The 234,977-nt window shown below is 39.2% G+C and overlaps 1 protein-coding gene across 2 annotated transcripts; it reads right to left on the bottom strand.

The window, feature by feature from the left end:
* Positions 1–45,036: 45,036 nt before the first annotated feature.
* FBXW7 (F-box and WD repeat domain containing 7) lies at positions 45,037–222,077 on the bottom strand. Of its 2 annotated transcripts, XM_054633742.2 has the most exons (12): positions 221,438–222,077; positions 144,104–144,661; positions 75,632–75,714; positions 72,409–72,550; positions 65,118–65,252; positions 60,705–60,828; positions 58,705–58,841; positions 56,941–57,054; positions 53,695–53,876; positions 52,414–52,639; positions 48,124–48,334; positions 45,037–47,084 (listed from the first exon to the last, which is right to left on the bottom strand). In XM_054633742.2, the coding sequence occupies exons 2-12, from the start codon at positions 144,590–144,592 to the stop codon at positions 46,816–46,818; spliced, it is 2,112 nt and encodes a 703-aa protein (XP_054489717.1). In that variant the 5' UTR covers positions 144,593–144,661; positions 221,438–222,077; the 3' UTR covers positions 45,037–46,815. The 2 variants fall into 2 exon arrangements, with proteins under 2 accessions (XP_054489717.1, XP_054489718.1); XM_054633743.2 differs by lacking the exons at positions 144,104–144,661; positions 221,438–222,077 and adding an exon at positions 78,167–78,438.
* Between the last annotated feature and the right edge of the window lie 12,900 nt (positions 222,078–234,977).

Consider the following 234,977-nt stretch of genomic DNA (forward strand, 5'->3'; position numbering starts at 1 on the left):
CATAGAAATCTCTAGAACTGCGACTCCCCTTAGGTCATCTATTCCCTGTATCAACTTGCTGTAGGTGGAAAGGTCTGAGCTAAAATTCCTAGCAAAGAGACCACTGGATAAGGTCCCTTCAGGTCATTTTAGAAGGCTTTCTGACTCTCCAACATCCACAGAAATGCAGCTCTGCCACCAAGTTGAATGCGTGCTGGTTTTCAGTTCAGGAGAGTTGGCCGGATTGGGGCTGGCTGATAAAGGACGTTTCAGTGGCATGAAGCATTTTTACTCTGGGAATTCTTTTAAATTTGGAGTCCAGTAATAGGCTTTCTATAGTGGGACTTTGCTGTCCCTTTCATGACACGTTGAAGGACAAGGTGTGTCCTGAAAGGTAGAAGCAATTAATTTCATTTCTTAATGTGCACATCTATTTGTAAATGGCAAAAGAATTTTGCCTTTGAGGCACAAAGCTTGTACAGAATGTAAATTAACTTCAAATTGAAATAATTCATGGTTCTGAGCAAAAATAACATAATGGTTGTTATAACCATGTTTATGAAATGCTAAACTTTAACACACAGCAATCAGCCAAAGCGATAAGGCAGTGTAAAAGACTGCACACTTAATAATTGTAAATGTTACATGAGTGCGAGTTGCTTGATTAAATTTATTAGAAATGTGTTACAAGCATTTTAAGAAATAAAGCATTTATCACAAAATGATGATTTCTTCACTTAAGCTTATTAGAAAATCACACATCAATTCATGCATAATTACAGGGGAATTTCTGCCACTCACTACAAATCATTACCACATTAAATAAAGTTGACTTAATTTATCTGTGATTTGGAAAAGGTGGTATCTAAATAGGAAAATTAGCTTATGCAGGGGATGAAACCATCAACATCACCATAAAGGACTTAGCCTTCTCTTACTTGTTAGACAAACACGCACCTTTTAAGTCTTTTATATGTAAACCTCCTACTTTTGAATGAGCTCTAAAGCTTTTCTTTCCATGTCAGAATCCCATATTATGGATCCAGTGCCAGGTACTTAATGGATCGTTGGTAGTCAAGGCACGTTTGCTTGCGCCAGACGTACTCATTGTTTTTAATGATCATTGCAGTTTGAGATTGAATTGAAAGGGTTGGGGGGAGGCTGGGAGATGGGAAAGGAACAAGTTTTGCAGTGCTGGCAAGCTGGCCCCCAACAGCAGAGCTGCATTGTGCCAACACCCACAGCATTTAGGCTGCTCTGTGTTTACACTCCCGCGGTGTTTGCAGTGGGCACAGCTCTCCTGTGGCCTCTTGGACCTTCTTTCTTTCCCAGACTTTGCGGAACTTTGAGGGTGGTTGTAGCTGACAGTGCCCTTTTACACCTAGTTTGCGTGCTCTCTGTTGGTTCACAAGAAGCCTTGTGAAGGAGTAACCTAGGCTCAGGATAATTGCACTGTGTGCTCCTCTGGCCAGGAGGCATTCAGAAACGTGGCCTTTGAAACTCAGGAGTGTACACTTAGAGAGGAAATTACTCTCTAACTTTACAGCCTTTTATTATGGGATGCATGACTTAGTTTGAGCATTTCCCTATTCTGCATTCAAGTGCTGTATCATTCTTACTATTGGAAAGTATTTATGTCACAGTTATTGAATCTAATTAGCAGGGGGGTTTGTCTATTTTAATCTGGGATATTTCATTGGCACCTTGCAGGGAACAATGGGCTGTATATGGAGACGTGAAGGAAAGCAGATGAATAGATCAGGAAGTCAGATACTTTTGCTATTGAGTTTGCTGTCAGAAATAATGTACCTGGAAATACACGCTCAGTTTCCTCAGTTTCAGTTTGTACTTTATTTTCAGCAGACCTCCTAAGGCGTTCTTGTGTGTCCTTTGTTTGGGGTCTTTTGTGTAAGCTCGGGATCTGTATGTTGAAAGTTATGCTCCTCCTTCCACATTAGTACCTCGCATTTATAGACTGAAGCATTGTTTCCTGTTTCACTCTGAATTTATCACCCTGGCAACATTTAAGCCACTTGGGATCCTTTAGCTACTAACTTCTTACTTCTTTTGTGGGGGTCAAATAGAGTTCTAATGGTGTTATTTTCTGAGTTAGATGTAATGTTGAATCAATGCATTTTAAATTCATTATGTTTACTGGCTTTAGTGTATTTTCATGTTGTTTTTCAGAGCCTTTAGTAAGGTAGGATGTGAAGGTTGCATGAGTTGGCTGTGCCAATGAAATGCTTTGCAATTGCTGAAAAGGGTAGTCCTGCTCCCTCCTCCTTTCTGGTTCTTGTCTGACCCTATGTTGAGCTGACTTGGCATACTAAACTGACAGAGACAGGTTCACTTGTTTCAAAAAAGAAAAGGATTTCTTACCAATGTTGCAAGTCAAAAAGTACCTTAAGTCCACCTACAGTGCCTTTGAATTAATAGATTGGTTCTGGTGTCTTAAAAAACCTCCTGTATGTAGTCACAATGTCTCTTGAGTCTGGTTGGTTGGGTTTTTTACTATTGTTCCTTTTTCTATCATTATAAATAATATTTTCATGTAAGAATGATGATTTCCATTGAAATGGATGATTGTTAGAAAAAAATTTTACAATCTGAGACAGCTAATGCCATTTTCAGTTTTCTCAACTGTAAGGTATCCATTTATATCCTAAATTTATAGGGAAATAATTGTATCTCAGTTTTTAATACACACACTGTCTATCCATTTAAAAACAAAAGCCAGAGAAGGTCTTAATTTTTGCAACTCTTACACTTTTAGAGAATTTTCATTCTTTAATTTTGGAATAGTCATTTTTAACCAAATTAGTCATTTGATACACTGAATTAATCAGGTTCTTAATGTTATTGTGCACAGAATTCATGCTATATACAGAATTTATGTTTTAAGCTTTCATTGCTTCTGAATTTCAAGTTGGTTTTCATAATCTTGAAGTGCACATTGCATCCTAGGTAGGAGGCAATATATTCAGTAAAGAATGCCAACTTTGCCAGTGGTTGAAGACATTGTAATGACAAAAAAGAAAAGGGGGGGGAGAGATCCAAAACAACAATCTGAGCAGCCATTCTGCTGCGGTGACAGCAGCAGTTTAGTACATTGTATCAAAATGAATGGGCTTTGCATAATTGATTCCAACATACTAGTAGCCTGAGGTCTAAGCTGCTCTAACCCAGAACTTATTAGCCATGCTACAAAGAAGGGAGAAAACTGCAATCTGCTACAGGGGAGGTAGAGAATAGCATTGCTTTTAGAGTAAAAGCATTAAAAGTAGGACAGAGCTACTAAGAGCTACCCCTTTTGTATATTTATTGGGGTTATTCTGTTCATGTCATTCAAGTATCTTAAAAAGCTATTTTAGAGTCTTTGTGCAATACCAAATAACGAGACTTAGAATCTTACTACTTAGTAGGTTTTATTACCTAATTTGAATGGCATGCCTGCACAAAGTCTAATAGCTGTGATGTGAGACCTCTTGTAACTGGGCAGCATTCTGAATAAACTCAGCAAAATTAGAGATGCAAAAATAAGCCAGATGCTCTTTTGGGATCCACTTTACTTGCTTCTTGTTGCACATTCACACACAAATACTAGTTTTATTTAATAATGTTCTGCTCTGGTGTGAATCAACAAGTGTGTTTCCTGGAGCTTCCTAAAGGGAAGAGGATTATGTGCATTACAGAAGCACACATAACTATACTACAGGATGTGGAAACACTAATAGTTGGATGTAAAATTACTGTCTTGGACAAATGAGAAGGTGTAATTTTAATGTCCTGTTTCCTTGCTCCATTGTGCAAATATGGTACTGCATCTTGTCTGTGTTGCTTTGCCTCCTCCAGATAGGTACTTCTGAGTATATGAAGAGTCTGGATTCATGCAACAGACTCCTGAGAGTAGAATGATTATGTATTTGATAGAGGAAAAAAATAGATTAACTTTTCTGACTAGAATCAAAGGTGGGTAGGTGAGGTGAAGGGCTGGAAAATAAGATTTGAATGAACGAATGTGTTCAGAGTCAGGATTCCCAGGCTGTTAGACTTCTTTAGAAAGCCATGACAAAGTTCTTCATTAGTGTTCGTTATGCTTCATCCAGCAATGTGAAAAACTGACAGTGACTTCTTTAAACATGAGTATTCTGCATAGATCAGCATCAAGCACCTTAGTTATGCCCTTGCTCATATAAGGAGCTAAATGATATTAAGAATAATATTGTACATTTATCAGTAGTGTAGTGTTTATTCTGAGAGGATCCAGAGCTGTGATTGACTGAATGAGGTTCAGTACTCTATAATTAGGAGACTTTATAACCTATTTTTAAAAAGTTTGACTAAGGAAAGTTTGAGTAGAGAGAATTCCGTGTTACTGGAAATGTTTTATTCATTTATTTTTTTATTTGCAGTACTTTCACAGAATCTTCATAACCTTCAGAGAACTGTAGAGGTTACTGAAATATCCTGTATTATTTGAACAGAAACTGCCTTAGAAAGATAATAAGGTAAATCTTTGGTAATTTCTGTTTGGTCTTAGACTGTTTAATCTTGTGACATCCTTTACCACAGAAAGTTATGAACAGGTTCTTGTGACCCCTTCTAATGGATGCATTGATCTATATGACCCATTTTAAAGTATCTTTTCTGTTCTGGTAAAAACATCAATTTGTTTCAGACGTTGAATCATGATTTTTGAAATTTATGCTGACATTATTGAAGGAGAACAATACTGGCCAGGTTGTAACATCTTTAAAATATTCCAGTGCTATTCTTCGGAATGCATAGCAGAGCCCATATGGAAAAAGTTGTGTGACAGTTCAGCTTTGCCTTGCACCACAGGTTTTACTGATAGTCAAGGGAAATCATCCTTAGGAATAATAACAATCATAATATGAAGGTCCTGGAGGACTGGTTGGAAGCAGCAGCATGCCTGCTAATCTTTTTTTGCTTGTTTGCAAAGAAACCTAAGGTAGGCCTTTTCACATTAAAATAAACAACCAATGGAAATTTTGTGTTACTGTAACATGTCTTTTCCACCAAAGAATCCTTGTTGGTGGATAACCTCACAATTCTAGTAACTCTTGATGTGAGTTCTTGCTCTGTGGATGCCTGGATGACAAAGATATGCAGGAAATATATACAGATGAATTCTTAAAGTGTTTTTACATCTTTTCTCTGAAGTTCATACCTCAGAAGGGGAGATGGGCAAAATAATCAGGTTCAGCTTTGAAATGGAGAAGCCATTTGTGCATTGTTTTAAGGGCCATCAAATCATACTAACATCAGCAGTGAGCCAAGAATCCTCAGAATGAATTGTCACAAGAACATTGAACAAGAAGGAAGCATACCCTCTTTTAGTTCCCTATTCTTTCAAGTTGTTTGTTAAATTTGACCACATACAGATATCTTTACATGCTTTATCTTCTAAATAACCTTTTTCAGTATTTTGAAGAAAGCTGGGAGAAGAAATACAGAGAATCTTTGATAGGAATCACAGTCTCTGGCTTCCTGAAAAGCTAGTCACTGAATCTGTTTAAATACCTGGTGGGCTGGCCTGTTCCCCCAGCAGGACACAAGAGTGTTGACAAAAACCAATGGCTGGATTTTTAAGGGTGAGGTTTACAGTAGATGTAATAGCAAGGAAGTGGAAATGCAATTAAAAAGATGAGTATGTGTGTTCTAATTAGGAGTGAAGATAGTGTAATCTGGTGCTTTCTGTTATAGGGACCTGTCATGGATTAACCCCAGCCATCAGCTAAGCCCCACACAGCTGCTTGGAGGACATCAGGAGGGTAAAAGCTAGAAAACTCATGGATTGAGATAAAGTGAAAGCAAATGCCACTGTGCTGCTTTTCAGCTGGGGTAGAGTGGCTAGTACAGAGCTGTGTTTTGGATTTGTGCTGAAAAAAGGTTGATAATGTAGAGATGTTTTTGTTATTGCTGAGCGGAGCTTGCACAGAGTCAAGACCTTTTCTGCTTTCTGTACAGACATGTTGGTGAGGATGTTGGGAGTGCATTGGAAGGATACACACCCAGGAAAGTGATCCAAACTGACCAAAGGGGTATTCTAGCCCATGTGACATATAGCCTCAGTATATAAAGTGGGGGAATGAAGGAGGAAGCAGGGGACACGTTTGGAGTAATGGCATTTGGCTGCCCAAGTCACTGCTATGTGTGATGGGGCCCTGCTCTCCTGGGTGTGGCTGAACACCTGCATGCCCATGGGAGGGAGTGAATTAATTCCTTCTTTTGATTTGCTTGTGTGCATGACCTCATTTAAATTGTATACAAATTTTCAAATTATAAGCATTTGAGATTAATTTCTTCAAGCCAAGCATCTGCCTCAGTTAGGTGGTTTTGTGGGAGAGTTTCAGGTAAGTTTGCCCGTTTCTGAGAATAAGGTTAAAGAATAAAGATGTTTTGCCTATCTTGAAATTAATGCATACCTGTTATGCTTTTGAAACTCTAGCCAGTTTTCAAGCAGAGACTTGAAATTTGTCAGGGCATCCATCCAAATCTACATTGAGAGCTATGTTAAGCTCTCCATTTTTGGTCACTTTGTGAGCCTTTGAAAATCTAAGCTAGCCTGCACAGCAAGGCAGACTTGTCAGAACCTAATGGCTGAGCACAGGATTCACAGAAGAGCTCAGTTTTCTGGCCAGGTTTAGGTTTGAGGGACAGGGAAGAACATGTTTAAGTAGGAGCTGTAAGCCTCAGTGTGTTTGTGCACATTGCTCTGGGGCTGTAAAGGTTCTGTGTCCACACAGCAAGCTCTGTCCCTTCAGGTGGTTTTGGTGCTGCTCATATGGGTACATGTAGAACTTTGGGATCTGAGTTGTTTGCTCTTTGTTTGAATCTCTTCCATTCCAGCACAGAGCAGTGCCAGGACTGATTTTCCCTTTGTTTTCTCCAAGCTTGTGCCATTGCAGCCTGAAGGAAAGCTGGCATGACTGCATGCAGAGTTGGGGGGCAGGGTGCAGGAACCCCAGGAGAGGCCTGGGGAACTGGGGAGAGCAAGGAGGGAGGGGTAGGAGCTGGAAAGTGGAGAGAAAGTAGGGAAGGGTCTTTGCAGGAGGAAGGGGGACCAATGAGTGGTGCATGGGAGAAGAGGTAGCAGGCAGGATGGGGGCAAGCAGAGCTGAGATTGAGCCAAGGGTAGTAGAGAGCTGGAATAAGCAAGATGAATGGAATAAAGAAAGGGGCAGGAACTGACGTGGGTAAGCATGAATGGAAATACAGGGGAACAACAAGAATTGTGCCCTGGGATACATTTTTTTCTCAGCAAGTAACAATTTCAGAGAGAAAGAAAACCAAAGCTTACTTCAGTCACATCTCTCAAGTGCAGGTTAAATGTTTGGTTTAATGATGTATTTGTAAATACATGGTTCTATTAGAATGTAGGATCTTCAGGGCTCTGATTCTGCTTGACTGTGATTGTCATAGTATTGTGTATGCTTTTTGCACACTAATGTTTTATTCCATGAGAATAAATACACTATCATTACCATTTCCTAGTTGCACCACAGTATTACTGAATTTATCTCCTGTTCATTTTTTGGTATTTAGGTGTGAGGCTCTTTGTGTAGAACTGTAGATTTTGATAGATGTTTTTATTTCTACTAATAAAGATGTACATATACATCCAGATGAAGCCTTGTTGTATTTCATGGTCAGCAACCAACTGTTCCCTTAGTAATAGAGCATGCCTCTGCCATGGGGCAGAGCTGAGCTCAGAGGCAGGCTCATCCTCCACACCAGTGCCAGAATTCCTAATTTGATACCTGCTATGGAGGGTTGGTTGGGGAGGAGAGTTTGTGTGAGTAGGAGGAAAAATCTTCCTGCTTGCTGAATACAAAAGTAGATTGGGTACCCCTACCAGCTGAATCTCCAGGATTTTATATGTTTTGTTCTGTTATCAAAATTTTCCACTTATCCATAGCTAACTCCCAGTAAATTCAACTTACCTCCAGCTATAAAGCAAGAGAGAACAAGTCTCAACAATCTCTGAGAGTGATCTGATAAGGATTTGTTTAAAAGCTAGGCAACTGGCATTCCTGTCTCCCCTTCTTAGTTTTCCTGTGGTCACTCAGGATTTAACAACATTTCCTTAGGCAGCAAGTGGCCTGGGACCTGGAATACTGTATTTACATCCAAAGAGGCAGAAGGTGATGCTGCAAATACAGTTTATAATCTGTATCCCCATTTGGGCAACTCTCCTTGGCTTTCTAATTAGTTTCTTATTGACTCATCTCATTTCAGAAGAGAAAGAACCAGTCTACTTGAGGAGTACCTGTGGCCTTCCATTATCTTTGGCATTATACAAATGGAATTATTTTCCCAGGAAATAAAATTACTTGCAACTGACATAAATTAATTTTGCTAAGATTATTTGGGCTGATGTTTCCCTGGATGTTGGATGACTTTGTTCTTCAGGATTGTTATGAATTAAAGAGAAAGATTCCTCATCATGGCTGCTCCCAGCATAACAATGAGTTTGTGAGGTGCCATAGGTGATTTTTAACTAGAAATTGTTGGTCTGTTTGTGTACCTGTATATATTAATAAAAAAATACCAAAATTAATGCCTGCAGTATGCTTCCTTTGAGCTGTCTTGCTGTGAGCCACATCTCAGCTTAAGGCATCTCAGATGTGAAGGCAAAGTTGTGATTCTCTGCTCTGAGGGTGAAGGCCAGGACAGGAATGCCATTGCTGCTGTAGGGAGAGGAGAAGCCCCAGTGTAAGCAACCCTTCCTTTCCCCTCCAGGTAACTGCTGCCTACAGGCTTTGCTCTTTTCCTGCTCAGTGGGGCAGGAGTATTTGCCAGCACAACTCCTTGCCAAAGGTGAGATGAAGTAGGAGCTGGCCCCATATTGCTATTCCCAACAATATGGTAACCTGTACAGAACAGCTTGCTTTCCCATGGTTTAAAACAGCCATCCATAGGCAAAACTCCAGTTATTAAAAAAAAAAATTGTTCTAAAGCAACAGCAAGTCAGAATAAGTAACCTGTTATTTTTAGTGCAGTGTTTTGGCTAAGTTTTGCCTAACATCTCTAAGAAATCAATCTAATGGAGTCTTTTAAAGCCCTTGTAGTAATAGTTCAGAACAGCTAGTAATTGGTGAGTGGCAAATTGCTTTTTTCCACCCAAATCTCCCTACTAAATGTTTGTTTCTGCCTGTTGTCTGTATGCTGTTCAAACAAGTAGTAATTGTGGGCTGACTAAACAAGCATAGTCTGCTAGGGAGGGTGGTTTCTATTGGAGCTGAGAAAAACTCCACATGTCTGAGCTGATACTTAAGCTTTGCTTCCAAATCTGTGTGCAAGATCCTGATTTTTCCAGGGTTCTGAGCAGATGTTGGTCCCAAGCAGTTTTGATAGCCAGACCAGGTGTATGCATTCCTAAGTAGGACCTTACTGAACTTCCTTAGCTAATGGTATTACTGCAGTTTTCAGAGCACACCTTACCTGTGTATGTTCTTAAGTGTGCCTGTGTTGAGTTTGGCAACTGAAAAAGAAAGTGATTTTAGAGATGCCTCTGGATTATTCTCTTTAGGCATGGAGGTAGAAGAAGAGCATGCACCCCTGCTTACTTTGCATTTGTTTTTGCCAAATTAAAAGAAGAAAATCTCTGAAAAAGCTGAAGTGAGATAAGATGAGCAATTTTCTGAACTTTGCATATTCAGTTACTGGTAGTAAATTCCTCTGAGAATTTCTTGAATATATACCTACTTGTGAATCTTCAACTCCAGATGCTGGTTGAGATGAGTACTAATTAAGCAATGACTAGCCTTCCAAACTCTCTCTCTAGAGAGATTTCAAATCCAAAGCTCCACAAAGAAAGCACCAAGGTGTTAATTTCCTTAACAGAAATGTTGCATAAAACTACCCTAAATCTCCAGTTCCAGCTTCCTCATAAAATGTGATTTATTTAAAAACAAATTTTAGATAGGAGATGATAGTGAGGATTACATAGTAGTCTGTTACTGATGCTACAGAATAATCTGTGTAACTTCATAGAGGCTTGCCTTTCCCAGACAATGATTAACATTTGAAATCAAGTTTATATGATCTAGCTTCCCCATATAATGGATGTTGTTTTGGAAAGAGCACTGATAAAAGCTATGCATTAATTGAAATGGAAATTCTAAACCACCTTCAACAGAAGTTTAGGTATAGGATGTAAAACCAGCTCGTCCCTGTGGAACTCAGTAGAATGCAAGCCAACCATTAAATATTCTAGTTCACCTGTTTCCTCCACAGATTTTGAGACTATTAAAAAGACCATCTTTAGGGCTAAGAGCTAAAGAGACTCTTACTCTAAATGCTGCTCAATCCTGCATTTTGATTGAGGAGATCATAGCAGGGATGGAGACCATTTATGAAGCACTCTTCCCCTCCCTTTGCCCTAAGAAATTCTATACAAATCCTTCTCTAAGTAGGAAAATCATAAAAGAAGTGACATGCAAAAGTACTAAATTTACAGATAGTGATAGCTACCACATTTAAAGAAATTATTTTATAGGAGTAGATAGTACTAAAGGCTTATACATGATTAGCTGCACTTAGCTAGTAATTGACTAAACAAAAATATCTTCTGCTATGGTAGTTAACTACTCTGAATTCTCTAGTCTGTTGCTAAATACTAGTATTTCAGAAGGACTTTCTCCTGACCTGGGCAGCCATGTTTCTGTAGTTGATTTCTGCATTCAGCAGGACCTGCTGCTGTCCAGGAGCAAGGATTCCAGACTGCTAAGTATTTCTTGGGGCAGTCATGGGTAAAACTGAGAGGTTTCTGCTGTTGAAAACTGCAGCAGTGGTTTAAGAGTATTGTAATAACTGATTGGAGTCTATAGAAATAATTCCCCTTTGATTTTCCTGAGGACATATGGAAAAAGGTGAACCAGGTATAAACATGGGTGAATTAATTTCCCTTGCTCAGTAGGGATCCATGTCTCTGATAACCAGTTTTCTTTCCCACACCTGGATGAAAGGAGACGTTGGGGGGACCCAGCTGCATCATCTCCTTCCCTAACAAGATGAGCAGGCCAGCACAGAGAGAGAGCCCATGGTTTTGCCTCATTTACTCCTTTATTTTCCCTGCAGGAGAAAAGGAGCTGCCTCGTCAAGAAATGCAGCTGAGGGAGGGAGTGGCATGCTCCCTCCTTTTCTTGTTCCAGCAAGGGGTGGTGGGTGGGAAGGCATGAGCTGAGCTATGAGGAAGGGACTGGAAAGGGAAGTTTCAGTGCAGCACCACCTATTCCCCCATCCACAGCAGCATCTGAATCTCTAGGGTGGCAACAGCAGTCCTGCCATTTCTTAGTGTGCTGAGCCAAGAGAAAACATTCTCACAGGCAGCACTGAACATGTCTGATCAGTCAGAAGTATTTCAGACATGTTCACAGTGAGTGTACCTGTGTTGTATCCAGTTGGATGGTCCTTGTGAGCTTTGGGCATTACTGAGTTCTGTATTTGGCAGCCACCCTTGAGAGGCAGCAGAAGTTTTGACTTAGTACAGGCAACCTACAAATGCCATCATACAACAGGAATGTCAGAGAGCTCTTAAGGGAACCCTGAAGACTGTAAGTACCTGTCTGACAGTGTATACAGACTAAGTGGGGCAGTGCAGAGTGACAGTGCCATTTGTAGCACATGTGGGTGCACTTATGAAGTAGTCAAAGGACAGAATGCACCTGACACTGTTGGGGATACCAAAAGTGTTGTCCCAGATTTACCCCCACCCCAGACGCTCCCACTGGCAAGTAGTCTATAGCTAGGCAACTGTTCTGGCTGCAAGGAAGCCCTCCAGGCTTTTCTATAAACCCTGCCTCTTTATCTGACTCAGCTGAATAAAAAATTATTTTTTAACCTGTGTGCTAACATAGGCTGCTGCTAAAATGGTGATAAAGGTGCTGAGCAGACAATCTTGACATCAACAGTAGGTTGGGAAAGGACTGGATATGCCTTTCAGTCAAATATGGGGTTTTGACATTTTAGCAAAGAATTTTATTAATAAGGATCTGAAAAAAAATACAGATTGGTGAAGGTATGTCCTATGTTAATAACATACAGACAATTTTTTTTTCTGTCCAGAATGGATGGTGAGATATCTCCAAGGGTTTTTTTCTCTATTAGTTTGCTTCTGGACTGACATGAATGTAAGAGATGAACTTTCATGCTAAGGGAAAATTTGCCTGTAATTGCAAGTTTGATTTTCCTCATCAATTAACAGGTTTTGTGTATCGTGAACATTTTTGGATTAATTCCTATGGGAGATTTCTGTTGATAAATGTTGGTAGCGATTTACCGACTATGCATTGTAGCTATTTCAGGATTGGTTTTGATAACACACAGGCTTACTTATTGCCAGCTTTGTGTCTTATTTGGAAAGCTCTATCTAGCAAGGAAGCCCTTGGGTAGTCTGGTAGATATTGTGTTAAAAGTAATGTTGCTAATGCAAAAATTGAAGATGTTTTTATGTAGTTGCTATGGACCCACTGAGTCACTACGTACAGAAATTGAACTTTTGCTGTCTTGAATTTTTTTTTATATCCTGTAAAGATGGCATTCTAACTGCTACCAAGTCAGAGTGGAAACATTTCGCACTTGGGTTTGTTCAGGTGTGAAGCAATGCTGGAGGGAGGAGACTCTGGAGGATATAGCCATCAAATTCAATCATTATCTCTGAGAAGAGCAGAGGCTCTAGTCTAGAGGCAGGCAGGAGTGTGAACTGATGTGGTGCACGTTCATCACAGTGTGATGCTGATACTACTGAAATTCCTGACTTACAGACACACTACTCCTCAATGCTCCTAAACAGTGCAGGGCTGCCCAAACTGCGTGCTGGGGAAATGGCTTCAGGTGTATGCAAGCATACTCATACACTCAGGTCTCACACCTGCAGGGTTTTGAGTGTAGTCTCCTACAGAGAAAAAATTAGCCTGTTCACTAATTTCAGCACAAAGTACCAAACATTTCATAGCTATTAAAATCTTTGGAAAGCGTAGCTTTCTGGCTGTGTTCCAGCCTTTACTGGCAAACATTTCCTTCAAATTAACTGTCTTTTTCAAGAACCTGGTGATGCAAAATTTCAGTTTAAAGGAATATATGTTGTTGGGTTTTACCCTCCTTTGGTATGTATGTCAAAGACATGCATAACAACCTGGTTTAACTGGAAAGAGTTGGGAAAGTAATCAAGCAAAATAAAATGTTTATTCTAATTGCTAAGCACTTTATGTAAAAAGGAACTGAATACTCTTACCTATTTTGTACAAAGTTAGATGCTGGTGCTGTGTTACTGTGTAGGCAACCATTGGGTTGTGGTACCCCCACAGCAGCTTCCACAAAGAGCCTTGGGGATTGCTGCTGTCTTTATTTAGAAGAGGAGAGTTGCGATGAGTTTCATGGTTTTGTCTTAAACCTTGCAGATATAGTCTGGAAGGGTTTGAATGTGCTGTGAGCAGGGTGGCACTTGTGATAGCAATCAGAGCTTATCTATAGTGCTGTTTATTTGGAGAAATTAAGCTGCAGATGTGAGGCAGGCTGCCTGTGATACAACTGAGTGCATCTTGATGCTGTCTTTCTCACAGAGACCATTGAGTCATATGGCAAATTCACCTGGGTTATTAGAGCTGTACAAAATCATGGAACCATAGAATGTCCTGAGTTGGAATGAACACACAAGTATCATCGAAGTCCAACTCCTGGGCCTGCACAGGACAACTCCAGTAACCACACCATTTTCCTGAGAGTGTTGTCCAAATGTTTCTTGAACATGTGCTGTGACCACTTCCCTGGGGAGCCCATTCCAGTTTCCAAACCTCTAGGTAGGTTTGGGTGAAAAACCTTTTCATAAAAACCTTTTCTTCCTCTGGGTGAAAAATCATTTCCTAATATCCAACCTAAACTTTCCTTGACACAACTTCACATCTTTCCCCTGGGTTCTGTTACTGGTCACCACAGAGGAGAGATCAGTGCCTGCCCCTCTGCTTACCCTCACAAGGAAATTGCAGACTTCCATGAGATCTCCCCTCAAGCTTCCTCTTCTCCAGGAATTGATACAGAACATGAACAAAATAATCATCCTAGCAGAATGGGAACATGAGTTCACCTTCCTGTTTTGCTGTGTTTTTCAGGAGCTTACACTTTCAGATGATACGTGTCATCCTTTCTGAAAAATCAAGGCCTTGTAAATTTACCTCAGGTTAGACACCCCAAATGAACACTTCCAGACACCAGTGTTCCTCCTATTTTTCAAGGCTGGGAGAGATTGGATATGGTCTTTCTTTACTTACAACACTATCACATCAGTCTCCTTGGGCCTTTGCATTGATCAGAGATTTCTCATACATCAGTCTGTCCTAGATAGGTCACTTGCTTTCCCCTAAACTTTCCCCTAGTCTAGTTCCCCTCCTTTTTTTCTTCCTCTCACAAGACCCCTGCCTGCCCAGAGACTTCTTTGCAGAGTATAATTCCCCATCCTTTTGATTCTTGGTAAGGATATTGGGGAAAAAATGTCCTAAAGTAATACTGAATAATATACGTTAGCCAGAAGGTTTTGTGATGCTTTTCTATTTTCCTGTTTGGCAGAAACATGAAGTGTCTCTTACAACATGGAGTGGTTTGGAGATTGTTATTTGTACTTGGTATAACTAGGCACATGCAAAAACACTGCAATGCTAGACCTGTTCTCTAGTTAGCCGAGACTAATGTCATTAAAAGAAATGGTGGATAAAATAGGAAACAAACACCCTGTTGCCAGGTCAACCACATTCCTTATTTGTAAGTATTAGTGTGTGTATGAGACAGTTAATATGCAGTGAGGACAGACAAGAGCTGAAAGCTCTCCGTAGTACCATGGGAGGGAAGGGTTGTAGAAAATATTGCCTCTAGCAACAATGACCTAAACCCTTCATTCTCTTATCGCTCTGTGTACATGTCAGTGAGAAAGAGGGAGAATTATTAGAAGGATCAAAAGGCAAAAATCTGTTTCTTAATTAACTATATTTCAGTTTCCTGAGGGGACACACGATGTATTTCTGTGTGTTTTCTCAGATTTCAATGGTGATGAGAGACAGTGGATCAAAGATGTTGCCTCAATTAAATGGCCCTCAATTTCTTTGTGTTTACAGGAGATTATTTGTTACCTTTCCAGGTTTTGACTTTATTCCTGGAGATGTTATTTTTAGGGTTTCATTACTAACCTTCTTGTGAAATCTACTTACTATGCAAGAATAAAAAAGAGAGAGATAAAATAAAAGAAGGTTCGGGATTGTTTTTTTTTTCTATTTGTATCATCAAGCAAAAATGTTTGTGGTTATGATGAAAAAAATGTAGTGGTCATAATTTTTCCACTTGCTAGGCTGATTGTATGGCAGTCTAAAGAAGAGTGGTTCACTTGTGTGAGAAACAGTGATGTCTTAAATGGAAGGTTAAATGTAAGTCTGATTTCCAGAGAATTAAGTGTGATTTTAACTCTGGTCCCTTGTTCTCCATGTCCACAAGGACTGTGGTGGGTAAAATGTGCTCACACTTGAAACAGACAGTACCTGTTCAGCAGGTGTTTTTGCAACCTCTTGAGAGTTGTGCAGATGGACTTCAAACAGTGCAATGATACAAACAAAAAGATAAGTGCTTTTTCTTTTTTTTCTTTTTTTTATTAATTGTCTCTCTGGTTACCCAGCAGTTTTTGTTCTAATCTATATAGGATAGAACATATCCTATATATCTTATCCTAGGTGCTCAGCATTTAAGAAAATCAGAGCATGTAAGTACCTACATGCAGATGTAAGTCTGACAGACACCCAGTTTTGAAAGTCTTGCCTAATGGGTGCAGTGTGGGTGGTCAAGAAATTTTTATTGGGTTCCTTGGAACTGAGAGAGGGAACTGTTGATATAAAGCACTTTTTTCCTAGCTGGAAATAATTTTATAAGAAGTGGCTAATAATTTCCTACTTTAGTGTGTTTCATTTTCCTTCCCTTGCTTCATAAGACATTCTTCATTTGACTGTGGGGAAATCAAACCTAAAGTATTGTTGCATCATGTGTTAGAGCTGCTTCCATATCATTTTCTCTTCTATTTGCATAAGTCAGAACAGAACTGAAGTACTCTTCTTTACAGAGAAGATTTCTGTTTTGTTGAGGAGAAAAAGAAAACCAGCAACTTGTGTCATAGCCTGAGAAACCTGTAGTTTCATCCTTACAAAAACATCTTACAAAAAAAGGAAAACAGTGGATTTTGCTGAGATTGTGCAAGAGAGAGAACCTGGGGCAACCCAGGATATTTTATGATTTCTGAAATGCAAATTGCAGGGAAGAAGGAACATTTTTCTGGATGTGAACCCTCTGTCTTTTTTCCATTCAGCCAGCTCTGAACGTAGCACTGCAGTATTTGTCTTCTATTTAGGATAACCTTGTGATTGGCATTAAGTGTTTGAGCATGTGTCTTTCTTTTATCTCCTATAAGTACTGTTTTCCCTCTTTCTGTTCAGCTAAGTCATGTTGTGTATTTTATGCAGCCTAGAAGAGTCTCTGTGTTCTTAATCTTGTTATCTGCTCTCTCAGCATTTATTCATTTTTCAGTTGCCTATAGAAGTGGAAAGGTTAAGGAGAAGTAACTGGGCTCTTGGATGGCAAAATCTTTCCTTGTAAAACTCCTGCTTGCATTTTGTCATCTGCTTTTTTGTTTTGTACACTTCAGCTTTAGGATAATCACACATTATGATACATACAAGTCTTCTGTTCTTCTTTAGGTGCACACAGCATGTTCATGGAAACAAAGTACTGATGTATATAGGCAAACTACAGCAGATATGTAACAGATAAAATATATGACAAAACGTTATTAGTTGGAAAATATTAGCTGGTGTAAGTTATTCAACACAGAAGGTGTCCTGAAATTATCCATATCATCTTTACTGAGTTTGTTATAGCTCTGTGTGTATACAACAGCATGTTACTGATGCATTGATTTCTTTGTTTTGACACCCAGAAGTGTTGTTTGGGCTTTGATTTGCTTCCCTGTGTTCTGTCACACCCTATTATAAAGCTTTGGGAAAAGAATTTTCCTGGTAAAGCAAATTAGCAGAAGCAAAAATGTGCTTCTGCTAATTATTTTCTATATTCTCTGTTAGATGGTTACTTTTCAGGTTGGTCTTACTCTTATGCAAAATTGTCTTGATAGATGAGTAGCTCAGAGCAACATCTGTAATTTATGGATATAGAAAATGCATGCAGTCTCTCACTGTCTTTACAGATGTGCTTTAGGGCAAGTGAAATGTTCAGATAATGGAAAGGGGGAGTGTTAATAAATCTCAGTCAGGAAGACAATACTTACTTCTTTCCTTTAAAGTAAATTCAAAGCTGAATTCCAAATTACTTTTTTAAACATCAGTGGTGTTTTTTTCTTCATACTACTGCTATTGTTAAATTCAATGCAAGATAATGTGCTTGATGTGTAATTCAAAAATACACATAATTAGATTGGGATATTTGTTTTCCAAAACAGAACTGGTAAATCACTCAGACTCCATAAAAATGTAGACTAGTGCTTTTGACTAGCTGTTGGAGGCATTTAAGTTTCTATCGGTGTTTGTTTCAGCGAGTCCATTACCATCTCTTGGCAAATGACTGCTGTGGCATTAATGGCATTATTGCAGTCCGGAAGGGCTGCCAGGAGAACGAACGACACAGCAATTGCTGCTTTGGAGCAGCCCAGTGATCCGTGCAGCCTTGTATCTTGTCTCTGACAGTAACCAATCTGTGATGATTCAGAGGAAGAAATACACGCAGCCAATTGTGTTATAGTGTACCACAGAGGGAAATTTCTTGCTGGCCCCAGATGGTGCTCAGTTTATGCCTTAAAGCATGAGGATTGATAGCCATTGTAAATTCTACCTTAGCTACTGTAACCAAATTGGATTGCTCCTTGTTGTCCATAACCTGCCCTTCACCTGGCCTTCAGAGAATTACAGCGCTCTTCCTTACTGCTGGATTCAAGCTCTTACCTTTGCTGTTTTAAGCAGATGCAGTAATGCAACTCAAAAACTTGTGCCACCATTTTATGTGTCACACACATTGTATTTTAACTAATAACAGGCTGGTTCAATGCTTTTAGTTAAACTGAAAGTATTACTTTTCAGTAGGGCAGAGCAGATACTAGACTCATCCTGTGTCAAATCTCTGCTATTCTGAGTATAGGAGCCTTAGTCATGGAAATAGTTGAAGATTATGCCTGGAACTGATGCTGTAGCAGTTTTGTGTTATTGCAGTGGCCTTGAAAGGATCAAAATTGGGTTTGGAACATTACTATACCTTGAAAATCTTGACCTCAGCAGCCTTGAGAGACTCTTCAAAGTGTTCTTTCACTTCCTACATTCCTACACTGGAGTGCAAGGTGCTGTTAGAGAAGTGAATATTGTTCTGTTACTGTGAATATGTGACATTTAGACCAAAACTTATGAAAATACCCTGGGTTCAGCTGTAACAGAAGCAGAGACAAGTTCTTTATAGTAAGCTTTGGTAGATTTAATTTGCTGTGCACCCATCTAATAAAACCCTGTAGTCTGAGAGGAGCTATCTCAGAGTCTGGTAAAATAGTTGTTGCAGACAAAAGCTGACCTCGTTTTAGGCTGTCATTCATAATGCAAAACAGCAGAGGCCTTTGAAACTGCCTGCACTGATCCTGCTGCCCTTCAAGACCTTGGGTACAAGTTAGTTTGGTGGAGAACAGCACTGCATGTCTTACTGGTTTGTGCATTGCCTTTTAGCAAGTCCCTCCCTCCATCCAGAGTAAGAAGAATCTGCAACAGTACTTATGCAATTGCTGTCCTTGTCTTTGCCTCTGAGGGTGCAGATCAGTCTCTGACATCACGGATAATATTAAAAAAGCAGCAAGCAGTTATCACAGGAAGCAGATTTTGCTCAGCAACTTGCAAACTTGTCATTAGGTCCTGCCTTTCTGCTTTCCAAATGTGTGTTCCACTGTAATTTTGTTCCTTCTTGAGAAATAATTAAACCACTCAGGTCTCCTTGCCAGATGACCAGTCAAAGCCAGGGAATCAGGGTATCCTGGATGATAGTGGAGCATCATAACAATTTTGGGAGGAAAAAATTCACTTTCTCACTGAAGGAAGGAGGTTCCGATTTGTTTTAAACTCCTTCAGTATTACTGATTATGAATCTTCTGGAGGGATCATCTAGGTTTTGAATCAGAATGAAAAAATAACCATTTTGTTGGTTGGTAAGTGGCAGTTGTCATGTGGCCAATCTCTGAACCTCAGCTGATCGAATCCAGCAGGAATTGTCCTTGAGTTGTCAGGCTTTATGAGCTGGCACAGTGCCTCCTCCTTCACAGCAGATTCTAATTCTACCAGCACTGCAGCAGTTGAATACTCACTCAAAGTGATGACATTTTGTATCTTAAGTGAGGAAATCCTTCTTTGTCCTGTGAAGGAAGGGGCTTGTGGTGGTGATACACTGCAGCCTAAAGTTTGGAAAAAGCTTCTGTCATCCTGGACTTCCACTGGCAAGGCTGCTCCTCATGGGCTTGCATGGTCATATCCTCTCACCCCAACTTCCCATTCTGAGTCGGGAAACAGGACTGCAGCCACTCAAGTGAAACTCCTTCTGAAGAAACCTTTAGGTTTTCTTCTCCAATACTCTTCCTTTCTTCTAGCCCATATTGGTTGCACAATGGGGCATCTCACTTGGAGCCATCTGGCTGTGCAGCTGCAAATCTGGATACAGCAGTCTCTGCACTCAACAACTGCAGAGGCACAGTGTTCATTTGCAGCCATGCTATCTGACAATGGGAAAGTAGTGAGTTTTTTCAGAAGATAAATGAAGTTTTTTATGCTAACAGATGAAAGGGAAAAGTCTGCTGGCTTAATCTCAAATCCCAGATTTCCTTACTCTTGATCTTCCATAGAGGTCCACAAAACATTTTAAATAGTTCTTAGGTGTGATTCCAAGGCACTGCAGTCAGTGGACTGCGTACTTTGGGGTAAAAAAATCAGTTTGGTGTGGTTTAAAGATGAGATGCAGAGACAAGAATTAAAGACAAGAAATAGGAGGAAACCAGTTCTGTGGTTATTGATGTAGTAGACAAATGTTTCATGCAAACAAGAAAAACACTTTTAAGCCTTCAGTATGCAAATTGTTCACTGAGTAAATCCAACAGTTCTGCAAAGCTCTTGTCTTCCACTTGCTCTGTGATACACTTTACCTTACTCTTAACTGCCTCATCTTCCTTCTCATTTTAATTAGATTTTCTATGTTTGTTTACAAGTTGCAAAATTCAGAGATCCCCAGGCCATAGTTTTAAGAAGAAAGCATGGGGTTTTTTTAATTGAATAAGGGTGAGGAGGTTAATATGAATCCAGGACCTTCTTCAAATCTCTCAGTTCAGGTTTGTAGTAAGCCTTGGCACACTCGGGCTGGGCTTTTGTAAAATGGCTGGATGACAAAAAGAAAAGGTGTGTGGGATGGCTGAACTCTCAGAGGAGGCATGTCTTGCAGTGGCACTTGCACAGCTGGATTAAGACATGCCTTCCCCTGCACCCAGTCGTGCCACATTTCTTTCACTTTGACAGAGCACTCCCCTGGGCTGTGGGAGCTTCCAGCAGTGTGTTCAAGAGGCTGAGGAAAGTCTTCCAAGCTGAGCTCCCCTCAGTAAATCCTGGCCAACTTGAGGCAAATGAAGATGAACAAAAATCTTGCTTGCTTGCTCCCATGCAGTATTTTAGACTCTGTTGGCCTCAGCATGGCTACTTTGACTCAATAGCCCCTCCTTATCACAGAAGCAAATTCTTGTCGTTGGTGTTGGGAGGTCTCCCAGCTCCCACTGACCTCAGGGTTCAGCTCTGCAGTGGAAGTGAGATGCTGGAAGTCAACTGTGTGATTGCATCTTTCAGCTGCCCAAAACAGTTGCCTCTTGGCCCACCTGTCCAGCAGAGCTGCAGCAATCCCAGGGCAACAGCAGCTCCCACTGCATTTCAGAAAGCTGTGACTGATACCTCACATGGTTCTGCTAGCTTCAGAATAAATGGTACCATGGCATAATCACACTATTCAGGCAGGGCTTTGAAAGGAGGCCTAGAGCAGGGGTGCTGAATGAGTTAACAAATGCTCATGGAATGGTTTTTCAGAATGAGGCCAGGAAATTCTCTAGGTAGGGTAAGAAAGCTGTTGTTTTGCATCATGTCCCAGCCAAAGCTGTGAGAAAAAAATGAATATTCTTTCTCTCAGTGATGTGTATTAACCTCCCTTTGCAGGGATGGGACTCATGCAGTGGCAATGTCTGGCTGCTGCAGATTACTCAGGGGAGTGTGTATTGTGCAAGCATCGAGTTTCAGCAGTGCTGGACTTTTTTTGGGATTTTTTTTAATGCAGCATAACAGCCATGTTAAATTGATTTGTGTGAGCCATGGAAGCTGTTCAATGAGAAGAAAGCTGATTGTTCATCAGTCTGTTCTTCTCCTGTCCCTGTGTGCATCCAGGGAATCTCAAACCTCCTGAGAATCCCAGAAACACATTCACACAGTGTGGTATGATTCGTGTTTTATGCCCAAAATGGTGTGCATTGTAATCTTCCCTCTATAGGTACTCAAGGGGCCAAGGCTCATTTTTGTTTGGCTTGTCCCTGAGTGCTGTTGAATGGACTTATTGTGCAAAATAAGCATGAGTGTCAATCTCTGGTTTTTCACCTCAGAAATTAGTAGTACTTCCTTGATGCCAACTCCCTCAACTCTCAAGGCTGTAATACTGCTGAGTGGTTAGGTTTGGACTGGGTTTGGGCACCAAGCTGCTCTGCATAGGTGAGATTGTGATGCCAGGCTCAGACAAGCTGAACTAAACACACCACAGAATTTGCTGTCAATGTTACACGTCCTTCCTGGTAAACAGCTGATTTCTTTTCTTTTCCTTCAAATTTTCTTCACCTTTTTTCAGTCCTGTTTGGCAAATCTACATCTGTGTGAGATGCCAGACTAGCATCTGTACTAGCTGCCAGAAATTCCCCTCCAGGAGAAACAAAGCAAACCCACCCATGCCCAGCACAGTCACTACATACTGTTAGAGTTAGCCCAAATTTGATGCCAGTTGATAATGTGCTGTATGACTCCTAAGTGTTTCTTGATAACAAGTAGAGGAGAGACAGACATGTTACTGCTTATATCTAGTATGGAAATATGGATACCGTGAAGCTACTTTCCTTAACAAAGTTAACTCATAAAAATATTCAATGTTAATGGACAAATATATGTTAAAAATGTGATAATTTAGGAATTTGTTTGCTGTAAAGTTTATAAGCCAGACATCCTAGATAGACAGCATTGTGTGTGCTGTGCTTAGTTAGCTGCAGTTGTAGGGGAAGGTCTGTTACATCTGTTCTCATTAGTGCCTTGGATTTTTTTAGGAATAAGCACACTATTAAAAAAAAAAAAAGACATTATACACAAAAGTAATTTACTTCATTACCCTGGAATTCTTCTAGAGAAGATCTGCATGTCTTTTGATTCACGACTCTGTCTTTATCTATCAGTGTTGTTCCCTAAGACATGCTGTCAGTATTCCTGTGAAAATGTCCTCTAATGCAGTGGAAAGCATTAGCACCCACTAATTTCTTCTCAATTGCTCTTTTCTGCTTGTGATTGCTGAAATGTGATAAAGTAAATAAAATTGTAGGCTTTCCTTGCTTCTCTTGTAATTCATGGATATTGTTATTATGTACTTTATTTGTAAATAAATGGAGGCCAGCACATTCACACACATACAATTGAAAGTGTCAGCTTGAGTCCCTTGCTGTTGCAAGCTATAACATATCAAGCACCACCATTAAGGTGGTGACTCTGTTTTCTAATGGATAAGACACTTTGAGCAGTTTCTTCTTTTGCTCTCTGTCACTGCAGCAGTGACTGGTTCTTCTGCAACCAAATTGTCCTAATATCTGAGAAACCACTGCTAATGTTCAGCCCCATGGCCAGTTCATACCATTTTTTACTCTTTTGCCAGCTTTTTTTTCCCCTTCAGATAACATCCCTGTTGTCTATCAGTCTAAATATCTCATCTTCTCTGTCCTTCTCTTTTAAGATGTGCACTTCTGAATGGATGTGGCAGCACTTCTCTGCCCTGTTCTGGTTTGTGAATCTGTGTCAAATGTTGAAGACATTTTCACGTGCAGTTTTTGAAAGAAAGCCCTCGTACAATGGCATAAATACTTTTCTATCTACAGAAAATACCTTGATTGATGCTTCCTAGCATTACATTTGTCTCTTTCATAGCTGAATCTTACAGACCATTCATTCTCCACCTTAGTAATTTCTTATTGATGAGCTCTCAGCTTCTCGTGGCAGTTTTTGCAGTTAGCTCCCAAGTGCAGAATCACAATATTTTTTGTTCATGTAGGACTCATGTCAAATTTCTATTGTTCTTGTCATCAAAGAAATCCATTTCTTTTGGGGGAGGTGTTGCAATCCTCTTACATTGGCAACAACATCCTACATCACTGACTCTCATTAGCCCAGTTGTTCATGCCAAGGTTATTAAAGAAAATACTAAACTAGATTTATCCTTGAAAAATTCCAGTAGCCAAGCTCACTGCTGTCTGAAATTCTTCCCCTTAGTACTTCTTGTTGCTGTTTTTCCTTTGCATACCATGGCTGCCTACCCATTAGCTTTCTAAATTGACATATGGTTTCCACTCCACATAATGCTTTACTCAAATCTACCAATATAAGACTGACTGAATTTCTTTTGTCTGTCTAAAATATAGATTATCTTTCCATGTCAATAGGGAGAACTCTTTAAATATTAGCCCATTTTGCATTTAGGTCCATGTCACTCATTACCCATCCTTTCAAAATTTGTTCTACATTCTTCCATACTCCTGAGGTCAAGCTTACAGGACTGTATTAATTAATATTATTTTCTCATTCTTAATGCCAGCATTACTGTTCTCCAGTCAAATGACATGACTTGTTACTGGATAGACTATTACAAAAATACTTGCTACAAGGCTACAGCAGACAATTATTTCTATGATGTATCATTATAATGGAGCTGTGAAAATGAAAGGTGTAGTTCTGTCTAGCTTTATTTTCTGAAAGAAACTTTGAATCATGGTAAGGTGAGAGAGCTCAGTTGTGTGAAATATGGGTGAGGAATTCTCGTCTGTTTATTTTTACTTAGCCTTTAGTCTTTTTTTAATGTATGCATGGGTTTTCATTTCAGTGGCTGCTTACAAAAACAGATCATCTTGGAATAAGAATGGAAACAAAATGAATAATACAGTGGTTTCTGTTAAAAAATAAAAAAGTCAACCATTGTCATTTTATATGAGAAAGGAAAATGACTTTGGTATCTCACTTCTCACCAGCTGAGTTGGTAATAGCAGTTGAGAAGCACTGAAATAATGTTCTTAAAGGGCTGTTCTCATTTTGATGGTGCTGTCTTTTCCTTGCATTTTAACAGTTTTTGAGCATTCATCAACTATCTTGAATGTGACCTGACATGCCAGTACATGTATAACAATTTTAGAGTACTTTATTAACATAGGGAGTATGATGATAAATTATGCCAGCTGTGTATTTCTTCACAAATTGTGGTCAGCAGAATGTAGTCCCCATATCAGTTTAATTTAATGACTTTGATAGGAATTTCTTTTTTTTTATTCTCTTCTTCTTTGCTTGATGATGAACTTAACCTTAGAAAAGCAGAATGCCATCTTCTGAATTGAGATTAGGGACAGCATTTAGACAAGACCTGTTCTCTTTTTAAGAAAAAGCTGTGAATTCTCTAATAAGCCAAGGTAGTGTGGGGGAGCACTGCATTACAACTGCATTACATTAATTTTTTCATACTGCTGCTACACTAGTTTCCCATGGTATTAGGTAGGGAATTGCTGTTCAGGAACAAACAAGGAGCAGAGGAAATGTAGTTCTGAGTCACTGGGAGTCCATCCGTGAAGGTGTTTGGTAACATGCTGACATCAGGGAAGTCACTGCCAGATGGTCCCACTATGGACCAAAGAACATTCTTTGATTTCACTCCATCTTCCATTTCTGTTTTCAGTTTGCTGCTTATGGATTTCTCAGATGAAGGGGTCTGTAAGAGGCAGTCAGACTTATTTCAGCTGAACTGTGCATGTGGGTTTAGTAAGCAAAATTTGGCCCATTTTGTTTCAACTTATTGTGTCTTGTAGAAATGTCCTTGAGCCAGAAAATTTCCACATTTAAAAAATGTCCAGATCAGCATTTGCATGTTTTTCCTTTTTCAGAGCTTTGAAAAAGGGTAGAAAAAGAAAATATAAATATGGTTATCATCTAAATTGCATTGTGTGTTTGACTCTGTAATCATAAACATTTCTAACAGAAACACATAAACTTTGTGTAGAAGTTCAGTGAAAAAAAAATTATTTGCAATAACTTCTCAGACCCCAATTCTGCATTGATGGCAAATAAAAAATATTAGAAAAATGTTTCTTGGCTTTGTTGCTAGGTAATAATGCAGAATTCATACACATATTTAATATATTTTTAAATAGAAGGGAGAGTTTGATAAATGTATGGCCCAGTACTGCAATCACACAGAGAATGGACATCTGTACTATCATTTCCCTGTCAGAAATGCAGGGTTTACATTCATATCAGACACTAATGTAAATGTCTTTACATTTTCCCTTAGCTTAGATACAAAATTATTTAGCTAATGGATTCTTTATTGCACGATGCCTTGTGGCTGTGCAGCTCGTTTAATTCAGTACCTTACCTACCATTTTCTATAGTAGATAAGAAGATCATATAGTGTAGAAAGCTGTAGTTTAATAAAATTTTTGAAGCCTTGACAAGGTGTTTTGTCTTTCAGGGATCTCCATCTCAGTTTAAATATTTGCATGGCTTTGCAGCTAAGTGTTGCCATGGACATGGAGCTTCTCATCTGTTGGGGTCTTGTACCTAAGGAAGAAGAGAATTAAAAAACTATGTAAAACATTTTTAAAATTATTTTTGAAAGATTTCTAATTCTCTTAAGGCAGCCCCCCAAAATTCATTATTTTAGTGCCCCTCAGAGGTGACCAGCCATTAACTGTTTCTTGGCCAGATCTCATGCTCCATTTATGGATAGTCAAATTATAATTATCTAATAATAAGCAAAATGGAGATGAATTGTCTGTAGACCTTGCAGCCTTTGTGTAAACCTCTGAAAAGGTTTTAATGTACAAGGAAGGGTTAGCACTGAGCACCCCAAAAATGTACTGCACTGTTGCAGTCTGCCAAGTACCTAGAGGTCCAGATAAGCTTCATAATATGATGCTGAATTGTCCATGCTTGTCTTGGAACAAAAAAGCTGACAATGGATTGCATTTCCTTTTGGTACTATAAAATACTGTTAAAGAATTATTCTAAGTATAATTGAGCCTCCTATATTAATCTCTCTCTGCAGGTGTTTTTTCATATTACTTACAGGACAGTCAGGTTTTCTAAATGACCTAAGTGACATAAGATCATAGATTTCATTCAGAATAAAATTTCAAGGCTCATTTTTTCTTAAAAGCAAATAAACAAACAAACAAAAAACCCCAAACAAACAAAAAACCAACCCAAACCAACCCAGAAAACCTCCAAACAAACTCCAGGTGTACTTTCAAAAAACTCATGAGAGTTGGTTTCATGTCTGCTTAGCCTTTTAAAGGCAGTGTGGCAAGTTGTCATTTTCCCAAATCCCAGCTTCTTTGTTCTGCACCTGTTTGTTGGCAGCTGAAACTTATGTTTTTCTGACTTGTGACACCTCATGAGCCTGAATTCCCAGCTTCTCAGTGCTGCAGTTCCCACACTTCTCAGCTATGGAGTAGTCTAGCAGCATTGGTTTACTTGAAAGGAAATCCTGAAAATCCTGTTTGGTAGGAAACACAGATAATTTAAATTTTTATTCCTTTAGGGAACAAATGTTCCCTAGGTATGTTCTGAAGGTTGGCATTGTTTGTGTAGTAGAAACAGGAGAATTGCTGCCCAGCTATGCTCCGAAGTCCTTTAGATGTCTCCTGGAAATCCCATGCTAAAATCTCAGTTTTGTTTAGGTGGATTTCTCTGGCTGCATTCAAAAAGGATCAAAAGCAGGAAGCAGCAATTGCCAAGTTTTCTGTGGCAAGGAGAAAATCATGTATTGATGAGCTAAATTTGAACTTTTGCTTCATTTTACCATTTGTGATCATTATTGTTGCCTACACTAGAATAATTCTCAGCTTGGCCAATGCTGCAGATATTTCTTTCCATCTGTTGGAGAGATGCAAGTATAAACAGGCAGAAAAATACCATCCCAACTTAATCCGTGTATTATGTATATGACATCAAGGCAAAAATAGCCACTTTTCAATATAAGAAATATATACTTGGAAAAAATGTTCTCTCTCTCTCTCTGCTTATCTGGGGTGATTTCACATCTACTCATAGCACATCCATTGAGTGCTTCAGAAGAAGCAAGAGGGGTGGGTGGTGCAGTGCAGAGAAGGCCCTCGTGCCTTCTGATGCATGAGGTGTCTCAAACAAGCCTTCACTGATTTCACTAATGCAGTGGTGCAAAGAGTAGAAACTGCCTAAGGCCCCTTCTGTTCCTTTGGAGTAATGGTAACCTTTGGTGGAGTACTGGCAGCAGCGCTACTATTGATGCAATAACAAAAAAATAGGGGGAAATGACAGCCAGATAAGGCAGTGGCTGCTGCTTACTAAGTAAAATAGAGAAAGACAGCAAGTGCCTTGTGTTCTGTTTTTCCAGTTTGGTGACTGCAGTACTCCAAGTGTTGTGGCCATGTGAATAAAATAGTAGCATTAATTTGAATTGTTTTAGATCGTACACCTTCAATGTTCAACATAAACGCTGACGGGACAAGTTCCACATCACTTCCCTTCTATGTGTGCCGCCTTCTGTCACTGTCCTTGCTAACAATTTCTCTGATTCCCCTGCTCTCTCTCTTTGAGCAAGGTATTACACTTGGTATTACACTTTCATTGTTCTACGCCTTTCTGCGGAGGACATCGTATTCTCTTCCTACGGCTGTTAGTGATGCACCTTAAATCTTCTTTACAATGTTGTACTGCCTGTTGGAAAGCAAAGCAAAGCATTGACTGTGGATACAATGCAGCCTTGTTTGAAGTGGTAATTAAATAAGAAGCAGTATGTTGGAAGGCAGAGTTGGCAAGTGTTAAAGAAGGGAGTGGAAATTTTAATACTTTCATGGTGTTCTCCCACCTTTCTCTTAGGAAAATAGGAGGTATGGGAAATCTACCATTTGGGAAGAAGTTCTAAACAAGATGTTGGTTTACAGTGAAGCTCCTGTTTGAAGGCTCTTGCAAAAAGTAAAACCCTCAAAGCTGCTCTCACATCGGTTTCCAGTAAAGCTCATATTGGATTATTTCTGGTTTCCAGTTTCTTTGACAGCTCATCATCAGTCCCACCTCCAGCTCACACAATTTTAAGATCCTGTTCAATAAGTAGAACAAGTATAAACATGGTTCTGTGCTCCAGTTATCCCAGCCCAGCGTTGGGGAGGAGGGGAGGAGAGGAGGGCAGTGGATAAAACAACATGGAAAGGCAAAGCATCATGTTCAGTGGGGCGTTTTAACAGGATAGATCACTTTTTCCTTTAAATTTGGAGAGTTGCCCTAACTTTGAAATTCTTTACTCTCTGGTCTCTTCTGGCTAGCCCTAGGTCCTTTTCATTTTTCTCTTCCCAGCCTACGTTCCCCTCCCTCCACAAGCACTGCTGACTCTGCTCCTTCCTGTTTCTGCCTTGCCTACGCTCCCAGAGTATCACTGGCTCCATGCCTCACTCAGCCAGGGTACTGTCATGAATACTGCATACTGTTCAAATGTGCATGTCTGATGTGCAAAGTTCTAAATTAAATGCTTCTGTAGATAGAAACTGTGGGGGGAATATCACAAATCAGAGTCAAGAAAATTGCTGTGTTTTCTAGAGAGAGAAAACACATTGAAAATAGTCATTTGTAAATGACACATATGCCTAGTGAGTGAATCATATGCAGTGTTCTAAAAACCAGGATTTATCATAAAAATAATTTTAAAGGATGGGACCTCAAGTTTGTGTTAAATCCCTATCTCCAGGGCAGTTCAGCTGTACCTCAAACATTGCTACTAATGTTTATCTAACCTTTTCAGAGGGATTTCTGTTATGAAAATTAAGCAAGCATAATAAATTTGCTCATGGTTTGTTTTATCTCTGAACAGGGAGGATCTTTTACTTCTTCCTCTTTGCAGCAGCACTTCATATACATGTTATATATATATTAGCTGATTTCTCAGTGTCTCTCTTCCCCAGATGGAGTTTCTCTCATTCTTTCAGCATCTGCTCAAAGAGTCTTCTGTCCAGACATTGCTCATCCTTGTTTTCTCACCTCTAAATTCTAAGTGGTGTACAGTCAGTATATTTTTTGAAATGTGGAATACCAAACTGAACAAACTACTTTGAGGGAGGTTTGTTAGCTCTTAATGCTGTAATGTTTAGGAGGGTTTTGGTTTTTTTTGTCCTAACAGTGTGACAGTGTTTATTGATATTTGATTTCTGAGCCATTCTAAGCCCCCAGGTTGTCTTCTGTCTCCTGGCTGGTCATTCAGTATTTGTGCAGTTGATTGTTGTGACCTTCAGCTCACTGACAAGTGAAGTATAGCACTTAGTATTTGTCTTTACTGAGGCACTCCTATTTATTTCAGACCACTTTTCCATTTTCTTAGATTTGTTTGGGATTCTATACCTGATCTCCATCAGTTTTTGCCCTTTTCAACTTTCCCTGTCTGTACACACAGCTGTATTACATCACCCAAGGCATTAGTGAAATGACTGCTTGCCGTGAGTTTCAGTAAGACAATGAGCTAGTGATTATCTTTCACATGCAGTTTTGGAGCTAGGAATGTGCATGCTTTATGTCACTCACATTCCCTTTGGTTCACTGTGGAAAAGCTGCATGACTGACATAGGTCAGGGCACCATTGATAGGTTCTAATAATGCCACAGGAGTTTGGGTTGTTGTCATTTGTGTTGACTGCTACTGATCACCTTGCTATCTTTTCCACGCCAGTAGAATAACAAATCTTCATTGCTTTCTATCCTTGCCAGCAATTACAGTTAGGTGCACTGGAATCTGAATCTCTGTGTTCTCCTTTTCCTACTACATGTTGCCCTTCCCCAGTCTTTAGGTACCTATTTGTCTGCCAAAAGTTCTTGAAGACTTTTCTTGGAAACTTTTCTCATCTATGAGGTTGTTGTCATTGCTTATATCACGCTGGCACTTTTTACTCATGCCTTCTTGTAATTATTTGCTCGTAGGTGTCAGATATTGTACAAGAAAATGTCAGGTTTTCAATTAATAGATTGTTTTAATTAGTTACTGCCCCCTCACATTTAGCAAAGCCGCTCTTTAATAATTTTTTGAGAAGAGACTGTTGTTCTTTTCAGATGTTTGTGGTGCCTTTTCTATTTTATACTGGAGACTTGGGGCTGGTTCAGACCTAACCTCAATGTCTCAGTGTCTTTGGCTGTCAGGAGACGTGATCTTCAGTCAGAATAAGGCAAGGGCATTTAAACTGTCTTAAGGTAAATCATCCTAACTGTGCCCCAGGCCACATTTAGGAGGTGAAGCCATCTTTGCCTTTGGCCCTTCAAGGCAAGCTCAGCAGATATCTGGCTCATCTGGGAAATGAGCTCACTGAGTTTACATGAAATACTTCATTCACTTAACTTTTCTCCCCTTTGAATGTAGTACTTCTTTAAAGTGCCTTTACAAAGTTATCTTTCTTCCCTTTTACCACACATTACGGGTGAAAATCTTGCCTGAATGAAATCAGGATAAGCTTCAGTTAGGTCAGAAATTTCACCCTATAATTTAAAGTACAATTACATTGTGCAATCCTTAAGTAATGTTCTCATTTTACTAAGCCCACTTGTTCTCTCTAATGACTCTTCAGTCAAAACTAAGTGGAGAATAAGGAAAGCAGCATATATAATCTTGATTTTGTATAACCAAAACCAATGTTACAAGCTAATTTTTATGTTTTCAGAACAAGGCCAAGTTCTCTGCAACTATTTCATTACATGTTAAATAAATCTGGATAAAGAATGGATCTGTGTCTCAGCAAACAATCTCAGGAAATCTGAGTTGAATTGATGACCTTGACATTGGCAATACCTTCTCATTTATTCTCTTTTCCATCTGTAAAATGATGATAATGATACTGGTATTTTTTTAAAGCCTTTGGGTATCTTTGGCTGAGAACTTTTGGCTTCATTCTGTAAGTGGCCCTTCTTTACTTTCCAGAAATCCTTTCAAGCTTCCATTAAAAAAATTTTTAAAAATCATCTTTTTGTGCTGGCACTTGCAGATTTCAATGTTCCTAGACCTGGGCGATTTTTCCAAAAATGAGTCATGAGAACTGGGCTCTTTCTTTTGCAGCCCTTGGTCTTGCAGCTGAGCTAGAGAAGGTTGGTATTTTTGCTTTGCAGCAGAAACAGCCACCAGTTTTGATGCTTGCAGGGAACAAGCACAACAGTTCTCTTGCAGTTGGGAAGGGAAGCCTGTATAGGAGTCTCCTCCTAGAGCGTTTTTTCGGAGTCCCAGTAGAGAACTAAGTGTCTTTTAGAATATATTTAAATTAATGAAGGGATTAAAGGATGTTGGTACTTAAAAATAGCACAGAGCTGTTCTTAATGACATAGAATAATGGTTCAGAAGGGAACAGCTCTGACTACACCATTACGTAAGAAACAAGGAGAAAAGAAATCAAGTTCGCTCGAAGACCAAAAGTCCTGCTTTTGTAGGAGAGGAAGATGAAGAAACTGAGAGATCTTCTTCCATTGTGACAGTTTCTGGTAGACTGTGAAAGGGAAGTTTTTCTAATTATCAGGAGGCTGGGGTGGAAGTTGTGTGTTTTTTTGTTTTGTTGAACAACTGAGGATTTCAAATGAGGGAAGTAGCTGTTACATAATATTTAGCACAGAAACATCCCAAGGTATCTGTGTGATTCCCTTGGCATGGAGTCAAGCAGGGATAAAGCACTTATGTTTCTATGTTTCTTAAAATGACTTTTTCAACATGCTGAATGGTTCTGGTATCTCAGGGGAGCATTCTAGGCCAGACTTGGCAGTGGAGTTGCATCGTGGGCTGCTGTCCCGATGGAGATGGGAATAGGCAGACAACTTCCATTAGAGACCACCGCTGCGATTCCAGCAGCTTGTCGGAAGTGGTGTTTGCATTCCAAAGAGTAATTGCACATCACTAGAACACGTCCCTTGCTGTCACATGGTAGCAAAGAGTCGATATTGGCTTGGCAGGGAAAGGAAAGGGGATTGCTTACTGCAACTGGGAAAAGCTTCAGGCCCCTATTTCTGTCCTATGGCATATTCTCTCTCCTTCCTTGCAGAAGCCTTTAAGAGCTTGTTCACTTCAATTCTCAATGATTTACAGCCTTATATGTTTTCCAAGTTTTGAATCTAAATTGCTGTTCTGGTTTGTTTGTTTGGTTTTTTTTTTAATGTCCTTTCAAAGCCAAGATTCTCCAAACTTCAGCTGCTTGCTTGAGGGAAACTGCTCCACTGCCTATTAAATTTTACTGTGAAGCAACTTCTTCCCAGCATTCTGATTTTTCTTGATTTCCTCCAGTAGATGCTCAGATTCTTCTCTTTATTTTAACTCAGAGATTTCCTAGTTTCACATCTTCAAGTATTTGTAGCTTTTTTTGTAATCTGTTCTTATGTCCTCTTTATTTTAGGTCTCTTGGACTCTTTGGATGTCTGCCCTGTGAATCCTTTTATTTATTTTCCCACATTAAGATGATTGGCACTGAATGCATAGTCCTAAAATGATCCTTTCCTCTGTACATCTTCTGCTTATGCCTCTGCTTGTGCAGCCTAATCTTTCATTTGGTAATTTGTTGCCAAAGCACTTGGCAAATTTGTCTTTTACAAATACATTTTGCAGGTCATTGCTGAAAGTTTTCTGCCTTACTCTGGTGTCAAAATGCAAGTTAGCTAATTTAAACTCTTGAAACACATTAGCATAGAGAAATTATTGAAAATTTTCTGGGGTGGTGGAAAGCTTTCAGGTTAACTGTTTTGCATTTAAAGGTGATTGAAGGAAAGGAAAGTGGGAAGAGAAGAATATCTGGGTAATCTCTGTACCTAAGGAAAACCCTGTGGTAGCCTGTGACTGCTGTAATGAGCCCTGGGCCACTGGCAGTTGGCGTCTTTCAGCTCCTCTGCCTTACCCTGGAAGGCTGGACCACCACGAAGCAGCTACAAGATGAGAGTAGTAGAGTGCAAAAGCTAATTTAAAACTGCAGCTGCCTTTTCCTCCCTGTCTTTGCCAAGTATTTTGTGGTGAGAGCTAATGATCAGCATTGCTGCCTCCCTGAGTGCTCCCCCCCAGGAGGGCACAGGCCCCAGCTCACACACCCTTTGTGACTGCAGAGCACTGCCTGCCTTTCCTGCAGCTGCTGTTCACTTGGCTGCTTCTGCACAAGGGTGACCGATCCTGCACAATACAATATGTCCCTTTTCTTAATAGCTATCTCCTACATTCGCTTATGCTTTTCAAGTCGTGTCTTCTTTATATCTTTAGCTGAGGCTGCTGCCTTCCCTAAGTCCTGGTGTGGGATTTGCTTTACTCTAAGGCATTTGGGTTATTTTACCAGTCTGTGTTTCCTTAGCCTATTCCTCAAGGCATTTTCCAGGAAGAACAGTAGTGAGATAAAATATTAAGGGGACTTACAAGAAAGATTGAGAGGCTTTTTACCAAGGCTTGTAGTGACAAGACAAGGAGCAATGGTTTTAAACTAAAAAGAGTAGATTAGATTTGACATAAAGAAGAAATTTTTTTTTTTTTTTACGAGAGTGGTCAGACGCTGAAACAGATTGCCCAGTGAAGTTGTGGATGTAGCTTTGTTGGGAATGTTCAAAGTCAGATTGGATGGGGCTTTGAGCCACCTGATCTAGGGAAAAATGTCCCTGCCTATCACAGGGAGGTTGGACAAGATGAAATTCAAAGATCCTCTCCAACCCAAACCATTTTATGATTCAGTCCAGAAAATAATTTGGCCTATTTGACAGATATCTGGATGTTGAAAGTCATGTCTGTTCTCTGTTCAGTGGTGTAATGTTTAATGTACTGCTCAAGTTATCTGAATTCAGTTAATTTTTTTCTCAGCCCTGGGATAAAACTTTTCTTTCGGGGTGCTAATGCTTGATTCAGCTGTACAGGTTCTCACTGCCTCTTTTCTCAGCCTAGGAGGATGCATACGGGAAGTTCTTGTTGCACCTTGGATTTTTGTCATATGCTTCTGTTCAAATGAATGCTTTGTGCTGTGTTTGCTTAGCTGGAAGAAAGCATTTCAATTTCAAGCCATTGGACAGAGTGTGCTTTGCAATCCAAACTTCCTTTTACCGTGTTGCATTTCTCTCCTTGATGGCATATTGATTTACCTTGCTCAATGGAGTTGGGCCAGGCCCAGCTTTCTGCCCAATTAAGTGTCTCAATGTCTTTCAATTTCACATCTTAAGCAGAGCTCAGACCTGTTCCTCCATGCTGGGACCAAGTTCTGTAACTGCAGGCTCTTGCTGTGCATTTCCTTTGGGTTCATAATGACTACACACGGTGCAGCTACACCTGGAGGTGAAACAAGTGGGGTTCACCACAGATTTGAACACCTTCTCAGCAGATTGTGGGGTTTCTTCTCCTCCAGCAGCCTTCTGCTTTTCCAGCAGCATCATGGAAGTGAGCAGGGCTGAGCACAGAGATGGACTTGGAATTTTTGTCTCCTCTGCAGAAGGTGGTGTTGAGGGTGCACAGCTGATGGTGTCTTGAGCATAAGTCTCTCTATTTCCTCCAGAAATGTTCTTTTCTTTCTTTTCTTTCTTTTCTTTCTTTTCTTTCTTTTCTTTCTTTTCTTTCTTTTCTTTCTTTTCTTTCTTTTCTTTCTTTTCTTTCTTTTCTTTCTTTTCTTTCTTTCCCTACCAGCAGCACATAGCTCACTGTTCAGGGTGTGCTAACTGCCTAGACATGGATAACTAAGTCGGGGCAAAACACCTGGTCCCTTCTCTAAGGAATACAGTCCAGTTTGGTGCAGTGTTACATCCCAGATGTTTGCTGGGATGGTTGAACTGGTCAGAGGATGTGGCATGTAAGCTGACCTGGCTGATGGAGGTTATCACAGGGGTTTAACCATCTGGATGGGGTCTGGGTGTTGGGTGAGCATGGGAATAAGTGAGACAGGAGGTGTGGGAAGGGCAGGAGTTGAGATGAGTGCAGCATCTCTGCTTTCTCTGACACCTTTTGACATATCAGCCTAACTCAGTGTCTCCTGAGGCTTCAGCATCTCATCAGGATGCTGGGAGAGGCAGACCTGCCTTGCTTCTGGCCACTTGCTTCCCCTGTGCTGGCAGCTAACTGACCCCCTTGAGCCAGCTCAGGTCCCCTCCCTAAACCTCCAGAAAATTAACTGTTTCTGAAAATGTGAGTTCTCCAGCTATCTCAGCAGATCAACTCACCACTAGAGCCAGTTCCACAGGGCAGCAGGGAGTCTCTCATAGGAGCAAGGCTCAGACTGACCACTGCCCTGTGAAACAACCACCTTCCCTAGCTCCTTCCCCCAGGCTGAGGTTTGGTGCTTGATCAATGCCTTTAGACTGCCTCTAAACCTAGGAAAACAAGAATTCACTGATTTAGCTGCACCTGGTGTATTGAAAGCTCCAGTGGAGTATTACAAAAGCTGCTTTGACATTCCTGCTATGTTTTTGACAGAATAGTTACTGTATTTTTAAGAAGCATCTTAGCATGCACATGGCTGTATAATTTACAAATTGCATATATCTAGCCCAGAATGCTACATTTTTTATCCAGACACTGTGATGCATTTTTGTCCTAGCTTGTTAGAGTATGAATTTACAGTCTGAAAAAATGATGTTGTTATCCCAATTTCTGTTGCAGGAGTTTGGTCATACAGGGCTGTCCTCAGCAGAAGACAACACTGCAGTTCTTACCAACAGTTCAGCTTTTGTGCAGTAATAATTAAAAGAGAAAGTTTGTATTTATTTACTGGCCAATTATCCAATTTTTTAAGATTGGTCTTCACTGAAAGATAAAATGAAGAGAAATGCAAAGGGAAAATTAGGTCATTAATGTACTCTTTGCTTCTAGCTTTCACTTCATTTGATTGTAAATTGTTTGCAGTAAAATTGCAAATTAGTAGCTTGGATAAAGCACTATGAATTCCTTCAACATCAGATTTAAATGAGGAAGAACTGGGCCTCTAACCTTCATGGAGTATAACTGTAGCTGGATGCATTCCTAGGGGCTTATTATCCATTCCTCCATATTATTTGCTTGAACTCTCAATTTCTCACTGCTCAATGCACACTGGGATGCTGGAGAATGCCTAAGAGGATGTGAGATGGAAACCCAGGCAGTGGGATGCTCTTGCTACCAAACACAGACGTCAGAGGATGCGCCACATCCCACAGGAGGCTTCCAAATAGGAATGGCTCTCAGAAAACCATGTTGCTTTCCAAGATTAGTGCAAAATTTACATCCTTAGCTGGCAGAGAGACAAGGGTTAGACTGAAAATAGGTTTTCCACGTTTTGTAAGAAGAGCAGGTTGAAATAGCCATCCTTCCTGGAAAGGAAAAAATACTGCATGAACTTCACGGTTAGTTGTCTCCACCCTCTTACCAAGTACAGGAGAAGTGTCCTAAAATGTAGGCAAGGTAAATTTTGGTTTAGCATGAGATATTACTACTGTCACTTCATTTGTTTTATGACTAGAGTAATTTCTTCCTGTTTATCACATAGCTACTCATTGCCTGTGAAGCAGTGTGTTTTGTTTCACCTTTACTGCTTCTACCAAAAGCCAAAGTGGTAGGAAGAAGAATCTTTATGGGAAAATCCTGAATTTTTAGAGAATAGCTAGGGGGAGAGAGAGATCGAGATCCTTTTATAGAGGCTCTGTTGGGTGTGTGGTGGCTGTGGCCAGCCTGGAGGGAAAGGTTGGTGGCTGAAGGAACATTTATGGGTGCTCCTGCTGGCCAGGTGTTTGGAAACAGGGTGCTTCTGTGATGCAGAAGATTTAAGCTCTGGTTTGTGTGCATAAATAACTGGACTCAGGTACTAATTAGAGGTAATTTGTCTGGAAAGTCAAAGATTAAAGGAACTCTTGTCTTGCTGTCAAAACAATTTTGTCTGCATTGTGCTGTCTGATAAATCAGATTGCACAACGGGGGTGTCGTGGATTTTTGGATTTTCCAAGAGCAAATCAGAATATGCTGCTATTAGACTCAAGGTTTTTTTCTTCTCTGGTGCACTCATTATATCTATGGGAGAGCTTCTGCACCCTTTCCTGTCGGGTTTAGCTGCCTTTGTCTGCTATGTGGTGGCTCCTGTTAGCTGTGCAAGGTATTTGTCTGGTTGTCAGTGGGAAAGGCTTCTGCACCTCAGGCATTCGAGATACAATGCTTGTCACGTGTCCTGCTTTTTGAACTTTGAACCTCTGTCTAATTCTAACTTATTTTTTCTGATCCAGTGATCCTTCAGCCTGGAAAGGATTAGCAGGAACACTCATCCATTGTCAGCCTGGTTCAAGCCATGGGGGAAGTACAGTGGTTGCGGTTCTGCTGTGTTTGTAAAACAACACACAAGAGCAAAATGCTTGGATAGAACAAGCAATAATAAAAAAACAAACATCTTGTGTAGCAAATAGTATTTATCTTTCTCACTGAGTAAATGCAGCCATACAATCTGTGAGTATGGTATACATAGTTTGGGCTGTGCATTGAGTGGGAATACATTTACAGGGAGAGGAGGTTACCTACAATTGTTAACTCTATCATTAAGACAAAATGAAACAAGGGGATAAAAGATTCAGGGATTTGGGTTTGAGTTTTGTTGGTTTGGCTTGTTGTTGTTGTTGCATGGGTTTTGTTTGGTTGGTTTTGCTGTTTTTTGTTCTGCAAAGATGAGGATGTCTTATTTGTGACTTTGTTGCTCTGGGCACTGTGTCCTTCTTAACAGCTGCTTATCCTTTTGAGTTTTGTTGGGTTAAGACAATGCAGAAGCCAAATCTCAGATGAGTGCTGGATGTCTGGGGCTTTTTCCAGTGGGATATATTGTATCACTAGGACAGTAAAATCTCAGCAGCACCAGGATAGTGTACCTGGTCCACAGTCACATCCTATGCTGGCTCCAGAGCTTTTATTGCTTATGCTGTCAGTGCATATAAAGAATTAGTGAGAAATGTGCACTAGATTGTTTTAGACATGGCTTCTATATTATTCCTAACATCCCCTGACAGACCGTGCTATCCCAGCTGTGCTGTGTTGGTAGTACTGGAAGGAATATCAGCCATTACTGTGGAGTTTGGACTATAGGTTCATTTGCAGCCTCAAATTCTTGTTTACTACACAGAGCTTTATAAAAGGGCTTTTTAAAATGGGTATCTGTCAGGATGATCAATTTCTGTCCAAAGGTGAATCTTCTAAAAGTTTGTTAACAAAAGTAACTTCCAAACACTGCACAGATTTAGAAAATCATGTATTACCTATGCTTCATAATGAGGAGTGTTTTCAAAATTACCTTTACATACTAGATTTCCTTAGGAACAAGAAAACATAGTTTTTAAATAAAATGTTATATTTTGTCAGAAAGTAGAAGAAGGAATGCTTGATGAGTATTGAATTAGACAATGCTTGTTGCTCAGCCATTTGTGAAATTGGTGGTAGACCAGTCTGTGTGTAAGAGGGCATGATCCTATTGCTGTTGAACCATTTGAGTTATTTGTGGACTGTGGATAGACAAACATTAGATGCAGGAAAAAAAAGAATTTTTCTGAGTGCTCTATATTTGCTTCTTATCTGGCTTATGTATCTCCTGTATATCTTGTATGTACAGAGGGTGTGAAAAAGACTCCAGCTCGCCAACTCAGATCTTGGAATAAGGGAAGAGAGGAAAGCTGGCTCTGACAGTTCAAAGCAGAGATATTCACAAATGGAGAAAGAGGAGGAAGATAAAAAATCTGGAAAATAGGGACATGAATGGTAAAACATGAAAAGAAAAACATAGGGAACAGGACAAAGGAGGAAAGGAAACATAAGGAAATTGAAGTGTGAGTGTCAAAGAAAAGAGAAAATAAGAAGCGTAAATAGAGGAAAACAGAAAAATTATGTCGTTGTCAAGTCTTCTTTTAAATATGTAAAGCTCTAAGTATTCCAAGATGAGAATGTGTATATATAGAAATGAATATGTAGTTTGAGCCTTTTTAAATTTAGGCTGAAGTGTTGAATTTTTCAAATCAAATTGGAGACTTATGTGCTTAGTGGAGCCATATCCCATTTACAAGATGAACACATTAGTGGTATCTCACACAAAGCATTCCTCCTCCTCTGCCCCAGGTTGTCCCTATTGTGCCATATGGCCAACAGTGATAAACAGTGAGGCCTCAAGAGCTGATTCTGCTCAGAAATGACTGCCCATAAGCAGGTAAATCTACACATACCAGTTTCTGGGCTTGAAATCTAAAACTGCTTGTGAGACTGAAGGATGGACACAAGGAACATCTTGTTATTGTGTTGTTTTGCATGAAATTTGAGCACTTGAATTGTTGCAGTAGTCAGCAGAATGGTAAAGACCATCCAGTGCATACCTAAAGTGTGTGCTAAGTGGGCAATAGAAACACCAACAGAAAAATATAAAACTTGTTTATTTGGGAAAATGTGGATGTTAGTTAATTGAAACATTCATTTCTGTCTACTGAGAACTGACAGGAGGAACACCAAAGCAGACAAAAAGCAGCAAACTGTCTGAAGGAACATTTTTTGAGCCCTATCTAGTCCACAGCTTTTGAGCTCTTTCTTGTTCCAAACGATAATGTGAACATTTAGAATCAGCTCTGAAACATATCAGGAAACTGAAAAGAAAATGGAGTTTGAAAAGAGAGGGGAATGCAGTACTCAGATTTTCTGTATATCAGGGTAAAGGAAACAAGCTTTATAATCTTTGTATATCTGTAAAGCTGTGGTACTGTTAGAAATTCATTTCGAACTGAGGAACTCAAAATAAAACTCCAGTTTAGGAAGAGTGGTACTGCTCAGTTTACCACACTGATCTTTACAGCATAGTCTGAATCCTTCTGTGCCTTAGAAGTCATCAATCCTCTTGAAGGTGTGAGCATCTTCTCACACTGTCAGGTTTGAATATTTAATCTAGAGAATGAACTTGAGTTTAAATGTGACTCCTTTGGCAATGGAAACTGCCTTTGAAGTTTTTGGATCTTCTACATTCCACGTTTCCTGTTTTAAATTAAAAGAACAAAGCACTCTCAAATAATGCACTGCAAGCAGCCTGCGAAACCTGCGTCTCAGACATGAGGAACCAGACACAAGGAGGAGGTCTGGGGGCATTTCATTCATCTTCCCATCAAACAATCTGCCCCAGGTAAGAGCAGTTCAGGTGAGCCAGAGCTAACAGGGTTGGTTGTATCCTCAATTACAGGGCAGCCCAGCTAACGGCTTCATTAAAAATCTGACTCCTCTGCTTTGTTGATGACAGTGATGAAATATCCCACAGTAGCCACTGTAGGATGTAAAACTATGATCTCTTGGAAGGCCTCCCCACCCCACCCTGCCCCCCAAAAGCCCCAATTTGTTGTCATCTGCCCTTCTCTGAATTCCATAGGTCACTTCTGATCCAGCTTACATTGGCCTTACATGTTTTTTCACTGTCCTTAGACCATGACCTCTCCCAGCTTCCAGGAGACAACACTTAGGATTCTGCTTTAACCATAAAGCTTCTTAGGACGTGCCTATTTTTTCAGGCATGACTGGAAAACTAAGGAGTTGAGATCAACTTGAAATTTACCTAATTGAACCAAGTTTAGAACACTTTTTTTAGTCTAGACTCAGGCTGGGGATCATTTTAGTGATATTGATGATGAATCTTTCAGTCTGGGATGAATGATGTCCTCTCATCTCCATGCACTACACCTTGGAGCATTCAGTGTTAGACTCGAGGCTGTGCTGTCCCTGTGCATTAAGTGGCAAAATGTACAAGGTAGATTCCAGCAGCACAGAGGACAAAAAGCTCAGCTTATCTTTCACCAAAGGTATTGCTACTACAGAAGTTTGGACAAGATCAGCTTGTCAGTGGGGATCAGGGAGTTGAGGCTGTATCTAAGTGAGGCAGAGGTGAGGACAAAGGAGAACTGAAGGATGACTTTGGCCAAGTCTCAGTCTGTAATTTAGAACCACTGCTGAATTGGCAGCTGCTCTGATTAATGATTTCTGCCATCTCTAGTTCTTGGGGAGATTCTAGCCTAGCTCAGTTATGATTTTATAGGACTCTCCTGTCCCAGCTGGGCTAGAGCAATGCAGTGTACATGGGCATAAAGCCATTGGTTCTTAGGCAACCGCAGTCTCACAGAGTGCTGCAGTATTTCCCCTCAGCAGCTCATGCTCCTGGTAGCACAATGCACCATTTCCTTGGCCTGAAGCACCACTGCAGCTCCTGGGCCAGAGGGCAGCTTGAACAGGGAGCAAGAGCCTGGACTGGCTGCTGACTTTTTGGTGACAACCTGTTTGTCAGACTCTCTATCTCGGAAAAAAATCTGGAAGAGCTTTTATGTAAAAACATCTGTTGTATTTGTAAACCTGTACTAATGCTTGAAGAGAGGTGCTTTAAAAATTGTATATGCCATTTTTAGATGAAGTTTGAAAATCCTGGTGTATATCATATAGATCATATACTTCGTGTATAATCATAAACATCATGTATCATCATAAAATGCTAAACATCATTCCACAGCATGTGTATCTTTGCACAGTGACAGGGATCAAGGATAGAATGGCAGGACATGGAAAGAATGTATTATTCCCACTTTCATTAAGGATTCAGTGGTTGGTATAGCTTGAATATTACCCTTTAAGTAATAAACCACTTGTCAGAGTGACCGAAGGTTACTACTGGCAAGTTTTTCTTTAGTATTATTACTATGATAATTATTTGCCTCTTCTGTACAATTGTACAACTTCACTGTTTCTTTCTATGAGTGATCAGGTGTTGATTCACTGGTAGATTTTGACCAGACTGATTGTAAGAGATTTACATTTCTTTTTACTGTGTTCCATAAGCTGATCAGAAGAACCTCTCCATTGGAATGCTGAAAGAGTTTAAGGCATCTGAGCTTTTTGAGCAAACTCTTGTAAGTGGTATCAGGTGGATCCTGTTGGGATGGGAGCTGGTTCTGATTATGAGTGAGGAGCTGGGTGCTGTGGGAGAGGATCTGTTGATGGTTATGTACACACCAGCAATTAGTGCTGTGCAGTAGCAGCAGAATTGTAATGCCAATTACAAAATGCTGGTGCTGAAGACCTCATGTCCACATGAATGTATTCCTGAGGTGTTGGACTAGTTCTGGTTTGGTCCCACATGTTCCTCCAGCAGCTTGAGTGCCTGGAGTGTGCTCTTGGAGAGCTACTCCAGATTTAGTTACACCCAGAAGGAATCCTGTTAGTGGTCTCCAAGGCAGCACTGTGCTCTATTGGGAAAGCTACTGATCTGAACTAAAAATTGTTGTAGACACAGCTGTTAAATGTCTGGTCCTATCTCTTGAATAAGTAAACTGAGACCACAGGAACAGGCTCTTGGAGGAAGTGGCAATACTAGTTCTGACTTACTGTTGGATCAAGGCCCATTAAAAATTATAACATAAATAAACCACCTTAATGTTGTTGATGTGGTTTTGCATACAGGAGAAAATAAGGAAGCTCTTTCTAGGACTAAAACTAAAAGAAAATGGGGAATCAGCATGAAAAGAAGAGAGCAGAAATGCCAGTAACACCACTGCAGTTATCTCCCTTGGATAGCTGCAGTATTTTGACATAGCCCATGATGACTAAGCCACTGGATTCAAGAAGTGCCTGTGTATTGAGAGCATAAAGATGTTATAGTCTTATACAAGTATTCTTAAATGTTTTTATTTTAAAAAAGCCCCAAACACTCCACCCACCTTAAAATCAAAATCTAATTACATGGAAGGAAGATGTCTCCTCAGCAGTCTACTTGGAGCATGTGCTGCCAAAGAAGAAGAGTTCATATTGTGAGCTATATTATGGTAAGTACATCAACAAAAGGGGGGGTGTAAAGAGAAACTGCTCAGTTTCCTACATGTGATGTGTTTACTACAGGGCCATCTTTGAAGTTCTGTCACTTAAATCACAAAATTTCTGCTTGTTGAGCTGTGTTGTTCAGATAGCTCATAAGCAACTCCTACAAACCTAAACAGACTTCACAAAATTAGAAGTCCTTAAAGCACTAACACAATTAACTTTGTAAAGTTGTTTTATTGAATGGGAAAAGCTTTTCTAAAAATATGTTTAGGTATTGTGTTGTTTTTTGTATTTAAGGTGACAGTCTTGACATATCTTGGCCTTGCAGCCAATAGTTTATTTGAACCTAAATCTGTGATGAAGGAATCTGAAAACATGATTTGCTTAACAAGTTCAAGTTTTTCTGTATTAATTTGAACATTTAGATACTGCTGGACCTACACTGTCAACAGGAAAACGTCTCAATTTTGGTTAAGCACATTTTCCTCCTGGCCATATTGGCTGCCTAAAATGTACTTGAACTGACTTGTACACCTGGATTTGTTAGTTTCCCTCTTCTGTCAGCTCACTCTTCCACCCAGATTTGAATTCCTGCCCTCCAGCACAACATTACTCAGAAACCTCTCATCCTCCTGCTCCATCAGGCCGGTGCCTTCCCTCTCTGAAAACATGTTGTTGCAATTTCTACAAATCATGGAAGAAAATTACATAATCTTAAAAGCTATTGCTCTGCTCATTGCATTAAATATTCATGTTTCTACCCTTCTATTTCCATTCCCTCTCACCAGTGCTTCAGCCCACACTGGGGCACCTTCTGCCATCGGGGGGCTCAGCGTCCTGGCCTGCACTCTCAGCAGAACCATGCAATGTCCTGGCAGTCTTTCACTGCCATTCTAGGACAGGATTAACTCTTTGTTTTTTACATAAATAATAGGCAATCACAGCTTTTATATTGTCAGTGCTTGCTGCAAGCTTTTTTTCCTTAAGCACCAACCCAAGGAACAGATTTTTGCAATTTGGAGCTGCTCAGTCAATTCGGATGGCTTTTTAATCTCTAGAGGCCAGATGGAAGCATGATCCTTCACCATTGCGTGTTTTGCATAATGTAGGGATTGGAATTAAATTTTGTTTGCACATAGTCATAGATGTATAAGTATATAAATATTTTTCCTTTCCATCCATGCATTTTCTCTTCAACTGTTTTGTTTTGGTTTTTTTTTTTTTAATGACAGCTTTCTACAGGGGAAAACTGTCACAAACAAGCAAATGCTATGCCCTGAAAGAAAAGCTTATGCAGAAGAAAACAACGATTTTGGTCAAGGAGATTTGAGACAGAACCTGACACTCAAGTGCTAAGTTTCTGAGAGATGATTACTTACCTTGTTTTCAGGCCCTGATAAAACTGCTGTTGGACTGATGTGGAATGATGTTATTTTAATATTTGTTCTGAAGCCTTATTTCAGGCTCTCCTACAATCCTAACTTTGATTTTGGTTGTATTTATGGATTTATTCTTTGCTGTCAACTGCAATCAACTGATTAAAATCCATAAATAATAACCATCAGGTTTCAATTTAAGATGCAGTAACAAGATGCTATCGGAAGAAGTTTTACGTACTTTGGCAGCTTTTTATAGCTGCCTCCCCCCGAGAGCAAGGTCCTGACACGTTCCTTGTGAGAAGGAGCAAATGTTTTTCCCCCATGTTTGTCCAGACCCACGTGACAAATCCTACATGGCAACTGAAGGAGAGGACACTCACACACCTGTTTGTGGAAGGGTTATAGAAAAAGTCCCAAGACATATTTTAGCATCTACCCGTAAGATGAGCAACTCGACCTGCTTTACCCCTCACATGATACATAATAATAAATTAACAACTAGAAAACAAAAAAATGTAAAAAAAAAGACATACTAACATGAAAAAACACATTTTATTGCACTTAAGTTATAAGAAAATAAAATTTCTAAGTGAATCAAACCATAGACACAATCCCTTTAAAGGTTGTTTTCCTCCATCATGTCAGGTTGTTACATAACTAAAATTAACCAACTGGAATCTGATTGTTTTAAATCAGACTATAAATAAAACAAAAACAAAAAAAAAAGGAGGAAAAAAGATCGCCTAGGATACAGTGTTAAACCACTTTCACAGTTCAGCTTGAGTTGTGGCTCTTGGAGAATGAGGCAAACCATTTGACTCTTTCTTTTCTCATTTTGTTTGCATGTGACATCTTTACAAAAACTTAAGTTTTTGCTCTGTCAGTTCCTCCCAGCAATAACTGTAACAGTTGTTTTTTCTCAAATACTGTAAAACACTAAGACTGACCAGCAACTTTATTTTAATTTTTGTATTTTATAATATTTTTAAAAAATTTTGTCAGTTTTTTTTTTAATGTATGTTCATTCCATTCACCACAGCCCTCACAAAGAAAAATTTCCCCACAGAACAGGCTGCAATAGCTTTGTTCCAAGGAATGTGTTTTAATTTTTGCCCAGAAAAAAGAAAATAAGCTTTGCACACACACTCAATTCTTTATTTGCAGGCAAACTTCACTCTTAATTGTCTGAAACTCTTCCACTCTCAGCCTCTTAGAGGCACAGTTGGCTCAAGTTTCAGTGGCAAAAAGTCTTTTTCTGTAACCAAACTAGAGCAAATTTGGAATTCAGTCTGGGACTAAAACGTCACAGCAGAAAAAAAAATAAAAAAAAATAATTTGCTTTTCTTTCTTTCATTTAGCAGCATAAATAAGTTTGGCCACTGGGAATACAGTACAGGGGTGGGACAACAATCCCGTAATTGAAGACCTACTTCTAGCACCAGCATTGCGAATTAAATCCATCAGAGGACTCTCAAAATCCAGGACAACTTGCCACCTCAGAGCAACTTATGCATTGAAGAGTGTAGATGGAAGCAACAGTAAATAGATTAAACAGAGGCTAATACTGTGATTGACATTGGCAATGGTTGGCAAAAAAAAAAAAAAAAGAGGAATAAAGAAAAAAAAGAAAAAGCTCTGATAAAACTGTACAAAACAATTCACAGTAATATTTTAGCTTTTCCACACCAGGAATGGACTCTTTGTTTTTGTTTGTTTTTTCTCATTGCAGATGCTCTCTAGTTTTTGAAAGTCAACCAGTGACTGCTCGTGGAGGTTGGAAGGGACCTTGGAGGGAGTCCGGTCCAACCCCCTGCTCGGAGCGGGGCTGGGGACAGCGCGTTGCTCGGAGGGGCTGCTGGGACCCACGGTGACCCAGGGTGCACGAGCAGGCTCGCCTGTGCAGCTCGGTTCAAGATCTTTGTGGTAAAATAACCTGTTAACAAGAACTGTAACTTTTTTTTTTTTTTTCCACTCCAAATTGCTCAGGGAGCATTTGGAGGAAAGTAAAGAAATTAATTGCACCTGGTTTCATTTCTAAAGTTGGATTTTTGCAAAGCTGCCCCGGTCAAAAGTGTAGCCTTTTTATGTGACGAGACAGCAAAAGCCTCTCTTGTCAGTTATAGTTTGTCATCTTTGTCTTCTCCTTCGTAGTCTGTAGGTCTTTAGGATCTGTTGCCCCAAGGCAACATCCTGCACCACCAAGGACAAGGGATTTTTTTCCTTTTTCTTTTTTTTCTTTTTTCTTTTTTTTTCAGGGGGGAGGGAAAGGAGAACATCGTCTACACGTTTGGACAAATTCATCTTTCTGCCCTTCACTTCATATCGACGTCAAAGTCCAACACCAGCAGCTTTGTTTCCTCAGTCCCATTGCGGCTCCCGACTGCACACACCAGCTTTGTGTTGGAAGCTCTGATTCGCCACACGACGCCTCCGCTTCCCCCGCTCTCCAATGTGACTAGATTTCGGATAAATTCACCCGTTTTCAAGTCCCAAAGTTTTACAGTCCCATCATCTGAGCTGGTAATTACAAAGTTCTTGTTGAACTGTAAACAGGTCACAGCACTCTGATGCTTGTTGGGACCTATAAGAGTAAACAAAAACATCTCTGTTTGTAATTAATTAGAAAGCAATGTCAGGCAGTGCTGCATCTGGAATAAACACCTCGCTATTTGCATCCAGCTCTTTCCACCTATTAGAACTATTAGAGAACTATCTGCTTTAACTCCTGGGTTTGTGTATTAAAAGGTGCAGAAGCCTTGCCATGCTTTCAAAAAGTGAGAGCAGATATAAAAAAATTCCCCAGTATCTTCTTCTTTGTTTCAGTGATCTTGTTGTGCTGTATGTTGGCAGCTGGGCAAACTGGACATCCATGAACATGAACTTAACCATCCTCAATGAGGTGACTGCTGTAAGACTTTGTCTCCAAGATCCTTTGATGTGTTATTATGAGATTACTCCATCAGTAAATACTGACAGTTATATGCTGACATATAAATATATATGTTAAAGCAGCAGAGTTTGCTTTACAGGGAAATTTAATTTTCTGCTCCAGCCAGCACTGCTGCATATGATATATGAAAATGATATAAGACCTTTTTTGTGGGGAGAAACAAAAGCCTGTGTTTGTGTGCATGATGCCTAAGTGGTAACTGTCAACATGGAGAAAAAAAATCTTTCTTTTTACTGAAATAAAGAAAACATCTTCCACTTGCATCTCTTGATTTATTGCAACAGACTGTACTCTGCCTCGTGATCCAATTAAACTGTAGGCTTTGAAACATTCAAGTGACCCCTAAATAAATACATAGACTGTCTATTTTGAGATGTAATTTCCTACGTATTTCTGTGGCTTATTAGGCTAATATACCCATAGCAAATTGCTATCAGTCCAGACCATCTGCCTTTCATAATAGGCAAGTGATTTGAATAGATTAGATTAAATACATTTTGTTCTTCTAGTTCAGAAAAAGATCATACAGCTGTCATCAGAAAAATATTTAAGTTTTAAGTGGTCAGTGCTTGTTTCTTTGTACGTAATTATTTTAAAGTTTTTTAATGTAAAATTTGCAGTACAGATCACTGTAGGCTGCTTGATTGACATGAAGGTAGTTTAAACTTACCTTGCAATGTCTGTAAACATTGTCCTGTTTTAATGTCCCAGATTTTGACTGTAGAATCAGCATTCCCAGACACAAGTATATTGTCCTTGAGTTCCATTCCGCTTGTGAGTGACTGGTGGCCTGTCAGAGTGTGAATGCAGTTGCCTGTCTCCACATCCCAAACTCGGATGGAAGTGTCAAGAGATCCACTCACCACATGGATACCATCAAACTACAAGAAAGGTCAATCTATTACAAACAATTACATTAGGACCTTACAAAGAAGGCTATTAAGCATTTAATTCACTAAATGCAAGGTTAGATACTATATATATTCAGAAACTGCAGTACAAAGTAAGAACTCAGTAGAGATGGCCATGTTTGATACCACAGCAGGTGCTTCATGGTCAGTGCAATTTTCTGTTCAAGACATGTGGGCTCTTGAGGGACATGGTTTGAAAAGAGCCTCTGAGCCACTGGTCTTTGAAATGCAATACATCTCCTTTAAACACAGCAGATCCTGACTACCCTGCAGTGTGCAACAGTAAGAGAAAGTACTTTTCCTAAAGGAGATGTTAAAAAGCCAACCCTGCTTTTTACAAGTCCGAGGGAGTTTAAGCAGGAGAACAACAACAACAACGTTATTCCAAAATCATCTACACAAAAGTCACAACATAAATGTAATTGAAAAATGTGGAATTTTGCTTTTTGTAACCCTAATTGTGTACAGTAAGGAAGTGTAACTTTCCAGTCATTGTAGGCAAAGCATACAGGCTAAGAGATGAGATTCTTTAGACCAAGAGGACTGACCATGTAGAACAGAAACATGGAAAATAGCTTGAGCTATAGTGACAATGACATAAGAGCCCAGAATTCTCAAAAAAAGGAAAAAGCCATAGAATAAAATCAGTGGGCTTCAAGAAGAAATGCTTTAAAAACTCTAGACTTCCTTCCCATGAGGATTTTATGTATATATTCTCTGAGGGGAAGAAGAGTTCAGGACAGTTGGCAGTTTCTTTAAGACACAAACTATCTTGTGTAAAAGAAAGATAGGAAGGATTGTAAATTACTGAGACCCACTTGGCTGAACCACAAGGAATTGTACAAAAAGTAGAAACTAGATCAATAGATGTGTATAAAAGAGCACACTGGGACAAAATCAGAAAGGCAGGGCACAACACAAGATAAAACTAGCAAGAGCCATTTCACTATTGTGTAAAAAAGTCCCAACCAAAAACATAACAAAACAAAACAAAACCACACCAAGAGGAAGGCCAAAAAAACCCTCATTTATCCTCAGTGGGAAGGAAACACTGATTGAGGCCAGCTATTTAAATTCTTTTTGTCTCAGTCCTCAGCCATGTGAGCGTAGGCTCACAGTCCTAATGCCAATGACGAATGAGTACAAGCTTTTGCTAGAATGAGGGAACAAAATCACATAAGGCAAGTTGTTTTAAGACAGTCTCAGAGACATCTGCTGCTATCTTTGAGAACCCATGGAAGATAGACAAGTTTCAGATGGCAAATACAATTCCTTCCTTTTTGACAATGATGGGATAGGGGAATTATGGATCAATCAGCCTAACTTCAATTTCCACAAGGAACTTTTTAGCCCTTTGTAATGTGGTAAGTAGCAGCAAACACAGATTTGTGGGAAAACTGCCTTAACCAATATGATTTTTTTCCATGACGGAGTAAAAAGCCATGTGAAACAGCAAATGTCTTGGTTGTATTTTCACAAAGAGAGAGACAAAATTGAGGCAGGGATACTATTACTTTGTTCAGAGTACTATCAGAGATACCAGAAAGAGTTTCAGAGAGGTCTGGCATTTACTATTTTCATTAGGATTTGAGTGACATTTGAAACAGTAGAACTGACCAAAGGCAAAGACTGCAGAAGTCAAGTGAAAAGTGTGAAGATTTGAACTTGGCAGGGAATGAATGAAGGTACAGCTACAGCCTGGGAGAAGGGAGGCTGGACAGGAATCTTGGTTATATTTAAGGCAATCTGACCCTATTTGTCCATGTGGACTGACTGGTACCTGATAAGGCAAGGAACAAACCCAGTTAAGGGAACTCAACTATTTGGGGCTGCTGCTTCTTATAAGACCTGCAGAAAATGAGTATCTTAGATCTCTGCAGTCAGACATGGTTGGGCATGGCACCTACATTCAAAAAAATGGAGAGTGACTGGCACACAGACTGCTTATCTGCTGTATGCACTGCATTCCTGGTGAAAATACACTAAAAAAGACCCTCTGGTATCTGAATGGAAGGCATAAAAAATGTCCTTTCACTTCTAGCAAGCATTGATAAGACTTTGACTGGATCCTCTTTTGGGTCCCCTGCTTTCAAAAGAGGATGGAAAATAATCTGACTTCAGATAAAAAGACAAGGATTGCCAGATAGCCCAACAGAGTTGGGAACACTAGAATATATTTTTTTATTCTAAGAAGAATTAAACCTGATTGATGTAACAAATTTTGAATTCTTTCCCCCCTTTCCTGCAAAGTAATTGTATTCTCTGTTCATAAGGTATTCAGAAAGAAAGGTTTAAGGCTGGGCATGCAGAGGAATTGATGGTGCTGCAGTGAAAGAAACAATGGTTTGGATCAGTGAGTTATCCATGAACCTTGAGAATCTGTGGGTTACTGCAAAGGCACGTAAGAAAGAGTAAGAAAACTCAGCATGGTTAGTGATCTTCTACTGCTGCATAAGAATCTCTGGAAAATACTAGGTCTACACATGGGAAAATATTGAGATATAATAGAACCTTCCATGAAGGACTGGCAGAGTCCATCTGATTATTCTATTTATGGGAGTTTTGCTTTTTGGGGCTACTTCAGGCTGAAAGACAAGACCCATTAGGCAATTTTAAAGAATCTTTCTGTTCCAAACCTGTAAGCACCTGTAGCCTCCAGCTTGCCCTCCCCGACCCCCTTCTCCCTTGTTTCAGAACATATTGATGTGCAACACAACCCAGTCATTTGAGCCATTATTACTACAGCACCAGAGCAAGACATAAATATTTGTAAGCCAAAACAAGAGCCAGTGGTGAAGATAAGGCAGAAAAACATCTGTTCCCAAACTGCCCCACACAAAATAAATCCTCAGAATATTTTTGAGAGGGAGGTAGGGAGGTAGGTAGGTAGGTAGGTAGGTAGGTAGGTAGGTAGGTAGGTAGATAGGTAGTAGAGCATTTTGCTTTCTGCTTGTCTAGAGAGCACTCCTCAGCATATGAAGAGAAGGGCTGGAGTTTTTGATAGATTTTGCTACATATTTTTGGGAAAGGAAACCAATTAGGAACTTTGTTCATATTTAATATATTATGGGGAGATATGAAATACTTAATGAAAAATGTCTCTAGCACTGAACTTCACTTTCTGAGTCACAAACCAGAGCAGTTACATGCTGAATGCCATTTCCCAATTTTGAACTGTCTTTGTTGATTTCTTTTTCAAGTCCTGCCAGACTGTGGTGTGAACAGGCACAAGCATGAAATTAATTTCTTTTGCCTTTCAATGCCTGGAAGTGATGCTTTGACTCTATGAATGAACAAGATGATGTTTTGGGTTAGAAAAGGTAAGAAGACCAAGACATGAGGTCTGTGTGTATCTTTGCCAGCTTTGTGGGTAATTGGTGGGCACTAGAGAGATGCCACAAAGCAGCACCATAATAACTCGCACCTCCATTAACATGTTGCTGTTGAAACAGTCTCACACTTGTATATCTGGCCTGTACTTAGAGAAGAGGAAGTAGAAAGCTAGAGATTTACATAGATTCATTAAAATTTTAGGTCCAGCCTTACTCTGAATTATAGTTTAGAATTGGAAGATGGGATGAGAAAATGAGGATAAATAGAACTTCATAAATCAGAACATTAATCCAATAGGGTTTTTGGCAGACTGTCAATGGCTATATCCTCTGATTTATTTAAACAGTAAGTTTGGAATTTCTTGAGAAAAGCAAAAACATAACTCCAAAATACATGCAAGACTTAAAAAAAAAAAAAAAAAAATCTCAACCAAACAACCCATCCGTCCACAACAACCTAACTTGCTGGTATAGAGACTTGGGCTTTATTATACTGAATCCTTTAAAAAATGCTACTCTAAAAAAAATTCTGTTTCTAAATTAAGACAACATATAACTAGTGTAACAAAATGAAAGAGGGGTTTATTATAGATGCCTCTGTATGCTTGTGGTCTGTATAATTCTGTACTAGGTACCCACAACTTAATAAACAAGATGAAATAAACTGACTTTAAACATTACTTAAGGAAACTAAAGCAGCAGATAAAAAGCACATACCTGTAACGAGTAGACTCTGTTAGTATGCCCTTGCAGTGTGTGCAGACAGGTCTCTGTCTCTGGATCCCACACTTTGACCATAAAATCATATGCACCACTTACAACCCTTCTGCCATCATACTGAACGCACCGAACAGCGGCGACGTGGCCCATCAGGACATGCAAGCACTGGCCCGTCTCTATGTCCCACACTCGCAGCGTCGCATCTCGAGAGCCACTGACCACCCTGCAGCAACGAGAGCCCCTCCTGTACTCAGCACTGCACATAGAAGCACTACAGCAATCAAACTTGGCTACACATGGGTTCTGAGTTTTAATTTGGGACATTAGATAGAGGTGATGCACCAGCCACCAAAGTTCTGGCTTGGTGTGACATTTTAATGGGGTCTTAAATGACTGGAGTGCCCTTCTTCCTTCCTCTACTCACCTCCTCAGGATCTGTCTATTTGATATAATTAGCAATCAGCATTTACAAAGGCACTTCATTCCTGAACAGCAAAACAATGCCATGAGAAATTCTGTGGGCTTTTGTATCTACCTATGAAAGCTTATGAACACGGTGAGCTCCAGCCAGTGCTACCGGCATCCTGTTTTAATAACTGAGTTGACTACTTATAACAAATAAAAAAAGATCTTCAGAAATTTCACTTTTAGCAAAGTAACAGCTATTCTGCTTGACTTTTTTTTTTCAGTTTATACTTCTATAAGGTTTTTTAGGCAATAACAGAAATGAGATGGAATGAACATTAATGGAATTTATATAGAAAAACCTCATCAGTCTTCAAAAAATAAGAAATGCAACCAACAATCTGTCAACAACTCCATACCACAGCCAAATAACAGAGCTCAGCTAATGTTTGTTGAATCAAGACATGATTATTGCAAAAATTATGTTATAATCAGTTAAAATTTAAATAAAATACTGCAGTGAAATACTTAGAAAGTTATTTGGTAAAATGAGTAAAAGTTTGTAGCATTGACAAAAGAAGAAATTATTCTGTGGGGGAGACTGGATCATGGTGTAACAAAGAATTAGCTTTGAAATAATGCAGACTGTGACTTTTTGAAGTACATGATTCAATTTCCAGTTCTTCATTTAGTATTCTCATGCTTCTGCTCCTATTAATCATCTCCTCCCTTGTGTTGATGTATGTTTTGCTTGGTTTGTGTTTCACTGGGTGCTGGATGAGGTCCCCAGGTTTCAGGAGCACTTTCTGTGAGCAGGAGTGTAGAGATGCTGGGCCAGGCTGTGGCTGGAGCTCTGCAGCAAGACTCACTCACCTTTTCTCGTGGAGATGCATGCAGCGCACGGTGGAGGTGTGCCCATACAGGGTGTGGATGCACTCCCCGGTCTCAGCGTTCCAGACTTTCAACGTTCTGTCTGTGGAGCCACTGATGATGATATTGTCCCTCATCTGTGATGACCACACTCCTCCTGTGTGCCCAACCAGTGTTCTCAAACACTGAAAAGAAACATTTTCCTTAGTTACCCTTTTGACACAGGGGAACGGATACTTTAAGAAAAAGCAATCTTGGAGGTAAGAGTCGGCTCTCATAGCAAGAACCGGAAGACCCCTGGAAACTTCATTCTGATCTAACAAAAAAATTCCCCTTTTTAAAAAATATTCATCAAATTTCTCTCTCAACTGTTGGTACTTCAACTATATGGAATTTTTCTTGTAATCTTTCCCTTGACAAACTAAGCCGTCTTTCCACATTTCTCAATACAAGGACATGTTTTGCAGCCCTGAGTCATATTCCTGGCATTTTTCTGAGTCACTGCAGGATTTCCAATAGCTTTTTGAAGTGTGTTAGAAGTGGAGAGAGCACACACTTCGTAGTTTAACCACCAATCTATAAACCATTTATTTTTGCTGTATTTTCTTGTCTGTTTATCCAAGAAACACTGCTCTCTGTAAACCACAGCTATAGCATCCCTCCTTGCAAACTCATATTTCAGACCTTTTTCAGACTTTCCTGTTGCCCAGGAGAGAATCCCACACTACATAAGCAGAGCCTCCCTTCTCTGATCCCAAATGGATGACATGATTTCTCACCATGTACAGACAGTGTTTGCTCACACCTTCCTCTATAAAACCCCTGTCGGCCCGGAACAATGGCTCGTCTCTGTCTCCCAGGCTGTTTTCCCTACAAGTAATGACTATATATGCTTTCCCACCAGGCAGCAATAAATGCTAATTAGTACAGACAAGGAAACATCCTTGCAAGACTCCTCTAGAAAGATACTCCATGAAGATTCTGCATTTACTTTAACAACATGATCTCTATAATTACCCATTTTCTAACCCATTTAAATATGTGCCATGTTGATTTTTGCATTATTCTATTTTCTTCAGTTCTGTCATGGGGATAGAGTCTTTCAGTGCACACAGCCATCTACTTCTGCACTATTATTTTTATCAGTCAAACCTGTAACTGCACGAGAAAAGAGGTCAAGGCAGTTTGAGGATCTCTTTTTCTGTAATCTAATGCTAAGTGGCATTAATTGCTGTGGCCTTCCTTTAACTGTTAGTTGACTCCTCTTGACGCGGTCCAATATTTTTTATCTGAGATAGTGTATCCTAAATACCCAGTCTTTCAGTTTACTCCATTTAAACATTGATGCATTTTGGCCTCCTAACTATTCTGTCCTGCATCTTCTCCTTGTGATCATACCTTTAATGCACTAATATTAAGCCAAAAGTTACTTCAGAGAAAAAAAAAATCAAACACCGGTTATCTGGATCAACTCTAATAAGAAAAACCATAACTTCAGTAGTAAGCATGAGTTTCTGCTGAAATGTTCTATTATCACTGCATGCTGTATTTCCATCACATGAATTTTCTTCCAAAATTTTTTTTCTGCATCAGTAACAGTATAGTAATTCCTGTTGTTAATATCCTGTTCTTTCTATCCTTGAAAATAATTTGCTTTTTTGTTCTATTGTTCTCTAACAATTTTTAACCAGTTTTCTGCAATTACTGGCTCCTGGCTTAATTCACTGCTATCAAATCCATCTTTTTCAGTTCATAGCTGATGTTCATTTCTACAGTTCTCTTTTTTTCTTATTTCATCCAATGTGTTCATTTTTTAAGAAATCATCCTGTTAAAGCAGCAAGAACACAGAATCCTTATTTTGGGCTTTACATCTGTCAAGGGAATTATTTAGTCATGTTCATTTGCACAAACCAACCTTTAGGGTTTCTTTATTTTATTAATTCTTCAGCATCAGTAAGCATGAGTGCTGATACAGCATGCTTCCATCTTTCAGAGACAATTTCTGGCTCTCTTAAAGGTCTAGGGTAAATGGCCACACTAGGTTTTGCAATTACTTTCAAAAAATTACTGAACAGTAATTGTTAAGTCTTGCCACTGTGCTTAATTTGATATATTTAAGGGAACATTTTGCTTTTGGGAGTATGGTATGTACAAAGAAAGTATTTTTCATTTGTGTTTAGGTTGCCCTTTTCAATTAAAATAGACATACATTTCATTATGGGATCCCTCATTAGACAGTTTGTTGTAGGGAAGCCAACAGCAGCAGGGTGAGGCTGCCTATGGCTCTTAATTTTATTCTTACCCACAGTAGGATTAGCAATCCCTTCAAGGAACTTCTGGGCATGCAATGACAAATGCTGAATACATTCAGCTTCCACATTATGAAGTGGATACCTTTTACATCTTAAACACGTTATCCTCAGCAGCTGTCCTGTGGTTATCTATACCATTAAATCCAAGCTAAGTGGACACAATACCAGTCTAAAAGGAAAAAGTGCTGTTTCCCCAAGGCCTTTTCTACACCCTTGGTCGGTCAGTCACCTCAGGAAAAAAAAACCTGTGGGCTGAGTAGCTGTGATGTTCTAACATGACTGAAATGCTCAGAACTGTCTTTTTGATTGCACATATTGTTTTGCTCCTCTAAGCCAGAATTAAATTATTGAAGCTTATTAAATTCCTGCCTGAGCTGGATCTAATTTAATAGGAAATATTTAAACCTAAAGCAAGTTAATTTTTTTTTTTTTTGTGGCTCAGCAATATAGGAGCTTGGAAAGAAAAACAAACGCTGTATTTGAAATCTGAGCCAGTAAAATGAACACTCCATTGCAAAAACTTGAAAACAATACAAAGAATGCTAGAAGATAAGTGAGAAAAAGAGATCCAGAGGGGTAAATGCAGCCTAAGTTAAGCTTTAAGGAAGATAAAGTAATGTTTCTGTCCAAATTCTTTAAAATCCATGTCACAATCGACTCCACAAGAATAGCAGAATTGCCAAGAGAACAAGGATATATGCCAGTGGTAACATGAGCAGCATTGCAATTTCACATCAAGGTGACTTTTTTGAACTGGAGGAGTTTCTGTGTGGGAAAAGGCAACCCACATGTTTATCTGGCACATCTTCCAATTCCTCCCCCAGAGCACCCAAGGCCACCCTGCAGCGCGGTCTGATGGCCCAGCAGCACTTTTGCTGTGCCACTGCCCTGCCTGTGGCTCATTTCCCAGGGAATGCAGCAGAGCAGCCACCTCACCTTGCCTGTCACTGCTGACCACACTTTGAGCGTGTTGTCGTCGGAGCCGCTCACAATGCGGTTCCCGCAGAACTGCAGGCACGTGATCACGTGGTCATCGTGGCCCTTGAGCACCTGGCAACCAAGAACACAAAAGCAACAGTCACAATTTAATGCAGGAGATTAGAGAAGCAGGAGAAACAAAGTGCTCTTCTGATTCATAAATTACAAAATGCTAGAGTTGCTTCAGTAATAATAAGGCCCCTTAATCCCGCGTGTCAAGTCTAATTTACCGCCAGCTGGGACCAAAGAAGGTGTTTCCCTCCTTCCATGGAGTGATGATGCATTGCTTATCAGGGAACTACAGCTACTGCAAGCCTCCTGAAAGTACCAGGAAAAAGGACTAACAAAAGTGGGCTGAATTAGTAACTGGACACTGCTCTATTCCTCTGCAGTTATTCCATCTCTTTATTTTTCAGTTGATTTTCCATTTACTGTTACCTTTTGTTTCAATCTTGAATGAAAAGGATGGACTGATTATTTGCTGTGTATTTGTATTTCAGTGGCCAAGGCTGACTACATCTATTTTTTTCCCTTATCAGCCAAGCATTGTATTCTGTTAAATGCCAGTCAGCACCAAAGTCAAAAACTGGAAAACCATCAACTCAATTAAATGGAAACAAAAGCAACAATTCCATGTGCTGGGAATGTGGACTGGAATGTTGCTTTACAGAGGTGGGATTTTCAATGCTTGATTTTGGAAAAACTGTAATTCTGTATATTTTATTGCAATACAGCAAAAAAAAATCCTTAGTAGAATACATAGGATGAATAATTTTTTATTTAAGATATACAAACATTTTTAAGATGTTTGTTGAAATGAAATGGCATTTGGATAATGCCAGAGGCTGTAATTTTAATAATAATTCCAAGATAACTTGATGTGGCATATCAATGCAAGAAATACAGAACCGTTGCCAGAGATGTACATAAGTCACAGCCAAATAAACAGCAGGATATAGCCATAGGTTTTCCAAGGGAACTCTTTTGTTCTTATTTTATTTTGTTATTTTTAATTAAGAAAACAGGTAAATTGCCTTAAAACCTTAAAAAGCCATGAATATGAGTTTTTTGACATTTCTGGCTGCTTGTTCATTATCAGGTTTGATTAGAGAGTTGCTATTTTATTTACAAATGGTTTGAAATTGCTTCATGTCTTCATTTGGAAAGGTTGCAATGATATATATCAATGTCATTAAAATAATTTTAACACTTAGAAAACCCCACAGACATCTTAACACAGAATGAAGTTATTGTCTTGTGCTGCTCAATTTAGAAGAATATATTTAAAAATAAAGCATGAATTAATCACAGAACAGTTGTGGAGTATTTTAGGTTGCAACATGACCCAGCTCTACCAATACATACATATACACCTATATATGTACAATATATGTGTCTGTATGTTTAAATGTAAGTATTTCAAATCAATTTTCATGATTACCTGTCTCAAAGAGACTGGCAATTTATAAGAATTCCCAAAATTGTACAGGAATTCTTAGAAGAGCAGTGAAATGGTTCTGCAGTATGAAGCGTAACACATTGCCAAAATGGTGGCCAGAATATAATTTAAATCCAGGGTGGGCTACAACACAAATTATTTTTTTCTGTAGCAATTCACTGCTTTTTGTGCATGGATAGTCTTGTTTGTCCAAAGGAAAGAAGCCGAGGCACGAGCTGCTCCTGCTTTGTTCACAGCCCCGTGCACAGAGCTCAGAACCTCACCTTGGGCGATTTCAGCTCTCCTCGCCGCCAGTTGGTATCAATCCTGTGCTGTCTGATGTAGGCGCTTTTCCATGGACTGTGTATAAAGCCTGGTTTTATTACTTTCCTCCTCTTGATATGCAATGGTTCATCAATCCCTAAAATGGAATTTTAAAAAATGAGGGGGAGGGGAAGAGATGAGGCCACCCCACAGAAAACACTTTCCCTCCCAAACCTTTACCGTGACCCCTGACATTAAAATATGGCAGAAATGTAACAATCTCCTGCATGCCAACATTTGTGTGTCAGTGACACCATCCTGCTCCTCAGAGATTTATACTCTCTCTGTCCTTGTCAGTTCAGCATAATCATTACCATAATCACAACTGAAAATGCTCTAGTTCATCATTCCTTGCTGGCAACCTCCTAGCTCGGGTTTGGATCCCCCTTTCTGAGGCAATGCAGCAGAATATTGCTTTTTACAAACGCGTACTGTCCAAAAACATCCTTAACCACTTACACGCTTATTCTGGAACAGTTCGAGAAGTCAACCTTTCTGTCTGTGGTTCTCCACTCTGGTCACCCATCTTCATTACCTTTAAGTTCACTGTGACTCCTGGTATTAGTGAGCTTTTAATTACTTTCTTGATCTGAAAGGCTGAGTGCTTTTGGCATTGTCCTCTCTTGGCTGGAATTTAAGTATAGCTATGCCCTTTCTGACTTGACACTTAAGCAGCAGAGCTTTGTTTTACCCTTGCTACTACAGATACAGCTTTTTTTACAATTCTCTCACCCTGCTCTCTTTTCTATGCAGCTCTTCTCTCCACTGCATTTCATTACTGGCAGGAGTCTTGTGTCTTGCCAGTATGTGGATTTCACTCTTCTGCCTTTAGCTCCGTCTCTCTCTGCAATCTTGAATTAAGGGCCCCTTCATGTTACTAAGCAGCTCACTGAGGCTAAGCAGGCTGCAATACTGGCCTGCTTGCCTGTGCTCTCCTACCTGGATGTATTTATTCTTACTTGTAATCTCACAAATGTAAGCTCATTCCCCTCTCACCTTCTTTTTTATCACTCTCTCCTTTTCATGCATTTTCACTGAAATTTTTAAGAGGAGAATCTGTAGAGAAGATTTAGGAGGTCAGACACCTGCTTTCCAGCACAAAAGAAAGCATATTCGGTGCCCTCACAAATAGCCAGCTACAACTGACATTGTTTTGTTTTTTGAAGCCTTTGCATTAACCCCTCAGAAGTCCTTGTCTCCATAATCCAAGGCAGTCTGGACATGGTCCTGTGTCCAAGATGAGACTGCTCTGGGATTACATGTATGTGGTCTTCTACCCCCCCATTCCCCCCTGGCCCAAACAGACTTCTTCTTCCTATAATTATCCTTAAAAATAAGAGCTTGCATTCTCCATGTGCACAAATACATGGCTACTTTCATGGGAGCCTTTTTTTGCCCATTCATATCAGTGTTGGAGCACCATATCTTCTTGAATTGGCATGAGCAGGATAATATCCATGTGGCTAATGGACTGTGTGTCCCTCTCCAAGCAAACCTCTTAGCACCTTCTCCCACTACTGTGTGCCATCTCTGCCTTAATTATCCTACAAGTCATGTGAAATTACAGCAGCCCTTCTACCAACCACTGAAACAGTTTTTCCTCCATGCTACAACTGCCAGGCTATACTCCTACCATTTTTACACCTCAGCTGTTATTTCTTTTGGTTGCATTTTGAATAAACACAATCCTCAAAAAGCAATCCCAATTGTCTTCTAAAAACATGCAACTAGCATACTTTATAAACAAGATATTCAAGCCTAAACTCCAGCACTCCATGGATTATTTCTATTCCCTGCTTTCAACAGAGATACATACCATGTAGCTTAAAGCATAACTTGCACTAAATCTAAAGTCACACTAATTGCTTTCGTAAAACTTTAAGCTTATTATATAAATGAACTGCACTTTTTATGATGGCAACACTTCGACCATTACATCCATCATTTTGCTCAGCCTTACCTTCCTCTTTGCATTTCTCTCTCCAGAGAAGATTATCTTCAGCCAGAATTCTCCAGTAACGACATGTCTGGGCTGCCTGCAGAAGGTCCCTGGGTTCCAGGAATGACAGCACATACAGTGCCAGCTGTAAAAAATAAGAAGAAAGTGTATTTTCTGTACTGCTTTTGAAGAGAAAAGTGAAATAACTCCATTTACTATCACACATCAGGGGCTGAAGTACAGAAAATTGGAACAATAAATTATTAAACAATCTCTGAAACTTAACAGACTCCAGTTTATTCCTGTGGGCATGTGAAAATATAACAATCATCGTAAGTAACTAAATCCTTACAGATCATATCACAAAATGATTCTTGCATTTGCAAGAAAATAGGTGTCAGCTGAAATAATTACTACATTTTTTAAAAAATGTAAGGCACATTACTTTGAATCATTAGAAAAATTATTACCAAAGTAATTATGTCTATGTTATTTTACCTAACCATTTCAACAAAACTTATTTTGAGAGTTGAACTAAAAAGTACAGTGCTCACCATGTGAGCAGATAGGGATGTACATTGTGATGAGTAAACGTCACTCAGAAAGCCCAAATACAGAACAAGTAAATGCTACATTCCCCAGAGCTCAAACCACTCTGCAGTCATAGGAAAGGCAGTGTAGGTATTGCTCATTTTCTGATGAGAATTCAAACACACTCCTGGGTGGAGTTACAAGGAGCTTTATGGGTTTGGATCCAGTAGGATCAGGACATGTAACTTCAGTACAGTTTGTTACCAAAACCACAGGGCAAATCCTAACGAGTGCCAGAAAGTAAATGGAAGATGAGCTTTTCCATGTGACAAAACTAAAGTTTATTGGGAAAAATTCAGACCTTCTCAGACTGAGCTAAGCCATATAGTGACTACAATAAAGGCCCCAAAATCTCCACCTCTCCATGAAGCCTTTAACAGAGGCATATATATCACAATCCAAAACACAAAGAGTGTATCATTAAGGGTGTGATGACCAAGTACAGCTTTTCTACTTGACAGCAACAATGTAACTCCCTTGTCATGGAAAATAAGTGTAAGATGCAGGAAAGTCACAGGAAATGCACAGAGTCCCTAAAAACTCTGCAGAAAGAACAATATTGATAAACATGAATGCAGAGAACTACTAACATGCTTACATTGGGGACTTTCTCAGTAATTAACAGGATGCAGAAGCTGTCAAGGAAATTAGATCACCCACTTTTACTTCTGCTTGCCATCTATTTTGTTTAGGATGTTCAATTTCATTTTTAACTGAAGTTATGAGATTAGATAGATAAATAGAAATATATAAACAGAATCTGCCCTTCAAAGCAACAAAGACTGAAATTTACTGAGGAAGTCATAACTGCAGGCTGTTGACCTCAGAAGATTTTTCACTTATTTTGTGAGAAACATTTAGTGATCTAGACAAGCCAGTGTGAGCAGGAAATAAAAATTCAGCACATTGCAACTACTTGCATTTTGGTCGCACACACACCTTGTTTGCAAGTCATCACCTGCAGCTCATGGGGAGCACACAGCACTCCACATTAGAGGGACCTGTGCCTTAAATGATGTGTTAGATCCTGTAGGCACCCCAGGCCACAAACCTGAAGAACCTTCTTCTCTCCTTACTCAGGGAGTCAGCATTTGGGATCTGTTGTAAGGTTCTCTATTACAGGAGCAAAAACTGTACTAGTCCTTTTAGACATTCTGTCTTCATTCCTGGCATGTGAAGTTACTGAAGTGCTATTTCCTAACACACATCACATAGACCTGCATGTGACAAAACTCAAACGTGACACGGCCCCTTTCCATTTTTTGCCGAATGTTCCTCAGTTGACAGTAGTTTGTTTAAATATTACTTTAAAATAACTATCTATACAAACACAGACATTTGCTAAGCTGGTGTTAATTAAACCTATGAGCCAACCGAGTCTAAACCAGGTTAAATATGGGTAACATTTATTTTAGACTAGATTTATCTAAACAGTCATCAATGGTCAACACAGCCCACAGCTGACTTTAGGATTAGCAGTGGATAAAAGATAACTTCCCTTTGTCTCAGCTCATAGATCTAGTTATAAGAAAATTTCAGGTAGCAAAGATCTGACCTTTGACTGAACTGGATTTATGACTACCCTCTGTTGAAGTGTTAATAACACCCAATAGCAAGCAGTTCCTTGCCTCTTTCTTCACTTAAACACACAGAACCAACATTTCTATTACTGATTTCAGCAGAACTCTTTATCTATTGGTGTCTCAACCTGATTTTCATACATAAGTAATTTGAATAATTATTTCTAAAGTCTGAGCAAGAAACCAAGAGTATTTATTTCATATTAACTGTTTGATTGCTGCTTTAGGGGGAAAACAAACATTTCCACAGTTATTTGACATTTCAGTTATTGCCTTTGCATTGCAGACAATGGTTTTGAAGCAAAACCCTGCTGTCCACATCATCTTCCTGTTCTGGTTTGGTAATAAGATCAGTGCATAGCATCCAACAGCACTGCAGCTAAGCACAGATGTTAATGTGGAGCGACAGCCCAAGGGAGCGTGTTTGCACAGGGGGCTGCCTTTGCCAGGGAAGCCTCCTCATGGAATTACTGACCCCAACAACTCACTCGTGCCCCCACAGCTCAGAGCATCACCCCCCACTGCAGCCAGCACTCAGCAGCTGGGGACAGCCCTGCTGGGGAGATCTGGCTGAGGGAACAGCACAGGAGATGGTGGAGTCAGCTCCACGGCTTTTTTTAACTCGGGTAATTTTGGTGACAGTGACTCGGGGTTAGGAAGCAAAAATTATTCAAGCCAACTTCACTGGTGAAGTCAGCCTGTCATGAAGCTACACATTACAATATTCTGGTTTAAAGAGGCAGGAATCCCACCAAAAATAAACAAATTAAACATTAGTAGTTTACAGGGGAGGGAAGAAACCTAAGTCAGGAAGTTTTACTGCTAAGTACTGTATTTTTTCTGTGAAGAAATTGTGAAGACTGAAATTATAACATGATCTTTAGTTACAGTGTAACTAGATCACTGGTTGTACTTCAGTGAGTATTGCCACAAAATCATGCAAAGAGAACTGATCTCTGAGTTACTGTTATCAATTTTCTGTTGAACTTCCAGACTGACTAGATGCAGAAGTGGCAAAGTATCTTCTGTCTCTTCAAAACATAAATTCTTGGTGCCTTCCTCTGTTTCTGATGCTTTGGACAGCTTCTCTAGAAATACAGCAACCATGCAGGGGTGCTGCTGAACTCTTCTCCTCCCCCAGTGTCCTTTCCACTCCCTAAGAAGGCTGCTGCAGGAATTACTTCTCTAAATACCAATCTCATGTCCTGTGTACTAAGTTAATACTTGCTGCATAAATTGATTCCAACCCTTACAAATGCCAGCCAGCAAGGGAAGGCTGTGACACTTCCAGACTTGTGAAGATATGACAGTGTAGTAAAGGAAAGAAGGGTTTTGTACATGCAAGTATTCAAAAATAGGATATATGTCAGAAAAGAGTGTCAAAGAACAGAGACATGAAACAGTCTTCAGGCAATAAAACCATGTCAAACATAGCAAACAAATACAAACACCAGAATAACTTAAAAGAACTTGCTTTGCAAACTGTTAGGAATTGAGACTTAACTCCCTAAAATCAATCAAGGTGAGAAGTACTATTTATAAGTCAACTAAAATACATTTATTCAATAACTCCAGCAAACTGGGTTTATAACCCTGCATATCCACCCTCATGTTCTCATTGTGATGACATCACAAATTACTCTTGTGTGGACATCACTTAATTACACACACCAAAATCTAAATCTTAGTTTCTCTTTAACTGGATAAAACATGATCTGATTTTCAGTGAAGGATTTACTGTAAGGTGTCTGCTAATTACAGTTTGGCTTGATCCTTAGTAAGAAGTGCTTTTCTGGGTTTAGTTTTTGTATATTTGGTAGAGATTTTAGGGTTCTGTTTTTCTAAAATAAATTAAAAAATAACATTAACAAAACACTCACCACTTACAGCATTAAAAATAATACTTACACTCAGAGAATAATGTGCAGAGAGGTCTTACATCCAGAGGAAATCTCTGTGTGTGTGTGCCCTAACAGAATTAGTTCTCCAAAAAAAGCACAATTGGCCCAATTAAGATACAGAGATATTTTTAGAGCTATTGGGATTTTGTTTAAAGGGGTCATCTGTATTTCCAAGTATCTAAATGCTATCAAGAGACAGAGATATGTCAACCTGAAATTACAGTAGACATGCTATGGCAGTGTTCCAAACAGTGAACCTCTAACATGAGTTTACATCGCTACATTGGCAAAATCAGCACAGAAGTTTTCTAAAGACGGCAGCCCAGACACTTGAGAATGCAATATTACCCCATAATTCTCACCTCTTTTGGGAGCAAGGAAATGAAGTCTCTTTGAAACTGGGGCTCTATCACTTGCATCATGTGTTTTACTTGTGTTGGTTCACAACTATCAATGAGTTCATCTAAAGCAAGCAACTTCTCTGGTCCGCTCCAGCTCTGCAAGGGAAGAAGAAGAAACAAAGAGTGAGCTTAGTTTAACAAACTGGCTTGGTTTATACCAATAAGTGCCACTGCTGTGCCAACAAGGCAAATTAAGTTTCCTCATTGAACTATATACAAGCATATAAAAAGCCAGGAGATAAATGCTCATGCTAATGACACAAAAATGAGGAGTTAATCAACACAAAATATTCAAAATTACTACACTAATTCATAAGCTAAGAAAGGATTTGTTATACGCACATACAGATTGGCAATTAAATAGATAATAATATTTAGTAATAATAATTGAATTAATTAAGCTTCTTTTGAAGCTGATGAAATCTACACACATGCTACAGACAATGGAGGGGTTGCAATAGAATGAACACCCTTTCTCTATTGTGCATTCAAGTGAGATGAGAGCTTTTAATCTTCATGTTTCATCTGGTAGACCAAAATCTTGAAATAAGAGGAAAGGAAAGTAAAAAACTTTCTTGAAAAGTACATTAGCTTACTCTCTGATTGCTACAGTGTGTCCCTAAGTGACAATGCTGTAATTTCAGAATCTTGGCTATAAACCAATGCATATTTTGTAAGTATCAACTTACACTTGAATAAACAGGGAATTTTGATTGGTAATTTTCTTACTCCACATTTTTACTAATGGGTGCTATAAAATTTGAAGATTTTAATAAGGCACTCAATTGGGAGCATAGCAGATTAGTAGCATCATTTGTAGGGAAAAAAAAATTTGTAACTTAATATACTGAGGATCTAAAAATCATGTCTTAAACTCATTTGTGCTCATCAAAGAGCTTTGATTCGTTATATGAAAACAATTTAAAGAAAAAAACTTTACAGAAAAAAACAACAGCTACTGCTAGCTGATTTAGCAACAGAATTAGAGCACAAATGAAACCTTAGAGAGAAAATGAGACATCACAGTTTTTGAGAGCAGATTCATATTCCTCTTCTCAAATGTCTTCTAGAATGACATTTACAAGTAAATTAGCACATACAAATGATATTACAGTTACCATAAGAGGCTAACTCAAACTTAAAAAAAGAGGGCAAGATACCTTACAATTTAGATTTCTGTATTAGTCTGCCATGTATCTCAGGTCTTTACTACTTATGCTCTAAATTTGGATTTGACTCTGAAAATTCACTCTGGTCTCCACCATACTACAATGTTAGTGTACTGTGCAGTTTCTGCCAGAACAACAAGGCAAATGAAGAAGAAGGTGGAATTTCTCAAAGTGAATGTAAAGCAGATAAATACCCAGCTTTATTCAACATAAAAAGATCACAGCATTGCATCATTTCTCCCTAATTAAAACAGCAAAATACTTGAAATGCCAGTAGAAGTATAATTTACCCAAACCATGGCCATGGGGACTTCCAAGTGACCCAAGTGCCTCAGGGCAGTGGAGGTGGCTCAGTTACAGAGAGAGCACTCTGGGACTGCAGCTGCCTCACCCCACTGCCATGCCCCTGCCTGCAGCAAATGTGTGCCAGCTACTGGACAGCCTACCCTAATGGAGGAGGAAGTTCCTGACCTGAGCCTTTCCACACATTGTGGGCAATTGGTAAAATGGTTTAAGCTGGCAAGAAAACATTCCCCATCCACCTGTGTGTATGCAGTATCACCACAGGAGATGAGGGTTTCCATGTCCAATACCCAATACCTCAGAATATTACAAAGAAACCAGACTGTCTCAGCCAAACTTGCAGCAGTGCTGTTGTAAACAGCTTTTATTATGAATTTCTTTCAATAGAAACATTTGCATCACAGAGCAGTTCTCCATAAATCATGCACTGAAGTACTGTTTATCTCACCAATTTTCCAAGTGCTGTTTGTTTCATTAACCCACAGCTTAGCTGGTGTTAGGTACAAACGTTTGCAGTCTTTAATGTCATCTGTCAGCCGTGTTTGAATTTAGGAGAATTAAAAAGAGGGAAAGCAATACTGGTGCTACTTCCTTATAATATAAATTTCCAAGGTCAGTCTACTCTTAATTTATAAGCAGCTACATGTACTAAATTAGAACAACTCTACCTGAAGAGCATTGTTTGCTGCTGTGGCAAATGTTGCTAGCAGTTACCAACATGTTATTAATTAACAATGTCACTGTATGCTATCTTAATCTGTAACTCTCTTACACTTAGTTGGTTTTTAAAACTTAATACAGATCTGGACAGAAAAGGGAAAAGATTCCAGAATGAGAAAGAGTTGCTAATGACTAAAAGCAGAACCCTCTTTTATCTGTCTGTCATCATTAGGGGATGGGTACAGGCAGCTTCCTACGGATCTTCTTAAGTAATCAACTGCTACAAAACGTTGTCTCTAGGACATTGTCCCCTCAGTCTTTCACTTAAGCAAACAAACCTCCAGCTACAGTTGGTGAGAGGTCTCTGAGGGAAATATCTGGCATGGAAAATTGGGAGGAAGCCTTGCCAGATGAACACAACTGTTTGCATTAATGAAGACAAGACTAGTAAATTCTGTTTCTGGGCCCTGTAGCTTGATCCACTTGCAAGAAAATTGCATGTAGCTCATCAGGCAGAAGGGAAAAGGAGTAACTGTGGCTTTGATGAGAAACAACAGTAAACAAACGTTGCAAAACAAAGAGAAAAAGTAACTGTGTGCCAGTTTGCAAAGTTTCAAACTTTGTAGAGGACGAGAGATTTTTGAGACAGGTTGCATCGTGACCAGACACCTTCAATTTCTACCAGGCAACTCCCCTTCAAATTGAAGGCCCTTGTAAAGAATATACTTTATCTTTAAAATACTTTTGCTTAATTGTCTTCCTTTGCTTTCCTTGTCTTCAAAACTGAAATTTAATTTTAATGTAAAATTGAACTAAAGTTTTTATTATGAGCAGGGGTTCCCTTGGAAAAGATAACTCCAGGATTGATTAACACAGCCCTTGGGAAGCCAGCAGGGCCCACTGATACTGCTCTTTGAATGATTTCAGAATCCTAAAGAAACATATCTCCTCTTTGCTCCCATTTCCTCGGGAAGGTGTTGATTTGTCAGCCAAAGCCTTTTGGCTGTTCATACCAGCCTTTCCTCATCCAGTAAAGCAGCTGCTGTAACAATGGCACTCCCTAACTGAAAACTATCCCTTCTTTTCCCCCTGCACTACTCTGGGTAAATGTCTTCCCTTTCTTACAATCAATATAAACAACATCTTTGCTGCTTCTACAACTTCCACCTCACACCTTCTGTCTGACCTGTCACCTGTTTTTTTATCATCATCTGTTTCTGCACCTCTCCTCTTTCATGACCTGCACTCTTCTATTGCTCAGCTCTCATCTGCTACCTTCAATTTGTACAATTACAGCTTGTAGCAATTATATCCTTTTGCTATAATAGGTATATTAAGGACAATCTATTTTAAAGAGTTTAACTTCAGGGTGCTGTTCTCCATTACTAAATACTGTTAATGGAGGTCTGTCATTACTGAGACCTGCAGAAGGGCTCTTCTTGGAGCCTGCTTCTGTCCAGCTCTTGGATCAGTTATCCAAAACCCTGCCATCCCACACCCCGAGGGTACCTTAGTCTGGATAAAAATAGCACATAAGCCCTGAAAGAAACACCATCTACAGCTGTAGAGCTGTACAGCAAGTAGTTTGTCACACCAGGAGGGACTCAGGAGCAGCTGGTGCTGAAGTCCCCTCATTAACCCATATCAGAGTCCCAGTCCCCAGCCTGGTCCCCTGGACTGAACATTTGCAGCACACATGGTGGACCTTGTCCAGAGGAGCTGCAACTGGCTCAGACTCCACAACCCTTCCAGATGTTGGATAATGTAGAGTTTTCTCTGAAAGCAGCTGAATTTGTATGTAACAAAAGTGCCATGAGAGCCAAACCAAAGAGATGGGCAGGGGACCTGCTGTAAGTCTGCAGGACTGCTCTGGAACAAGGCAGGAATGGTGATGCAGCCAGGAGGGGTGGGAAGCTGCAGTGCAGACCTCTCCAGAGCTGCATGCAGGGGCTGCACAGAAACTCCAACCCTTGACTCATCCCACCACAAGGCACAGAGCAGAAAGCGCTGCAATGCTGGCCATGGTACAATCTTTATGCCTGCTTCACAGAGGAGGTGGACTATTCAGTTGTACATGTATTCATTCCTGAGCATCTTTGGAAGGGAGAATGGTAAGCAATTGGAGTTTAGGTGACTAAGCCAACTATTTATATAAAAAATGCCAGATATGGCAAAAGCATTTTGGACACTATCTAAACTGCTGTGAAAAAGAATGCTTCCAGTTGTAGGGAAAACGATAGCATTCATTTGAATAATCAAGTAGTTAGTCATGATTGCCTATATTGGTGAAGTAGTTTTTGTGATTGCCTATATTGGTGTGTATGGAACAACTTTTCAAAATCAATTTTCCATGAAAATGCCATCTCAAAATAAATTACTTAAATAAAAAAACCCAGAACCCTAAGTATATGAAGTAGGAAGAATGGAGAGCTTAATAATTTTTAAAGCAAATACCACATCTGACTGAACTTAGCATCCACCTGACTTTTTTTCCTTGTGCCAAGCAATTTGGTGATTTAAAATTTCTTGTAAAGGAAAAAATTTGGTAAAGATAAACTTGGGCACTGGGTTTTAAAAACTCTTAAAGTGGATTTTAAAAAGACCTGAAGTCAAGAGCCACTGCAAATCAGAAAAAATAAACAGACCTTCAAGAAATTAACTGGCTTGAATCTAATAAAATGCATTTCTATTCTTCTCTCCAGACTTCACTGAAATCCATATACAACTTTATTTTTAAAGAGAAAGTGCAACTATACAACTGTTTCTCCCTCCTGCATTATTTCACTACTTTAAAACCAAAAGGCTTAGATCAATTATAAAACATAACAACAGAAAATACATATAAAAAGCAAATTTAAAAAAAAAAACTTATAGACCATCTTAAGTTTTCTTAATATTTGCAAAGTGGTCTTGATTTCATCAGGAGATGGATGGAAGGCTAACATACAGGTGAGAGTCCTCAAAATAGCTAAGTATCACTGGTCACTGCCAGTTTCTATGCCAAAGAACAGTTTTACCTGAAACAGTACATATGTCCCCCTAACATGCCTCTAGAAATTTAGCTTTAAAATTAATTGGAATTATATTTTCATATAAAATGAGTGAGGTATTAAGGTGGACTAGCAAGTACACAGTACACGAAGAAAGCTCTCTCATTCCTGTTTCTCTACAGGAAAAACTTTGTATTGCAAGAATGATGCTGCATGTGCCATTTAATCCTGCCCTTTGGGCAGAGCTACCTCCCCTATGAATATGCTTTTATCATTTGGCTGTGTAAGACCTGCCTCTTTCATGAAACTCATGTGAAAAATAAGCATATAGAAAATGAGGAGGCAAGCAGATGTAACACTGAGATAGAGCTACATGACTCTGAAAGCTTTTCTTCAAAAGCAAGGGACTCCCTTTTGTGAATGCAATAAAAACTACCAGTGACAGACATGATCAATAAATGCTGCTCAATGATCTCCAGTTAGGAGAGAGAGAGAGGCCTCTCCCGCTCTCTCAATAGTATAGATCAGCGTTTAGGCACTTAGTACTGCAACTAAGTATTCTGGCAAGTTTAAAGTATCTAAATATATATGTATTAAAACATGTTTTCTACATTACACACTGTACACATTTGTCTACATAGGCAAAATTTTCATGGGCTTACAGACTACTCATCCTAACCAAACAGCTGATAGCATTGCTCTTACTGTCATGGGTGTCTGCACCACTCTCAAACACTTCAACCTCTTTCATGATCTTTTTCAAAAATATGTAACTGTCACTAACTATCAATCTTACATTGATGTAGGTTACATATTGTAACAAAATAGCTTTTGTTAGTACAAATGTTCTAACATTACAAAATGTTAAAATACAATGTAGTATTACATTACCATATAAATATACGTAGTACCATTCAAATATGATTCTTAGGGGTTAAAAAGACATATTTCTATGAACAGTCTCAAAAAAGATACACCACAGTAATTAAATGTGAATATTTTTAAGAAATTGAATGATGTGTACAAGAATCCTAATTTCAAGCTTCCACTGGTTTAAGCAGATCATAAATGTGTAAAAATAAAGAGGAAAGAGGTTCTACATTATTATTTTAACTTTCAGAACTGACAGTGATTGAGATCAATGGTATTATGTGGCAGTATGAATCAAGCCAAAGCACATTTCTGCCTGCAAAATTGTATGATAGATACCTGTATCTACAATATTGTTCTTTTATCTTTGCCTGTTACAGTAATTGAAACAATGCCTGTATTTGTTAGTTGCTCCTTTTGAAAATGCTTTTAGAAGGAATGGTTTATTAATCAAGATAGGAAGACATAATATTTCCATTTTTCAAATGAATGACTAAGACTTATCCCTGCTTCTTAAAAACACAGAGCAAAATGTTAAGATCTCCATGGTACAGGCTGTGGACCAGAAGGAGAAGCTTGCCCCAAACTTTGCTTGTATTACCATATACAAAATTGTCTCAGGTGCTCCCTGACTGGTATCCAGGCGCATTTTAGTTTCAACCTATGCAAGCAGTTCATAGCATTGTCCTTCATATCTTTTCTTTATCCAGATAAGAAATTTTAAGGCATTGCTAAAGGCATTTTAAAAGATACGCAAAACCTCTTCCTTCAGCTGTGTACACATGTGCTGGCTGACATGTTCAGTACATAGAGATCAGTAAAAATACACATTGAGTTTCCTTTTAATCTATTATTGATAAACTTTTCTTTCTATTCTTAGAAGACACTAGAGTTGTGACGAATCTAGAGCTGTAACTGCACTGAAGCAAACCATGCACCAGAGCTTACTAGTCTCAAGCAAAAATGGCTTGAGGCCATGTAGTTAGCCCTTACACATCGGACAGACTTTGCAGAAGATGTGAAAGCATTAAACAGGAAGGATTGTATTATTAAGAAACCAGTTAAAGCTGTTATTTTCTGCTGAAACAGAGAACAAGTATTCCTTAAAGCTGATGCCCATTTGTTATTGCAAGAGAACATGAAATCAATGGCAGAGACATTCTGGGATGTACAAGGAGGACCAACTCCACTGAAGCGCTCCCTAACACAAACCATGGAGGCAGAGTTGCTTCAGATGCTCATTTCTGCAAGCACAGTTACCTGGAACATCTTCAGCCATTCCTGGAGGCCGGAGGGTGGCTGCACGGATGTGATGCGGCGCCGCTGCTGCCCCTGGCCGTTGGCTGCCCGCAGGTCCCCAAACGTCGTCGGCGTGGCGGAACATGGCACCAGCCCTGTGGTACTGCCACACAAACAAAAAGTGACAGCCATAGGTAAAACATCACGGAAAATTCACAAGAGAGCAAAAAAAATCTAGTATATCATTTGCAATTATTACTTAAACTCTTTAGCTTCAAGCAAAAGCATTAGCATGAAGAATTGTTCAGCTGGTCACTCAAGAGGTCAGTCCCTCAATTGGATAAATCTGCCTGCTTCTACCACTGCAGTGCTAGCCCTCCAACTAGGGGAGAAATAAGGATCACACTTCAAGGCTGAAAAACTATCACTCTGTTAACTGCCCAGCAAGTTGTGTGCAAAGATACAGGTTTACACATTCCTTTCCTTGCCAGAGTATTTCCTTTCCTTCTGGGCTACACTGCTGCCTCCTGACACAGGATGTAGGAAGCCAGATCTCAGACTTCCACCTGTATGTGAAATGTGCTAGTGCTGCTTCATCTCCAAACAGAAAGGGAAAAAAAAAAAATCTATTTTTAGGTTTTAATATATTTTGTTGACAAAGAGATAGTAATATCAAGCAGTTCTAGTGGCTTAGTGGTCTGGAATTGGACTTTGAAATACTCTATATGGTCTTTTAAAGTTTGTGTGTTGATGGAATGACACAGGAACTAAAGGGGGGGGGGGTGTGAAGTGAAAAGGGAAAAGGAGCCAAAGGTGCTCTCTGAATCACAGTTTGATTTTTTTCACTCTGACATGTTAAAAACCAGCTCATTCGTACGGAATGGAGCTTTTAAAAGAGCTGGGATTAAGCTACTATTGTGGGAGTCTAAAGAAACACAGCTGACTGTGTTTTCTGGTTTGGGGTTTTTTTGTTTGGTTGTTTTTTTCATTTTCAGGATCAGTTTTTCTTTTGGTTTTGTTTTGTTTTTTATATATAATGTAAAGTACTTCATTCACAGAATATCAAAGCTGTATTCCCTAGCAGGAAATATGGAACCCCAGTAGTATTTGCACAAACATGAACACTTAATTATAGTGTGAGACTCCAAAAAACCCTCTGGTTTTTTGTAGGATAAACCAAACTTTTTAGTAGGCATGAGCTTAGAGGGTCTACTGATTTTTCAGTGGCTACAGCAATAGCTTTAAATGATGCAAGGCAAGTTCATTTTAATATTTACCTCATTATGCTCTACAAATATTTCACTCTACTCTTCCTTATTCTGAAGGACAATCATAGCATGTCCTAACATTTACCCAAACTGGTCAAGAAAAGTAAAGATTGGTTTGAGCAGGCCTATTTTTAACTGTTCATTTTGCTGAGTAATAACAGAAACAGAAGCTGGTATGAAAATACTGTTTCAGAGATGAAGGATCCTCCTAATGGCATCTGTTTACTGACTTTACCTGTTATATGCAAACAAAGTTCATCAGCTGGTCAATTTTAGAGTCCCTGATCCTAGGGAAAATGGAAACAAGTAGGCACAAGAACTGCATCATTTGCAGTTTTATATTATTTAGATAAAACCAAATCAAAGAGTTTAAGAGAGGAGGATCAAATGTTACTTAAGGATTCTTTTATGCCAATAGCTACTCAAAATCCAAGTAATGTCAGTTAAAAGTATTTTTAAAATAAAAATGTGATTTTACAGCTTAGTCATTCTAATGACCTGCATAGAGATCAGCACAAGGCCTATCACTCAAGGTCCAAAATAAGGCACTTGAAATTACTTTTTATTGGTTTTGAGCAATATTGTAGCCTGGAACTTGCCCCAGTAGAACTGTTACACTTTACTTTCTTCTGCTGTAAACTGGTTCTCAGTCAAAAACAGTTATTCAAAACACGATTTAAAAGTTTCTTTCCTTTGGCTTCAGATGAAACCAGAAGACACTTGTTCATGCTTCATTTTTCCTCTATGTTTTCATCCCCCTGAAAACAATGAGTCAGGTCTCTGTGGAAACTGGACAAGTCCAGCAGATCCTCTGAACCTGACAGACACACTTGACAAAAATGCGCTTTTCTTTAATGCTGAACTGTTTACTCTTCTGGGAGTGCAGAGAACTCCCAGTGTGTCAACTTAAGAAATGGTGGCCAACAAGAGAGTCCTTCCATTAGACTGACTCAGAAATCAGAAGACACCACCTGCAGGCCTGGGAGGATGTGGAAGCTGCAACAAGTGCCTCTCAGCAACAGCACATCACCTCCTTTACTCTGCTGCAGCATTCACACATCTGAAAAGCAACCCTAGGACCTGCTGCCTAAGTTTTCACTCATCACCTGATAAACCTCTTAAAGGAAGAGAAATAAAATATAAACTATTTGCAAGAGCCATCAGTGACTGAACACTACTGTAGTGCATTTAAAAGAAGTGCCATTTCCAGAGAGCCTTGGGAGGCTCACGGGAGGGACGATGCTTATAGAGGGGAAAAAACGCAAAATACTCTAAATTCAAACAGGATGGGAAGCAGTGTGACATCCAAGCACAATTGTTATGGCAACTACATAGTAAGAATGCAGTTGTAAGGCGTGCATTCCACAGCCCTGCACTGCTGCTCATGGTTAGGAGTGCTTTACCCCACCAGCACTCCTAACCACCTGGTGGGAACACCCTAGCAGGGATTTGTGCTTCCTGGCACCACACAGCAGCAGCAAGGAAGCAGAGCAGAACTCCTAATACTTTCACATTGAGGATAGCAAATACATGTGTGTTCCTGTTAAGATCAGATGGTCTGCTCTGCCTACATGAATTTCCATTCTCTCACTCCTGTTACCATAGCAAAGTGATACATTTGATCACAATTTTAATAGTCTTAGGGTTTATCGTTATGTCCCTTTTTAAAATCTGTTTGACTTTATTCCCAAGAATGCTCTAGCCCTCAAAAAGTCTCTTAAGTAAATGGGCATGCTATATTTAGAATGAAACACAAACCTCAACTGAAGAAATGCAAGTCTGGCTACTTCATTAAAACTCATCTTCAGTTCACGTAATTTAAATTAGCAAAGCAATATACAAATGCTGATACCACCTCTTCTTTGCTTTACAGTGTTTTAACATTAAGAGGAGCTTAATTAATCAGGCTCAGCAATTGGAAAGACAGGATATACGCAGGAATCAGGATCCAGTGATCTGTCATTGCATTTAATTACCTTGTGTATTCTGAGACTTTGCAGGGTTTCTTTCCCAGAGAGAAAGAACGGACCTCGGAGCCATGGTCCAACTTTCTCTTCATCTGCAAGGTGAGGGAAAAAGAGTAACAACATGGATTTAGTTACACAATCAACCTTAGTTAAGTGTACTTCTGTAAAATTAACACATTTTTACCTTCTACTTTTATACCAAATTTCAAAAAGTTGACACTCATAAAATCACTTAAAGCAGTATTTTATTTTCTGAATTCAACAATATTTGATATATGTTTTAGAGGGTACATGTATATATTATAGCTCTTTTAGGGTCCAAAATCTTTTGGAATTACATTATTTTAATTCCCAAATTGTGCAAAAGTGTGTTGAACTGTGTTAATTTATTTTGTGTTGGTTTATTCACTAAACTGTTCTCTCTCTGTCCTCCCAGGAGAGGAGGGAAGGAACTAAACCAAAGCCATGGATTCTTTGTATTCAGGTTCATTGCTTAGTCTCTCATTGAAATGGTTAAATTTTAGGTAGCCTATCTGCATTATAAACCATATTTATTTCAGGGTCTAAAAATATATAAAAAATTACTGTATCTTTTGTCTATACTTTTATCTTAAAGCTGTACATTGAAAACATTTCTAAAATTGCAGTAAAACTGAGTGACAGATTAACCAGTATTTTTCCAAGAAGGGTAAGGATAAAAAACACTACACCCTAGTCTCAAATGTCACCCGCAATTAGATATGATCAAAACCAAATAATGAACAGGGCAGCTGCTAAAAGGGGAAGCCAGACTGCAAAAATTACCAAAGAGATGGAAACCAACGAAAGCCATATTTATCTAGGCAGACAAATAGAGATTACTTTCTACATATTTGGGTAATCTTTAACCACAGACTTTTGGACTAAATGAGACATACGTGTGCCAAATGCAACTTCTGAGTTTTTGCTGGTTTTCCTTTTTTTTTTTTGAGATGTGATACACCACAACAGTTTAGCCAGCTGAAAAATGTTTACTGCTGCTTACAACTGTGAGCTGCAAAATACATAAACTACTAGTATTACATTTTGACTTTAGTGTAACCATTTCCTTCCTTTTTTCAAAATTCATGTTTAAGATACAGTTTAAAAGTTGGCATCTTTCATACACAACTGATTTGATCTTTTTTAATGTTGTATTATAACACAGTTATTTAACCATTTATTGTATCAGTCTAGCTACCTAAAACAAAACACCCCAAACCCAACAGGATTCTCTAAAGCTTATGGTCCATATACTTTTGTTGTGATTTTGGTTATTTATACTTTTAAAATACCCTTATGGCTTTACCTAAAACAGTCACCAAAGATCTCGTGTTCTGCTTCATAAGTGCTTACACAGGAAAGCTAAGGGTGGTTTTTATGGGAACAGCTACAACACAACCAGAAGAGCTTGCCTTGTAGCTGTGTTTTCTTGCCCATGTCTCACATGGGACACTCCACGGCATTTCACCAGACGAGCACTGAGCCAGAACTGCCTGCATGCTGCCGAATCACCAGCCTCACCCTCGCTGCTTCCCCACACCCCAGGAGGGGCAGCCCCCCCTTGCTCCCCCCAAGAAAACCAGTTGCAAGGCTCACTGAAAAATAATGGATCCCATCTTTTATTGCTGTGCTAGGCGGGTGAGCCATCAGAATTACCGGAAGCGTAAGTAAGCTGTTTGAGAACGAATTTCAGTATTTGATGATAGACTTTTCAGAAAGGATTTTTCCTCTTCAAGAAAAATTTTTATTTCCAGCTTGCCTTTCTGAGACATTATCATCATCATATTCCTCTTCTGCTTCTCACAAGAGGGAGATGCAGTTTTGCAAAAGCACATCTTAAAAATAAAAAGTAGAAAGCCTACAGCAGAATACTCAGCTCTGGTGATTTATTCTTTTGCGTTAGTGAAGAAAACAACATGCATTATGTTGCCTAATAATGATTTCACCTGTTCCTTTTGGCTGGGTTTTTTTTCAGACATTTTAGGCAACTTTCACATGGGGGCCACCACGCAGACTGACTTCCAGTATCTCAGAAGGTGCTAAGTAAATAGACGGCCAAAAATGCCGTTTATCATATGAAGAAGATAAAACTTTCTTACAGCAGAGAGGTCTAGTGACAAGATTCAGACATGTAAGGTCTCCGTGTAACCAAAACACAGAAACCGTCGAGCAAACATCCCTCTAAACATTTAATTTGTCGCTAGGAAAACACAACTCCTTCAGACAACGTTTATTTATCAAACTAACCGAGACTGCAGCATATAAAAAAAATTAATAGATATAAAAAACCAAAAGAAGGGGCAGCAAACTGCATTCCGCATCGCCGCCCGCCACCAAGCGCTGGCAGCGCTCCCCGGCAGCGCACTGACTGCAGCTACGGCCGGGCGGCAGCCCCCGCCGCCGGCACGTCTCCGCCCGCGGACCGCCGCCGCCGCGGCCCCCGCCCGCCCCTCCCTGCCCCCGCGCCCTCCGCGGCCGCGCACCCGCGGGGAGGGGAGGCGAGGCGGGGGGGCGGCCACTCACTTTGTAGAAGATCATCTTGAGGGTGCCGTAGAAGCCCATGGTGTCGGCGCGCTTCCCCTTGCGCGGCGGCGGCGGCGCCCCGCGGGCCCGGCGGCCGGGCAGGCGCTGGCAGTACAGCCCCTTCTCCGGCAGGTAGGTCACCGCCTCCCGCGCCGACATGCTCGGGCACGGCGGGCGGCGGCGGCGGCGCTGCTCGGCCCGGCTGGCCCGGCCCTGCCCTGCCCTGCCTGCGCGGAGCGCGGCTCCCCCTGCCCGCCCTGCCCGCCGCCTGCCTCCGCCCGCCCCCCGCGCCCGCCCCGTCCCTCCCTCCCCGCCCGCCTCCGCAGCGGCGGCGCGGCACTGCGGGATGCGCGGCCGGGAGGGACCCGCGGGCCCCGCCGGCGGGAAACCGCCCCCACCCCGCGCGGAGGGGAAGGAATTAAAAAAAAAATACCCCAGCGCTGCGTCGCTTTGGGGCTATTTCCCCCTTTCACCTTCGCCCCCCGCACGCGCCCCCTTCTCCCGCACCGCCTCCGAGGCAGGGGCTGCCCCCAGCCCTCGCTCTGTTCTCTCAGTGCCACTCTCTCCACGGTTTTCCAAGCGGGTGCAAAACAAGCTCGTTTCCACTAATTATAATTATACCGTCGCCCTCGGCGGGCCTGGCTGGACTCGTCCATGACTGCATTCCGTGGACAGACGCAAATTAGTCCTCCAAAAGTGCGGGTAATTTTAGAATAATTTGAAATGCACTACAGTTTTGCCAGGGAAAAAGATGCTGAAATACCCTCTGTTGGCTAGACAATAGAATAAACGGTTTTTGAAGATTTAGGAGTTGAAAGAGCCGAATCCAGCAATTATGTAATACACATTAAACTAGTAATCCAGAGCAGAGCCGCGGCGGAGCTGTCAGCGGCAGGAGCGGGGTTTCCCCAGCAGGGAGGCAGGCAGAGCCTTCCCCGTGCACCTGGAACAGCCTGGACGCGCACACACGCTCCCCTCTCCCGCACAAGGCAGCTCTTGGGCGGCACCAAGCCATCTTAGCTCGGGCTTCAAATCCTACGCAGGATTCTCACCTGGATTTCAGGGAAAGCACAAGGAAAGCCCTTGGTAATTACTTGCTAAAGAACGCTCCTTTTTTGGTCATTGTTCACATCAACAAATCTGTCCGGCTCACCCTTACGGCTCGATTCAAGGGCATTGAAGTTCCTGACATATAGGCTGGGCTCTCAGACAGATACCTGGAACCGGCACAGCAGCTAGGCAGCTTGATTTTTTTTAGTTTCTATACAGACAACTCAAGAGACTTCAGCTTCAGAAATTTTTCTTTCTTTTTCTTTTTTTTTCCTTTTCCCTCCTGCAAAGTTTTCTGCCCAAGTTCAGAACAGAGCATACCCTGAACACGATCTGAAGCTGCAGCATTCCCCTGTAATTTTCCCCAGGTGCAGTGGAAACTGGAGATGCTCAGCAGCCCTCCAGACCGATTCACTCAAATAGAAGGAAGCATGTAGTCCGTTCCTACTGACCTGAGGGGAAACTATCTTCTTTATCACCCAAAGCAGCACAAAAAAGGTTCTACCTTTACAGAACATACATCTAAAGGAATGGAAGCACTTTCTGTAAAGCCCATTAGCTTCCTCATTACTACTTAAAAAAAATCTCATATGTATTATTACTTAGCAATAGCTAAGTGTGGCAGGTGTTAGCACACCCAGATAAGATGAAATCACTACCCCCACAGCACAGATTCTGTCTCTCTATGGTTTTATGTATCTCCCGTCCAGCACTGAGTCTTCACAGTGTTTTTCATCTCCCAGTGAAAATGGTTCTGCCCATCAAATCTTGGCATTTATGCCATTATCCACTAAACTGCAGTGCTGTATATTTTATGAGAACAAAATGGTCTTGAGTTGACTTCATACCTCAGATATGAACAGAGCTGTACATATCCCGGGAGACTATTACTGCTTGCCTTTGCACATCACATGCAAAAGGGAAGGGAAAAAACCACAGGCTGCATATACACATTGAATAATCACAGGAAAAAAATTAATACTCAAACCATCAGAGTAAGAAAGAATTTAAACATTATCAGTGTGAGGACTTAGAAGTACTTTATATATGTGCTTTCCTAATGTCCTGTGATACTTGCAGCTATCTCTACCCCTTCTCCCATCAGTGAATGCACTCGATGCAGAGGGGGGATGATGGCTACTCTTGTTCCAGCACAGAAACAGGAATGGCCAGGAAATCCCCAGAGATTAGCCTCTCCCCCAGCCCAAAGACAAGTGTAATCTGACAGCATGGCTAGATTTATCTTTTCAACAAAATGTGCTCCGGAATTAAGCAGTCAATGAGTTGAATAATAATTAGAAATTACTATTTTCCTCTCTTTTGGAGTACTACTATTGCAGATTACTTCTCTTTTGATCATGATTGGCAGATATTCTCTCATGGTAAAAAATCCCACTGACTTAACCACTAATCACTTTGCCACAGTCAGGACCCATGTAATAACCCCAGCAATCATTTGCTAATGGTAGAAAACTTGGTATGTCAGGTATTTATTCTGCACAAAAGGTTTGGGTTTTTCCCTAATTTTAGAAACAGCTATCACAGACAGATGTGACATTTGAACAATGACCATCTCTCATCTAGCAATCTGCCTTTCTCAGAGCAAAAAACAAAAATTGCACATGGTTATGGCTCTGGCTCTCACTTTCTTAGTATTTATCTCTGTAGTGGTCCCATTTTTGAATGTCCACAAATAAAGAAACATTCCCTCTATCTCAAACCAAGTTTGATAGTCTCTGGGTAATTGCAACATTGAATCTAGTTGGATGTTTGCTCTTCCCCAAAATGCCTAACCACAGCCTAGGCTCTCCCTAGTTATTGGAGGAGAACATGCTCCACCAAAGGCTGAGGGCACCTCCTGTTAGACTCCCACTCCAAATTCCTGTCTAGAAAGGACTTTCTCTCTCTCCCTTGACTTTGAGAACCACCCTGTCCTCAGAAGAAAATTCTGTAATGAATGCACTACACTCTCCCTTGTAGGAAATTAATTAAGGTTTTGCAAAAGTGACGTGGAACTGCCTAACGTGGGAAGACTGAGGTCACACAGCTTCACTCTGTGCCTTCTGGGAAAATACAAAGGTGAGAGAATAAGACCCCAGCCCTGCAGGTGCTTTTGAGAGCCTGACAGCAAGTAGCAAAGATGATGCATTCACTTACATCTCTACCAACATTTGAAATAATATTTACGACAGTAACTTAATGATCCAGGAATACTTAATGGTCTAAAGTAAACATTCATCACAAATTAAGGTACACTGAGGAAGACTACAGTTTAAAGCAATGTTAAGAGAAAAATCAAAAGTTACCATGTTTCTTTCCCTGTCTCGTATATATGTAATTTCAAAGGTTGCTCTTGCTTTGTTTAAGCTGACAATAATTTTTCAAGTTCTTAAAACCACAAACAACATACAATTCATGACATTTAGAAAAATGTCTACACCAAAATTACATAGTTTTCAGTGGACACAAGTCCAATCTTATTTCCCGTCAGTGCTGCCAACTCTTAATTAAAAAAAATTCACAGCATCCAATTCTTTTCCTGTTGGCAACACTTCTAGCACCTTTACCAGTTTGTCATGTGGCATGCTGTAATTAAGACTGTCTATTACTTCTAATGAAAGACTAGAATGAATTACAGAAATCACCCGCAGAGCTATATAATCCCCAGAAGAACGGAGATTACAGTGCAGCAGACCAAAGAAACAACATTTTTGTTGGTTTTTTTTTTAGTTGGAGAAACATTTTTGAGTGGAGAGACTACAGGATGGTCTGGCTGTGGTAATGGCCAGTCAGCATTTTGAAAAAACACTGGTGCTTAAACCAGGGAATGCAAAAACATTAATTGGCATTTCACATACACACATATGTGTGTCAGGAGCATAATGTGTGCAAGAGGAACTGTGGAGCAATATGGTTTGGTATCTCCATTAATATTGGTAAATGCATCATTCAAGACAGTGCCAGAAGGGATTCTGTGTACTCTGCACATTTAGCAGACGCTTAGCAGACTGACTCCTTTAGAAACATTTCAGAGGGATTTTTGTGTGTTGTCTAATAGGATTGCAGGGTTTTTTCTAACCAGGAAATCAAACATCCTAAGCAGGAGGGGCCAAATCCTTAGCTGTGCAAGATTTACCCTGAACACAGTGAAGATGACCTGAGAAGAACAGTCATGCTTAGTTGTTCTCCCCTTTCTCAAATTTGGACCCACTTAGGCTTTAAACACTCCCCTTCTGCTCGGTAATCTAGTTTGGGCAGCTGCAGCAGCCAGCACTTTGTCTTCTGTGTTCGACCTATTCATCCAACTACATACTTCATTTAATTTGCCAAATGCTCCCATTCAGGCAAGAATCTGGCCCCACAGAGAGGTACTTCTGCCATCTGCTTTAGACATTTAACTACAGCTTTTCTTAGGACACCTACATTTAAAAGCCCAAGTTCCCATTTACTCAATGAGAAAGGCACATGCTAGAGTGTAACATGTACAAGGTCTCAGAAAAGGAGAAAAACATTCCACATGACAGCAAGTGTTTAACATGTTTCAAAGTAATTCAGGGTGGGCCTTTCCACTACAAAAAGGCACTACTATTATTGTTAGATCTTTTTCTTTTTGAACTATAATGAAATTAAACAAGTGACCCACTGGGATCATAGAAATCCCATGGTTCTCATGGTTTCTCCCAGTTTAGTTTGGGCTAGCCAGCAGAACTACAGGCTGCAGATTTGAGATTTATTAGTGTGCATCCTAGTTGCTGAGCTGGAAGTATTTTATGGGTAAATTTCAGATCAGTGGGCAGGGTGAGACAAAGGTTTAGCACACTCACCGGTCTATTTGGCTAAGGAAGTTCAAAGGCACAGTGTAGGATGCACCTATCACACAGGTGTAACTGTGTACAATATACCATTAGTATTGAAGCTGCAGAACAGACCTGGAGAAATGAATTTAGGTGCACCAGTTTGTGACCAACAGCTGCTACATTACAGCCATGAGGGAAGAACAAAAGCAACTTGGCTCCCTGGAAGCAGCTCAGATAGAGGAATTTCTGCTCAATTTATTTATAATGTGGGCAGCAAGCTTAGAAAGGTTCACTCCTGCATGTTTGCCTCAATACAGCTGAGGAAGAAATTTACACTTATGATCATGTGTAGTTCAAGTGTAGTACAAGCAACTCTGGACACTGCAATGTGCACTGACCAACAGCTTAATGATAAATGACATATTTTTATAATACTGATGAGCTTAAGGTTTGGGAGGAAGTAGTGAAAGCAACAGTAACTCTATTATGGGAGGAAGGACCCAGAGAGGCATTACATTAAGTTGCGTGAAGCCTTCCAAAGCTTACTTAAGTGGAGTGGAGAATACATATTATGAAGTATGATAGGTAATACCAAACTGTTTCACTAACTGTATAATGTTTCTTGGCAAAGCATTTTGAAGACTGCTTTCAAAATGAAATTTCCCACACATGATTATCTGTGATTTCCATGCAAAGTAAGGTACTGTAGTCAAACAAATCTGTAAAAACACTTTAAGCTTTGTTTCTGCAGGGAAGGAAATGGCATCGGTAGCAACTGAAAAAAATCAATTAATATTTATTTATGAATCCTGATCCTATTAGGATAGCGTGAACTTTGGTTACAAATACCATTTTAAAGGTATATATCTATAGCAGAGATTTCCCATAAACTACTTTCTTAAAATACTTGCTTTTAAAAAAATAGAGCTCTAAATGCATTGTGATAAATTCAAAAGGTGTGCTAGTTAATGGCTGTAAAAAATAGCTTTGAAAAGGATTTAAACGTGACGTGTATATAACAGACTCCGGCATTGGATGCTTATAATAAACTTCAAATTATGTTTTAAGAGCAGGGAGATTTCACAGACAGGCTTAATGTAATATGGCATTGCTGTGTCTCCAGCAGAGCAGAACTCCCCTCTGAAGGTCATACATCCTGTTCTCTTTGCTGGTTCCCTGGAGCTGGGCACAGAACTTGCAGCATATGCTCCAATGCTTAGGTTATTTTAAAGGAGTACAGCCAAAGCTGTCATATGCCCATTAATGAAAGGAACAGATCCATGCACTCTTCCTTGGTGATAACACCAGCTTAAAGATGTCCCAGGCTCACCTGCTCATTCCTGTCCCTGAATGGCTCTTGCCCTTATTTCTGCAGGACAAACATCTGTAGAAACACCCTGTGAACCAGATTCATTAACTGATGCAGGGTAAAGAGAGATGGGTTTAAGTTTTTACCCTTGGGGTTTTCTTTTTTCTTTCTTTTAGAACTAGTTGCTAGTTTAAATTTCTACCATGCTTTCACAAACAGCTGAGCCAGCAGAAGCAAATGAGCAATTCACAGGCAGGGCACAAACTCCTTGAGCCAGCTACACCACTGAGAAAAAGGTATGAGGAACTATGACCTGAGTGTCCCATGCAGAGAGGATAAGCCTATTATTTACACCTAGAGGCACCACTCTCTCAGCTATAGCTTCATGTGCATTTAAGCCAGCACAGCCACTGGGAAGAAGAAAAAAACAAACAGTTCCTGCACTTGTGGCTGCCCTTGGCCACTCATTTCTATGCTTGCATCACCTTCTCAGGTGCCATCACAGACTTCATTGTATGGCTCTGTGGTCAACTACAGTGGAAACTGACCTTGGGACCTTTTTGCTAGGCTATTTTCCAGCCAGGTCAGATTCCTCATCTCCCTCACTGCACAGCCACACACACATGTGCCTGCATAGCAAGAGATACAGCCCACTCTCTCCTTTTTAACCTCAGAAGAGCTTGAACACTTACCTTGAACACTTGCAAAACTACAGCCCTAGGTGAGAAGGCAAGGAACTATGGGGTTTGGGCTTTGTCCTCCCAACCCAGAGGACTGTATTATCACCAGAACAATTTATTTGCACGGAAAAATATACTTCAGTCTGAGATAAATGGAAATGGACACTCAAAGATTTACCACAAAACAAGTACAACAAGGTGAACCACAGGCAGGGGGTATAATGCCAGCCTTCTTTAAACAAGTCACATTGTAACTCCAGGAAGCTTGTCTCATTACAACTCTATATTATTTCACTGAATAAAACCAACAAAACCAGAACATTTTTCTTCCCAAAGCATTTTTCTTCTCGTTAAAGAAAAAGATAAATGAAAACAAAATATCAGTGCAGCTAAGCTTCCTGTTGCTTTTAATTCCCTGTGACAGTAACCACATGCAAGTTTCCTACACAGAAATATGTGGTTTGTTTTAAAACTAGCAATATTAGCATATAATAAACATTTTTTTCAGGGTGCATATTCCTAAGGAGCAGAGTTAAGGTTGATAATACAACCTGCACTTTCATATCCTTCACCGCTTTCTGTGCAACAGGAACATTATGAGTTGCTTTACTGAGTTTTGTTTTTACAGAGTATTGTAAGTTTATTCATTTTTCAAAGGAATTAGAAGGCATTACATATAATACATCTTGCAAAACAATCTCTAATGGCAGCAGATCTTCATAAGAACTGCATCTCCATTCATTGTGCTCCTATTAAAGTTAACTGTAATCTATTTATTATATCATTAAACTTAATATATTGTGAGATGAATTCTATTTATAGATGCAGTAATAGCTGTGCTAATCACTCAAGTTCACATTGAACCAGGCTGTGCTTCTGAGTCACAGCAGCAGTTGCTTCAGAGACCAAAGGACATTCCTAAATGTCCTGAAGTGATGACCTTGCCTGTTACACACTGGGCAAGTCCAGGTGGCCCTGCAAGCCTCTCTCTGGCTCCCAGCCTTGCACTGAGGAGGAAGCTGGCACCACACATCCCATCCACTTCCCTCCCCTGGCCCACTCTTCTCCCAGATATCCGCACACACCACTGAGGTCAAGGGCAGTGGCTGCCACACGACACCAGCAACCAGAGGCCACCTGGGCACAGGGGGTTCTGTTGGCTCAACAGGAGGATAGCAGTCACTGCCTGGGGTCTTTTTAAAATAATTGTACTTTATATTCCTATCATAGTCATTTCACACATTATGCATGTGACAATAGTCCATAAAGTCACATGCACAGACTGTTCTTAGGCACACAAAGCACAAGCCCTCCTTGCTGATCAATAGATGACAAACATGTTACAAAATAAATTAATAGGAATCAGTTCCTTTTCTCAATATTTCAACCAGAGAGCTGAGTTTTTTTGTTTATATTGACAAGAATGTTTCCAAATTGGAGAAGTGTGCATTTCTGCCTTTGAACACCAATGTTCAAACTGTTTTCACTCAAATATAAGCAGGTTGTCAAATCACCTTTGTACAGAAAAAGAAATGTGTGTTTGGACTTGGAAGGCTTACCAAAAATGTCTGTCCTTTGCACTGAATACAAATGGGGGACAGGTATCTACTGCTGTTTTCTGTTAAGTTTTCTTTTTTTTTTTTTTTTTGAGATAGCTTTATTTTAATTGCCAAGAGAACTGCTTGTTTATCTGGCATAATCTATACAGATTTATTTACAAAATAGTTTCTGTTGTCATTTGTGGTACGTGAAAATGAGAAGGGGTTAGTTGTGAGTCTTGAGGCTACAGACAGAAGAATTCCTGGAATTAGAGATTAAGCCAGAAGGATTTAGGAAGAATGTTAAGAAAAAACTATTAAAAATGTCAAATCTCTTTTCCTACCTGTTTTACCTAAAGGGGGGAAAACGTTACAAAACCAAGCATTCAAAAGAATTTGAAATGACAGGAATAAGATGCTTTTACTACGAAAGAGCTGCTTAACAAGATAGCCTGTGCATGGTACATACTAAATAAGAGAGATTCTGTGGAAACAGTGTTTGAGCTTGTGATTTACTATGTATTGTTATCCACCTGTGCACACGCATCATGTTTGCAAAGGCAAACATTCCAATGTTTTAGGCATGGCATCCTGGCATCCATTTTATAGCATCAAGGGAATGAATTCACCCCATCATGTGGCAATGCATTGACTCCCTGTCCAGTGAGGCAGGCAGGAACACAGCCTGAGCCCCCAGGTGACACCCCACCACTGTGGGTAACCTGCAGTGAGGAACAGCAGGATGCCACCTCTGGTGCAAAAGCTCTAGAGGAAGGTGAAATGTGATGTGCCAGGGCAGTTTGCTGGTAACAGAAGTGTAGGATCCTTGAGTTTCAGCTTTGCAGAGGTGATGGTTCTGTTGAATATGTATGAATTTCCTGGCTCTCTCCATCTTTTCCTCCTCCTTGTTTCTCTGTAAGCATCATCCCCAAGGTGCTCTCTCCATCTTTTCCTCCTCCATTCTCTTGCCCTGTGCTTGCTATATCAATATCCTGGCCCAGTATTTCCCCAGTAGTTTGGCCCATCCTGCCCTCTCCACAACATCACAGTCCAACAAGACTTATTGTCCCACTTTATAACTCCTTTCCTTTCCCTTCCCATCCTCAACCACATTTTCTCCCTCCCTGGAATTCAGGACAAGCATTTTTCCATACAATGTTCAACCAAGGGAGGGGACATCTGGACTGCAGGACACAGAATCATATAAAGGCCTGGGTTGGAAGTGATCTTCAAGATCATTTAGTTCCAACCTCCCCCACTGTGGTCTTTGATGCCACCCACTAGATCAGGCTCTTCATGGCCTCATCCAACCTGGCTTTGAACAATTCCAGATATGGGGCATCCATAAGCTCTCTGAGCAACCCTCAGTGCCTCCCTAGCCCCTGGGTAAAGAATTTCTTCCAAACATCTAACTTAAATCTCTCCTCTTTCAGTTTAAAACTGTTTAAAACTGTTCCCCCTTGTTCTGTCATTACCTGCCTGTATAAAAAGTGACTCTCCCTCATTTTTATAAGCCTTCTTGAGGAACTGAAAGGCCACAGTGATGTCTCCCTGGAGCCTTCTCATCTCCAGGCTGAACAACCCCAGCTCTCTCAGCCTGTTTTCACTGAGGTGCTTCAGCTCCCCGAAATGCTTCTCCTTTGCTTTGTCTAATACCTGCACCAGCAAGTTATCTAGAGGATATTTGGTGTTTTCTCTGCCATCCTTGCCCACATCTGCAGAGCAGCTGGAAGCAGCCACTGGAGGGAAGATGCAGTTCTGCCAACATTGCCTTTGGCTACAGAATGCTTGGTGAGTCCCAGGTCAGTCAGGTCAGTCTGATCAGCACTATGACTAGTAGGACACAGAGTCCTTGCAGCCCAGAGTGTCTCTGGTACATGAAAATGGTCATTTTCCCATGACACACACTCTGCCCTAGCATCAAGCTGCAGTGGTGGTTATAAAAGGGAAAATTGCACATTCTACCTTGCTCGATCCAGCTTCCTTTTCTCACCCAAGCCATGCCTATGGTAGAGCACAGAGAAGGGGATTTACTCCTTTTCCATGAGCCCTCATGATTTATTGCCATGACAACTCACCCCTCTCTAGAGGCCTGGGGGAGCCCTGTGAGCTGGTTTCTCCTGAGTACATTCTTCCTGCAGTGGAGGATGGATGCCAAACCTTTGCAGAGCAGAAAGGAATGCCAGGCATCCCAGGGTCACACCAGATGCTTTGAAGGCTTGCTAACCCACTGTCATTAACCTTATGCTGTGCAATTGCATGTCAAAATGGGCTACAGGCAGAGCAAGGAGGCCAGCAAACCTGCCCCAACTCAAAACACTCTTCCCTGAACAGGTGCTTCCAGTCTAGAAACCACACAGCATGCTTGCCTGCCTCTACAAGAGACACAGCACTGCATAACTTCAGGTAACCAGTCCCTCATCCAGACGAGAGGGATGACAATTGCTAATAATTATTATTTTTTTTTACACTGAATTTAGCTTTACCAGCACAACTCTTTATAACAGATGTTTCATAGAATTCAAGAAGTATGAAATAGGTGGCACATTTCACAGTGTTTCAGAGATATTTTCAGTGCTACCTGTAGAAAACCTAAGAACTAAGCATAAAAAAGGAAAACTACCATACCTGTCTACTGTTATGTCTAAACTTCTTTTGGGAAGGCATTTTTTTAAATAAAAGCTTATGCTTCCTTTATAAAACTAGAATATTTCTACTTGAATTTAAAAAACCCTGTTTCTACCCTCAAGGAAAACTGCATGTTGCAACATTCACATAACCTCAGACATCACATATTTAACCATTTCTCTAAAAACTTCTCAACTGCCAGATCAGTCTAATGGAACTGATGTGCTCCCTAAACCAGTCCATTCACTGTGGGTTAAATAGCAAGACAGTTAACGAAACTCCTGGGTTTTGAAGTTTTATTTATAGACTGGATGGAGTAAATTAAAGGTTTCAAAATTTTTTTGTTTGCTGTTTCATTCACTTGTAACCACAAAATTAGATGGCAACCATGGTTTTGAAGTTTGAAAGTTTATGGAGACTCAGCATTTCACAAATCCAATTATTTGAGGAAATGCAGTCCATCTAATGTTACTGATTTACGAATTAAATGCCAAGGAATAGTCCATGTCACCAATGTGGTTGGTTGTACAGGGAAGTATCTTAAAACTATTTTAAAATAAAGAGGAAAAAAATACAGAATATTGCAAATTATTATTTGAAATTAGCACATTGGAAGAGAGATTTAAAATTCTGTAATAAAGCCTGTGCAAATATATGTCCTAGTTCCTATTCCTTTTATTTTGCTGAAAGCAACTACTAAAGCTTGTTATTAGCTATAATATTGCTTAAGCAATGCCAGCAATGTTCTGACAAATCTCTAGGGATTTTTTTACCATTTTCCTTTTATTATCATACTCCATCTCTAATATTCAATCAGTGCCAAACTGGTTTATGTATGCCAATCTTTCTCACAGAAATGGAAAAATATCCTGCTGTATGTCACAGGCCTGCTGATGTGTCAGGGAGAGACTGAATGGAAGTGGGAAAGGGAAGCAGGAGGGAGGAGGATGAGAGCACCAGCCTGCAGTCTGGTATTTAGCAGAAGTCTCATTTTTTTTGATCAGAAAGTTGGCAAAAAATCAAAGTGCAGACTAGCATTAGTTAGGTCCCTTTTAATTTAACCTTCGACACAAGCTTCACACATCATGAGGACTCTTCCCTTTTAGTCTAATTTCAGACACAGAACAAACTTGTGCCTTGAAAACTGGCCAGTCCTGAATCCCCATTTTGCTACCTACCTTCAACAAAATATGCTACGAGCCACTGATCAGATCATTCACTGATGAACCTAAATTTCAATTTCTGTGCAGTTATTTAAACAGAGCTGAATTTCCCCACTGGGACAAGATTGTACAATGTTCACTTTTGTCCCTTGTAAAATCACAGACAATGTTTAGGAATGTTTGATTAAAAAGAAAATTCTGGGAAGAATTCATTTGCTGCTTGTGTAAATATAGTTCCTCTTTAAAATTTGATAACAACAGTCTTAATGGAATACTACAACCTCATTCATGCTTTTGAATAAAGTGATTTAAATTGGCATGAACACCGTTTAAATACACTTCTTCCCAGCTAACTGTTGGCAGCTTTTTAATGGCCTGCAGGGACAGGTATGACTCATGCCTGCTCTTCAAAAACTTTTTTAAAATGCAGATTTTTTCCACTGGTCTATTGTGCTTTACAAGTAAACTGAAAGAGACTAAAATTAGAAGGCAGACCACTACCACCAGAGGGATTAGGAACTCCTACGCTATGCTGATTCCAAAAGCTGAATTGGTTGACCTGTACTAGGGACTCTTATTTTGGTTCCTACTACATTTCTAGGAAACTTCATCCAAAATCTCTCCTGGTTACAAATGATTTTAATTCCCTGTGCTTAGAAACAGCGGGTGGTCTCTGCATTTGCATGCAACATTGCACTGAGCAACCCTCATTCTCTGCTATGCAAGACTGAAAAAAGTGAAGGTGTTCCCCCTAAGTAAGCCAGCGTGAGAACACTACCTGGCACAAGTCATATGGCAAAGCTCTGGGGTTTTTAAAACAACTGCAGAAACAGTTGTTTTAAAACAGTTTTCATGTGCTTTATGCACAGTATGCTCATATTTACTGATTCTGATTAATACAAAGTTTGGTGGACAGCTACTTTAAGAAGGGAATCCAACAGTCTCAAGTTTAGACTGAGCAATCAACCTGTCAGGGAAAAGACAGCAGAGGATACTAACCTTCCCAGTAATTCAGGCATTTTAGGCAGTGCAGACTACTGGGTTAAAAGCTAAAACAACAAGGTACATTTCAACTCAAGATAGGGATGTCAGCCTCCTTATCAGCACAGTCCTTCAAAGAGCCCTCTGAAATTCTCTTCCTTTGAGACAGACAAGCCCCACATCTGCGGCAAGATGTGTGGGCTACTCAGTCCTGAAGAGCACAAGAGGTGCTCTCAGAGTAGTATCCTGTTAACCAGAAAACCTGAACAAGCTTTGTACTGCTTTATGCAAAGCACCTAGGGAAAAAAATGTTAAGTACTTAATTTGCTATATCACAGAGGAAAGTTAAATGTGACTCAGCAGGTGTACATACTGAGAAGCAAGAACAGTAACACTAACTGGGCTTTGTTCACTTTCCTGTTCATGATAGCTGGTTACATTACCATATTATGTGCATCTACTTTAGGAATGGTGGGGTTTTGCTTTTACAGCAGGTAGACAGCTGGCAGTGTTGTGTGGCTCTCTGAAAGGAGCTATAGAAACGTGACTAGTAAGCTGGGTTAGCTGTTCAGTATTCCAGGCTAAATGGGAAAAAGAAAAAAGAGGAAGACTCAGCCAGAGCCTGCATTGATCTAAAGCATGGGTCAACAGTTCCAAGACACAGAAAATCCAACTCATTTCCCATTTCCAGTTTCTGGGGGACATCTATTACAGTCTAAAAGGTATCTGTTTTGAAGAGTTGTGATGCTAACACTGTTTTCTAAGCAGAGGCAGTGTACACCGAGGTTAAAGAGATGGCTGTACCAAAAGAAATCTCATCTCAGAATTTAAAAAAAAAGTGTGAGCAACAATCATAATGCCCCCTTCACCTCCACAAAAACGATACTCTTTTGTTGCAAGAGAAAATGGAACTCTTCACTTAAACCTTTAGCAGATGCCCAAGTATGAGAATGGGGATGGATACCAGGATAAGGAGCTGTCATGAAGGCTGTGAAAACAACCAGCATACCAAATCCAACCCTCTTGATCTTTTGGAAGGGCATTTTCTATATCTGCAACTGGAAGTTAACGTTTTTCTGGTTTTATATCTACCTAAATATATAAATAAGTAATCAAAGTGTCCTCAGCTCCTGAGGAGAATTTGTGCTCAAGGGTATGTGACACTTAGAGAGATCCCAAGGAGTGGTTCATATATCCTTCATCTTTTCTCACTGCTGAGGTACTGACTTAGCCCTCAATGAAACAGAATGTGCAACTGGTCTGCAAACAAGACCCCACCATGCAAGCAGCCAGCTGATGGTATAACAAGAGAATCAAAGGCTGCTGCAGTTTTGTCCAGCTGTCACATATCCAGCTTACATTCTCTAACGAAAGTCTGAGCAATAACACCTAGATCTGAACAAATCTGGTCCTGCCCAACCAAAACCTTGGTTTAAAAGAAATTACCTACTAATTTCTTCCATAAAACACAAGAATTTCAGGAAGGTAAATAACCATTTTATGCCCCTGACAGGTCTTTCTAAACCTTCTACAGGTTCTTCCAACTTTTGATTTCCCTGAAACAAAACCACAGTTCTCACTAATATTCTGGAAGAACAGACAACTAAGAAAAAATTTTCCAGTGCTCAGATGTTAAGACTCCGTCCCCGCAGCATTAGTGTCTTCAAAATGTTTTAAAATGAAAGGGAAAAGAGAAGTAGCTTGCAGTAGTTTCCAAATAATGCAGTTATACTACGTTTTATCTGTATGGATGCCATCATGGAATTGCACTATCCCTTTAGGGGCCTTTGGGAATGAGGTGAAAATATTATCTTGATCTGCATTAAACCAGTAACTGAATTGAGTATATTTGCTTCTTCATGTTCAGCGAATTTCAAGAAGCTCCTAATTTGTTAGCACTTCTCAGAGTGATCTTGAAGCTGGAAAGGAAAGGAACAGACAGCTCAATGTATATAACAAAGGTTTGTCAAATAACATCAACATTCCTCATAATAAGAATTGCCCTTTCAAAGTAAGAACTACTTAGAGACATGGTAAAGACCCCAGCTCAAAGGGACCCAGTGGAGCGAGGGGCTCACAAGCTGAGGGCTTAACCTAGAGGTGAATCAGACTAAAAGCTTGGCTAGGAATCAAGACTGCTTCTTCATGTTGCTATTCCCACCTTTTGGTTGTAAACAAACTCTGGGGCCATGGCTGGGAACACCGAGTCTGCAAGAACACACTCTCCATATCAATGGCTCTTTGCAGAGCAGAGAGGATGACTGTAGACAAGATCTGTAGAAAACCACAGTTGACAAGGAAATAAATCTTTAGAAAGACGAGGATACTGAGCTTTTATCAGTTCAAATCCCACTTGCAAATACATGTGAAGATGACCACTGATAACCAAACATGCTTTACATCAAGAACAGTTCTAGATCAGAGGCCCATCTGCTCCAGAAGCATTCCTCATGCCTACTGCTATCTTCTCCTAAGGAAATGCCACACCTCTCTACAGACATTCTTCACTGTAAGACAGCATACCTTCCATAAGCTTTTCTGAAACAACTTGTCAAAACCAGCTCTCAAAATGGCAAGCCATGGGGATACTCTCTGCTGGATATAGCTGTACCAGAAGAGATTACTCTCCCCTCCTTAACAGATTTCAGTCCATGAGCTAAATTGGCTTATACAACTATATATAGAAGTAGATCTTTGGCAATAAATGCACGTTTTTCCCCTTAAACAGGCTAAGAAGTGATGACATGAGCAGCTTAAGTGGCAGATCTGAAGCAGCAGAAGTCTGCTGGCAGGATGCATGACAAATACCTGCAAGTAGCCCAAAGGGTGGCAGTTTATCCAGCCAACTTAGCTGAGCTGGAAGATGACATGTTCACAGTACCAACTGGTCACAATCACAGAAGCCAAGATATGTTGGATTCCCCATCACTAGGATAAGTGTGCTGAATTCACTGGGGCCTCATGGTACTGCCAGGATTTGACCCAACATCTTATAAGCCTGTATTACTGCTCCTTTAATCATTAAAACCTCCCAAATCCAATACGTGCAAAGAGTGGTATATCTGACTTCAAAAGCAGCTTTCTTTGAGAAATTCTAGAGGCAAATTACTTAATCCAACATCAAGATATCTGTCATAAAATTCAGTTGTGCTTGCTATCCACTGTTGCAGTTACAAGGCCTTCTCCTGTACTGGTAGTCCCAGCTCACTCACACATATACACATTAAAATCCCCTGTTGTCTGATGGGACATGCCAAGTCATCTGTTCCATATATGTTTTCAATAAATAGATACACCATCAGCATTGCTAAAATACATTTCAATTATTCAGTTCAAAAGACAAGTTAGTTGAACCCAGCCTTCAAACCCAGTTGAATTCAGCCTTTGGTTGAATTTATGTTTTCCTTTTTTTTAAAAGAAGTCCTGAATCCTGTTTCTAGTGTTGCTACATGTGACTTTATGCAACACCTGAGCCCTGTGAAGGGAAAACTGTAGTAACATACACAGAGGATAGATATGCCAGGGGCCTAAGTTCTGCTGAGAATTACATGTTAGCAAATATACACGGGGTCAGCTTGCAGACAGCTAACAGCAGCTCCTTGAAGTGAAGGCTTGGATTCATGGCCCCTTGCTTTCTCAGTGTATGAGACAGGCTGGAGAAGCAGTGAGAAACAGCAGCAAGAGGTTTAATACTACTAGCAGATAAAGCATAAACGTTTCAGAAACCCTTGATTATATGCTCCGAAGCCCACTCCACAATGATTCCCTTACTATCAGTCAGGACAGCTAAATTAAATCACACTTTTATTCTGCAGGCATAAAATGAGACATCAGCAAAACAAACTCTAGTAACTTTTTATTGATGTATTTTGGAGGTGGTTTTGGCTTCATCAGATGGAAAGGCCTTCCAGTGAAATCATTCTGCTCAGATATTACTCATAAAATGCATTTGCACTCAAAAGCTTCAACTTCAAAATCAACTGACTTTTATTAATGAGGGTGTGTTCTCCTAAACCCATTGATGAAATACCCAAAATATCTTCAAATCACACATTTCTTTCACCACTTTCCACAGACCTCGTACCACCACACCAATTCACGAGACAATTTTATTACAGAGCCCTGCTCCTGCTGTAATGATGATGACAGAGCCTCCCTAGGACTGTGACTACCCTCCAGGCTGACACAGCTCTGGGGCACCAGTGGAAGCAGTGCCCACTGTGCCTCAGTGGGTAGGCTTTGCCTGTCATCTGTCACTCATCCTTTCCCCACAGCCCCCTGTACCCACCTGCAAATCCCCTCTGGTACAAACAGCCCAACCTAATCCACTCCAACAAACCAGCCAGGGTGGCAGAGACTTACTATTTAAAATATTTCATTTTGACAAACAACATTGCCAGCAGCTTTGAGAGGGCATTTCCCTTAAACAGAAGGGTTGTTTACCTGAGCTTACCTAGGCAAACAATCTATAAGGATTGCAGTGGGGTAAACTGAACTCCTGGATTTTGCAGACACGTGGCTGTGATTGCTAGCGGATTCCTCCTATGGGTTGCGCCGTGGGAGCAGAGTACCCAGGAACAGCTGGATAAAATAATATCTTAAATTGATGCAGCCTCTTGCTGAGACTGAACTCTTTGCCAACAAAAGTGCTCTTTGCCCACCTTAGCTGTGACCAAGTGAAGGGTTTGGTTAGCAGAGAAATAGCAGCTAAAATTGGAATTTTCCAAGCCATAAGACTTTAAGCAAAGCTACTACACAAGGCATCATCACTTCTCTGGAAAGTACTCTGGCAGATGCAACAATGCTCACTTTTTTGTCAAACCGGAAAATCTCTTTATGCTATCATGAAGGCATAGATGACAATACCCACCTCAAAAAAAAAATGAAAAAACAACACATAAACACTTTGACAAAGCCTAATCTGTTTACAGAAGAAGAGACCATCTACTAACCAACCTGAAGGACACTTTTAAAGGCTGTATCTGCAAGCTCTTTAAGAAATCCATTCATGCACAGAAATCTGCAATATTAAAAAAAAAATCCTGGGAGGGAAAGTTCAAATATGTAAAAAAGTACAAAGTCAAAGACAGTACAAAGAGTTTACAACCTTCTCTCTCTTTCTGGCTTTTTAAAAAAACTTCTGTTTGAATACCTGATTTTTTTTTTCCTTTTTTCTGCTCACTGGTAAATAAACAGAACAGGCAATTCCTTTCCCACCTATTTCAGCAAAGCCATAATAGTAAACTGTTTTTTTGTTTGTTGCAGCAGTTGCAAGAGGTGAAAAGTTATTACTCAGTGAACCTAGTGGATTTATTTAATAATGCTTTTATCATAAAACTATGTTTTTCTTTAAACATGATAGACTTCTTTTGAGATTAGAAAGCTTCTCTCTTCCCATAAAACATTTTCCTTCCATTTTAGCTGAGTTTCTTGTGCCAAGATGTTTGAAAAAGGCAACTTACACAAATATTTATACGTAAAATCCTCATGACAGAAAATACAAAATTAACTTTACAAATGAAAGTGACTTTCTTTATAATCAGAGTCCAGAATTTAATGCTAGTATTTTAAACATATAAAAGAACTTTACCACAGAGAAATATAACACAACATCTACCTCAAATGTCAGAGATAGTTAACTTTTCTTGTATGTTTGGAAAAGAAATCAAAAGAAAACAGTAGGAAAATATATTAACTTTGCTTTTGAGTGTTGAGAGTAAATAACTTCTTTATTTTTGTTAACCCATGTCATATCAGAATTCAGCCATTATAATTTATGTCCTTTTAGAGTTCCAAAAATGAATGGGAACCTTACTCTCAGAACAGCAGAAGCCATAAAGACAACACAACAAAGAACTGAGAATGTGATGGAACAAGTAATGAGAGCGTAAATCTGAAGTTCAGTGCTTCTCTCCATTATCAGTGCATGGTAATTTTATGCTATTTTCTGCTGAGGCTCCTTTGAACAGAACATTGAAGAGTGATTACATGTCCAAACTTTAATAAAATGTCAAAATCCACTGTTTCATTGTATCTGCAATTGTGATGGATTCCTCCTACACATGGGATAAGAAAGGATAGAATTTTGTATTCATGGTGCTCCAAGCACTATGTTTTAAGTTAGGGCTTGATGTAAATCAGTTATTTGCCAACCAGAAAGTCATTATTATAACCTCACATTTTAATTAAAAAGGCATTTTTGCTTTTAAAAATATGGCTTCAGATCTTGAATACGCTTCTAGAAAATAAAGATTTTTAAAAATTCAGTGGCTCTCACCACAAAACAAATCCATGGCCAACACTGTATGTCACCACTACAAGGGGTACAGAGGACAGCAGACTGGGTTCTTCCCTGTAGTTTTAACTCTGCTTAAACTGAAATAGGAGAAAATACCTCCCTTTTGGGAAAAGAAACTGCAAAATCTCTGTTTTGGCCTCAAAACTTCTACCCTTTACAGGCCAAAGCTCATGCCTCCAAGCTCTGAGGTCTGTCCAATACCAATGGAAAAAACAGCCATAGGCGACTGGGGTGGTCCTGCTTCCACCTTCCTACCTCAGGTGGTGTTGTCAATGCCAGATGGAAGATGGAAACTGCAGGCAAACCAGACTTGGCACCAAAGACACATTTGTCCTGCTCTCTGGAACTCCCACCATGTGGCAGTTTCTACAGTCAAGGTTAACTATATCCTAACCTGCAGGCTAAAATTCCCCCACTTATTTTTCAAAGCACAGATATCTTCAGACAAAACAGAACCAAACTTTTGCTATTGACTTCTCTCTGTATTTTGGACAGACCCTCTTTTTACAATGAGACTGCATGTGAAAACTTGTTACTCAAAAGAAATTCCTTTTTTACTCATCCTACTGTCTACAGATGGTGACAAAAGTAGTTCTTCCTACCTACCACAGAAAAAAGAATCACTCTTTGAGTTTCAACAACCAAAAGCATCATAAAGATTGTACACAACCTATGCAGTTCCCCTTGTAGAGGGAACATATCAAAGAGAAGATATCTGTCAAGAATGCACAGTGAAATGTTGACAGGCAATCCAGTGGTATTTAGTCAGCTTTTGCACACTGGCTGTTGCAGGGCTGAAAGCAAATCTTACCACAACCTTCTTGCCAGGAGATTTAGCTCTCCTATGAGCTGGGCTTTGATGCGTCAGAGAGGAAAGGATAATTGTTGCATTTTCTTTGGAAACAATGCAATAGTGATTGTGAGACATACTTGTCTGAATTAGATGTATAATACCAAGTCTCATAAGAGACACTCTGAACTTATAAAGCTTGCCTGGCAGTGATAGGAGCTATTAAGGGGTCTGCTTTAATGGATAAGAAACATGACAACTCCCACAGAGAATCAACTGGTGCTGTGCTGGAAGGACTGAAAATGCAGTCCTACTGCACTGGTCCTCACAGAGAGAAAAATGAACACATGGTTCACATTAAGATGTCCAAAAGTGTCCATCCTGAATTTTGTTGAGAAATACATGAGTGAAGAACTTTGACTTCTTACATCCCTTCTGAAAGAATTTACTGCAATTAAATTAAGCTTTTTTTTGTATTCCCCAAATGTAGGTCAAAGAGCATTTGCAGGTCCAAATGTTAATAATAATTTTGAATCTGATGGCACTGAAAAGAACCTTGAAATAACAGATCTGATTGGTGAGGCAGAAACATGAAGCTGGTTAGCCACCTTATTAATCAGCCTAAGTAGAGGTTGTCTGTGTTAGTCCTGCTCTGAAAAATGACATATTGCACCTAGATTATTGCCAGCTTTGTGAGACAGCTCTCTCTTAAATCCTGACAAGTAGAGAGACCTAATAATAATAATAATAATAATAATAATAGTAATAATAATAACAATCATCATCATCATCATCATCATCATCTTATTGCTGCCCCTTGCCCATTCCCTCAACATAAAGAGGTCAACCAGCAGCCTATTGAGTGAATTACCAGGGAGGATGGGTACCCACAGACCAGGTGTCACCCCCCAGAATTAAATTTCTGCCTGGTGAACCATGCTGTCTGATGTACATTCTCATCTGATTTAGAGTGCACTCTGTAATAGGAAATTTCTGTTACCAAGAGGAAGGTGACTGTCTTTCTGCCTTGGAAATAATTGAACCCATGATGGCTATTACTTACAAATTCCTCATCAGATGATGTTTTCAGCTAACCAGAATAAATTTATTAGCCACAGTTTCAAGACCTCAGGGTCTCCCTGTGTTGCAGCCAATGGAGGCTGTACTCTCACTCTTCCTGGTAACACAGTGCCCAAACTCCCATGGACCAGAATGAGTGCTTTCCATTATTCACAGCTGACATCCATCATAATAATTTGTCTGTCTATTTCGCAAATGGGGGACGTCTTTGTATTTCTCATATTGTCTTCAGAGGGGATAGGGTATTTGTTTCTTTGCAATTCCTATTTTGAATTAAGGCCATTTTCAATTCTTTTATCGACATTATTCTCAGAGAACAACTCATTCCTCGTGGTTTTCTTTTTCAGTGCAGGCCTTCAGGCTGACTTCTTTGACACTGTATATCCACCCCACTTACTGGAAACCATGATAGGCTGAAAAAATGCACCCATTTGCTTCAGCTTTCCATTCATACATGTCCAAAACTAATGTGAATCAGGACTTTCTTCCCTTCCAAAACCAAATGCAGGATGCAGCAACAGAAGTGACTTTAACAGTCACTAGTCATAACACAGTAAGAGAACAGTAGATAGGCTGAGATTATGCTAGAAGACTTCCTAAAGAGACTTTATAGCACCATGCTGTATAATTCCATTCTGTATTTTTACACAAGGTCCTTGGTAACCTGAACATACTTCCAGGAATCACTCAAGATCTGAAGCAAGATAAAAATACAGCACTTGTGATTTCTGCACAGCTTTACATAATATATTTACAGGATCACATCCAAGAAGTTTATTTAAACAAACTTATGGACAGCTACTTGGTGACTCAATGAGCGAAACTGCAGAGTGGCACCAATGTAAAACTAGAGAAGAGCATATGTTAGCAAAGTGAATTACTGCAAGGCTGGTGAATAAAGCTACTAACCACCCTCCTTCAGGACTTTTATGCTGTTGCAGGGTATTTCCACATGCCATACACCTTGTTATGCTTGTGTTTCAACAATACACATGAAGGGCCAACACCACAACAACTTCCTAATTATTTTAATTTGCCTCATTTTTTGGAGAAGGTTTCCTAATTAATATTAAGCATCAAAAATGCTTCCTCTTGAAGCTTCACTGAGCTCTTGAGTTTAAAGTACAGCTGTTAAAACAGGCTCCAGGGATACAGGACTGATGTATTTTTTTCTTTTTTTCAAGTGGATAACTTCACTGGTTTGGATTATTTGTCCAAAACTCAACACTGAAGGCTTCTCAGCAAAGTCCTACAAAGCAGAAATATTCCCAAGAGAAAAACTGAACTAAAAGCCTGGTTTTTTCTAGGGAAGCAGAAAATTTTTTCCCAAAAGCAAAAAACTTCAAGAGGACATTCTCTGTTGCCAGTAACTGACAATTAGGTTTTGCCCACGGGTTGCAAACACAATGAAGCATCCAGCACAGGAGAGCCAGGACCCCATCATGACAAAGACAGAACCACAATGTCTCTGAACACTGTGAAGTTTCAGTAATTTCCATCCTTTCTCTGAAAACTGTCTTTGATGTATTCTCATTGCCAGTCAGTTGCTTCAGATGTTGATTGCTCATTACACTGATTTCTCCACTGTTTCCAGTTCACTGAAGGTTTTATCATGAACTTTTCTGAAACAAATCAGTATAAAATATCTTTAGTGGGATGAGGTTTTGGATGGAGCTTAATTCTGCTTCATCCACAGTGGTGCGTGCTCTCTGTCTGCTTATTAGCAAAGCTTCTTGTAGCTTTTACTGCATCTATTACCTTAGATCCTACCACAAATTTTATCACAAGACTCATGTGTAGACAGTGTAACAGGCAAAGGCAGAGAGCTGGAGATCTCTGAGTCCATTCAAAGCTGTGCATCTGTTCTGAGAACCAAACATTTACTAGCCATTAGGTAACACTTTAGTCTTTGCATGCATTATTTTTTAAATAATGTGGAGAACACAAACCATATACCTATAAAAAATTACAATGGAAAGGAATTCTGTACATTTTTCAAAATATTTAAGGTAGAAACATACAAAAGGTTTTCAGAGGTAGTTCTCAGACTGTAAAATGTAATTTGCTTTCCACAAATCCCAGTCATTTGAGATTCCCTACCACAAAGATGACATCATAGATCTGGGAGATTCTAACTTTTACCATGAATTGAATCATTTTGTATTTAATACGAAAAACTTATCTATGCACTCTGACTTCTTTTACAGCAAAACTTTAATTATTTACCATCCAAACACTCCCACTGAATTAGTTTTACACATGAACTTAATTCAAATTAACGTTGAAGTTACATGATACTTAAAAACATCCAGACTAAGATGATGAAGTTCCATGTTACCACCTATCCATGGACTCAAAAGTACCTAGTGCTTTCTGCTATGGAAGAACAAACTGCCTGAACAAACTTGTCCTCATAAATTTAGCTAAAAGGACTTCTGAGATATACTCACACAGTTTTTTGTTCATCTCTACTCATCAAGCCACCTCACAGGAAACCTAAACTGAAGCCACAAGGTTGGGCACAGCACTGAGTGGGGTCCTTATCAAGGAGCTGCCCCTTTGTCACACCTGGACACCACACAGCATTTGCACCATGGCTCCCCCATGTTTAGCTGTGCCAGCAGAAGATGCTGCTGTCCCCACTGCAGAACCAAAGGAACAATAAATCCACTTTATGTTAAATTAGCTGGGTTAGTGCAAATCACCCATTTAAATTGGCTAAGCTTTTCTGGCTGGTTGCTCCACAGCCAGTGTGGGAGCTCTGCTGGCTCCAGTGAGGCCATAATTACCACCAAAGGGGCAATAGGAACCTGCCTGGGGGAGATGAAGGTTTCCAGTGGCATGGATTTTAGCCAAGTGAACGTCTGTCTACAACCTCCAGCATGTGATTTTTAATCAAAGTAGTGATACTAGCACAGGCAGTTACAGGAGGGCCTTTACAGTGACAGCAGCTCTTACATCTGCTCTTCATGCACCACAGATCCGTGTGCACTTGGCCAGTTAAAGCTGTTTAACCCCTGGGTATTCTACCACCTTTCTGCAAGAGGTTACTGACCTTAGAGCTCTGCTGCTCTTTCATCTCCTTCATGCAAAACATTTTCCAGGTAGCTTAAATCACTTTTGATAGCCTTTTAAACTTAACTAACTTTGCCTAAAGTGAATGAGATCATTTACAGGATCCATTTGCCAGCAAAGCTGAAGGAAGGAAATAACTTCTGGCAGACTACTAGATGGTACTGGAAAAAGAGGGAGAAAGCAGGAAGGTGGGCTGGGGGCAGAGGTGTGCAAATAAAGCCTCCAAGAATCACAGCTGGATTCAGAAGATGGCAGCTGTTCATTACCTCTTCTTGCACTTTCGTACAGCTGCATTTGAAGACAGATGTATGAAAGCAAAGTGCTAGAGTTTATAAATTCAGGGGGTGGAGGGGAACTACCCCTGCTGCAGCAGCTATCACAACAGGGTCTTACTTTGGCCATTACTTTTTTTTGCTGCATTTCAATACACATCAAAAACTCTAATAAATTGTAGTTGATTTAAAGAGCTTGAACAAGTTGCAGTTAGTGAATTCCCCAGTTTGTTCTTGACAAAGTCAGAGTGAATGTGCTTCAGTGTGGAACCTGACCAGTGAACAGCATTTCATTTGCAACTCAAAACTCATATAAATCATGTTCTCAATGTAATTTTGAATGTGATCACTAACTCAATCAAAACAGAACTCTTCATATCACATTTTAGTGTGTTACCTCACACTATAGAGAAGCAATGGAATTTTGCAGCTGAACAGTGCTGTTCTTTAAAATCTCCTGATGTTTTCTCCTGATGTAACTATTCTTGAAATAAAACTCTGGTCAATAGTTAAGCAGGTAAGAAGCATATGGATTTTTTCTCTCAAGAACATAAAAATGTGGCCTCAATTGTACATACATCTGTTAACTGGTCTGGAATAAGAGCTCATCTTCTTACTGCCAGGCACTGGCTTTACACACTACAGTTGCTTGCTGTGCTGCAGGACCAACAGCTACAAACACAACATACCTCCTTATTATAAGTAAAAGAAGGCTTATGGGTAGTGGCAGAATTTTTCACTATCCCAAAAAATACAGCTGGGATGGGGGCAGGGGAGGAGACCAAAATGTTGAGCTGATAAGGTTCCAGGTATACCTGGTGTGGTGAACATTTTAGGTACAAATCTGAGACTTGCTGGTTCCTACCAAGCAGAAAGGGCAGTGTTAGTAATGAAGGAGGAGTTTGTCTCCAATGGCAAAGAAAGAGGTAAAACAAGGGGACAGAACCCCAAGATTATGGCATCCCATGAAATCAATAGCTCTACTGACTCTATGGTTTTATTGTCCCAGGCTCAATGCTTTGGAAAGCATTCTGTAGCTTTTCCTGGAGGATTAGGACTGGGAGGGTCAGAGACTGTGTGGGTCTCTGAGAAATGTTAACCCACCACTGTTTCCATCCTTCATCAGCTGTCAGAGTACTCCATCTGTGCGAGGCTGCTTAGTCACCCCAGGGCGTCCCAAGGGGCTCGGAGCAATGCCAAAATGCACCGAATTCCAGAAGGAAGCCAGGAATTTGATGATCCTGTTACAAGGGCCATGCACTAGAGCCACACAGAGCTGTGCTAGCACATACCAATTACCTTGTATTTCAGACAGTAAATGATTAACTTCTATGTCTAAATGCAGAACACCTGTTCCCAGCTTGCACTTATAATATCCACTTGTAATATCCAGCTTCCATTGCAGGCCTGGAAGAGCAGTCCCAGGGCCCTAAAGCTTGTTCTCCCTTCTCAGCTACAGCAATAGAGCCAATAGAAGATGTAGTGGCTCTAGACACAAACTTTGTTCAATTTCTCTTCAGATCACCTCAGCCAGTGCAGTGCTACTCATTCTGCTAGCAAGGGAATCAATTTCCATGTGTATGTAAAGGGTTGGCTTCTGGCAAAGGTTTATATAATTGTACATAATGCAAAGTTCAGTCACAACATCAAAAGGAAAATTATTTTTCCTTTCATGAGGTCTGGGATTTTACTCTTTGTTCACTCATTTGTTTTGGCAAGAGCCCTGATCATGAACACAGCATACACAATCCTATGTTTTTTTTAAAAACCCATAAACTGTATCAGGGGTTGCTGAAGGAAATGAACTGTGAAGTGGGGGCAGCAGGATAGTATCTAACATTTTTGCAAACAATCCATTTGTCACTTTCATGGACCTGGGTTAATTAATATTCTATAAAGGTCTTCCAAAAGTTGAATACCTCTCAAGTTCTGAATTCATGGGGCTGACCTTAGACTTTCTCAGAATGATTTTTAATGCAGTCTGTTATCAGCAAAACCCGTTTAAACACATGCCCCATCTGCCAGTACCCCATTTGCAAAAGAGCTTCTTATACTTGCAGACAGTAAAGCTTCTGCCTGCTTCCCTCTCTCCTCTAAATACCAGCTGTATGGTAATGAGCACAAACAGCTGAAAAATACTGCACAGTAACAAAGCTGGTACGAAGCGGGCAGAACAACGCATCCACTCAATGAGGCAGTTGTAGCATGAATTTAGCAGATTAGCTATTGAACAGGGGTGGGGGGAGGTTTGGAAAAAATGTAAAGGGTCTACACAGATAGCAAGAAAATGAAAAGAGACCAAAAGGGCACAGGCTACCAAAGAAAAGCCCAAATTCTAAAGTACTTTTGTTGAAACTGCATGAACCAATTCTTCAAATTTTCTAAGGCTTACTCGTCCTGTACTAATGATATGCCAAATGCTATTCTGATCATTTGCAAGTTCAGTTAGTTTTTAAAGGAGGCAACTTGTTAATGAAAGTCTTCCATTCATTAACAAATCTCTTCATTGGCTGGGGGTGGGGGAAGTCCTTAAGAACAGGAACACGCTCTCCTACTTCAGTCTCTGGTACTTTCAGCATGTGTGACCAACAAGAACCATACTATCTATTAACTTTTTGCATAATAGCCCTCTCAGTCTATCCATTTTTTAAAGACATTTATTTAAACGCTGACAATATTCACGCTACCCTCCAGACACTGACAAGCTTTTTAAGCAGTGAGCCTAAAAGACACTTGCTTTTAAGAAAATTTGTGTGTAACTGCATTCAGCTGACATGCATACAAGGCATGCAGTTGAGTATTTGTTTATACGAGTGGCTAATTTGATATACACTGTTTGCATAAAGTCTTAAAATGGCACATGCACTTTTGCACTTGAAATTACACACATCTGTCTAGTGGCAGATGTGAAAGATGCATGCAGTTTTGATATATAAAGCTGATGTGAAAATACAGGACTTTTTTTCCTGTTTGCAATTTCCCATTGGCATCTAGTGTGTTACTGCTGCTTTTGAAGAACTGGAGCCTAACACTTTCAAAGAAAAAGATGAGAAAAGATGGTGTATTGACACTGCCCAAGCAAGTGCTCTGTCAAAAGTTTGATACATAGGGTTTGGGGGTTTTAAATTCCTAATTAAAAAGCCTTACTGTTACAATCCCTCAGCATCCTAACATTTTTCTTTAGTGTCAAGTCTAGTAAGATGTTTTTCAAAGATTTATCCACTGAGACATACTGCAATAAAAATACTATATTGTTTCTAAAAGTAATGGAGAATGAAACCTTCTATCTGGGCAAAAAAAGCATACTTACATCTAAGGTCATCACAATGGAGCTCCTAAGAAAGCAAACAATCTTTTAACCTTTATACATTGCACTTACAGAGTTAAACAGAACAAATCATTTATGTTACTGGCTTCTATTCACTGCTGATCACAGAATAAACAAAAACAAAAAGAGAAAGCAATTTTCTCAGGGCATGAAAGAGCTTGTCATGCAGCTATACAATGGTATTCACAGATGATATTTTTGTAGAAGAAATAATAGAAGAAAAACCCCCACTATTGACATTCACTGTAAGTCTCTACCTAATTTCAAATTTTAATGTAAGTCAAATCTATTAAATTTAGGTTAAAGAACGTGTACTTTGATCTTTCCTGGAGAATTCTAGCACACATTAAAATATTTTTCATCTTTTAAGCACCTTCAGGAACTCATAAAAACTTTATGGAAAAAAAACCCAGGTAACAGACACATTCAACATACAGAGATGCATAAAATGTCAGCTAATGATTAATTAATCATAAATGACTTACTGGCTAAAAAAGTGTTAAAATTCATTTTATATACTTATTATTAGTCATTATAATTATCAGCGATTCCCATAATTTTCTGTACTTATAACTTAGCACAAATAACACTCAGTTCTTATTTTAATTCTGCTCTCTGAATTGTTTAATATGCACCATGATGAAAGCTGTTAGCTTAAAAATGCTAAGCAAATTAAAGTGGTTTATTATGAGAAAAGGTACAACACTTGAAGCCATGCAAAAATTAACTGCCAGAATTACTTTTGTTCTTTTCAGAAACATGTATTTCTTCAGCTCATCAGCACTCCAGGAGCAAAGAATATGATATTACTATTTGCTATGTCACTAACCCAGGTATGCCTTGGTGTCTTCAAAGGAGCCTGAGCTGCTCAGTATCACTATTTAGCTTCTCAGACTATGGTCCTGGGGTACTAAAGCAGTTCCAATGAACAAGGAAAGCCCCACTTATTCTAGAAGATTTCAACTGTAACAGTGCAAGATTTTTTTTTCATGTTTCATATAAAATTTTCTAAAACTGAATTTTATGACTTAGAAATAAAATTAAATATTCACAGAAAAAACCCTGAAGTTGTCTATGAAAAAACCCAACAACCTAACATAAAATATTCAAAAATATGCAAGAAAAAGCTTGTCACTGAAACTGAAACACTCACTCATTTTTAAAGTTTAACCTCAAAATCTTCATGATCCCTGGCATTTGGACAGAACACCAACAACAACAACCAAAAATCATAAGGGAAGACTGGAGTGAATGTTGACTCTGTTGAGAAAACAGTGACATGAGAAATTATCACAGAATCACAGAATGGTTTGAGGTGGAAAGGACCTCAAAGATCATCTTAGTTCCAATACCCTTGCCACAGACAGGGTGCCACCCACTAGATCAAGTTGCTGAAAGCCCCATCCAGACCAGCCTGGAACACTTCTCAGGATGGTGCCTTCAAAACTCCTTTGGAAAACCTAGTTCAGTGCCCCACCACCCTCACAGTGAAGAATTTCTTCTTTATATCTTTTCTTCTTTATATCTGAGGATTATGCCTATACTCATTGTTTCAGAGAATACATCCCAAGATTAGGACCCTTCTCTTTGCAATGGTGGTTTCAGGAGAGATTGAGAGAATGCCTCCTTTGGATACCAATTTATTCTACTGGGTAAAAATATATCAGGTATCCTCAATATTTCAGTTCTGCAGGATGTCAATTAATTAATATAGAATATGCCATTCACAAGGAATAAGTACTTCAAATGTACTTTAATACTCAAAGTGAAAAAAAAAACAACTAAGCAAAAATCACGTCAAAGTTGCTTTGTTCATGCCCTTTTATATTTCAAGACTAGCTGTACTTTGCCAGCACTTGTCCATGATCTTCATGTGCTTTTACCATGTGGAAGCCTTTAAACAGTAACAGTCATAAAAAAAACCCAAACTGAATAATATCTATATTCATGAGTATAAACAGTATCAAGGAGAAAACAGTGACTCATTTTAAACAACAATGCTCTTAACTGTATTGATATTTCCAGAATATTTCTTTAACTTAAAAGAATTCTCATGCTTTCTTACAAGTAATGCACATATACACAATCAATAAAATAATCACATTTAAAACATGATATTCCACAAAAGATTGAAAAGATGAACACAGAGGAAGACTTATCAACAGCACTACACTGCCCCTTCACGTCCACTACAGAAACAACACCACAAGCTGCATGATGCAGAAAAAAACCCCCCACCAAATATTAACATAGCAATTATGTTAAACTAAAAATTTCCTATATTTTTCTATAGGATAGCCCCTTGCTTCCCCAATAAAACATACAAACAATGGAGGAAAAGCAGAATAAAAATCAAACTCTTTCTTTAGTGGGAAAACGACCTGTTTTTCCCTTGATATGCATACTTGGACCTTCTCATTTTAAAAAGGTATAAAATTTCCACCTTGATTACACAGTGGATGAGAATTGATGAACAAAAGCAATTCAGATAACATTTCTTTGGAAAGAAAAGAAATACTAAAATGGATATATTTAGCCATGACACAAAGTTTTATCTAAGAATGGAACAATAAAGCTTCTATCAGAATCAACTCTCAATGGCATAAGAAATTATTTATGAGTATATAAGCTACTTCATACATCCTATATATTCCCTCAACTTTTTAAATAACACAGTTTTTTTCCCCCCAAGCATCCTGTTTCTTCTAATTTAAATTCAATTGCTATTTTGCTTGTCATTTAATGCTAAATGTGTTGTTCTGAGAGGTGTATAGGTTTTTATTTTTGGTAGCATTAACTAGAATGTCAGTCAGGAACTTTTGATTGAATAAAAAAAGGTGTCCTATATCTCCATGAGACAAATCTCTCAGTGTATCATCAGCACAGGCATTCTGAAACCTCTCTCACGTAGACAAGAACTTGCCATTCTTCCTATCCCTTCCTACAGATTAGCTTCAATGAAGTAAAAGATGACAAAGACCTTACTCAACACCATTGAGATCCAAAATTATACTTTTCACTATTAAAGAAAAAGGGTACACAATGAGACCACAAAACAAACCATTACATTTCAAAGGCCTAATACATTTTTTTTTAAGAAGCAGAGTGGTAAAATTTGCAATTTAAAAAAAAATATGCTCAAATTACTTTTTGTGCTGCAAATGTTCATATGGTACACATGATCACCATAATCTTAAGCAGAAAAAGTGCTTTGCAAAACTCTTTTGCTTATAAAAGATCCTAAACGTATTCTGCCCATTACATTGGTATAGTAACTCTAAATAAATGATATATCAGAGTTCTTACTTCTAGGCACCCTTTATTAAAGCCATGGGACATTTTAGACATGCTGTAGTTCACAAGAACATCACAAATGTTTCTCTGGGTGAGGCTAAAAAACCCACCTAGCTTAACAGAGTCTGATCATAATTTAATTTTCTCATGGATTAAACCCATGTCGACCAGGCTATTCAAGCCACCTGCATACAAGCACAACCTTTTCAAGGAGAAGGGAAAAATTAAGTTGGCCTGTCAACAGTTATGAAAAAGGGTGCAAAGCATTTCTCCCAATTATGTGTTTTGGAAATTTATGCAGAGAAACTTCAAACCTCGGTGCAATTTGCATGCTTCAAAAAATAAAGGTAAAAAGGATGCTTAAAAATGATTTCCTGTTTTTTGAACTTACAGCATTCCCCATCAGATTTTACTACATTACTATTGCTGTGTCTTTGTGAGTTTACACATACACCATGTATTTAAGAATGCAGCTTTACAAGGACTTCTTACACAGCTTCTTAACTAAGGTCAGGGTAGGGCACCCTCTTGCTAACAAACTGCTATGAGAAGTAGTTTCTGATAAAAAAAAGAGATGATAAATAATGGCATGCTAGGTATAAAAAAAAAACATTTTCCCACTCCCATAAAGATAATATCCAAATAATTCCCTAGTAATAATGGGAAAACAAAATTCAAGCTTTCTCTCCTGACTACATGCAAGTAGAAACAAGGGGACTTAAAAGACAAGTTTGAAGTTGTTTCATCATAAATCCTGAAAAGTAGTTATTACAGTCAGTGACAATATGTGGGCCATTATGTATTTTATTTTCTCCTCTGGTTATGATTTTTTTACACAAATGTCTCTCACCACAGTATCTTTCCTCTAAAACACATTCTGAGCTATGAAGTAAAGCTGGTTCTCAAGGGAACCACCATGATCTCTTCAGGGGTTTCTCCCATAGGAAAGAGGCTGTGACAAACAATTTCAGTATTGAGTTAATTGAAAGGTTAATTGAAAGGTTTTTGATTAAGAACAGGGGGTGTATTTCTATCCTACTAATGGCATCTAGAGGTCAGACCTCTATAAGTGCAAATAATCCAGCTTTGACTCTGCAAGCAAGGCATAAAACAAGATTCAAAAAAGGCACTATGGCATAGTTTGCCTGTCCAACACTTGGTGCACGGTTGTCTTTATAAGAAATGAATCTATTCTAAAGTCACGATACAGTCTTCCTCAAGAATATATTCCTGTTGGAGAGACTTCACTGTATAATGCCCAGTGTCACTTTTAAAACTGATGTAAAGTTCTTGTCAACTGGGACTATCACCCTGGGAGTACTAAAAAAATACTTTGATACCTTCTACCACTACAAAGGTATTCTATTTTGCTGGCATGCATATACAGAAAGCCACATTTTTAGCAGTACAGCACTGGCTGCTTGGTACTATAGCAACTCATTTTTCTGTTCCACCTTTTGTCAGTCTCACTTTCTGTGTATCTCATGTCATTTGTAGCCAACCAAGCAATGCTGCATCGACGACACAAGCCTGGGACCAGAGTGGCACTGCATGGCTTCCTCCACCCTGTGGTAATTACAATAGTGCTAAACTGCCTCTGAAATTTAAAGCATCTACCAGAGAAGCAGCAAATGCCATTTCCTTCAAGCAACCACCGTAAAGAAACTAAATCACTGCATTGAGACCATAGAAGTGCAGCTCAGGTTGCACCTGTAGAAGACAAATCTCTCCAATTATTTACAGTAATCTATCAAATGCTCCTGACCACTTTCAATTTTACTTTCAAGTGAGAGTCAGATTTAGAGATGTTTGTATTTTTATGAAAATAAACATGGCAGAAAATTGAAGCACAACCGTTCTCATTCATAAATGAAGAAAGAAAACATTTTACACTTTAAATGTAGTGGCGATCTCTCATCTGTTCTGTCTTGATGCTAGACACATTCTGGACCAGGGTGTGAACTTCCCACATGCTGAGTTCTTGAAACAGTCTGTATTACCTCAGAGATGTCCAATTTCTACCTTGGTGCAACCAGACACATGGCCAGCACTCAATGAAAGTATTTTTTCCACTTCAGTCTAACAGAAATAATCCACCCCTGTTTTCCAAGTCAAACAAGGAAAGACAGGGTTTCCTAGCAGCAGCTGTTTCCAAGTTTGGAGACTATGACAGCAGCCACAAGGTAAAAGAAACAGGGAAAATAAGGACATGAGGCAGGATTACCTCAGTTTCCAGACTTGTTTATGAAGCTACTGCTTCTAGTGTTGAAGCTACACTCTAGTGTTGTACAGAACAGAAAATGCATACAGAAGATAAGCTAGGAGAATTTTTTATTTCATTATTTTCAAGACATGAGGAGTAAAGGACTGAAAAAGGAAAATCAAGCTCCCTTATTTGTAATACATTGTAAGACAACATGTAAGGTTTTTCCCATTTAGTGTTTTTCCTATTAAAAATGAGCTCTTCTTTATAAAAAAAATAAAACAAAACCTGATTACTTTAAAGTCAGAATATAAGAAAATATAAATGGAAATAAAAAATAAGAAAAAAAAACCTTAAGATTTTTTCTACTGAATAATAGTAGCAAATTGACCAATTTTTCTATTTGTGAAAACCATTAATGAAGGCACATCTAAAAGAGGCCAGATAAAACCTTTGTATTTGATATGGTTTTTGGTATGTCTGTGACAGATACACCTAATCTAGGACAGAGTCTTATGAAGCAGCACTGATGCTACTTAGTGGCAAGAAGCTAGAAGGAAATCTTGAAACTCTCCCTGAAGGAAGAGCACCTGTATCTGTGTATGTATTCTGAGGGTTATTATTAAGTAGTATTAGATAACGAGATGCTATGACTCCCCAGTTCTGAATGAGAAAAGAAAGGAAACAACTGCCTACCACCTATAATATTGTGTGCTACAGAATGAAAATTATATATTATATTTTGTATTTCTAAAATAGATATTGAAGTTCACAAGCACTGTCAAAGGAATTCAAAAGTTCAGAAAGGTTTTTAGCATATTTCTTAGTAGCAACTGACATTCTTTTAGAAATACAAAGATGGTTGCATATATTAGGTTTTTAATAGGGCAACATCTTTGTGATCCATGTCATTACATGCTTTGGAATGCCATATCCAATATCTGGCACACTGATCCTTCAAAGACAACATATGTCTTATGTCCTCTCTACTGGAATGCTCTCCTAGTAAGCTTAAAAAGAAAAAAAAAAAAAAAAAAAAGAAAAGAAAAAAAATGCTAGTCTCAAGACTCCAAATTCATTCCCCATATGTTCACATACCATCAAAACACGAACTATGTCTCAAAACCCTGTACAGAAGTTAAAACTCCTAGTAAAGAGTTCAAAAGATGGACAAAAAAGCATGTGTGTCCCATGTTGCCTCATAGCAAGCAACTGCTTGCATGAAAATGCACAAATAGGTGTCTTGACTTCATGGTTCTGAAGAATAAGCAAAAAAGAAAAAAACTCTAAGATACAGGCAATCTGAAATTAAAATTGAAGTGGAAAATAGTTTAAACTACATTCAAAACTACTACATAATGTACTTCTTTATTTTTTAGTAATTGTCATCATTTCATCCCACTGAGGTTTAATTTGTGTCAATATAAGTACCTTGTAAGAAGGATTCTATTTACCTTTTTCCAAATACATTAATATACAAATACTGTACATTATGCATACAGTTGTTACACTAGGTTAAAAAAAAGACATTTTTGTGTCTATATCACAAAGATTAGTTACTTCAGAGGGACGACAGTTCAATTTAATGGTTTTTTGCTCACTAACATTGTTCATGCTTAAGTAGTGCAAATTTGAATTACAAATCTTAAAATCACTGAGAAAATACAAGGCCTTAGGGCCAATTACTAAATAACATGTTTCAATTTTTCTATCAACATACATATACAAAAGACAGAATATGCTGAGAGCAAAGAAACACAGATGTCTCTTGAAAGATTAGTTTTATTAGACTTGCAGCATCTATTATGATTGGGTAACTCAGTATAACCTCGGGGGGGCATAAATTGTCTACTGAAGCCCAAAGAATAAGCTGAAAATTTTCAGCAATTATGAATTCATGTGGTCTGTGTGTCCACTGCAAGGGGCTGCCAATGCTACTTGTTTCTATAAATTAGGTCCCACAAGTCAGTAAGACACTCCAGAGGTGCAAATTATGGGTTTCACTATTTTTACACTTCAGCAACTAGCGAGAAATTTTACTGCAGCTTTCCCTCTGCATCAGGAAGAGAGAAAGAGAAAAACTGGGGCAGGGGGCAAGAAGGTTTGCACACCCACCTCTCCTCATTGCCATATTTTCAGGAATTAATTAATTCCCTGAGGATGTCTTGGATGTCTTGAAGCATTTACTTTCTCCACACACAGGAAAGAACAGGTCACGTCTGATGTGAGCTCTTCCTAAATCAAGAAAAGTAAGGGCTGGACCTGCTAAACATGGCCATAAACGAACAAATATGCAGTATTTATGGACATCTAAAACATTCACTTGTGTGCTCAAATTAAAATGGGCCAGTACTTCAGAACAGGAAACTATCTCCTCTTCACCCACTCAAAAGTTTGGATGCCTTCCCAGAAATCTCAAGACTGGCGCAGGGCTTAGTTCTGCGCCTGCAAGACAGCTGCATCTGGATACAACCCTTCATGGGAATGCACAAGGCAAACCAAGGCAGACAGGTTGAGCAGATGTAATTAACGGAGGTGGTGCCAGAAAATGATCCCTGTTAACCAGATGCTCCAAAGAAATTCCTCTCAGTAAGGCAGCACAAGAGGCAGCCCTTTTGGAAAGCTTCTCGAGCCGTGCCAACAGATCTCACGGACACCCACCATCACTAACGCGGCTCAGAACCAAGCAGCTCAAGCTGCCTCCTCTTCTTCTGGGAGGGAAGGGCTACAACTCACTGAAGTTTTCTCCCAAGATGACCAGCTCTTTATGTAACAAGAAAAGGGAAGTGGACAAAAAGCTAAAGGAAATTGACATACAGCAAATTAATTTGACAATTATAATGGAATAATCCAAACAAAATTGTTACAAACATTCTCTAACCCATACGGGAGGGGCATGGTGTGTCTTGAAAAAAAATCAAGAAACAAACCCCCAAAATGAATCTACTTTGGCAATTTTAATCCATGTAATATTCATACTAATTAGGCACCGACCAAATTAGCTGCTGCTATTCTAACCCATTTTTTTTATAAAGTGAAGAAGCACTGCTATGTATGCACCCTTAATAAATCTGGATATTAATTGCAATTAGTGTCAAATTCTCACAGTGCAAAGTGACCTCAACACATAATGACATTTCAAACATGATGAGAAAACTAACCATTTCTATGAGAAGCAATTTTATACCATTAGATGAATCTCAGTCAGAAATAGCACAGACACCATAGATCCTGTCATAGGTTAAAGGGATGATGCAGTCTCGATTCTATAATTTGTATTATTAGGTTTTTTGTCTGTTACCTATTTCTTGCATCACTGTGAACAGAAACAGCAAATAAGCGGCAAGCATACATGTCTAATAAATTAAATAAACAGAAGCTTATTATTGTTTAATACAAAAACATTCCTCCCAAGGAGAAAGGTGCACAAGCATCTATTCTGAATGCTATTCAAGAGAAGAGAATTAGTACCAACTATGAGAGTTTATCACCTGCCTGGAGATAATAAAGCAAGGGTAGGCAGTGGAAAGTGATTGACATGTAGTATTTTAATACTGAATTTATTATACTTAAAGCTAAACACTTGTATTTTGAAAATCAAGTGATAGATGTTGTAGAAGTTGTAAATTTTTTTAGCATGATGGCTTATCTGGTTCTCTTAGGAATACAACCAGTTACAGATAATTCTTCATTTTCTTAAACGTGGTGCATGGGCAGAAAGGACTTCCCAGAACTGTTTGCAGGATAAGCAGGGAGGCAAAGGACAGGAACACTGTGGGTGTAAAGAGACAGGAAAGAAAAGAGAGATGATCTATAAAAGTTATGTGGACAGAATAGGCACTAGACAGTAGAGGACCTGTTCGACAGCTTGGTATGTAGACAGGATTTGGAGAAGGGAAGGCAAAAGAAGGGAAGACTGTGAGGCTATGAAGAAATTCATGGTAAGAATTCGGTCTGAAATTTCACTAACAACGTACCATAGGAGAAATGTAAGATGGAATGTAGCAATGCTGTAAATATGTTAAAATTAAAAACATTCTTGCCAGCTGCTGCTGTTATCATGAGAAGTAATCTTGTGTTAGGGTTTATTAATAGCAGCATGCTTTGGAAGAGACTGCCTTTTTTACTGACAGAACACTGCACCATGCAGATTGTTTTAAAGGTACAAAATTTTAACTGTTTAAATATAGTAGTGAGTACATAAACACAGGATAAACAGGAAAAAATATGGCACAAAAAATATACCAAATATACCTCTATGTCACTTTCTATGCTGTTCTTTTTCAATTTTCAAAAACTAAAATGCTGCTGGGAGAGTATCCTTAGAAAGAGACCAGTATGGTACCACCTACAGGTTCCTGACCTATGAACCAAGGAACAGCTCTCTCTGCTTGCAGCAGCTAACAACATACCATGCTTCTTTTCCCATCTCATCTTCTGTCTTTCATCTCTACAAGCAGTAAATTCTCTGTGCAGGGACAATTTTGCATCCAGCATATCAGACTTATTATATCATACATATAGAATATTATTATAATATGAATAATAATGTTTGCAAATAAAACTATGCTTTTAAAACCCATGTCTCTATACATAAATGGGGGCATCTCAATCATGAGGAGAGATCCCACATGATACCATCTAGGATCAGTATGCTGCAACTGCTTACCATCCCTGTACACTAGCTACATTTTAAACTTAAAAATGCAATTTTAGAAATTCCACTGGAAGTTATGTATATTGAAACATCTGGTCTCAAATTTCCTTGTGTTTACATATTACAGATCCCTAAAATAAGTTTTTTACTTACCTTCATCTTCTACAGACAAGTTGCCTCTTTTTCACAATTTACAAACAAGATTCTATTTACTACCTTGCATATACAAAGCCATCCACCATATACAAACTTAATAAACTATCAGAAATAATGAGCCATCTGAGACAGGAGAGAAAGAAGCCTGTTTCACCAAATAAAACACAAAATTTTACTGTCTTTGCTACATTATTATACTATTTCCTGCAAAAAAAAAGTTTTCCTAGCTAATAAAGAAGTTGAATACATTAGCATTTACCAAGTCTTATGAGTGCCTTTGATACGAATAAACAAAGCTGGTTTAAGGAAGTACTGCTAAACATAGATAATTCATAAGGGAAGAACATTATATAAAAGAATTTATTTACACTTCTATCATCATTTATGTATTTTAACTTAGTCTCTTTCTCACTTTTATCAATTAGTTTAGGGTCAGCAGAATTTTGGTTGTCCTTCAATATATTGGAATATGATCTACAAAACAAATGAAAAACACCACACACAGATCTTTCTTGCCTATTACTTCCAAGTGTTACAGTAGCAGCAGAATTATAAAAAACAGATCTACTGTACTGCCTTCTTGCACAGCATCAATGTTTTCATATTACATATATCACACTTCTCTTTCACAAGCATAAATATTTGCAATGTATCAAAAATGCACTACAGTTTGTAACTATTATCTGATTTTTAAAGAAAAATCATTAACCTACTTTATAGACTGCATCTTTCAGTATTAAAATCACGTCCACATGAGGTGCAAGTAACTAGAGATGTTTTTCTGAAATGTGATCAAACTACACATGACCACACAAATGATATGCAACCATCTCAAACCTCTGACCAAGAAACTTTGCAATCAAACTGGTTACTCAAAACATATTTTAAGGAACAGAACAAATTAAAAGTACATGTTTCCTTGACTAAAAAAAAAATAAATAAAGGGAAAAGTCATGTCAATTCCAGTGCTTTTTTTCTTGCCTTTTCAAAAATATGAGTAACATTACAAAATACCTGAGCAGCATTTAGAAAGACATTGCTGTTGTTCCTATGCAAAACTGTATTTTCAAACATGGTAAATAGGTTTTCCAGAAAAGAGGCCCACTTTTGACAGAAGATGAATACCAAGAGCAAGATGCTAAGGCTACAACCCTGCTTATGACTTGTCTGAGTGTCATTCTAGTTCGGTTAGACTTCCACTCAAAATCTGGGGAACACCGGAACAAAAATTGCCAGTTAAAGCTTATTTGCCCTCTTTGTATTTCTGTAGTAAGGACAGTCATGGCAGAGCAGAGCAATATTTTCATCACAAAGGAGTCTTCCCCCATACCTGAAAAAGATACGCTCAAGAAATTAAAGTGCCTTCCTCTGCTGCAGAAGGACAAAAAGCATTTACCTAGTATATAGAAGGGACTGTAAAAAGAGAAAAGGGAGATTCATAGTTAAAGCAATTAGGTTTCAAAGCAATACACTAAGTATTTAATTACACATTTCACGAGTTCCCCTCTGGCATGATCAATCAGCAAAGAGGCAGCTGGGTCAGTTTATGGCATCATTGTTGTCTCCCATTCCCTCTTCTGCTGGATGCTATAACCTCCACAGTTTGAGACAACAAAACAGATGGACTTTAAGCAGGTACAGACCTTTCACCAAGTCAACCCAGCATGTTTGAATAGCTCAAAGAGCATGACAATAAAGGCTTCTAAAGACATCTAAACAATTGGGCACAAGGGAGAAAAATCACCCAGGAAACCTTTCTTCTGACACCTCCTGAAGGGAAGGGACTGACTGCAGAATCATCATAACATGCTTTTAACATCTGCACTCCTGCAGTCTGTAACAGACAGCACTGCTCATTACAAGAGGAAATGGAAGTTTTAAATGCATCAAAACCACAAAGAAAAACATTTTAGCTAGTGTTAAATATAAATGAGTTTCCGATTGCTGCTTTTATCTTGGCCAGAAATAGGTAGAACAATTTAAATAACAGTGTTTCTCAAAGAGCCAGTATGGTGACAGAGGATCCCTGAATATTCTGAAAAGCAGTCTTTGGGAGTCCTATGACACGTGTTGCAGTGCAGGTTTGAAAATTAACAAACACCAAACAAAAACAAACCACCAACAAAACAACAACAAAAACTCAAGTAAGTTGCCCAACTATTTTTGACCCACTACACCAGACTGGACTAGATATGCACAGGTTAGCTACCAATTTTATTTTTTCCAGGGAATACAGGGAACAGCTGCTTGAACAGCAAACTGAGTGCTTCCTCCTGCAAATGGCTATCTTAAGCCCAGAGCTTCTCTAACACCCCAGAGGAGGGCAGGGCTAGAGAGAAGCCTATTTCTGCCTGTATCTCGTTCTACAAAGCCAGAAACACTGGCTACATCAGACTGCATGCACAGTTTAAAGGATGGATTTCAATAAGGCTTGGCAGAATTCTTGTAAGCATTGCCTGGGAGATCGCAGGACACTTCAGCTGAGCCAGGTTGAATCGCCCACCTTGAGCTGATCAGAGAATTGAGGATCTGTACACTTCTTTCCACTTCTGTGGAACCTGTATTAATCCCTCTCAAATACAGTACAGAGGAAGTTTGTTTGCAAACAAAATGAAAGAGAGAATTGCAGAAAAAAAGGTGTAGAAGATAATTTTTAGACTTTCGCTGTTCCATCTTGATAAAATAAGTAACGTATTGCTTTTTCTTCAAGACTACCACTTCACACAGGAAAAACATTTATTTCCCTTGTGAGAATAGATGGAAGGCACAGGAAAAGCAGATTCAGAGTGGAGACACTGCCTATATGTAAAAAAGACAAGAAAAAAAGACAAAGTTCATTATACAAGACTATTTATCTTCTAAAGGCGTGACCCTCTAGGCAGAATGTTACAGAAGACTTTGCCTTCCTCATTTCTGTAACTATTCAGTATTCCTTTCTTTCCACTCAAAACCATCTTCCTTTTCAGTTAATTTCATCCTACTGAACTTCTGAAGTAGTTCTGTTTCATTACAAAGATTTTCCAAAACCGAAACACCAAAAATAAAAACAAGAAAAAAACTATAAATTATGAATCTAAGAATGAAAAGTAAAATATCTAGAAGACAGGCTTTATTGTGAATATTTGGAAATGCAGAGCAATGGACATATCCCTTTATGAAAAATAAACATAGGTCAAGAACAAACTTCCTTTCCTGACAAGTATCAACTGATCAGTCTATGATATGTACTTTGACAAATTTTCTAACAAAATCAAGAGAAACTGAAGTAAAGCTAAAGCAGCTTTGAAAGAAAGCTATTTCTGACAGCCACTCAAAGAAATATGTTAACACCAGAGGTCACAATGCAAGTTCCCTGACACAAAGCCCAGAAACAAAAATTCTCTTATAGAAGACACAAGCATTTGGGAGTGCTCAGATTTGTCCAGTGACAGACTCTGAAGACTACCTTTACTTTTACATTAGAAAATTGTACACATATACACATATATGCACTCACACATATGCATATTTTTACATTTTTTTTCTTTATGCTCTTCTGTCAGACTTTTCCTACCAAATGGTGAGAAATTCCAGGGGAAATTACCTATGTTTTGTTTAAGGGGAAAATAGATTAGTGCTTTTTTACATTACTCAGAACCTGTTCCAAAGTCATCTGCAGTACAGGGAAGTATAAATGGAAGGATATATCATTTCAGAGAAAGCAAAACAGTTTTTTTGTCCATTAAGTAACTTCTTACTGTCATCCATGAAATCAAGTGCTGTATTCAAGCAAGAAATATGATTTATTGTGGAAAAATTCAGGACTACATTTCCCTGAAAAACTGAATGGACGGACTATTTGGTTGAACTGGTGGCACAACCATTTACATAGATTTGACTGACAGTGAAAAGAGTGCTTTGGTTGCTTTAACACAGAAATTAAGGAATAAAAAAACCAAATCCAAATAAGTGAAGCTCTTCACATATAAGTCACCAGTATTTTAAATGCCCTACTAGCATACCTGTCAATCAGAGGAAGGAAAGGAACTGGAGTCTCAGTCCAAGTGCTCTAATATAGTAACAACTGTGTAAGTGTGTAAGACCAAATGGATGCTCTTTTATATGAAGAACACAGGCAGGTAAATGTAATGCTTCAATGCTCTATCTTGTGTTCACTTAACATACAAATACGTCCTACAGACAGAAGCATTTCATTGATGAAGTAAGCTGATGAACTGCCCAGATTTTGTTGGATGTATTTTAAGGGTGAAACACACACACACAGAGGAAAACTATTCTCACAAAATCATAGAGTATAACAGAATCTTTGGTGTTTCTCATATTACAGGCAGTGAAAATGGATACATTTATTACCTTGATTTTTCCAGCTTGGAATACCACAGGGTGCACACTGAAACCCTGCTTTATAACAATTCAGTGCTACTTTAATCTACTTGAAATGAAGGAACGCTGCAAGTGAACAAGTCACTCTCACAAATTTTCCAGCTTATTAACACTTCTTAAAAAGACACATTCAATGTGATAAAATTGTTATACAGCAAACTTAAAGAGGATATTTCAAGACAATTCAAGAGAAATTTCAGGGAAGAAAACCTTAGAAAACTAAAGAGGGGAGAAATCTATTTGTTAAACAGCTTTTCAAAGAGTTGAGAATTACAGGACTTCAGAAGGAAAAATACTTCTGTTAGTGGTTTGAGAGCATTACAAAGGAAAAATCACATACTTAATTAAGATACCAATTTTTTTGTGTCATCTGGAAGTATTTACCATGGCAAACAAAATGTGGCACTTGATTTTGGAACATGCGTGACATACGTGACTGTGCTGTAAGTATGTTCAATGATCAGCTGCAGTTACATCGCGCTGAAGAGCTAAATGATATCTGATACTCCAAGCGTGTACCAGCTAAAAGGTATTCATTGCTTCTCCACTTTATACTGCAAAATCTACTCCAGTGCCTAAGAAAGATGAGTCAAAGGCTGAAGAGGACCACAGCTATGGCTGTGTTTGGTGATAGTGTATTGGTGTTTTCCGGGACAGCTTTGTAGGAATACATAGGTTTACTGTGGAAGTACAGTACTTTTACAGCTGCACACTAAAGTTATTCTCAAGTGCTCCACAAAGAATGCTAAGTAATACTATTTTTAACTGGATTCAGATTAGTGGTATTGCAGACAAGTGTTTTAACTACTCGAGCAAACTGACAAAATGCAAAAGGGCAAACTGCTAAGTCCTGTGACCATTTATAGTGCACTTCTTGATAGAAGCTCAGTATAACCAATGCAGAGGATGCAGAAGCCATGAACTGTCAGCTCTCATAACGGAAATATTTTTACTCTCAAGGATCACAGAACACATTTTAAAGATGTTTTGTTGGGTCTAATGTACAATTAAGGAGGGGAAGAAATGAGTTCAAACAAGGAGAAGGTCAATATTAAAGTCACGTCAATGTCTGAATGGCCCAATCGTACACTCACCCAAAAAAGGGTGGCATTGATATATTACCAAGTCAATAACCTGGAAGAAAATAGGAGCTCATATTCTAAAGCACATCAAACTAAGCTCTGAAAATGCAGTACTAAATAATTCAATGCATTACTTATTAAATGAAAAGTAGAATTTTTAAAAAATAAAACTTGAAGTTGCATAAAGACTTTGTGTCAAAACTCCTATTTTGCATAAAAATACTTTTTTGGTTGTTATGTTTAATAAAAGAATAAATCCAGAAAACAGAAGTATTGACTCTCTCATCTGCTGATATGAAGAATTAGATTGGGTTTTACTATTGGATTTTTTCAACCTGCAGATCTTGCATGCAACCCCTGTGCGTTAGCATGGAAGGAGCCCAATATGGTAATGGCTGGGAGTTACGTGCAGGCTTTGAGTGCTGCAAGGCATGGGACTAAAGGTGGAGCTCTCATATTTTCCACTATCAGCAGCCATCATGCGGAGAATTATTAGTTTCAATCTACAAGATAAATAGATTGATGATAGCTTAGCTGGCAAAACATACATTTACAGCATTTCTAAATTTTCTCCTTAGTCCTAATGCTAAAAGAAAAATAGATGCTGAACGCCTTTCTAAACCCTCCTATAACTAAAACATTAAACTGACTGATTGAGCGGGGTGTAGGACAGGACAAATGAGATCTTTCTGGTCGTTTTGGAACAGTGCAAAATCTTGAGAAAACTGCTTTAGATTTTGGTTGGGTTGTTTTGGGGTTTTTTTTTACCTGTGATAAGATACTGTATGATCATATTTCTCATTACAGAAAATACATTCATAAGACATCAGCATTCAAGTTCCAAGAGTACACCATACTTACTTAGCCACAAAAGGACTCGTGAAGTGTATCTACTAAACTTATCTTCTACACTGTATACTATGCTTTTTCCAAGACAAAGGAACTAAAACTATCCAAACATATTCCAAAGGCTAATTTTCAAACAAACAGTTCCTAAATCATATTTAAAAAATTAAAACACTTTATTAAAATACAGAAACTTACTTTATCACCTTCAACGTTATGAAATGTTCCTATTTCATGTTCAGCAAACACATATGCATAATATCTAATTTCAGAAAAAATTCTTTTCTGAAATGTACACGATCCAATATTAAACAGTTATGTGTGTGTATATATATATGTGTTCTAAATTTTGCACTGTTGCAGATTGACATTAGATTGCTGCCTTCAATGTATGCCATGTACCTTTTAAATATAATAAACATTTTAAGATATTCCAAACAACACAGTAGGAAAAAAATCAAACCTTCCAGGGTGACCTTGTCAAATTTAAATTTTGTCTGTGATTTAACTAAGTTTGCTAAAAAGTACTAAGTTGACATTCAAAGAAAGCAAGCATATTTACAAAGGATGAGCTAGATTTTAAAACTTGCATCAGTAAACTGAAACAGTATTTCTTTAGCTGCAAGAGAAAATGCATATAAATGTATTTTAAGAGACACTTAATTCATACAGTTCCTGAAGCTGTAGTATAAGACCCGTGATAGTTTGTCAGGCTAGGATTGTCTATATATAAACTATATCGCAACCTCCACATAGTAACATGCTATTTTTATTTTATGGAATAGTAAAAAATGTTATCTCCCTTACTGAGTTACAAAAGTATTAAAATCATATTTCAAGAATTCTTACTAAAAATGTTTAAATATTAATTAGTTTAACATTTCTAAATTCTCTAATTTAGTATTCAACAAGTTGCATATGTCACTACAGTTCAGAACTGAGTTCAATGAATTACACCCCAAACTATCTTCATGACCTAAAAGACTGAATAACAGCAAAATACATTTATGAGTGCACCTATTTTGTACAGCATTTGTTTTCACCTACATGGTTTACAGCTATAAAAGAATCACTGACATGTTCCTTTAAATGAGTAATAGCTAAGACAACATGTACAGATTTTAATTAAATTAAAGCACAAGAATTGATGAAATAAATTACCAAAGAGCTCCTCTATGGCATCCTGAGTAAATAGATAATAGCAGATGTAAGTACTTCCTCATGGAATGAATGCACCATGACAAAGCACTGAGCTCCAAGCCAAGTGATGAAAATCCAGCTTTTAAAGACTTTTACACTTACCCGCCTACGGCAGAAGGGCAAGCCCTGTGCAATGATGCTGATGCTAAATATCTTCATCACGGTTTGGTGTGGTAGAGGTTCTTTGGCACTTTTAAGATCAACAGGAACCAAGCCATGGTTGATGGCAGTTTTCCCAGGTTTGGACATTTTATCTTTCTTACTTTGTCAAGTCTACTAACACTGCAAGAACATTGCTAAAAACTTTGCTTTAAAGTCGTACGATTTTTTTTTTTTTTTTAAAGTTTCAGATTGGTGAATCAGCTCCCCACAGCCTGCTGCCTCTGCCTCTCAACCTTCTCCTGCCAAGTGTCCTGACCTGTCTGCTGCTCAGTGAAGTGCAAGCTATCCTAGTATAGACAGGAATTAAACCACCAAGGGGCAGGCAGACTGCTCCCGTCAGTCAAACAGCTGGTGGACCTCCCCTGCAATGTCAGAAGAGCCCTGCTCCAAAAAGGGATCTGCAGATTGAAAAAGAAGAAAATCATGACTGTCTGGAGTTTTAGTAAGCACAGCCACTTACACCTGCTCTTTGAAGGAAGAATTTTCTTTTAATTTTGCTTTGTTTTTAACAAGCTGCCATTACACTCTCAGAAGGGGAATCCAAGGAGATTGCAACCTTCAGAGGGTAGCAGCGTTGCTGAAGGATCAATTTTATCACGCCCTAAGCAGATTTCTTCTGGACTGTCAATAAAATTAAATTAAGAACTGATCTGGATTTTGCTGTTCCTCAGCCATGGTATCTAAAAACATAATATATTGTCCAAAAGTTAAAGAAGAAAATAAAAATTGATTTTTAAAAATTGAAAAAAAATTAGCATCTCCTAAAAATTGGTACAAAACTAGTTCATTTAATGAAAGTAGATGCTATACTGTGATTTTTAATTCCTTCTTCCTGGCTTTCTTTACATAAGTACAGGTACTCCAGTCAGCCCCTCTTCCTCTCTCCCTGCCACTGTAGGGGTAGCAGCATCGGGGTGGCCTTGGCTCTAAGGATGCAAAGGTACAGTAGTTTTCCCTCTTCCGGCCAGCTCATTTCCCATGAGTTTGGGTACCTGTTTGCTCAGGCCTATCCATTACACCAGTGGAAAGTAGGAGGGCTCTTCCTCCAAGAATATAGCATCTCTGGAAGGATGTGGGGAGAGGTCTGCCTGCCCTTAGCAACCAACCCAAGGCCCATTTTCAGGAAAAAAGTTCTTACTCCACTGAACAAAGCTACAAAGCAATGTCTATTACTCAGATTTTCCACAATTAGTTTACTTTCATTTTGAATAATTTCTTGATCAAATTAGCTTTCCTAAAATGTCTCCATATGTTCCCACAATCCCCTTCCGGTGCCTAAAATTGGACACATTTCTTAAAAACATATTCAGATTTTGAAAACATCTTTGAGCAAAACTAAGTAGCAAGAAACAAAAGCGTGTGAAAATGTCTTATGAAACTGCTGATAGGAGATGCAGAAAACCATCAAGGCTCTTGTAGAACTGAATCAGTACAGTCCAAAACACAGTGAATAAATGACCATTAAGAAATCTTACAAGTCTCTTTATGCACAAACCAGCAAAGATAATTAACTGTATAATTATGTGAGGGCAAAAGAGGGAGTGCAGTAATGCTTTAATGCTTGGAGCACAACAATGCAACTTGACAAAAGACAGCATTAAAATATGACTGTATTAGCATTTCTACTTAGCCCTTTGTTTCCCCTTCAAAAAGCCAAGCTGTAAGCATGTCTCATTTGCATATAGAGGGCCTCCCTGACCAAACATTTGCATGTGGAAAGTTTTTTATGAAAAAAAAAAAAAAAAAAAAAAAGGAAAAACCCCACAAACCTAACATTTCATTGACAGTTTAAATACATTACAGTAAGCACCTACTTATAACACAATATTTTTCCCAGACAAACAAGACAATCCTTATTTCTTTACAGATGTTGCATACAGAAAAGCTGTGACAGAATGCTGGGTAGCACAGTATTTTCTTGCACAGATGGCTGGGTTTTTTTTCTTTTCTACCATCCCATTCATATGTTATTCGAAAGCACATTTAGACATAAATTTTCTTCTAAAAGACTCTTTACATTTCCTACTTCACACTTCCTGCTAAAACTCCAAGGAACAGTCTACCATTAGACTGTACACAGTAGTAATGGCATTACTTTATAACTTCATTCTGAATTATTTCAAATTTTATACAAATACTAGGCTTTCACTTGACTGGTATGCTTCAGAATACAAGTAAGTATATAAGTATCTCAGAATCTCAGTTTTATCAAAATAAGAACATTTCACTGAAGTACTCCAAAGAGGGAAAAGAGCAGCCTTTTGTTTTTACTTTGAATAACTAAAGTGAAGAACAGAACCAAAAGTTCAAAAGAGATCAACCCACATACTCTATTGATATCATTCAAAAAGAAGTCACAGATCAATTTTCTATTTCTGATGAACTAGTCACCATCTCAATTGTTCCAACAAAGTGTGAAGTTTAGCAAAATGTAATATATAATGCAATTATATAAACATAATTTGAGATTAGATCAGGATCAGATACAACATTCTGTACAAAGCAAGCCTTACTTTCTCCTTTAATAAATACTCAATATTTCATTTAGTTGCATACAGAATTCTATGGGTGCACTAAGAGAAACTGAACTAACTGCTGAAACTGCTGAAATAAATTCAGTTTTAAGAGTATTTCGTTGCACAATTGCTGAAAGAATTTGACAGTGTGCCAGACCACCAACTGATATTAGTTGATACAAGAGCCTAGCATCTTACTATTTTACAGGCTTACTCCCCCCACACTTTTTTTAAAAAATATTAGCTCATAACATGAGTGCAAAACAGGAACATAACTTGGCCCATTCACAGATTTACATACAGCTGAGGAGTAAACAAGACTCAAGTATTGCATTCTCTGCTCACCACACCAGTTGCAGTCACAGGTTATTCTCACACCTCTGAAAACACAAAACTCAAGATTGTCAGCCCTTCTTCTTTTGTTTTGAGATAAAGTCCCAGTGGTACATTGTTTTCTCCCCAGGAACTTCTATTCTAGAGTAATTCCACAGGGACACACTTCTAGTTCAAAAAATAAGATCATGTTCATAATTAGTGCAGTCCCCTTTTAGGAGATAGAGCCATGGCAAAATAAGGCACCTTTTTTGTCCAATGTGAAATTACAGAGCTAGATTTCATACTTAATCATAGCAATAATAAAAAAACTTTAGTTTTTACCTGTCTCTATTTCCTCCTGCTTTTTTTATCACTGTCCCCTGGGAAAAAAGATTTGCATTAGCAGATAAGATCTTGTCCCAGTTTTACTTCTACTTATCATCACTCTAGTTTTTAGTCTTGTATTTGATACACATTGCTGATTGTAAGTATCATTGTCTTACAGTAATGTTTAAAAGTCCCAGGCTAATGCTGGAAAGTTATACACTTTTAATAAGTAAAAGCCCTTAGCCAGAAAATAAAACACAGTCTTAAGAGAGAAGACAAAAATGGTGAAGGCTGAGTATCTGAAGAGTGTCAGAAATACATTGCATATAGTAGATATCACTTATTTTTGTATTTGTACAATACATATATATTATAAATGTAATTCTAATTTAAGATCCAAATGTAAAGCTTAAACAGTCACTCTGTCACTTTTATCTTTACAAGTGTGTACTTTTGCATTATATGGAATAAGAACATGTACAAACCTGACAAATGTGAAATTATGAAAATTTGAGCTTTAATGCTTTGTAATAATACATTTTACTAACATTCTGTTTCTGAATATAGTTGGGCTGATTTCCAATGGTGCTCTGAGTGCCTGCCTGTCCTTTTAATCAGAAGATCACATTTGAAATGAAATCACATAAAAGTGCCTATAAAACTAGTATTTTTAAACTCAAGGCTATCATGGACTTTCAATTGACTGTAAACATAAGAATCCAGAAGACTCCTGTTTCTTTTTGGCCAGTCCAGTGAAGAGATACCTGTAAAATGAAAGCATGTACAAAGCAGCAATAATCTTTATACCTTCCAGTCAGAGTAATCCAAAGTCAGCTTTTTTGGATTACAAAATTAACTAGTTTGTTCAATACACTGAACTCAGGAAGGCCATAATTTTAAGACATGGATCTATAAAATTATCCCAGCACCAAAAACCAGTTCATGCAAACTTCCCAGAGTTTTCTTCTAGAGTTGTTTTGCATACTAACATTACTGGAAAAAACCTAAACAAAATTATGACATTTTAATATGGTGATGGAACAGTACAAGACCTAGAGAGACCTGAATGAAGTATTTGCAAGTATAGAAAAACTAAAATGCAGATAGCAGAACTCCAGACAGGTTCTCCAGAGTTTTTAACATCGGTGAACAGCTGCCCTCAAATGGATGAAGCAGAGAACTGCAACACTTCAAAAGTCACCTTCTCAAATTAATCGTACTAACATAATAATCCTGTGAATATATTTGATAATCTATTTCCTAAAAAAGATCTGTAGCAAGCTCTGGATAGCTGTAGCATACAGAATGCACTATAATTTACATTATACATAAGCCGCCTTATTCATTTGGTATTCTCACTGATCCCTGCCCAGGTCTAGAAAGACCGAGAAGCACTTTGTCAACAAAGCAAGGCATCCTACACAACACTATCAGCAACTTACCCAGCAACTGTGGTCCCAAGTTTATTTATGTGAGGGATTTCTAATATCAATATACAAGCAGTTTTCAAATGACAGATTGTATATTAGCCTGCTTTGTGCAGATGAACAAATAAATTGTATAGATAAAAGGCGCTGCTGAACAGAAGCTAACTGCAACTGGTGCTGGATAGAAAAAAAAAACCCTAATTGCTCTAAAATGACTCTGTTGTGTCCAAGTTTACCAATACAAAAATCTGCACATATAAGAAAACATAAAGAAGACTTCTGAAGGGGCTTTGAAGGAGATCAGTGGGGAGGACAATTTTGATCTTATGAGATCAGAATGTCCTAAAAAGTGTACACTTGGATAGTATGCAAAAGGGGCAAAACAATTAGTAAAACATGCAATCTGATAGCTTTCTCCATAGTCCATGAAAAAAACCTCAGGTGTAGACCTGCTGTAACACAAGCAACAGAAAGAACAAAGTCTGGCTCCAGGTTAAATTATTGTACAAATTCAAATTGCATTTGAATTACACTATAGCTTCTCCAGGGCCTTATGGTCCCAGGGTGTCAGGGGACCTACATGGAAGCATCCCTCTGAACAGTCCAGCCACAGCAAGCCTTTATTTCAGGCTTATGTGTCACTAAGAGTGTTGACTGATAAGTGATTTCTGTGGTGTAAAGGAAGGAACAAATGTTGACTGAACCTGTCATGATCACATGCATGATCACAGCAAAACCCAATTCCACAAGGATTCAAAGATATCTAAACAGATGATGGTCCCCTTGAAGACTTCGTCCTCAGCAGTCTCTTCCATTTCCTACCTACCTATCTACCCTCTATTTATCTTGCAAATCTGTGTAATATTAATATTTTTGCCAAATCATGTGAAAATTGAAAGCCAAGAGATACATAAGTTCTGGAAAGGATGACAGACAATGACACATAAAAGTCTCAAATGCACAAGCTTTGTTTTCTTTGGCAACAAAGCTTAAGAACACAGTGAAGAAGAATCCACATTTTCTTAACTGGGATCAACTCAAATGATAATTCCTGGTCATAATTCTGGCTCTGAAATCATATCAAGGCATTTCTAAACTTCTGTGTCTAATACAAAAGAGCTACCTTACAATTTTTGCTGTGGAAGAGCAAGAAGGAGCTACATCATGGAAGATGGTACAACTTGTATAACACTCCTATATTGAAAAATAAATTATGAAGTTCCAAAAAAATATAGGTAAGGATGATGGTAAAGTGCTGTCTGGCAAAAGACTGCACACTGCATAAGATAGCATTCCCCAAAGTCCACTAGCAGAGAGGCAAGGGAAGATGAAATATCAAGCATATCAGCAAAGGGGAGATCATCACATAAACATACCTACTACATATTTTTCATGCCTATGTGAATGCTCATAACTGTTTAAGCATCCTGGCATTTAAGTGTGAGTGCACAGAGAAATAAAATGAGACTCAAATTCGACCTACTGGATTTAATTACTTATGTACGGGGAGCCCAGCAGCAGGTCAGACTAACCAATAGCAAGGATTCACTACTCTCAGTTTCTAATTGGAAACACCAGTTCAAGTGAGTTTGAATGAATGTCACCCTGTAACAAAATAAGATCTCTACTAGATCTGTTCAATCCCACAGCTGATCCTCTTTACAGCTGAAAGGAAACAAAAACATCCAATGGAGACTCTAGAAGGGAAAAGGACAATACTAGCACTTCCCCCCTTCTATCCTTGGCCAGTTTTTCAATAAACTCTTCAATAAACTGGTAAAATTTGTCAGGCTTGTGAGCTCTGAAATAACTCCAGTAAGCAGGAAACCTGAAAATTCCCAAGTTTTGCTGTTGTTAAGTAATTTTTCCACTAGATTAACAACTGTAAACAGCTCTCAAAGCAGCCAGATGCATGAAGAGACAAACAGTGTTCAGAAGTGGAGAGCAGTCAAGACCTCTACCTTTGGGCAAGAACGAGCTGTTAGATCACCTCTCCTTTGTCCATGCATCCCTTAGCATGTGACACTGGTCCCAAAAAAATTACAGCTTCCCAGGCATCTCAACAAGAGCAGAATTCCATCTCAAAAGAAGGGGAGGGGAACTTGCAGGTACATGCAGCTATAGGTGTAGGATGTGCCCTCAATCAGGACAGCACTACACAATAGAGCACATTTGCATTCATAGCAGGTAATTTTTTGTCAGGTCTCATGGAGTGTTTATGAAAACAACATAGACTGTCTAGTAAAATGCATATTGATGAGACTATATAGTATCAATACTAATGATGTTGTCATAACATTAAAAAAATAGTTAATCATGAGCATCTAAATAAAATAATGCCCAACTTACCATGAGCATCTAAATAATGCCCACCTTACATAACCATTTTACACTGGAGGCCTCTATTATCTGGCACTATTATCTACAAGTGCCCTAATTTTATGACTGTATTTACCACACTATGGTGTCTTGTTGTTACTGTCCCTTTTATTAAACTATCTTTAAGGCATGTGTCTTCATTTCTCCAGTGAATATTTCAGAAAACATTTCAGGTATGCAACAGAAATCCAGCTGCATCATCTTGCATTTTATAAATATTCCAGAAATGTCTGCCCAGTTCTCATTGGCTATAACATGATTTGTTGGATAAGCAAGTTTAACTCTTTAGTCTAGTCAGTGTTGCAACAGCTGTTAAAAAGAATTTCTACAGCTGCTCTGCAGGAATTTATTTGCTGACCACTTTTTTATGCTGGTTTTGCACCTTTAAATAAAGCTGAGACAAGAATTGAGAACTGCAACAGGTAGAGAAGCCATGCAATATTTAACACTGGATTAAAATGCAAGTCAAATTCCCAGCTGAGGATAAGCTGGGGGAAGGGAAAGCAGGTGTTTTTTTACTAAGGAAGCTGCGTTTATGAAAAGGAAAGATAGGAAGCTGAAAAATTATTTTCCATACTGCAAAATTCAGCTTTTCTTATCGTTATATCACCCTTCCATGTAAAATGCAACACTTTAAATGAGAAATTCTCTACTTATATACCTACACACACAAAAATGCACAAAGCAGTACCAAAATACCTAAAACATGTTTATCAGTTTCTGAATAATGTACAAAAAGCACTGACAAAAATGAGGTTTAGACTTAGACCTTTCTTTCTCTCTATTAAATGGGAGCAAGAAAAATCCCCAAAAATATCAAAAAGGCATCAAAAATATTTTCACCACCTTACACAATTTTTTTTTCTGTAGCAGAATTCTATCCCAACACTGTTTATTCAGCATTAAAAAAAATTCCGGACAACACTCTACAGATTAGCTACACTCACGACTGCCAAAATAAAAGGTTGAACAGTGCAAAGTATTACAGTTTGTAAGCTTGGAACAAAATTGTTCTCAAGGCCTCTTTGGAGACAAGACTAATTTTCTTACCAGCACTGTAAAATACACATAAATACACATAAATCTAACAAATGCAGCAACTGATTGTTACAATGGCATTCATTTGATAGCACCAAATTAAGCTACATAATCCTTTTCAGCTGGTAACAGCATACTGGAAAGGGGTGTGAGGCTATTTATAAAGCTCAAGATATGTGAAGTAAAGAATGCTTAGAGCACAGAAAAAAAGCAGGTAGTATGCAGAAGGGCTGGCATTCTTGATTGGTATGGTTGGCCAAATCCAGCCCTGAGCTTACTGGCATTCTGATACTAAACCCTGCCAAGAAATTCTGATTGGCACAGTGTGGGAAGAGTCAGAGTCTGTCCAGAGCCTGTCCTCCAAAACACATACAAGGGAATACCTGCAGCACACTTGCTCTAAGGCATAGAATAGTAGTGGTTTACACCAAAGTCAAAATTTGTGCAGAAGGGAAAGTGCCTCTGAGTACCAACAGAAAGTGTCCTTGCTGTGAATGAAGTCCAGCTTAAAAGTTGAGGGACAACATTATTACATTTGGCAAGAACAGCTGATCCATATTGAATGATTTTTGCTCTGATTTCTTCCATTTAGCTGTGTCACTTCTACTTTCTTTGTTTTATTTTTATATATTCATTTTAATTAAAACAGATATTTTCTCCATGTTTTAGAAAATCTGACCAAGGTCAACACAACTGAAGTAACTATGAGATTGGCAAAAGAGTGTTTATTATTTGTTGCCTTTAATTATTTTTTTTAGTACTCAATATCTTTGGGCCAATAATGATCACAGTAGCTGCCATCCTTAAGGGACACTCCATAAGTTAAATGAGAAGAGCAAAATTCTCCTGCCCACTTTGAAACATTGACTGGGTAAGAATGAGATTTGCACTTACAGGAAATGTTGCTAATACTTTACTTGAAAGTAGTGATGACTTCTGATGATGAATTAGGTGGAATTTATCCCTGCTGGCAATCCATGATGGCGATAAGTACATTTTCAACTTCACATAGGGGCCAGGGATTGAGCAAATGTATTAAAATTTTATAAGCATTAAATGAGTAATATGTCATGACACAGCTGAAAAGTATAGCCAGTGTCTTCCAAGACTGAATTACACTGAGTATTACTAAAATTCCCAATTCACTCCTTTCACATTATGCAATATATGGTCAGGTAGAAAAGTCAGTAGAAAACATCACCTTTTAATAAGAACAAAGATTTTAAAAAGCCAGGTTTTACAAAGAAATAGTTAGTTTGGACCACCTTGATTTGCAATAGAAATCTCTGCACTTCTTTAGTAATTATGTCCTTCTCAGATCCTCTCCCTCTTTCCAATTCTTGTTACCAACTAAAGAAACAAAATTTAAACTTAGCAAGAAGAGGGAAAAGAAGAAATAAGACAGAAGAAAAGATGCCCAACAGCAATGCTTTCCACTTGTATTTCACTGATTATTATCAAGATACCCATCTATCCACTAGAACTAATTATTTCCTCCTTTAAAATCCCAATACCACTTAACTGTATGTAATAGTACATCAAAAGTTGTACCATACAAAGTGAAGGCACATGAAGATTTTTTAAATAAACACATTTTATAATAATTTGGTGAATTCCTGAACTTGTTTGGCCAGGAGAAAGCGGGCAGAAATCTCACAACTTCTGCATGAAGTTTAGACAGCATCTTCATTAACCACACTATGGAAAAAAAAGGGAGAAGATGCTTGTGACAGAACAAACCATTTCTAGAAACACCTGTTCTAGGTTTTACAGGGATTTTTATAACAGAAATTTCACCAATAAACCAAGCTGTAAAACATTCACATAAACAAAACATAACAGCTCATCAATAAGTTACACAAAATGCACAGTATATCATTACTACACAAGCACAGCTGCATGCACAGATCAGACACCAGGCACTAGCAAAGAAGAACAGTTCATATGTCAAAAATCATCCCTTGTGGATGGACATTAGATGCTGTCTGTTCAAAGATTAGCTGAGACAGCTTGGAAATTTTGTTTTTAAGTGTTCTGCCTGTTCAGAAATCATTAAACTAGCAGAGAAATTGACACTGTCTAGTTTCTCTCCTTATACTCAAGAATTTATACAGGTATGTAAATTCCTTCACTGTGCACAGTTTGCTGAATAGCCACATGTTCTGGAGATAATGAAAAGTCTCCTAGAGAAATAAAGGACATACTGTAATCTGCAAAATAGCTCTGAGTGGGAAACATATCAGGAAAAAATGTTAGTCCTGCAGCAGGTGTTAAACTTAGTTTTGGTATTCAGATCAATTTCTAGTCCTCCAGCTCCCTAAGCTAATTCCAGATCCCATGATTTTATAAGTACAAACATCAGCAAATGCAAGAAGTTTACTAATCATAACTAACTCACCAGCAAAAGTTTTACTTTCTCCACACTTTGATTCATCATTTGCATTAAGTTTTATAACTACTAATACCAACTTCAGTTAACTTTGAAAAGGAGAAGCAGCTTAAAACTGACAGGGCAACAGCATCCACTGATAAATGCTCAAGAAAATACAGCTGTATCACTACAGACTGGAAATATTTGGGCTAACAATCACATCAGGCAATAGCATGTGCCACATAGTCAAGAACAACAAAAGGAACAAATGGCATATTTAAGTGGGGCAGAGCTCCCAAATGTATTTGTTAGACAAGTCACATATCCCAAACAGAGTAAGCATACTGAAAGGATTCTGAAGCACATTTGCATGATTGCTACTTCATAATATTGTTGTCATATAATTGGTGAGGTGAAATAGTACTACAGCGCATGTTTTTATTTCTTCCCTTTGAAAAAAAAAGCTCATTTCTCATTTTCATTTTGACAGCAAACATGCAGAGCAAAAACCACATGGTAGCTGAACCAACATTGATTTCAAAGTCTATGAAAAAGCATTGAACAACAAGGTGCTGCTTCAGGTAGTTATCCTGAAGGCATCAATTTAATTTATTCTCCATAAAATAAACTGATATGGAAGTTTGAGTAACATATGCAAGTACCTCCCCCATATTTACCTTTAGGGAGCAATGCCTAAGCCAAGCAACCAAAGGACAATTCCAAGGACAATTCAAGTATATACCCTTAGTAATAACCACATTACTACAGACATAGCCCACATATCTATAAGCAAACTTCATGCTCCACTTACAGAGTAGGAAAAATTAGCCGGGCAGCAATTATGTAACACATTAGTTTTATGTACAAGTGAAGGTGTAGGAAAATTCTACTTCAAAAAGTATACTAAACTTCTAGAAGCCTTGAGCAGCAAATGAAATCATAAATTATCACAACCGAGTAAAAGCACAGGAAGTAAAAAGTACTTTTCAAACAAAACACTGGTATTTGTAGAAAAGCATGCTGAGGTTAGTAAAGTTGGAGAAGTGACTTCCTATCTACAGAGAAACAAAGAATCTGCATTCCTTCCATGGATGCTTTAATGTATTTAACAAACTACATCTAATGACAGTTGTGCAACCGTTTCAAATAATCCTGCATGTGTGGAATGATTAGCACTAAACTGTGGGGTATATAAATTAGAAAGAAATCAAAGGTTAGAAGTGTTTGTTTATATTAATCTCCAAGTATGAATATTTCTAGTTATTACCACCCAATACAAAAAACAAGGTTCTGTATCAGAAAAGTAAAAAGTAAATATATTTTAAAACAACAAAACTTGCTTGACCATAACTAAACTGTCATGGTAGTGCAAAAGTAATTCTGACTGGCAGTTATGAATCACAGAATCATTGGAAGGGACCCCTGGACATCATCCAGTCCAATTCTCTGCTAAAGCAGGTTCATCTGGTGCAGGTTGCACAGGATCATTCATGCCCAGGCAAGTTTTAAGTATTTCCATAGAAAGAGACTCCTCAGGCTCTTTTGACAGCCTGTTCCAGTGTTGTCACCCTCAAAGGAAAGTCTTTCCTCATTTTCAGATGTAACTTCCTATGTTTCTGTTTGTGCTCATTGCCCCTTATCCTGCCGCTGGGCACTACTGAAGAATCTGGCCCCAGTACCTGAACATCTCCCCTTAAATCATTTGTGTGCCTTGACAAGATCCTCCTCAATTAAAAAATACAATCTTCAGAAAAAGCAAGAGAGAAAAAAAAAACTTTTTTCAGTCAGTGCTTTTTTGTTGCCTTTTTTCAACAATCATTGAATGTGTAGCCTTTCTGCCACAGCTTTAGGCAAGTTATAACTTAGTTTAAAACCCTTTAAAGCATCAAGTGAAAGGCATGAAGAATCTACATACCTTGTATGTGATCCTTGAAAAAAGAATAGGTAAAAAACTCAATCTCTTTCTGTAGTATGAAGTTTTTTTCTCTTTCTCCTGTGTACTCAGAGCAGAGAACTATACATTGCATTCTCATCAAATAAGCCATCTGAAAATAAGTTTAATACTTGTTCTTTTAAAGGAAACATTCCTACAATATTTCCTATACTGGAAACATATTCCTTGACAAATAAAAAATACTGAGTCCTTCTCCTCCAGTTACATTTATTCCCTACACTTAAAAAACATTCTTTAGGCTTTTAGCTGCAGGAGCAAGGAAAACCTTTGCAAAGGAACACTGCACAAGTCTGCATAGGGAGGGCTGCAGCAAAGCAATAGCAGCCCCCTCTGCTGCTCAGAGAGGGAGAAAAATGATTAACACACACAAACCACCCTCCACCTACACACACTGCAACTTCTTCCTAATTCCATGTACTGCCTGTACACACAAAAAAACCCTCTGCTCCCAAGGATAAGCTTTCTGTAATCATTGATTCCTCCTTATTCCCCTATCCTGCTTTTAGCCTACCAGTAATTCTGACAGTAACTGCAGACTTTCACACAGGAGTCCTTTTCACTTCACATTTGCACAGAGTGCCCAATGCAATCTTAGGTTTCCTCAGTTTAAAAAATTCCTGCTGTCTTTCCACCCAAAGCCAAAACCCCTGAAAAAATAAATCCTTCTTATCTGTGTGGCTCTACATACAAGCTTAGACCAGGCACCTTGCAGCAAAAAACTGTCGCAGCCTGCACTATTTAAGAGCTGAAAGCTCTTTACACATAAAGAGCAGGGCTTTAGATTTAGTTCAGAACTGAAGAGATAGGTATTTAAGCTCCAAGGTCCAGCTTTTCCTGTGGTACATCTTCTTCCAGCTCCACCCAAGTCAATCCAGCTCATCTGTTGTATCTTCCCTCCCTCCACTGTCCCATGTCAATAAACAATCAAGAAGAGGCACTCCCGAACAGTGCCAACACTTACACAATACTTGTGACTTACAGCCAAATGGACAGTATGGTATAAAGTATGGTAGAGGATGCTGCAATCAAAGCACCCTGGTTTCACATGAAAATTAAACTCCTTCTCAGCCTTTACCACTGTTGTTTGTAATATATGTTATGTATTAAATGTATCCATTTAAAAAAATCTTATTACCTTTGGTAATGAAGCAAATGCTAAAATATGACCGCTTCTGAAAGGGTATCAAAGTGTTTTTTGTGGTTGTAGATGCAACTATACAGAAAGTTTTCGTCTTCATTTTAGCTAATCTGTTTTCTGTTTCCTTGGAAGCTCTGCTAACCAGCACAACAATCACAACCCACAATTCTGCAGCAAGCAAACCTGCATCTGAAGAGGAGACTAATTAGTGAAGTTATTGGAGGGTTCTGCACACATGAATGCCTGACCCCTTATAAGAAGTCACCATCACAATCCAAATAGTTAACACAGAAATAATACTTCACATTCATATAACTTAATTTGCTAGGCTTTACAACGGCCTCAACAGAAGAAAACAAAATAAATGTTTAAGTAAATTGCAAAGATTCTTGTTGAACAGTGCCTGTTGCCCAGAAGGATAAAGCATCTCACATAAATGGGCTCCAACACTCCTTCAGAAATCCCTCCAGACAAGCAGAGCAGACAAAAGTGTTTCCTGAAACCTTGAGCAAGAAAATGGCTGTGCACCAGCTAAGAATCTCCCTGCTCCACCTGCTCACTTGGATCTTAAAATTCAGGTCCTTACATAATACATTTCACTCCTGTTAGTCTGATATCAAGTGGCTATTTTGCCTACACCATAGAAATATGTGACAATAGTTGCTGGAAATAATGCAGCTAATGCTTGTCATGAATTCATGTGTTTAGTTTTTGTTAAAGTGTTTATTTCCTAACTGAGGTGGCTTCAACATTAGAGACATTTAATGTTAAAAGTATTATGTAATGTTGAATTTTAGATAAATAAAAACTAATTGAACAAAGTTTGATTCGTAGGAGATTGCATACAAGTGATCATGACTTTTTTCCCCACAAATCAATTCCCATCAAACTCAAACCAGAGATGAATGAACCTGTAAATTACTGCAGCTGTTTAGAAATAATTTCTAAGATAATCAAGAAGACAATGCTCCTGTAAATATAAAAAGCTTGCAGCAGTTCAAGAAAAACAACTCATCTTAATGGGAACAAAAAACATCAATTAAAAACAAAATATTTAAGTATATTGAAATCATTAATATTTTAAAACTATGAAACTGTGAGTTACATAACAGTTATACATACATAACAGTTACGTAAACAAAGACCAAAAAAACCTGAAACAAGTAAAAGATTGAACCTATTATGATCAAAATGTTTTTAAGAATCAGAACAATCAAAATATTTCAGAAATACTAAATAAACCTATAGATTTACAGGGAAAATAATTAGAAAAGTAAACAGAGTACAACCTAAATAACCCTATGGTGAAACCCAGGTGTCAGTACAAGAGAAAATAACAGTGCTTGTCATAAAATAGGATTATAGCATTGATGACATTTTCTTCCACAAAATCATGCTGGTATCACCTCTGTCATAAACACCAATTTTGATAAACATAAAATATTGCTGGCATGATACATCTGCTAGTACTACAATTTCAAGAGTATGAGCACAGGTAGACAATTTAAATCTCAAGTAAGCAAGAATGATAATTTACATGAGCTATTTCACAGTGATGGCAACTGCCAGTAATACATTTTTGTCCTTGCATTGCAAGAGAATCCCACATGTAGTGGGATAAAAGCATTTAAGTGCAGTTGCTATGAAATATGGGATGCAAGAGTACTTGTTTGCTTATGCTGTGGTTAATTGTTACCCAGTAGAACTCAATTAATACAAAGTCATCACAGAGCACTGGAAATGGATGCCACAAATACAGTGCAATCAGTGAAGAATCAGCATCAAGAACATGTTTTTGTCAGACTGCTGTATATATTTACTTAGCTCTCTTGTGCTATTTAGTATTTTTTAAACAGTTACAGAAACATTTGACAAGACACAGATCAACTGGAGCAAAAATGAACAAACAGTAAAGGGCCTGACATGTGAGAAAACTGGTCACTTTAATACAACTGAGCATTAGTTCTGTAGGTACAAAGGACACAGGCCAACCTTACAGAACAGAAAGCTCTCTGAAAAAGGCTTGCATCACATTAGACAAATCAGTTGAACATGAAATCCCAATGCATGGAGTTATTTGATATATCAATAGGTAAATATATCACATAAACAAATTTTAGCTGTCCTTGGCACAGCTGCTACTTTGTTTTAATTGCAGTTCTGATATCATAGAATCATTTGGGTTGGAAAAGGTCTCTTAAGATCATCAAATCCAACCATTAATCTAATACTGCTATAAGTCAAACACTAAACTATGTCCCTAAGTGCTACATCTACATGTCTTTTAAATACCTCCAAGGATGTTAACTCAACCTCCTCCCAGAAGAACCTGCTCCAGTGTTTGACAACCCTTTCCTGCAAGGAGTGTATCCTAATATGCAATCTAAATCTCCCCTAGTGCAACTTCAGGCCAATTGCTCTTGTTTTATCACTTGTTACCTGGAAGAAGAGGCCAACCATCAGCTGGCTACACCCTCCTTCCAGGTATTTCTAGAGAGTGATAAGGTCTCTCCTGAGACTCCTCTGGGCTAAACACCCCCAGCTCCCCCAGCTGCTCCTCACAGGACCTGTGCTCCAGACCCTTCACCAACCTCATTGCCCTTCTCTGGACATGCACCAGCCCCTCAGTGTCCTTCCTGTAGTGAGGGGCCCAGAACTGGACACAGGGTTTGAGGTGAGGTCTCACCAGTGCTGAGCAAAGGGGGACAATCCCTGCCCTGCTCCTGCTGGCCACACCATTGCTGATCCAGGCCAGGATCCATTGGCCTTCTTGGCCACCTGGGCACACACTGGCTCATGTTCAGCTGCTCTCCAGCAGCACCCCCAGGTCCTTTTCTGCTGTGCAGCTTTCCAGCCACTCTGCCCAAGCCTGTAGCACTGTTATGTGGCTGATGTGAGCCAAGAGCAGGATCTGGCATTTGGCCTTGTTGACCCTCACACAGTTGGCCTTGGCCCATCAATTCAGCCTGTGCAGATCCCTCTGTGGAGCCTTCCTACCCTCCAGCACAGCAACACTCCCAGCCAACTTGATGTCACCTGCAAACTGACTGAGGGTGCACTGGATCCCCTCATCCAGATTGTTGATCAAGATATAAAGACATCTGTGATTGAAGAGAAATGTTCCAACACCAGAGTGCTCAGAGAAGTATCATAACAAGAACAAAAAAATAGAAAAATATGCCCAATGGACACATTGTCCTTATTATTTACATTTAAGATATCTTTTAGGGAGGAACTTGATTGCTTAACATACAGGGAGAAAAAAGCCCCATTTGTTAAACAGCTCCTCAATACAACATGAAAATAAAATGAAATTGTAACAGAAAAATTCATACAACAGGAAGAAGGCAGAGTAAAGGTGGAGAAGTTTAAACACTGATGATAACTAACAAACTATTAAACTAGGCTTGAGAGAGATTTGCCTTGCTGCCCAGTTTCCTGTTTTCAAACAGTGACATTTTTCAAAAACTAAGCTTTAGCTTGCACAGAAGTCAACACAGAGCAGCCTATTTTATGCAGGAAATCATGGAAGGTAACCACAAGGATCCTTCTGGATTCCTGTGTGGTGCTGGTAAATGCAATGAAATCCTTCCTGAACCAGCAGCCTTCTCCTTTTAAGAGCCCATGCCCTTTACTCATAACATTTTCACAACATTATGGCAGCAATTATCAGTTATTTGCACAGAGCAGTAGTATGAGGCAAATATTTTCATATATTTTATATATATCTATTAGAACACAGCATGCTTGCTGCTACTAAGGTGACAAGCAGCAAACTCAAGCAGGGTACACTGTGGTGTTATGGGGGAAATATGACATTTCCTTCCTTAGCCACACAGGATTCTGAAGGTCAACAAACAGAAAAAGAATCAGATTAGAGAAAGACTTTATGCAGTAGTTTATGAGGAAAGGAAGAAAAAGGACAAAGAACAGAGATATAAAAAAAACTAAGATGAGTTGTACAACACCTACAGTAGTAGCAGTTGCTATTTTGTTCAGACTCACTATTATCTCTTGTTATTTGGTGGTGGTGAAAGTGTGCTGCCATATGTACAAGCAGAACAAAGTGTGTTGCATCAGGAATGCTTCTGAGGAGCCAGGTTTACATCTGACAGACAGACAGACAGGAGGGCATTCAGCCATCACTGCCTGTAATGCTGGCACAGAGCAAGTTTCACAGAGTACAGCACACAGCAAGGGAATTCAGCCAGAGTTATGAGAACTGTAATTGACTACAAACACTGAGAAACATGTCTGAAAAGCTAAAAATAAATCCACCAAGTTCAAGTCTCCTAGGATGACTTTATCCTCAACAGGTAGAAGCAGAAATCACTTGTAAATATAGCTAATGAGTCTGCTAACACACCTTTTCTTCTCAAAAGCTGCAAATTAATTAGTCATGCTTATTTTTACTCTAGTAATTCATTCATGCTCTCACAGATGTATTTCCCCAACACTTTGTAACACAGAATGTGCTCCTCTGGTTAAATATTGGTTTATTAATGAATTGGTAACATTAATGTTGCATGTTATCGGTTCTACTGTGTAACCATCATGCTGAGCAGTGCCACCTCAAGCAGCTTTCTAACTTGTGCTGATACTTCCTAAAGTTGGAACTTCCTAAAACAGAGCTGCACCATGAAAAAAATCCCAAATATGGTTTGCTACCTGGCTGCCCAACAATTCTTGCAGAAGCACAGCCTGGGGGCAGAGCACAGACAAAAATCACCAGTCCTGCATCGAATAGGCAGAGCAACTATCAGACCACACAGAAATTTTGGATAAGTACAAAGATCTTTCAGACATCTTCCTTCAGGCTAAACTGGCTTGTTTCAGTTCTTGTCAAATATGCCTCAAGAAAAGAAAGAAAATGCTACATTCATTACTGAAATCAATAAAAAATGCTCCAGAACTGGCCACCACTGAAAATTATGCTCTGCTCTGTCTGTACATAATTTGAGTATAGTTACTCATGGAATTAGAAACTTCAGCAAGTTTCCAATTCAGAGACTTAAAAACATAATTTTGAGTATAATAATTTCCTACATTAATTATTGCCCATGCTGGATGCAATTTGCTATATGATACCCAGTAAAATATACTAAATACAGGAAAACCAATGTGTTGAAATGAAACCAAGGATTTCAGTAGTAAAATCCAATTCAATTATATGAAATATGACAGTATTTCACTCCAAATTAGAAAGCATATACTTCAGCACCCTGAAGAGTAGAATTCTAAATATAAAATTATATAAAAAACACATGTGAAAACATTACAACTTTTCAAAAATCAAATATATTAGCTGAGATACTTTAAACATGGAAGTGAGTTTCAAACTATCGTTATTAACAAAAACATTGCTGTAGATTCCAGAAGCAAATATTCACCCTATTTACCTGTTCAGGTGCATCTTGAACACTGATTATCCATCTCTATACATTTATGCTCATAGTCAACCTGTTAACTTATGTTAACTGACTTTTTTGTGGTTTTATTTTACATCAGGTTTTAATTATTTTTTAAGTAAAATTTAAAAGTTTGAGGAGGTTTTGTGTTTTGAAAGGTGAGAGGAAGCTAGATATTCTATTAACAATTAATGAGTAAGAAAAATAAATCAGTCCATAGACCTAGAAAGAACATTCTCCCAGAAGAACACTGGTCTGCTCCTCTTTCTTACTAGTCAATATCACTGCTTTCATTATTTTGCTGTTCCTAGGAGTTAATGGAATTCCTCCTTCCCAAAGAACTTGGAAAATACAGTGAACTACAAATGTGCACTGCAACCAATACCCCAGTAACTTCTTTTTAATCTAAAATGTTAAGTGATATAAATAGAAATAAAAATATGGAGATTAATTTCCAGATTCTCATTGCAAATCTGAAGTTTTCAACAACCAGCACACAGCTTCAAGGTCCTCACAAGCAGGATGCAACAAGACATTATGTAATGACTTCCTAACTGAATGACTGGCTATCACACTTGTTTTAACCTGTATTTTGTCAAGGAACTCAGCAGGCCAGCAGGAAGAACTTCATGTTTCTATAATATTCCACCCTACTTTTTCATTACAGTGTTTGCACCTAAATGAACCAGATCCTGTGTGAGAACACAACACATGTACGATTGCTTACCTTCCCTTCTAGCCCACTTGGAGAAGGAAAACAGCATAAATAACTCCAGGAGGGTCTTATGTAAAAATATTTATATAGGAACATCTTGGTATTTTAACCATAGTCATCAGAATGCTATCCCTTAAATTATATAGGGGTATTTACTCATGTCAAATGCATGCAAATATTTTTATTATTAACAGCTAAAACAGCATGATTTTTATGGACTACACAAATCCGTCGCTGCTCCTTACAAAATAAAGCTCCTTACGAAATAAATAAAATGTTTGCTTCATTGTAAAATTCTAGTTTATGCTAAATATGCCATTTTTTCCAAAATCCAAAGTTAGTGAGGATTAAGAGCACAAAAAAATGTAGCTTCTCACCTTTGTCTTCACGTAGAATGGTGATGACTGGTGAATGGGCAAGTCCATGAGGCTATTGGAATTTGTGACACTATTACTGTTAGCATGTTCATCTTCTCTACTGCTGTCATCAGACTGATCAAAATCATCACTGTCCTGGTCCATTTCCTCCTCCTCTTCCACCTCCTCCTCTTGGTCACCAGCATGTTCATCATCATCTTCCTCTTGGTTACAAGTAGAATCCTCATCCACTGTAATAAGTCTATTATTATTTTCTTCTAACTGCTCCTGCTGAGACTCATGCCTGTCATCAAATCCAGGTTCTTCTGCTCCTATCTCCCCATTCCTCCCAATGTGCTGCTCCTCTTGTTGTCGTCTTTGCTGCTGCTCCTCCTCTTCCACCACCCGATTCATCTGCTCCTCATCTACTTGGCTTGAGGAAGCATTACCTCGAAGAGATCCACCAGTTCGTCGCCTCTTGCTGCCCACAGAGAGCAGTTCCTGATTCATTTCCAAAAGCCAGCTTGCTACTTCTTGGACCTTGGCTAGGCTATCTGAAGATGCAAATGCTTTCACATTCTAAGGAGATAAAGAAAAAGTGGGAAATGACAAATGTTACTTTTTTTTTTTAAATTAGATAAAGCAGTAAAAATCTATTTAGTTGTTTTATTCTTGGCAACTAAAAACTTCCAGGAAACAAGGAATAATTTCTACTTGACACACTACTAGGAAAAAATAAAAGTTCTTCAGGCAGCTTTCTAGCAAGAGAATTACTTGTTCTGTCAAACAGTCTGATCATAATCTCTTTAAGCACCAGATTCAGCAAAATTCAGAAGAACTGGTTGCCCTTCTAGAGAATCTGTAAGAACCATTAACATTCATGTTAACAGAAGATACAAGTATGCAATATTACTTGCAAAAAATTGTACACAGATCATTTCAAATGGCATTTATTTTCCCTCTCATTTGATTACAGACTTGTATACTATTCAACAAAACAAACTGCTTTTGGTCTTATGCATTAAGAGCAGCATATTTTTCAGATATAATTGAAAGTTTCATTTCTTTTTATTCTAATTTCCTTTTAGATTGATAAAGAAGAGAACACCCACTTTAGAATACAGCCTTATCACTGCCAAGTCTTACGTTGGCCAGAGAGATGCCCAGTGGTCAAAAGCAGACATCACTAGGCTACCTGTGTGGCCCAGAAATGGCACCTATCTCACCTGGAAAAAAAATGGATTGATGGTAGTTATGGGGATTTTTGAAGGAGTAGTAAAGTTCTCTGAAGTCTAAGAAGCTACAATAATTGTTAAATGAATCTGTGAGATGTTAAAAAAGACCAAAACTAGGTGCATTTCAATAGACATTGAAAAATACTAATGCAATTTCCAAATTATTCATGCATTCAGCTACCCATGTGCCTCCAAGCAATATATAAGAACAGGGGGTTATAACACAGACTAATTCATTATTAAATTTGGTATCAGATTTCCAGATATACAGCCTTTGAGGCTGGCAAATCCAGACTCTGGTTTCCCTAGATTCAAGCAATGTGTTGAGTAGATTAATTCAGCCACAACTCAACAAGCAGTCAGACTCACTCTGAAAGCAGTACATGAAAGTGTGTGCAGAGAGAAATCAGCTTTGTCCTTGTGTACAGAGCCACTGTCCTTGGGAGCCCACAGCCCACCCCACACATTCAGCAGGCCACACGGTGAGAGAGAGATTCAGAAAGCACAACACCACAAATTCTGCATGGGAGCACAACTTCTGAGCCTCCTTGGAGTAGGAGCAGTAAAGGATGTCTCCATGAGTACTTCCACACAGGATGATAATATCTGAACCACCATCACCCCCTCCTTTTTTTTAACTCACCTATCTCTTATAGCTGGTTGGTTGGTTGTTTTTACAAAAAACCTAGGGCCTTGTATGAGGGACAGGGAACATATAAAGCCCAACTTTGCTCCATGACATTTGCAAAACAATTCACCTTATTGGTTAGTAGGGAGCAAAGTACCAGAAACCATAGCTGTTCCATAATTTTCAGTGTGTTGTACCATAAAAGGCACAGAAACACATTTACAGGTGTTTTTGCACTCTTTCTCTAAGGAGGATTCATAGCTGGGATTCTGCACTTCTCTGCACCTTTCTTCCTCAGGGAAACACTACTTACATCCCAAAGACAGGGTTCTCACATTTCCACATATCTAGTTCTGACCAGTGAACACTAAAAGACAATTAAGCACCGCACGTTCAATGGAAGGAAGCAGACACTGTGCTGACTCTTGATTTTTCCATGGGAAAAAAGCTTTAGGACACTTGGGTGCATGTGACCCAAACCAGAAGCTAATGTCTGTGTTTTCATATTCAAGTGGTAGCAAAAGCAAATGTGTTTATTTTTCTGTGTACAGTAAGGAGCATTTAAGAAAGATGCCACAAAGAGTGCACTCTAAGAGAAATGTTTTCATTTAACATCTTTCCCCAAAGCTCAGAAACCTGAGCATGTGGGAGTGATGTTTAATAACAACATTTCACCAAAAGCCAAATTTAGTTGCATATATCATCTGATGGTAATACAACTTATGTATCAGGCTTGCTACATACTTTGGGCATTATGAACAAAACAATATCACACCTTATTTTCTCAACTTGGAAAGTTGAAGCACTAAATAATGAAAAAAAAAAGTAGTTAAAAAAAAAAAAAGCTGAACAAGAGGTTTACATCTTCTCAATCTAGAAATTCCAGTTTCCACTACAAATGTATCTCTAAGTAGCCATGGGTGTAGCTTAAAAGTTTAATTGCATTTTTTCAGTATCAGTAGCATTATATATGCAATTACTGGTTTAGTATGTACTTGATAAAAATGCAAATGCTGCATTTGTTGCAATAATTTAATGCATACTTCCAATTTGTAACTGTAAGCAACCAACATAAAAGGTCAGCTTTGAAACATTAAAGTAATCAAATGCAAGAATATACTAAATGTTTAAGTGACAACAATATCACTGTTGTTACTGTTATTACACCCAAATGAGATTCCAGCCAATTAAAAATGTACACTAGTACATATTTTTAATTATTCCTACAGTTTTGAGTGACCATCAGTTCATGAAATTAGCTTTAGTCATTAGTGATTTCCATTTTACTCTGCATTTGCATGAATAAACTCAATTTGTTTTTCCAAGAAGCCTGTAAAATACATTATCAAAATTTAATTACAAGCAGTGCTACATCAGAAATCATCAGTATGCAGAGAGGTGATGCATTTGCTAAAGAACAGATGGATGTACATTATCTGAGAGATTTGAAACATTAAAGCTGCCTTCTGTCATGTAAGTGCTTTCAGAATTAACTACTGTCAGCTAATACACAAGATACAATAATTTCCATGTATAAGGTAGATAAGAATAAGGAAGGATTATTATTTTGCAGGAAGAAGTGTATTTACAAATCAACTTCCAGAGAACTGAAATGATGTGTTTTCAGCTAGTACAGTGTCTCTTTCATTTATACAGAGACCAAAATGACTCAAATCAACTAAAAACCAGAAGAACCACTGAGGAAAGCTGTTGTTTTTCCTACCTGTCTCGGACCACAAAGACTTTTTTTATCAGACAGACACCAAAACATAGCAATGCAAGTGGCATGGCTTTGCATAAGCATGCAAAACTCATCAAACTTGATCCATGAATCTAACTTGGCAACTCTCAGGTAAGTTTCTTAACACTCGCATTGTATGGGAAAACAAAATGCAAGAAATGCCTAAGGAAAATGGAAGTCTCCAGACTGATCCAGCAGTAAGCTCAGAGCTGATGAAGGCATCCCACATCTCTATTGAAGACTGTATGCAGCCCCCACCTCTACTGAACATTAAATGCTGTTTAAGCATAATTCTTCAGCTTTCTGCATTACATTTTCACAGAAGATAGACTGCTCAGGGTTATCTGCCACAACAGGTTGCATTCTGTACTGCGAGGATGACCACTTCACTTCCTGCTTTACTGCTGAAATATCTCTATCCTGCTAATACAGATTAAAAAATTGTTAAATATTTTTAACCTATAAACCCACATAACTATGGGAAAATTAAATTTCCATCAGTACTGCTTGTTTTTATTTTTCCATTTTTATTACTTGAAACTATAAAGAAAAAAGAAAATGAGGTGGATGTAGAGATGTGGAGGTTGGGGTGTGGTGGGGTTTGTTTTTAAAAAAATTTAACAGATTGTGAAAAGGTTTTAAAGAAATAACTTGGAAATTAATGTATTAGATTGACTTGGATACTAACCTAAGTATCATGACAGCATTTAGTGAAAAGACAGTATAGCTACAGACACAACATGATTTATGGCCAGTGGATGCTCCTAGAACAAATCTTTTGAGATTACATATTTAGTGGACAAAGACAACTGAACTAACACAAAAACTTCTGTAGATATTTGACTAAATCTTACCACTGTAATATATCTGAACTTTTTATTGCATTATTTAACTGTGCAATACTGAATTGAGTTAAATAGAAAGCAAAATAGGGACATCCCACCCAAGCAAAGGATCTCCTAAGGTCTCAAAATCCAAATCTACCTTCTGAAGAAGTACAAGACCCTTATAAGCACGCTGTGTCCAAGAACAGCACTGTTGCATTGGTCCTCACAAGCAAGCAGTGCAGCACTGAAGGGGCAGGGGTGCAAAGCTGAGACACAGCACCCACAGGATACCAGCTCTGGGGAGAGGAAGTGATTTATTCCCAGACCCTTGCCCAAGCCCAAAATGACCCTCAGAGTTGGAGCGCACCTTCTGCTTTAGCTTCACCTAGAAGGTGTTCTGGAACAGCTTCAACTCATTCTATAGGGAAACAGGCGTGGACAATCAGGAATTAGGCTCTAAAAGGTGCACTTGATCCAAGCCCAAACTACCACACAAAGTGCAAATACATCTAACAAGCCATGCCATCCAAGGCCTGCTAAGCCCATTTGAAAAAACATGCATGAGAAGGGGATTTACATGCAGCATCAAGCAGGTATAAATAAAAAAATAACAGAGTTAACACTAAGAACCATTTTTTACCAAAGAAAAATATATATTTGAGTTATGGCCATGATAGCAAATGTTGCAAAACACTATGAGCAAGACACATACAGGATGTGTTTAAGAAAACAGTTAATATATTGGTCAGGTTACTGGTTACACAGTTTGTGTATGGGAAGGATTTTCAACAACAGCTAAGTAACAAACCAAAGCAGCCAACATATAATTGAAATAACTGAAATACAAAAATCAAATGAGGAATCTACCACCTTCTCTTATAGGTTATGGTAGTGGACAATTATTCTCATACAAGGACTTAATGAAGTTAAGATAATTCAGATAAAGCAACAAATTTAACTAAAGTTATGAGCTTTAAATGAAAGTTACAGAATAATGATTCTGTAATGATGATTGCTGCACTATAAAGGACAGCAAACATGATCATAGTTATGGAGTCACAAAACTGTGTTGAATACATTGCACAGATGAAGAAAATAAAAAACCTTCTGTATTTCATCAGTACATATGCTGATTAAAGCAAGACTGAAACAGAGATTTAAAAACTTTCAGCAGCTTTTCTTAAAAAAAAAAATCATAGACAATGTAACTCATTCTACAAGAACACATGCTTTTTCTAAGAACAATAAACTGCTTCTTCCAAACACATACACACCTCAAATCTCTAAGTCAACTCCATTATTTACAGCTTCAAGCTCCAGAACAAAATAGCAACCAAAAAGATTCTCTGCTCCTGCTTTACTATTAACCTCCCAAAAACACTCAACAGAGCAGCACATGCAACGTTTTGGTTGTATTGGAAATTATCCTGCTCTTTTTTCACAATCTCAATATACTTTAATGATCAATTAATGTTGTTTATTCAGTGCAAAGTGGTCAAAGCAACATACATTAAATCAAAGTGCTCCTCTAATTACTTACTTATGTCAAACATAAATTTGACAGCAAACAAAAAAAAATAGATTTAGTATTCATTAAATTTTTTAAATACCACAATTAAAGTTTCCTGTTTAAATTTAATTATGTCCAGCTGTATTTAATCTTCTTTTGCAGCCAATTCTAATTATCTCCCTCTCTACTGAAATTCAGGCCCAACTTTCCATCTACCTGCTGAAACTCTTCACCAAGTCCTGGTGTCCTGACCTCTCCTGAATGTTTCTGAACAGATACTTCAGGTTTCCCACCACACATGGTCTCTGCCTCCTGTTCACCTGCTTCTTCTTAACCCCACAATCCTATTTCAACAGACTTGACCCCTTCTCTCCCTATTCCACCATCCAACTTACTTTTTTCTTCCAGGACTGCCTCTGAACATGGCTCCCTCTCTAATCCCATGCCTCAGTTTCCCAATCCCCTTTAGCCTCCAGTGCTACTTTACAGTCTCAGACACTTTGCTTTATTCTGAACCATTCCCCACAGAAAACAAAGGGATTTATTTAAAAGAGAGACAATATCTGATAATACATGGGTAGTGAGGGCATGACAGAGCCATGTCCCTTGCTATCAGTTATGGGGACAAACACATAGAAACCACTTAAAAGAAAACTTTGCTTTAACTCTGGGAATGAAAGATCTATCACATAATCCTACCCTCTTCTGGCACAAATACATAAAGTATTTAACGAGTGATAAAATATGAAATAGCACACAAAACCCACTAGAAAATGAGAATACAAAAAGCAGTTTAGAAAATGAGTAAATGCTTCAAGAATTTATATATATTTAGCAGTATTTATGCTAAGTGGCTTGATAAAGAAATATCAGAGGTAGAAGAGTGATGACTAGACCTTTCATAAGCAAGAGTTTAGAAGAAACAGTCTGAGCTACAAGCAGTCACATTCTTTAGATTATGGTAAAGTATCATACAACCACCTACAAGGTTCAGGCACACACAAACACAGAACCTGGATGTATTATAATTCATGTGGATTCCACAGATTCTCTTTGCAATAGCAAGAGGAGCATCAAATCTTAATGCTTTAAACCAAAGGCCTTTTCTTCCCTCTTTGTGCATTCTCAACACAAGGGCTGCTCTGGCTAAAAGAGGGGATAATCTGAGTTTTAATGCTCTAGCACAAAGTATCACGCTATAAAATGTATTAATAGAGACTTGATGTTCATATTAAAACACTCAGCATATAAGAGGAAGAGAGAAACTTAGGAGATTTTTCTTTCTATAAACACTTGTTCGTACATAAGAAATGAATTTAATTCTCATATTTGAAGTGTTTCCAAACATGCCTGCATTCTCCTTGTTTCAAAAAGAAAGCAAATAATCACAGTAAATAATCAGTGAATAATGTCTTACATAAGTTCTGCTTTTACCTCAAAATTTGACACATGAGAAAATGAGAATTACAATGCTGTGGCAAGGATGGGGTGGAGATAAGAGGGAAATGTGAAAGTGACCCATATGGAAAATGTTGAAAGCTCCATCACACATTAATGAGAAAACTGCATTAAAAAAAAAAAAAATTAAGTCCTTTTCCTTAAAGCTGTCTCCCAACTGACAAGTTATTAACACACCAACACACCACTATAGTATTATTGTGAAAGTGGGGAGCTCAGGCCACTTTATCAGGAACACTGTTCACAGTTCTTAGTTCCCTGAAAGGGAAGACTTACAGCAAAAGTACAGAAGTTACTCCTTAATTTTAATTTTGCATTGTTATGTTTTCATCAAGAATAGTGAATGGATATAATGTAGAATAAACTCACTTGCATTCTTTGGAAGATATCGTGGGAGGCAACAATCCACAGTAGGAGGAGATCTGTATTATCAGCAATATTACTGTGTTCATATAAATAATTATGTTATTTTTAGTATTTATATTAGTAATGACTGTTATGCAGAAGATGGCTGGTTTGTCTTTTCACTAAAAACTCTTTAAAGAAGGAGGATTAAGCTGTAAAATGTGACAAGTTAACTATCATGTGGAACTAATGAAAGGCTTCTCTCCCCTTTTCCTCAGAAAAGCAGAAAAAAAAGCCTTGAGTTATTTAAAGGGTGCCAAGTTTTCCAGCAACTATTAAAAACAAAACAGGCAAATCCTCCCTAAAATCCTGCATGCTGCCATTTAATATCAAGCAGTGATTGTTTTTCCATTGAAAGGACTTCTAAGATATAAAAGCTAAGCACACAATTTTCAACTGCATTGTCTTAACCTTTCCACTTTGACAACTATACCATTACTTGGTATTAGTATTATATAAAATTTTTACCTCTCCAAATGAAAACTCTTACCTGAATAACTAATGAATGCTTGCTTATTGTTTTCCCCATGAATTAGATTACTACAAGAAGCCTACACTACTACTACTAGAGATAGAGCAGAAGTATTCTTGTTTGCTAAGTTTAGAACAGCCAGTTAATATTTCAGCCTCATGTAAACTACTCTTTCTGTGCATACGAACAAGGAAGAGTTTCTTGCCAAAAGCAAACATTAGATCACACTTAAAACAACATAAACAGAGTATCTTTAGATACATTACTTGAGAAGCATGTAGGCTGAAGAATTCTCAGTTTAGAAAACTAGTCAGGCAGTTTCTTATACGCCTTTCAAATTTAAAGATGCTGTTGTATACCTGCCTAGTGAAGGCCAACAGAATCATCCAAACTCTTCCATGATAGATACACATGTAATAAAGGATTTCTCTACAAAAAAGGATTATGAATCCTCTTACAGAGCAAAAGGAGACTAAGCACTCCTTAAAACTTCACAGGTTTGGATAATTTTGGGGTTGAATTCAACCTTCATTTCAAAAGGTACGTAAATGAAGTTTGTGGGTCTCTGGTAGTTGTGAGGGCTTTCCAAGCTGGCCTGACATCTCCACAGTAGTACTATGCATTCTGTTGCAGTTTCACATGCCTTTCTGTCCCCAGACTAGACCATCTATATTCCCTATAAAAGGAGTCCTTGGGGTCAGTTTTACAGCACCATCAACACCACTGCATACAAGGACCTCCCCAGCTGCCCAGATCAAAAACTGCTTAGGATAGTTTTGTACTGCTCAAGGTCTTTCATCCATAGGAAAAGAGTCTGAGGAGCAATGAGGATGGACCTCTGGCCTTCTAGTAGAGACCTTTGGTTAAGCTGTACTGGAGTGTTACTGTGTTATGGACAAACTCTTCTGAGTTAACACACATTAAGCCATAGGTACCAACACATGAAACCAGAAATCTCAACTATGAAGTCTAGGACTACCATTCAGTAACATTTATTTATGTAAACAGGCAATGTGATTACTATGCAGAAACAACTCCATTCTTCCCAACTGCCTAGGTGAACAAGGATTTCATCTAATAGACAAGAAGCAAGATCCAATCACTAAATGCTGAAATGAGAAAAATACAAATGGAATTAACTATGAGGATAATTACTCACTGTAATAGCTCACTAGGAAGATAGCAAATTCATCACCACTTTAAGTCTTAAATTAGAAATTTACTCCATCATAGTTTAAAACATACATTCAACAACTGCAGAACATGCAGCACAAGTGCAGCTACCAGGGCATGGTGAGCTGCATGCCTCTTCCTGAGAATATACATGAAAGAGAGCTGTTGTCACCTCCTCTCTGCTCCCACAGTGACACAGAGACAAAAAGTATGACCAAACTGCTGATTAAACCCTGCCTAGTTTCAGTGCAGACTTATTTCACAACTTCTAGACTTAACACAAAGGCTAGTGTTGCACGGCCAAAACAGCCTAAACATAAATTTTTCTTCAGCATCCATAACATTGGGTCTGGGATGCATTTCCAGTGGGAAAACCTTAGCAGTACAGTATGCTGAACCACTTTACATATCCATTCACACAGACTGTCACCTCGCCTGGTGCTGCTTCACAAAGTTAAGTTGTAAGAGTAATACATGAAAAACTTCCAAGCAGAGCTGCTCATTATTAATGCAAACTATTCTGAAGGCAAAAGCAAACCAGCATTTGGCAGCAAGACCACTGCCATTAAGATGTTTGCCTGCAAACCTCAAAATGATTTCTGAAGTACCCAACTGACTTCAGTCTCAGTCTCTTTCCTGTCCACTAATCATAAAAGTAATTTTGGGTACATTTCCTGAAATTATAGGTTTTGCTAATATGAGTTGCAGTTTTACCAGATGGCTGGCATCAGCTTCTGGTAAAATGGTAACGTGATTTCTTGGACTAAAACTACAACTCAAATGTTGCTGAAATGCAGCACAAACAAGCAGACATACAGAAGAGCAGAGACATTAAAAAACAAAACAAACAAACAAAAAAAAAAGGTGATTTAGAATACAGGGCAAAAAAGATAGACCAAAACATGTCATCTTTAACTGAAGTGAGCTAACAGACCTTGAGAACAAATAGCAGCAAAATTTAGTCAAATTTAAAATTAATTTAGTTATATGAAAACTGGGGGAAGGGCAGGAAATTAACACCAAGTACCAAATTGTCCCCTACCTCAGAGCTGTTAGAGAAAAGAGTCCTCTAATATGGAACAAAACACAAACAGATGGGAACATATATACCCTTTACACTGAAAGGCATTCTAGTGGTTAAAAAGAAGATGACAGCAGAATTAAAGCTGAGAAAAGTGAGAATCAAGAGCTGTGACTGCTATTAAAGAACATTTTTCTCTGGGTGATTAAAAACAGTTGAAGTAAATATCCCTTTTTCAAGCAGCTCTTATACCACCTCTAATAAGTAAGAATAATCAACTCACTTTACTCCCCAGAAGCTTCAATGCACAGAACAGTATTTTTGAGCCTCTTAATAATGATTAATGATGTAAAGGAGAAGAAATGCACGTTATGCCGTAAGAAGTCCAGTCTCACTATTTTGTTCAGTTGCAGGTTTCTGTATCAGAGTAACCTCCTAGAAATTACTATAAGGTTATGGTAAAAATTAAGAATATTCTACTAATACTAAATAGCCTTCCCTTCTTTTGAACTTTACACTTTTTTTAATTGTTCTAAGCGAGATGACGAGAGAATTAAACATCCAAGCCTTTCCAAGTTATCAACAACCTATTTTACCTTAAGATCCACAATTGACAATGCTTATTTGAGGCTACTGCCCAAAATTTTTATCACAATTTCCTGTTTCAGTTGCCTATTCTTTAAAAAAAGTCTGAAGTACAAGGCCAAGAGTATCCTGGGTACATTAGGAAGAGCATTGCCAGCAGGGGAAGGGAGGTGATCCTGCCCCTCTGCTCAGCCCTGGTGAGGCCACCTGGAGTGTTGTATCCAGTTCTGGGCTCCTCAGGACAAGAGAGGCATGGAGCTCCTGGAGCAGGGCAACAAAGAAGATGAGGACACTGGAGCACTCTCTAAGGAGGAAAGGCTGAGAGAACTGGGCCTGTTCAGCCTTGAGAAAACTGAGAGTGGACCTCATCAATGTCTGCCAGTATCTGCAGGGAGGGTGCCAAGAGGATGGAGCCAGGCTCTGCTCAGTGGTGCCAAGCAACACGACAAGAGGCACTGGGCAGAACCTGATGCACAGGAAGTTCCACCAGAACATGAGGAAGAACTTCTTTACTGTGCAGTGACCACACACCAGAATGGATGGTCCAGAGAGGTTGTGGAGTCTCCCTCATCATGTGCTCTGGGATGGCCCTGCTTGAGCAGAGAGGTTGGACCAGATGACCCACCATGGTCTGTTCCAATCTGACCCATTCTGATTCAGCTACCATGTTGTCTTATGTGCTAGGGATAAAAAAAAACACATCAGTAATTCTATCAGTACTGTTAAAGCAGAATGGAGTAAAAGGTGGTAACGTAAGACAGACAAAGGCATTTCTCATTTGTGTTTAATTCACCAGTTATAAACCAAATTTCTGAGATAAGAAAAGGTAGCTGTGGTCAGATTGGGGCAGAAAACATGCCTCATCCAAGCAACACAAGATATAAACACTGGTGTATTTTGGTGCGAAAAACTACAGCTCAGCCTTATTCCTACAAGGTTGCTCTAAAAGAACGAGGAGCAATATATATTTTATGAAGAAAGCCTATCTGTCTGCAGTACCAATTCATATCTTACAAAGTGTTCAGCTGTGAATGTTATATCAGATTTTTGCAGTATCCACTGAGCAATACTCTCTCCATTCTGAATGCTGTACTTTCAAAGATGAACTCCAAATTATGTACTTTTTCCAGAGCAAGTCAATGAAACATGTTAAATGCCTTTGCATCAACATCTGATAAGGAAGATCCTTTGATCTGCACTTCTCTACTTTTACAAGAAATACAAAGAGAAACATACAGGCAGCATTTACCAGACTTGCTGAAATCTGCTAATACACTGGTTTGTCTGCATTTTCAGCATCTTCATCAGTAGAAAGACATAAGTAAAACAAGGTCACATACTACCAGAACACAGCAGAACCCATTCCCTTTTCTAGTGTCTAATTTAAAACAAAACAAAACAAAAAAATCCAAACCAATTACAGTCTCCACATGCCATTTAAAAAACAGTAAATGCCTTCTCATTAACCTCACATCTCCAGAACACTGCCTAGCACACATTGGTTCCTAAGTGTTATGTTCTCTGTGTCACAGAGAAGCTTTATGGCACTAGATTTAAAATCTGACCTTGCAGAACAACAAGGTACTTGCTGACAAACAGCATGAGTGAGTGCCAGGTTTGAAGGAAGATGATATCCCAGCCTGTCTAAAAGAATCTGGCCCTGGCCCAAACAGACTCTTAGCAGGCTCCACTGGAGAAATGGAAATGGTTGCAATTATTGTTATTGATTTAATGCCCTTAAAATGGTTCTCTGACAATTTTATTTCAGTAACTGATTAAGCAGTATGATTCAGCAGCAGGACATCTGCTAACAACCTACAGAAACATAGATTTCTTTGCTCAAATTATTTCTGGGACCTAGAAAGTAAGGTTTTGTATTTGCACGACCAGAGGTAGATAAGAATGTACGGTGGCCTACAATATTTATGTCAGGCAGGCATTCAAACTTTCCTTCCAATTCTACAAAGCCATCAACTCTAATATCCCCTGGTTTTGCTCTACAACATTTTCCTAGTAGGAAAGGTGATGTAACTACAAGCAGTAAAGAGAGCAATGTTCAATGCAGTAAAGCACTGACCACGTATACAGTTATCAAATAAATTATGTACCTGAACTACCAAATAAAAGAGACACTGATGCAGACAAATAGAAACAATCTTAAAATTAGAAATTGGTAATGTAATTTGAGTGGATGAAAAACAGGTTACAGAGATTCTTTTCAGTGACTAATGTCATTTAAGATGCTGTTACTGCTCTGCCACAGAATATTTTCAGTGGAGCTTCACCAAAATAAATTGTCCCCCCCTTACCATTCCAGAAAAAAAATACTCAAATCAATTATATCTCACCAGTTTCCTCTAATGTATATGGTGTTGCTGGCACTGGGTTAAGAATGACAGATATGAACTGTTTGAAGGACAGCAGATCTTACACCTTTCCAGCAGAGATGGGTACTGATTAGGGACCAATTAACATCTTACACCACTGTGAAATAAACACCCATAAACTTGAAGCTGTACTCTTCAGTTAAAGCAAGGCATACTCTGCTGCTGGCATTATGGATCTAAACCTGACTACTGTCAGAGTCACCAACCCACTAGCTCACCACAGCTGGCATCATTTCTCATGCCTGTGTGGAAAGAGGCATGCAGAGCTAAGACAGTTTCTTCCCAACAATAAGCCCAGAACACAAGAGCAGCTGCAAAGAGGAACAGTCTCCCACATCACTGCCTTGATCCACCTTTACTGTAGGCTAATCAATATTCCTGATTTTTAAAGACTCCTGTAGGTGAAGAGCAGTCTCTGTCTCTCCCAGACAGTGCTAAGCAGCATCAGCTGTACTGATCAAACACAGACCTCAGCACTCCCCAGCCAAACCTGGTGCTTGCACTTGCTGCTACATCAGATGTACTGGGCTTCACAAAGGTCACTTGCCATGCCACACAGCTGCCTTGTGGATATTGGAGACCAGCATATTTTGGAAGCAAGTAGATAGTTGCTCAGGTCCTAGTGAAGTACTGATATTCAGAAGGAGAAATTTGCTGGATTGCTGGTAATAGGTGGAAATCCAAAGCAGCTGAGATGGTACAATCTTTGGGACAAGATGGTGTGTCTCCTAAGTGCCACAAGAACCCACAACACAACAGGCAAGGGAAAAGTCAAATCTTGTTGACAACAAAGAACAGAGCTCTGGATGCACTGAACACACACAAAGTATATTGTTGGATTGATCGTTTATTTTCTAACCTAGAAAAGTTGTGAAAAAACAAAATTTGTAAAATAACTGATTTAATTCAAATTTTGAGGCCATTATCCAGATAATTCAGAATGTTGTTTTATCACTACTATGTAAGAGTGATGTGTGAAACAGTCCAGCTGCAAACAGATGCATTTCACTCCAACTGTTTCTACTGATAGAAAGGCATATTGGATGACTTTCTGAATAATACATTGGTTGTTGATAACAAGAGCACCATTGAAAACAGGGCATTTATATTTGTTCTTACTGGAAAACCTGGCTGATTGGGTTATGTCCTATGACATAGCTTGAAGGCTGCAAAATGGACCTTACCGTAACTTTCTCACTGAAGCAGCCCAAAAAGGCTTTTAGTAACTGTAAGGCTCTCTCACTAAATAGCTCCATTTTTCAAAAGATCTAGTACTCCACTGAGGAAAACAGAATATAGTACAGGCAATGTGAAGTTCAAGTCATCCCTCACAGCCTTCACATCAGTGTGTATTTTAATTTTTCTTATAATCTACACATGGGCTTCCATGTTCTCAGATGTGTGGATGATTAGCAAATGGTACCATTCTGCCCAAAGTTCAGAAGCCACTTTTTAGTCACCAAGACACAGGAGTCAGCTACTAGCTTTGAAGCAATGATTAGGTATGAAGTATAAAACACTACAAAAAATACAGCTGAACTTTTAAAGGTATTTCCATTTTCATTCCAATCATCTCAACACCTGGGAAATACTTAGCACACCAATTTTCTTTCTTTCTTCAGTAAGAATCCTGGAAAGAAACTAGTCTCTAAGAAATGCTTTCATTTCCTGGTAAATTCCTCATAGATTTTTATCAAAGTCTAGCAAGAATGTATTTTCTACTTGTAATAGAGCAGGGTTTATGTACTGAAATCCATTTCCACAGAGCTCCTAACCATTCTCAAAGGTATCGCAGTCAACGCGGAGTAATGGCACCAATGAGGTCTACAGATCTGCACTTTTTCCTCAGACACTAGTGAGATCAAGGATGTTTCCAAGACATCTCATCCTCACAGGTGGGCATTAACCCCAAACCCCCAAGCTCTTCTAGGCACTTCTGGTATATGTTAAACAACTACTTTGACACGGAAAGTACCAACAGTTTCAGGAACATGGCTGTTCTCAGCAGGAGCTCCTGCACTCAGTGTTCACTTCTCTGTTGAAGAACTGACCATTTTAAAATTACTGATCAGCGTAAATTTATTGTGGTTCTTCTTGGAACTTCTGACCCAAAGCCAGTTTCCACAGACTGCCTGGTTAGTCTTGCATTCCTTGATTTTTGAGTCTCAGGGGTAGGGGTAGAGAGGAAAGAAAGCCTGCTGCACATCTGGCTTGGAGTTGAAACACAGGGAGCAACATCTGACACTCCCAGCTCTAGGGCTCACCAGAAAAAAAAAAAAATCTGAAATCAACAAATCTGGATCTGCTTTAAAGGACTTGTTAAAAGTGGACAGGAGGTGGCAACCTAAAAGTCTGATCCCATGTCCATTCAATCCCAGGTGATAAATTTACACATTCCAGAGACTTTTTCTGATGAGTCCTAACATCTGGAATATGTTCAGCTCATGGCAGCAGGACAGCAGGCTGGGCATTACTAGATGTTTCTGTCACTGGTGAAGGAATAGAGATTGGATGATGAGTGCTCCATCATCCATACCCCAGCATGGAAATACTAAACAGCTCAGATGCAGGCACCATCCATCAGTGACAAATGGTTGATTTAGTAGAGATCCCATTACCAACCTCAAAAAAGCATGAGATTTCTATCGGCTTGCACAGAAATTCTCTTAGTTATCCAACAGAGAAAAATGGAAGAAAGCTTCAGAGGACTTTCTAGTAGGACATTTTTGAAATATAAAAAAAACAACTTAAGAAGCCTGACAGCAGTTTTTAAATAGATATTTTTGAAAATTCATTTAGTTAGTCTTTCTCCTTCATAGTTGTGTGCACACAGTTCCAGTGGAAACCGAAATATTCATTGAACTTTTTATACCTAGAGATATACGAGGACTAAACCCAGCAGCATTGGGAAATCCTAGATCATTGAATTAGATAAAATTGCAAAAAAGCAGTCATATATTAAGTTTAAAATAGGTAAGGACTAGCAGCTAATAGAAAACAAGCACTCAGCAAGCATCCCAGCATGATTATTCTGCACAAGATTTATTTCGCTTTCAAAGCACACTTCCTGACACATTAAAATAAGCTATTTAAAGGGACTTCTGGAAAGAATAGGAGTGTAGAGACACATGCATACACTCTTCCTGAGGCACAGGCTCAGCCTCCCACACCCAGCCTGCTTATCCCTGCATCCAACCAGATCTCCTGGCGCACCTGCGCACATAAGCATCACTAATCCGCCTCAGTCAGAATGAGCCAGGTTATCTTACAAGTTTAAAGTCCCAGCTAAGCAGATTCATTTTGCCTGAAATAGATTAGGAAGCACTCACAAGAGCAGTTCCACGCACAGATTAGAGGTGAACAATCCACTTCAGGGGCACAGGGCAGGCAGCATGCAGCCACAACCTGCAGCTGGCCCAGCTGAACCTGAACTCAATGCCTGCTATGGCCCAGTCACATTCACCTGGGAAAGTAGCAACAGCTCTCTTCAGAGAGCAACAGCTCTCTTCATGCTCTGTTCTGTTCCACAGTTTCCCCATGCTGATAAGACCCACCAAAGGTCAGCCAAGGATCTCACACATAGTCTTACAAAGTAGCTGGCATCTACGAAATTTTAGACAAAACACACCTCTCAGAAATGCTAAGTACCTTACAAGTGATATGTAGAAATGAACTGCTAGCACTTCCCTTATTTAATCAGAGAACAAACTGTAAACACAATTAAAAGCATTTAATATTTTCCAAGCAACAAAATTATTTGTTTGTTATTTTCCTCATGGTAAACATAAGAGGAAAAGAGCACTGGTCAATTGGAATTGCCAGAAATATCCTATCTCACTACTACAATTCATGGGCTTCCTGCTTCTTTAGCAGTCACTTTCATAAGTGAACATCCTGAGAAAGCTCATGAGGACAGATAACTTCAAGGGAGAAGAAAAGTTCATGTCTATTTGCAGATGGCAAATTTACCACAGAATTTACTAGTTGGACAGAGTGCTTTGCTTCCAGATTTACTCTCAATTCTGAAAAGGGGTTTTCTTGTTCTTGGGGTTTTTTTTAATTTCTTTAAGTTGTTCCAATAACCTCAGAAATTTAACAAAATATAAAACAAGCCTGCAAATACACTGAGACCATCAGAAAAGGTATCACCAATCCCATCATCAGTGGGCTCAAGGAGATGTGTGTGCAAGGGCAAATGCATTTCACAACTGGAACTATAAAGAAGGTCCTTCTAAAGGTAAATGTTTTCATGTTTTCTACCACTACATTGCATTCACATGTGCCTACTTCTGTTCTGCCATCACTTCTTGTTACTCACGTCTCCGAGAAGGTTTGAGTGAAAAATTTTTGCTTTAGCATTTTTTATCTACAAGAAGAAAGCAAAGCAATCAGGGGGAGCCTGAGATGCAGACATGTGGACAGGACAACTCCACTATTCAAGCTGATGACAGAACTTAGAGCATGCTTCAAGGAATGGAACGTCATCAAGAACGTTCCTACCTTTTTGGTTTGTTTGGGGTTTTTGGTGTTTATATTTTCATTTATTTTCTTGGACTTGGTTTGGTTTTAGTTTTTTTTTAGCAGATCATAGATGCATGGAAGATCTATGAAGGTAGAAGAACTAGGAATTTTTATCTGTAAAATAGAATTGTTCAAGAGTACATGCTGCTCTTACCAAATCCTCATCAATGAGCAAAAAAGATAACAGCTGAAACAGATGAACAGCTGAATGTAGAAACAGCTACAGATTTCCAGTATTTGCAGATGTGGTAATAAAGTAGAAGAAAGAAAATGCCAACTGAATCTCTTCTGTCCTGGTAGCAGCAGAGCCATACACTGTTTCAAGAGTGACTTGGAATCATCCAGACATTGACCAAAAATCAACACTTGCAGATAATGTGTTCATTTGTATTTTATAAAATACTTATAAAAGTTTATACGATACAACGAGAGTCCAAAATACATGGAGAGAAGTTCCTTTGTTTTGAAAAGCATCTGCAGCTGGATTTGAGCATTCAGTTATTTGGTTCTGCAGGGACTGCAGGCTCAGTTACTGTATGCTTCAGTGACTGTATGCTTCAGTAGTAATGAACAACAGCAGGGATAGTGAAAGATGGTAATGAAGAAGTCTGTAAAAGCTCTACTTTTTCTCTTAAAAGAAAACCCAAAGAAAGAATGACATATCTTTCCAAGTGCTAACATATCCAAAAAAAAGCTGTAGGAAATTATTCTATTCCTGCTTGTTCACATATTACCTCTGTCCTTTTCACTATACTTTCCCCATGACTGAAATGCTCAGTGCTGCTCTGCCTCAGTGCATTTCTGAAAGTCTATTCAAGTCTTTTGGATCTGCAGAAATAAAACAACCCCACATTTTGTTTTTTAAGATGCATATTATCACCTCCAAATTAGTTACCAATAACCTTCATACCCAGTACATAAACATGAAATTCAAAAGCAGGTGCTTTTGTTTGTCCTTCATAGGGAAAGTCCTTTCTCCAAGTACATGTTTGACAAATATCAACCAGGATCTATTCTATCTATCACTATTCATACATGTGTTCCTTTCCAGAAGAAATGAGCCAAGTGGCTCTGGTACAGTGGAGTCCATCATCTATACTGTCTAAAGATCAGTATTTGCTCAACAGAATTCACAAATCTCAAACCAAGGACAGAAGATATATATTTAGCTGCTTGTAATGGGATTGATATGCTGCTTATTAGTTCACCCACTACTGTTTTAGAAAATTAGAAGCAGCAACACAGGAAAGTGGGAGTAGATGAGATCACAGAAAAATTGTGCTTTGAAAAGAAATTGCAAGGTGAAGTTGGAAGCTGTGTATCACAACAGAGACTATTCCAAATACATGTGGCAGTGTAAAACTAGAAGTGAACTAAGCATAAGGGGATAGGAAGGAGAAAAACCTGAAGCATAGAATAAATTCTACAGTGTAAGGTCTTAGAGGAATTATAGATAATTCATTACTAGATACAGAGTAAACAGGATCAGATCTGTTCAGCGCCCGTAGGCAAGAAAGTGCATTATTGATTTACTGTATTATGCAAGGCTTGGAGAAAGACGACAACACAGGAGTAAGTGTTCCAGCATATCAATTTTTATATTTAGTAACAGCTGAAACAAGCAGAAAGGGACACTTCATAACATTAGTACTTGGTTGTTTATTTTATGCTTCAAGATAAATTGGCTTTGTGCACCAAGAAGAGGAAAACTGTCATAAAGGCCAAGAACTCAATTCCTTAATTTAATAATATTTAAAGCTTCTCTAACAATAGAGATGGAGTCCAACCAGCATTGTCCTTGCAGCATACCACCAACATTGTTAGGACAAGAAATACATACAGGAAACTAACAAGATGTTAAATCAGTCAGCCACTGAAGTTCACTAACCAGGCTAACTAATGTCTAAAGTAGCTGAAGCATTTATAAGGAAGTATTTTCAAAAAGTGTTCATCTCTCTAAACCCCTCTTATTTGACATACCCAATACAGGCTGGTGTAAATATGTATATGACCTTGAAATGTACAGGTTACTAAAGGCCAATTCAAGTTTCACATCATGCAAAAGCTGCAGAAGTCTATTTACCTTTGCATAGGTTCCTTTGCTAAGTTATTTAGAGCTGATATGACACATCAGCACAGGATCCAAGGAGAGTTATTAATGAAATAAATGAGTAAAAGCAAATTGAAATGTAAAGATTACAAACCATAGGCACTCATTGTGACTAGTAGAGGCAAAAAACCTTACCTTGGGACAGCAATCAATTTTATAAAATTAAAAGAACAGAAAATACCAAAAATAATGTCTTTTTTTATTCTAATTGAGAAAATGTTAAGACTGTACTACAATCCTTGCATGAAAACAAAATAAAATGTTCTATTAGTGACAGATTTTGCCTGATACTAGAAGCTGTTTGTCAGTCATCAATACAATCACTAATACAAACCAAATAAAGAGACAAATGTCTTCACATATTAACAGTACTTGCCTATATTTATAGGCATAGAAAGTTTTACACATGGAAAATAGTGGACTCGTGGTTGTAGGAATGTCAATCCTGCAAATGTGATAGATGGCCTGTCAAGATACAATAACCACTGTATACTTACACATTTAAAAATAAGTCTAAATTTATACAGCAGTAGTATCTGCCTTCCTCAGCATCAAGGATACTTAACTGACCATCTGAGAACATGCTTGTTAAAACCAAAATGTAATTGCCTTCAAACAGCATGAGTAAATGTACAAAATCTGAAGGTATGTGAATAGAAGTGGCTAAATAAAGCACAAAAATACCAGTGTGTCCTTACTGTTCCCTTCTCAAAAAACTATGCCAACTGCAAGTGAAGTTTGACACCATCTGTCACCTAATTACACCTTATATAATATATGTCATTGGGACATTTACCACAGCCATCCCTCTGCAACTGATGGCACAAGATTTCAGTTGTCAGCTACTGACATTTTCCTGCTCATGGAAGCACTCACAATCACCTGTAAAGCTACTTGTATGAATAAAAGACCTTTTCAGACTACAGCTAAAATAAGTTTGTAACACTTAGACAGCCAAGGAAATACCATCACTTCTTTATTTCTCAGCTCTTCCCACAAGCAGGTACTGGTAGTATGCACTATTTTCCATAATTCCTACATTAGAATTTCAATTCTGAGAATCAAAGGTCAGCTACACACATTGGAATAGCATCCATTTCAGTCAGTATGTGGAATTTCCTAGCACACATAGGAAATTTTGGAAGTGTGATTCCTACATGAGAAGATGAGAGGATGATTTGTTCCTTAAGTTAGAAGAATCCGATGCCACTGGATTTTAGCAGTTCTGCAACTCACTATTCCACAAGCAGCCACTCTGTGCACCAGTTGTGATGCAACAACTAAGGTCCAAGATTTGTCTTCCTGTGCTTACAGCCATCAAACCTCCTGCTATAAAATTAGCTAATATCTCTAACATATTAATACACATTTTACATCTTTGCTCTCTCAGAACAAGATTCATGACTGATTTTCCCTTGCTGGTAGTGGGGGCATTGTTTTGTTTGGGGATTTTTTTGAGATGCCATGGGATCATAAAGGATCTGAAACATTCCATAATCCACTTGAGTGTTGCTACCTTTGTAGGGTCACCGAGTCAATGCAACAGCTCAGAACCATTAAATGTAGTTTCTAACAAAACTCACTGTACTTCTTTGCCTACACTCTTCCACAGATAGAAGGCTGCTATTTTACTTTTGTCACAAAATTAAAGGTCCACAAGAAACTTGAAAGAGGAGTACTACCAGGGATGGAAGAATAATTAATGTAACCATACTGGCAACACACAATAGTGATAAGATTCATGTTATGTGTGGCATGAAACAGGTTTGAGGAAGACTTTGGCACTGAAACACATAAAAACTCATTATGTTCTTCATAAAGAAAGATGCCTTTCCTGTGAGTTTGTCCCCAGTGGAAGGTATGGCCACCAAATGGCCAGAAACATCTCAGTCTGGAAAAGATTAACTCCACATTTCTAGTAAAAATCAACCTGGAGGGTGGTATTTTTTGTCTCCACAGGATAATAAATATCCTTACATGCAGTTTTATTATTTTCTCTTGGAACTCAATGCATTTAGAAACTCCACAAAGATAAAATACAGCCAATACATGTTAACTACTCATTCTTCTGATGCAAAAAATTTGCCAAATGTGCAAAATGTTAACCAAGATACACAAATTACTTAAAAATCAACCTATGTATAGGCTTCAATGCACCCATGTGATCCTAAGAAAATTTTTATGAGACATTTAAAAGGCGCTGTCTACATACACATAAGCAAGATAAAAAAAATCATGATTACAACAATGAAACAAAGAACTTCTCAGACCAATAAAACTTGCAAAACTTAATGAGTTTGTAACTGCCAGTTGTTGCTGCTTTCTTGAGCTCCCAAACAAAAATTGACACCAAATCAACTACAAGTAAATATATAGACACATATAGATAATTAAAATAAATAGATAAATAAAATTGAGCATCAAACAAGCCAAAGCAGCAGGTAGAATCTATCCATAGTATTCACTTGAAGTAGGCTAAGTGGTTTGCCAGTTCATGTTTTGTTTCAAATTCAGCTGGCTCATAAAACTTACTGTGATGCTCTGCACCAACTTAGCAATGTGCATGATCTGCACACTTCAACATCTTGATTTGCTTATGATATGCAAGGGATCCTTTTAATTAGAAAAAATAATTAATGACTAATCTTCCATCAGTAAATTACCACTCAAAATTAGGGGTGGTTATACCTCTAAGATAAATAAATAACACAACTCCTTTCCCAGCTCCTGCATATATCCTTCAGTCCATGTTGTCTGTTTCCTTTCTTCCTCAATTTATGCTACTTAACCAAAACCTGATCAAGAAAAATATTTTGTTGTCACTGCAGATACTGTGAGAAATAGCTGTAGCTGTGGGTGGAAAGCAGATGGAAAATGCTTTGGTATACATTAGTTATGACATGTTCAGGAAGTCTCTTCTGCTCTCCATCCTGAGTTGTGAGTATGGGCATAGGCATTCAGAGGAAGGAAAGGTGTAATCTGCATCCTCTGGGGAGACTGGGGGCAGGGAGAGGCACAAACTGACTATTACTGACAACTGTGCATCTGGGAGGCAGCACAGTAGGAAATGGAAAGCAAACAATGGAAGTGACCAGGCAAGCAGATGGAGCCAAAAAGCTTGGGGGAAAAAAAATAATCAAGTGACAGCTGCATTAGTTGGCACACAGCTCCCAACGGCTGGCAAAGACACTGAACTCATACTTGTGAAGATGTGGCACAAAAGAAACTGAAGCAATAAGGTCCAAGAGGCTACAGAGACCATTTTGTTAAATGCGTTTAAAAGGTAGGAAACAATCGTGATTTTTATCCCAAATGAGAGAATTTCAGCAAGTCACTATCTTCCTTGTGCCTTATGTCTCCAGTTACAGGAAATGGGGATCAACTTTTTAAGGCACTTGGAATACCCCTACAAATGTTTTGCCATCTTGCAGTCACTTGAGACTTTTCTCTGTGCTTTCCTCACAAAGAAAATACTATGGGGAGAAAATGTGACCTAGTGGGAAAACTGAATACATTTTGAGGAGATTTGGTTTCCATGCTCAGATTTGCCAGGGGTCTGAAGAAAAACCTTCATCCTCTTTCTGTTTTCCCATTTATAAAGTGATGTTTATTACATAAGCTTCCCTAGAAAAGGGCTTTGAATAGTGAAAGGTAAATAAAGGATAAAAAATCTCATTACTTTGTCAGTCCAACTTCTTCCCGCACATTCATTACAACAGTCTCACACTCCAATTTTTGCCCTCACAGTCCATCAGCATGCCCACAGAATGGAAATAAGGTGTATTTATACATGTTCTCCAGGTTGCTCAATGCAATGGTATGTTTGTACATTTCATAGTGAACTGCTTTATCTTAGCAACCAACAGGTGAAAGTGAGATTCTGTCAGAGACCTGGCCAGCAAGGTCAGCTACACTGAACTTAAATGTGAGAGCAAGTTCCTGTGAAATCCAGACTTGTATCTGTAGCAATGTAGAGCAGCTGTGCTTTGGACTATGACAACTCTGACTCTTTAAATTTAGTTTTTTGGAGCATTACATCTCTTTTATTTCTTCTTTTCAGTTTTTGTACTCATCAACAGTTGAATGTGCTGGTAATATGTTTGTTTTTCCTCTAGCATCTTCCCATCCCAGGAAGGCCTGATGACCAGCCTGACACCTATCAATGAACCACAAACAAAGCAAAAAAAAAATCAAAACATCATAAGGTCAGTATGTCAGGCTCAGTTAGATGTGAAATTAACAAAGATACACATGTGCATTATCAGAGCAAAATCTGATGAGGGATATGTAAACCAGCATTTCTTTCTCCTCACTACAGCATTCTAAGCTAACAGGACAGAATAACAGAAGGGATGATTACTCTAGGATATCAGCTCCTAGGGAAAGCTGTATTTTAGTCCTACTTTTCCCATACAGTTGTTAATTTTTTGAGAGAGAAAATTTGGAAATAACACAGGGAGCAGACTGGTGCTTGGACATCTCTTCCCCAAACCCAGGGCAAAGCATACTAAGCCTGCAAAATCACATTTCTTCTGCCTTTCTCTCCTCCTTAACCACACAGTGGCCTACACACCACAACAGAGATGGAAGATGCCATTACTCAAACAATTTCTCAGCACTCTTCTAGAAAAGGGAGAGATGAGCCCTTCCACCCTTGCAGGAACAAGTGGGAACTGAACCCAGCCCTGAGTGCTCAAGCCATTCCCTTTCCCACAAAGGGTGGGCACTGCAGGCACTCTCACTACCACCATTAGGGAAAAACCAAATCAATCCTGTTCACTCAGGCTCCCATCATGAGGGAATAGCTCTGTGCTCTGGACTGTGAGCCAGCATACAACAGCATCAGTCTGTAGCATGAGACACATTGTTCTACAGTAGCTGCTGTATGTTTTTAAAATAAGGAGAAAATACCCCTCTGCACATGTTTCTGTCTCATGTGGGATCAAACATTTGGTAAATATAAAAACAGAACACCAGTGAGACAGCCATCATTCATTGCTAGGTCCTTTGCTCAGAGCAACTGCAGGCTTGGGAGAAGGGGAAGAGGAGGCAGGGGGGAACCAAGACAAAGAGGCAGGCAGGTTCAAGAACTGCTGTAGATCCCTTAGAGATGTCCAGAGGAAGAGAGCATTGAATTCTGCTGCTTTTTTAGATGCTGAATGGCAGGACCTCAAGTAATGAAAACAAAGCCTTAAAAAATAATTTTAAAACAGTAGCTGCAAGCACACATAGTGAGTCTCTGTGTAAAAGAGAAGGTTCTAACCTTTCATTAACTCAGATTCATCTGAATAGTTTTTAATACAGTGAACTCTTACCAACTCACCCTGAAGGCTAAGATCTTACTATGCTTTTCCTCAAAGCAATTTTTTATTGTCAGCACTAAGTCGCTGATAAAAATGAGAGATCTCATATGTAAGTGCTGACACAACCCTAACTACAGAGTTCTGTACAGCATCCTGGCATAGCTATAATTAAAAAGACAGTCTACATCAAGTAAAAAGCTTTACCACAAACCTTTTTAGTGGATCAATACAATATCATCAGTGACATCTCAACAGGGATTATAAAGGAAAAAGAGGCTTCTTACAGAATTAAGAAAAACTATATGCATTTATTTTAAAAAGAAATCTTTTGAACTCTGTGGACAATAAGTTGTTCAACTGACAGTCTAATTCTAGTATTAAATACACAGACCATAACACACCAATGTGTGAGATGCCTGTTTCTCTGTCTTGCACTACAGTGTAATTCAAAGGTATTTAAGGTAACAGATACAATACCACTAAAACTGGAATAAAAACAGTACTGAGGAAACAATTGTTTAAAAGCTTCAGAACAGAAGCTTTAACAAAATGCACAAGAAACAAAGTCTTTGCAATTACTTTACCAAAACAATGAGCAGACCACAGCACTCTGTTTAGAAGGATGCAAGACATTTTCAGGCATATTTTCAGGCATATTTTCTTGAAAGTGTTGCAAGAATGACCAGAACAGGTCATGCTGCATGAGTTTTATTCTTGATGTGTCCCTGAACACCATCTCCCAATGCTGAATGTTCTAAGTCACAGCATGAAGTCACAAAAAGTAAAGTCTGCTACTTAGAAAAACAAATATTCACAGGAACCTGAAGGTAAGAAGTTTCTTGGAGGGCCTTTCAAAGCAGCCAAGCCAAGCACACAAACTCAGTTTTGCTCCAGTGATATTACTGCTCAAGAACCTGAAAGTCTCCATTGCTGTGATGGCATTTCCCTCTCCATGGCTCATTGCTGTCTTGTGGAAGCTGATGAGAAAAATGCAATCTTAGAGAAGGGAACTGGAGGAAGAATAGCTAAGATTTTGTATGAAAAGTTGGTTTGATTAAAATTGACAATACTTAATTCGAGCCTCAGAATCTCACAGTCCTTAATACCATTAACAGATTCTGTGTGCTGTAGCACTTGTAATAGCATTTCTAAGTGATTGTACTCAAATCAAAACGTGCAATGTCAGCCTGTTGGGATGAAGAAAAACTCTACCATTCTGGTAAACCATCCCAATTAAGACTTTTGGGAAATCTCATTTATTTCTGAAATTGATTTTTTTTTCCTAAATTCTGCTTTGAGCAAAAGGACATTGCAATGGTTTTTCTGTCTCTTACATTGCTGTTCTTCTGATAATGACAATATTGATGCCAGTAATAGCATTTTACCACAAAATGTTACTGTTTGTCATCATTTTTCCTGTTTTGCCAACAGCAGGAAAAAATTATGTGCTGCTCTTAAGACAAAAAAAAAAAAAAACCCAAAAAGGAAAAAAATCACTTTAGCTTGATAAAGACACAGGAAAATCGAAATACTATTTAGAATCTTTAATGAGTGAATAGATGACAATGCAACAAGTGCTGAATTAGGGCTTTGTGAGCAGAACAGTCTGAATCAAAAGAATGAGCAGCACAATTTATCTCTGAATGCTGAATACTGTTACCAAACCTTGATCTTGGGGTTACAACGCAGGTACAATCCTGTGCTGTGCTGTGCAGATGGTCAAACTAGATAACCATAGATAACATTGATAACCACTTAAAAATTTATATGTCCTTTTTCCCCTGGCTCAGTTCCTCAGCATAGTCTGTCATCTCCCACACACAGAAGGCTTCCTACCTCTTGGTTCTCTGTTCTTACCACCATCTCCATATTCAAATACCACCAAGGAAGGTTCTTTGCCCAACTATTCAGAAGTCTGTTCCTGTTTAAACTTCTTCACAGTATTCACAGGCCATTTTACCATCTCCACCCTTCTGTTTACAGCAGGACTTCTTCTCTGAACATGTAACATAACATACCTTCAGTCTCTCCCCCTTGGGCTTTCAAGACTCCTTCACTGTGGAGCTGCTGGCAAAGAGAACAGCCCACCTGTGCTGAGAAGGACCAGTTTAAAACAAACAAAGAAACACCCCATAAATCATCACTCACTCATAAAAATCATAGGCCATCATACTTTGGAATTCAGTAAAGTGTGCTCTCTCCAGTTATAATTATACTAAGCTCTTAACACATAAAGCAGCTGTAAGATGGCAAAACCAAATAAGCTGCAAAAAAGACATATCTGCTTGCCTAGTTGAAATACTTCATGACTTGATCCTTGCTTTTGCTGTGCCATACACAAAATAGAGAAAGTAGGTATCTCCACAGGAAACAGGAACTTTCAGTCTTCAGCATCTGTACAATACAACATTTAAAGATGAAAATCTATTTACCAAAAGAATTAACTTTAAATTTACTAAAGGTTTTGACCTAAAAAGACCTTACTGTTCTTTTTTTTTTTATTGGATATATCTAGATGGATACTTTCTTTTCATTCTACTAAAAGAATACCTTGATTTTTATTTTTGGGGTTTTTTAAACATTATTCTTAGCAGAGCTAAATTTAGCCATGTAGGAGTTAGCAGGTTCCCTTTAGACACATTAGAACTAAAATGCAGAATTATGATCACAAGTTATATTTCTTAGAGAATGAAGCGTGACACTCAGATCCCATAATAAATTTCTAATTATACCAATTTGGAGGGCAGCATGAAACAAACAAGAAAAGACAAATCCCAACTATAACACTCGTTCATGTATATAAATGCACACACACTGCATGTTACCTGCAGAAGTAAAACAAAATCAGTGATTAGCAGCTGTGCAAGATTATACATACACAGATAATAAAAAAGTGGCTTACAGCAAGGTTTTCCACCTTCCATAAAATACTGCCTGTTTCTAGTTCCTTACAACTTACTGCTTCTACCCTTACTATCCAATCTTTAGTGTTCTCAAGTCTTCATTCAGTATTCCTTTTTAAATATTCCTTCTCCACTATTGGTATTTTTCCAGTTTAAGATGAGGCCTTTACATGCAAGAATACAGACATCTATACTCTTATAAAACAGGCATGTAATCTTATAAAATAAGCATGTGTGACAAATTTTGAAGTGCAAGGTATGCCACACATCCATTTTCACAATCCCATTATTTTATTCTGACTTAATTCAAGTTAGGTTTAGGTGAGACCCTAAAACAACCTGCCACTGCCAGCAACCCAGCATGTCTTCATACTGAAATCGCCTGGAGTGGAAGAGGGGAAGCTATTAATCAATCTGGTCAATTCCTCATTAAGAAATCAGATGCAGAAGCCCTCAACTGATCTGGAAGGTCAGGCAGAGTGAGAAAACCAGTTTAGAAGATCATTATCTTTTGTCTGTAGCTACACAGGCATTCAAAAATAGCAAGACTTTCTCACTATATTTTTGGAAGGAGATCAGTAAATAAAAGTATGGGGTTTCTTCTCTTGTGAATGCTTGTTACCAATCAGTTACAATCTTGGATCCCACAGAAACTTGTATGGTTATGCAGAAGAGCAAATGCACACAAAAACCTAGTACTACGTATTTCAGGAAAATCAAATTAAACTAGACTGCAGAAAAAACTTCCAGGAGACATCATTTTGTCAAGTATTTCTCTGGGAAACACCTCCAAGAGTTCTGTTAAAATAGGTAAAAAGTAAGAAGCATCAATTTTTTAAAAATTTACATAATTCTCTCAATTTTTTTTTGTTTTGTTTTGTTTTGTTTTGTTTTTTGGTTTTGGGTTTTTTTTCAATAAAGGCTTCTAACTTGTTGGAAGATTCCTTTTGCTGACCCCTTGGGAGACACTTTAAACATACAATATTTTAAGTCTACAAAATCATCTCACTAAATGGTGTGCACAATTAAACCAATTTTGGCAAACGTTTACCAAGGTTAATTTTGGCAAATTACCAAGGTTAATTTTCAACAGTAATGTACCATTTAAGATAAAGCCAGTTTCTTTATGATTTTAATATAATATTCTACTATAATGTTTACCTTGATGTTTCACATGCTCTAAGTCTCATTTAAATCTGGCAAAGTGCTGCCTTTTGTTATTTAAGCACCAGGAGGTGCCAGGACCTAAAATGACACTACTGCTGCCCATAAGGACCAGCTGCCCCATCCACCCAGATGAAGCTGTGGGGTGGGAGCTGAGAGGCAACACAGGGGTCACAGAGGGTGGCCATGGGCAGGACACCTTGGACTGTGTTACCCAAGGGTCACCACCATAACTTCACCAACACAACTTCACCAATTCAACTTCAACACTTCTGATATTACTATTCAATTAGCTCTGTTACTGCTTCTGCTCCACTAGTGCAACAGTACCTGCAGCACATATTTATTCATGGCCATTTCAGAAACATTTCATTCTCCACAAAAAAGCCCTTTTCTCTTCCCTGCCCTAGTTATGGTTTCACACAGTTGTATGTTCTCAAGTGCAAGTTTGCACATAAAACACTATTTTACAAAAAAAGCTTATTTGCCGCCTTCTCTGAAAAATGTAATTCTTTTCAACTACTCTTGTCACTGACTCACAAAGATTTTTCTCTTGAACTTCAGAACTCAATCCACTAGCTATTTATCATCATGTTTAGAATTCAAAACACAGCAGATCACATCAACTCTCTTGCAAATACTTTTATGATATACAACATTATGGTTGCAAAATTTCTATGTAGTATAAACTAATCTTGAAAAAGATGCATAAAAATAAAAGCAAAGTAAAAGCAATCTAAGCTTATTTTTAAGCTTATTATTAAGCTTATTTTTCTCATCAAGTTAACTTCTTTATATGGAAGTGATTTTTAATTATTCCCTCCCTTAAACTAATAGCTGTGTTTCCCACTGCCTGTTAAGACAATTCAAAACAAATAGCTGAAAGACTGTGAGAATGTTGCCTTCACATGCACCTTTTAAAAAGTCAAATCACTGAACTCAGTAATCACTATGTAGATCCTGCAACCCAAGCTCACTCAAGTGCCACCCCTAACACCATGAACACCTTTGAATACTACTACTCTTGAGGTTCAAAAAACACACTTGGGCTCATTCTGCTACTCCAACACAATGACCAGTTCTTTCAGACTGAAAAAACATCTTACACTCTGGAGAAATAGGAACCTGGGTGTGTAAGGATAGGAATTACAAGTGTAAGCTGGTGAGATAGAAAGCTATTTCTGTAAAGGGACTCACGCTCATTTCACAATGTTAGAAAAACCAAACAAAAACAAATGCAAAAAACCCCATAAACACAAACCCAGATCAAATAGCCAAGAAGCATATGAATGTCAAGCCATACATAACAGGAGCAAGCATGGGAATAGTAGTATATTCTCCTTATTAATAAATAGATATAATAAAACACATGGGTGAGAATAAATTTTGTTTTAGTTACCTTCATTGAGGTATAAATGGAAAAAAAATTAAAATCAATTGGTTTAAATCATGTTTCTTGCTCACTGTTTTTTATCAAGTGAGAATTGGCTGAAGGAGCTCTCCAGTTTAGTTTAATTATAATCAGGTTCAACAATTTCTAATCCAGCCACCTTGATTTACTTCAGGCCACTGAAATCACTGCATATACGATCAGGTGAGAAATTGGTACGTGTTTGATCCTGGCTATTAGTTATTCAACCTCCTATTGTACACTGCATATTGATGTCCTCCAGTCAAAGCAAGTGTTGTCCTCTATATTTTAGCCTACTGAAGTTAAGTTTTGACAGTGTTTTACTTTGAGGTCCCTGTGAGACTTTTCTACTTCCTGATGTAATATTTTCTCTATCAGTTTTCACTCCAAAATGGACACAACAACAAGGAAAAGCCATTTAACATCTCAATGGGGATTTTTTGTATATAAGTTTTCATTATTATATGATATGGCAAATAACAATGAACTCAAAAGGGCATGTTTATTCTTTCACAATAATGGATAAAGACTTACAACTTCTTTGAAAGTGAACAGAACAAGATACAAACTATTAATAATCAGTGTGGCACCCTTTGTGCTTATACTACACCCCAATTAATCTGCGGGGGAATGGTGTATTTTGTATCTTAAAAGCTCTTAAAGTTTAACAGCATTTCATCAGCCTAAAACAGATTGATTCAAAAAGTAGATCCAATTAAGCTCCCCAATTTAATTCACTGGATCACAGCTCCTAATGGCTTTTTCTAAAATCCATATTCTGATATGGAATGCATTTGGCTTAGTTCGGTTTGGTTTGTTTGCTAATTAGAGCCAGATTTCTACTTCCAAAGCATAACATATTAACAGAAAGAAGCCCCCAACATTTAATAGCAACCCATAAAGAACTATATTGTATACTCTCCTCTAAGCAGCAACTTGGACCATGTTTAGCACGGACCAAACTCTCAGGGAATGCATAAAGCATGTGTTAATGTATTAATTCTAAGTGGCCATCAGGAAAGGGGATAGGCTGACAAATGAGATGTTACATCTTTGAGCATCTAGCAGTTTCAGAGCAACTCGAGGCTGCAATCAAAACATCCATTAGAGTGCTCCACGTTTCAGAACAAGCAAGCAAGTGGTTGTCAGTGCATCCAGTAAATCACCTGATCCTATTACAAAATCAATTACTGCAGCACATTTCTATTGCTACACAACCTGATAATGGCAAAATGATATTGGATAGCTACTCAAGGTCAAGAAAACTGTCAAAAAGATCTAAAATTTGTCATTTTATCAAGTAAATCCAAATTATACAGCATCCTTATAATGGTATAGTTAAAATTAAAAATATAATTACCTTCTTCGGCTGATTGAGACATTCAATGGATAGTCTCTGCAACTGCTCTGATGTATGACTGCAAGACAGAAGATTGGAGCAGCAGGTCGAACAGCCAAGCCTCTTCATTAAAGAAGAAATAATGCTGCAGCCACAGCCACACATTGACTTGCTCATCAGACGAGTTTATTCTTAAAGAAATTAGGACCAGTACTGTCCCATAAACTCTCAAAATTGGCCAGCTGCCTCATTCTGCAGCTCCCTGGCTGAAATTAAGACTGCTAAACAGAGAGGGAAGAAAAAAAAAAAGAAAAAGAAAAAAAAAAAAAGGAAGAATGTTTCTCAAAAAAAAGTCAGCCAGTCTCATCAGCAAGTAATACCTTGCATTTAAAAAATGTGTGCGTTTTTCCCTCTACTCCTCTTCGCAAAGTAAGCTGCTTCAAAAAGACAGACAGCTGTCTAACAGAGGAGCAAATTCAGGGATGGCAATCTCTCAAAACTGCTTGCTGACTACTCCTTCTCTGGCTGCTGTCACTTCCAGTGTGTTTTGCCCTCCCCAGCAGCGCAGCCCAGCCAGGCTGGGCCGTGGCCAGAGGAGGCTGTGCCAGCCCGGAGCCGCGCGCCCCACCCACGGAACCGCCAGGGCCAGGGCACACAGCAGGTACCTCCTGCCTGCCTCCCTGCCTGCCTCCCTGCCTGCACACCTTGGGGGCTGCCAACCTGCTGGAACGCCTCTGCTGAAGGAAAAGGACCTTCCCATCACACAGGGGAATGACAGCGTTTGACTGCTGCACTCTCAGACTGACTACCTCAAGTGCCTGGGGAAAAAGTCTTCTTGGAAAGTCAGAATGCATGAGAAAAATGCTATCCAGGACTACCAGATCCTGAAATTAGGATGGCTGCTACAAAGCTACGAGAGTGAGAACATCAGGAAAAGGCAACATAAATTTGAACCCAGGAAGAAAGAAGCATGAAAGGATTTGCAGTAGAATGTCCAAAGGTACCACAACCAAATCTCAAAGCAAGTTAGAGGCAGATTGTGTAAGCAGCTTTAACAAAGTCTTCAAGGAGCTCTTTGCTCTGAGAAAAACAAAAAATGCAAAACTAATTCAAATGAGCAGTGAGACATAAACAGGTCTCCTAACCTTTAAAAATAAGTATATTCTGCTCAAAAGACAACATTGAATACCCTCCCAATTTAACACACAAAATAACTTACTGCTGGAAACATTTTCTTGTTTATAAGAGTTAATGATGCAGTAACTATATACTTTTGCCTTTTCATAGGAAAGAAAATGCAAATAATATTACAAAAAGCTCATTTTAATTGGTTTAAGATTGTATGGTATGCAATACTATTCCTAAAAGTAGAAGGTCTCACATTAACACAACTGCTTAAACTGATTATGGGATAATCTGACTTGAAATAATTGTCACTTACATTTATAGAGCTATCAGTGCTTGTACAATAGCATCCTTTTTAGCAAAAGGTTAAGAAAAATACAAGTGATGTGAAAGCAGCTGAAAAAAACTTCCCGCTTTCACAATGCATTGAAACCTTAATTTCTCTTCTGCTCCCTCCCCTCCCCTTTATTCTCTCTCTTCCTCCCTCCCTTTCCTTGGTTTAAAGCTGAACGGAGCCTCTCCCTTCACCTTGCTCTGCCCTTTTTATATTTATGTTCCTATTAAATCGATTTCCAGTAGTATCTATATACAAGCATGCACAACAAATTGAATGGTAAAAAAACCCCTTCCACAGATAAAGACTACAGATGCAAACAAGCAAAATAATGCAGTAACCTTTTACTCGCCTGCTGGAGGTACTGTCTGCTGCATAGAATTTTAAATCCTCATCTGCAGATGCAATTGAGCTGGCACTGCCAAGGACTTTGCTCTTCCCGTGCTGATTCTACATGGCTATTCATCGAAAGAGCACATTATATAGAACATTTAAAGTAATATCTGGTGAAATTACTTAAATGTCTTGAAAGCAACCAACTTCCAAAAAAGCAGCTATAGCTCTGACCAGCCACATTTCAGAGATATCTCAGACACATTACTGAATAAAGTCTTACTGCTGATGCATGCTTGCCAGCTATGTGCAGGATGTGGAAGCAGAGAGAGCTAATGAAAAAAATTAATACACAGATTTAAAGTGCAAGGATCATGCTCCCATGCTGAACATTTCACATGTCCTGCATACCACAAAAATCTCTTTACAGAAGCATCTATTGTTTATAGAGCTAAGAAAACATTGAAAGCAACCCCCCCATCCCCTTGCTCAAATCCTGGTCTTTCAGAAGACTACAGATCAGTTCTTACACAAGTGCTCCTACTGTACCTGTATTTCTGATATATAAACTAGCCTTTTCCTTTGGCAGCTTGTAGTTAAGGATTACACAGACATACTTCTTAACAAGAAACAGACTAAAGGAAAGCATCAATATTTGGGATAATGGTTTCAAGCCTAACAGGGTTAGGAAGTACAAGGGTACTTCACTAGAATTTGTATTACTCTGTGTAGAGATGAAGCGCCAGCAGTGCAGCCTGCAATTTATTATTTATGAATCCTTCCTCTCCTAAGTCAGCTTCCTTAATGTACTATTGATCCCCTGGTGCATGCAGATAGAGCCAGTGAATGACAGCCACAGCTTCATAGAAGAAGTATCTGCAACATAAATTAATATTTTTAAGAATATCAAAGTAATTTTACTGGCAGGGAAGGGTGTGTTTCTATCTATGGACAGCAGAATTGAAGTCCTACTCATAGTGACATAATTAATGGAAGAACAAAAATATCAAAAATATCCTATAGTGCCACTTAAAACATGAAGACAGATTTCCTTAAATTTTACATTGGTGTTACCACTATATTTTGTTTATTTATTTTTCTTGTGCCTGATCAACAAAACTTTCAATAAAACTTTATTCCCTATAAAATTAAAATTGCTTGCTATGAATCTTTTTTCTTACATCCCTTTTTCCAACCAAAGCATAAATGTAATGCGTATGTAAATCCATAATATGCACTGACAGGACAGAGTCATGAACACAACATCCTCAGAACTGTGATTACCTTTTCCATCATTATCTTAGCTCTCATGACTCGCACAAACTCAGTCAAGTCCAAACTTCAAAACAGAGCAGGGTTGTTTACGGTTTTAAAGAAACATTTAACATGCTAACAAATCTTTCTTGCAATATTCTTCATCACAAGCCACAGCCTGTTTCTCTTTAAAAAAAAAATGCAAAGGAGACATGATTTTATGCTAAGCTAAGGCCATGCTCTCCTGTATGCAAAATCTCAATAGGCAGGCAGCCAGACACACTCTTAAGCACTGACGAAATATCACTTGGACAGAGTGGAAAAGGCAGTACACTATGAAAAGTGTAAGTACCAACTTAAAAAAAGTGCAGAATAGATATACATATAGAAACAATACATGAATTATGAAATATAGTTAGTGAACAAATAATCAAACAAATACAACTTTGAACTGGTGGAAAGTAGCCTGTGATCAGTAATAAACAATTAGGATTAAATCACTATACTATATACAATTGTAAGACATTGTAAAGTTAAAAAGGCTAAACTTACTGCAAAGTTCTCAACACACAACACACCTGATACACAGCAAGATGCTCAAACTGAAAAAAACCAATAGGTTTATTTGTTACATATTTAGAAAAAAGCAAGAGAATGCAAGAGAAGCCAAAACTTCAATGGGTTTAGTAGAATGGAAGATATTTTACAACAGCCTAATGAGTTGTAAGGCAACTCTCCAAAAGATCGTTGGAAGCACCAGAGACCCTGGAGCTTGCCACACAACATGGCCAGCTCCCCTGTTCTGTCTGTGAAAGTTCCATTGCCTTGGAAAATAAATCCAACATGCACAGCAACCCCCTTTTCAATACTTAGCCAAGAAAAGGGTTGGCTGTATGCTTCCTTCAAATGAATATATCTTCTCAAAGTTATGCTCAAATTGTTACTTAAATTTTTTTTTTAAAAAACTGCTTTCAACGCATACCTAGCTTTTAATACAGTCAGAATATATTTGTTAGTGGACAGCAAAAAATTACCACAAGATCAGAATGTGGGCTTCTTGAAAGGGAGATGACAGCAATCTGAATGAAGTTTTACAAATCTAATTGAGATAATAGAAGAACTTGTAGCTCTATAAACTCAACCTAAGCTATATTTTTCTTCATAATCCAAAAGCTGCTTTATTGGTACATACAAAAGAACTTAGACTCCTTTTATACACCGTACAATAGGTATATAGGTAAAAGATAAAATAGGTTCTAATCTAAGGTTTGCTCCTGGTAATAAAAACTGAAATCCTACACTGGGAGAAGCAGCAAATTGCTTTAAAAATTACATCATCTACTGGGCTCTCAAGATTGCAACTTAAAGATCTGAAAATGGTCTTTGGGTATTTGAGTTCTCATATCAGAGATAATAAAACAAAACAAATTTTAAAACCACCATCACAACAGACAAGTACACTGCCCCTGCTACAGACAGATTTCAAAGCAGTTATGGGAAAGATATAAGAAGGCGTGACCATTTTCACCTAAGGCACAATGTAACAAAAGTGGTGGATTTCAGCTTCATCAGCTTTTCTCAAGGCCCCTTCCTTCTTTTTGGGGTGGGGAGAGATGAATGGATAGGCTCATTCTTTCTCCTCCTGCACAAGAGGAATCACCAAAAAAAAAACCCCACCAATAAAAGCGTTGAAAAAGACAACTCTTTGTTCCAAAACTGTAATCTGTGCAAGCTATTGCAGGACAAACACAGGCTGCACCTTCTAAGGCCCCATCTCACACCCAACCACCTTTGTTCTCTAACAAAGTCTTTCTCGCTCCATGTGTTCAGTTGCCTTTATTGCAGGCAAGCAAGGAAACAAGCAAGAGAAAAACCCAAAACCAAAACAAAACCCACAACATCACCAACATTTCTTTGACTGTGGCTGAGTAATTCCTCCAGCCCCTGGGCTTGCCTCTCTAGCTAACTTCCCTAACTTTGCTTTCCAGAGGAATTATATTTACCTTTTTATCTCGTCTGAATAAGTAAAAAAATTACACCCCTTTAGCAATTCCCAGCACCTGCTAAAAGATGAGAAAGTCCTTTCTACCCTCTGCCAGCTATGTGAGACAATAAAAGGTTTAGCTCACACAGTGAGTACAGTCTAATGAGGGCAATCAGTGCAGGGCTTGTGAGGATGTCTCCTGGGAGAGCAGGAGATGATCCAGTGGCAGATTTCTGAATGCCTTTTCTAGTGGGCTTAAGAACAACAGAATTCATCATTTGGCTTGGGAGCTAAAATCACTTAGCTCAAGTGGTGCTGTTGATGGACACGTGGTTCCTGGCATTAGATAGGAAGCCTACACTTGAGTCATGAACACAGGCAGCAGCAACCCCTCACACCCAATTATGTATGGAGCTCTTACAGCTAAATACAGGGACATCTGCACAGGGCTGTTCCTCTCCTCCAGGAATGGACTTACAGCTTTACTGAGTAGTCTCTACTTCCCCTTCTCTTCTTGCTGCTTCCATAAAATCTACATGTAAAAGACAGTTTTCTACACAGCACCAGAAAAAGCTGGAGATTATAAACTAATTGAATACAAAAACTCAGCCATGCTTCAAGTAAAGAATAAATTTATACTACCATATACTACCTGCACATATTCAGTGTACTGAAAATATTAGATCATAAGTATTAAAAGTCATTGAACATATCCCCATGGGCCTGTTTTTAACTGATGGTGATTTTCCTCCTTTAGAGTTTTGGGATAAGCATTTATCTGATTTCCAGATGTTGAAATATTAACTGTTTTCCTCAGAGGTAACCCTAGGGCAAGCACTGAAGTTTCCTTCAGAGCTCTTGTTTCAGGCTAGCTGCTTATTTAAGAAGGAAACACTATCAATTTATGCTTGGTACTTCTTTTTTAAGGTGACTTACATATGAGAGTTACTCCTTTTCAAGCAACAGCAGTGAAACAAAATCCCACAATAAAAGAAAACTGACATCTTACGGAAAGAGGGATGCTGCTACCACACCTTAGTCTGCACTAAATATCAAGAGGAAGCAAGTAGCTTGCCATCTGACTGCAAATTTCAGAGCCACCCACTTCCATTGCTACTGATAGAAACAAGGATGAGGACAACCAGCTTCTCAATGCAGAGACACTGTCACATCTGTCAGGATGGTAAATTTTCCTCAAACAGCACGGAATAACAACCAGGCAACTCCTGCTACACCCTTGGAAGAGAATGCTGCTGGCCTGGTGAGGCTGAAATATGAATCTTAAATAAATGGTGGTTTTCAAACCCTTCATGTAGCACTGCCAGAAGTAGCATTGCCCAGACTTTGCATCTGACCCTGGGTGCCCTTGTTTCCCTGGGGCAAATGGGGAGGGATGAGAAGTAACAGGGACATAATCTTATGTGTCACAAAAGCCTGATGCTTGCAGAGTATCAGCAGACTGACTCCACTGCCTCTTCACAGGTGGGTCATGCTAAGTGACAAGGAAGGTGTGACCACACTCCTCCCCTGTTACTGAAAAAAATAGCACATCACCCAGCAAAGTGTATTTCTAGGAAGACAATGCAAAACACAAGAAGCGATTTGTGGCAAAACAGTCAACCATTTGATGCAGAAATTATCATGTCAAATCACACAATAAAGGAAGACCTGCAATTCTTTTTGCTCACTTTCAAGCAATATTCAGAATGAACAGATTCTTCTAAAATGCAACTTACTCTCATTCATAATCTAGGTCTTCATAGAGCTGCAGATAGAGGTTAGCTTTATGAAACTCAGTTTTTCAGCAACATTATTTGAAAATGCCAAAACAAGCAAAAAATAACACACCAAAAGCAAGAGAGATGGAAATTATCCATGTCAAAGATATGGTGTGAAAGATAGCAGACCTTTAATTTTCATTAACCAGTAGGAATACTTCAAATAGGAAAACTTACAAGTCAGTTTCAAAGTTCAAGAGAGAAGGAGAGGCTTACAAAGATCAGCATTTCCACTATATCTCACATTAAATCAAGAAACACAACCATCTAATCCTGCAGCCTCTTCAGGCTGCATGAAACCAGTGGATTGGCCTTTATTGTGCTTAAGACATAAAAAACTCAGAAGACTGGCGACTTCAAATAAAAGCTAACAACATTAACATAATTATTATTGAATAACAAATATTTTTCCCCATTTCTCAACTGTAGCCCCACCTGCAGGCTTACACTAAGCAAAATATTTACTATAAATATTGCCTTTTGCAATACTCTGTCTGAAGTCACTATTCACTGCCAAGTGCATTTTCATTAACCCTTTGGGAAGTCATGGTCCAGATCTTTCTGCACAGCTTTACCCATAGCTACTTAATACAATCTGTATGAATGAACCACATGAGAAAATGCTAACTTAACATCAGTAGGTTATGAAAGTTTAAAAAACTACTTTTACTTTAGATTCAAATTAATTACAACACAATTACGTTCTATGCCCTTGTCAGCTTTCTCAATAAGAGGAGCAGGCCACATGTAACAGCAGAAAACCTTAACAGATGTTGATGCAAGAGGGATAAAAGCACTTTGCAAGTTCACTTTTTTCATATGAGATCATCAGTCTGGTAATCCTAGAAAGCGAACTGTGTCTTCCAGCTAAAAAGAAAGCGAAGGTAATTCAAAGCCATCAGCCAGAGAAAGTGGGCATTTTGCAAACTGTATTTCCTGGAGAATATGCCACATTTTAACAAATTAACTAAATGAACTTCATCTCTAAAAATTAAATAGATAAAAATACAATCCAATCAAGATAAACAGAAACTACACTCTTTCATCAGCCTCCTCCTAACAAACAAATATGCATCTATTTAGATGCACTGCAGAATTTTTTCACAAAAATACATAGTATACCCATTCTTAAACTGAGGTTGAGTAGCAAGGAACAGCCTCTGAGGACATTCTGTATTTATGACTGTTACATACTGAATCTCTTAATGTACCTTCTACTGCTTTCATCTATGCCAAAAGCAGAGAGTGATTCAAAAACGTCTGAGGAAATAGTTAATCTGTCCTAAACTATCAAATGTACGTATCAATTTATTTGCAGGATCCAAGAAAAAGGACAATTAGCTTCTCCCTACCTCTGTATGCCATGCCATCTATTTTCTACACAGAAAAATCAAGGTATTATCATGCATGAACTTAACCTAGACAACACAAGCTACAACAGCAGTACAGATGCTTCAGTACAAGCCTTAGGTGTGTGCCAGAACACAAAACTGAAGAAATCTCCATCCCTAATGACAGGAGCTAAACATACACCAGCACAGGGGCATTAACTTCCACTACATCTTGAATGTTGCATCTCTAATTTTACTGAACTAGAGTAGCCCAGTGTCAGTGCTCATGGCAGGGCAGTTCTCCTGAGGCTGCTGCAGGCTGACAGGCAGTGACAGCAGAACCACTTACACTAGCTTCAAAAACATACTTCATTCCCCTCTCTCTCAAGTGTTTCCTTCCCCATTTCACCCTTGGCCTTGTGCTGGCACAAGAATCTGTGTAGATTGCACAAGCACTTTAGATGCTATTGAGATAATTAATTTTATCCTGCAACAGTTCTGAAATCTAGATCACTGCACAGATGCTCCAAAACTTCCAGAAGTCAAAAGTCAGAAGCTGATCAGCAGAATTTACTTCAGAATTGCTGCCTGCTTTAAAGTGCTTAAAAATTGTAGCCTAACACTAGTTTCAATCTTAGAAGCCCTGCTGCTTATGCTAGGTTACAGAAGCATTGATTCCTTGTTTCAAACTCTTCTCCCTTCCATACAGAGGGGAATACAGAGGTATGATTGTTCATTTAGTTAGACAGAGAAAAATAAGAAATTTTGGATTTGGATAAAAAACACAGGAAAGGGAAAAAAAAAAAGAAAAAAAAAAAAAAGAAGGCCACACTTCATAAGATGGCCAGTCTAGATCAGAGGATCAGAGTGCTATGCTGCACATGACCTCACCACACAATACAGAGGGGGTGGTGACATGGAGGGTAGAATACAGCCAGGGGAGGGAAATTGGTTGGGGAAATCCAAATCCATGGATGTCAAATACCACATTGATGAAATTACTTGTTGCTCTGTTCCTCACTTCCTTGTTAATAAAACTGGACTAATGCTTACTATATTTAGGGCACTTGGGTAAAGTAAGGAAGTTATAAGTTATTTACTTACTATATTATTAAAGAGCAGGTAGGAAAGGAAGGATACAATTCTTCTTGAAGGCAGGACAAGAAAAAGACAGCTAACACTAGCAGTAACTTTTCTTCTTTTTCCTGTGATCAAAGTATAGGAGAAATAGTTGTTAAGGGGCTTGATGTGCTGCAGACAGCTTGTCGGAGACAAGAAAACTCAAAAACTGTGAAGCCACAGGAATAAACATTCCAAACCCTGCTCAGAGGAGGCTTGAGCTGGATGTGATCTGATGTGCTACTTAAAGCACTCCAAGCATTTTATTGTCCACAGTTGCCATTGCATTAGAGCAGCAACTGGACCCACCACCAGGGGAAGAAGAGAACTGAGAATAAGCACCCTAGTGATAGAGAATGATCAACCATCAATGTAACATCCTAAACAGACTTCATTCCATATTACCAAAATCAGATTTTACTTCTAAATTACTACCAGTTCTTTGGTTTTAAGGCTCTTTATTTTCTTGTATGTTAACAAGATTTAATTAATATCAAGATGTGAAAGACCAAGTAAGTAGTGAGGCCCCCTGTGCACATACTGGGAGCCCAGTTTCACATACAAGCATTCCTGCAACCACTTAGCAGTAAGCTAAGAGCAGGCAAAGCAAGCCATACAAAGTCATGAAAGGTTTAATAACTTCAAATTATTAACTGAAAGCAGAAATACAAGAATCTTGCAAAATTCACATCTGATTACATGACTTTTAACAGTTTGTATTCTTATAATTAAGCCGAAGTATTCAATTCCTCTACAGTTCTGAAAATCTTTGGTCCCAGAATATCTGAAGTAAAAGTCATCTTTAGAATATGTGACTAATTGGTTTTCAAACTTCAGGAACTACTTTCTCCCTAAAGCAAGATCAAGACACAGTGCTGGGATATATTTTGTACAATGCATCCCAGGCAACCCATTCCTAGTTCAGTTTCTTAAACATGATACTGAAGAACATAAAACCTACAGATAGCACTGGATCTTGTTTGCTTGGTTTATTCTCCATTGTTTGGGGATTCACTTTTTTCCTCTTTTAGTTAGTTGGCAGTGGGTGAGAAGACAACAATGACACCAAGACCTCTCAGGACATAAAAAGAATCAATTGCCATTCATTTGTGTAGTCTCCATTCAAACCAAACCTCATTTCATTTGTTGTAGCACTGTAAATAGAGTGCTTAAGGACTGTCAAGGTGAAGTCACAGTTTGCTCATGCTGGTATTTTTGGCTGCCATAACCTAACTAAATCAACTTCAAGTAAACTAAATGCTTTAGTTAATTAATCAGTGTAACCAATTTAACATTTTCCATTTACACATAAGAATTCATACACTAGAAAATTCCACTCCTTCCCTTTTTGTTAGCTGGTCTAATAAGGGATATTACTCTTCTTTCCTCTCCTGCCCCTCTCTGCCCAACAAGCCTGGTTTTATTCTCACTCTTCTATCCCATCACAGCTGCAATGCTGTAATGATCTGCTGCATCCACTCCTCAGGATGGCTAGTACACCCTGTGTCTCATTCATTCCACGACAGAAAAATATCAAGTAATCCCAAAACTCTTCGGCATTAAGCTTTCAAACTGACATAAGAAAAATTAGCTACAATCTGGGCTCAAATATTGCATTTCTCAGTGACTAAAACAGAAATCAACAAGACACCAAGAAACGTTCTCTCCCGTATTTTCTTGGAGTTTTTAAGTGATGTGTCTTGGAGCCGTCCAATTGATGTATCTTCAGTGTTTCAGTTTTACAAAAACATTAAACTTCTATATTTCATTAGCTAGGAATGACTTTGTCAAAACACACAAATACTATTATCTGCTGGTGTTGTTTCACATGGACCACAGTGACACAACCAGGAAGGAACATGTGAGGAGTATGAAGGATTATAGAGCCCTGAGAGGGACAGTTAGGAACTCTGGAGCACAGGTAGATTTTTATAATCAATCTTCCCAGTCAAATGGATTTGAAAGGGCCAGTTGAATCTGGAAAATCATAAAATAGCTCCTGGACTGGTACCACTGCCAGGGGCCCAGTACCTGGACCATGGGACTTACTTTGAGAAACCTGGTTCTAGCAGGGGCTGATGTGGTCCATCTGTCAGAAAAGGGGAAATGTGTCTTTTGTCATGGCCTCTCCAAGCCAAGGAAGAGGGCTTTAAACCAACAGTGCTGGGGGTGAGGAACTTCAATTTATCCCACTGATACCAGTTTGATGTCAGTGCCAGCAAAAGAAGCCAAGAGCCTAGAGCAGGATCACAAGTCATTCAGAGAGCACCTGAAGGGCACCACAAGGCAATTCCAGCCACTTCAGCCATTAAGTTGGCTTCATGGTGGGCCCAACTGAAATGCCTCTATGCAAACACAGGCAGCGTGGGGAATAAACAAAAAGAGTTAGCTGTGATCTTACTGGCACCATGCAGATGTGGTGGGATAGCTCCTATGACTGGAGTGCTGGAATGGAAGGATGCAGGCTCTTAGGGAAGGACAGGGGGAGTAGACAAGGAGGGGTGTTGCCCTCTATGTTAGTGGCCAGCTGGAGTGCATGGAGGTCTGCCTGTGGATGGGTGAGGAGTTGATCAAGATGTGGGTCAGGATTAAAGGGAGGGCAGGGACAGGTGCAAAGCACAACATCCTTGTCTCAAAACTGGAGAAACATTGATTTGACAGGTGGACAGCTCAGTGGGTAAGGAATTGTCTGGATGGTTGCATTCAAAGAGTTGTGGTTAACAGCTCAGCATCTACGTGTAGACCAGTGATAAAGTGGTGTACTTCAGGGGCTGGAATCGGGATTAGCACTGTTTGACAGCTTTGTTGGTGATCTGGACAGTGGTACTGAATGCTCCCTCACCAAGTTCACTGACAACACCAACCTGTGTGATGTGATCAACACTTTGCCACTCCAGAGGCATCTGGGCAGGCTTGAGAGGTGGGGCCATCTGAACCTCATGAAGTTCAACAACCCCAAGCACAAAGTCCTGCACTGGGTGAAGGCAACCCTAAGCACCAATACAGGCTGGGCAGAGAATGGATTGAGAGCAGCCCTGAGAAGAAAGACTTGGGGGTGTTGGTTGAGGAGAAGCTCAGCATGACCCATCAATGTGCACTTAGCAGCCCAGAAAACCAACTGTATTCTAAGGTTGCATCAGAAGCAGCGTGGGCTGCAGGGCAAGGGAGGGGATTCTGCAGAATTGTGGACCTATTAGAACAGGGTCAGCGGAGACCCAGAGAGATGTTCAGAGGGCTAAAGCACCTCTCCTATCAGAACAGGCTGAGAGAGGTGAGGTTGTTCAGCCTGGAAAAAGGAGGGCTCTGAGGAGGCCTTATGGCATCCTTCCAGCTCCTAAAGGGGGCCTACAAGAAAGCTGGGCAGAGATTTTTTTATGGGGGCATAAGATAAGGGCAGAGGGCAGAGATAAGACAAGAAAGACTGGTTCTAAACTGAAAAAGAATAGATTAAGATTAGATATTAGGAAAAACTCTTTACTGAAAGTGTTGTGAGGCACTGGCACAGGCTGCTCAGAGAACCTGCGGATGCCCCATCCCTGGAAGTGGTGAAGGTGAGGCTGGATAAGGCTTTGAGCAATTTGGTCTAGCAGAAGGTTTCCTGCCCATAGCAGAGGGAGTCAGAACTACATAATTTTAAAGCCCCTTCCAACACAAACCATCCCAGGATTCTGTAATGAAAAACTCTGATTATTAGCCTCCCTAGCTAAGTAGCAGAATCTTTGAAGCGTGTCAGATAAGCTGAAGTTTTTTTACGCTCTTTTCATGGAATCTGAACAGTATATTTTTTCAGCTTCCCACTGAGTTTATATTCCTAACCACTAGTTTTTCTACTCAAATTTTTAATGCAAAGTTTGCAATTTGTGTGCAATGTAAATCTGTCACATACTGAACCCATTAGCCAAAATATTGGGGCATTGAGGAGCAGAAAACATTGTATAATCACCTCTAGGTATAAATGATGTCCATAACTATGTCAAACCATCCTCCTCAGTTTTTAACTGGAAGTTTTTATTTTTATTTTAGCATTTCCTAAGGTTCAAAAGTTCACAAAAATTTAAGGAAGTGTTTCCCTTAAATTTTTCCCGTAAGAAAATAATTTTCTATTGAAGTTTATATTAAGCTAAATATTTCATCATCCTCCAGTAGCAGGCAAATCAGCATATACTTTACAACTTCAGTTAAAGAGACAATTGCAGGTATGTTATTAAATATTCATATATTTTGTGCAACTGAAACTGAATTATAAAAGTGGCTTTCTGACCCAAACTAAATTGGTGCTTGTTTACCTTGAAAATGCCTGGCTGTAAGTTGCAGCAGTTGAGGAACTGCTTCATAAGCAGCTTGGTCCACAACACAGACAGAAGTGTTCTGTTGTATTATCAGCTCTCTCACTCAATTAAGACCATTCCAGCAGGCAGACTCAGGACAAGCTTAGTCCTTGAGATATCCTGGAAAATTCTTCTTTTGCCATCCCTGCAAGCAGACAGCAGTGGCCACCATCAAAACAGCCAGGCTGTTTTGTGTCAGGGCAACAAAGATAGATGCTCTTCAGCTTTATCTCACTGGAGGCAAGTCACCCTCCCAAAGGCCATTTAAGGAAAAAGACTACAAGCAGCAGCACTTTCTTCACAAGCATTAAAAACAAAGGGCTGACTATCATTTTAAATCACTAGCTGCAGTGTTCTCTTGCAAAAAGACTTTGACAGCTGAAGAATATTTTGCATGATGTTCAGCTCTGGAACAAAGTGGAATAATATCCATGAAGAACCCCCATGGAAATGTACTTGTGCATTCCCAAAGAAAAAAGGAAAAAAGTACATGGAGTTACTAATTTGTGTTGTTTGAAGTGCTAAAGAACAGAATTCTAAATTCAATTTGCAATTGGTGTCTAGTTAATTTGCTAAAAAACACTCAGATCTTTCTATGCATAATAGTTTGGTGAAAGTACAGTTTCATTTAATTATTCAAAATGCATCTAGCTCAAGATTTGAACAATAGAAAACATGACACAAAAAGATTAAAATATTTTTAATGGATATCCAAAGAGGATGCAAATAAAAACCAAACAAAAAACCCAACCACAACACTGATTAATCAGCACTTACTACAACTACTTAATCATCAACAAAAAAACTGATTGTCCCAGAAGATTATATTTTAAAACAAAGCAAAAACAAAACCAAAAAAGATTACTTTTTCACTGAGAATACTGAGTGAAGAAAAAATTACGGTATTAAGTTATTAAGTTTGCAGAAGAAAGCCACTTTTCAAGTTAAACCAGAAACAACTGGCAACTTGCTGGGCAACTTCACCTTTGCACCTTTTTAATTAAACATGTAAAATCACCAAAAATTAATTTTTATGAAAACTCTTTTGGAAATAATTAAAGCACTGTTTTAAGTTACCTTCGTTTTATTGCAAAGTATTATTGCTGACCAAGTTAACAATGAACACAATTCACAAACCAAATAACATAAGCACACAAAAGGTCCAAACAAGGGTCAGCCTTGATGGACAGATGAAAGCATGGAGGCTGCAAGAAGGGGATGGTATTCCCAAAATGAGTGTGACCCTTGTGCAAACCCATCAAGAGCAGCTCCCTTTAAAAAGCTCATTCATTAGCTTCCAAGGGCTAATGACTCCGGTGTCTTCCAGGACGGCAGCTAAGAGCTTTGCCAGTCCAGTCACTGCTGGCTGGCAGTTGAAGGAAAGGATGGGAGGGGTCTGTGCTCTCTTCCACAGCTTAGATCTCCTGTGGGACCAAAATTCCAAGTTTTGGAGTTCAACATGCTTCATATTAGGTAGCACAGATCAAATAAGACTCACATATATTCTCAAATACAAAAGACTAGTTTCAACAGTGGAGAGAACAAAGAGTATTTACCCATAATTGTACCCTACTCCACCCTTGGCTCCGCTGAACACAAACTTCTCTCCAGATATCAAAAATGCCAAATAAGTTTCCTTCTGACAGCTACAAGTCCTGTGAAGACAAGCATCTTCTTGCACTAATTTATACCAGAGCTGCTTATACTGTACCAGTGCTTCTAGGTCCAACGTATTAATTTTCATGTCTTAAAACGAATAGACTAGAAATATTTTCAGGTACCTTCATGTGTTATGGGGCTTTTACTGTCATAGAAAAGTAACAAAGATATTTTTACTCTGCATAACTGACAATCTACCCTGCAGAGAGCCTCTCTGGCAGACTCTTCTTGGAGACAGATAGTGATAGGATGAAGGCTACAAATGCAAGTTCCAAGAACAGAAATTCTGACTATGTGTTCTGTAAAAAAGTCTTACATCACAGCCAAATATTGAAGCAGACTTTCTAGAGAAGCTGTGGAATACCTGGTCTTGGAGATATTAAAAACTTATCCTGGATAGCAACACTGAGCAACTTTATCTAAGCTGGTCCTGCTTTGAGTGGGGGTCTGGACTAGCTGACCTCCAAAGTCCCTTCTAATCTAAATCGTCTTATGGCACCATGAAAAAAAATCGCCTTATGACTCCATGAAACTGAAAGGAGGACTGAGGGGGAGGGGTGATGGTGGTGGTGTGTCAATTGCACCACATTGTAGAGCTATACATTAACATATATATACCACCATACAGAAAGACTTTTTATTTTTGCCTGTAAAAAGAAAAGGGTTGCAGAAATCCTTAGTAATTTTTTTTAGACAGTCTACTCTGTCTCCCCAGTGCTCTTCTGTTCCATCTCCTAATAATCAAAATTGAGCCTTTCCAATGACAACAGTCAATACCATCTAATTAGCAAAAATTTCAATCTCAGCTTTCTTATAAAAAGGTCACCATTTGCTTTTACAATAGAAGACTGACAGATCTTTTTAAAATCTTACCAAATTAACTGTACTCAATGTTTTAATGATTTACAGTTGATTGCCAAAAGAGGGACAAGCCCTAAGAAATAATAAAGAGTATAAGCAGCGCTATTTGGATGTAATGGAAGTGAAGACACAGATGAGGCCACTAGGAACACACCCTGGGCCAGAAGGCTTTTCCTTCTCCAGCTGTGCAAGCAAACTGAAGCACACCCCAGCACTCCACCCAAAGCAGAGAGACAGGGAAACACAGGGTATTTCTGATGTATTTGTTTGGTGCTTAGTTACACTGATAGGTGTCAATAGCAGCTGATTTGCTGCTCTTTGACTCTTCATTGCACTAGTCCTTCAGCACTGAAGCTCTGACCCCTACTACTGACTAGAGAGCCAGGTATTCTATCTCCTCAGAAAAAGAAAAAAATATTAGACTAGTTTAGACTTAAGGGATTCTCAAGCAGTGTCTAATCCAACCTTCTGTTTAAATGATAGTTCAATACTGAATTCAGATCAAGTTGCACAGGGTTTTGGCCAGTCAAGGCTTGAAAACCTCCAAGGACCTGGTGGAAAGTCTGCACTTTGCAGTGCTAGTCTATTGATGTATATAAAAGTTTACATTGGTAAGGATGTAAGAGAAAGGGAATGCTCTAGGCAGAACCAAAACAGAATTCAATAAATGTAAATGCATGTGCAATTAGAAATGGAAAGGAGTCTAGTGAGTAACTGATTTTCACAAATCCTGTCCAGTTTTCAACAATAAAGTGTTATATACTCACACTGTGAGAGGTTTTACATATACAAAAACAGCACAGAAAATATTTCAGTATGGACAGGCATAGAGCCAACCACAGTTTGTGCCAACAGTCATGCTATCTCCTCCACTGCCTCCTGGAAGCATTGCCCAAACACTTCTGAAATGGCTTGTTGTACAAGAATATAATTCAGTATGCAGCAATAGTCTGAGACTGATACAGCAAGAGCAAAACTGCATTTGTAAAGGCCTGTTAAAAGGACACTGCAGCAATCATGATGCCAGATGATGAGAGTCTAACTATGTGCATAGAATATGAATCTCATGTTTTCTGCAGGAAAAATGAAGGTGATTTCATGTATAAAACAACAGCAGCAGTTCCAGCCTTTGTGGAGACACAGTGTTTCTAAAACCTCTATTGAGGCAGCATAAGCGATGCTGCACGGGGGACCACACCTATGCTTCTGGCAGTTTTTCTGTCCAGCAGGCTGCTGTAAATAGCCAGCCCTTATTATTCTTATTGTAGACCCTACCAGTCAGTCACAAAAAGACCCCTTCCCACCTCTGCAAAAATGCTGTGGGGTGGTGTTTCTCAGGACTGCCGCACCAGCGAGCAGAAGCAGAGAAGGAGCTGCCACTGGGAGGAGCTGTAGCCATACACGATTTTAAATCCCTGCCCTCCACTCAGGACTGAAAACCTGCCAGGAGTTACCATTCCTGCAAACCAGGTTCTGCCAGCAAGCCAGAGGCTGCCTGCTGCAATACACCAAACCGACTGAACAAGCACAGAGGAGTAATTCTGCGTTCTACAAAACACAGGTCAGACTTCTGCACATTAAAATAGCCCATCATTTGTGATCCTCTGTAGGTTAGTTCACAGTTTTGTCTGAAGCTACAGTCTGAACAAGTGAAGAGAAACAAGTAATCCAAGTACAAAAAGGTACTGAATCTACAAGTGTGAAAATCAGTTTCTCCATAATGCTGCTTTCAACAATAGATGAAGTATTGCAAACTAAAAAAAAAAAAAAAAAAATCCTATTGATGTTTTTCCCTTTAACCACACAAACCACCCAACAGAAACACTTCAGCATTCTTCACATTATCTATGAATATAGGGAACAACAATGGCCAGACCCTTGGAATGGCAGCTTACAACAAAAGACAGAAAAAAATGGAGTTAATGGAGTTTAGTTTGAAGCAGTGCTTTCCCTTTTTTTTTTTTTTTTTTTTTTTTTTTGTGTGTGTATGCGTGTGTGACTGCATCTATCACAGCACAGGAAAACTGGCAAGGTTCAGCAAGACTCCTTTCACAGCACACCCGAGGACACAGACACCTGCCCCCTGCTGCTTTCACCTCCTCAGCCTTGCTACCCGGTCCCTACAGGATGGATACAGACAGGCCTCAGCCACGCCTGGCCCTCCTGGCATCCTGGTCCCTCTTTGGCAAGACCCAAGTTACCCTCAGAGCATTGTATCACCCAGCAGAGCCATTATCTGCCACTGGTAATGACTTTGGATCCAGCTGTCTCACCACTGGATGTTCAAATCCCTCACCACTGTCAATGCTACAGAGCCACTCTGGCTTTGATGACAAGAGTGAGGAAAGGAAAACAGCACTCTTTTAACACCAAAAAGCATGTGTGTATGGAGGGGGAAACCTAATAACTATTTGTCCTGTCTACAGCAAACAGAGAGCTAAAAATGGAACAGAGTCTAAAGAAAGTGACACTGAGAAGAAGGGGGCAAAAAGGTAGGGCAAGTCTATAGATCACAAAGTGATAAAAGAAACTGGCTATGAAAAACATGGACTTTCCTTCACTGGCAGCTTGAAAAGAGAGCAAAACATTCCCTTGGGTCACAACAGTTTCAAGCAGTACTACAGGCTGGGGTAGGAGTGGCTGAAAATATGCCTGGCAGAAAAGGACCTGGGGTTGCTGGTCAACAGGAGCTGAACATGAGCCAGCTGTGCCCAGGTGGCCAAGAAGGCCAAGGGCATCCTGGTCTGGATCAGCAATGGTGTGGCCAGCAGGAGCAGGGCAGGGATTGTCCCCCTGTACTCAGCACTGGTGAGACCTCACCTTGAATCCTGTGGTCAATTCTGGGCCCCTCACTACAAGAAGGACATGAGGGGCTGGAGCATGTCCAGAGAAGGGCAAAAGAGCCAGGGAAGAGCCTGGAACATAAGTCCTCTGAGATGTGGGGTTGTTTAATCAGGAGAAAAGAAGGCTCAGTAGGGAACTCATTATTTTCTAGAGGTACCTGAAAGGAGGTTGTAGCAAAGTGGGGGTCAGTCTATTCTGCCAAGTATCAAGCAATAGGACAAGAGAAATTGGCCTCAAGTTGCAACAGGGGAGGTTTAGATTGGATATTAGGATAAATTTCTTCCCTGAAAGGGTGGTCAGGCATTGGAATAGGCTACCCAGGGAAGTGGTGCAATCACCATCTGTGGAAACGTTCAAAAGGTGTGTGGATGTGACACTTGGGGACATAGTTTAGTGGTGGACAGGCAGTGCTGGATTAATGGTTGTACTCTATCTTGGAGGTCTTTTCTAACCTTAGTGATTCTATGAAACTGAGAGATGCTGGTCTAGATTTTTGTCTTGAAGAAGTCCAAAGTTCCTTCTGCCCCTAATTTCCCTTAATGAGCACACGTGTAAGATAATAGGAAGTTAATACAATTTCTAGTGACACTTTATCCAGGACAGACTATCACATCCCAAACAGCATTTCACTAAATACTGGAGAGGCATCAGCAGCACAGCTGGTAGTGCTCTCTAGTGGAGATAAAGGGGGAAATGCTGCAGACTTCACAGCCATTGTGGCTTCCAGAAACAAAAAATAAACTCATTTTAACTGTATTTTAATCACAACTCTCTGTAAACATAAATAATGCTATTCCAAGCTGAAGAGGCAAAACAGAGTGAGTCCCTTCAGAACACTGATTTCCTAAATACCTTCAAAACATAAAGGTGGTTTTTTGCCTCATCAGTTCAGCACATTGCATCTTACCAACTTACTTCACTATGGGGATACATCAGAAAAGAACATCATTATGCAATATTTGAAGTGTGCTTTATTTTCCATATCCATAAAAGCAATATATACTACAGGTAACTACTGCAAGCTTAAGGTAGATGGATGATAAACCAGAACACTGATGAAGTGGAGCTCCTCTAGTGTACTCCTCTATTAATAACATTGCAGTTGACATAGAAAATTTGGCAATAAAAAGTTTGCCTATCAGGAGTCAAGGAAACTAAAAATCTTGCAAAGAGCTCTGACCAACACCTGCATTTTTGAGTGCAACACTTTGTGGACAGAACAAAAGAGTATCCTTACCACACTGCCAAAGGCAGAGAATCTCAGCTGCATATTTCTGAGATCTTCTGTCTCCCAATAACTACACAATGCAAAATCTTCATGGTATGCCAAAATTATTTTCTCAACAGTACAGTTACATATCCAAAGAGGAAGTGAACAAACTGCTTTAGGTTGTCTGTCAAGACAACCTTGGATTCAGAGCTAAATCTTGGAGTAATTGGTACCACCTCTTCCTTTTCATAGTGAAGGAGGAAATGAGACTGGTGTATAGCTCCTGTGTGATGAGAGAAACTTTGGATCAATGCAGATGCTAATTATCAGAGCTGGTAACAGAGAATAGAGTAGGAATGTTGATATGCTCTTATCTGATTTTATATACAGCAATAGAAATTCTGAATCCCAATTAGCCTCTCAGTTCTGTCTTTGATTTAAGCTTTCAAATCAAAACTTAGAGGACATTTGCAGTGCAACCTGAATTTATTCTTCATGTTTATATATGTTCAGGTCTACTAAACAAAACTGAACAAAAGCCAGCAATTGCTGGACAAGGAGGAATTTATTTCAGCAATTTAGCAGTAACATGAAGAAACCAAATGGGTGCCATAGCAAACATATGAAGCTACAGGGAGAAAAAATTCAGGTTTACAAAGGTACAAAAATTTAATCTATGGTCATTGTGAGAAATTAAAAGTTATTTGTGCATTTTCATCTGTCTACACAGACAATGATAAAGTGGTAATGCAATGAGTTAAGCTTGTCCTGTTTGAAAGATGGAGATAATTTAACAGATCTGTGAGTGCCTGTGTGGCTTACAATGTGGATGCAATTAGGATGGCTTTGGTGGAAACATTAAGCAACAAAACAGCCTACACATTAATTCATGTGTTCTCCCAGTTTTCTTTAACAACAGCACCCCTGAGGTGCCTCTTTAATCTAAGGGAGAAAGAAGAAGAAATTTTATACAACTTCACACCAAGAAATACAAAGCATTACTAGGCCATTAATGAAGTATTGAATGTTGATCTTTTGGTCCCATCAAGGGTTCATTCTCCTAGAATTTGTCTGAAACTACCCCCAAGGATATCTTCTTAGTAAAGAATTTTCATTTTTCTTTTAGTTTTTTATAAACATTGGAATACCCAACTTTTCAGTATGCAACAGTTCCCATGAGTAATTCATGGCAATCCTGAATGGTTCCAACACAATTAATCAAGCCACTCATACAATAATTCTGTTTTGCAATTGGAAGAGAGAGTAAACACAAACAGCAAGGCATTTTTTTCAATCATGGTTTCAGAGACACAAGCTCACCTCTCCTGGTAGGGATAATCTACATTATCTTCTCTCTGACTTAAGAAAAACTACTGCATAGGGAAATGTTTATTACTGACCTTGTACATCAGTCCTTTAATGGCTTACAAGCTATTAAATTAACATAAAGTTAGATAAACTTATCTTCTGTTATTGCTCTAAGGCAGTTCTCTCCATGCCTCTTTTCAGACCAGGATTTACAAAGAAAACTCACAGAGCAACACAGATGTAGATATATGCAGAAATGCTGCTAAATTTACAGCAATGGGACTCTGCAATGCCAAAAGAGGTAAGGTGCCAAGTGTTCTACTGAAACAGCTGAAGAACATAGCAATCAGTCCCTGATACTAAGGAGGGTTTGCAATTTTATTTTCTGCTTGGTTTAGTTTGCATAAGATTAAAGAGCAGTATGTGTCAAAGCAACTCCTAACAGTCCCTAAGGTCTTTCAAACTCTTTGAACAGTCTAATTTTAGGACCAGGTATGGAAAATTAGAGATTCTGTTTATTTGCCTTGTACCAGCAGCCAGAATAAATTTTGCCAGAATGACTTTTGCTTTCTAGCAACTATAACATCACTGAAGTAGATAAATCAAGAAATTCCTCAGAATGGTATTGGATAAGAGTTTCTACCAAAGGCATCTAACATTTTTTCTATATTCATACAGAAATGTGAGATGAAAAAATTCTATTTTCATGAGATGAAAACATTCTATTGTACACCCAGAATCCCGTGGACTCCTTGGAAGCACATGAACACATGAAAAAACAAAACAAAACAAATTAAAAAAAAAAAAGGAACTAACAAAAAACAAAACCAAACCAACCAAAACAAACAAACAAACACCTCAACAATGACAAAAAACCAAACCAAAACAGAAAAAAAAAATTATATATATATATATAATTTCTCAAATATGTAAACTCAGCTGATCCAGGCCTTCATCATTTTAAGAATGAATTGCCACAAGGTACAGGACAAACAGGCAGTTCTTGAGACAATCTTTAAACTGCTCTCATTGAGGAGTTGAGGTTCTCAGGTAACTTGCATACAAACACCCAGCATTTTGTATCATACTCTAATAAATGGAGATATTCAGATTAACAGATAAACCTGTGTCTGCGTCCAGATTCATATGCAGTATTATTGAGCCATCCTCCAAGATCTTTCAGTTCCCTGGCTATCTAAATAGTTTCATGATATTAGCATTTAAACAGGAAAATAAATATCGTATTTATTACACATATCATCCTAACTGGTTAAAAGTCAATTCCTTATAGTCCACGCCAAAAATTCACAATAGTTCAAGTTAAGATATTATCAGTATAATACTAAACTCCAATTTCACCAAAAATAACTAAAAAAAGAAGAAAAAAAAATAAAAGAATGCATTATTTTATGCGTTAGCAAAGCCAGTAAGTCTAAACTAAAAAAGGCAACTCTGCAGTAGACACCAGGCACCTTTTAAAATAAGAATTTTATCAGTAAGTTTATCCATTTCCCACAACCAAGACTTTATTATCATTTCTAGCTTAGTTATCAACTCGAGTTTGGCCCATGACATAACATTCTAACTACTAAGAAAGAATAATGGAAGCATTTATTAGAAAAGGAAGGGCTGCTTGCTTTATACTTCCCATTTGTTTGCTAACAAAACATTCTGCCTGACTTTATAAAATAGCAGCAGTCAGAATGAACAAACAGAAAAGAATTAAAACTTAAATGAGATACAGTACTCTCCCAGTAAGCACCACTTCAACAGCAAAGCATAAAAAGGGTAAAAATTGAAACTGACTTTAAATTGACCAATCTTGTTTTAAAAAAAAGAAGATTGCTAGAAGAATTCTATTTTTACAATCTGATTGATATTTCCTCCCAAAAATCTGTACTTGCTTTATACCAATTCCCAAAATTGAAATAAAGGAAAAAAAGCCAATCCTGTCAAATGGCATACAGCATGCTAGACCCTCCTGCTACCTTCTGTTTAAATTAGCACCACACTTTTCAAAGAGCTGCAAACTCTGAAGAAACAATACATAAATCAGCTGATGAGCAGCAGAAGCAGCTTCAGGTGCTCCAGACACCAGTGTCCACCAAGAGCAGATTCCTACAGCTCTGCTTTTGCTCACGTTCAGGGACTGTAATTCTACCCACACCAAGCAGAAGGATCCTGTTCCTTCATGCAGTGGTAACAGGAGCATCTGCAACATGTACTATTTTTAGGACTAGTCCAGTGCCAGCTCAGAGGCATGAGGAGCTGGAGACCAGGGCACAGATCTGAGCTGCCCCTGCCCCTCACTGCTACCTGCAGCATGGGCTCAACTGAGAAACACTTGCTACAGCCATTTTGTCACATCTCAACTTGCTTCGAGATCTCCTGGACATTCCTGACAGGTTTTGCACATTTCCAGTCCCTGGCAGGCAAGGCTTTGTGGGTTACACTCTGGTGATGTCTGCAGGCTTCTCTTTGCAGCCCACAGGCTAGAGTATTTTGTAGACAGCTCAAGGCTTTGGTTGCTTCACATGATGGCAGGTGCCAAAACCAAAATTTAGCCCTCTAATTCATACACACACTCTTAATCCTGTTCAGGACTTCTAAACTTTCTTCCTGTTATTTTGACCCATGGGAAGATATGTGTATCTGAGCACCAAACAATCTCCAGGTTTTTATATCTTGTAAGAGCTCCAAATCATTATTCTTATCTAAACTGTACACTGGAAATTGGAGTAAAGCACTAGTTCATTAAATGATAATTCTAGTATGAGAAATCTTCAAGCATTAAAAAATTAGAATGTCTTCCTGGCTGTTCTCTGAAATTCATTTCAGACACAGAAATCAAGCATTTTAAAATAAAGCATGAACAGGCCATCTTCCAGATACAGGTAAGGCACATCCCATATTCAAAAGAAAAGAGGAAAGTCCTGAATCTCCTCTCAAAAAAATCAAGCATTTTGGTAAGGTTTTTACAGAATACCATGAAACTTTAATGCATATGTTTCAAACACTGAGAAAGGCAAACACAGAGCCATTCAAGAGCCCCATCTTATTTTTAGCTTAACTGTTGCCCATAGGGCACTATAGAGACTTTTTTTTTCCTTCTCTCTGCCATCAATCCCTCAAATAAATCTCCTGTATTGGATTATGGATTAATGCAGCAACTATAGCAGTAAGCTGTTTCCATGAGAGTGAGAAAACATAAGATGTGTACCATTAAGCAGAGTAACATCTCATTTGGAACTTGTGGGTCTGTCTTGGATATGACATTCATTGCATGAGAACAATATTTATGTTTTATTAAGCATATTTTGAACAATATCAATAGCACAGAAATTTAGCACCTGCTAAAACAGTCCCACAAACAGTTGATTAATATAACTGCTTATTTCTTTAAAGCATCTAATGACCAGTACATCTACTAGCAATTCATTTTAAGTCACTGCTCCTATTAAACAATTACTAGTTATATATATGTAGAAGAACATATTAATTTAAGATTATTACATAAATTACAGGCTGCCCTTTCAATGCAGAATGGTGAACTACTGATGCTGCTTCTTTTTCACAAAGAAATAAACTATTATATGTACTATTATACTGGCATCACAAGCTGTGATCCCCTGAAACAAACACTCAGAACAGCTTTTACTCAAAGACCTCAAAACATTTGACAGATGCATACTCTCATTTTATAAAGTAGGATGCATAAAATGGAATAGTATGCTCCTGAATAAGAGAATTTCAGACAAAGTCAGTGGCAGAAACTAGGAATAGAAACCTCAGTCCTTCCAACTATCACACCACTGCTCTGTCTGCATTTCCAGCTCCAAAAGACTGATGAAAAAGGCAGCAACGTGAGCTAAAAATAACTTCTGATTAGCAAGGCAGAAGCCCTATGAAAACCAAATGAGCCAGAGTCTCACTCAAGGCTGAACCAGAACCTAAACTGGGGAAACTGAACATTGTAAGGCCAGGTTAATGTTTTGGTCAAATTAAGTGAAATTGAGTTTGCTAAGACAACAATTTTGGTTCAGTAAAGTGTTAAAAGCTCCCACCTATAAAGCTTGTTCTATTACTCAAACTGATACAGCTGAACAGGCTAGGCACAGAAAACCTCCAGATTTGGAAAGGACAAAGAACAGTCTTTAGAACAACTTCAAGTTGAGAATATGAGTTCTGATTTCATCTGGGCTATGTTAAATAATATGAGGAGGCTGAAAACTTGTGAAATGGAGATTTTTCTAGGAAAATGGTCAAAGTTAAACAACATTTGTCATTTAATAAGAGCAGAACAGACAATTACTATTTACATGTGATATACTGAAGATTTAAAGGAGTGGGTAAATTAATGCAATTTCACAAAACCCCTTTCTTGAGGCCAGGATAGTCTACATAAACCCATACTTAAAAAGGATTTGTCTCCTGAATGCTCCTTTAGGCCCACCTTGGTTAAACTCCAACTATCCATTTTCTCTTGACCCCTTGCTTGCCTGATAGAATAGAGTGGTGATGTCTTTTCTCATTTCTAAATGTGTGTTCACTTGAGCACTTCACAGTTATTTGCTTCCCCTCCCTTTACTCCCATAGCAACATTTGGTGACCTGTATTGAATATATTTCATTATGGTGTGTGAATATGTAAGACCCAGAGATTTTGTTGATTTTAGTGGGGGGAGAACAAATATTTACCATAGGAAGTTGAAGATTCATTGGCAAGCCTTGCATTTGTTGCTCTGCAAGACCTGGTACTATTTGATGCAAATTCACCTAAAAAAGTTTGGCTCTGATCATGGTAGCGGATTATTAGGGAAAAGTGTTGAAATTTCTTCCACATACCATTTCCCACTACAGCTGGTAATGTTCAATCATTTTCTGTATAGATTCCAAGCCATAATGCTAAGCCACTATAGGGATTTTTTCTTGCTGTATTACAGCCAATTCATGCTGGATAGTCAAAACTTTTACTATTTCTCTTGAGGAATAGTGTTCTGAGGTATATGCTTTGAAAGATGAATATCAAATGCTCCTTACTGCAGATGCAGTGGTATCTAAGGGCTATTATACAGCACACATTTAATTCTTTGTCACAGATGGCTGCTGGTTTTAAACCAAACAGATGTTTGTCATATCTTCTTTCTTCAATATATGCAGTTTGTGGGCTGCCAGTCGATATTGAGATGGATGTTTAGGAAGCTGATATTGATGAAGAAATGTATAATGAAAAAGCTAACTGCAGCACAGTTTTAGACAGCTAAAACTCCTCAATTTGTTTTATTGCTTTACCTTTACTTAAGCTATTTTTCCAAGGAAAACTGCACTAGAATTGCCAGTTTTCTTTTATGGATACAGCTGGCATCCATTGCTATCACACACTCCAGTTACAGATGGGTGCACAGTCATAACATCAACACAGCTTCAAAACCACTTCCCCGAGAGCGCGCTGTTAAAACACAAGTTTCCACAGTGCAGTGCAAAGGGTTAAAACACTTTATTTGAAGCTCCACAACTTCTTCAATTCCGTCACTCATAAGGATAGTTTGGACATAAAGAATTTACAAATATGAATTGTATTTAGCCAACTGCAGCCATGCTGACTACTCTTACAGTACTTTTAGAGTAACTGCTGCACTGTCAAAATCCTTTGACACCTTAACTGATTCTAAACAATACTGAGGACATAAGTCACCTATAAAATTTGTACACTGGGAAAGTGAGACACAGACCCATCGGCAAGTACAGAATTACTGAGGAACACAGCTGAGTAGCTGTCAGAAGGGGGTGCTAACACAACCTGTGGAAGGGCAAGCTCCTTTCAAAATCAGGGCTGACTCAAATAATTTTTATGCTCACAAAGGAAAACCTTATATTTTGAAGAGGTACAAAACTACTTCAACATTAAAATGTAAAACAAGGATGGGAGGGCAGAACTGGACAAGAAAAGGGGTAAAGGAAAAAACTGCAGCCAAAAGGAGATAGCACTAAGACTGCAAGAGAGCAAAACAAACTTTGAGTACATGCTGAAAGACCAGAAGGAGGAAAAGCAGGGAAAGCAGTAACCAGAAGAGACAGGCAAGAGGAAACTGCATACAATGACAATCACGTATCCTACCCAGTTCCTCATAGGGAGGGGAAATGAAAAAAATGTGCTTTTTTCCTGCTGTAAGCTTCCTCCATGCGAATTTTACATTAATGACATTTTGATGCTATAGGATTCAGAAGGATTCTAAAGGAAGTCCAAAGGTACTTCCTGTAAACAGCACTGTTGAGCTATAGCTGTTAAGCAGAACACGATGGCAACCCAGGTCCCCTCTGACCAGGATCAGCAAGGCACAGTCTGAACACTCAGTGTGGCTGCTTCCCCTCAACATGTTCTCATGCAAGCTCACCCAATCTCATTCCTAATCTCAGACACAAGTTTATAGCAACAACCATCTCAAAAATGAAATCTAGATAAATCTATGCATGGGCAGTTTCACTGCTTGTCGTAGTTTTCCCCAAATTGTTGCAGGGAAAACTTGTTTTTCCTGAGGAATTAGGAGCATATTGGGGTACAAAACTGCTCCATGAGAAAAAACGTAATTCATATACTTTATCTGTATTACAAATAGAGTGACCACCATAAACTACACTCAACAACCATAACCACCAAGCATACAACACAATACCTACAACAAAACTCAAGAGTGTAACTAAAGTGCAAAGTATATTCCAGCAGCTGCTCCCACCAAACGACAAGTGCAACTCTGCAAAGTAGAAACCAGCCAGCTACAGAACATCCATGCTGCACTGTACTGCCCTATCCCTGATAAAAAAGTATTTACAGAGAATGATAAACTGGTTTCATACAGGGCTTTCATTAGAGAGAAAGTCCCTAATCCTTTTAATCATGATTATAACTTCATGTGTTATATAATGTAAATACGTTTGGCAAATCTGAATCCTCACTTCTACTGCAACACCATTATTCTAATTACAGGAGGATGCTCATCTTTAACAAGCAATATGATAAGTTTTTAAAGCAAGCCAATAACTACAAAAATGACTGCAGCATCATCTCACCTAAAAGCAATCTTTCATTACACAGACATCAACTTTAAGAGCTGCTTATTGTCATTAACAAAAGTCTACAGCATCTAACAAATTTCTTCTGTGTCTTAAGCATACAGCCAGAAGAAAAACAAAAGAAAAAAAAAAAAAGCTCTTTGATAATTTAAATAAATTCTTAGGAAGTAATTAAAGAAATAAAATAAGGTCACTTAATTCAGCCAGAGGCTATGGTTAAGTCATGTGTGGTAATCACTTAATAAAACAATAAACAAATCAGACAATCAATAGTAAAATCAGAAATTGTTTGAAGACTAATACACTTTCCATTCAGAAGTGAATGAGTACCTGCTTAATATGTTTCCTTACAGTTAGAACATAAATACCTTCTTTCTTTACACAGAGGTTCCATGAAAAACAGCCTTCAGAAAGTCAGTCCTGTCTTTTCTTGTTTCAGGTGGTTCACTACACTGAGCCCCTAGTAAAAAAGGCAACAGAGGTACATGGTATCTTGATTTTTACATTGCTGAACTCCAGACACAGCACTGCATTGCTCTTTTCCCTGCACACTTTCCTTCTTCACAAAAAACTTTTTATTGTGCTTTAACAGAAGGTCAATGGCTATCACTTCTCTACTCCAGCACAATGGTGAATTGAAACAAGAACCCATAGCTGTTTAGACCGACAAAGCAACCAGTATGTCTAAGCCAATAAAGCGATTTGTTCATTAAAGCTACTAATAAAGCAACCTTTTGTTAGTCTATGAAACATCAGAAACCTCATAGAATGCATTTAACTATGCTTTCTTAAAAATCACCAACTCAGAAGTTCTAAAATCTGTTAACTTCTCCACTTCCTTAAACTGATAGTAAAATACCTTCATGTTGACTTTTCAAAGCACAGCAAGTGTGACACAAACTTTCCTGCTTATTCATCATCAGAAATATTTAGGGCTTTTGGTGAAGAGATTCCCCCTGACAAGAGCTCAAATCCATCATATTAGCATTATGTAAAGCTTCCTTTGCAACACTGACAACCTGTACTTGTGTCCACCACAACTATACTCAAAAAGAACAAAATCATTCAGTCATGGGCACACTCAGTTTGGACCCAAAGATATGTTTGGATTTGACAAACAAAAATGAGAAGAGCTGTAGTTAGCACAGATCAAAAAAGCTGTTAGCACTCGTGTCCATTGCTTTCAATTAAACTGAAACAAAGTCTGAACCTGAGTCCCCAGTACTCAGCGCTGCTGTCTGGAGGGGGATTGTAACTATTCTCAAAAACCAGCACTAACAGGAGGACAATGGCCACAAACTTCCTGCAAACAACATCAGCATTTTTGCCTTGACTTCAGCTGCACTACACCAGCAATCCTTGAAAGCATTAAAATTAAGTCTCCTTCCTTACTCACAATTTCTAGACTTGCTTTGTTAACAGGTAGCTCCATTATTATGTGATTAGAGACTGGGCCACCAAAAAGGAAGGGGAAAAAAAAAAGCCATTTTCCATCTAATTACCATCAGCTAGACAAAAAAGGCCAGGCAGGTATTTCCTCTAACTTTTATGTTTAGAACCTGTGAACACCAATTTTACTAGCAGCAATATACAAGTATCACAGCTGCATAAGGTGTTAACACAGAAAATAAAGCAAAACAGTATGTAAGGGGAAAAAGTATATGTTCTCTTACTCATATTTAACAGTGAAACACCCCTTTTCTAAAAGCAATCTGAAGCCATTCTTTTGCTGCCATTTCTCAGCTGCATCTCTTCTTCAAGCACACTGCAACTACTGGATTTTTTTATATGCACAACAACCCAAGCAAAAAAAGCAAGTTTCATCCTTATTACTGCAACTTCTCCAGAACAAGATTCCCATTTGTTACACTGGATACAGCATTTGAATTCTCAGTGAAAGTTCTTGTAACAGAATGACAGTAAAATATTTGTCCCTACTCAGAGATATGTACAATCAGCCAAAGTTCTATCCTTTGCTATTCAGAAAATATAATCTTTATTTATAAAATAAACAAGTCTGCTATCTAGGACAGAGATAGCATCCCTCCCTCTACACTGTGACTCTCACTATCAAGCCTTGAGATTATATCCTCCTTCTGGAATTAAGTGCTTATTCTAACAATAACACTTCAATAGCATGTGAAACTTTTCAATTAAACAGTTGTCAAGCAGCCTGATAAGGCACAGAAAAACAACTGATAGCTGAAACAAGTCATACAACAAGTTTTGCAGACTTCCTGTTCCTGCCAAACAAATAGTTAATCAGTGAGTAGTCAAGAGGCAAACAAACGACCATTAAAATTCATAGCAAAAAGCGACACATCATTTCATTTAATTGCAAAGTTTTGACCATCTTCTAAGGTTTTTACTTAAAGCTTTTTTGGACTTTGGAGCCTTTTGTCTGCTTTTGCACCACTGATGTGTGCTAGCAAAGAAAACAGCAGGACAATAACTATTACAAAGACAGTGATTCTAAAGAGTTACACGATGCTTTTCTCTCATTCTCTTTGAGAGAGGATGATATAACTTTCAAACAGCAATTAGAAGTAATTTATTATTTTAATATTTTCCTATTTAAGTCCTGAAGTCAACTTTGCTAACTCTCCCTGCCCATACCTGATCAGGTCTTCCAACAATTCTGCAGTCTAATATTCATTTAGGCTGAGAAGATCCATACAAGAATCAATCAAGAACACAATACACTGCCTGATATTTGTGATCAAGTGCACTTTTCAGTTTGCTTAACTTCCAAAATTAATCCTCTCCTTCAGTTCAGTTCTACTCCTCTCACAGTACAAAGGCAGTGGAATTTATGTTCCTAAATGACTTAAGCATACTTGAAAAGTCCCACTCTTCAGAGATTAACTTCTTGCTCTTAGAAGTAAATAAACAGAAGCTTAGACTAATGACTTTTTATCAATGGAAAACTGACAATTAGTTCTTTTCTGAGGCAACAAAAGTACATGACTAAGAAGTTTGACAAATTTACATTTGTAGCTACTGATGCAGCAAACATTATGCAAGTGCATAGCTTTCTAGAGGCATCCTTATGGCCAAATCTAAATGTATGCTCCAGTGACTGCAGCATCAGACCTAGATTGCATTTATCTTATCTTCACCTGTGTTCCAGAAGAGCCAATATGATAGTCTATCACTAGTGGCAACAGAAAATTAACCGTCGAGTTAAAATGCTTCACAAGTACCTTGAGATTTTTCTTCCATTACAGCAATCAATTGAACACTAAAAAAAAATCTTCAAAAAAATTTCAAAACCTATGGTGATTATATAAATAACTTAGATAACTTAAATAATAACTAGTATTTTAAACAAACACTCTAAGTTACATGCCTTTAACACCTTAACACCTCAAGATGTAGCTTGCAGAACCCTTCTATATATTTCTATAAATAATACATTCTTTAAATGTATACATTTATAGGAGTGTTTGAGAAATAGACTATATAATCTATTCTTATAGATTCTTATTCCTAAACACAATCTATTTGTATAGATCTACAAATCAGCCAGTTAAATAAAGGCTTTAGAGGCATACAGAAAACCAATAAGGATTAAATTTACTTTTCTTCACAAAAGTACTCACATGGGATGATAATAAAATTGGAGCTCACAATGAGCTCTTAACACCACAGACCAAAAAGAAAACTTCAATTACAAGAGCTGAACTTTTGTTTGCTCTGCCTGGTTGCAACAGTAGTAATGCTAACATGGGAAACTCGCTATTTATCATTTCAGATAGATCCTAGTGTTTCTTTATTTTTTTCATGATCCATAACATCAATAGAGCGAAACTTCACAGCTGCTAAGCTGATGTTCTAACCACATTAAAAGATGACCACAGGAACAACTATACAGGAATTGCCATTTCCTGGAGACAAAAATTAGAATTCCTCATCCTTACATGAGTACCCATCATTTTCACAGGGTCAAGCAATTCTTTAGCAAACATGCCCCCAGTATAGCCTAAACTTTAGATGCAGTTGCCACCTTTTTTGGTTTACTCCAACGATGAAAAACCAGTAAGCACTGGTACCCAAACAGCACCTCCACATTTCCACAAGAAAAATCATGTAGTGAAGGAGCATCTGTCATCTTACAGAGCATCTGTCTTTTACAGCAAAAAGTGCGTAAATATAGAAGAACTGCGACCTGAAAAAATAGTCTCTTTAGGAACAGAGATCCCCATTTCCCAGAGATCCCCATTGCCCAGAGGCAAGTGACATGAAAGGCAAAGAATACTAGTTGTTCATTGCCCCCTGCAACATGAACACAAGGCAGCACCTAAGGAAGTGAGGAGAAGCCACCTTCAAAACATGAGTGACTCTTCAGGCAACAGCCAGCAGATCTGTGGGATTTGTTGAAAAAGGATGCAATGGAGCTGAAAAATTTACAAGGGTTCAAGAAGAAATTGTACAAGTTCTCAGAAGAGAAATATTCAAGAATTTCTGAATAAACAGAAACAACTTCTGGCTCAGAGATTCCATAACTGAAAGTAGCTGGAGAACAGGCATGAAATGAAAAGCATCTAAAATTGATCTTGTTCTCAATGTTTCACATGAATCCACTTACACATTTTTTTGAGATGGGTCATGCGAAGAATTAGAGAATTTCTGGATTCCTGGACAAGATTTTCTCTTCTATGGCTATCAGATACAGAATACTAAGCTAAAAAGAACACATGCCAGTGTGAACCAGTGGGTCAATTTTTCTAGAATACATTTAAAACTATTTATTAAACACAATTTAAAACAGAACATTTCAATAAAAATATAGAAGTATTTTAACTTTTGGACGTCTCTACCAAAACTGCCATCTTGAGAGAAGATATTATACTCAAATATTTTAATGAGCTTGACCTTTCATTCAAAATATTAGTTACAAAATTATATTCCTATTGGAATAACATTACTGATTATTCTCCATTAAAACATCTACAGCAGTTTCATGGTTTTGCCTCCTAGACACTGTGTCTGTGCAAGCACTTGCGGGGCAACAGAATGATTCTACTACTGAACAGTTCCAGCTGACATTTTTCTCCAGAGAAAAGCTAAATTACTCACTTTGGGTTTATTTGCAGGTTGTTTTCCCTCCTGAAAACAAACAAATGGAAAAATATGTCACAGGCATCAGGCTGTTCACTAATTAGGAAGACCTCTATAGTCTGTTTGTTCCCTTTTCACTGCACATCTCACAGTGTTTCTGCCATCTGAATTCAAGATCTCCTAGACAATGCACTCAAAGTGTAAGACTACTTGAGCACACAAGTTTCCCTCAAGCTGTCACCACTCCACTACACAATCTGGGGGAGTAGAACAGAGCTAACAAACCTAAACCACCAACACCTCTGAGAAAACATGGTACTTTAGCATTTTCTCATTTTATTAGCAGAAATCAGAACTGAGTGAGTCCACAGGAACAAGAGAAAAAATAATTATAAATAATAAAAAATTACATTCACCTCCTACTAAAAATACCTAGTATTAGAATGTGAGAAAACACAGTACTTACCTACATTTGAAAGAGCCAGTAAATATGATTTAATGTGTTACAAACAAATAAGCCATTCATGCATAGCAAGCTAGCTGAAACAATTGTTTGGAGAAAATGATTGTAAAACATATGCAGGTTAATACCAGAGAATTTACACAGCATGGTTTCTGGAAAGGAAACCATGCTTTTTTAGGCTAGTAGAATTTTATAATAACAACAGTAAACTAGGGAGAAATTGCTGAAAGAAAGACTTTTGAAAAACCTTCCTCAAAGTCTCAAGAGCCCATTAAGTAAAATTAATATTGGTGTTAGGGGAAAACATTTGTGTTTAGATGCCAGCAGTAAAGCATCAAAAGAAAAAGCAGTAAGTGGTCTGTTAATTTGCAGAAAAGGGTTAACAGCAGAAGGCCACAGCTCTGCACTAGAACTGCAACACATATTCCCTAATGGTCCAGAAAGCAAAAGGTGGCAAAACTCATTCACATAAAAGCTATCAAGGTTAAGATAAGAGAAGGAACCTTATGCATTTCATGTAGTCAACCAAGCTAGATAAAATGGAAAATACATGACAGACAAAGAAAATAATAATCAAGGTACTGTGTGTCCAGGGGAATATTTTACTCACCAATTTCCTGGACCTTAAGAACAAATTCAGAAAGAAATATGTTGAGTCTTGATAGTCCAAAGAAGAATAATACTCAGTAAAAGAAAAAATTAGGATGTGCATTAAATATTTTGGAGAATATTATAATTGGTACATTACAAACTGAATGAAGCATTTTAAATAGGCACTTTGTAAATATACAGCACTCCTAGGCAGGCATAAAAAAATGTTTTGAAATGTAGTTAAACTAAAAGTTAAAAAAGGTGACATTTAGTAACAGGCATCTTAAAGGGGAAGCCAAAAACCATCAGAAAATTTGGGTATGTTGATTGTAACTGAGAGATGCAGAAGATTATAAAGGAAAAGGTATAGGGAAAAAAAAACCACTAAGAACCTTGAGTTTAACTGGATTTTTATAACAAAAAGAATATATTCAACTAAACTGGGGTTAAAGTATCACAAATAACGTAAAGAAGAACAGAACTACTTGAAGCTTTATACATGAAACTTTCCAGTGCCATAATACATCTTTGTGAAAAGTGATTCTGAAAAGAAAGATACACACACCTTATAATGAAATCCCACTGCTTTTCTGGAGATGGAAACTGATAGGCAGAAAGAATAGAACAAAAGTTAAACTCTCAGCTTCACAATCAGTAGAATCCTTGAATGCAAATATTTTCCCCCTTTGGCAGCAGCCACCAAGCAGAGCTCTGCACAGCTCTGCAACCAGCACAGTACATGCTGCCTCTACCCCAGCTAGCAGGTAGGTTACATGGGGAGTGGTGGAATAGTCAGGCTGCAGGATCTGACACTTTGTGATAAGGGAGGTCACAGGAGATAACAGGACAATAATCAGGACTGTTACTGCAGTGATGGGATACAGCAGAAGACAGAGGACACAAATCCACAGGAAACTAGGTTTTGTTAGCTCCGCTGCTCACAGAACAATTTGTTTCCCTTGTGTTTTACAGATTTGAATACTAATATTTCTGTACATTGCAGCTTTGATCACTGTGTTAAATGTAGCTCTACTGAATAAAAGGATTATTTGTCCAGATTGGCATGCTTATGACTGTGATATGAAGAGAACTCGAGGGAGAAACCTTTGAAGATCAAGCACATGCTCTGTTTTAAAGGCTGAACTGGCAGTAGTGCTGAAGGTGGTTTATATCATGCATATAGTTTACAGCATGATACATATGACAATACTTTTGCAGTTTAGTACAAGGATTGTAAACACTTTCAGATTACTTAAATTTGTCCTGCTGTTAAAAGGGTCAATACCGCTCTCTCCTTACTGAAAAGTCTAAGAAGTCAGGCAAGAGTAGCACTCATGTTGGTTCACAAACAGCTGGATTTCAGAAGTAGACAGCACATCCACAAAAGCAAAGAAGGGACAGGAGGAAAAAGATCAGCCCTTTTGGTTATAGTACTTGCTCCACACTGGTTTCAGCAGATCATCAAACCACAGCCATGAGGTTTCAGGGCACAGTTAAGCTGATCTAATGGCCAGGCAGTGCCCAAAGGATTCACTGCCAGCTGTGCATCCCCCGTGCCAGCTCTAACGCACATTCCGTGTCACACTGAGCCAACTCTATTTGCTTTTTAGTTCCCTTCTCATTTAAATTCAGGGAACTGAAATTATAGAAAACCAATAGCACAAAATTAATTTGCATAATCTTAACAATAAATTAGATTAAACCAATAGCTAGTGCAGGAAGAGGTATGGGTAGGAGAAGCTGTTGGGAGCCATTCCTTACAGTAGCAACTAAGCAAGTCAAATACAATATGAAATGACAACCCCATTAAGGACAAGTGAATATAACATTTCAACCTTTGTGATGTTTGAAATTATTTTATGAAGGACGGGTGAAATGTTTAATGATGAGTTTCTCCTTTTTAATCTTTGCTAGGTCGTGCCTAACCTACGCAATCAATTTTGTTCCCACCACTCTGCAGTGTAAACAAACAATAGGAATGAGAAGGACCAAAACGTTAACATTTCTTTTGTGCCACTAAACAAGCTTTTGTTTCTCCAGTCATTCCCAGCACCCCTTTGAAAGGTTCCCACAGCCCGTGTAAACAACCACAAGCTGAGCGGGATGACTGTACATACCTCCTACATAGGCAGGCAGCAACCCCAGCATGCAGCTCCCCTCACTAGACAGCCACACACCCACCCCATGACAGGGGACACCACCCACCTCTACTCTTCAAACAAAACTCCTGCCTGGGCTCCTGAGTCACACCGAGTGTTATCTAGTGCTCCCACCAGGCCAAATGTCAGTAATGGCAGAGCTGAAGTTCGACCCTCAATTATTCCACTATCAGCCCACTACTTTGCTGTAGCATATCAGGAATTACTTGACTTCAAAATAGCCAAGCCTAACAGTGTTCAAAGCACAATTAACAATAGATTCACCATGGCAATAAGCTATAAAGCTGGGAATACAATACACAACCTGAAATCACAGAATCAGAGAAAGGTTTGGGTTGGAAGGGATCTTAAAGGTCATGTAATTCCAACCCTTTTGCCATGGGCAGGGACACCTTCCCCTATACCAGGTTTTTCAAAGCCCCATTCAGCCTGACCTCGAAGATGAGATGAAAATACAGGATGTCCTGGAAACAAACTAAATGTAACTGTGCATGTCAAGGTTGTTTTGCTACAGCAAGCCATGTCTAAGAAATGCTCTAGCTATAGTGCATTCAGCTATGTTAAACTTTCAAATTTAGGTTAAACATCTGGATAACCTAAGGAAGAAGCCATTATGGAGATAATCAAGGTTATTAACAGAAACACTTCTGTTACTTCTGTACTATAACATTGCAAAATGTAAAGTTCAGCCACCTGTGTATTAGAGCCCACCTACGATACTATTAGTAGGACTTCTTTCACACATATAATCACTCCCCTCTAGACACATAATGACAAAATATTGTTAGCATTACTACCATATTACTCAGGGGCTACCAAAGCCTGCATGCTACCTTTGACACGTTTCATGAACATCAAGTGGCTGTTCAGGGCGTTGTATCACACAGTTGGTAGAGTGGAGCAAGTGCAGGACAGCACAAACTCCAGCAAGCTGGGAGTCAAGCAGTGACCAAGTCTAGTTCTTACCCAGACCACCAACAACACAGTCAGAATCCACCTGCTGCCACAGATAACTAACACACCATGAAAGCAGAGGGATATAACTGCCCCCTTCCAGCAGAGGCTTGTCATAAGGGTCATCTCTGCCCCATCTTGGCTACACAGACAAGTTTAAATATGGGCCAGGTGGGAAAAGCATTGCAGGTTTGATCATTGTCTCCCTCCCTTGCAGCAAATAGCAAGTTAGGAGAAAAGCAATCCCCAAACACAGTGCCCCATACAAATTCTTTATTTCAAACTCATTCTTGCTGAAAGATCAAACAGGGACTGCTATTTAGGTATGTGGAGAAAGAAACATTTCCCAGGCAAAAAAAAAAAAAAAAAAAATAAAACCACTGAAAACCACAGCAACTCTGCCTTAGCATGCTTTAAAGGATGCTGAAGATTAGCCCTCAAGATCCATAAAAACTGTCACTACCATACTCTGTAGTAAAGAAAAAAAGAGTTACCTGTCATTGCAGTGATCCACCCACTCAGAGAAATGCCACAGATCTGCAGACACACTCATCAGCTCTGGCAACAGCAGATGAAACTGCCACAGCCGAGCTCAGAAACAAACATTTAAAATAATTCAGACAAGGGTATCTCCAGGATCACAGTTTCAGGACCCTTTTCTGTTGTGCTAGAGTATGATTGCATGAATTAAAACAAAATGACAAGATATAAACAGCAGGAGAAGCAGACACTACCAGCAAACTGCAGGTTTACTGGCCCAAGCTCAGGGCCACAACTAACACAGCTGGGAAAAGACATAGACAATGGTGAAGCAAAGGTGAAGACATCCTGTTTTCAACAGAGATTCAGCACTATGCCAAGCTGTGTGGGGTCACACTTGCCACAAAAGATGAGTAACATTTCCTCAGAGAGCTCTGAATCCATAGCTGGTTTTTTTGGTTATTATTTAATGGTTACAGCCTTGAACACTAAAGAAAATATTCTCTAGTATATTCTAAAGCCTTATTAGGCAATGAAGAAGTCATCAAAAGCAAAGTACCCACTAGTGTCAGGTCTAGCAAAGAAATGCTAGATTTTGCAGCTACTGCAATAGCTAGTGAGCAACTTCTCAAGCATGAAGTATGCTACAATGCTGAAAAGGCTTACACTTGCCAGGGAACACACTGAGCAGCTTACCCTCCTAAAAAGGGAACTTGAGGAAAAGCTTGAAACCTTTTCTTCTCCATTGGCTTATGATGCTTTGGGCTTGTTAGTCATTTAGTAAGACAAGTAGCTTGTCCTGAAGTAGCCTGTTCAGTTCTGAATTCCCTGTGACTACTGTCATTCCTGCAGATATATACAGACACACATTCTATTCTATAAAACACATCATATATTTTACATAAAGACAGCAATAACCTTTTGTATGCAATTTTGCAATACAGCAAACTAACTCCCTATAAGAATAGGCAGGTCCTGCATGCTACAGCAGATCTAAATGTAAAGTTTCACCTTTAAGAAAACATGGTAGATTTTATCCTGAAAAGCACGTGCTCCAAAAGTATCCACCAGCATCTGTGAGAACACAGGGCTAATGTGTGCAGTAAGGACATTATGACGGTCAAAGAGGGCAGAGTTTAAGTAGATACTGTCAACAACACACACCCAGGGTTTGCAGCTCCTGTCCTTCTGAAATTCACAGCAGTTGCCACAACCTACACGAAGACAAAGCCACAGCCGAGTAGCTCTGACTCTGCATGACCGAATTAAGGAATCCTTCAATCTATCAAAAGGACCCACCAAAACTTCATGTGCAATCGGGTCTCCACCACCACCCTCAAGTTCTTTGATAAACTCACCAAGGAAAAACACAAGGGAAGTCTCTAGAAACCTGTATCATGTAAAAGTCACCTCCCACATTCCAAGCCATCCAGAGCAACATTTCTTAAGGATGAAGTGCTGAACAGGGAGAACAACAAGCTCTGACATTGGACCAAGAAATTGAGGAACAGGAGAAGGGTACATAGGAACAAGTACAACTATTATCCCAGAATCAGTTCAGATTTTTTATTTTCAAGGAGAGATCCATGTGTAAAGAGGGAGAATTGGCAGGGGAAAGATTTGATTTAATTTATTATTACAACCTAGGATACTGGAGTGGTGAGATTCATTGATTGAGGTTTATGAGGAGTTTAAGGGGAAATTATTGCAACTCTATTGCAACCGTGCTCTAACCTCCCACTCGCCACAGCTCCAGCTCCACAAGGCCAGGTCTCACCACAGCACATGTATGCCTCTCAGCTCCACCTAGGGCAGCCCTCCTGCCTGGTAAGGAGGCAGAGCTTGTGCTAAGAAAGTGTTCAGCAGTATGCCCTGCCCTCTCAAGTGCACTTCATCTCAGCCTGCCCATGCTGAAGAGTTCAGAGACTTCCCAGTGCTGCTTCTCCAGAGCAGCATCAGGCAGGTCACGCCATCCGCACCACTGAAAGGTTTTCAAGCAAAAAAGCATTTCACAACATCCACATTTTGGACAACTCTGAATAGCCAGCCCTTGAACAGGAAGCATTACTTAATTACCTCAGAGCTGTCCCTCTGCTGTAAGCAGCCATCCAGTCTCAGGTCACAAGACAAACTAGACTCACCTAGGCCAGCTTAGCAGGCACTACCCACAAGAGGCTTCTCTGATACAGGAGCTTGGAGACCAAGCAATTTCAAGAAACCCTTTCCTTTCCCCTCCGTATCCAATGACCCCTGCCCACAAAACATCTAAGGTACATCACTATGTTAATCAGTTTCATAACAATGTATTTGGATTACAAAAATCCAAACATCACTCGACCTTTTATGAGAGTATTAAAGGGAAACTGGTTTTCCTTTTTTTCAATATAAGCTGAGGTAAATACCATTGCAAAATGTATCATACTGGTATAACTCTAAATTACAGCCAAAACTGAAAACAGCACATACTTTTTTATTTAGTTGGGGTATTTTCTTTGTTTGTTTTATATCTTAATTAAAACATGCCATGCTTCTCTATTTTATGGCCATATTTGTGTTTGGTTAGAAAACTAGACAAATTCTACTAGTTCCTAGCGCCACAGCCACCACAATCATGTTGAAGGGATTTGGACTGGGAAAAGAAGTTTTGGTGGCACACTTCTGGCACATCAGAAGTGTGCCACCAAAACAGTACACACCAACACTTCATCCTCCAGCACAAAGCAAAGCCAACTGTCTCAGCTCAAGACTCAGGCAAAGCTTACCTGAACTAAGCAAGCTAGTTTTGGACAATATTTCACACACCTCCTCTTACCAACCAGCTGTGGGTGTTGTATCCTCTAGCTGATGGTAACATCTTCAATTGCCCCAGCAAATGAAAATATGCCTGCTGGTAGGTTAGGCATGACATTATAGAAAAAAATGCATTGTTTCAGCCTTGTAAAAATAACTGCAATAGTTTCAGAGAACACTGAGAAAACAAAATAGAGAAAGAGTTCCTGAATTACACAGATCTGTCTATTTAGCAAAAATGAGCAGTCTTGAGGAGATGAACTCATGTTTTTTGCCATAGTGAGCATGAACAAAACTGAATGCAGTAGCTCCTTTTACTCTGACATTCCTTACTTTTGAAGTACTTGACATTACAGATGTAAATCATGTCCACATTACTGGCAAAAAAGCCTAGCAAGGATCTATTAGAAAATACATGACTGCAATGTTTGCACTGATACAGGACAAACACTGGAGTAGCTAACCAGAACCACTGCTGCAAAGACCCAGGTAGGTAGTTTTTATCCTGAAAAATATGACTGTTGCAATGCATAGCATTGCAACAGTTTAATTACTCCCATTCTCTCTTCCTGCCCAAGAAATGTCCCTCCACAAGTGAGCCACAATGCCTCTCACATTCATTACAGCCAAAAAATATCTTGCATATGCAAAATTCTCAAAGAAGAAAAGCACGTGTGTAGTTTAATGTTTAAGTAAGAACCTAATCAAGCTATTATATTTATTTATTGATTTTGGCTGAACAGAGAAGGTAGCCAAAAATTGATTACTTTATTATTTCACCAATAATCTTTACAAAGTGAAAGACAGAGAACCACCTTTCATTTTCTGCTAAATACAAAACTGTGACAGCTGAGGAATGGACAGGGATTTAATATTCTTCGTCTCTCCTAACATAGGAATAAGAAGGCACCCAATACACCTGACAACACGTTTATTCACGACCAGTCACTTCAAAACAAGGACTTGTCCATTCCTCCCTCAAAGCCACCAAACACATTCACCAGAGAGGAAGCCACCAAGGGCTGCCAAACTCACAGAAGTGACACAGCCCTAAAGTACACACTGATAGCAGCCACAAGGGTGCTCTGGGACCGGGACCTGTAAGCATCCAGTGCTGCCTTCAGCCTTTTGCAGACCTGCTCTGGGCTAAACTGTCCTTGCCTGATTTAGCCAGAAGAGCCTGTGTGATGACCAGCGGCTGTACCACCACAAAGATCAAGAAGTTTGTTGACAGTAAGTCAGTTTCCATGCTTACGTGGGTCTAGGTCTTCATGAGACAATTACCTAAAATCTTTGTAGCCTTTGCTACAGAGACTACAACTACTACTCTTGTAGTCTTTGCTACAAGAGACTATCTTAATGTCCATAGTAGTGATTGCAGTAAATAGATTTTGTCTATCCAGTGAATACTTAGAGCATTTCAGTACTGAACCATCCATCAGTTTCCACAAATTGACTAAAGCACAATACTTTGTTGTGGGAGAGCATTTTCATGAGCAATTGATGCAATGTTTATCGTGTCTTTCTAGAATTACCTGACATACACAGTCCACATATGACACGGCTGAAGCAGCTCTGCAGATAAAGTCTTTATGCTACTTTTATTTCAAGTGTAATGTACACACAGCCTTTGCATGTGCTCTTCACAAAAAGATTCAGAATATTAAACATGTCCATTAAACACCGTCCAAATTTTAAAAACTCTGTTTACTTTAAAGAGACAGAAGATCAGCATTCCTCTCTGTTTAATAACATTGCTGGCCTAAATCATCACACACCATTCCTTTCTTTTACTGGTTCAGAGACAACAAATTCCATTGAAGTAATGAACAAAACTTTTGCAAAGTACCACATGCATACATAAGGAGAAGTAAAGTTAATTTGTCAGCCTAAGTCTAAAGATAAAAATTATTTCTTTCCCTAAGCTAAAAAGTTATTTGTTGTAAAAGCTTTTGTAACAGTTAATACAAATGAAAATCACATACTTTCTAATAAACATTTGTTTCCAAACAGACACCATTGTATTAGTAAATTATTCAGCTTGAACAAAGAACCTACACTGATTAGATAGAAGCTGCAGTAGGAGGAAAAATCTAAACCTTGACAAAAAAAATTTTAAAAATATGAAGTGATATATCTTTTTGAGATATTTATGAACCTGAAACACCAACAAGAATGCATAATTGCCATCAAGATACAGAACCAGACTGTCATTAATAACTGGATGATGATGGAGAAAGGGCAGATTTAAGTTTGGGACCAGGAAGTGCCTTAAAACAAGTGTAATCAACACATGAAAAAAGGACATAGTGTCACTTTGCTCCTGTAGATATTAAATGCAGTACAGAACTGACCATCTCCTCTCCTTCTCTTCACTGTGGCCTGAAGAGAATGCAACTTCCGTTTCTAACCACTGAGTTCAGCGATGAAGAAAAGCTAAAAATGAACCAAATAAAGAGTTCAACTTCTTTACACCCCTTTTCAAAACAGCAGTGATGACAGAAAGCTTAAGATATGGAGATACTTCAAACTAAAGAAAATGAATCTTTTTACCTTCAGCAAACTGGGTCTCAAAATGAAACTGTGAAAGATCAGCTGCCCTGCCTACCTTAAAATTCCTACTGATGTCAAGATTTTTCCCTGAGTTTTCAAAGGCTATCTCCTCAGCGGAATAGACAAATATACAGCTGGGAAACAGGCACTAAGTGCTCTCAAAAGTGTAGCACAAACTGAAGCACAGAGCAAGCATCCATAGCTGGAATGCTGGAATATGGCCTTCTGTTCACACCCATATATTTCAGCAACTGTGTACATTTCTGCTATGTTTTGTTTTCCTCTGCTTTCAATCGCATCTGGTAAAGAAAGCACAGGAGAGCAGGCACCTAGCACCTGGCCCACAGGATGTTCACAAGCTGTACACTCTTCTTTTAATGAAAAGCCCAACAAACCCTACAACCTTCCCCTGCAAAGTCTTTCTAGACTCTTTCCAGGAAGATGTGGAGAGGATTCATGCAGACAGCAGTTTCCACACAAGAGTTACAATTTCTGGATCTCTGTCTGAACACTGTCTCATCAAAAAAACGACATTCAACCTACTCTCTTCATTTTTTAGTACATCCTCCTCATATGTAACAAATTGCTGTATAAATTTTAACACCCAAATAGTACAATTTAACACTAGCAGACACAATTGTTTCTTCCCCGACAAGCTACGGAGGTGTTGTTTTCTTCAGTTAAAAGAAAGTTAAGATACTCTATAAAAAGACTTCAAGTTTTGATACAGTTTTTGCTCAGCGGGAAATTATGCGCGGGGCGGAAATGCTAAAAAGCAAAGCAAAACAGAACCCAAGCAAACACAGTCCCATTCCCAAACGAGACCCTTCTCTCCCCAGTCCCGGAGTAAGGTCTGGAGTAAGAGCAAGAGCACTCTCGTGCCTCGTGAAGCAGCAACTACTCCGATAAACAGGAAGAGCCAACACTACTCCTGGCTTTTAAAACACATTCAAAACACTTTACATGGAAAATAAGCAACTCTTCAATAACGTTTTTCCGCGAAAAGAAGAGCTACATTTTCCACCCAAGTGTTATGTAAATGAGCGAGCAGGAGGGAGCCGCGGGGTCTGTTAAGAGCCACTCAACCTATAGAGAAAAGAAGGAAAACGGGGGAGCGGGGTGGGGGATGTTTGAAACCCTCGGGGCTCACAGCACTGCGGCCGTGCGCTCCGCTCCAACCTTGCACAACTTTCCGCCGCGGCAGTTCCGCTCGGCTACCCGGGCGGGGACGGGACGGAGGGGTCCGAGCCCTCCGCCCGCCCGCCCGCCGCCTTTGTTCGCGGGGGCCGCCGCTCCCGGCACAAAGCGGGCGGCGGAACTCGCGGAGGAGACCTCGGCGCTGCCCGGGGGCCCTGGCGGAGCACCCCCGTTCCCGCCCGGTCTCCGCGGCGGGCGGGAGCGGCGCGTGGACCGCGGGGCAGCAGACCGTGCGCGGCCGGCAACGTGAGCCGCATGGGAAACGGCGGCCGCCGGCGCCGCGCCCCCCGCCTCGGCCCCCGGCCCCCGCCCGCTCCGCCGGCAGCCCCGGGGCACCCAGCCCCTTCCCGAGGCGGCTCCTCCCGCTCGCACTCACTTTTCGGGACGGGCTCCGCTGGGCTCTCCCTCCGCTCGCGGCGCGCGCGCCTTCCCGCCGGCGGGGCGATGAGGGCGGCGAGGCGGAGCCCCCCTCCCCCGGCGGGAGGGGGTCCGCTGCCCCCCCCGCCCCGGGGCTGCCGCCGGGGGCCGGGTGACTTCAAAGGGGCAGGCGGGTCCAGCCCCCCCCCGCCCCGGGCGGGCTGCGGACTGGTGGCCCTCGAAGAATCCCCCCGGCTGCGGCTGTCCCGGCGGCGGATCAGGTGCGCCGCCGCCTCCTCTCACATGGAGCCACCGCCTCGCCGCCCCTCGGCGCCCCCCGGGCCGGTCCCCGCACCGCCGCCGGCCGGGAGGCGAGTGGCTCGGGCCGCGGCCCCCGCCCCGCTCTCCCTCTCATGCACTGCGGGCGCCGCCGGGCCCCAGCTCCAGCGGCGGGGGGGCCGTCAGGGCCCCAGCTGGGCGGCGCGGCGGGGCAGCCGGGCGGCGGGGCTCGGCGCCGCGACCGCTCCGCTCTGCGGCATGTGGGGGGAGCGGCGGCGCGGGGCGCTGGGCGGCGAGGCAGGGCCGGGCCGGGGACGCCGGGCGCGGTGGGGGCAGCGGCGGCAGCAGCGCCCCGGGATCCGCTCGCTTCCTGCGGCGCCGGGAGGGGGCGGGGAGGGCGGGCGGGAGAGGGAGCGAGCGCGGCGGCGGCGCGGGCGGATGACAGCGGTAACCCGGCAACGGGGCCCGCCCCGCCCCGGTGCTGGCGCGGAGCGATGATGCCGAGGGCGGGCGAGGCGGAGCCGCGCAGGTCCCGCCGCGGCCGCGCGGTTCAGCCCGGGACAAGGGGGCGGCCCCGCGGCCGGCCCGCCCTTTCCCGCCATGGGAACGGCCGATGCCGGGGCCATCCCGGTGCGCGCCGCTCCGTGCCCGGCCGCCGCTCGGTTTGTCCGGGAGTAGGCGGTGGGAAGTGCTGGTCACCCTTGGTGCTTCCAGAAACTGAGGCTCACCTGTCCCTAGCAGCACTTTCTCAGTCGGGCTCCGGGTGCCGCGAACCCAGTAACGGGAATGATGGTTACCCCATCCCTGCTCTCCTAAGGTTAAACCGAGAGTTATTTACAAGAGCCTATAACAGAATCACAGGATCAATTCGATTGGAAAAAGACCTCTTGAGTTCATGGAGTCCAACCTATGACGGAACACTGCCATGGTCAACTAGACCTAGCACTGAGTGCCACATCCAATCATTCCCGAAACACCTCCAGGGACCCCACCACCTCCCTGCACATTCCTTTTCCAAACTGCCCTTTCTGTGAAGAAATTCCTCCTGGTGTCCAAACTAAACGTCCCCTGGTGCAGCTTAAGACTGTCCTCTTGTGTTGCTGGTTGTCTGGGAGAAGAGACAGACCTTCATCAGGCTACGCTCTCCTTTCAGGCAGTTGTAGAGTGATATGGTCACCCCAAGCTTTCTTTTCTCCAAGCTAAACAACCCCAGCTCCCTCAGCCACTCATCCTGGGACTTGTGCTCCAGTTTAGTGCAGAGTTGTGGCCATCACATGAGAGTTCTCCTAGGCCTCCTTTGGTTTGTGATGCTGATACACAGCACTATTCAACAGACAACAAGGTAAAAAATGAATACTTAATTGTCAGTCATTAAGCGTGTGGGATGGCTGAACGAAGCACTCAGCCTGGCCACTGAGAAGAGCTTAGGCCTCAGGAAAAAGGAAAAAAAAGCAGTATTTGACTGTTGCCATCATAAAGCATATACAACAAGAGCAAAATTAAGGTTACTTGTGTACCTTAGGTCTGGCATTTATCTTTCTTTTCAAAAGATCATGGTGGATCTTTGCCATGTCAGAGTATGCCCAGGCAGATGTCTGCTCTGCCCAGACCTCACACAAGCATTGGGACATGGGATGTCTGACTGCACTAAAAGCCTTCCAATTCCCCACTAGCTTTTTCCTGTCTGCTATTCAGTGGTTAATCTGTCTCTTATTCTCCATCATCTTCTACTTGGTGTTTCTTTACCCTTTCCTGTTAAGTTGTTTACCTGATTTTTCTTTTCCCATGTATTAAAAACAGGTGTTTGAGCTTACCTGAGTCTCCAAACCTCCACTGTGTCCCCATTGGAACAATGCAGCAGAGAAGCACTCTCACTCTTGAGAGCTGCAGGCACATCCCTTCCTCACCAGCTGAACTTCCACACATCCATTCCTGCCTAGCTTATGCTTATTGTAAGAAATTGGCAAAGGGTGCTTTTGCAGACAGAAGCCTCCTTCATTCCTTCACTACTCAGGCCTGCTGCCCCACAGAACATCACTCACCTTTTCCACAGAATGACAAAGCAGCCCCGCAATAAGTATGTAGGTAAATACATAATCGGGCAATTGAGCTTTTTATTCCTGGAGCAGGCAGGAATTAAATCTGCATGAATAATATTTTCATTTTGGCAAGGTCTGTTCCCCACAAGTTTCAGAAATATGTGCATTTTTTGCCCCTTACAAAAGAAATAGCAGTGCTAAAACTTTTGTATCTGCAGTATGGATCTGTGCTCCTTGAGCTAAGAGAACACAGGTTTCTCTCCTCAGACCCTATCCATATCAAGGGGTTATGGTTCCTATTTCTTGGATCTATTGCTTATTCCACTGGCTTTCTACTAATTGTGGTGTTCTCTCTCTACCAGTTGGATAATAAATTCACACATGGGTCAGACATAGCTGAGACACTAATACTGAGTACACATTACTTGGGAGTGAAGGAAAAAGTTGGCTATCTAATCAGTGTAGATCACTGACAATGGCAGATGCATCACTCAAGAAACAGAAAATCACTACTCTGCCAGCACTGATGATGGTGTTCAGACTGGCTGAGGATTTAATGAAAATGTTACGATTATTTTATTAGTCACAGATTAAACTGGTTCAGTGTGTAGTCTTTAATGGAAATGTGGTCATGACTGACTATACTTCAAACAGCAGGGATAAAAATAGGAATTGTGCTACAGATCAATGCATTGGCAGAACTAATCACACTGTCATATGCCAGACTTGAATGCCACCACACAGACAGTTTCAATAAAACTGATTTTAAAAATAACACACAGAACAATTTTAAGTGGATCTGTATTGTTTTCAACATACAATCCAGTGAGAATGCAAAAACCTTGCCAGAGGTTATTACTGTGCACAAAATCATGACGGAGGAAGAGAAACACTGGGGCTTTTAAGCACTCTGCCTAGAGGCTGAAGGGATACTTGCTGTCTGTCTGCATGTATTTTCTTCCTGTGGTGTTTTTAATCTTGATGGGCTACCACCCATACCAGAGGTTGGTATTAAACTTAATGGCAAGACTGCAATCTATCAACAGCCTTGGTAACTGAAAAGATTCCATGCTAAAAGGCGTAGAAAATTAGATGATGATTTGAAAATGAGCATTAGCCAGGAGAGAGAGGGCACATGCATGAGTAACAAATCAGCTATAGAATTGTTATTACAGAGGAAAGCTGACCCTGTATAATACCACGTCGTCTTTAAAATGCCATAAATAATAAGGTGAAATAACCAAATGAAAGGAGCACATTCAAATACTAAACCACCATTTAAAAAATCTGCCTAATTTGCCCATGTTTCTGGTTTTATCAGGCACCTATGACAAATTTTGTAAGCTGGTTTTATCAGGTATCTATGATAAATTTTATAAGCTGTTTGCAGATAAAGGGAAGAATAAAGGATTTCTTTGTGTGGGAAAACACGGACCCAAATTATGGTAATGCTGTAGGAGATCTTCTGTACAAGGTTTAGTCCATTTTGACTGATCCAATTTAAATTTAAATCCTTATTTTTTAGAAACTGTTTACAGGTAGACATATCCTAATGACTGGCAGTGCTGTGCATCCCACTGCCTGCAGGAATGAGAATGGAAACTGAGCTCTGTCTTGGGCAGATGCTTCAGCTTCTGTAACCTGCCCATATCTGAGGCTGCATGTGTCAGGGTTTGGGATGGGAGATGCAGGCATCCCATGTAATAGGATCACCAGTGATGCACACATGTGCAGGTCCTGGACTGGGGAGGGTTTCTGAGGCAGAGTGGGTGCCTGAGAAACAGACCCTTTAGCAGGACTCCTCTGAGGAGGGAGTTGCACCAGACACATAGTCCTGGCTTGCAGCACAGTGCTTATCCATATTTTGGTTTCCCCCTGCCAAGCACAGAGCAGAGGAGTGGGGAAGCTGTGCTGTCGTGCTGCTGGTGTAGGAGGAGGCAGGCAATGGAGCAGGGGACACCGGATCAGCAGCTCTCGTAATCACAGCTTGTTCTGCTGGGTGAGAAAAAAATCTCAGGAGCAGACAAAAGGTAGCAAAAGGGGAAAGATAAGCAAACCACAAGGGAGTAGAGCCACACTTTTTGTTATTAGTGAAATACAGATTGATTCATCTGGCTCAAACTTCACCCTTTGAGCTGCAGTGCTTAGGCTACACATGGGCTGTCAAAACCTTACTTAAAACTAAATCTACCAATTCAGACTCCTACTGCTGCTTCCTAAATGGTATGAAACATCCTTTCTCTCTGCTTCATGTAAGGATATGACAGACTTGAGGTAAAGAAGCAGAGAGCTCCTCTTTTTGATAGGCAATCTTCTGCTCAAAGACACGGTTAGTTCTACCTTTAATTCCCTACAAATGAAACTGCTGTCCTGGCTGACCTTGGGAAGGTCATTTTAAACAGCCTGCATGATGAAACTGAGACCATCTCCTTCCCAGCAGACAGACATTTGATTTGTCTCTCTTTTCTTGCTGTTCTTCTCAAGAATGGTTTAGAGTCACTGCTAAGACATAATTCACATTTCTCCCATGGCATTACTGAGTACTGTAAAGTTGTGTGTAAGCACATTGCACCAGACTTAGACAATAAAATCGTGGTTGTAGACAGAACCTATTGCATTCAAACAAAATAGAGAGGATACAACAGAAGTAATAACAAGAAAACAAGAATTAAAATCATCTTTCATCTTAGGATGTAGGGAACAGGTCATCATGGACCTACTGAGCTCAAGTGGATTATAATGTAAATATTCTCTTCAATAAAATGAACAGATAAAGAAAAAAAGAGCTATACAAGATCTCATTTTCAAGAGGTGTAAAGGTCTAATACTTCCCAGTTGCAGATAAAAAGCCTGGAAAAGAGACAAAATTTCCAAGATAGATAAGGTAAATTTTCATGGATGCAGCCAAAGAAATGGACCCTATTTCCCAAGCCTCATCCCCACTTGGGAGACAAAGGGAGTAAATTTACTGTAACAAACATTGATGAAAGTTTAGTCAGACATAACTACAGCAGTCCTGGATCTAACTGCAAGTAAAGATAAAGGACAATGCTGTGACAGCATCAGCTCAGAGAGCTGATAGCACTGATGATCTCATCAACAGGAAATTTCAATCTCAAACCCTAAATCTTTTGCTATGACATTTACATAAAAGTTTCATAGCAATAATGCCATATCAGACAGGATTTGTGAATTCTTACCCCGACTCAGGAAAATGGCCTTATTTTTGATACTTACAGGGGTGATACAATTCAAGACCTTTGGGCTTTTTCTTCTCTTATTCTATTGTGCTGTTTCTTCTCATTCTGTTATAGGTAATGTAATGGTTTTAGTAGAAGTAACATATAAAAGAAGAGAAACAGTACAATCAGTGAGAAGACTGGCAAAAGACCATCTGTACAAATGTACTAGTTTCAATGACAGAGTTAATTATCTTTGTATGGCTGCCTGTAGCTTAAAGCACATATAACTAGAGTTAAAACAGCTCTGGCCTAAGTGTATCACATACTGATAGATTAATTTGCTTTTAATGCAAGAGTGCTGCTGATTTGTTTTTTTCCACTGAATACAAAATTTTACTTTTAAAGGATATGGCTTTAAGCAAAATCATGGGGTTTGGTGAAGTGTTTGGAACTGAACCCCAGTTTGATCTGACCTGTGCAACACTGCAGGCTCAGGTCTCCAATCTTAGAAATCTTACAGGCAGGTATTTCAGTCCATTGCTAACACCCATGATAACACACTCAAGTGAACCAATTTCTGAATGTTCTCCAAATCCATACCAAAACACAAAGTTTGTCAGGTCCACCAAGGCTGTGACTACACCAGGACTAAGCCATCACAAGAACTAGAATTAATTGTACCCTGGTGAAATCAGGGCAGACCTAGCAAGGGTAGTGCAGATCAGTGTATTGGCAAAACTATATTGGGCAGCTTGCCTGAAAGCTTGCTGCTCACAAGCTTTGTCAGTCGCTTGCTGCTATTGGACTTGAAATTCATTCTAATAAAAAGAGAGCTCAGATATCTAAGAGCGGCTAATTGTCTCATAAAGGCAACACAGGGAAAAAATTCACACAGGAAAGCATGTAGCCTGTGCCTCTGGCAAGTACTAGTTTACAAAACATCAGCCTATTTATAGTATTTGTCTAAGTGTGTGCTTGAAGTTGAAAGTGTTAGCAACTTTCTTTTATAATCTATATTTAGCCATGGTAGCCTGACTGTCATGGTAAGCAAAGAAGGTTTGGTGGGAGCAAATCCTAATAAGGTATTCCCCGGTATTGAAAATAACTGAGTCACAGCTGCAATATTTAAACTATTTATAATTCCATTAAACAACAGTACATAGAAAACCGCTGTGGAAACCTGGTGGTAACATCACTATTTTCTGCTATGGATTGGTCTTGGTGCTGAATATTCCCACACCATCACCATAGCAGAGCACTTTTTTTTTTTCCCAGAAGTTTCATTAAATTCCTGTTCATGTCTTCAGAGGTAGTTCTAGAGAATTTAAGAATTATTTCTTGACATAAATCTGAATACCTATATTTCACATTTATTTCAAATATTATTTAGCACTGTCCTGCTCTGTAGTATAATTTTTTGTTCAGCCATCTTCCTTTGGCCATCAACAACTCCCCCCTCTCCACCAATGGCTGGAGTTTATAAAACAATTATTCAGGAAAACAGTTTCTGCAAAAAGGTTTACACAAATATATAGAAAAGACAGTCTTAGGGATAAAAAGACATTGGACTCGTGTTCAGCTAAATTGGAGAATACTTACTAGCTGTAACAGGTGACACAAAATTCTCATCAATTAAAGTTTTGGGAGCCATTTGTACTTTTGATTGTAATTATGTGTCTGTAAAATTGGACCCTGATGTTTTAGCCCGCTGCCACCTGGTCCCCCAAACTAATAACATCAGTGTAAGGGGGTTAAAGGGACTATCCCAAAGTCTACCTGAGACAGACAGATCTCTATTTTATTAGGCATTAGTACTGCCCTGGAGTTGCAACAGTATCTCATCAAATTCTAGGCTTTGAGTCTTTTCTGATATTACATTTCACAACCAAAAATACTGGCAAATTTATATAGGTCTAGAACTTTATTTGCAGTACTTTTCATGCTTTCCAGATAGTAACTTGTTTCCTGTGTTGTTTTCTTTTCCTTGTGAGTTCATTCTTGTTTCTCCCATATCCAAGCAAATCAAACTCTCCCACGACTGCAGAAAATACAGTCAGTTTCTGTAGTGATGTTGCTTCTGAACAAACTGACTTTGACTACTTATATTTCAGTAATGATATTTTAATTACACATATACATACAGAAAGGGAGGAAAAGTTTAAGAGCAACTTTCAAAGTATTTGGCTAGTATTACTAGAAAAATCACGGTATAGCTGTTACACCAAATTGTGCAATAGAATCTGAAAAATGATACAAATTTGGCAGGTCATATGAATAAGGAAAAATCTTCCTCCCTTCATGGTGTGTTCCAAAATAATAGTTTTGGTTAGCGAGTCATGCTGCTACCCTTTTTTATTTGCCTTCATCTGGGGCCCTAAGGTAAATAGAAAGACAGAAAGGTTTAACATTTTGTACTAGCTCAGTGCTCTTTGGGATATTTTTTCAACAAATTTGCAACAATTTAACAGAAAGTGATTCGATTTTGTGATGAAGAGTGGCTTCCGAATGGCAGAGTTAAAGCCCAGTGCTGCACTGTCTGGCTTCCTCTTTTACCAGAAAAATGCTTTTTCTCATCAGGTAAAACCATATCACATTAAATCAAACAGCAACCAAATGCATCAGGAAATAGAAACATTAAGCATGTAGAGAATGCTAAACTTTGAAAGTATCTGCATCCAAGAGCCCAACTTCACAGAGGAATTCCCAAACTTTCTTTTTGAAGGCACAACCAACAGACATTACCTAAGGAACCAAGCAGACTGCTGGGGTTTGTTCTCCACAGCATAGCTTTGCTGTGGGCAGGCGACACAAAATTTTCCAGAAGAGAGTAGTTTAGGGAGCTCAATAGGCTCCTGGTTCAAGGGAGAGGAAAAAAATGATACCATGAATTTGTGTTGAATACTGTATTTTTCCCCTGAAAAAGGAAAGCCTGAAGAGAGAAGGTGTTACAGCCCTGACAATTGCTGTGATGATTGATCCCTTCAGATTATTATGTTCCATCTATCTCACATATACAAGTTAGCATTGCAATATAAAGCCTCCTTCCAAAATGGAAAAACTAGACATCTCCAAATATCAGTGGGAAAGAGAGTTTTGAAATACAAATGAACAAACAAAAGAGAGAGAGAAAAGACAAAAACCACACTTTTGATTCCCTAGTGCTTTGCAAGAGTTATTCTGAAGGTCATCAGCACTTTCAGAGGTGATGATTCTGTGAGGGCTATATTATGCAAGGCAACATGCTTTAAAAATGTTAATTAAAGAAACCAGACTGAAAGCAATTTCTTATAAGAAGTAAAAAGTAGCCTCAGGTGCCTGAGAAGGAAAGCCGAAGGCAAATCCAGGATGTTCAGAGGCAGTCCAAGTAAGTCTCCAAAAATGTAAAGGATTCTTATATAGTTGGACACTCTTACTGACCCTGTTATTATAAATGCCATTTTTTTTTATTTTTGAAATGTGTTTATGGGAATCAAACTATTAGTCTGAGTACCCTTAAATATGGATCTCATTAGCAAGGTGTTACCACAGCCCTCTTGACTAGTAGCTGGTATTCCTTTGGGTAATATTAACAGCTGCAATCAGAGACTGTTAACTATTACCCAGATTAAATAGCTTGTCATTCAGATTTATGTAATCTGAGGAGAGGAAATAAGGATGAATTCCCTTCTAGCATTCACAGGTCAAATATTTATTGTTGCTTGGCAAGTGTAATGGGCTTGAACCACGTCATAAGCTTGAACAAAGGGAAGATAACATAATATCTCTTCTGTAGCTCTGCTTGGTTCAGGTTCTTCACTGTTTCTATTAAGGAAAGCAATGAACCTACACATGTTATTTTGCAGAATTGCCCTTTAGCAGAAGCACTACTAGAAAACAACAAAATTCCTCAGCCAGAACATCTTCTCAATTGTCATTTTCACTGATGCTCAGAAGGCTACTGCCATACAATAAAACTTCTAAATCAGCAAAGAACTTCAAGACCCTTGTTATTTGTAGGAAAAAAGGCCTGGAGTTATAATACTCAATCAGTTGCATGACTATTAATAGTGCTGAGTGCCTTAACCTAGACAGTTCTCAAACTTTGCAAGTGCTACTTGGCATTGTGCTCATCAGGCCTGCTGGGAGCATGCCTCAGTGACACAGAACTGAAAACACTTGCTACAGCTCAAGAAAAGCTCCTGCTGGTTTCTGACACTGCTTACAGTGCCTCTGTGCACACTTTAGCAGTAGAATTTGCAGGGGAGAGGAGAAGGAGAAAATACAAGGCTGTGGAGGAAAAGCAGCACACTGAGGCTCAGCAGACAGCATCACTGCTTTCCTGTGGGAGGCCAGGCTGCATCAGGAGCTTTTCCTTCAGCCTTTCATTTGGTGTGTTAATGATGCTGTACACAAAGCATGATGATCCCTGCTGCTAGGCAGGCATGGCTTTCTGGATTCCTGTTAATGCTGATACTAGTAAAAAACCCATCATTTCACTCTCTGATCAGCTAGGCTAGCCAATCTGGAAAGGCAAAATTAGTTTCAGGGGTTTGGCTTTCCACTCAAGAATAGAGGAATAGCAAAAAAATGCTTTGAAATCTCAGACTCTGTTAGAGACCTCTTTATAAAAAGTCCTGTCTATATTAGTTTTGCCCCCTGACTTGGCAGCAGAAACACAGGCTGGGCTTTCCCCCATGCAATTGCAGAGGACAGAGCACTGAGTGTCATGCTGCAGTTTTGGAGTGTGCCAACCCTGGGGGCCCCTCTCACCTCCTGCTGCACAGCCCTGTCCCCACCCTCACTACAATAGCAGCTTTTTGTACAGCCTCAATAAAATCCAGATCAGAAATAACCCTTTCTTAGGAGGTTTATTTTGGAGCCCAGTCAGCTACCTGCTCCTTTTTTTTCTCTGCTGTGGTGATGCTGGGGGCTGGTGCACTGAACCCACCTGAAAAAAGTGACCAAGGAAGCAGGAATTTGCCAAACCCAGCCTATAGCTGAACCTAGCCTGGGGCAGGTTGTGTTTAATTCCCAAAGGCTTCATTTGATTCTTTAAATGCTTGTTAAAGCAAAGATAACACAGAGTTTCCTGAGATGTTGGCAGAATTCACATTGACCTTACTGGAGCTAGGACTTTACCCATTTAAATAAAAAGACAATCCCATATGTCATGCAGTGTCATCATCAACTTACCCATCCCACGGCTGCCACAAAGCCTTCCAAGCTGGATATATCCTGATCTTCTAGTGCAGAAGCTGCAAGACCATACATTTCTTAATGTTTACTTTCCCACAAGAAGGAAAATGTGAAACTCCTATTGGTCACTTGGATTTTCAGCACTTGATATTCGGGGCTGAGTCTCTGACTGAAGCAGGGGAAAGCTTGTGCCCTGAAATTCAAATCTGTTCCATGTCCTTTGGATCTGAGATTTAGTTTCATCTCTGCTTTTCTTTCAGTGTTCATATTCCCTACACTGTTTTTGGTTATACCTCCAGGAAAGTCACTGAATATCTTCTGATAAATGCTGAATTACATACTTAAATCTGTGTTTGTGGTTATTTCAGAGATCTGTAGCTGTAGTTCCTAAAAGCTCAACTGCATCAACAGAATTGAAGGTGCAGCTCTGATCCCTGAAGGTATTTACCAAGTCAGAGGGAGAGATTTATAACTTTGACTTCAATGGTGCTACACTGATTTACGTCAGCCAAGGAGCCTCTGTGTGCTCTTAAGAGTTATCTGCTTGACAACTTGTCCATCTTCTCATGTGACTCAGCTGTTTTCTGTTCTTGGGCTCTAATCTTCTGCACATTAGTGGGTGTCATGGTAACTAAGGAGCAAGCACACATATCAGGCTAGCAAAAAAACCCCAGAACTGCTGAAGGTTAAAAAGTAAGTGGAAGAAATATTTCAGTTATGTAAAAAAAGAAAATAAACCTCCCTCCATCCCCAAACATGAAAGACTCTTCAAACTGAACTTTGTGTGTTTTTCTGGTAAAGTAACCCAGTGGCAATAAATGAATAGCACAGCTGGAACATCTAACATCAATGTGATGGTTCAGCTAGGCATGTTGGCAAGCAGTAGGCTATGGGTTCAAATTTGGGCAGTTCTTTTGCCCACATAGGAAGGAGGCTGAAGACAGCAAACTCTGGAAATGTTTAGGTTCTGTTTTGACAGGTGTCTGTGGCCAGAGAAGTAGAGATGAAACTTGTCTTTGCACAGCTAGGAGGTGGATAAAATCTTTTTACACAGGAATGTAGAAAGTGCAGGGGGAACTTGCTGTCGTGTGAGTTTGAGAAGGAGCTCTAGGGTGGGATGTGCTGCAGTATGACCCACCAGAGGGCTGAGGTGGAGGTTGATGATGGGTGCCTCAGCAAAGAGGCTCATTGTGAGCTTTAGTGCAGTGTGATATGTGCTGAGGGATCACAAGTCCCAAAAACACTCATTCCAAAAAAAGCCCTGGCTCTCAGTTAAGTACTCTTAATTTACTGACTTCTAGATAGTCTAAAGATGAGTGGAAGTCAAGGAATGAGCCTGGCCTATAACTCCCAGATCTTTCATTTTCACCTCTGGCCATACCCATGTCTTTGAAAAACAGAGTTTTTCCAAGTGCAGAGAAGACCCTGAACAGGAGGCATCTTCATGACCGCAGGATCTTAGGGATGTTACAAACTCTTCGAACCATACCTCAGCAAACAAATGTCTCTACTTTAGCCAGCAGCTGATGGTAGTTCAGAGTTCCTAGATCATGAAGGGAAAGTGAGGTTACTTCAGAAGAAGTCTTACAATAACAAATACATCCCGATCATAGGTTACTTATTCTTTTTAATTTAAAATGTTTCTTATTTCTGCTTTGCATTTGTCTAGCTCCAGCTCTCATCCGTTAAATATTTCAATATTGACTATAGATTCAGCATATAATGCTCTATGGTGACAATCTCCTAGTGTTGAGACACATAAAATGCTACAATTTCAACTGTAATGTGTCACATGACAAGGGAATATCTGAAAAATAGAATTTTTTTTTAATATATAAACATTCTTACCAAGGCACATTTGTATTTGGAGAATTGCAGGCTTTGTTTAAGGCATCTGTCTGGAAATATCTTTTAATGGCATCCAATCAAGGCACTCTAGAGCTCTAGGCACATTCAATGCTGAAAGAACATTTACAGGGGTGAGGAGACTGAAGAGCTTCTTGCAGGTGCTGTAATCAGAAGCCCTTTTCTCTCTCTGTGTTAGTCACTTTCAGACTGAACAATTTGAAATCACTGTGTTGTTCTGGGTTTTTTTCACAATAAAATTAGCAAGTGTTCTGCTTACTTTCTATCAGTCACTAGAAACTACATGCCTATATATAAAGGAAGCTATCATAATGTGTAGATGTCATCTAATTTTGGTGCCTTTTTATGGAATAAGAATTTATTGAGACAGCAGTTGAATTCTTTGGCTCTTGCTTTTCCCCTCCCTCTTCTTCTGGGCTGTTACACCAGGGTATTTCTTGCACGCTGCCTCTTGGATGTGAACTCAGCCAGCCCTGTCTTCCCACCTATCCCCATCCCAGCATTTCCCTTGGGTTAGCTGCCAACTGCTTTCAACAGTACAGGTGGACACCTTTGCCTCTATTTAAGGCACATTGGTTTCGGCGTGATCTTGGGATTGAAAATGTGTAGATTTAACTGGAAAAGAGTGACAACCCTGTTGGCTTTATCTTAAAACTAATAATGAATACAAGGCCCAACTGTGCTTGTGCAATCTGCATATAAAGATCTTCTCCCTCATCTGCTTCTAGATATCCTGTGGCTCTGCCTTTCAAATGCTGCTGGTGCTGCAAATTTGAAATGTTCTCTGTGCCACTCTTAGCTGCTCTGCTCAGGCTGAATGCTGTCAGTAACTCCCAGCACTGACAGATCAGGTGCTGAAGCTGTTGGGCTGGGGGAGAGGAGGTGTGCAGCCCTACTCTGGAAGCTGTGTGCCCAGGAGGGAAGGGATGCAGCTGGAAAATCACTACACTGCACCCAGGGAGGTGATCCTGCCTTGGGGAAGGGGACGGTATAATGCCTCAGTTGCCTTTGTCTCAGA

This window comes from Agelaius phoeniceus, chromosome 4, assembly GCF_051311805.1.
Source record: "Agelaius phoeniceus isolate bAgePho1 chromosome 4, bAgePho1.hap1, whole genome shotgun sequence".
In the NCBI taxonomy this organism is placed as follows: domain Eukaryota; kingdom Metazoa; phylum Chordata; class Aves; order Passeriformes; family Icteridae; genus Agelaius; species Agelaius phoeniceus.

What these genes read in the sequence shown, in the direction of transcription:
- FBXW7 (XM_054633742.2), bottom strand. Translation starts at nt 144,592, where the DNA reads ATGAATCAGGAACTGCTCTCTGTGGGCAGCAAGAGGCGACGAACTGGT. An exon ending in GGTCAGCAGTGACAGGCAAG is followed by an intron (nt 53,877 to 56,940) that starts GTGAGGTGGCTG and finishes GTTTCTTTTCAG; the next exon opens with TGTTTGAGAACACTGGTTGG. An exon ending in ACAGAGTCTACTCGTTACAG is followed by an intron (nt 48,335 to 52,413) that starts GTATGTGCTTTT and finishes CCTTTCTTGTAG; the next exon opens with TTTGATGGTATCCATGTGGT.